Source organism: Talpa europaea (genome assembly GCF_964194135.1).
Source record: "Talpa europaea genome assembly, chromosome: 5".
In the NCBI taxonomy this organism is placed as follows: domain Eukaryota; kingdom Metazoa; phylum Chordata; class Mammalia; order Eulipotyphla; family Talpidae; genus Talpa; species Talpa europaea.
Window position 1 is genome coordinate 83119098 of NC_140071.1, and position 288358 is coordinate 83407455.

A 288358-nucleotide genomic window follows, 5' to 3' on the forward strand; every position below is an offset into this window, starting at 1 on the left:
TGGGTGGAAGTAAGTCTCCTCTCCTCTCATTGGCTTGTGATTGGCATTTACTCCTCAGATAAACCCAAGGGGCTGTGACATACAAGCCATAGAAGACTCTAGACACTCCAGAGAGAAGCAAGCACAAGTAAGTAACACGACTCAGCTCTACAAAGATAAGAAACAAGATAGTCTTACTCTTGACTTTAGAGTTTTATTTTTACTGCTGTCTCATCTGGTGTGACTAATGATTGTCTTGTAATGTATTTCATCTATTTCACTCATTCTAATCTTATTTTTATTTGTCCAACCTTTTCTCTATATTAGTGACCATATGGAAATCAAATGTTAATTTCTCAGAGAAATAGAGGTATGGAAGATTTTTAAGACATCTCAAAAGATGTCCTCAGGCGCATTTTAAAGTAGAAAATACAGTCAATACCAGAGGGAAAATTTTGTTCTCCTCAGGGTTTGTCACATCTTCCAGCAATTTTCCAAGTGATGTTTACAATATGTGAAGTAGCATTTTATTTTATAGTTCTCCACTTTTTTTTAAGTTCAGGGATTTTAGTTGTAATATTTTTTCAGCACTTAAAAGTGATTTTGTTGAAACATCTCCATATTTTGTCAAGAACTGCATCTATCATAATTTAGTTTGAAAGATAGTTTAAAGGATTTACGCCAGGCTAGTCATTTGAACTTAAGCCCCCAAAGCATATTAAATTATTCTTCCTGTGTTAGCTTAATGTGAGGCAGCCATTTAAAATTGCATTTAGTTGGGCTTTGATAGAAAAATAGAGATTCCAACTTGTTAATTCAAAATTAAATATCCAGTGTTGATCAAAATCAATAACTTATCCAGTCAGCAAAGGTTTTTATATTTCTCCTACAGTTTTACTTCAGTCTGGAAACTTTTCCAGGACTAATGTGGAATTGCCAGGGACACTGTGAATGAAGGAAATCAGCATTTTTTGTCTCCAAGTGTTACAGAATAATAAAGTGTTGCTATTTAATGTCAACAAATGCAAGAAGTTCCTATGTAAACAATGTTCCAAGTGATTGCTGTCTGAATCCAATTTATGCATTTTTAAATACTAGTCTATATATAGTGGGTGGACAAGCATTAAGCTCTATGGCACCATATTTTGTGAGGCTTAGTATTGGTCAGTGTTAGAACTGTTGGTGATTCACAAGTAGGCTTTGCATTTATACTTTAAACTTAAATGTTATTTTACCAATACCAGGTATTTATAAAACTGTATCTGAAATTCCCAAGTATGTTTGAAGTTCCTTGTAGTTAAGAGTAAGAACTCATGTATACCAAAATTTCATTAGTAAACTAAATATATGTATATATATATATATATTTGAGATTTATTTATTTATTTATACACGAACCAGGGTACAGGCCAGATGCGCGGGAGGGTGAGAGGATTCACTAGAGACAGAGCGAGGAACAGAACAGACAGACTAACGAAACTCACTGCTGAGGGGAGCAACGGGCGAGACAGGAGAGGTCTGCCATGCCATGTGGGACCCTTCCCGGCCGGCGGGGATCGAACCAGTGCTGCAGAGGCTGCAGACAGCTTCACGGCACTGCGCTCAACTGCCTGCGCCACCAGGGAAGGCCCAGTAAACTAAATATAAATAGCATTTAGGTTTTGGATTGAATTGTGAAATGGCTGATAATTTCTTATTTATCAGTCTTCCACCTATCAAAATTACTCCAAAAATCCTATCCCTGTTTTCCAGTATCTACTGAAATCTTAAAGATGCGTAACTTAGTAAATGAACATTAATCTTCTCTGCGAGGATGCTGAGTTTGGATTGTTTTCAACTTTCGGCACAAACACTAGAAATTTTTTAGATTGTTTTACTGAGCTCTCCTGACAATATACAGAATACAATATCTGCTTAGAGTTAAATGGTTTGATTATAATAATTTGCATTTTATCAATTATTGAATTAAAATTGCTTCTGGGATTTCCTCCATTTTGTTGTTGTTAATCAGCTGAGGGCCTTCCCTGGTGGCGCAGTAGTTGAGTGCTGGGCTGTGAAGCTGCCTGCAGCCTCTGCTGCACCGGTTCGATCCCCGGCCCCCGGGCAAGAGTCCCACATGGCACGCAGACCTCTCCTGCTGCTCCCACTGCTCCCCTCAGCGGTGTATTTCAGTCAGTCTGTGTGTTCTGTTCCCTGCACTGGCTCTGGCAGATTCTCTTACCCTCCTATGCTTCTGACTGTACCCAGTGCTTGTATTAAAAAAAAAAAAAAAAAACAGCTGAAATGTATTAGTGTTACAGAAAGTAGAAAGAGATATAAACCTAGGAGAAAGAAGAAAAGCATGCAACTTAGAACTTGAAAAAAAAGTTATTTTTCATGTAAAATATTTAATTTCTAAATAAGTTTAGTGTATATTAAAAGCTAAAATAGAATTTTACCTTAAATAGCTACACTTATATTAAGTTCATATTTGGGAGTTTCTAATCAAGTTATATATTAGTCATTCATTCATCTGTTCTTTCAGAATCTATATAGCTTATTATTCAAACAGAATTCTAAATGATCTTTGTATTTATCTGCTGAATCAGGAACTTTCTTAGGAATGGAAGGAAGCCAATGGTTAGTTTAGTAAAAGATGTCTTAAAACATGATGAACCTTTTTGCTTCAGTCTCTGCTTCATTTCAGGAAATATATTCATCTTTAATTACATTGGATTCTTAACACAGAAGGACAATAGAAGGATTCAGAAAGAAGTTAACAGGAAATAGAATGTTGCAATTTGCCTAAGCTTGTCAAATCATATTTAGGACTCAAATTCACCTGGTTGTTATTTGCAATTTACCTAGCCTAGTTGAATTTTATGTCTGTAATGCACCTGGATGTTATTTCTATGTATTATGTGAAATTGGAGAACTATTTTATATATATATATATATTTTTATTTCTCAGAGCCATTTTAGTCTAATATCTTTATGTCTCCACTGTATTGGCGTATCTTTTGTACATCTGAGATTCTGTTTGAGACTCCATGCGCCTTCATGGGTCTAGTCCTGAACAATTATCGCATTACCTTAATTACAAGCTTTTTAGGTAAGTCTTGCAATCTAGTGTGTAATGACTTTCTGTTCTCTGAATTTGTCTTGGGCATTTTGGTCCTTAGCATTTCCGTTGTCATTTAGGATCAGGTTTGTCTGGATTTTGAATATAGACAATCATTTTGACTGCAAATATGGAGAATTTTGTCTTTTCCTCTCCAGTCTTTATGTATATGTGATTTGTGGTTGTCATACGTTGACTTAGGCCACTGGGATGATGTTGAATAGTGATGTTCTTGTAATTCCTAACAAGGAAAGTGTTTTTATCCATTTTCCATTTTGTATGAAATCTAAATTTTTTGAGACTTATCAAGATAAAGAAGTTTTCTGGTATTCCCGATTTGCTGAAAAAATGTTTTAAAGAGTGATCTATGGGAAAGATCTATTGATAAGATAGTAATGATCATGTTTTTTCTCTCTTAAATATTTTATTTTAATATATTATATAGCTGGCTGTTTTGAGATTGAAACATCTTGCATTTCTGGGACAAAACCTATCTTGTCCTTACATTTTATTCTTTCTACATATTATTAAATTTGAATAACTAATAAGTTATTTAGGATATTTGTGTCTATGGTTGTAAGTGATATTAGCCTCTTAACTTCATCTTTTAACCTCTTTGATCTTTTTCCATTTTTCTGTTGTCAAGCTACTTACAAAAGATAAAGATTGCCTTTTCTTTGAAGATTAAATGAAATTAGCCTGTACTATCATCTGGGCCTTTCATGGGCATATCTAATTACCAATTCAGTTTCTTTAATGGTCATTGTTAAATGTCAGCTCTCAGTTTCTTTTAGAATTGATTGTGCTAGTTTATATATATATATATATATATATATATATATGTCTAATTTTTTTCCATTTAAGTGTTAAGATTTAGTCAAGTTATTCATAGTTAGCTTATGATTTTTTACATCTATTTTAACTGCTATGAGTTCTTTTTATTTTTAATATTATTTGTGACATATTTTTTCCTCTGTAATTTTTTTTTTAAGATTTATTTACTTATGCATACAAGAGCTGGGATGTAGGCCAGAGATGCGGAGACAGGGGGAGGTGAGAGGATTCACCAGAGACAAGAGCGAGGAACAGTACAGGCAGACGGACTGAAATACACTGCTGAGGGGAGCAGCGGGCGAAACAGGAGAGGTCCGCTGCGCCATGTGGGCAGCTCCCTGGCTGGCCTGGGATTGAACTCGTGCTGCAGAGGCTGCGGACTGCCTCATAGTGCGTGCTCAACCCCTTGCACCACCAGGGAGGCCCACCTCTTTGTAATTTTTTCTAGAAGCTTGCAATTTGACCTTTTAAAAACAAGCCTCCCAGGCCCTACATTCAAGTATATCCCTCCAGCCCCCAATCATGTGCAGAGAATTTATTTTCTGTTATTCTAAAAAAGCTACAATCCTGACTGACCGATGTCTCTCAGAATTCAGGGTTCAGGGTCCTGCTTACTGCATTTTGTTTGTTCATTTTGGTTCAGGTAAGGTTTATCTTACTTTTAATGCTAACTAACCAAATTAACTGTCTCTCTCTCTCTCTCTCTCTCTCCCCCACACACACACACACACACAATATCTTATTTTTATGTGCTTGAAGAAGAACATGCACCGAAGAACATGCACTTGAGGAACTGAATCTTATCAAATCACACAAAGCTGCGCTCTAACCTCTGCTATGATGGTAACCAACCTTCCTTCCCTCTCTTCCCTTTTCTTTCCCTATTTATTTTCTTTCTTTACACATTGTAAAACTTTACAATGTTTTAATTACTATTTTACAGGTGAAGAAACCAAAGCTCTGTAATGAACTAGTGACCTTCCCAGGATAGTTAAGTGGTGCAGGCAACTCCACAGCCATTCTATTCCTTCTGCCACCCACCTGCTCTACCATTGAACTTGTTGTTCCCTGAATCTCATGGTGAGGGGTGGGGATATATTTTTTCCTCATCTTTTTAGTCCATAATATTACCTAAATAAAGCTTTAACAAAATGAGATTATTATAACAGAGGTATCTGTTAAAGGCAACAAGTAGAAAAAATATATTCTTCTAGACAGAATCCTCTATAATTGCCACATTCATTGTAAATTTCCTTATCTGCTTCCTTTAGCCAAAGAAACATTTACTTGGAATTGCTTCTGTTAACTTTTATGCAACAGGATTCTGCATAAAATATAGAACAGATTTTTAGAATCAACGTATATTTCCAATTATACTTACCTTTAATTATTTTTATTATGAAAATATGCATATATATCCTAAAAAGCAAGCCTTTAAATTTGGAATTTTGTAGCTGTATAAATTAAGAAAATAGACTTTTTCTCAACAGAAAATATAACTATGCATGTAACAAGAGGAATTTGATAATACAAGTACAGCTTCATTAATGAGTTATGGCTGTTGAAAGGGTGTTCTAGAAGGAAAGATAAACATTTCTCAGATGTTCATGAACCTGAACCAATCTTAGATGTAAATATATGAATGCAGAGACATGCAGATAGTTAGCAACTCATGCTAAGAATTTTTTAATCAATATTTTATATGCTTTCTTGAAAGTTGACAAGTTTAACAGTTAAATATAGTGACACCTCACAACTGTGTAGAGAACATGCGCAGAAACATATACATATAACTAGTATACAGGTAATACGTAGAAGCCCCTACTGGGAATCCATTTCATTAGCTAGCACTGCTCATTCTTCAAAGTATTCAACCAGCTCAATCAAAAGGCTTCATTGAGCAAGGATTTACTTCAAGATACTCAGCGGCTAGATTTCAGGTTACACAGAGAGACTTAACTGTGCCAAATTCATAAATTTCTTTCAGTGTGGTTTTCTTCATGTAATATTTTAATGTAAGTCTCTATGTAAGAGACACTTCACACCTCTTCAGACAGCCAATGAAACATCAAAATTTCAATCTGTACAACCTAAATAGTAGTTACAGTCCTCTGTTGCACAAAAGTTACACTACATACACAAATATACAATTAGCAAAACAACCTTTATGGTAGTAAGATACCCTGGGTCCCAGCTACCTGTCACCATTTAGTCACTCAAATAGTTTTGTGTCATCCACTGTTTCAGAAAGAGGCACAGTACTGTGTTTTATGGATGTTGGTGACAGTCGTCAATCTGTACCATAAATAGTTTCCTTCCCCTTCTGTAGGTGAGACTATGCATCAGTCATTACACATTGCCTTCCCTGCAAGTTTCCCATGGGGGAGAAGAGAGGAGAGTCCAGTGGGCATTACTGCTTCGTGACCCCATGTCGTACAATACGTGCAAGCAGGAAGGAAAGGCATGCAGCTCCTCAGCATCAATTAGACCATTTCTCACATATCTGCCAAGCTGAGTCATGAGGTCCCAGTATATCCATGCTAATTCTCTGATAAACCTTTAATTCACCCAACTAAGAAATTTCTTCAAGCCAAAAGCATGAGTTTTTTAATACTGGAAAAAAAGAGATAATGGCATATGTCAGTCTCAAGTCTCTTTCGCAGGGAGCAATGAAATGGGTGACTGTGGAGGTGGATTCCCCCTAGTACATCACCCATCTGTTCAGTTCAGACAGCAACAGCCGGTCCTGAGGAGGCATAGGAGGCTCTGCGGTTGGTCCTGAGCCCTGGGACGCTGGCTGGGCTGGGGGCTGCCTGGTCCCCTGAGGCTGTGTGGTGGCAGGAGGGGAGCCGGTCTGCAGCTGGGCCTGAAAATGGGCAAGCTGCTCTGGACTGGCCAGTGTCTTCAGCAGGTTGTTTTCCTGCTCCAGCTGGGGATTTTTCACTGTAAGTTCTTTGATTTGCTCTTTGAGGACCTCCACTTCCTCTCTAACCGCATACATCTAATGGCTTTTCACCATTATCCATAAGCTTGCTCGATTTTGTTGTCAATAGCTACCACACTTGCACCAGAGGAGCTATTGTCAAGTCACATAGCGGCGTTTTCAGTCCCCAGCAAAGATAACAAGAAAGAAATGGAAAAATGTCTCAGTTGGTAAACTCCTAGATCCATCGCCTCTGGTCTATACCATTGGGATTTCATGCAAGTGCCGCCAAAATCACCCTTGTGGGGCGAAAAAAAAAAAGAGGGAATACCAATAGCCTGGTTTGAGCTAGATAAAAATCTTCTAGCTTTCGGCAGCCGGGGGAGAAATAGAAATCGGCAGCCCTAATTTGAAAAAGACCCGGGCTACCAGGCTTGGTGAGCCCTGGAAGATGCAGATCCCACTGCTGGGTGCAAAGAAACCTCTCAGATCAGCCGCTGGGCTCCAGTATTATCTGGCTCATGCTAGAATTTTTAATGTCCTTTTTACTCCAGTGAATTGCAATATAAAATAGCTTGAATTTTAAATTAACTACAATCCTTTTACCTTCATTTAGCACTCAGGTGTATATTGTTGGTTATGTGGTGTTTGACCAAGTAAGACCACATGTTAAAACCAACATTAGGGCCTCCCCGGTGGCGTTATCAGTTGAGCGCTGGGTTGCGAAGCTGCCCACAGCCTCTGCAGCTCTAGTTCGATCCCCGGCCCCCAGGCAAGGGTCCCACATGGCACGCAGACCTCTCCTGCCGCCCGCTGCTCCCCTCAACAGTGTATTTCTTCGTTCTGCCTGTTCTGCTCTCCGCTCTGGCTCTGGTGAATTCTCTCACTCTCCCGCGCTTCTGACTGTACCCCAGCGCTTGTATAATTAAATAAATCTTTAAAAAAAAATTAAATGTTTTAAATTGTTCGTAATAGATAGATATTAATCTATAGACACATAATGCTTATGAGGAAAAACGTTGTAATTTTTGTTGCTGTAGAACATTGAGATTACAGCAAAAATCAATTTTAAAAATAGTACAAAATATTTTTCAAATAAAAACTGCATAAGAATACTTTTTCTATTTGGAAGACATTTATTGTTCTTTTACGGTATAAAACAAAGATGATTATGATTATGGAAAATGTTTTCTTTGTTCAGAGCGAGAGAGAAATGTATTACTTTTGATTTTTCATTTGTGACTGTTGTGCCCTCATATCTTTGCTATTACCTATTTCTAAGATTAATATTTCTAAGAAAAAGGAGAAACAGCCTTACTGTACTGATATGAACTTGACTTTGTTCCCAAATTTGAACTTTCTATATGCACATTTTACCCTCAAAGTTATCTGAAGCTGCGTATCTTGGAAATTTCATTAGTTATTCTAGTGAATTCTTCTCTTTAGAGAGAACATTTACTCACATATGGAGACGTGTGAGTTAGCCACATTTTACTTGGTTGAGTACAGGATTGACTAATGGAAGTGGGGCTGGACGTGCAGTGATTAGAGTGACTCTGTTTTGCCTCCTCTACTCCATGACATCTGGACATGGAAAACCAGGGCCCATCGAAATTGATTCAATAGAAATTGCTATCGCCATCATTCCCTGGGTCCTGAGGGAGTCTAAAAGAGCAACCAGACAATTATTTTCAGGGTGTCTCTTCCACAGCCAGAATGCAAGAACTGAAGGCATGCATTCAGCAATCCAGATTTTTATGATTTGTGTTTGACCTTTCATATGATGTGTGTTTAGATGGAATGTAGCTTTGAAGAATAAAGCCAGGAAAGAAATTATCCTCTGCCTCTCTGGGTTCTTCTTGGCTTGATTCAGCCATCAAATTAAGTCCAAAGAGATTAGTAGGAAAACTGAGTTACCTATGTATGGACAATCTACAGGAATGAAGACTCTAAAACCAATAGTGCTAATTGAGGGTATGTATTCTGAGCTATGAAATGGGATAGGGGCTTTCACTTCAGGAAAAGGGAGGGGGCTTTTATGATTATGACCAGATGCTTTGTTACTAGATGTTTGCCATATAGATGAGTTTCCATTATTTAAAAAAGTCGTTTCTGGGGATAACCCTAAATCTGAGTCAAACTGCAAAATTTCATACTTCCAGATAAGTAAGGAAGTGGCAAAAACTTCTCTTGAACCTGTAGGGCCTGGATTGAACTTGCTCAAAATAATGCACTTGGCAAAGTGACATGTCATTGAAAAAACCTGTTGTGGACATTTTAGGGAGGCCTCACCTTCAGAGGCTTGAAAGCAAATTCTCTTTTTATATAATATTCTATTAATAATCTTGAAAAACTTCAGTTAGAGAATAAACTATTAAAATTGCCATTTTAAAAGGCCACTGAGTCCTCCGACCCTTTCATTGCCACTTTCACCTTCCTCCTCAGGTAGCCTCAATTCTATAGTCTTGTAGCATTTGTTTTGGTTTAGTTTTGTTTGTTCTTTATTCTGTGTCTCTATTTTCCACTTATTTTCTCTATTTTTCCATCTAGGAATGAAATCCAATATTTCTCTTTCTCAGTTCAGCATTATCTTCAATAGTTCTACAGTTGTAAATGGCAAGACCTCATCTTTTGTGATAGATGAGTTGTATTTCCTGTGCACATGTAGCACATTCTGCTAATCTACTCATCTGTCATTTGGCAGTTGGGTTGCTTCAATTAATTGGCAATTTTAATTGGCAATGCAATAAATATAGGATTGCATATACCCATTCAAATTAGTGCTTTTTAATTTTTCTGGAAGATACCTAGAAGTGAATTTGCCAAATCATAGTACATCTGGTTTTAATATTTGGAGAATTCTGTATTCTTTTTTATAGGGACTAAACCAGCCTGCATTCCCACAAACAGCGCCTGTGAGTTCTGTTTGTTTACATCCTCACCAGCTCTTGTTGTTTCTGGTCTTTTTGATATGTGCCATTCTCAGAGGGATGAGGTTGTATCTCATTGTTGTTTTTGATATGCATTTTCCTGATGATAAATAATGATGACAATTTATTCATGTGTCTGTTGGTCATCTCTATGTCTATCCTAGAGAAGTCTCTATTTAGCTATTTTGTCTACCTTTTGATTGGGTTATTTATTGCTTGGTGAGTTGTGGGAGTTATTTATAGATCTTGGATATTAGCCGCTTTTCAGATGTATGAGGTACACGCATTTTCTTCCATTTGGTAAAGTGTCTTTTAGTTTAAATGGTATTTTCTTTAGGTATTCACAAGCTTTTCAGTTTTATGTAGTCACATACTTAAAATTTTTACTTTTGTTTCCCTTGCTACTGGAGTTGAGTCCCCAAAGACATCACTAAAACCAAAGTCATAGAGTGTTTTGACTATGTTTTCTTCTCTGCATTTTATTTTCAGGTCTTACATCCAAATCTTTAGTAACTTTTTTGATAATTTTTTTTAAATTTTATTTTTATATTCTTTTTTGCTAATTTTTTGTGTATGGTATATGAGATAGTGATCTGTTTCCATTATTTTTGCATGTGGCTGTCCAGTTTTCCCAGCACCATCTGTTGAAGAGATTTTCCCTTTTCCAATATATACATTTGGCTCCTTTGTCATAATTAACTGTCAATATAAGTTTGGAGTTATTTCAGGTTTCTCAATTCTAATCAATTAGTCCGGGCTTCTATTTTCATTTCATTCCTAAAACCATAAAATAAATAACATAGAAGAAAATATAGAAAAACACTCTAGCTGGGGACTCAATTCCAATGACATAGGAAACAAAAGCAAAGGTAAACAATTGGGACTACATCAAACTAAAAAGATTTTACATCGTAAAAGTAACTATGATTAAAACTAAAAAGCATTCTACCAAATGCGATAAAATATTTGTTCTTCATATATCTGACAAGGTTAAAGTTCAAGGTCCATAGAGAACTTATATAAATTAACAAAAAGAACACAATAACCAATCAAAAAAATGGACAGAAGAGCTAAATCAACACTTTCCTGAAGAGCATATACAGGTGGTACATGGGATACACAGGCACATGAATAAATATTCATCTTTTATCAACAGAGAAATGCAAGTCAAACGATAATGAGATGCCACCTAACACCTGTGAGAATGGTCCATATCAAAAAGACCAGAAGCAATAAGGTGAGGATATGAGGAAAAAGGAATTCACATACAATATTAATAGGAATGGAGACTAGTCTAGCCCCTATGGAAAGCAATATGGGAATATTAAAAATATATCTTCCTTATGATCCACAATTCCTCTACTAGTCTTAAAGCTGATGAATGCAAAACACTAATTCAAAGGGATATATGTGTTACTGTATTTATTGCAGCACCATTTACAAATTGTATAAACAACTGAGTGTCCAATGACAGATGAGTAGATTAAGAAGATATGGTACATATATATACTCACTACTCACTATCGAAAAAGATACTACTCACTATACTACTCACTATCGAAAAAGATGAAATCTTCTCATTTGACATCATGGATAGAACTGGAAATTATGCTGACTGAAATAAATTAGAAAGAGAAAGAGAAATACCAGATAATTTAATTCATAGGTGGAATATGGAGAAACACAGCAAAGGGACAGACAAAAATAAACCAATACAAAATCTTAGAAAACTGACTGTAAAAGTGTGTGAAAATGGGGAACAAAAGAAATTGGGGTTCAATGACCTACGGTGGTGGACTATGGGTTCTTGGATGGTGGGTGTGTTGTGGTACATTAATTTAAGGAGGTATTAATGTTATCTCAATAAAAAATAATACATTTAAAAAAAACATATTTTGAGCTATGCTGTAATACCTAAGAAGAAGGTGTAAGCCTTCAAAAACCTTCATAGAAAAAAATTGTAAACATTTCTACAGGACTTTTAAAATACTCCTTCCATTTTTCTCTTTCCAGAATCACATCATGCCATACTTCAAACTCACTTATTTTAACATGAGAGGGAGAGGAGAGATTATTCGTTACATTTTTGCATATTTGGACATAAAGTATGATGACCACAGAATAGAACAAGCTGATTGGCCTGAAATTAAATCAGGTAAGGCACACAAATAAGAGATCTTGAAAATGTGGGGAAAATATATTTCCACACCCTTTTGTCTTTCCTCCAGAACATGAAAAATAAAGGTTTTTAAATCTCTTGTAGTTTTGCATTGAGAATTTTGTAGCTTTGCATTAAGTAAATGTTATGTGACTCATAAATTTTCTGGTAGAGGTGGAAACACAATCTCACAGAAAAAGAGTATAAAGATAAACCAGAAGAGCTGAAATGAGTGAACACTGATGTCAATATATTTGACAATTGGAATTGCACATGCTACTATACATATTTATCACATTTTTACAGTGGATTAGTTATGCTGCTTGAAAACCAAACACAAAATGGTTTAAATAATAAGGCACTGAATTGTGTTGCATAACTCACAATCCAGAAAGACTAGTTTCAAAGGATGGCTTTGTTCATGTTTCCTCTTCGGTCTGTTGGCTGTGTCCAAAGGCTGGTTGCAAGATGTTTGCTGTAGTTAAAACCTCAGAGGCTTGAACAGCAACACTGAATGGATATGTGAAAAGAAAAAAAGAACACTTCTTCATTAGGTGTTCCCAGAAGCACAAAGAAGACTTCAGCAAACATCTCATGTCTCATGGACTCAAATTGGGTTGTGTGTCCATGTTTGAATCAGTAAAGAGCAAAGCAGGTAGGAAAAAACTTAGAAGTATGTACTCCACTTCTCATTTTGGACATGGAATCAATTTTCATGAGGTGTTGGACTATATGAGGGGGTGGATACATGAGTGAAACTGGGTCTGTTTGATCAGAGGAAAGAGCAAATTTACAAATGGGACTGGTAATTGAATGAAGGTATGCTACAATGGGAAGAATTAGAAATATCATTATATTAAACAAACCGTATGTATGTGGTTCTCAGTAAGTTGGAAGTCATTCTTAGATGTTTGCCATAATATTTGAAAACATAATTAAAAATTAACTATGTGAAATGTCTAAAATTCACATTTTATTTTTGGATTATTGTTAATCATGAACACAAAACTGAAGAAAACCGCTACTGAGTACTTGAACACTAGCTGGTACCTGTTTGATACTCTCCAACATGCCTATTGCTATTTTATAGCATGGGTAACCAAAGCACACAGAGTTTAGATGATTTTCCCCAGTTCACAGGTAGAGGTGAGGTAGAAGTGAGTTTCAAATACAATTTAATGCTGTAGCCAAGTAGATAATTTGCACTAGATAATGGGAACAACAAGAACACTATGCTAATTGATATGTTAAAAATAAATATTGCCACATGTCATTTAAAAGCATGAAGTACCATAATTGTAAAGGGATCCCCATGGCACCCATAAGCTATAGGCAAAGCAACCTTATGGGACTGAAGCATGACAGCCTCAGCCCACTTTTGTGGGAGCCCTCTATCCCACCAACGAGTCCACCTCTGGCCATGGCTCCCTGAAGCCAACAGCCTGCCCTGACCTGAGTGGAGGCTGGACTGGATTCCCCCCCTTTGTATCTGGCTCTAGGATTCTAAATGGACCAATCAGGTGCAAGCTAAATGAACCAATCAAATTCAAGCTTAATTCATTAGTTAATCATTTACTTATTTATTTTTGATGTGTTTTATATTATTTTATTTTTTTTACTTTGAATTTAAATTTTATTTTTATATTCCCCAAACAATTACAACCCCCTTATTTTTACCCCAATTCCTCCTTTCCTCCCCCCATAGAGTGTCTCTTGTTCATAGTTGTTTGTTGATTTTGATTTTCACTTTCTTATAGTTATTCTTTTTCCTGGTCCCTTATTTAAGTTTTCTAGAGTCCTGCTATGAGTGAGACCATCCAGTATTTTCCTTTTTCTTTCTGGTTTATTTCACTGAGCATGATCCCTTCCAGTGCCATCCATGTTGCTGCAAATTGCGTGTGTTTATCTTTTTTGAATGCTGAGTAATATTCCATGGTGTATATGTACCACATCTTCTTGATCCAGTCATCTATTTTTAGGCATTTGGGTTGTTTCCAAAGCTTAGCTATTGTAAATAGTGCTGCTATAAACATAGGGGTGCAGGTGCTCTTTGGAATTGATGTTTCTGTGTCCTTTGGGTAAAAAACTGAGAGTGGAATTGCTGAATCATATGGAAGCTCTATGTTTAGTAGGTCCAGAAATCTCCACACAGCTCTCCACAGCAGCTGGACCAGTTTGCACTCCCACCAACAGTGCAGGAGAGTTCCTTTTTCTCCACAACCTCACCAACAATTGTTGTTGCTAGTTTTTTTAATATGTGCCATTCTCACTGGTGTAAGATGGTATCTCATTGTAGTTTTGATTTGCATTTCCCTGATGACAAGTGATGTTGAACATTTTTTTATATGCCTATTGGCCATTTGTATTTCCTCTTCAGAGAAATTTCTTTTTAGCTCTTCTGCCCATTTTTTGACTGGATTATTTTCTTTGTTTTTGTTGAGTCTCATCAGCTCTTTGCAGATTTTTGTGATCAGTCCTTTATCATTAGTGTTGTGTGCAGAAATGTTTTCCCAGTAGGTGGGATTTCTCTCTGCTTTGGTTATTGTCTCTTTTGCTGTGCAGAAGCTCTTTAATTTGATGTAGTCCCAGCTGTTGATCTTTGCCTTCACTATCACTGCGTTGGGTGATGTGTCTGTAAAGATGTCTTTGATGTGCAAATCACGTAGTGTTTAGCCTATATTTCCTTCTATGTATTTTATGGTTTCAGGTCTTATGTCTAGTTCTTTAATCCATTTTGAGTTGATTTTTGTGTATAGTGTGAGGTAGTAGTCAAGCTTCATTCTTTTGCATGGAGCAACCCAGTATTCCCAGCACCATTTATTGAACAAACTTTCTTTGCTCCAATGCATATTCTTTCCTCCTTTGTCAAAGATTAGTTGACCATAAATCTGTGGGTTTATTTCAGGATTTTCTATTCAATTCCATTAGTCTGTGTGTCTGTTCTTGTTCTAATACCATGCAGTTTTGATGATTATGGCTTTGTAGTAAAGTTTGAAGTCTGGGAGTGTGATGCCTCCATTCCCTTCTTTTTTTTTCAGGAGAGCTTTGGCTATTTGGGGTTTTTTGTGGTTCCATATGAATTTCATCAATAATTGTTCTATTTCTTTGAAGAATGACATTGAAATTTTGATTGGAATAGCATCGAATCTGTATATTGCTTTTGGTAGGATGGCCATTTTAATAATGTTTATTCTTCCAATCCATGAGCAGGGGATGTCTTTCCATTTCCTTGTGTCTTCTTCTATTTCTTTTAACAGTGTTTTATAGTTTTCTTTGTATAGGTCCTTTACCTCTTTTGTTAGATTTATTCCCAAGTATTTGATTTTTTTTGTTTCAATCATAAAAGGGATGCTTTTTTTTATTTCTTCTTCAGATTTATTGTTGGTGTATGGGAAGGCTACAGATTTTTGCCTGTTGATTTTGTATCCTGCCACTTAACTGAACTGATTGATGAGTTGAATTAGTTTTTCTGTGGAGTTTTTGGGGTTCTCTGTGTATATTATCATATCTGTATATTATCATATCTGTATGTATTATCATATCTGTATGTATGTATGTATCTGTGTGTATTATCATATCTGTATGTATTATCATATCTGTATGTATTATCATATCTGTATGTATATTACATATCTGTAATGTATATTACATATCTGTATGTATATTACATATCTGTATGTATTATCATATCTGTATGTATATTATCATATTATCTGCAAATAGTGATAGTTTGACTTCTTCTTTTCCTATTTGGATTCCTTGTATGTCTTTCTCTTGTCTTATTGCTCTATCTAGGACTTCCAGTATTATATTGAAAAGCAGTGGTGAGAGTGGACATCCTTGTCTTGTCCCAGATCTTAATGGGAATGCTTTCAGCTTTTCGCCATTGAGAATGATGCTGGCTGTTGGCTTGTCATATATGGCCTTTATGATGTTGAAGTACGTTCCTTGTATCCCAAGAATTTCAAGGGCTTTTATCATAAATGGGTGTTGCACTTTGTCGAAAGCTTAGTTAATCATTTAGATTGAAAATAGAAAAGATGCTGATTGGTGCTAAACAGTCCAATCAGATGTCTAGGATTGAAAATGGTCAAATCAGGTTTATAAAATGGGGAATGTATAAGGGAATATAAGGCAAAGCAAGAGCCAGATTGATTCATTCTGTTTCTGGCCTTTGAAGAGGTAGCATTCATCAGACCGCCTTCAGAGAAGAAGCATTCTGCTCCCAGGCCCCCCCAGCCTCTTAAGAAAGAAAAAGGATTCCTGATATGGCCTCTGGAGAAAAAGCAGCATCCAGCAGATGACATCCTTGGGACTTTGTAGACTCCAGACTTCCATAGACTTTTGCTAAGACTCAGCCACTAAACCTACTTCCAGCCCTGGTTCTGACATCACCTGCAAGGTGCACCATTTGGCTCGGCCCAGGGTTTCCAAGAGCATACCTTACCCTCTGGTTCTCTGGTACCACCTTCTGGTGCTGTAGAATCCATCACTGTCTGATATAGTATCTGGCCAACTTTCAGACTGCTGCTGTGAGCTATTGTGGTTTCACCTCGTGTTCCAGAAGTGGCCTTTATTTGGAACTTCTGGACATTGTGAACACTATTTGGGGTGAGATAGCCAGCCACTAGAGGCCTTGCAAACAAACGGATCCCTGGGCCTCCTTGGTGGTGCAAGGAGTTAAGCATAGCACTGTGAAACTATCCACAGCCTCTGCAGCATGAGTTTGAGTCTCGGCTGACCCGGGAGCTACCCACATGGCACAGCAGACCTCCTCTGACTTGCCCGCTGCTCCCCTTAGCAGTGTATTTCAGTCAATCTGCCTGTTCTTTCCCCATTCCGTCTCTGGTGAATCCTCTCACCCCCCACACCTCTGGCCTGTACCCCAGTCCATGTATGCATAAATAAATAAATCTTAAAAACAAACAAATGGATCCCAAAGAATAGTATGGATGGTCACACTATATAACATAAAGTAGACTCACTGCTAAAAAAGATAATAAGAGACAGATATGGACACTATGAGCTAGAAGAGAAAAAATATCCCACTTACAAATGCATCATAAAGAATTCAATATCTACTAGTAAACTTAAGAAAAGATGTGAATGTAGGGGATAGGAGGAGGTAAAGAAATAATATGAAGGACATATCAATGAAAACTATAAGACACTGTTAAAATTAAAAAAATGCAAAAAAAATGAAAAGATAGTGTCTTTGCATGAATTGGAAAAATCAATATTGTCAAAATGGCCATATTACCCAAAGCATTATACATGTTCAGTGCAATCCCTATCAAAGTTTCAATGGCATTCTTCAAAGATATACAACAAATATTACTATAATTTACATGGAAACACAAAATCCCTAAAGAGTCAAGGCAATCCTGACTCCCAAAATAAATAAATAATTAAAAAGAGGAAGAATAGTGGTATCACACTGCCAGTCTTCAAACTATCCTACAAATCAAAAGAGAATGTTACTGGTACAAAAACAAACACACAGACCATTGGAAAAGAGTTCAGAACTCAGAAATAAATCAATACTTTTATGGACAGTTAGTCTATGACATAGGAGCCAAGAGTATAAAATGGAGAAAGGGAAGTCTCTTCAACAAATGGTGTTGGGAAAACTGGACAACACATGCAGAAAAATGAAACTAGATCACCATCTCACACCATACACAATATTTTACTAAAAATTGGTGAAAGACTTGAATGTAAGGTCTAAACCCATAAAATACATAAAAGAAAATAGGCAAAACAGTGCAGATCTCCAACAACAAGGAAAACCATAGAGAATATATACATTTTGGCCTATATCAAACTAAAAAGCTTCTGCACAGTGAAAAAGAAACTATCACTAAATCAAAAAGAAATACTACTGAATGGAAGGAAATATTTGCACACTAAGTATCTGACAAGAAAATGATTTGTCGGGTCTGCAAAAAACTCATAAAACTCTTCACCTAATTTGCTAATTTTTAAAATGAGACCCTATTTAATGGCTGTTTCATAGGGTTGTTTTAAATACTAGATGACCTAATCAACATGTCAAATATTAGCACAATGCTTAGCACAAAGAAAACCACACCCAAAATTGTGATTTTCTTCTTGATCATTTATTTTGTTTCAGACAAATTATCAAAATTAGTGTTAGCTTTATTTGGGATTTTGTTTTGCTCAATGAAATAGCTCAGGCATTTTATAGCTCTAAGACATTTTTATTCTTGATATGAACTATATTCACCTGTACTTATGCAGTATGCATATGAAAGACACTTGAAAGTAATTTACAATGTTGGTTCTAGTGTATCAGGACCTTCAATAATTTTTCTTTCAACATCATTTCTTAACATAGCTGATATTAACCAAAGCAATGTTATTCAAAGAACTGCTTTTATTATACTCATTTTCACTTTAAGTCAAATTTTCCAAGAACCTATGGAAGACAGTAAATGAAGACTTACTGTAGTTGTGTTAGGGTCATGGGACTATAAGTGGCACTTTATTCTTATCCCTCTTTCCAAAATAATTATAAATCCAAAATTAAGGCACTTGTTGGGAAAACAGTGACCAATTAGTGCATTGAAATATTAAGCAACTATTAAAAAGATGGTGTTTCAGGGCCTCCCCTGGTGGTGCAGGCAGTTGAGTGCCATGCTGTGAAGCTGTCTGCAGCCTCTGCAATGCTGGTTTGGCCGCCAGCAAGAGTCCCACATGGCGAGGCAGACCTCTCCTGTCTCGCCCGCTGCTCCCCTCCACAGTGCATTTCATCAGGCTGCCTGTTCTGTTCCCTGCTCTGTCTCTGTTGAATCTTCTCACCCTCCCGTGCATCTGGCCTGTACCTCGGTTCTTGTATAAAATAAATAAATCTTAAAAAAAAAGATGGTGTTTCATTGAATTTTAAAAGCCAATTAAAAAAAAAGGTAGTTTACCAAGCATTAAATATGTTATGATTTTGTTGTTTTAATATATGGGAAAGCTATTAAAATTTTTATAACTATGTGTTAGTTATTTTTATCATCAATTTAAATTTTTTCTATACTAAATATTTGTTAGTTTCTGATCAAAATGTGATATGTTCAAATAAGGAAAAGAGTAGGATTTACAGATAAATTATTAATATAATATTTATGAGTCTGTCTTAAATTTGTGAAAATATGCTGCTCTCTTACCATATACTTCAAATAGTCCCTCATCAAATATGAATTTGGCTAGATATCTTATTGTAACTCCATGGTAAGTTTCCATACTTCTCAGAGTATGACTTCACAAAATGACTAATGTGATATCTGGTTGAGGTCACAAAACTTAATGAAACCCTTTAAAAATGATGTTTTTATAAAAGCTAAGTAGTAAATATATGTAAATATATGAGATAATATATGCTTCGGTATACAGTATCACTGTAAACCTGAGCTATAGCCCTATTCTGTCATTAATACTATAGTAGGTCTTCTAACATTTCTTTTTTTATTTTTAAAAGAAACATAAAATATAAAGATTCCACTAGAGAATGCCTAATGTACCTTTTAGAGTAACTGTTCAAGAATTTCATGCCTTTAAAAATCATGATCTACTGGATTGAGAAGAGATGTGGTATATATACACAATGGAATACTATTCAGCAATCAAAAAAGATAAACTAATGCCATTCACAGCAACATGGATGGAGCTAGAAAGGATTATGCTGAGTGAAATAAATCAGAAGGAAAAAGAAAAATATTGGATGGTTTCACTTATAGGAGGAACATAGGGGACCAAATAAAGGATTGGGTGAAAAAATAATTAAAAAATTAGCAGGCTACTATAAATCAGATATTCTGTATGGGAGGGGGAGGGAGAAGGATCAAAACAAGGGAGGGAAGAGCACAGGGGACTATGGCAATAGTGCACAGGTGAATTGGTGGTGGGAATTCTATGGGGACTATACCGGAGAGGAGAAAGTAAACATTGTACAAAAATGAACAATGATGTAAAATATATCTAAATAAATTATATTTAAAAAGAAAAAAATAATAAAGTCATGATCTATTTCAACAATTGTGACTAAAAAGGGAAATATTATAACCCTTGATTTTGTAATAGGAGTTGAATTCTTTGTTTTATTTTAAGCAATTCCATTTGGCAAAATCCCCATTTTGGAAGTTGATGGGCTTATCCTTCATCAGAGCCTAGCAATAGCAAGATACTTGGCCAGAAAAACAGGTAAATGTTTATTGTTTAAGATTTTGATAACTAAAAAAAGTATGATATATATTTATTATTCATTAATTATTGAACACTATTGTGCAAAGGAGAATGGAATTAAATGTTAGTAAACATTCATCAGTATGCAATTACAAATTTATTTCTTTTGATATGAACTTTAACAATTTGTATAATATTCAACTATACAACACAGTATTATTAACTATTGTCACCCCACCACATGTTACATCCCCACACTTATCTCTAGAAGGTTGTATCTTTTGATTACCTTCAGCTTTATCAACCACAAACCCGTTTTCTGTATCTATACATTCATTTTATAAGAAAATATCTTATACTATTTACCTTTTTCTGTTTGACTTCAATTGTAGGACATTTTATAGAAAAGTAACAACTATTGCTATTAGTTTGAGAGTATTACCCAGGCCAAACTCTGTATTTGATTAGCATGACTTAGCAGGGATGCACATTTGGATGTCATTGAAACAGTTCAGAAATTAATGAACAAGATGGAATGTGGGAGAAATGGGAATGTTTGGAGGGCAGTGTATCTGAGTTGAAGAATAAGGACTAGGTAAACAACAGTTGGATATAGATGTTGTTCTCATACCTTGTTTCCTCTTCCTGTCTTTAAAAAACAAAACAAACTAACTAAAAATCCCCACTCTTTACACTCCTTTCCAATGTCTATCTGTCTTCTCCAATCGGCCATAAGTGCCATACAGACAGGGATTTTATTTTTTGTTCACTGCAAAGTCACAGTGGGGGCCAAATCACAGTTGGAGCCCAGTAACTAATTATTGAATGAAAGAATAATGAAGAGCTTGTTTGAAGTATAATGTGATGACTGCATTTTAGGATCTATTGAAGGAAGTTTCAGGGTCAAAATAATAAACAGAAACATATCCAAAAGGAGGCTGAAAATATAAGCCTGGAATTTAGGACTAAAAGTGTTGAATAAGGAGGCATCTGCATAATATTGATAGCTGAAGCTTTGAGTATGGAAATCAGTGAAGAGAATATGTGATACAATTCAATGGGACATTTCAAGGTCAGAAGTAAGAATCAACATTTGACTGTTAAAAAGAATGAACATAGGTTACATAAGAATCTAAACATTAAAGCATTTTCTTTCAGCTTTATTGAAGTTTAATTCAAGTAGAATTCACCCATTGTCAGTATATAGCGTCTAGATTTTTAGTAAAATATATAGTTGTACAATAGCAATATATTTTAGAATTCTTCCACACTGAAGTATTTTAAATTTGTATCAATGAGAAATTATTTAGAAAGTTCAATGATTTCTTAGCAAAATGATAATAAATAAATAGCAGGGGAAAAAAAGGACTTTATTATTTTAAATTATAGTTTCTAGGAAGAAAACAAAAGTTCCTGACAAAAATTGTCAGTTAAAAGAAAAACAATTCTGGTGGTGAACACAACGTAAATACAGATGCTGACATAATAATGTAAATGTGAAGGCTACATAATGTTATAAACCAATGCTATTTCAATAAAAGTTTTACAAAAGGTTATATGATAATGTATGTAAAATTATTTATTGTAGTGTTTTTGTATTAGCAAATGTTTGGAAACACACATAATTAGTTGGGGTTAGTTAATAAACTGTAGCACTTCTACTTAAAAATCCCTTATAGCTGAAAGAGGACAGAGAATGACCTAAAGGTACATGTAAAGAAAGAGCTTTAGAATTTATGAGGGAGAATCATTTTTTTAAAAAATTTTTTTAAAGATTTATTTATTTTATTCAAGACCCGGGGTACAGGCCAGATGTGCAGGAGGGTGAGAGGATTCACCAGAGACACAGCAGGGAACAGAACAGGCAGACTGACTGAAATACACTGCAGAGGGGAGCAGCAGGCGAGACAGGAGAGGTCTGCTGAGCCATGTGTGTTGCTCCCTGGCCGGCCGGGATCTAACCAGCGCTGCAGAGGCTGCAGACATCTTCACAGTGCTGCGCTCAACCACCTGCGCCACCAGGGAGGCCTGGGAGGTGCATTTTGAGTGGGAAATACATTCTCACATGCTTCTATTTTTATTTTTTTTAATTTTTATAAAGAAAGAACGGAAGAAGACAAAAGAAACTAATAAAAGTGGTTATCAATAAGGGGAACAAGATAAAGTGGATAGGCAGGAGTGGAAGTTAGTCCTCACTGGGTACTATTTAATATTATTTTGAATTGTATGAATGCTGCCTATTAAAAATAAACTATGCAGATTAAATTGAACATTTTCTTTTTTTTAAGATTTATTTATTTATGCATGCAAGAGCTGGGGTACAGGGCAGACATGCGGGGGGTGAGAGGATTCACCACAGACAGAGTGGGGAACAGGCAGACTGAGTGAAATACACTGCTGAGGGGAGCAGCAGGCGAGTCAGGAGAGGTCTGCTGCGCCATGCGGGTTACTCCCTGGCCAGCCGGGGATTGAACTCATGCTGCAGAGGCTTTGGATTGCTTAATAGTGTGGTGCTTAATCCCTTGCGCCACTAGGAAGGGCCCCTAAATTGAACATATTCTTGAGCATAAAATGACTTCTCTCTATTCCATAGATTTGGCTGGAAAAACAGAATTGGAACAATGTCAAGTTGATGCAATTGTAGACACTTTGGATGATTTCATGTCACGCTTTCCTTGGGCGGAGAAAAAACAACAGATAAAAGTAATGTGCTCAGTTTAATATAAATCATATAATACCTGTTTATAAAATACTTATACAAGTCTATTATATGTTATAAAAATTTCCTTTTTATCAAAGTAATATAAATTTATTGCTTTAAAATATCAAATTATACTTAAAAGCTAAAATGAAGTACAGGCATTCTCTACCCTACCTCTTCACATTACCCCTCCTTGGGTGCTACCCTGTTTTTAACACTTTTAGTTTTTTAGGGTTTACACATCTTCACATTTCTATAAGATATGTAAATATGACATTCCTTGAGTCACTAATTTTAGTTTCTATTGAATTATGTAAGAAATTACCTCTTACATAATTGAATACTTTGCTTCCCATTCCTAATATATAGTGACATAATAATATATATACGTATATAATGATATTAAAGTTTTTGGTTAAATAAATATTCCTGCTTACATTAGTATGCCTGTGTGAATATTATGCAAGACAATGCATTGCAGTATATTGTGCTGAGATTATATTTCCTTTTTCATTTATCTTGCTCAAAGTCAGTTACAGCTTTTTCTCATTTGCTCAATTCTTATTTTTACTGCTGAACCTGCCACACTATACAATAGCCTGACAATATGAATTTCCAATGTTGGTGATCAGGTAATTATTATTTCCAATATTTCCTTGGAGATATCTGGCCCAGAGATTCTATTTCCCAAATTTGCGGCACCATCTGGGTTTTCTGCACATCAGTTATCATCAACTTCCTATCACTACCCCTCAGAAGTATCTTTCTCTTGAGTTGGAATCCTGTTTCTTGGATGACAACCTCTGTCTTCATTTACTCCCTCGCTTATCTGGGACACATCCTCCACTATTCTAAAATTATGATGAATTCCTGATGACGGGTAGGATGGCGAAGATATGGGTATGTCTATCTGTGGGGCCCATTGCTTCCATCTGGTTTGCTTATGCAACTGCCTGAGCACACACCTGTCATCCTGTAATGTTTATTACACCTTAGGTGTTTCTTTTGATCCTCTACTGGGCTCATTTTTGTAGCACTCCTCCAATAACTCAGCATAGGAAAATATTTGGGGCTTTCTTTGTTAGAAAATCATGTAATTTGATCTTATTTAATCATCATACTTATTTCATAATTTGGGTTAGATTACTATATTGAAAGTAATTTTTCTTCAGTATCTACTAATCTCTGGTCTTCTAGCTGTTGAGAAGTCAGACTGCAACATAATTACTGACCTTTGCTTGTGACCTTTTTTTTTCTCCTAAGAACATTTGGCCCTAGAGTTGTAAAATTTTAAAATTAGCACTGGTATGATCTTTTTATTTATGTAAGGATCTTTCACCTGGTAGATGTGTTTTTTTTTAAATAAAGATTTATTTATTTATGCATACAAGAGCTAGGGTACAGGCCAGAGGTGTGGGGGATGATAGGATTCTCCAGAGACAGAGTGGGGAACAGAACAGGCAGACTGACTGAAATATACTGCTGGGGGAACAGTGGGAGAGACAGGAGAGGTCTGCTGTACCATGTGGGTTGTTCCCTGGCTGCCTGAGTATCGAACTCGTGCTGCAGAGTCTACGGATAGCTTCATAGCGCGGTGCTTAACCCCTTGCGCCACCAAAGAAGCCCCTAGGTGTGTCTTTTAATTCTAGAAAAATTTCTTCTATTATTTCTCTAATGATGTTCTCCCTACTTCTTTTCTATGTTTCATGCTACTATAGTTGTAATTATTTTTGCTTAGATATTGGGTCTTTTCTCTATTTCCCATCTCTGGTTCTTTGTGTTACTTTCCTGAAGAATTCCTCAAATTTCTTTATCAATCTTTGTCTTAAGTTCTAAATGCCTGATACTGTGTTTTTAAATTGACAAGGACTCTTTCTATGTTTTATTTGCTTTACAAATATTTTTTTTTCCCTTTCTGTGCATGATCTTTTTTTTTTTTTATAAATTTATTGTTATATTCCCCATACAATTGCAGCCCCCCCATTCTGACCCCAATCCCTCCCCTCCCGCCCCCCTAAAAGTGTCTCTGGTTCATAGTTTTTTGTTGATTTTGATTTTCACTTTCTTATAGTTATTCATTTTCCTGGTCCCTTATTTAAGTTTTCTAGATTCCTGCTATGAGTGAGACCATCCGGTATTTTTCTTTTTCTTTTTGGCTTATTTCGCTGAGCATGATCCCTTCCAGCGCCATCCATGTTGCTGCAAATTGCATGTGTTTATCTTTTTTGAATGCTGAGTAATATTCCATGGTATATATGTACCACATCTTCTTGATCCAGTCATCTATTTTTGGGCATTTGGGTTGTTTCCAAAGCTTAGCTATTGTAAACAGTGCTTCTATAAACATAGGGGTGCAGGTGTTCTTTGGAATTGATGTTTCTGTGTCCTTTGGGTAAATACCTAGGAGTGGAATTGCTGGATCATATGGAAGCTCTATGTTTAGTAGGTCCAGAAATCTCCACACAGCTCTCCACAGTGGTTGGACCAGTTTGCACTCCCACCAACAGTGCAGAAGAGTTCCTTTGTCTCCACACCCTCGCCAGCATTTGTTGTTGCTAGTTTTTTTAATATGTGCCATTCTCACTGGTGTAAGATGGTATCTCATGGTAGTTTTGATTTGCATTTCCCTGATGGCAAGTGATGTTGAACATTTTTTCATATGCCTGTTGGCCATTTGCATTTCCTCTTCAGAGAAGTTTCTTTTTAGCTCTTCTGCCCATTTTTGGACTGGATTATTTTCTTTGTTGTTGTTGAGTCTCATCAGCTCTTTGCAGATTTTTGTGATCAGTCCTTTATCATTAGTGTTGGGTGCAAAAATGTTCTCCCAGTTGGTGGGGTTTCTCTTTGTTTTTGTTATTGTCTCTTTTGCTGTGCAGAAGCTCTTTAATTTGATGTAGTCCCAGCTGTTTATCTTTGCCTTCACTATCACTGCTTTGGGTGATGTGTCTATAAAGATGTCTTTGATGTGCAGATCACGTAGTGTTTCGCCTATATTTCCTTCTATATATTTTATGGTTTCAGGTCTTATGTCTAGTTCTTTAATCCATTTTGAGTTGATTTTTGTGTATGGTGTGAGGTAGTGGTCAAGCTTCATTCTTTTGCATGTAGCGACCCAGTTTTCCCAGCACCATTTATTGAACAAACTTTCTTTGCTCCAATGCATAGTCTTTGCTCCTTTGTCAAAGATTAGTTGACCATAAATCTGTGGGTTTATTTCTGGATTTTCTATTCGATTCCATTGGTCTGTAGGTCTGTTCTTGTTCCAATACCATGCAGTTTTGATGATTATGGCTTTGTAGTATAGTTTCAAGTCTGGGAGTGTAATGCCTCCATTCTGTTCTTTTTTTTTCAGGAGAGCTTTGGCTATTCGGGGTTTTTTGTGATTCCATATGAATTTCATCAATAATTGTTCTATTTCTTTGAAGAATGACATTGAAATTTTGATTGGAATAGCATTGAATCTGTATATTGCTTTTGGAAGGATGGCCATTTTAATAATGTTTATTCTTCCAATCCACGAGCAGGGGATGTCTCTCCATTTCTTTGTGTCTTCTTCTATTTCTTTTAACAGTGTTTTATAGTTTTCTTTGTATAGGTCCTTTACCTCTTTTGTTAGATTTATTCCCAAATATTTGATTTTTTTTGTTTCAATAAAAAAAGGGATGGTTTTTTTGATTTCTTCTTCTTCAGATTTATTGTTTGTGTATAGGAAGGCTACTGACTTTTGCGTGTTGATTTTGTATCCTGCCACTTTACTGAACTGATTGATGAGTTGAATTAGCTTTTCTGTGGAATTTTTGGGGTTCTCTATGTATAATATCATATCGTCTGCAAATAGTGATAGTTTGACTTCTTCTTTTCCTATTTGGATTCCTTGGATGTCTTTCTCTTGTCTTATTGCCCTGGCTAGGACTTCCAGTATTATATTGAAAAGCAGTGGTGAGAGTGGACATCCTTGTCTTGTTCCAGATCTTAATGGAATTGCTTTCAGCTTTTCACCATTGAGAATGATACTGGCTGTTGGCTTGTCATAGATGGCCTTTATGATGTTGAGGTATGTTCCTTGTATCCCAAGAATTTCAAGGGCTTTTATCATGAATGGGTGTTGCACTTTGTCGAAAGCTTTCTCAGCATCTATTGATATTATCATATGGTTTTTATATTTCTTTTTGTTGATGTGTTGGATAACGTTGATTGATTTTCGGATGTTAAACCATCCTTGTGTCCCTGGAATGAATCCTACTTGGTCGTGGTGAATTATCTTATGGATACATTGTTGGATTCTGATGGCTAAAATTTTATTGAGGATTTTTGCATCAGTGTTCATTAGGGAGATTGGCCTGTAGTTTTCCTTTTTTGTGTTGTCCTTGTTCGGTTTTGGTATTAGTGTAATGTTGGCTTCATAGAACGTGTTTGGTATTGTCCCTTCCTTCTCAATTTTGGAAGAGTTTGTGAAGGATAGGCACTAATTCGTCTCTGAATGTTTGGTAGAATTCATTTGTAAATCCATCAGGTCCTGGGCTTTTGTTTTTGGGGAGGTTTTTGATTACCATTTCAATTTCGCTAATTGTAATTGGTCTGTTTAGGTGTTCTATTTCTTCTTTATCTAGCTTTGGGTGATTGTAGAGTTGTAGGAATTTGTCCATCTCGTCTCGATTATTAAACTTGTTTCCATATAACTGTTCATAGTAGTTACTGATTATTCTTTTGATTTCTGCTGTGTCCATTGTGATTTCTCCTCTTTCATTGATGATCCTGTTTATTTGTGCTTTCTCCCTTTTTTCCTTTGTGAGCCTGGCTAGGGGTTTGTCTATTTTATTGATTTTTTCAAAGAACCAGCTCTTGGTTTCATTGATCTTTTGGATTGTTTTTTTAGTTTCAATTTCATTTATTTCTGCTTTGGTTTTTATTATTTCTTTTCTTCTACTGGTTTTGGGGTTTTTTTGTTGTTCTTTTTCTAGATCTTTGAGCTTCGAGATTAGGTTGTTTCTTTGAGTTCTTTCTTGTTTCTTGATGTGAGCTTCTATTGCTATATATTTTCCTCTTATTACTGCTTTTGCTGCATCCCATACATTTAGGATATTGGTGTCCTCCTTGTCGTTCAGTTCAAAAAATTTTTTAATTTCTTCTTTGATCTCCTCATTAGTCCAGTGGTGTTCCAGTAGTGTGGTTTTTAATCTCCATGAGGTAGGAAAGTTCCTTGCCTTCTTTTTATGGTTTATTTCTAGTTTGATGCCTTCATGGTCAGAAAAGATGGTTGATATGATTTCAATCTTGGTGTATCTGTTGATGTTTGTCTTGTGCCCCAGTATGTGATCGATCCTGGAGAATGACCCGTGTGCGCTTGAGAAAAATGTGTACTCCGTTTTTTTGGGGTTTAGTGTTCTATAGATGTCTGTTAAGCCCAATTGCTCTAGGTCCTTATTTAGAGCTTTGGTTTCTTTACTTATTTTTTGTCTTGTTGATCTATCCATTGTTGATAGTGGTGTGTTGAAGTCTCCCACTACGTATGTGTTTTCTCTGATGTCTGTTTTCAGAGAGGACAACAGTTGTCTGATATATTTTGGTGCTCCTTCGTTTGGTGAGTATATGTTAATGAGTGTTATTTCTTCTTGAAGTATTGTCCCCTTGATCATAATGTAGTGACCATTGGGGTCTCTTTTTATCTTTTTGAGTTTGAAGTCTGTTTTATCTGATATAAGTATAGCTGTTCCTGCTTTCTTTTTTGGTCCATTTGCTTGTAGGATTGTTTTCCATCCTTTAACTTTGAGCCTATTTTTTCTTTTGTAGCTAAATGTGTTTCCTGGAGACAGCAAAAGGTTGGGTTTTGTTTCTTAATCCAGGCTGCAACTCTGTGTCTTTTTATTGAAGAGTTTAGTCCATTTACATTTAGAGTTAATATTGATATGTTAACATCTGTATTTGCCATTGTGTTTGTCTTTCCTTTGATTTTATTTATTTATTCTTTTAATAACTTTTTTTTTTTGGCCTTCTTTCATTGTTATTCGTCCCTCTGAGGTTCTGGCTTTAGGACTCCTTGTAGTAATTTTTGGAGTGGGGGTTTAGTTGCAATGAAATTCCGGAGTTTCTGTTTGTCTGGGAAGGTCCATATTCTTTCTTCAAAGAGGAAGGAGAGCTTTGCGGGATAGAGTATTCTTGGTTGGCATCTGTTTTCTTGGAGTCTGTTGACTATGTCCCTCCACTCTCTCCTTGCCCGTAGTGTTTCTTCGGAGAAGTCTGATGTCAGCCTGATTGGTTTTCCTTTGAATGTTATCTGTTTCTTCCCTCTTGCCAGCTTCATTATTTTTTCCTTGTCCTGGATTCTTGGGAGCTTTACTATTATGTGTCTTGCTGTATTTTTTCTTTCGTCGTGGAAGTTTGGTGTTCTTCTTGCTTCTTGTATATCAATTTTCAGCTCCTTCTTCACATTTGGGAAGTTCTCTTCAATTATCTCTTTGAATATTTTCTCTGTTCCTACTTCTCTCTCCTCTCCTTCTGGTATTCCTATAACTCTTATATTTCCTTTCCTCATGGAGTCAGATAGTTCCCGAAGTCTTTCTTCATTCTTTTTCCTTCGTACTTCTCTTTCCTTTTCTGTTTTGGTTCTTTTTATTTCTGTGTCTTCAAGAGCACTTATTCGTTCTTCCATTTCATCAATTCTGCTTTCATTGCTTTTCCCAGAATTCTTTAGTTCTTCCACTAATTCTTTGATCTCCTGCATTTCTTTTACTTCCCTCTTTAGGGACTCAATTTCATTCTTCTGATCGTTGATTATTTTTCCCTTATCATTGTTTTCCTTTATGACTGCTGTCAGTTTTTTAATCACGACAATTTTAAATTCTCTTTCTGGAAGGCTCAGAAGTTCTTCCAAGTTACTGTCGTTGCAATCTGGGGGCTGGTTTTCTTTTTGTGGTGTGCTTTTTCTCTGGAGAGTTGCTAGGTTGCGTGTGGTTCTTCTCCTCCCTACTGTCTGTTTTCTAATTTGCCGTATGCGTTGGGACACTGTGTTGTTGGGACTGGCCGGCATCTTGGGTGGGCTTCTCTTCTCCCCTCTGGTTCCTCCAGGAGTCATCTGTCAGTTTCAAGCAGTCTTTATTGGAGAAAGGTCCCTGTCCTAAAATGTCGATGTGGGGACACACTCCCCTGTGCGCCTGGTCTGCCCCAGCGGTGGGTTCCTGCTCCCCCTCTGGGCTTGGACTGCAGGCCAGAGGGGGTCTGGCATGGGCGAACTTCCCCCGCTCACCTCTGGCTCCTGAGGAAGCCTTCTGCAGGTAGTCTTTACTGAAGAAATGTCCCTGTTCTAAAATGGTGATGTGGGACACACTCCCTGCGCGTCCAGTGTCAGGCACACTCTTCTGCGTGCCTGGTCTGCCCTGGCTGTGGGTGCTCGCTCTCCCTGTGGGCTCAGACTACTTGTTCGGAAGGGGCCGGGTGTGGGCTAACTCCCCAGCTGGCCACTAGCTCCTTCAGGAGCCTGTGCTGTCTACAAGTCGCTAGGTGGCGCCAAAGATCTCTCCTAGAGCCCTTGGGGAGCTGATTTTCCACCCCGTGGGACAGGGAGCAAAGCGGGGATGGTAGGGTACACCTCAACGGCTTTGGGGTGCTGTGTCTGCCTTGTGCCCCACCGTCGTGGGGAACCCACGCCCCTAATTTCGTGCCCCGGGTCTCAGTTCCAAAGCCCTCAGTTCCAGGACGCGGGCTGTAGCCCAGTTCAGTGGCACGGGTATGGCGTCTTTTGCACCGCTCCCGTGCCTGGGCGCCTGGTTCCTGCTTACTCAGGGAGGGACCTTCACCTCAGTGAGGATCTCCGTGCGTCTCCCCGCAAGCCTAGGTCGTCTTCCAAGCCTAGGTCGCAGGCGCGGGGACCTGGGCAGCCGCGATCCTGGTCTGCACTTGCTTTTCAAGTGCGCCGAGCGCGCCGCTATCCGCGCAAGCTTACCGGCAGCCCGGGCTGTGTGCGCGTCTCCCAGGGTCTTTGTTCTTCTCTAATGGCGCCCGGAGCAGTTCGCTCACCGCAGCGGTGAATCCTGCAGGGTTCGCCTCAGCTCCCGTTCAAGGGGTGTGGTGGCTGCAATAGTTCCTTTCCACTCACAGTCCCCCTTGCTGCGTCGTTTGTTCTTGGTGGCCGTTTTGGTTTGTTGTTTTCCTCCTCTCTGCCGGTCGAGAGTGCCGCCTCTGTGGGCGGGGGAGGGGAGCAGGGTTCTGAGCTTCCCTCCCTTCTGGTCCTCTTTTATGGCAACTTTCTTCTTTGGGCAGTTTGCTGGAGTCGTCCGTTTATCTTCCGTGTCCCAGTTCTCACTGGGACCTGCCGCTTTTCCTCCCTATTAACTTTTTTTAATGGGAGATCTTACTCGCAGCGTCTCCTCGCCGCCATGTTGCTCCGCCGCATCTGCTTTACAAATATTATTTTAGCTTTTTTCACATCCATTAGGAACCTCCCAGCATTTAGAATTTTCTTTCCTTTTTGATGAAATATTAGTTGAAAGGAGTTTAGCTGAAATTATAACCAAAGGAAGTATTATGCTTTCAGAAAAATCTCAAGGAAAGTATGACAAGCAACAGTACTAGCTGTTGAATCAGACTCTAAAGAGTCTGGAGAGATTCAACCAATTAGTGTGAAAGCTGGAGATAAAATTATTCTTCTAGCATATGAAAGCACTAGAGTAGTTTCTGACACCAAGGATCACTCCTGATTTAGAAATGGTAACATTCTTGGAAAATACGTAGACTGAAGTCATGATTAAAATGGCATTTTTTTTAAAGATTATTTATTTATTTATTTATTTATTTATTTATACAAGCACTGGGTACAGTTAGAAGCGCGGGAGGGTGAGAGAATTCACCAGAGCCAGAGCGGGAAGCAGAGCAGGCAGAAGGACCGAAGTACACTGCTGAGGGGAGCAGCGGGCCGCAGGAGAGGTCTGCATGCCATGTGGGACCCTTCTCCGGTGGCGGGGGAGCAGCCGGGGATCGAATCGGCACCGCAGAGGCTGCGGGCAGCTTTGCAACCCAGCGCTCAACCACTGCGCCACCGGGGAGGCCCCTAAAATGGCATCTTGCGAAGCTTCCCCTTTCCCTGAAGTTCTGAAGTCTTTAATCAAGCACATAATTTCCATGTCCTTGTATTATAAACCTGTGCTATCCAAACTAAAAAAACATTTTGTATAATAGATAAAATCTCCCTGCTGGAATTGTATGGTTACTTAAAGTTGCTTCTTTTCCTCTTTGTTTTGGTCTATATTTTTCTCAGGGGTCAGAACACCTTTTATAGTCTATGATAAGGTGTAGGGAAATTAAAAAGTTCACTGAGAACTCTCAGCATGAAGATAGGGTTTGCTGACTTCCAGCATTACATCACTAAATCATTTGGGGCTTTGTCCCAATATTACTATTCTAGGTATTTCCTCTTGTAATGAAGAATCCCTGGAGAAGACTTCCAATATCCTGCATGAGATAAACTCCTAAGTTCTGGAACAAGAAGGAGAAAAAAGGCTAGAATTTAGATTTCAGTATGAATATATTCATTTAACACCTCCCTACTCAATACATTCTATATGATAATTTCCAACCCAGAGTAATAAAAGACAACAATAACAAAACAAACAAGCTCAGAAATGGGAAATAGAGAAAAGATCCAATATCTGAATAATAGGAAATATATAGTAATCTGCTTTAAATTCTCTAACTTTGTGTTGAGGATGGGGAAGAGGCAGTTATCTAGCAGGGTGAGATGAAGGTGTTAACGCTCATGCCAAAACTACTTTCAGTGTCCCTCTGTTCCAGATAAACCAACATTTCCTGAACCATTGAAAGTTTTATGGGGTAGGTAGTGCTAGTTTTTAGCTCTTTGCAGGCAATATCCATCTATCTGTTTTATAGGTGCAAATTCCGTTTGCTTTTGTCTCCTCTGTTATTTTCTACCACTTTGTGCCTTCTATCTTTTCAATAGTAAGCATTTAATGTGGTTTAGGGATGAAAACAATTATATGTCTATGTCAAACCCATAAATTTTATCCAGAATTGTAAATATAACTTTTGGCTATTCTAATGGGTGGTTTTCTTAGAGCATTTGTCACAATCTATATTTTAAACTATATTTACTTGCTGTTTGTCTCAAGCAGAATGTATCTTTATTATTCATGGTATACCCCACAATTATCGGGGTCTTTTGCAAAGTAGGCATTAAATACTTGTCAAATGAGTGATAGAGCTAAGTTCATCAAATACCATGGGTAAATGTTTCTCTGGTCTCTTTGTTTTTTTTTTTTTTTTTAGAGGCATGTTTTATTTATTTATTTGTTTGTTTGTTTCATTTATACATGCACTGAGTACAGTCAGAAGCGTGGGAGGGTGAGAGAATTCACCAGAGCCAGAGCAGGGAGCAGAGCAGGCAGAAGGACCGAAGCACACTGCTGAGGGGAGCAGCGGGCGGCAGGAGAGGTCTGCGCGCCATGTGGGACCCTCCTCTGGTGGCCGGGGAGCAACCGGGGATCGAACCGGCGCTGCAGAGGCCGCGGGCAGCTTCGCAACCCAGCGCTCAACCGCTGCGCCACCGGGGAGGCCCTCTCTGGTCTCTTTGCCTGCATTTTCTCAGCTAGTTCTCTATCTCCTTCCATGAGATAAGAGATTCTTATTGTCATGCTCACTTCTCAGATGAAGAACTGAGAAACAGTGTAAGTTATGGAGTTGCACAGCAAGATTGCTAGCCTGCAGAACTGATAATGATAGCCTTGTCACCTGTTTGTGCTATCTCTTAAGTTAGTGATGCCTTACCAAAGCATCCTTTACAGATGAACTATTGTTATCCTCATTTTGTTAATGAAGAAACTGAATGTACTGTAACTTGTCTATGGCTATTTAGTGTTGTTTAGTCTAAGGTTATTTACTTATACATATGGAATTCAAACCCAGGCTCCATGCTCTTTTTTTATTTTAAGATTTTATTTGTTTGTTTGTTTATTTGTAGAACTGTGTGTAGGCCAGAAGTGTGGGGGGTGGGGGAAGGAAGGAGAGGTGAGAGGATTCACCAGAGACAGAGTGGGCAGCACAGCAGGCAGACTGAAAAACACTGCTGAGGGGAGAAGAAGGGGCGAGACAGGAGAGGTCTGCTGCGCCATGTGGGTCACCTTCCTGACCTGGGATTGAACTCAGGGTGCCATGTGGGCGATTGTGGTGATAGTGCTGAGACTTAACTCCTAGGCCCACAGGGAGGCCCAGTTCCATGTTCTTAAGTACAGGGTATTATGTCACAGTGCCGGCAGCTGCTCGAAACAGACATATATGAATACTTAAATACATGGCACAGTTTATGGATGATGTTCAAAAGCCATAGCACAGAACAAATGGTATGCTCACCAATTTATTTGAGCATTTTTTATTCTAAGTACCATTTATTGAATTAGAACCATCTGATTTGAGTAGTGATATTGGGGACATAAAAGTACTCATGTTTGATTCTTTGATGCCAGGGTCAGGAAGGTGAGGATACACACACACACACACACACACATACTTTTTTTTCTCACTAGGCAACACCTTACATGAAAGCTCAGCTTTGATGATAGAAATACAAGAAATTCTTTTTGGAATCTTAGGCTATTTACACCAATTACCATTTACACCAATTTGGAATCTTAGGCCACTGAGATTAAATTTGGATTCCCTTCTCACTAGTTGTTGCTCACTTCCCTATTGAAAGCCCAAATTCTTTGTCTGTAAATTAGATATACAACAAAACTACTATAAAGTAGTTGGGGGGATTTAATTGTAGCATAAGTACCTATGACTGTGTAGTAAATGTTTAATAAACATTAGCTTTTACAATTAATGCTGGGTCATATAATTTAGTGTTCATTGTTTTTTTTTCCTTTTGTTTGTCAGAGGTGGCATCTGCATTTTACATATCCTTATAAATTCAGGGAAAGTTAATACATAATCCCCAATTAAAAAAAAAGTATCTAAAACTTTGTCATGCCAAAGACCTTACTAATTGGCAGTCTGTCAGTTTATCAGCTCTCCCTATCTGTTTCTCTGTTCTAAGCTTTTCTGTGGGCTCCATAACAGAGGCCACTTCTCAGAGGAAAATATGCTTTGAATGTTTATCGTGAAGATAACATTCTACATTTTTATTAGAATAACAATGCTCTTACATATCATTACCTCAAAAAATTTTTTCAGAGTACATGACAATCCAAATCCATGAATTAATCATGTGAAGGGAGAACATGTTGTGGATATATTGCAGATAGCTCTAGACTATCTAATTAATAAGCAGGGTCTGGCTAGTATACAATAAAAAATACATTTTTATAGCTCACTGCCTAGTCACTCTGTGGAGGGTTGCATTACTGCCACCTGGTGGCAGATAAAATTTAAAGATAGCAAAAAAATCTAGCTATCAATATTACATGTATTTTAAAAATCTACCAAATACACATAATTATGTTTCCCTATTGGTTTATAAAATTCCACTTCAAATTTTTTAAAAAGTTAAATTAAATTTAACTGTTAAGGTAAAATATATCTTTGGCCATTGATCACCTTGACAAACCCGGGACTTAACATTTTGTCTTTTTGTCTCTTTGGTGGCATGTTGTTTACTCAAGGTATCTCTTACCATTTCCTCTTCTGAGAACAATATGGGGATGGAGGATGAATAGGATTGAGAGGGTGTTATTGGCTCAGTTCTGGTATTAAATACTTTTGGGAGTTAGACTTAAAAATAATGCTTTGTAGAAATCTGGAAAAAAGAATGCATAATTAGAATTAATCTTCATTATGCTATTTTGGCGAGTAGTTCTTAAAATGACTTAAATAATAATGATTATACTGTTTATTAATTTACATTTCATCATTACCTGAGATGACTCCCTAAACTTGTAAAGAGAACTTGGGCTAAAATAGAAGTCAAGAGAACAGATATTTGGGGGATACTTCATATACATAGGCATCTTTATAATTTAAGTTGTGGGAATGAACATTAGAAAAAGTAACAAAGGTATAAAGGTAAGTACCTGGGTTTTAGGGAAGCTGCAGTGGCTACTTTCTATCCCATTCAACACCCTCCCTTTCTGGATGTTGTTAGACAGCCAAATTGGTCATTAACTTTCCAATTACTGCTAAGCTAAGCTGAGTGAGTTGTGAGAAATGCCTTAAGGCTCTGAGCCCTTGCTTCTCAGCTCAAAAAAATTCTGTGTAAAGAGCAGGACTTATGCTATTTTATTTAAAAATATGACAATATTAACAATAAAAAGTCTTATGTACGAAGGTGGTGTAGACGAGTGACAAGAATATAATGTCAAAATAATAAACATTCCAAACTTTAGTTGGTGGATGTTTTGTTGCTAGGTGTGATGCAGAAACAAACATCTGAAGAGGTGTGAATCCTCACCTCTGAATCATATATAGTGTTGTGAACCAATGCTACCTCAATAAAAAAAATTCAATAAAAAATAGAATCACAAGAGAGAGAAGATCGCCATGGTGGTGGGGAAACGCTGGGAGTAAGTCCTCCCATAAAAAGTTACTAGGGAGGAAAAGCAGCAAGTCCCTGTGACAACCAGGACATGGAAGACAAACGCGGGACTGGCAAACTGCCCAAAGAGGAAAGTTGCCATAAAAGAGGACAAAAAGAGAGGAAAGCTCAGAATGCTGCTACCCTCCCCTACCCACAAAGCCAGCACACTCCAAAAGAAACAACAACAACAACAATGAGAAAAAACTACACATCAAGCGGGACAGCGAGTGGAAAGGAACTATTGCAGGCACTGCACCTTGTGAACGGGAACTGTGGAGAACCACACAGGAATCACCACGGAGGTGAGTGGCAGGCTCCGGGCACCATTAGAGGAAGATAAGGACTCCACAGAGACCTACAAATAGCCCAAGGCCAGTGGGTAAGCTTGTGCAGAAAATCATATGCATTTCATGACTGCCCAGATCCCCGTGCCTGCGACCTAGGTTTGTGGGGAGACATGTGGGAACTGTCACTGAGGTAAATGACTCTCACTTAGTAATCAAAAACCAGGCACCCGGGCACAGGAGCATGGTGCAAAAGGCGCCATTTCTGTGAACACTGAACTGGGCTACCGCCCACATCCCAGATCTGAGGGCTTCGGAACTGAGACCTGGGGCACGGAATTTGGGGTGTGGGATCCCCACGATGCATGGCACACGACAGACACAACACCCCACACCATTGAGCCATTCCACGACACCCCCACTCAGTTCCCTAGAGTCCCATGGGGAGAAAGCACAGCTCTGGAAGGATACTAGGAAAGATCTCTGGTGCCACCTAGTGATCAGAACAAAATCACCAACTTCCTAATAGTTGGAAGCCAGGGTTTCCAAAACCACCCTCAGGCAGAGGGGGTGGGCCACACAGACAGGGGCAAGAAGGGAAACAAGGTGTGGAGCAAGACCCCATTCTGGAACTGAGAGCTGGGCACAGGATTCGGGCCTGGGACACACCATAACAGTGGGTACTGCACAGGGTGACTGGCATTGTTTTGGATCTGAGACCCTGAGATTGAGAACTAGAGCACAGAATTCAGGGCATGGGATCCACACAGCCGTGGGCACAGCACCAGGTGAACATAGGGCAGACACAGCACCCAGCGTGAGCTACAGGCCCTGTTTTGAGGTGCTCCCCTCCCCCTCCATTTCCCAGAGAAGTACAGGGGAAAAGCGCATGTCAGCAAGTACAGGTCTCTCGCACCACCTAGTGACCAGAGCAAAATCACCAACTAACTTAATCCCTGCTGGAACTGAGTAAATAAGGAGGGAGGGAACCCTAAGAGACAGCGCCCAGCAACATAGCCACAGCATCAACACTCTGGTGGAGTTTTAGCCTACCAGTGCTGGTCTCAGTCTGGTAAACAGTTTTTGACATCCCTGAAGGAGCAATCCAATGAGATGCCTGCCAACACCAGTGGCACAACGACCCAACACAAAGAACAAATTAGAAAGCAAACAGCAGGGAGAAGGAAAAATACAAATAACCAAGCAAGCCCACAGGAGAAGTACATACCACAAAAAGAAAATCAGTCACTGAGCTCAACAATGACATAGAAGAAATTCTCTGCCTGTCAGATAAAGAATTAATAATCATCATTATGAAAAAGTATAATGAGATGAGACAAATAATCAATGAACTGAAGAACAAAAATGAGACCTTAAAAAAGGAAGTGAAAGAAAAGGAAGAGACTAAAAGATTACTGTAAGAGACAAAGAGCTCTTGAGAAAGCATTGAAAACAGAACTGAGGAAATGGAAGAATGGATAAGTACTCTTGAAGATACAGAAATAGAAAGAACCAAAAGAGAAAAAGAGAAGTGCAAAGGAAAAAGAATGAGAATACCCCTAGACAATTATCAGACTCCATGAAGAGAGGAAATATAAAAGTTAAAGGCATTCCAGAAGGTGAGGAGAGAGACAAAGGATCTGAGAAATTATTCAGAGATAATTGAAGAAAACGTCCCAAGTATGAGAAAGGAGATGAATATAGACATACAAGAAGCAAGAAGAACACCCAATTACCACAATGAAAAGAAAACTACAGCAAGACACATAATAGTAAAGCTTGCAAAACTCCAAGACAAAGAAAAAATAATGAAACTAGCAAGGGGGAAGAAACATATAACTTATAAGGGAAAATCAATGAGGTTAACCTCAGACTTCTCCGAAGAAATACAACGGGTAGAAGAGAATGGAGTAAAATATTCAAAAACTTCAAGACAGCAAATGCCATCCAAGAATACTTTACTCTGAAAAGCTCTCCTTCCTCTGCAAAGAAAAAATACAGACCTTCTCAGACAAACAGAAACTCCAGAAATTCATTACAACTCTAAAAACCCCTACTCCAAAAAATTCTACAAGGAGTCCTAAAGCCAAAACCAACAGAGGAATGATCAAGAAGAACAGAATAAAGTGAGGAATAAAATCACAAAAAAAGACAAACAAAATGGCAAATACAGATGCCAACATAGCAATATTAACTCTAAATGTAAATGGATTAATTTCATCAATAAAAGACACAGAGTAGCACACTGGATTAAAAAACAAAATCCATCCTTCTGCTGTCTCCAGGAAACACATTTAACCACAAAAGATAAACACACACTGAAAGTAAAAGGTTGGAAAACAATCCTACAAGCAAATGGAACAAAAAAAGAAAGCAGGAACAGCTATACTTATATCAGATGAAATAGACTTCAAATTTAAAAAAGTGAAAAGGGGGCCTCCCCTGGTGGCGCAGCGGTTGAGCGCTGGGCTGCGAGGCTACCCGAAGCCTCTGCAGCGCCGGTTCGTTCCCCAGCCAGCGTCGAGGGTCCCACAAAAAAAAAAAAAAAGTGAAAAGAGACATAGATGGACACTACGTTATGAACAAGGGGACAATACATCAGGAAGATATAACACTCATCAACATATATTCACCAAATGAAGGAGCACCAAAATATATTAGACAGTTATTATCAGCTCTGAAAACAGACATTAAAGAAAATACATATATTGTGGGAGACTTGAACACTCTACTCACCAAGAGACAGATCAACGAGACAAAAAATAAACAAAAACACTGAAGCCCTTAATAAAGACATAGAACTCATGGACTTACCGACATCTATAGGACACTGCACTCCAAAAATTCTGAGTACACATTTTTCTCAAGTGCCCATGGATCATTCTCTAGAATCAACCACATACTAGGCCACAAGACAAACATCAACAGATGCATGAAGATCAAAATCATTCCAACTATCTTCTCTGATCATAAAGGCATCAAACTAGAAATAAATCATGAAAAGAAAACAAGGAACCCTCCCACTTCATAGAGACTGAAATCCACACTACTGGAAGACCACTGGATTAATGAGGAGATCAAAGAAGAAATTAAGAAATACTTTGAGTTGAAAGACAAGGAAGACCGCACGTTGCAGAATGTATGGAATGCAAGAAAAGCAGTGATAAGAGGAAAATATATAGCAATACAGGCTCACATCAACAAACAAGAAAGAACTCAAAGAAACAACCTAATCTCACATCTCAAAGAGCTAGAAAAAGAACAACAAAAAAACCTAAAGCCAGTAGAAGAAAGGAAATAATAAAAATCAAAGCAGAAATAAATGAAACAGAAATTAAAAAAACAATCCAAAAGATCAATGAAATCAAAAGTTGGTTCTTTGAAAAAATAAACAAAATAGACAAACCTCTAGCCAGGCTTACAAAGAAAAAATGGGAGAAAACACATATAAACAGGAATATAAATGAAAGAGGAGAGATCACAACAGACTCAGTAGAGATCAAAAGAATAATCAGAGATTACTATGAATACTTATATGCAAACAAATTGAACAACCTAGAAGAGATGGACAAATTCTTAGAATAACATAATCATCCAAAGCTGGACAAAGAAGAAATGGAACACCTAAACAGACCAATTACAAGCAGCAAAATTGAGGCAGTAATCAAAGCACTCCCCAAAAACAAAAGCCCTGGCCCAGACAGCTTCATAAATGAATTCTACCAAATGTTCAGCAGTGAATTAGTGCCTATCCTACACAAATCTTTCAAAAAATTGAAAAAGAAGGAATACTACCAAATATGTTTTACAAAGCCAACATTACTCTAATACCAAAACCAAACAAAGACAACACAAAAAAAGAAATTTACAGGCAATATCCCTAATGAACACTGATGCAAAAATCTTCAATAAAATCCTTGCCAACAGAATCCAACAATGCATCAAAAGGATAATACATCATAATCAAGTGGGATTCATCCCAGGGGCACAAGTATGGTTCAACATACGAATATCGATCAGTGTAATCCAACACATCAACAAAAAGAAAAATAAAAACCAATGGTCATATCAATAGATGCTGAGAAAGCATTCAACAAAGTCCAACATCCATTTATGATGAAGGCCCTTGAAATTCTCGGGATAGAAGGAACATAACATGATAAAAGCCATATACAACAAACCCATTGCCAATATTATTCTCAATGGTGAAAAGCCGAAGGCCTTTCCTTTAAGATCAGGAACAAGACAAGGATGTCCACTCTCACCACTGCTCTTCAATATAATACTGGAGGTCCTAGTCACAGCAACAAGACAAGAAAAAGACATACAATCAATCCAGATAGGGAAAAAAGAAGTAAAACTATCACTATTTTGCAGATGATATGATAATATATAGACAGAACAACAAAAACTCCACAGAAAAACTATTCAAAATAATCAACCAGTTCAGTAAAGTAGCAGGATACAAAATCCTATACACAATCAATCTGAAGAAGAAGAAATCAAGAAAATCATCCCTTTTATAATTGAAACAAACAAACAAAAAAACCCAAATACTTCGGAATAAACCTGACAAAAGAGGTAAAAGACCTATACAAAGAAAATTATAAAACACTGTTAAAAGAAATAGAAGAAGACACAAAGAAATGGAAAGACATCCCCTCTCATGGATTGGAAGAATTAACATTATTAAAATATCCAACCTACCAAAAGCAATACACAGATTCAACATTATTCCAATAAAAATCTCAATGACATTCTTCAAAGAAATAGAACAAATACTGATGAAATTCATATGGAACCACAAAAAACCACAAATAGCCAAAGCCCTATTGATGAAAACAAAGGAGAAAGGAGGTATCACACTTCCAAACTTCAAGCTATGCTACAAAGCCATAATAATTAAAACAGTTTGGTATTGGAACAAAAACAGACACACAGACCAATGGAACAGAATAGAGAGCCCAGAAATAAAACCACACTTATATGGACAACTGATCTTTGACAAAGGAGCAAAGAATATGCAATGGAACATGGACAGTTTGTTCAATAAATGGTGCTGGGAAAACTGGACCACCACATGCAAAAGAATAAAATTAGACCACTACCTTTCACTGTGCACAAAAATCAACTCAAAATGAATAACAGAACTGGACTTAAGACCTGAAACCATAAAATATATAGAAGAAAATATAGGTGTACAGGTGTTCTTTTGAATCAATGTTTTTGTGCAATAACATCTTTAAAGACTGGTCACCCAAAGCAAAGAAAGTCAAGGAAAAGATAAACACCTGGGATTACATCAAACTGAAAAGCTTCTGCACAGCAATAGAGACATTAACCACAACAGAGAGACACCCCACTGACTGGGAAAAAAACCTTTGCACTCCAGTCAACTGATAAGGGACTGAGCACAAAGATATACAGGGAACTCACATGACTCAATAAAAACAAAATAAACAATCCAGTCAAGAAATGGACAGAAGAACTTAAAAGACATTTCTCCAAAGAGGAAATTAAAATGGCCAACAGGTGTATGAAAAAATGTTCAACATCCCTGATCATCAGGGAAATGCAAATTAAAACCACGTTGAAATACCAACTTACCCCAGTCAGAATGGCACATATCAAAAAAACAAGCAACAAATGTTGGCAAGGATGTGGTGAAAAAGGAACTCTCCTACATTGCTGGTGGGAGTGCAATCTGGTCCAACCACTATGGAAAGCTGTCTGGAGGTTCCTCTGTCTTCTAAAAATGGAGCTACCATATGACCTGGCAATTCCACTACTAGGGATCTACCCAAAGGACACAGAAACAGTGATTCAAAAGAACACCTGTACACCTGTGTTTCCTGCAGCACTATTTACAATAGATAAATGACCAAATGACCAAAAATAGATGACTGGATCAAGAAGATGTGGGATATATACACGATGGAATATTATTCAGCAATCAAAAAAGATAAACTCATGCCATTCGCAGCAACATGGATGGAACTAGAAGGAATTATGCTCAGCAAAATAAGCCAGAAAGAAAAAGAAAAATATTGGATGGTTTCACTTATAGCAGGAATATAGGGAAAACAAAGAAAACATCAGTGTAAAAAAAATAACAGCACAAAACGCAACAAAGCAAAAACGGACAATTATAAATCAGAGACATCTTACAGGGGAGGAAGAGGAAAAGGGATCAGAGGGAGGGAGGTAAGGGCACAGGGGACTGAGGTGATGGCGCATGGGTGCATTGGTGAAGGAAATTCTATGGGGACTACACATAGGGGGTAGGTGGAAGCAAATATTGTTTAAAAATGAACAATGATGGCCTCTCCGGTGGTGCAGCTGTTGAGAGCTAGGTTGCGAAGTTGCCCACAGCCTCTGCAGCACCGGTTCGATCCCCGGCTGCTCCTTGGCCTCCACAGGAGGATCCCACATGGCGCGCAGACCTTTCCTGGCACCCTCTGCTCCCCTCAGCAATGTACTCCAGTCCTTCTGCCTGCTCTGCTCCCCGCTCTGACTCTGGTGAATTCTCTCACCCTCCCGCATTTCTGACTGTACCCAGTGCTTGTATAAATAAATAAAAATAAATCTTAAAAAAAAATGAACAATGATGTAAAAAAATTAATGAAAAAGGCAAAAAAATAAAATAAAACTTCTATTTTAAAGCATATATATATATGTATATGTATAAACCTACATGAAGCTTTTGTAAACTCCACTCCACAAATATAAGGCACTAATGTGTGCTAATCCAATTTACCTCGCTAAGGAAATACAATAACAGGTAGTAAAAATCAGCAAATTGGTGAGGTAGTTATTCACTGTCTCACTTACCTTAATAAAGGTTGCATTTTACTATAACTCATTTATTTTCTAAGTATTAATGTTATGAATTATGAATTATATGTATTTAATTTTTTAGTTTGGCTAACATTTCATATATAAGATACAAAGCAGACAATTTTTTCATATATAAACACAAAATTCTAACCAAGAAAGAGATCATGAACAACATATTTAGAAATTCCAGTAAAAACACAAAAACAATTTGAAAAATATATCTGTTAGTTTTTCTCAGGATATTATTTAGTTAGCAATATTACCTTACATGGTATTTCAAATGGGAGCACCTTGATGGTGGGTTTTATAAATGATAATCAAGGCAGTAAAATCTCTTGTCAATTAAGAGAAAACACAAGATGGCCCTAGCGCAGAATAACTCAACAGAATTATTTATGTTAAATGCAATTGATGAAGGTTAGGAATAGAAAATTTAGTATGAAGGTTTGCAAGACCAGACAATGAAGGTGGGGGTAGAAATGATTGACATAGTCATTAAACCAGCCATAGAAATGAAAAATCTTTAGGCACCAACTGCTTAGCAAGTATCAGACTACTATAGAAAATATCCAGAGGGGCAGACCAGAGGTGGAGAACTGGAGATTGAGGGTATTGTAGAGAATCACCAGTCCTTACAAATCAACCTGGTCACACCTTAGAAGTAATTAACAATAGATATCAATTCCATAAATGAATGAAGCCTTCCCCCAAAGAAGAATATTGCATTAGTTCCATTGCTGCACTAGCAAGATTCAGCTCTCCTGATCACCTGTGACTATGCAGGTGTTTCTAACCTCCCCCACCCCACTCTCCACCCCCACCATGCCCAAACTTTTTCCTTTGCAAAGCAGCAGCAATAACTTTCTTACCCACCTGTGACGATGCAGGTGTCTCTCTTTATCTTTCTCCTTTTCTTAATAAACTTGTCCTTTTAAAATGCAACTTTTGCCTGTGTCTGGGAAAATGTCTTTGTCTCCTGGGTAAACATGCTATGTGTCGCTGAAAGGGGAACTCTAGTTACCCAAAGACACTGTTAGGAGAATGGATGCTCATGGGTCAGGGGTGTGGAAGTCAGTTGAGGAATAACAATCGCCACAGCACATGTGAGGGCAAGCAAGTGTGGATTTATTAAAGCAAGGGGAAATGACTCCTGACAGTAGGAGGGGGTTCACGGGAGGATGCCCATTTTACCACCCCTGTCTATAACTCTATACTGTCTGACTTCCTGTTTCTCAATATGCCACACTATTGATTAGGCACTAGGGGGTCAGGAAGTTTTGGGTGCTTGTTTTTCTGTTCCTTATTTGTCCTGTAACTGGATCTTACTCTCAATGGTGGCTAGCTCAGCAAAATTTCAGCAAAGCACTTCTATTTTTCTGGGAGCTGTTTTGTTCCTTCTGTTCCTATATTGTTTAAAATCATTGTCTTATGTCTCAGCCTTTCCAGTTCCACCAGTCCTTTGTCTCAGTCCCTCTCGACCCCATTCTCTAAACCCAACACCTCTCTAAAATGACATCTCAATGGTGATATTAGCAGGCAGAATGAGGGGCACCTCAAGACCTCCAATCCTGCATACTCTAAATGCGCTCTGCCACATACCACATAGAAAAAACATACTCTTAGTGTATAAAACCTCAATAGAAAAGAACTTTAATAGAGTTAGTGTGCATAGAAAGTGAGAAGAGAGAAAGGAAATTAGTTTCCAATGAAGAACCCAAAGTCACCCATCCCCTTGTGGGAATGTAACTTGGCAATTGTAAACAGTGCTGAATGAACATAGGCATGAATGCATCATTGTAAATTAGTGACCAGAGTATTTATTTTTTAATCCATGAATAGTGAAGACTAAGTAAGACTCATAGAGTCAGACCTGAGTCACCAGAGTGTCATAAATTTGAAACGAATGAACAAACATGTAGAACCCTCTGTTTCTTTCTGAACTCATTTGGGAGAGCAAAGATGGAAAAATCTAATTCCTTTTCAAATCACATAATTTATTTTTCTTCCTTTTTCTTAAAGAGATCATTTTCTCCTTCTCCTAGGACAAGATATTTAATGAGCTTCTTACATCTGATGCACCTCATCTTCTGCAAGCTTTGGACACATATTTAGGGAAAAAAGAGTGGCTTGTCGGGAACTCTGTGAGTATGTTTTACATCTTGAGAAATACAAGCAAATAGACAAGATGGTGGATTAGAGAAGCTGGGCTCCACTTTTCCCTTAAAATTAACTATTTATGCAATAATATTAGCTCAAATAAAGACCTAGACGTTGCACTGACCGAGCCCCAGGACTTTCCCATGGAGAAATCAAAACTAAGGTTGGTGGATGCTGATGGGAAGGAGTGGGATGACGCAAAGTGGAGCATGACTGGGAGGGTAGATAACCTAGCCAGCAGAATGGGCTGGAGTTCAGCCATGTGAGTCATGTCAGGACAACCTGGGGCACTGTGAAATTCCCTGGAGGAATTTTGCTCATGTGTGGGCACAGGTCCAACCACAGGGCAGTGGGAACTCTGTGGGTGCAACCTGACCTGGGACATTGGAAATTCATCTTCTGGTGCAGAAATGGATACTCCACCCTATCTCCCAGCCAGAAGAGAGCAATGTGACACCAGGCTGGGCTTCATTGCAGAGAAAAGGACTTGTAAGATACCTCATGAATCCCTAGGAAAATGACAAATGGCACACAGATTTTGTAGCCCCACAGATACAGGATGGCAGTGGTGGGTACTGGCATTCAATTCATAACCAGACAAAGTGGCACACACCACACGTGGGTTCCAAGCTATGTGCCTTCCAAGCCCAACATGGTCTGGTGTAGTGAGCCTTGTAATCCAGAACTTGCTCCCACACTAACAAACTAAAGCTTTACAGACCACAGTAGAAAGGAGCAGCAGGTGTGGTAAAAAGTTAGAACAACTAAAAGGCTGAACACAGCTTCATGTGAGGAGAAAGGAGAGGAGGTAGAGGTCTTAATACTTAAGACTTAGTCTTAAGTATTAGATCTCTTCAAACTGAGATCTAATACTTAAGCCCCAGTTGCCCCTCCTGCCCCCACCTTACTAAGGTAAACAGATGAAAATAAACCTCTAAAACTAAACCAACCACATATACACACAGAAGCAAACAAGGAAATAATCATGCCTAAGAAACAAGGAACATCTGAACACAAGATGGAAAGGAAAAATGAGAAGAGCAGAAGTTTTGAGAAAAATATATAGAATATAAAAATGGAGTATCTACCAGACAAAGACTTCAAAACAGCAATATTGAAAATCCTAAATGATATATTGTAAGGTCAAAAGCTGATAGGCAGGTCCAAGATCTTAAAAAGGACCTCCAGGAACAAAGGTTTTTTTTTTTTTTACCAAAGACATAGAAAATGTTAAAAGATCACAAAAAATGACTCTGAATGATATGCAGAAGAATATAGAAAGTACTGTATATAGAATCAAACAGGCAGAAGAATTTCAGAAGTAGAAGACTCAAATGAATAAACCACCAAATTAGAGAGAAAAACAAGAAAATGGAAAAATGAGGGAATTGTACAAGAAATATCAGACTTACGTAGAAAACTTAGGAGTAGTTGGTATCCCCATAAGATGAAGACAGAAAGAATACCCTAATTTTTAAATAAAATAATTAAAATGTAAAAAGTCTAAATTATCAAAAATCAAAGATAAAGAAAAAATATTTTAATATACATATATATTTTTATATCATTGTTCATTTTTGTACAATGTTTGATTTCTCCTCTCAGGAGTTGTCCCTGTAGAATTCCCACCACCAAGTCACCTGTGAACCATCACCAGTCTCTTGTGCTCTTCCCTCTTCTGTTTTAATCCCTCTCTCTTCCACAACTGCTGAATGTCTCCAATTTATAGTTGCCTATTAGTTTTTTCTTTTTTCTCCCCCCCGCCCCAATCATTATTTGGGTCCTATATGTAAAACCATTGGTATTTTTCTTTTTCCTTCTGACCTTCTTCACTGAGAATAATCCCTTTCAGCTCCATCCATGTTGCTGCTAATGGCATGAGTTTATCTATTTTGATTGCTGAATAGTATTCCATTGTGTATATATACCACATCTACTTGATCTGGTCATCTACTTTTGGGTATTCAGATTGTTTCCATATCTTACCTACTGTAAATAGTGCTGCATTAAACATAGGAGGGCATGTTTCCTTTTGAGTTAATGTTTTTGAGTCCTTTGGGTAGATTCCTAGGAGTGGAATTGCTGGATCATTTGGTAGCTCCATTTTTAGTAATTTGAGAAACCCCACACAGCTTTCCATAGTGGTTGGACCAGTTTGCATTCCCACCAGCAGTGTAAGAGGGTTCCTTTTTCTCCACATCCACTCCAGCATTTGTTGTTGCCAGTTTTTTTTTTTTTTTTAATATGTGCCATTTTCACTGTTTTGAGGTGGTATCTCAATGTGGTTTTGATTTGCATTTTCCTGATTATAAGGGATGTTGCACATTTTTTCATATACCTGTTGACCATGTGCATTTCCTCAGATAAAGAAAGAAAAAATTTATAAGCAGCAAGGAAAAAACAGGTTACAGAGTCACCAGAAATTAGATTTTCCTCGACTTCTGTTGAAGGCAAGAAGAGATTGGAAGGAAATGTTCACAATCCAAAAGGATAAGGATAAGAATTGCCAGCCAAAAATATTCTATCCTACAAAACTATCATTCAGATATGAAGGTAAATTAAAAGGCTTCCCAGCACCTCCCTGGTGGTGCAGGGGGTTAAGGAGCAACCTATGAGGCTGTCTGCAGCCACTGCAGCAGGAGTTTGATCCCCGGCCAGGGAGCTACCCACATGGCACAGTAGACGTTTCCTGTCTTGCCTGCTCCTCCCCTCAGCAGTGTATTTCAGTTTATCCACCTGTTCTGTCCCCCACTCTTTCTTTGGTGAATCTTCTCACTCCCCCACATCTCTGGCCTATACCCCAGTTCCTGTATGCATAAATAAATAAATCCTAAATAAAATAAGAAAAGAAACAAAAGCTAACAGAATTTATCATCACCAATCTTATCCTACAAGAAATGTTGAAGAGTTATTTTCTGAGAAAAAAATGAAACACAAAATTCTGAACAAAATGATAATAGGAGTAAAAAAACAGAAGCAATGGCCAGAATATTACAAGCCAACAACAAAAAAACTAAAAGGGAGGAAGAAATGGACATAACCTGAATAGTTTAATATCTGAGAGCTGACACCAGCTCATAAAGACATAAGACATAGCAATTTAAGCTATGGTAATCCCCATGGTAGCCACAGAACAGAGGCCCACAGATGAAGAAAGAAATCCAGAAAGAACAGAGAGAAACAAAAGAAAAAAGAAACAACAGATAAAGAAAACAATTGAATATTTTTAAAAAAGTATGATTGATAATACAATTTATATCAATAATTGCCCTAAATGTAAATAGTCTGAATTCACCAATTAAAGGACATAGACTATAGTGGATGAAAAAGTTCAGCTGTCTATACTTTGCGTGTGAGAGATCCATTTAAAACCAAAGGAAAATAAACTAAAAGGTTAGAGCAAGGTAATACATGCCAAAAATCCAGAAAGAAAAGCAGGAACTGCTATTCTAATGTAAGATAACCTAGACTATTAACTGAAAAAGGTAATCAGGACAATGATGGACAGTCTATAATGATCAAGGGAAAAAGATGATATAACTGTTATTCATATGTATGAAGCTAATGTAGTTGTGCCAGGTTATATGAAGATACTGATAACAGACCTAAATGTCATATCAACAAAAATACAATTATTGTTGGAGACCTCAACACATGACTATATGAAGGGATAATTCACCCAGACAGAAAATTAATAAAGCAGTAAAGGCCTTACAGGAAGTGTTGAATCACATGAATTTAATGGACACTTACAGAGGTTTCCATTCCAAAAGAGATGAATAAACTTTCTTTTTCAATACACAGGGAAAATTCTCAAGAATAGATCATATCTCAAGGATAGATACTGGGAAATAAAAGATGTCTCAGCAAATATATTAAAGTATTAATTATATCAAGAATCTTCACAGATCACATGCTATAAAGCTAGAAATTAACCACAGAAAGAATCCTGAAATAAACCAAAAGAATGTGCAGATGAAACAAAATGCTTCTGAAAAAACTCCTGGGTCAAATAAGAAATCAAAGAAGAATTCAAAAAAAAAAACTTGAGACTAATTAAAGTAGAGAGATAAGTTACCAGACTCTAAGGGCAGTTCATGTGGGAAAGTAAGCTACCTAGTTCTGCAGCTGACATTCAGAAAAAATGAAAAATTATAAAACAAGACAAAAAACTAAAGCATATAAAAATCAGTAGAAGGAAAGAAATAATAAAAAAAAATTGAGCAGACATAAATGAAACAGAAAAAAATAAGACAGTTCAAAGGATCAGAGAAACCAAGGATCAATTCTTTGAAATATAAAACAGAATTGAAAGGCCTCTAGCTAGGTTTGCAAAGAAAAGAAGAGAGAAAACCCAAATAAACAGAATCAGAAATAAGAGACAAAATTACAACAGATCATTTAAAAATACATAGGATCATAAGATCCTGTTATGAATGTCTCTATGCATACAAACTGGACAAGCAAGAAGAAATTGACAAATTTTTAAACTGATGAATTTCCCAAGACAAAATCAAAATGAAATAGATAGCTTAAACAGTCGAATCAAAAGTACAGAAATGGAAAGAGTAATAAAATTCTCCCTAAGAAAGCACAAATAAACAGTATCACAAATAAAAGAGGAGAAATCACAATGGACACAGCAGAAATCAAAAGAATAATCAGAAACTACTAGGAACAGTTATATGGAAACAAGTTCAACAATTGAGAGGAGATGGACAAATTCCTACAACTCTACAATCACCCAAAGCTAGATAAAGAAGAAGTAGAACACCGAAACAGACCAATTTCAAGCAGCAAAATTGAAATGGTAATCAAAAACCTCCCCAAAAACAAAAGCCCAGGACCTGATGGATTTACAAATGAATTCTACCAAATGTTCAGAGACGAATTAGTGCCTATCCTTCACAAACTCTTCCAAAAAATTGAGAAGGAAGGAATAATACCAAACACATTCTATGAAGCCAACATTACACTAATACCAAAACCGAACAAGGACAACACAAAAAAAGAAAACTACAGGCCAATCTCCCTAATGAACACTGATGCAAAAATCCTCAATAAAATTTTAGCTATCAGAATCCAACAATGTATCTATAAGATAATTCACCATGACCAAGTAGGATTCATTCCAGGGAGACAAGGATGGTTCAACATCCGAAAATCAATCAATGTTATCCAACACATCAACAAAAAAGAAATATAAAAACCATATGATGGTATCAGTAGATGCCAAGAAAGCTTTTGACAAAGTGCAACACCCATTCATGATAAAAGCACTTGAAATTCTTGGGATACAAAGAACATACCTCAACATTATAAAGGCCATCTATGACAAGCCAACAGCCAGTATCATTCTCAATGGTGAAAAGCTGGAAGCATTTCCATTAAGATCTGAAACACGACAAGGATGTCCACACTCACCACTGCTTTTCATTATAATACTGGAAGTCCTAGCCAGAGCAATTAGACAAGAGAAAGACATACAAGGAATCCAAATAGGAAAAGAAGAAGTCAAACTATCACTATTTGCAGATGATATGATAATATATATAGAGAACCCCAAAAACTCCACAGAAAAACTAATTCAACTCATCAATCAGTTCAGTAAAGTGGCAGGATACAAAATCAACACACAAAAATCAGTAGAATTCCTATACACAAACAATAAATCTGAAGAAGAAGAAATAAAAAATCCATCCCTTTTATTATCAAAACAAAAAAAATCAAATACTTGGGAATAAATCTAACAAAAGAGGTAAAGGACCTATACAAAGAAAACTATAAAACACTGTTAAAAGAAATAGAAAAAGAGACAAAGAAATGGAAAGACATCCCCTGCTCATGGATTGGAAGAATAAACATTATTAAAATGGCCATCCTACCAAAAGCAATATACAGATTCAGTGCTATTTCAATAAAAATTTCAATGTCATTCTTCAAAAAAATAGAACAATTATTGATGAAATTCATATGGAATCACCAAAAACCCCGAATAGCCAAAGCTCTTCTGAAAAAAATAGAAGGGAATGGAGGCATCACATGCCCAGACGTCAAACTATACTACAAAGCCATAATCATCAAAACTGCATGGTACTGGAACAAGAACAGACACACAGATCAATGGAATCCAATAGAAAATCCAGAAATAAACCTACAGATTTATGGTCAACTCATCTTTGACAAAGGAGCAATGACTATGCATTGGAGCAAAGAAAGTTTGTTCAATAAATGGTGCTGGGAAAACTGGGTCGCTACATGCAAAAGAATGAAGCTTGACTACTACCTCACACCATGCACAAAAATCAACTCAAAATGGATTAAAGAACTAGACATAAGACCTGAAACCATGAAATACATAGAAGGAAATATAGGCGAAACACTACATGATATGCACATCAAAGACATCTTTACAGACACATCACCCAAAGCAGTGACAATCGAGGCAAAGATCAACAACTGGGACTACATCCAATTAAAGAGCTTCTTCACAGCAAAAGAGACAATAACCAAAGCAGAGTGAAACCCCACCTACTGGGAGCACATTTTTGCACACCACACTAATGATAAAGGACTGATCACAAAAATCTACAAAGAGCTGAGGAGACTCAACAAAAACAAAGAGAATAATCCAGTCAAAAAAATGGGCAGAAGAGCTAAAAAGAAACTTCTCTGAATAGGAAATGCACATGGCCAACAGGCATATAAAACAATGTTCAACATCATTTGTAATCAGAGAAATGAAAATCAAAACTACAATGAGATACCATCTTACACCAGTGAGAATGGCACATATTAAAAAAACTAGCAACAACAAATGTTGGTGAGGTTGTGGAGAAAAAGGAACTCTCCTGCACTGTTGGTGGGAGCGCAAACTGGTCCAACCACTATGGAAAGCTGTGTGGAGATTTCTGGACCTACTAAACAGAGCTTCCATATGATCCAGCAATTCCACTCCTAGGTATTTACCCAAAGGACACAGAAACATCAATTCCAAAGAGCATCTGCACCCCTATTTTTATAGCAGCACTATTTACAATAGCTAAGCTTTGGAAACAACCCAAATGCCCCAAAATAGACTGGATCAAGAAGATGTGGTACACATACACCATGGAACATCAGCATTCAAAAAAGATAAACACATGCAATTTGCAACAACATGGATGGAGCTGGAAGGGATCATGCTCAGCGAAATAAGCCAGAAAGAAAAATAAAAATAACGGATGGTCTCACTCATAGCAGGAATCTAGAAAACTTAAATAAGGGACCAGGAAAAATAATAATTATAAGAAAGAAAGTATCAAAATCAACAAACAGCTATGAACCAGAGACACTGTATGGGGGTGGGGGGCGGGGAAAGGAGTTATTGGGGTAAAAATAAGGGGGTTGTAATTGTATGGGGAATATAAAAATAAAATTTAAATAAAATAAAATAATAATAATAAAATAAATATCTTGGTATAAAACTGAAAAAAAAAAGTCTCCCTAAAAACAAAAGCCCAGGACCGGATGATTTCTCCAGTCAATTCTACCAAACCTTTATGAAGAAGCCTATTTTACTCACATTCTTCTAAAAAATCAAAGAGGGAGGCAAACTCCCCAGCACATTCTAAGAAGCCAAGATTCCTGATACTACAACCAAAGACAATACAAAGAAAGAAAATATCTCCAGTGAATATACATGCAAAAATCCTCACCCAAATCTTAGCAAACTGAATACAGCATGATATGAAAGGAATCATCCACCATGACAAGCAGTTTTCATCCTAGGGTTGCAATGCTGGTTTTACATATACATTTCAAAAATGCCAGTCATCACTCAAAAAAAGGAAGATTAAAAACCATGTGATCATCTCAATAGATGGTGAAAAGCATTAAACAAGATTCAACATCCAATAAGTCAGCAAAATGGAAAAAATGAAACTTATTTAAATATCATAAAAGTCATAAATGACAAACTACAGCCAACATCATACTCAATGGTGAAAAACTGAAAATTCCACTAAGATCCAGACAAGATAGGATGTTCACGATCATCACTATTGTTCCACTGGAAGTTCTAGCTGAAGCATTAAGAAAAAAAAATCCCAATTGGAAAGTGGAAGTGAAATTGTCATTATTCAGTGATATTCTTAGAGAACCCAAAGACTCTACCCAAAAATTAATTAACTAATAAATAAATACAGTCAAATAGCAGGATACAAAATCGATCCACAAAAATCAGTTGCATTTCTATTTGCAAATAACATATTATGAGAAAGGGAAGTAAGGAATACTATTCCATTTATAGTCAGTCCAACAAGCATGAAATACCAAGGAGTAAACTTCACAAGATTAGGGATTTATATACTGAAAACTATATAACTCTGTCACAGGAAATAAAACACAAAGAAATGGAAAGATAGTCCCTGGAAATAATATCATTAAAATGGACATATAATCAAAAGCAATTTATAGATTCAATGCAATACTTATTAATACCAGTGCCTTTTTTGAAGGAAATGGGACAATTATAAAATTTATATGGAACCACAAAAAGCCCTGAAGAACTAAAACAATCTTGAGAAAAGAAGTAAAATAGAGGCATCACATTTTCTGATTTCAACATCAACAGTAATCAAAACAGTATGGTACTGGAACGAGAACAGAAACTCAGATCAATGGACTAGACTAGAAAGTCCAGAGATAAACCCACACAAATATGGACAGTTAATTTTTGACACAGGAGTTACAGCCATATAATGGAGAAAAGACAGTCTTTTTAAAAACGGTCATGAGAATCATTATAGACACTTAAAAAGAAATGAAATTAGATAAATACTTAACTCCGTACACAAAAATTAATTCAAAATGGATTAAAGAACCAAAACCATAAAGGACTTGAAAGAAACATAGAGAAAACACTCCAGGGCATCTAACACAAAGATATTTTTGGGATGAGAGCAGAAATAAACCAGTGGGACCACATTATACTAAAAACTTTTGTACCTCAAACGAAACCATCACACACCTAAAAGGGCAACCTGAAGAATGGGAAAGAATGTTTGCACAGCAAGCTCTGACAAGGGGTTAATCAGCAAAATTTACAATGTTTTTATACAATCCAACAACAAAAAACAATCCAATCAAAAAACTGACCAGTGTACTCTATAGAAACTTTTCTAAAGAAGACATTCAGGTGGCCTCCAGCTATGTGAAAAATTGTTCCATGTCACTTAATAGATGAGAAATGCAAATTAAAACAGATGAATGAATCTAAAAGATGTGGTATGTATACACAATGGAATACTACTTAGTGATTAAAAAAAACAGATAAACTGTCATTTGCAGCAGCATGGATGGAGCTTTTGCTATATGAAATAAGTCAGGAGGAAAAAGATAGATACAGCATGGTTTCTCTTGTATGTGGAAACCAAACAAAGCATTAGACAAAGACAAAGCTTAAAAACTGACCATAGTCTGAGGTACTCAGGAGGTGAGGAAGGAATAAAACCAACTGGGGGGAGAACATCATGGATTATGGGTGGGAGAACTACAGTGACCACACCTGAGAGGAGAAATCATATACTATCTAAAATAAATAATGATGAAAGGAAAAGTTACTTCATTTAAAAGAAAACTAATTTAAGTTTAAAAAAAATAAGATGCCATCTAACTACTGTGAGAATGGCCCATATGTAAAAGAATGGATTCAACAATTTAACAGTTGTTGAGTGAGTTTGTGGTGAAAAGGAAATTCTCATCCGCTGTTGATGCGAAAGCAAGTTGGAGCAATCTCTTTGGGAAAATATATGGAGATTTCTTAAGAAAATAAAAATGGAAATTCCATGTAATCAGGCAATACCTCTATTAGATATTTATCCTAAAAATATGAAACCTCTAATACAGAAAGATTTATGTATGTCTATGTACATAGCAACAGTGTCCAAACTGCCAAGTCATGAAATCAAACTAAGTGCCCTTCAACAGATGAATGGGGAAAGAAATTATGGAATACAATACTACACAAAATTGAAAATGATGAAATAGTTGCTTTTGGGGCAAAATGGATGGACCACGTGGTATTGTGTTAAGTGTAGTAAGTCAGAAAGTGAAGGGGTACCTTTCTTTGGTGGAGACTGCTTGAAGCTGGCAGAGGACTCCCAGAGGAGCCAGAGGTGAGCTGGGAAGTTTGCCCACCCCAGGCCCCTTCTGGCCTGCAGTCCGAGCCCAGAGGGGAGTGGCACCCACCACCAGGGCAGACCGGGCATTCAGGGGAGCGCATCCCCAGCATCGCCATTTTGGAGCAGGGTCCTTTCTTTGGTGGAGACAGTTTGAAACCAGCAGAAGGCTCCCAGAGGAGCTAGAGGTGAGCTGGGAGGCTCGCCCATGCCAGGCCCCTTCTGGCCTGCAGTCCGAGCCCAGAGGGGAGCGGCACCCACCACTGGGGCAGACCGGGCATGCAGGGGAGCGAGTTCCCGCATTGGAATTTGGAGCAGGGACCTTTCTTTGGTGGAGACTGTTTGAAACTGCAGAAGGCTCCCTGAGGAGCCAGAGGTGAGCTGGGAGGATAGCCCACGTCAGGCCCCTTCTGGCCTGCAGTCCGAGCCCAGAGGGGAGCAGCACCCACCACCGCCGGGGCAGACGTGGCATGCAGGGGAGCTCGTCCCCCACATCGGCATTTTAGAACAGGGACCTTTCCTCAGTAAAGACTGCTTGAAACTGGCAGAAGGCTCCCAGAGGAGCCAGAGGTGAGCTGGGAAGTTTGCCCAAGATGCTGGCCAATACCAGCAATACAGTGTAACAATGCATACAGAAAATTAGAAAACAGACAGTAGGGAGTAGAAAAACCACACACAACCCAGTAACTCCTCAGGAAAAAAGCACACAAAAAAAGAAAACCACCCCCCAAATTGTAATAACAGTTACTTGGAAGAACTTCTGAGCCTTCCAGAAAGAGAATTTAAAATTGCCATGATCAAAAAACTGACAGAAGTCATAAAGGAAAACAATGATAAGGGAAAAATAATCAATGATCAGAAGAATGAAATTGAGTCCCTAAAGAGGGAAGTAAAAGAAATGCAGGAGATCAAAGAATTAATGGAGGCGCTAAACTCTGGGAAAAGCAATGAAAGCAGAATAGATGAAATGGAAGAACGAATAAGTACTTTTGAAGACACAGAAATAAAAAGAACCAAAACAGAAAAGGAAAGAGAAGTACGAAGGAAAAAGAACGAAGAAAGACTTCGGGAACTATCCGACTCCATGGGAAAAGGAAATATAAGAGTTATAGGAATCCCAGAAGGATAGGAGAAAGATGTAGGAACAGAGAAAATATTCAAGGAAATAATTGAAGAGAACTTCCCAAACGTGAAAAAGGAGCTGAAAATTAATATACAAGAAGCAAGAAGAACACCAAACTTCCATGACAAAAGGGAAAATACAACAAGACACATAATAGTAAAGCTCCCAAGAATCCAAGACAAGGAAAAAATAATGAAGCTGACAAGAGGGAAGAAACAGATTACATTAAAGGAAAACCAATCAGGCTGACATCAGACTTCTCCGAAGAAACACTATGGGCAAGGAGAGAGTGGAGGGACATAGTCAACAGACTCCAAGAAAACAGATGCCAACCAAGAATACTCTATCCGGCAAACTTCTCCTTCCTCTATGAAGAAAGAAAAAGGACCTTCCCAAACAAACAGAAACTCTGGAATTTCATTACGACTAAACTCCAAAATACTACAAGGAGTCCTAAAGCCAGAACCTCAGAGGGATGAATAAAAACAAAAGAAGGCCAAAAAAAAAAGTTATTAAAAGAATAAATAAATAAAATCAAAGGAAAGACAAACACAATGGCAAATACAGATGCTAACATATCAATACTAACTCTAAATGTAAATGGACTAAACTCTTCAATAAAAAGACACAGAGTCGCAGGCTGGATTAAGAAACAAAACCCAACCTTTTGCTGTCTCCAGGAAACATATTTAGCTAAAAAAGATAAAACTTGACTCAAAGTTAAAGGATGGAAAACAATCCTACAAGCAAATGGAGCAAAAAAGAAAGCAGGAACAGCTATACCTATATCAGATAAAACAGATTTCAAACTCAAAAAGATAAAAAGATACCCCAACGATCACTACATTATGATCAAGGGGACAATACTTCAAGAAGAAATAACACTCATTAACATATAGTCACCAAATGAAGTAGCACCAAAATATATAAGACAGCTATTGTCATCTCTGAAAACAGGCATCAGAGAAAACACATACGTAGTGGGAAACATCAACATACCACTATCAACAATGAATACATCAACGAGACAAAAAATAAGTAAAGAAACTAAAGCTCTAAATACGGACCTACAGCGCTTGTCTTAACAGACATCTATAGAACACTAAACCCAAAAAAAATCTGAGTACACATTTTTCTCAAGCGCACACGGATCATTCTCCAGGATCGATCAAATACTGGGACACAAGACAAACAACAGATACCTGAAGATTGAAATCATACCAACCATCTTTCCTGACCATCAAGGCATCAAACTAGAAATAAACCATAAAAGGAAGGCAAGGTACTCTCCTACCTCAGGAGATTGAAACCCACACTACTGGAAGACCACTGGGCTAACGAGGAGATCAAAGAAGAAATTTAAAAATTCTTTGAATTGAATGACAAGGAGGACACCAATTTCCTAAATGTATGGGATGCAGCAAAAGCAGTAATAAGAGGAAAAGATATAGCAATAGAGGTTCACATCAAGAAACAAGAAAGAACTCAAAGAAAAAACCTAATCTAGAAGCTCAAAGATGTAGAAAAAAAAACAAAAAAACCCCAAAACCAGTAGAAGAAAAGAAATAATAAAAACCAAAGCAGAAATAAATGAAATTGAAACTAAAAAAGCAATCCAAAAGATCAATGAAACCAAGAGCTCCTTCTTTGAAAAAATCAATAAAATAGACAACCCCCTAGCCAGGCTCACAAAGGAAAAAAAGGGAGAAAGCACAAATAAACAGGATCATCAATGAAAGAGGAGAAATCACAACGGACACAGCAGAAATCAAAAGAATAATCAGTAACTACTATGAACAGTTATATGAAAACAAGTTCAACAATCTAGAGGAGATGGACAAATTCCTACAACTTTACAATCACCCAAAGCTAGATAAAGAAGAAATAGAACACCTAAACAGACCAATTACAATTAGCAAAATTGAAATGGTAATCAAAAACCTCCCCAAAAACAAAAGCCCAGGACCTGATGGATTTACAAATGAATTCTACCAAATGTTCAGAGACGAATTAGTGCCTATCCTTCACAAATTCTTCCCAAAAATTGAGAAGGAAGGGATAATACCAAACACAGTCTATGAAGCCAACATTACACTAATACCAAAACCGAACAAGGACAAAACAAAAAAAGAAAACTACAGGCCTATCTCGCTAATGAACACTGATGCAAAAATCCTCAATAAAATTTTAGCTATCAGAATCCAACAATGTATCTATAAGATAATTCACACGACCAAGTAGGATTCATTCCAGGGACACAAGGATGGTTCAACATGCAAAAATCAATCAACGTTATCCAACACATCAACAAAAAGAAATATAAAAACCATATGATAATATCAATAGATGCTGAGAAACCTTTTGACAAAGTGCAACACCCATTCATGATAAAAGCACTTGAAATTCTTGGGATACAAGGAACATACTTCAACATCATAAAGGCCATACATGACAAGCCAACAGCCAGTATCATTCTCAATGGGGAAAAGCTGGAAGCATTTCCATTAAGATCTGGAACAAGACAAGGATGTCCACACTCATCACTGCTTTTCAATATAATACTGGAAGTCCTAGCCAGAGCAATTAGACAAGAGAAAGACATCCAAGGAATCCAAATAGGAAAAGAAGAAGTCAAACTATCACTATTTGCAGATGATATGATAATATACATAGAGAACCCCAAAAACTCCACAGAAAAACTAATTCAACTCATCAATCAGTTCAGTAAAATGGCAGGATACAAAATCAACATGAAAAGTCAGTAGCCTTCCTATACACAAACAATAATTCTGAAGAAGAAATAAAAAAAAAATCCCTTTTATTATCAAAACAAAAAAAAAAAACAAATACTTGGGAATAAACCTAACAGAAGAGGTAAAGGACCTATACAAAGAAAACTATAAAACGCTGTTAAAAGAAATAGAAGAAGAGACAAAGAAATGGAAAGACATCCCCTGCTCATGGATTGGAAAAATAAACATCATTAAATGGCCATCCTACCAAAAGCAATATACAGATTCTATGGTATTCCAATAAAAATTTCAATGTCATTCTTCAAAGAAATTGAATAATTATTGATGAAATTCATATGGAATCACCAAAAACCCTGAATAGCCAAAGCTCTACTGAAAAAAAGTAGGGAATGGAGGCATCACACTCCCAGACTTCAAACTATACTACAAAGCTATAATCCTCAAAACTGCATGGTATTGGAACAAGAAAAGACATACAGACCAATGGAATCAAATAGAAAATCCAGAAATAAACCCACAGATTTATGGTCAACTCATCTTTGACAAAGGAGCAAAGACTATGCATTGGAACAAAGAATGTTTGTTCAATAAATGGTGCTGGGAAAACTGGGTTGCTACATGCAAAAGAATGAAGCTTGACTACTACCTCACACCATACACAAAAACCAACTCAAAATGGATTAAAGAACTAGACATAAGGCCTGAAACCATAAAATACACAGGAGGAAATATAGGCAAAACATTACGTGATATGCACATTAAAGACATCTTTACAGACACATCACCCAAAGCAGTGATAGTGAAGGCAAAGATCAACAGCTGGGACTATATCAAATTAAAGAGCTTCTGCACAGCAAAAGAGACAATAACCAAAGCAGAGAGAAACCCCGCCTACTGGGAGAACAATTCTGCACACCACACTAATGTTAAAGGACTGATCACAAAAATCTGCAAAGAGCTGATGAGACTCAATAACAACAAAGAAAATTATTCTGTCAAAAAATGGGCAGAAGAGCTAAAAAGAAATTTCTCTGAAGAGGAAATGCACATGGCCAACAGGCATATAAAAAAAAGTTCAACATCACTTGTAATCAGGGAAATGCAAATCAAAACTACCATGAGATACCATCTTACACCAGTGAGAATGGCACATATTAAAAAAACTAGCAACAACAATTGTTGGCGAGGTTGTGTAGAAAAAGGAACTCTCCTGCACTGTTGGTGGGAGTGCAAACTGGTCCAACCACTATGGAGAGCTGTGTGGAGATTTCTGGACCTACTAAACATAGAGCTTCCATATGATCCAGCAATTCCACTCCTAGGTATTTACCCAAAGGACACAGAAACATCAACTCCAAAGTGCACCTGCTCCCCTATGTTTATAGCAGCACTATTTACAATAGCTAAGCTTTGGAAACAGCCCAAATGCCCAAAAATAGATGACTGGATCAAGAAGATGTGGTACATATACACCATGGAATATTACTCAGCATTCAAAAAAGATAAATGCAATTTGCAGCAACATGGATGACGCTGGAAGGGATCATGCTCAGCAAAATAAGCCAGAAAGAAAAAGAAAAATATTGGATGGTCTCACTCATATCAGGAATCTAGAAAACTTAAATAAGGAGCCAGGAAAGTGAATAACTACTAGAAAGTGAAAATCAAATCAACAAAAACTATGAACCAGAGACACTCTATGAGGGTTGGGGTGTGGGGAGGGGAGGGATTGGGTCAAAATAAGAGGATTGCAATTGTATGGGGAATATAAAAATAAAATTAAAAAAGATTAAAAAAATAAATAAATAAAAAAGAAAGTGAAGGGGTGATATCAGATGGTCTCACTCATGTGTGGAATATAAATAACCAAAAACATACGCAGGTAAAATACAGTAGGAGTAAATCTTGAACTCGGTGAAAGAATTTAATGGTTACCAGAAGGAATAGGGGAGGGAAGGGGGTTGGGGAGGGAAGTAGAGGGGATATTGCCATGTTTGGTTTGGTAAAATGTGAGTGGAACATTTGCACATGTGAAAGGGTAAAAATGTAATCCCAAAATTAAAATTAAAAAAGGTAAATACAAGTAGATAGATATGTACCTTAATAAATATTCTACATTCATTATATATAGCAAATGTACATACACATTTATTACATACTACATATATTTTTAAATAAAAGGATATGCCAAAAATTTATTAAACTCTTTGAAAAAGATTTCACCATAGGGAGGAAATAAATAAGTAAGAACAGGAGTAAAAGCTAAACTTCTTTGAATAAACCTCTTGTTGTGGATTAGCTTTGGAACCATCAACTGCAATGTTTTATATAAATAAAAGGACATCAAAAATCATTTTAAAAAGCAATCACAATGAAACAAAAGCAAAGTGAAACGGATGAACCTGTGTCATATTGATGCAGAGTACATAGAAAAGTATCTGTGTCCTTTGTTAGTGAAGAACTATTTGAAAAACATTACCAATAAAAACAATAATTTGACTATACATCTTATTACAGATGTACACTCAGGATAAAAACTAAAAAATCATATACAGTTTTATGTAGTGGTGATAGTGTTGTGGTACCAACTGGGTATAGTTGTATTGTTTTTCTGATAGTAATATAACTATATTTTGGGGGAAAGCAATAAGAAATTACGTGGTTGTCATTAAGAACCAGGATCTTCAGCGTGGGAGAAAGAAGATGGAGCTGTAAAATCAGTGAGGTTCAATAAACAGCCCAATCCTGACTGTGACCTAGAGATAGTAACATAAACTCATAATGTATTTTATCTTAAGATTAAAAAAGAATCCTATCTTTTTATTTTCTTGAAACGATGGTAAATCCAGTTGTTCTGGCTACAATAAGGACTCAAATTATGGTCTCTAAACATTACAATGGATCAGGGATTCTTGGAGAAATGGCTCATTCTCAATGTGGGACAGGAAATGTAAAAGATGAACAAGGAGTACCTTGTTATACCAGAAGCAAATAAATTATCAAAGACAGTCAAAAGAACTCTGAAGTTAAGCATTCAAAAAAGATAAACACATGCAATTTGCTGCAACATGGATGGCGCTGGAAGGGATCATGCTCAGCGAAATAAGCCAAAAAGAAAAAGAAAAATACCGGATGGTCTCACTCATAGCAGGAATCTAGAAAACTTAAATAAGGGACCAGGAAAATGAATAACTATAAGAAAGTGAAAATCAAAATCAACAAAAAACTATGAACCAGAGACACTTTTAGGGGGGCGGGGGCGGGAGGGGAGGGATTGGGGTCAGAATGGGGGGCTGCAATTGTATGGGGAATATAACAATAAAATTTATAAAAAAAAAAAAAAGAACTTACTAGAAAAATGAAAGCTATAAAATGGAAATTTTAAAATAGAATATAAACTCTGAAAATATAAAAGGTATTAAATGGACTTAATAGCTGATTGGAGAGTACATGAAGGGATATATGAACTTGAAGATAAATCAGTGAAAAAAATCCAATCTGAATAATAGAAATCTAAAGATTGGGGAAAAACATATCCTCGAAGACCTGTGGACACATATTAAGCAATCTTACATATAATCAATTAAAGTCCAAAATGAAAAGAGATGAGGCAGGAGAAAATGTACTTAAACATCACCAAAAAAACATGGTGACCCCTGAAAAGAATAGAGACAAAACCACTAAAAACTAAGACCTGTAAAAGACTGTATATGGAAGTTTTAATTGCAATAGTCAAAAAATAAAAATAATTCATATGTCTGACAATCAAGAAGATATAGTGCATGCCTCCATTTATATGAAATCCAAAAGCAAGCAAAACTGATCCATAGTGGTCAGAGAATAGTTGTCTATGGAGGTGAAGACTGGCTACACGAAGGCTTCAGGGAACTTTAGGGATGATGGAATTGCTGAATATCTTGAAATGTAGCGTTTGTCACAACTCAGTGGATTATGCAATTATGATCTATGCAGTTCACAGGATAAAAATTTCATCTCAATTTCTAAAAGTACGCTGAGACTCCGCTGCATTTGTGCTGAGCAAGCAGTCGTTTTGCCCCGAGTATAATATTCAAGATAAAATGATAAGAGCCCCTAGGTCCAGCCAAACCAAGAACTGTTGCTGCCTCTGCACATGAACAATAAACTCCCTTATTGCTTTCCAAAAAAAAAAAAAAAAGAACTCTGAAGTTAACCTGAAGAGGCTTCCCCTGCTCAAAGATGGGACAATTTGAGCATCAGTAATATTAACTGCAATGGATTGAAACAAATCAAAATGAATGAATACATGAGTTTATGACAACTACCACCACCACAATATAAGGTGCTCTCTCACTCACACCCACGCACCCACACACACACCCCCCCCACACACACACACACCCCAACCAAAGCTTCATTGGGCACTTTCAGTAGATAGTATGGAGCCAAATTATTATTCCAGGAATGTAAAAACAAACACAAAAAAAGATGAAGGTTTGAATAAAGCAATTATCTGGCCTTTCCTATACTAATTATACCCTAGGATAACACAAATTAATGGACAGTTTGTCTTCTTAAAAATATTCCAGTTAATGAGTAATAAGAAAAGATTAAAAGAAACAATTGCCATTTCCTAACCCCAATCAGTGAATGGACATAGGTATTGACTATCACTAATCATTAATATCAGCTCCGATATTAATAATTATGAATTATTTATTAATATTAATTGATATTGATAATAATATTACTATTAGGGACTGATAGAGAAGCACACCACCACCAATGAAGTGGTCTTACCAAGAAAATAAAATTTATACCTGATTTAGGGTAGGTAAGGATCGCCACTCTTTGCAAGACAAATGACTTTTTTTTTAAACTATAACAAACTAATGATTTTGAAGATAGCATGAATTACAAGTAATGCCAACCCACATAATTCTCTCCAGGTCTGATGATATTACTCATTGCTATGTTGAAATAATCTTTTTTAAAAATTTTATTATTATTTTTTTATTTTTTACATCATTGTTCATATTTAAATAATATTTGCTTCCCCTCACCCCCTCACGTGTAGTCCCCATAGAGTTTCCTTCACCAATTCACCCATGCACCTTCACCTCAGTCCCCCTGTGCTCCTCCCTTGCTACATCTTTGTACTAAACTCGACACACCTCATTCATATCCAGTCAGGGGGTTGGGTCCCTAAAAGCCTTTACTAAAATGTTCCTGTGTTCTGTTGATTGAATCTAAGGACTGAAAAGTTTCTTGTTTTGTTTTCTATTAAAATTCCTTTGTAAACAATCTCCTAACCCCATCTGTTTGTGCCAAAAATGAACACATTGAGCGTTCACTCCTTGACAATATTCTGAACACACTGGTGTTTTGTTTGCTCCTCCCATACAGTCACTCACACCTGCTGTTTCCACCACTTGGAATGCTTAACCCCAAGATTGCTGCATGGTTGGATGCTTTGTATCATTTGAGCCTAGGGAATTACAAATAATAATAAGGAGAAACCACTGCATAGTTATTAAAGTGGCAAATCCAAAACACTGATAACAAATGTTAGGGAGAATGTGGCACAATGGGAACTTCTATTCATTATTGATGGAAATGGAAAATGGTATAGCACCTGAAATATCTCCTCTGAAAGATGTTCCCTCCCTGGCCACCTGAGAGTTACTCTCATCACTTCACATTTTCTTCATTATCCTTATCAATTTAGAAGATTATCTCCCTGCTTCTAGCACAAAAGTTGCATCACAGAAGGGACTCACTGCACATTTTGCTCCTTAGTCACAGCACCTAGTTCATAGTTCTGAGTGAGTGCTCCTTATGTGTTTGTTGACTGAACACTGAATCCTTTAACCAATATGGGATGACTGACAGATGTTTAGTAAGTTAATGAAATGGTAGCAATCAGCTTTTTCAAATTCTATGCAAAAATAAAACTAAGCATAATCCATATTTAAACTTCACTCTTGAATTGATACTAATAAAGAGCCAAACCAACGTCATCCACATTAGATTCTTGTCATGGAGGGTAAAAAACAAAACAAAACAAAAACAAGTGTATATGGTAGAATTAGGCTATCCTTAGCCTAATACTGTGGTCAATCTGACCAGCTACCTACTTATTGACATATGTGTTTTCTAATGAGATGCAATATAATGTGTCTTAGCCCAAAATATTAAACTTGAAACTGTAAACTCTCTAGAGAGATCTTGCACTCTATCCCTATACTCTGTTGTATAAAGGAACATAGTAAACAATATGAAATAATCACACATCCTGAAGATAAGGCATTCAGTAGGACTAGCATAGAGTCTTCAATAATTCAATGGCTTGAAAAAAATGTTGCTCTGAATTAAAAGAAAGGACACAACAGATGAAATTCATGGTCCTGGAATGAATTCTACTTTGTCTTATAAAGGAGATTTTTTTTGAAAAGTGTTCATTGACTACTAGATAAAAGGAAAATATTGTCCCAGAGAGGTAGAGCTTGAACCAATTTACAAAAAAAATACACACTGTAAGATTCCACTTTAGTAAAAACATGCCCACACACCTACATTCCCTGGTGCTATTAAATTGTAACTTTTCGTATTGTGCAAAAATAAAAAAATTTTAAAAATTAACATAAATAACTAAAAAGCTTCTGCATAAAAAATATTGTAACTTTTTGGTGTTTGGACTATGGGTTACCTGTAATTTTCTATTATGCACACATTTTGATATTGTAATAACAATCTCAATTTAAAATTATTGTTAGATTAAAATATAACACCTTTCATGTTCAAATGAAAAAAAAAATTTTTTTTTTGAACCAGGTAACTTGGGCAGATTTCTACTGGGAAATTTGTAGTACCACACTTTTGGTCTATAAACCTGACTTGTTGGACATCCATCCAAGGCTGGTGATGTTACAGAAGAATGTTCAAGCCATTCCGGCCATTGCTGACTGGATACAACGAAGGCCCCAAACCAAACTCTAAGTGATACCTGCTGCCTCCTAACTTTGTGATTCTTCAAGCCTCCTCCCATCAGAAAATACAGCTATCCCAACCTTCCACATAACTCACGCTTCCCTCCCTATTTGCATCAAGAGTTTCATCTTTGCCATATTCTGTTTAAAAAAATAAACAGAAAAACAGCATTTAGTTTCTAGTATCTTTTTTTTTTTCAGAATATTTTCACATCATCTACAAATAAGGAAAAACTGTTTACAATATATGCAGGTCTCACTTTGCACCTGTTCGAACATGTGTGAATTTCAAACACAATGGTATGCATAAGTAACAACATGTTTTCCCCACAAAGATATGGTTTCGACTTCAGTTGCCTTGCTATATTTCTGCAATTAATTGTATAAAATACAAATTTGCTGCTATGTATATAACAGATAAATATGTTATTCATGCAAAGACAGCAAAGTGAGTTGTTGGATTACATACTTGTTTCTCAGGGATAAACCCACTTGACATTTTATAAAAATGGATATTTGAAAAAAGGGAACTCACTAACAATGATGAAAGTGCATCTAGTGATAACACTAGAGTGAAATTCAAACTGAACACAAATGGAAGAACTAAGTATTCAAAAGGCTCCAGAGGGCAAGGATCATATTTTCTTATCATTCGCGACTGTGAATGATAATAGCTTATAAGTGAACATCATTGTAAAATACTCATATAATCAGGGCAGTCTAAAGACAAAATTTGGGGCTCGCTGGTGGTGCAAGGGGTTAAGCATCAGCACTATGAAGATATCTGCAGCCACTGCAGCATGAATTAGATGCCCAGCCAGGTTGGTGACCCACATGGTGCAGCAGACCTCTCCTGTCTCTCCTGCTGCTCCCCTCAGCAGTGTATTTCAGTCAATCTGTCTGTTATTCTCCCCACTCTGTCTCTGGTGAATCCTCTCATGCACCCCCTCCAGCATCTCTGGCCTGCACTCTAGCTCTTGTATGCATAAATACATAAATCTTGAAAAAAATAAAGACAAAATTTTGTGTCACAAAAGAAATTCAAATGCTCAGATACTAACTTTGAAGATGGCAAAAAAGAAAGTACCCTGTTTCTCTCCTGGGAGAATTATCTAAAGTAATCCAAAAAAAGCATTGGCCTCAGAGGATCCTATGACTTGGGGCAAAACAAGAATGCCTCCTAAAGAAAGGAGACTAATCCCGACAGCCATAGAAAAGAAGTTAAAGGAATTCAACTCTATACCTCTAGAGAGAGATGCCTGGAGACAGGTTCCTGCAAGGTATGAATAAACAATTCAAACTTACCCTCCAGTGCTAGTACAGGGGAGGGAGGTTGTTTAGTGTGGAAGTGAACTCCTAACTCTCAAGAGATATGTGTGAGAAGAGTTCCCAGAGAAGACGACAGTTTAGAATGTTGCTGGCCATTTCTTATCCCTATTTGAGCCCATCCTGTGAAGTGTTGCTGAATGCCTGGCTCTCAGACTATAAAGAGGTGGGTGTGGAAAAATGGAGGAAGGCTGCCAGTGATACCAGAGGCAAAAGCTGCCCCACATATCATTTTTACTAGTTACAGGCCTCTACCTAATCCCCAGACACAGCAGCTACTAATTTGTAGTTTAGTTCTCCCTAAAACACAAGGTCAACAATTGGAGTTGTGAAAGTTATAAAATGGGTAGATGGAAAAATATACTACACAGCACCCTTTGTCCTCAAGGGAGTATTTTACCAGAGAGAGAACAAATCTCCAGAAAAGGAAGAAAACTCAGGAAACCTGATTAAAGGCACACAAGAAAATTTATAAAAACAAAAGAATAAAAATATTCTTTCTAAATATTCTGAAAAATAAAATTAATGAGAAGATGGAAAATGAAGATTTAAATAAGGAAATAATGGAGATTCAGGATGTAAAAAGATAAACTGAGGACACAAATGTAGCAAGATCTACACTAAGACATATACTTATAAATCTTCCAAAAGTTGATGACATAGAAGGATTATTGAAGGTGGCTAAATGGAAGGGGCAGACAATCTACAAAGGTACCACTACATGGAAGGAGAGAATAGAAGGCATATTAAAAATACTTAAAGATAGAATCTACCACTCAAGAATGTTATATGCTACAAGCTATTCTCTCAGATATTAAAGAGAAATAAAAGCCTTAGACAAGCAGTAGCTGAAGAAGTTTGTCAACACTAGATCTCCTAAATAGATCTCCAAGTAGAAAAGAGGAACATTTTATATATATATATATATAAATGAATAAGGAAATGGATAGAACCAGAAAACTAAGAACAAAATTGCATTAGCAAATTCTCATATATCAATAATCTCCCGAAATGTAAATGAACTGAACTCATTAATCAAAATCACAAAGTAGTGAGGAAGACATAACATTCATTAATATATATTATTGAATGAAGGAGTATCAGAATACATAGGCAATTATTCTTCAGTCTGAAAACATACATTTATAGTAACACAACAATGGTTGGCTACTTCAACACCCGCATTAACCAATGGACAGATCAACAGAAAAATAAGCACTTAAAAAATAACCTTAAACAAAGATTTAGACCACTTCTGCTTAATAGGCAAATTTATAGAGCACTATAAGCCAAAAAAGTTGAATAAACATTCTTCTCATGGCATTCTCCACAATAGACAAGATATTCTATCACAAAAAATGTGTCATTCAAACCATGAAGATTGAAACCATAGCAAGTATCTTTTCTGATCACAATGTTAGCAAACTAGATCCAAAAAAAAAAAAAGCAAGCAGAAAAAAAACTCTATTATTTGGAAACTAAAGAACTCACTAGTGAAGTACAAATGTGTTAAAGAAGAAGTCAAAGAAAAAATTCAAAAGTTACAACAGCCATCTAAGGAACACAGAGGATATGAGAGAATCCCATGACTATTTGTATGCTAGTAAGTTGAATAATCAAGAAGAGATGGCAAATTTTTAGAAATATACAGTCATCAGGGGATTAATCAGGAAGAAATAGAAAACCCAAATAGACAACGATATATAAGGAAATTGAAACAGTAATCAAAAGTTTCACACACAAAAAATGTCCCCACCAGATGGTTTCACTAGTGAGTTTTACCAAACCTCAACGATGAAATAATACCTGTCCTTATCAAGTGCTTCTAAAAAACTGAGAAAGAATGAATACTTTCAAACCCATTTGCTGGAATCAGAATACCAAAACCAGACAAAGACAACACACAGAAAGTGAATGATAGACCAATTTCCCTGATAAACATAGATGCAAATATCCTTAACAAATTCTTAGCAAACCAAATATGACATTGCAATAAAAATATCATATTCCATAGTCAACTCAGATTTACTCCAGGAATACACATATGTTTCAAATCTGAGAATAAATCAATGTAATTCACCAAATCAACAAAAGGAAAGCTAAAACTCAAGAAATCATGTTAATAGATGCTGAGAAAGCATTTGATAAGATTCAAAATACCCTTATGACAAAACCCTCAAAAAACTTGGATGGATGGAACATTTCTCAACATAATAAAGACCCTATATGATAAACCAACAGCAAACATCATTCTCAATGCTAAAACACTGAAAGATTTTCCACAAAGATCAGGGAAAAGAATGTGCTCTTTAACACCAATATTCAACATAATATTAGAAGTCCCAGTTAAAGTAATTAAACAAGAGAAAGATATAAAAGGAATCCAAATTGGGAAAAAAGAAGTAAAACTATTGTTTTTTGCAAATCACATGATAGTATACATACAAAACTATAAAGACTCCACTACAAAAATTAATTGATACAGTAAGTCAGTTCAGCATAGGCAGGTTACTAAATCAATTCATTATGACCAGCTGTGATCCAACATATACATCATTAGCTAGAAGAAGTAATGAAAACAAAAATACCTAGACTTGTATCGAGCAAATAAGGTGAAAGACCTATACAGGAAAACATTAAGACGTTAAAAGAAAGAGAACATACAAAGAAATGTAAGGATATCCCCTGCCCGTGGATTGCAAGAATTAACATTGTTAAAAAAGCCATTTTACACAAAGTAATGTACAGATTTGATACAATCCTTATTGAAGTTTCAATGGCAATCTCCCAAGAAATATAACAAACATTACTGAATTTAATATGGAATCTCAAAAGAGCCTGAGTAGCCAAACCTATCCTGACAAAAATCTGCAAATAGCAGTATCACACTGCCAGAGTTCAAACTATACTACATAATTATAATGAGTAAAATGGTATTTTATAAGAACAAGAACAGAGACCAATGAAATAGAACTGTGAGCCCATAATTATATGACAGTTGATCTACAACAAAGGAGCCAAGAACACACACTGGAGAAAGATAAACATCTTAAATAACTGTTGGGAAAACTGGACAGCCACTTGCAATATAATGAAATTGGATCACTATTTCACATCATACACAAAATTAACTCAAAATGGATAAAAGATTCAGATGTAAGGCCTGAAACCATAAAAGACAAAGTAGAAAACACAGCAAAACACTGCACAATATAGGTTTCAGTGATGTCTTTGTGGATTTGTGTCCAAAAGCAAGAAAAACAAGCCAATGTACACATTGGGACTTTATTAAACTAAAAAGCTTCTGCAAAGAGAAAGAAACTGTCACTGAAACACAGACACCCTGTAAGTGGAAGGAAGTATTTGCACACAATACATATGACAAAAACCTGATAACCAAGATAACTCATGCAATTCAGCAAAAAAAAAACAAATAACCCAATCAAAAAATGGGCAGAAGAGACAAATAGGCACTTCTCTAAACAAGCCATATAACTGCCCAACACATTAACAAATACTCATCATCACTTATCATCAGGGAAATATAAATCAACAGGACAATATGACAGCACCTCACATATTAAGAACGACCGTATCAAAAGACCAGTAACAACAAGTGTTATTGAGGTTGTCAAGAAAAAGGAACATTCCTATACTACTAATGTAGACTGCTCCAGCCTTTATTGAAAAGAGTATGAAATTTGTCCGTATATTTAAAGTGAATCTAGTGTGTGATCAAGAAATTCCACTCCTAAGGCATGTATTCAAAGAATACAAAAGCACTAATTTGAAGTGATATAGGCACTCCTTAAGTTCACTGAATGACTATATATAATACAATTGTCAAGTTATGGAAACAATCTAGTGCCCCACATATACAGGTGGATTTGGAAGATGTGGTATATGTTAACAATGGAATACTATCCTGAGTAATAAAAAGTATAAAATCTGAGAAGGTAGGAATAGAGAAGTTGGGATCACCTTCTCCCACAAATATAATATTAAAAAAAATTCCTCATAATAAAATTCAGGGAGATGGGGCGAGAATTTAAGACAACACAGAATAGAGTTTGTTATGGAATGAAAGAAGAGGAGGTGTAGGCAACCAAATTCACTCAATCTGAGATCAAATATTAAAGCCACAGATTCCCTTACTGTCACCTCAATGACAGTAAGAGAAACAGACAAAACTAAATCTCCAGCATCTCCAATATACACACACAAAACCCACACACTCGAAAATGTAAATAAGGCAACACTCATGCCTAGGAAGCAAGGAACATCTGAAGATAAAATGGAAAAGCAAAATGACAAGGACAGAATATAGAAAAAGTGGACCTATAAGACAAAGACTTGAAAAAAATATTAAAAATGCTAAAGGAGAAACTACAAGGTCAGTCAAAGGCTAAAGGTGGAAGTTCTTAGAAAGGAGATCCAGGAATAGAGAGTTCTGAATATGTAAAAGACTGAATATATAAAAGATCATAAAACAAGGCTGAATAAAATGCAGACAAATTTAGAAAGCACTTTAGAGAAAATTATACTAGCAGAAGAATTTGAGAAGTAGAAACTCAAATGAACATAACACCCATTTATTTATTTATTTTTGAAGATTTATTTATTTATTTATTTATACAAGCACTGGGCACAGTCAGAAGCACAGGAAAGTGAGAGAGTTCACCAGAGCCAGAGTGGGGAACAGAACAGGCAGACCGACGAAATACACTGCTGAGAGGAGCAGCGGGCATGGCAGGAGAGGTCTGCATGCCATGTGGGACCCTCTCTGGTGGCTGGGGATTGAACCGGCACTGCAGAGGCTGTGGGCAGCTTTGCAGCCCAGCGCTCAACTGCTCTGCCACCAGGGGAGGCCCAACATAACACCTACTTAGAAAAGAGAAATAAGACAAAGGAAAAATGAGGAAAGTCTACAAGAAATATCAGTCTCAATTAGAAGAGGAAACATAAGAATAATTGAGATCCCAGGAGGAGAAGAAAGATATATGCAAGCAGAAACCCTATAAAAGAAATAACAACTGAGAAATTCCCAAACCTAAAGAATGAATTAAGTATGAATGTCCAGGAATCAGAGAGAACACCCAAATTTTAAATGCAAAAGACCTACATTGTCAAACTATCAAAAGTTAAGAAAAAAATTTGCAGGGGCCAAGGGAGAAAAAACCTACAAAGTTTCCAAATTAAGATTTCCTAAGACTTCAGTCCAGACACCCTCCAGGAAAGAAGAGAAAGAAAGGAAGTTTTTATAATTCTAAAAAACAAGAAATGCCAGCCAAGATCACTATACTACAAAATTATCATTCAGGTATGAAGGTGAAATTAAGGATTCCTAAGACAAAGAGACGTGAAATGTGTTCAGCACTGCCAAATCTGCCCTTCAAGAATTTGAAAGTTCTTCAACAAAAGAAAGAATGAAACACAATTGCCTGAGTAAAATGACAATAGCAATGTAAAACCAGAAGCATGAGCAAGAATAGTATGAGTCAACAACAGAAGAATAAGGAAGAAATGCACAGAAACACTATTGTTAAATGTTGCAGAGCATTCACCAGCTCAGAAAGGACTTAAGAGAGTAATTTAAGCAAAACACTCATAGTAAGCCCTAAACAAAAACCCAGAATTGAGACTCACAGAAGGAGAAACAAAGAAGTTGACAGAAATAATAAGGAAAATAATCCATAAAGAATAGAGAGAAACAAGTGAAAAAAGAAAACAGGAAAAAAAAAAAAACATCAAAAAAATACCCAACAAAATGGCTGATAATAAAGCGTTCACATCAATAATCATCTGAAACATGAATGGTCAAAATTCACCAATGAAGAGGCATAGACTAAAACTGTGGGTGAAAAGGTTTCAGCCACAGAGACTTTGTTTACAAGGGATTCATTTAAAACTGAAAGATTAAAACAAATAATAATGATTTGGAATAAGGTAAAACATGTTAATAAATCAAAGATAAAAGCAGGAATTTCTATTCTCATATCAGATAAACCAGATCTTCACCTGAAAATTTAATCAGGGACAAAAATGGACACAATATAATGATAAAGAGAACAATTCACAAATAAGATGTAACTGCTATTATTTATTCAGTTAATAGAGGAGCACCTAGTTACATAAAGAAACTAACTATATACAGACCTAAAACAACATATCAACAAAAACACAATCATTGCCTAAGACATCAACACACCACTAGTATGAAAATAGATTGATAATCTAGACAGAAAATTAACAGGGAAAGACTGTAAATAGTGTCAAAACAGATGGATATATTGGACAGTTATAGAGAGTTCTACCTCAAAAGAAATGAATACACTTTCTTCTCCAGTGCACATAGAACACTTTTTTAAAAATTTTTATACATTTTTACATAATTTTTCATTTTTTGTACAATGTATGCATTTTCATCTTGATTATAGTCCCTGTAAAATTCCTACCACCCTTGTTTTGATCCTACTCCCTTCTCCCACCATGTAGTGTGACTCTGGTTTATAGTTGCTTGTTGACTTTGATTTTTACTTTGTTATAATTAGTCTTTTTCCTGATCCCTTATTTAGGTTTTCGAAATTCCTGCTTTGAGTGAGACCATCTGGAATTTTTCTTTTTCTTTCTGGCTTATTTCACTGAGCATGATCCTTTCCAGCTCCATCCATGTTGCTGCAAATGGCATGAGTTTATCTTTTTTGATTGTTGAGTAATATTTCATTATGTATATGTACCACATCTTCTTGATCCAGTCATCTATTTTGGGGAATTTGTTTCCACAGCTTACCTAATGTAAATAGTGCTGCAATTAACATAGAGGTGCCAGGTGCCCTTTTGAATCAAAGTTTTTGTGCCCTTTGGGTAAATACCTGGGAGTGGAATTGCTGGATCATGTGGAAGCTCCATTTTTAGCAGATTAAGGAACCTCCACACAGCTCTCCATAGTGGTTAGACCAGTTTGCACTCCCACCAGCAGTGCAGGAGAGTTCCTTTTACTCCATATCCTCGCCAACATTTGTTGTTGCTAGTTTTTTAGAATATGTGCCATTCTCAGTGGTGTAAGATGGTATCTCATTGTAGTTTTGATTTGCATTTCCCTGATTACAAGTAATGTTGAATATTTTTTCATATGACTGTTGGTCATTTGCATATCCTCTTTGGGGAAGTTTCTTTTTAGCTCTTCTAACCATTTTTTGACAGTGTTATTTACTTGGTGTTTGTTGAGTCTCATCAGCTCTTTGTAGATTTTTATGATCAGTGCCTTATCATTAGTATTATGTGCAAAAATTTTCTCCCAATCAGTGGGGTGTCTCTGTTTTGGTTACTCTCCTGGAAAAAAAAAAAAGAGAAAGAAATGGAGGTATCACACGCCCAGACTTCAAACTATACTACAAAGTCATAATAATCAAAACTGCATGGCATTGGAACAAGAACAGATACACAGACCAATGGAACCAAATAGAAAATCCAGAAATAAACCCACAGATTTACAGTCAACTAATCTTTCACAAAGGAGCAAAGAATATGAAATGGAACAAAGAAGGTTTGTTTAATAAATGGTGCTGTGAAAACTCGGTCGCTACATGCAAAAGAATGAAGCTTGGCTACTACCTCACACCATGCACAAAAACCAACTCAAAATAGATTGAAGAACTAGACATAAGACCTGAAACCATAAAATATATAGGAGGAAATATAGGTAAAACACTGCATGACATACACCTCAGTAACATCTTTAAAGACACATCACCCAGAACAGTGATGGTGAAGGAAAAGATAAACAGCTGGGATTACATCAAATTAAAGAGTTTCTGTACAGCAAAAGAGAAACATAGAACATTCTTAAGGATAGTTCATAAGCTAGAAAATAAAACAGGCCTCAGAAAATATAGAAAATAGAAATTATATCCAGCATCTTTACAGATCACAGTGATATTAAGCTTGAAATTAACCACAAAAATATCTTAGAATAAACCAAAATATGTGGACACTAAACAAAATAGTCTAACAACTCCTGGGTTAATGAAGAAATCAAAGAAGAAATAAAAAAGAATCTAGAGACTAAAGAAATTGGAGACACAAGCTACCAGACCCCATGGGATGCTCTCAAAGCAATACTACCTGGGAATTTCTATCAGTAAAAGCCCACATTAAAAAAAAAAAGAAAAGAAAAAAATATTTCAAATAAACCAGTGAACACTGCAGATGAAGAAATTAGAGAAAGCACAAAAGCATCCAAAAACCAGTAGGAAGAAAGGAATCATAAAAATTAGAGCAGAAATAAATCATATACAAAACAAAAAGACAAAAAAAGTGAAACTAAAAGTTGATTCTAAGAATAAACAAAATTGACAGCCATAGCTAGGCTTACAAAGAGAGAAAACCCAAATCAATAGAATCAATAGAAATGAAAGAGGCAAATTACAACAGTTACTGAAGGATCATAGGATCATAAGAAACTATTACAAAATTTATGCAAACAAACTGGAGAACCTAGAAGAATTGGATGAATTTTTTGACTCAAATAACCTTCTAAAATTGAATCAGCATGAAACAGCTTAAATAGTCTAATCACAAGTGTTGAAATTGAAAGAATAAGTCTGTCTAAAACCAAAAGCCTAGACTTCTTCCAAAATTTCAAGAAGACCTAATACCTACCCTATTCACATTTTTAAAAGGATTTATTTATTTATTTATGTATATAAGAACTGGGGTACGGGCCAAAGGTGCAGGGGGTGAGCGGATTCACCAGAGACAGAGTGGGGAGCGGAACAGGCAGACTGACTGAAATACACAGTTGAGGGGAGCAGCAGGTGAGATAGGAGAGGACTGCTGTGCCATGTAGGTAGCTCCCTGGCGGGCTGTGGTGCTTAACACTTTGTGCCACCAGGAAGGCCCCCTATTCACATTCTTAAAAAAAAAAAAATCAAAGAGGGAGGCAAACTCCCCGGCACATTCCATTCTGTGTGCCAACATAATTCCCCTGGGCCCCAAAACAAAGACAAAAAAAAAAAATTATAAAGCAATATCTCTGATGAACATAGATATAAAAACCTGCAACCAAACCTTAGCAAGCTGAAAACAGCAACATACAACACAATCAAGTAGACTTCATCCCAGGGGTGCAAAACTGCTCAACATATGAAAATCAGTATCAGATCAACAAAAAGGAAGGTAAAAACACATGATCATCTCAATAGATGCTTAAAAAGCCTTATATAAGATTCAATATCCATTTATGATAAAAACACTCAATAAAATGGGAATAAATGGAACTTTTGTAAACATTATAAAAGCCATATATCACAAACACACAGCCAACAACATACTCAATGGTGATCACTAAGATCAAGAAAACACAAGCATGTTCACTATCACCACTACTATTTAACATAGTACCAGAAGTCCTGACCTAAGCAGTTAGTCAAGACAGAAAGGAATCCAAATTGGGAAAGTAGAAGTGAAACTGTCACTACTTAGAGAATACAAAAGACTGCTAAAAACTATTAGAAATAATAAAAAAATACAGTGAAGTGGCAGGACACATAATACACAAAGATCAATTACATTTCATATGCAACCAATGTATCATGAGAAATGGAAATAAGGATTACAGTTCCATTCACAATCATGCCAAAAGCCATGAAACTTCACAAAGGACATTAAGAACCTACATATTGAAAACTGTAAAATTCTGTTAAGAGGAAATAAGATACAAAGAAATGAAAAGATATCCTATGCTCATAGATTAGAATTAAATCATTAAAATGGCCATAGAACCAAAAGCTCCTGCAGATTCAATGAAATACATATCAATACCAGTGACTTTTTTGAATGAAATATGACAATTATAAAATTTATATGGAGCCACAAAAGGCCCTAAAGAACTAAAGCAATCTTGAGAGAAAAGAAGTAAAATGGAGGCATCACATTTCCTGATTTCAAACTTAATTATGCAGCTACCGTCATCAAAACAGTATGGTACTGGAACAAGAACAGAAGCAAGAACAGAACCTCAATGGACTAGAATAGAAAATCCAGAGATAATCCCACACAAATATGGATAGCTAATTTTTGAAAAAGGAGTTACAGCCATCTTTTTTTTTTAATAAAGATTTATTTATTCAGCATACAAGAACTGGGGTACAGGTCAGATTGTGCGGGAGGGTGAACGGATTCACCAGAGACAGAGGGGAATGAACAGGCAGACTGACTGAAATACAGTGCTGAGGGGAGTAGCGGGCCGAGACAGGAGGTCTGCCACACCATGTGGGTATCTCTCTGTCAGGCCAGGCTTGAACCCGCGCTGCAGAGGCTGCAGACAGCTTCACAGCACTGCGCTCAACTGCCTGCACCACCAGAGAAGGCCCGAAAAGATAGTCTCTTTAATAAATGTTTGTGAGAAATATGAATAGACACTTGCAAAAAAAAAAAATGGAATTAGATCTATACTTACTTCAATAACAAAAATTCATTCAAAATGGATTAACAATCCAGACATAAAAACCTAAAATATAAAGTACATAAAAGAAACATAGAAGATACACTCTAGGGGAAGTGACACAGATATATTTTGGGACTCAACCCCCAAAGCAAAAATAAACAAGTGGGATACATCAAACAAAAAGCATTTGTACTTTAAAAGAAACCATCACCAAATGCAAAAGGCAACCTACATAATGGGAAAACATATTTGCACACCTCTGATAAACAGCTAACCACAAAAATTTACAATATTCTTATACAATCTAACAACAAAAAACAGCCCAATCATAAAGACAAAGGACCTAAATAGACACTTTTCTAAAGATATTGAGATGACCTCAACAAATGAAAAATTGCTCTATATCACTTATTATAAATGCAAATCAAAACCCCATTGAGATACTACTTATAATCCCTGTGAGAATGGCCCATTTAAAAAAGAATGGAATCAAGCAATACTGATGAAATTGCAGTGAAAAAGGAACTCATTCACTTCTTTGGAAAATAGTATGGAGATTTCTTTAGAATTTGAAAATAGAAATTCTATATGATCCAGCAAGCTATTAGACATTTTTCCTAAAAATATGAAAACTCTAAGATGAAAAGATTTATGTACCTAGGGCCTCCCTGGTGGCGCAGGAGGTTGAGCACTTGCACTGTGAAGCTGTCCACAGCCTCTGCAGTGTGGGCTTGATCTCAGCTGGCCGGTGAGAATCCCACATGGCGAGGCAGACCTCTTTTGTCTCGCCTGCTGCTCCCCTCAGCAGTGTTTCGTCAGTCTGCCTGTTCTGTTCCCCACTCTGTCTCTGGTAAGTCCTCTCATCCTCCCGCGCATCTGGCCTGTACCCTGGTTCTTTATATGAATAAATAAATCTTAAAAGAAAAAAAGGCTGATTGAACACATGTACAGCAGGTCCTCAAAAAACATTAAAAAAAAAAATTTGTGTACCTAGTGGCATTGTCCACAACTACCAAATAATGGAACCTACTTAAGTGCTCTTAAACACATGAATGGATAAAGAAATTGTGATATAGTCAATGAAATATTACACTGCTGTGAAAAAAGATGAAGTAGTGGCATTTGGGACAAAATGGTGAATCTCCAGGTAATTTTAATTGGAACAATTCTAAAATTGAAAACAGATGTTTTACTCATGTGTGTAATGTAAATAACCAAAAATCAAACATAGACAAAATAGGAATACATTTTGAAGTTAGTGAAAGAATGTAAAGGCTACTAGAGGAGTGGAAATGGCAGATGGGGTACTGGCATGGGATATTGGCATGGTGGGTGAGTGGAACTGGTGCACATATGAAAGAAAAAAAAACCTTTAAAAAATTAAAGTGAAAAAAAGTATAAATTCTTGCTATTTGTAGCAATAGTGATGGAACTGAACTAGAGGGAATTATGGTAAGCAAAATTAGTAAAGAAAAAGGCAAATACCAAATGGCATTACTATGTGGAATATAGAATTTCAAACTATGACCAGATAGAGTTAAACCATTAACAAACCCTAGAAACGTGATACCACTAAACCGGGAGGTAATAATGGGGAGCAAGTTCAGGAGGAAGGATTAAGGTATCACTGGTGGGTGTGTTGTGATAGCAGCACCTGAAGTGGGAGACAGCCTAGTGGCGCAAGGGGTTAGAATGCAACCTTTGGGGTTGATTTCACTTTTTGAAAAATGTTTTACATTGTCAAATTATTGGCTATATGACTGTTCTTTAGTTTCACAAAATTCTCTCAAATTCCATTTTGTTGAAAATGGCTGCATTCCATCTTTTCTTACGGTAGTATGATCTTCTAAGGTATGTTATGGACTACATCTTCTTGATCCCACACTTAGAAATACAAGAGGCTTCCATGTCCTATTGCAAATAATGCTGTTAGGAATATTGTGGGACATACGGGGCTTTTGTTGGTGGGTTCATATTCCCATATAAGTTTTATAGAGCAGTTATTGCAATCCTAGCATCACTCTTTTAGGTCATCTTGCACTGAAGGATAATAAAATTCCATTGTTCCACTGTGTACCCAAATAAATGACTCCTTGCTGAGCAAGAGTGAATATGAATGAAATGAGAGCAAAAATAGTACATGTAGTCAGAAAGTCATAGTTTAGGAGGTAAAAATTAATTTTATGGCACATTTAAGTGTCTTAAGGTCACACAAAAACCACACTTCCTGATAGTCTTACCTCTCCACTATGTAACATCACCAACTATGAATATTAGTTAATATTACAATATACAGCCGGCCCTCAGTATCTGCAGGTTTCAACCAGCCAGCATTCACAGGCAACATGCAGTTAAATCTATGATGGCTGCATCTGCACTGAACATGTAGTTTTTGTTATTATTCCTTAAAATGATACAAGAACTATTTGCATTGTATTAGGTATTACAAGTAATATAGAGATGAAGTATGTGGGAGGATATGCATGCTATATGTGAACATGACCTTTTTATAAAAGGTACTGAATAGTTCATGGAATTCTGCATCTACAGGGTCCCGAAACCTATTTTCTTGCAGCTACCAAAGGGCACTGAATCTATCTACTATAAGAAGTTTACAAATCTGTGGGATCAGGGTTATCATCATGAAAACACAAATACGTCTTTCCATCCCTCTGAGTTGTATTCCTTGGTCAAGTTATTGCTCCAACAACTACAACTTCATTTACTCTCTTTATTGATAATAGATTCTGTAGTTTACTGACCAGTCCAATGAAGGGATTAATGAGAATACATCCTAAGTTATAAATTCCAGTTTATTGAGAAAGAGACATTATTAAGCACATTATTATGATCTCATTTGTGCTCAACGTAGTATTTTTTCAAAGGTAAGGGGGAGGGTTAGCAATTATTAAAAAGGGTGTGAAAATACAATTTATGATTACAAATAGTTTTATTAAGCCCAAGACATAATAGAGCATTACAAGAACCCAACTACATTTCACTAAAGATAGAAATATGTATTTAACAATAACAACAAAAAGCCTATTATTGAAGATACACTAATACAGAAAAATTAAGAGAAATTCATTATGAGATTTCAAAAGTTAATATTCCCAACAATTTGACTAAATGATTTGGGTACTGTGATGCAGGAGGAGGTAGAAATAAGATTTGCAGATTCCTTTTAGTTCCATTACACTAATATTGAATATGTTCAATATACCTTCAAGATTGGGTAAGGCTACAGAGTCATGAGTTTTCAGAGTCATTATAAGAGCTTCACCTTCTAAATCCAGAGTATTATTAGTACCTAACATCTCAGCAGTCAGGATGCCTTGAGAAAACCACAATCTCCAATAATTAACAAAACCATGATTTATAAATAAGTTTATTTATAATGATATTTACATAATAAAAACACAAAACTCACAAGTTATACAAAGAAACTGATGTGTAATAAAAAACAGCAATAGAGACTGACAGGCAAAATTTTAAAGAAAGATTTTAAAGAGTTTTATATCAAACAGACAACTTCTAAATTTCACTTTGTCACCCACAGTGAATTGGAATTGAACAATGGCTCTCTCTTTAGGAGGTCCTATACAGGAAATTCTGGAAACTGGTAAATTATGTTTTGGTTCTTAAAGTTTAAAGTTAATGACCTACTTCCATGCAGTAAGCTAATGCTGCCTTAATGAGTCACATTCCGTTTTCTTTGAAGTAAAACAGCCTGCTAATCTGTTCTGCCAGGCTGGAAAAATGTCACCGATATTTTGCCGAAGTGTGGAGATATGGCAGGAATAAGCTATTTAGAGAGTAAAGAGAACTGGAGCAGAAGTAACTGGGCAACATTTTCATGAGAAGCAAAAGGCAGTGGAGGGAAATTAATGAAAACATGCACAAGAATAGGTAGAATAATAAGCACAATTAGTGCAACTGGGAAATGAACAGAAGGAATTAATCCATGGAACAAGGGCTTCTTTAGTTACTATTCACTGGAAAACAACTTAGTGCTTAGCCAAACAAATTTTTCTTAACAGGAGCACTTGGGAGGACCTGGGGGTTAGCACACGGAACGCCACCTTTTCACTCAGGCTGAGTTCTCGTTGACAGTGGTGAGCATCTGCTTCAAATAGCAAAAACATGAAAGCTATATAATCTAGACAGCTGCGTTATTTAAGCATAAAAAAGAACTTCAAATGAGACAAGCAAAATCAAGACGTAAGCATTGTCAAATAAGGCACATGTAAAAATCTACACACATTATCCAGTGAAAGACAATATATATATATTTGGAGGTAGAAATAATTACAAAAATACTGACATTTCTAAAGCATTAGCATATTTGTTACAAACAATCACCAACTAATCCCCATTCAGAAAACTGTTTTGTAAAATGATTATTCAACATCTTCAGGACTACTTTTTTTTTTTTAATTTCACGTGTGAGCATCTGGAGAATTCAGTTAGTGGCAAAAAATTGTCCATACTATGAGAAATGTAATATGGAAATTATAAAAAGTTATAAATGTTCATAAACCCCATGGTCATCATAATGTAAATGTCCTTGAGTGCACCAAGTTGATGTTTCCTCATTAGGAATTCAGAATTCTTATTTCAGAGGCCCATTGACGTTTTTAGTAATGTGGCTATATCTGCTGGCATACTCCCTTCATCACCTGTGGGTCAGAAAGTGGTATTAAAAGTTTAATATTGTATTAAAGAAATAGATTTTTTTCTTCAAGTTTCTCTACTTTTGGTGAATTCATAATGCTTTCTCAAGGCCCAATTTGTTTCACAGTGTCATTCCTTCTTAAAAACGTTCCCTGATACCTACATCTAGGAGGGTTACTTTCTCATTGCATCTGCTCATATTGCCACTAAAGCTATCTATAGAATATGCTTTTGATTTGAAAGAAATATATATAGAATATATAAAGACACATAGATAGTATTTATGCCTCGGGTTTGCCAAATAAAAACATTTATATAACAAACTGAGTAAACAAAGACAAGAGAGTCCAAATCTCAACCAAAGAGAAATCATCATATCCTGATTTTTCTGAAAATGTAATGAGTTACTATATATACATTAAAAAAAAAAGAAACAAAAAAACCAAAAACCAAAAAAAAAAAACAAAAAAAACCTTAAGTACAGCATTACCAATTAGGTATTTAAGTATCCCACTGTAAATTTCCTTTCCACAATGTTTACCCAGTATTTCTTTTTTTTTTTATATTCCCCATACAATTGCAACCCCCTGATTTTGATCCCAATCCCTCCTTTCCCTGCCTCCTCCCCCAAAGTGTGTCTCTGGTTCATAGTTGTTTGTTGATTTTGATTTTTTTCTTTCTTATAGTTATTCTTTTTCCTGGTCCCTTATTTAGTTTTCTAGATTCCTGTTATGAGTGAGACCATCCGGTATTTTTCCTTTTCTTTCTGGCTTATTTCGCTGAGCATGATCCCTTCCAGCTCCATCCATGTTGCTGCAAATTGCATGTATTTATCTTTTTTGAATGCCAGTATTTCAATTAAATGGTACCCCAACCCACACACTTATCCAAGAAATAGTCAGCATTTTCTAAGAAAACATCTTGTGTCAGGAGAGAATCTAGCAATCCTTGATTTATAAAATTAATCACTCAGAATGTTTTTAAAATGAACTGATATATTAACTTACTGGTTACTGAGAATAGCATGGTTGGCAATTCATAAATATTTGTACATTCATAGCAATGAATATTTTTATAATTAGATGAGGCTTAAAATGCAGCAAGACTATTATTTTCTCTCCTTTAGATTAGCTATGATTTAAAATTATAAGAGTAATCTCTCTGCCCCAGCCCCAAAAAAGCAAAAAACACAAGCAGTAACACAAACTACTGCATAAACTCTCAGGGAATTCAATGACACTGGTGTCTCCAAGCTTATGTGTACACTTGAAAATAGTCCATAAAATCTAAATTGATACTCAACCAAAATTAACTGACACCACATTTAAGTAACTAGACAAATTCAGAATACAGTAAGACAACAAGAATACAAATCTACAAGACTCTCTAAAATTCAGTATTAGTAAAAGAAATGGAGGGAGAGATGGAAAGAAGGACAAGGAGACTCTTAAATACAAAGATACGAAAGATATAACAACATAAAATGTAATGAGTGATCTTTAATTGGATCCTAGCTTTTTAAAAATAAGCTATTAAGCCCCCTAGCCTTGGCAAGGAAGATGGCGGACAGAGGTTTCCTGCTTCTACTCCAAGACAATCTTCACAAGGGACACTATAACCAAGAGTCCTGCAGCTTGGAGTATAATGGAACACTTCTTGCGTAACAGTTTGAAAAACAGGAACTCCAGCAATAGGCCATGGAGAAGATTCATGATTCAGCAGAAATCACAAACAGGGGGACACAAATCAGCTATGAGTTTGTGGACAGCACAGTGGAAATGGTGTGGAGGGAGTGTATTCCTAGACTGAAGGGACTAAGGACAAAGGAGGTGGATGCTTCGCACAGGCCAGGCCACTCCCTGGTGAAAAGAAAAAAGCCAATGTGTTGCACTGCATTTTACTTCCCTTCCTACAACCCTCAGGACTGGTATTGACCTTGTGAAGTGAACTGACAGCACATAGACTACAGAGCCTTAGGTCTGGAACCTCAGAAAGGAGGGTGACGGCAATGCTACAAACATGAGCCAGTACTCATGTGCCCACAGCCTATTTGGACTAGTGGGCTACCCTCCCCCACCCAACCAACCTCCCCAACTCAGCAACTCCAAAGCAGTTTTCAGTAAAAACAGAAGCCAGCAAAGGTCAACAAACTAAAAAACAAACAAACAAAAAACCACAGTGCCACAGCTGAGAAAGTATCAATAAACGCATTAAGACTAAAATTCTAGGGGGGCGGAGCAACATGGCGGCGAGGAGACGCTGCGAGTAAAATCTCCCATTAAAAAAAGTTAATAGGGAGGGAAAGCGGCAGGTCCCAGTGAGAAGTGGGACACGGAAGATAAACGGGTGACGCCAGCAAACTGCCCGAAGAAGAAAGTTGCCATAAAAGTGGACTAGAAGGGAGGAAAGCGCAGAACCCTGCTCTCCTCCCCCGCCCACAAAGTCGGCACTCTCCAACCAGCAGAGAGGAGGAAAACAACAAACTAAAACGACCAACAAGAACAAACTACCCAGAAGCGGGACTGGGAGTGGAAAGGAACTATTGCAGACACCACACCCCGTGAACGGGAGCTGTGGAGAAACCTGCAGGATCCGCCGCGGCGGTGAGCGAACGGCTCCGGGCGCCATTAGAGAAGAACAAAGACCCCGGGAGACGCGCACACAGGCCGGGCTGCCGGTAAGCTTGCGCGGAAGAGCAGCGCGCTTGGCGCACTTGAAAAGCAAACGCGGACCGGGATCTTGGCTGCCCAGGTCCCCGCGCCTGCGACCTAGGATTGCGGGGAGACGTGCGGAGGCCCTCACGGGGGTGAAAGTCCCTCACTGAGTAAGCAGGAACCAGGCGCCCAGGCACGGGAGCGGGGTGCAAAAGGCGCCATTCCCACGCTACTGAACTGGGCTACAGCCCGTGTCCTGGACATGAGGGCTTTGAACTGAGACCCGGGGCACGAAATTCAGGGCGTGGGTTCTCCACGACGGTGGGGCACAAGGCAGACACAGCACCCCAAAGCCGTTGAGGTTTACCCTACCATTCTCGCTATCTGTAACCTGTCCCACTGGGGTAGGAGGGTTGAAAAACAGCCCCCCAAGGACAATAGGAGAGATCTCTGGCGCCACCTAGTGACCAGAAAAAAAGTCACTAACACTCCATAGAACAGGGAAATTTCTTAAGACTTCTTGAAAAGGGCAGAAGGCTTCTGGAGGACCCAGTGGCCAGCTGGGAAGTTAGCCCACGCCAGGCCCCTTCCAACCAGAAGTCTGAGCCCACAGAGGGAGCAGGCACCCACGTCCGGGGCAGACCGGGCACGCAGAAGAGTGTGCCTGAGACCGGATGCTGCGTCCCGCTTCGCCAGTTTAAAACAGGGACATTTCTTCAGTAAAGACTGCCTAAAACCAGCAGAAAGCCCCCCCAGAAGCCAGAGATGGTTCCTGGAGGAGCCAGAGGGGAGCGGAGAAGTTCACCCAAGATGCCGGCCAGTCCAAGCAACACAGTGTCCCAATGCATACGACAAATTAGAAAACAGACAGTAGGGAGTAGAAGAACCACACGCAACCTAACAACGCCTCAGGAAAGAAGCACACCACAAAAAGAAAAGCACCCTCCAGATTGCAACGACAGTAACTTGGAAGAACTTCTGAGCCTTCCAGAAAGAGAATTTAAAATTGCCCTGATTAAAAAAGTGGCAGAAGTCATAAAGGAAAACAATGATGAGAAGAAGGAAATTGAGTCCCTAAAGAGGGAAAACAATGGTCAGAAGAATGAAATTGAGTCCCTAAAGAGGGAAAACAATGGTCAGAAGAATGAAATTGAGTCCCTAAAGAGGGAAGTAAAAGAAATGCAGGAGATCAAAGAATTAATGGAGGAACTAAAGAACTCCGGGAAAAGCAAGGAAAGCAGAATAGATGAAATGGAAGAACGAATAAGTTCTCTTGAAGACACAGAAATAAAAAGAACCAAAACAGAAAAGGAAAGAGAAGTACGAAGGAAAAAGAATGAAGAAAGACTTCGGGAACTATCTGACTCTATGAGGAAAGGAAATATAAGAGTTATAGGAATTCCAGAAGGAGAGGAGAGAGATGTAGGAACAGAGAAAATATTCCAGGAGATAATTGAAGAGAACTTCCCAAATGTGAAGAAGGAGCTGAAAATTGATATACAAGAAGCAAGAAGAACACCAAACTTCCATGACAAAAGAAAAAATACAGCAAGACACATAATAGTAAAGCTCCCAAGAATCCAGGACAAGGAAAAAATAATGAAGCTGACAAGAGGGAAGAAACAGATAACATTCAAAGGAAAACCAATCAGGCTGACATCAGACTTCTCTGAAGAAACACTACGGGCAAGGAGAGAGTGGAGGGACATAGTCAACAGACTCTAAGAAAACATGCCAACCAAGAATACTGTATCCCGCAAAGCTCTCCTTCCTCTTTGAAGAAAGAATATGGACCTTCCCAGACAAAGAGAAACTCCGGAATTTCATTACGACTAAACCCCCACTCCAAAAAATACTACAAGGAATCCTAAAGCCAGAACCTCAGAGGGAAGAATAACAACGAAAGAAGACCAAAAAAAAAAAAAAAAAAAAAGTTATTAAAAGAATAAATAAATAAAATCAAAGGAAAGACAAACACAATGGCAAATACAGATGCTAACATATCAATATTAACTTTAAATGTAAATGGACTATACTCTTCAATAAAAAGACACAGAGTTGCAGTCTGGATTAAGAAACAAAACCCAACCTTTTGCTGTCTCCAGGAAACACATTTAGCTACAAAAGATAAAAATAGGCTTAAAGTTAAAGGATGGAAAACAATCCTACAAGCAAATGGACCAAAAAAGAAAGCAGGAACAGCTATACTTATATCAGATAAAACAGATTTCAAACTCAAAAAGATAAAAAGAGACCCCAATGGTCACTACATTATGATCAAGGGGACAATACTTCAAGAAGAAATAACACTCATAAACATATACTCACCAAACGAAGGAGCACCAAAATATATCAGACAACTGTTGTCCTCTCTGAAAACAGACATCAGAGAAAACACATACGTAGTGGGAGACTTCAACACACCACTATCAACAATGGATAGATCAACAAGACAAAAAATAAGTAAAGAAACTAAAGCTCTAAATAAGGACCTAGAGCATTTGGGCTTAACAGACATCTATAGAACACTAAACCCCAAAAAAACGGAGTACACATTTTTCTCAAGCACACATGGATCATTCTCCAGGATCGATCACATACTGGGGCACAAGACAAACATCAACAGATACACCAAGATTGAAATCATACCAACCATCTTTTCTGACCATGAAGGCATCAAACTAGAAATAAACCATAAAAAGAAGGCAAGGAACTATTCTACCTCATGGAGATTAAAAACCAAACTACGGGAAGACCACTGGACTAATGAGGAGATCAAAGAAGAAATTAAAAAATTCTTTGAATTGAATGACAAGGAGGACAATAATATCCTAAATGTATGGGATGCAGCAAAAGCAGTAATAAGAGGAAAAGATATAGCAATAGAAGCTCACATCAAAAAACAAGAAAGAACTCAAAGAAACAACCTAATCTCGAATCTCAGAGATCTAGAAAAAGAACAACAAAAAAAGCCCAAAACCAGTAGAAGAAAAGAAATAATAAAAACCAAAGCAGAAATAAATGAAATTGAAACTAAAAAAACAATCCAAAAAATCAATGAAACCAAGAGCTGGTTCTTTGAAAAAATCAATAAAATAGACAACCCCGTAGCCAGGCTCACAAAGGAAAAAAGGGAGAAAGCAAAAATAAACAGGATCATAAATGAAAGAGGAGAAATCACAACGGACACAGCAGAAATCAAAAGAATAATCAGTAACTACTATGAACAGTTATATGGAAACGAGTTCAACAATCTAGAGGAGATGGACATATTCCTACAACTCTACAATCACCCAAAGCTAGATAAAGAAGAAATAGAACACCTAAACAGACCAATAACAAGCAGCGAAATTGAAATGGTAATCAAAAACCTCCCCAAACACAAAAGCCCAGGGCCTGATGGATTTACAAATGAATTCTACCAAAGATTCAGAGACGAATTAGTGCCTATACTTCACAAACTCTTCCAAAAAATTGAGAAGGAAGGGACAATACCAAACACGTTCTATGAAGCCAACATTACACTAATACCAAAACCGAATAAGGACAACACAAAAAAGGAAAACTACAGGCCAATCTCCCTAATGAACACTGATGTAAAAATCCTCAATAAAATTTTAGCTATCAGAATGCAACAATGTATCCATAAGATAATTCACCACGACCAAGTAGGATTCATTCCAGGGACACAAGGATGGTTTAACATCAGAAAATCAATCAACGTTATCCAACACATCAACAAAAAGAAATATAAAAACCATATGATAATATCAATAGATGCTGAGAAAGCTTTCGACAAAGTGCAACACCCATTCATGATAAAAGCCCTTGAAATTCTTGGGATACAAGGAACATACCTCAATATCATAAAGGCCATCTATGACAAGCCAACAGCCAGTATCATCCTCAATGGTGAAAAGCTGAAAGCAATTCCATTAAGATCTGGAACAAGACAAGGATGTCCACTCTCACCACTGCTTTTCAATATAATGCTGGAAGTCCTAGCCAGAGCAATAAGACAAGAGAAAGACATCCAAGGAATCCAAATAGGAAAAGAAGAAGTCAAACTATCACTATTTGCAGATGATATGATAATCTACATAGAGAACCCCAAAAACTCCACAGAAAAACTAATTCAACTTATCAATCAATTCAGTAAAGTGGCAGGATACAAAATCAATACGCAAAAGTTAGTAGCCTTCGTATACACAAACAATAAATCTGAAGAAGAAGAAATAAAAAAAAAATCCCTTTTATTATCGAAACAAAAAAAATCAAATATTTGGGAATAAATCTAACAAAAGAGGTAAAGGACCTATACAAAAAAAACTATAAAACACTGTTAAAAGAAATAGAAGAAGACACAAAGAAATGGAAAGACATCCCCTGCTCATGGATTGGAAGAATAAACATTATTAAAATGGCCATCCTACCAAAAGCAATATACCGATTCAATGCTATTCCAATCAAAATTTCAATGTCATTCTTCAAAGAAATAGAACAATTATTGATGAAATTCATATGGAATCACCAAAAACCCTGAATAGCCAAAGCTCTCCTGAAAAAAAAAAAAGAAGGAAATGGAGGCATCACACTCCCAGACTTCAAACTATACTACAAAGCCATAATCATCAAAACTGCATGGTATTGGAACAAGAACAGACACACAGACCAATGGAATCGAATAGAAAATCCAGAAATAAACCCACATATTTATGGTCAACTAATCTTTGACAAAGGAGCAAAGACTATGCATTGGAGCAAAGAAAGTTTGTTCAATAAATGGTGCTGGGAAAACTGGGTTGCTACATGCAAAAGAATGAAACTTGACCACTACCTCACACCATACACAAAAATCAACTCAAAATGGATTAAAGAACTAGACATAAGACCTGAAACCATAAAATACATAGAAGGAAATACAGGTGAAACACTATGTGATTTGCATATCAAAGACATCTTTACAGACACATCACCCAAAGCAGTGATAGTGAAGGCAAAGATAAACAGCTGGGACTACATCAAATTAAAGAGCTTCTGCACAGCAAAAGAGACAATAACAAAAACAAAGAGAAACCCCACCAACTGGGAGAACATTTTTGCACCCAACACTAATGATAAAGGACTGATCACAAAAATCTGCAAAGAGCTGATGAGACTCAACAACAACAAAGAAAATAACCCAGTCAAAAAATGGGCAGAAGAGCTAAAAAGAAACTTCTCTGAAGAGGAAATGCAAATGGCCAACAGGCATATGAAAAAATGTTCAACATCCCTTGTAATCAGGGAAATGCAAATCAAAACTACCATGAGATACCATCTTACACCAGTGAGAATGGCACATATTAAAAAAACTAGCAACAACAAATGTTGGCGAGGTTGTGGAGAAAAAGGAACTCTCCTGCACTGTTGGTGGGAGTGCAAACTGGTCCAACCACTATGGAGAGCTGTGTGGAGATTTCTGGACCTACTAAACATAGAGCTTCCATATGATCCAGCAATTCCACTCCTAGGTATTTACCCAAAGGACACAGAAACATCAACTCCAAAGTGCACCTGCTCCCCTATGTTTATAGCAGCACTATTTACAATAGCTAAGCTTTGGAAACAGCCCAAATGCCCAAAAATAGATGACTGGATCAAGAAGATGTGGTACATATATACCATGGAATATTACTCAGCATTCAAGAAAGATAAACACATGTAAATTGCAGCAACATGGATGGCGCTGGAAGGGATCATGCTGAACGAAATAAGCCAAAAAGAAAAAGAAAAATACCGGATGGTCTCACTCATAGCAGGAATGTAGAAAACTTAAATAAGGGATCAGGAAAAAGAATAAGTATAAGAAAGTGAAAATCAAAATCAACAAAAAACTATGAACCAGAGACACTTTTTGGGGGGTGGGGGCCGGGAGGGGAGGGATTGGGGTCAGAATGGGGCATGTGCAGTTGTATGGGGGAATATAAAAATAAAATTTATTATTTAATAAAAAAAAAAGACTAAAATTCTATCAAGCATTTTCTTGTACCAAATGGCATCAAACTAGGTATGAACAACAAAAACAAGAAGGAAGTATATAACATATACCACATACAAGCATATAATACAAGTATATGCACTAACAAGAAAGAGATCAAATAAATAACCGTATCTCTCATCTCAAGAAGCGAGAAAAAAAGATGAACAAACAAAAAGCCAGAAGGAAATAATAAAAACTAAAGCAACATAATTCACTACATCAACAAAAAGAAAGATAAAAACCGTAAGATCATTATCAACAGATGCTAAGAAAGCATTTGTTAAGAGTCAATATCCATTTGTGATGAAAAGTCTTGAAGAACTGGGGATAAGGGTAAAGTTCCTCAACATGCAAAAGTCATATAGGTCAGGTACACAGCTAACATCATCCTCAATGCTGAGAAACTCAAAGATTTTCCACTAAGATCCGGTACATGACAAGGGTATCCACTCTCACCACAATTATTCAACATAGTATTAGAAGTCCTAGCTAGAGCAGGATATAAAAGAAATTCAAGTTGGAAAGAAGTAAAACTATTGCTATTTGCAGATGATATAACAATATACATAACCCCCCCCCCCCACAGACTCCACTGAAAAACTAATTGAGACAAATCAGTTTAGTATAGACAGGTTACTAAAACAACTTACAAAAATCAGCTGTGTCCTGATATGCAAACCATTAGCTAAAATAGTAAGAAATAAAGAAAATAATCCCATTTAAAATCATACCAAAATGTATTTAACATCTAGGAGTATACACAGAAGTGAAGGACTTGTACAATGAAATTTGTAAGACATTGTTAAAAGAAATAGAAGACATAAAGAGATGAAAAGATATTCCTTGTTCATGGATTGGAAAAATTAACATTGTTGAAAGAATAATCTTACCCAAAGTAATGTACAGATTCAAATACAATCCCTCTCAAAATTTCAATGGTATTTTCTAAGAAATAGAACAAATATTATATGGAACAAAAAAAGACCCCAGATAATTAAAATAATCTTTACAAAACAGAGGAAGAATGGTGGTATCACATTGCCAGGCTTCAACTATAGTACAATCTATGTTAGTCAAAACAACATGATATTGGAACAAAACCAGACACAGATCAATAATAGAACCTGGAAATAAACCCATACCTATACGAAGAGTTAAAATTTGACAAAGAAGCCAAGAATATACAATGGAAAAAAGGGCAGCTTCTTTAATAAATAGCGTTGGGAAAACTGGACAGACACATACAAAAGAATGAAGCTAAAGTACTATTTCATACCACAGGCAAAAATTAAAATGGATAGTATCAGAGGAACTGTGGGGAATTATACTGATCCAAATATGTCAGAAGAGGACAAATAATGGATTATTTCACGGATATGTGGAATGTAAGGGAAGATAAAGGAAAGAAACAGATAAAACTAAATTGATACAAATCCTGGAAACATGGCTGCAGAAATGAGGTTACAAAGGGAAGCGTGAGGGGGAGAGTACAGTGTGGAATGGACCCAATGAACACCAACTATGGGTTCCTTGGTGGTGAGTGTGGTGTGGTAAGAAACAGCTGAGGAGGTGTGACTCTTTACATCTGAATCAAACAGTATTTTACACCAATATTATCTCAATTAAAAAATATGTATCAAAAATCTTTAAAAAAAGCTATTAAGACATTAAAAATAAAGGAAGGGGCTTTTGGGGAAAAAAATCCAGATTTTGACAATAGATGATAAGATGTGTAAATTATTATTAATTTTTTGGGATGAAAAAATAATATGGCCACTTAGAATAATTTACATCTGATCATTTTGTTTATTGACTTTGAAAAGATTTATTAGGGGCAATAAGATAAATGAAGCAAACATGGCAAAATATTACAACCATTAAATAACTGTACTTTCATATTAAGTTTTCAATAATTTTGTGTGAAAATTCCACAATGAAACAATTTTAACTGTAAAAATTAGTATTACTTTACAGGGATTGGGGGGTGGGGGCTGGGGGGTGAGGAAGTGCCAAAACACATAATCCTTACTCTAAAGCAGTGGTCCTTTACTTTCGTATGTATCAGAATAACTTGGAAGGCTAGAATGAGTGTGACTAAAAGTTTTTGGTTCACTACTTATGGAGTAGGGCTTAGGAATTACACTGGCAATTTCTCAGGATATGTTGTTGCTGTTGGTCCTGAAACTGTACTGTGAGAACCACTAAGACAAGCTCTAAACACATATATGTCTGATAAGCCAAATCATGGTCTTTATCTAGACTTTCATAATTTCAAGGCAAAAGGAAAATAAAACATCTTAACATGAAATACATGCACACTCAACTAAAATATATCTTTTGCTTCTAGAGGAGAAGGGACCTACTGTGAAAGATGAAAACATAGGTAATATATAAAATTCTCATATCTGGTCAGTATTGAAATTATTAAAATGACACCAGATGCAAAGTTGATGATAAAAATCATTATAGTTCATGGATTAAATAGACATTACTATAATCTTAATTTAAAGTTAATACTAAACTTTAACTAAATTTATATACAAATAATTGACATGAATTATGATTGGAAATAACTGAATATATTCATCACTTCTACTCTCATTGAAATAGCATTAAGGTACCATGAGAAAATGGACTTTAAATCAAAAAGAATAAGAAAAAACAGTGGGGACAGTTGTCGACAAATTTGCAAAGACAGAAAATGAAAATGTAAACTGACTTTACCGGAACAGAAGGTAGGAAACACAAGGCAACTTCACTCACAATCTACCTTGCCCACACAACACCCATAAGCTCAGGAGATGGAGATAATGGTGCTTCTGAAAGGTAGGATATATATGACTGGGCTGAAAAGGTAGGATACAGAAGGCCTGCCCAACTGAGTCCATCATCTGCTTGAAGTGAACAAAAAGGTTCTTTGGAAAAGCATGGGGGTATAAAGGACAGTGTGAACTGTACCAGAACATTAAATATCTGAATATGACATCAACCCAGGCTGCTTCTGTCTCCTCACTCTGAGAATGTACTTTGCAGGTTTATTCTAGCTCTCCTACTAACCTTATTTCACAAGATCAGAGTATCTTATTTCACAAGATGGAGAGTCTCTTTCTGTGGAAATGAACTAGTCATGAGAAAATATCTACAGTTAAGAAGAGTCCGTTGGGAGTTCCCAATTAACTAACTTTAAGGGTTTTATTTAGAGACTTACTGTTAACATAAAATCTATATGCCTTGATGTTTGCTAGCACTGCTAATTAACCTAGTTATCTAATTACCTAGGTTTCCAGTTTAAAGAAGCTGCCCTACCAAAATAATCAGGAAACAGTGTTACCCAAGTATCTGGGTATCTGTCCTATGATTCCTTCTATTGCTTTTGCTGGATTATCTGAAACTGGCAAATAGCTACCTCTAAAAAAGTCTAGTAACTACTGTTAATCATTTAAGTTACCCTGATCATCCTATTCATCTTCACACTTACAGATCCAACTCAGTTGCTGCTGCTGCCTTTTTTTTTTTTAAAGATTTATTTATTTATTTATACAAGCAGGAGGGTGAGAGAATTCACCAGAGCCAGAGCGGGGTACAGAATAGGCGGACTGACAAAATATACTGCTGAGGGGAGCAGCAGGCGGCAGGAGAGGTCTCCGCGCCATGTGGAACCCTTGCTGGTGGCTGTGTATTGAACCTGCGCTGCAGAGGCTGCGGGCAGCTTTGCAGCCCAGTGCTCAACCGCTGCACCACTAGGGGAGGCCCTCAGTTGCTTCTTCCTCAGTTAAAATTTCTCTTAAGTCAGCTTCCTGAACCTGGCATAGCACCCTGAAATAAAAACTATATAGGAAACACATGAACTAATTGATCATACACCTCTGTGAATCTTTGAAGACAGATTAGTATGTATTGATCTCATAAGCACAGAATGCCTAACAAAATACTGGGATATATTCAAAGTAAATATTCAAAGGACATTTGCTGAAATTAATTATTAGGAATATCATATGCATTAGAATAGTGAAAAAATTACTTGTTTCCAATTAAAGTTAACATTAAATAAAAAAGTCAGGTGCAGAAGACTGCATGCAAACTTATTTAAAAAAATATGTATACCCTGTTTATTTCTCTGCATAAAATTATTTGGTTACACACTTAAAAAAATAGTGACATATTCAACTTTATGAGAAAGTGGGTGATGTTGTGGTAAGAAGGGCTATGTTTGTGCTTTTCTATCTTTTGAATTTAATTGTTATCCAAAACACAAATATAAAAAATAATTTTAAATTTATGAAATAAAAAAATTATTTTCAACCTGAAATCATTAATTTTTTTAAAAAATTGCATTTTATTGCACTCTATTATAATACATATTTGCTGGTAAAAGTGAAATTAATGTAAACATTAACATTCTTAGTAAGTTAATATCATGACATGTAGTTTAAACCTTTGAATTCATCAATATTACTTATGTAGTAAGTAAATCATAAATTGTGACTATAATGATAGATTCTTTATGATTCCAGGATGTTCTGCTGTCAGACATAAATTTTCAAGTATTAATATCAATTCTGGTAAAATGGTCCTTAGTATTATCGGTACTTTTTAAACTAGTATTCCAATTTTCTCTGAAGCCATCCCTAAACTGCATGTCACAGAAGGACTGAGGCCATCATTCTTATCCCCTTGACTTACTGTTAATTTGACCAATTTCCATATAAAAATATTGAAGATTTTGCTTACAAACAGCTTACCTTCATCTACTGTGGTCATATCTTGCTCTAGTTTCAATTTCTGTTGGTTAATTTTTAGCATGGATTCTTCAATCGTCCCTTGGCTTATTAATTTTATAACTAGCACTTCTCTAAAGAAAAATATAAGATATGTCCATTGATTACTTTTTATCATAAAAAATTATTTGGATACATATAAACTAAAGTTATCTTTAGAGTTTAATAAGAATAGTTTGAAATTGTATAATATAACCATTAAAGTTTTTCCTTAATTCAAGTTAGTTGAGAATTGCATTTTTTGAATGTCACTCTTTAACTTTCCTATTGGTCAATGAGAATAAAGACAGCTGTTTTTCAAAAACCACTGGTAACATTACAGTACAACAGTTCTGGGTTCAGATATATATGCCATTTCTAAAAAGAACATGCTTGCTCATTAGCTCCAAGGAAATTCAGTTCAAAAATTAGTGTAGTAAAGTACACAAGTTACATGGGAAATTCCATTCTCACAATAGATACCGATAAAGATTTAGTCCATAAATATCAGTCTTTTGTAAATACAATGAAATATTCTACCAAGAAAACATTGTATGCTGTTTATTTGTCAAAATAGAGTTGAATTGCAGGTATTTTCATCTCCTTATACCTCATGTCCAATTTCAAAATGAACTTCCATCTAAAATATCTACGATTCAAATAACGTTATTTCCCAAAGGGTAACAGAATAGCAAGAGCATGGTTATTAACAAATCTATCTGGTTCTGAAATCTTTTCAATTGCTATAGAACTGTTTGGGATGGGGATAGGAGGTTTATTTTTATCAATTACTAGAAAATGATTAAATTACAAAGTAGTGCTCATATCTGATAACGCTGATACAAAATATATCAGAAATCATGCATGCTTTGCAGAAAATATGAAAACCTTGTAAGGCAGGACACATTGACAGTCTATATTTTAATATTCTCTACAAATTAAACTAACATTTGATTAAAAATAAATTTCAACTGAAAACACTTACTTCGTCTGGCCTACTCTGTGGCATCTATCCTCTGCTTGTTTGTCATTGTAAGGATTACAGTCAATATCATGAAGTATAACAACATTGGCTGATGTCAGGTTTATTCCTAAGCCACCGGCTTTTGTTGACAGCAGAAATACAAAGATATCCATATCTGTATTAAACTCATCAATTAGATGAATTCTATAAGATAAACATATTAGGTGAAATCTTACTAAATGGTTTATAATTAAAACGTTTGAAAACAATCATATCACATGTAAAATAAGCCTAAAGATGTAAAGATATACACTTGGCATTGTAGTTACTTTTTTCTGCAGCTTTATTTATTGAAAGACTTTCTCAATTCACCAACTTCTTTTCCTTGCCACTTATCTCCCTACTGATTCATGCCCTATTTCAACTGTTTAGATGTGATGAATTCCTAAAGGACTATTTTGCCCTTTGCTTAATGACTACTGGCTTCTGGCGTTTCAATCTTTAATCTTCTCAGAAGTCTATCAGTCATAGACAATATCCTAATGGAAGTACGATCTCAATATCAAACTTTATCAGTATTACCTTCTTTTAACATGACTTTCACCCTTATACCAAAGGGAGAAAAAATTCATCTCGTCTAATAAAAAATATGAACGATACAATGCAGTATAAACACAGTAGAAAAAAGCATTCCTTGTTTAAGACTGTTTTTAACTTCTGGGCAATTAAAAATTAAACTTTCTCTATTTCCCTTAAAATATCAAAAGTTCAAGATTAAAACAATCTTGGTTTAAAGATTAGGAACTTTACACTTTATTTTTATTTTTTTTTTAAAGATTTATTTATTTATGCATACATGAACCAGGATACAGGCCAGATGTGTGGGAGGGTGAGAGGATTCACCAGAGACAGAGTGGGGAACAGAACAGGCAAACTGACTGAAGTACACTGCTGAGGGGAGCAGCAGGAGAGACAGGAGAGGTCTGCCGCACCATGTGGCTATCTCCCTGGCTGGCGGGGATCGAACCCACACTGCAGAGCTGCAGATAGCTTCACAGCACTGCACTCAATCGCCTGCACCACCAGGGAGGCCCAGGAGCTTTAGACTTTAAACAATTTTTAAAGGGAAAGACCCTGAGAAGTATACAATTCTAACAGCTCTTTTAAAATATATTTGTGGGGACTCCCTGGTGGCACAGGCGGTTGAGCGCAGCACTGTGAAGTTGTCCGCACCCTCTGTAGTACCAGTTCGATCCCGCTGGCCTCGGAGCAACCCACATGGTGAGCAGACCTCTCCTGTCTTGCCCGCTGCTCCCCTCAGCAGTGTGTTTCAGTCAGTCTGCCTGTTCTGTGCCCCACTCTGTCTCTGGTGAATCCTCTCACGCTCCTGTGCATCTGGCCTGTACCCTGGCTCTTATATAAACAAAATAAATCTTTAAAAAAAAAAATATATATATATATGTATTTGTATGCAACTCAGACAGAATAAAAGAAAATTTTCCTCATATCTAAGGCAGTAATTTAAAGTAACCAAATGTAAGCAATAAAATTCTATCAAATGCTCTAGACATTTAAAATTTAAACATTTACTCTTATTTAAGGAGAAAGTGGAAAGAGATTTTCTGCAACTAAAGAGAAGTATACCAACCTTTCGGATATCTGAGTCTTTCCATCTAATCTGAGGTACCTGTGCTGATGATGTTTTAAAAGAACTTCTAATATATCCAGCATCATGGTAAACTGACTAAATAATACAACTCTATCACCCTGTGAAAATAAACACACAGATTAAATACACTGACAAATAAATTATAAGTATCTAATGATCACCTGCTTCAATAAAAATCAAGTAATGACATCTAAATTTTTTGTTTTAGATTACCTTAACATTTAAACTTCATCAGCAAATAGGAATAGCTACATAATTTCGATTATGATCTTGCAAATTCAAGTTATTTCAATATAAAATGCAGTATATAAAAATGCTTAAATAATTATTGTAACATAGTAGTTTAAAATACTAATATTAAAACAATCATACAGATTGTCACCTAAGAAATGAGAATTACCACTACTTAAAAATATGTGTGTGTATGTTAGTGTATGTATATTGAATTCTATTGTCCTTTCAGAGATTCAATGGGGAAAAAGTAATCAGGAAAATGTATGTCCAAATATATCCCCAAATGCTCAAGACACTAGTTCTCGAAAATTTAAAATAGATATAAGCTAAAGCTTTAAGAAAGTCAGATCATGCCAGAAATGTTGTAAAGAAGTTTAACTGAGAAATACAAGATGAGTACAATTCTTTTTTAATACCTTCTGTTTCAACTCCGACAAGATGCATCCTAAAACTCGGAATTTTCCAGAATCTAAAATCAAATCCATGTCTAACTGAAAATTATTAATGTGTCGGTACTGTTTACAAAGTACATTTAATTCAAAGTCTGTCATAACTTCCATATCTTCAAAAATCAGGTCAGGGTTAGCCTCACAATGTGTAGGTTCCTCAAAACAAAACAAAACAATTTATACTTCAGAATGAAGATTGTTTATAAAATGATCACAATACTCTTAATAAAACTGCTCATATCTGATAAAATATCTAAATCATTGAAGATTTTAATGCAACAGATTTAGGAAATCTTCACTTCTTAGGTACAATAAAGAATAAAATTCTTATTATTTTAGAAATAATATATTAAAATATTTTAAAATAAAATAATTTCTAGGATTTGGTTCACAATAATGTTAGTGAGGGTTCTAGCTAAATTAAGAGTGGTGTTACTCCAACTGATAACTAGAGGAATGAAGGTTATATATGGGCAAAGGATTTCATTATACAATTGTCTTTACTTTCTACATGTTTCAAATTTTCTGCTTAAGGATAAAGCATTTTTTTAAAAAAGAGAGGATAGGTGCAGGGGAATTGAGGCAAAAATAAAAATGGGTAAAATACACAAAAATACAATGAAGAAATGAGTGAAGAGAGTAAATGGAGAAAAACGACCCATACTTAGATGGGTTCTTTCTGGTAAAACAATAAAGGAGTACATAATGTTAAGTCTAGATCAGGAATTGATAAACTTTTCCTTGCAAATATTTTAAGTTTTGTAGGCAAAATTTATGTGCTGAAACTTATCAACTCTGCCTGTGTGTTAAGAAAAGCAGTCACATAACATGATGGATCTGGAGGGGATACTGCTAAGCAAAGTAAGTCAGAAGACAGCAAGACAAAATACCAGATAATTTCACTATATATGGAATATAAAGGAACAAAATAAAGAGTCTGACAACACCAAACCAATAACAAGCCCCAGAAATCTTGACTGTGGAACTGTGCTACAAGATGGGGATAAGGAGGGGGAAAAATAAGTGGGGTAGATACACAATGAACTATGATGGAGGACTATGAGTATGCTGGGGGCAGGTGTGGTGATATACATTTATCTGCGTAGGTGGGTCCTATACCTCTGAATCACATACAATGTGTTGTACAGTAATGTTACCTCAATAAAAATATATCTGGAAAAAAAAAAAGGAAGGGCAAGGGTAAGGAAAGAAAGAAGGGGGGCCTACCTGGTGGTGCAAGGGGTTAAGTCTCAGCACTATGAAGCTATCAGCAGTCACTGCAGCATGAGTTTGATCCCCTGCCAGGGAGTAACTCACATGGCACAGCAGACCTCTCCTGTCTCACCTACTGCTCCCCTCAGCAGTGTATTTCATCAGTCTGCCTGTTCTGCTCCCCACTCTATCTCTGCTGAATACTCTCACCCCCCTGCACCTCTAGCCTACACCCCAGCTCTTGTATGCATACTATATTTGAAAAAAAAATTTATTTGTGAAAACAGAAATTGCTATATTTGGCTCTAAATTCCATTTACTGACTCCTGATATAGTCACTCTTTGATTATCATATACTCCAAATTATATAAAAGGAAAAAAGGAAAAGTGGTTAAAAGGAAAACATACTCATTAGGTTTGATTTTTAGCTTAACAATTAAACTTAGTGCTTAATAATGTTAATAATGTTAATAAAGCTCAGTTAGCTTACTATAAAATACTTACCTTTAGCATAAGCTGAGACATTTCCTTGAGTTTTTCAGGTGTGTAATATTGGCGATGTAATAAAGGATGATTAGCCATTTTTCTCAATTGCATCATGACATTGCACATTTCTGTGTTTTTTTCTGTGATCCAAAGAGTACACATTAAAAACAGTATCCAACTGATAGGTGTTTGTTGAAATATAGATCAACTTAAAAATCTAAAAATTTTATCTTCAAATTCTAACTAATTTTTAAAATATGAAAATCCCACTACCATATGACTAAATAAAATGCAGGCCCAGTAAAGGACTATTTTTCACATAAAATTGTGAATATCAGATTATACCCATGTTATTGATAGATTTTTTCAATCTGTTGAAAAGACCCAAATAGAGTTGTTCCTGCTTCTCTGACATTGCACAGAGCTCAATTCGATCTTTCTTGGGGGGCAGTTGCTTGAGAACCTGAGGAAAGAAAACAGTTTTATATAATTCAAATAAAAAGGAAATCAATTTTTAATAAACAATCATAATCAAAGATATGCAGATACGAATTACCTCCTCTTTTACTCTTCTGAGAATAAACGGCTTTATAATTTGTTTTGCGTGTGCTATTCTCTCCTTTTCATATATACTTTGCTCATCAGCTGATTTCTAAGTAAAATAAAAAAAGTATTTTAGAAATTATTCATTGAAATAATCACAAAACAATATTGCACAACCCAAAAATCTCCCTCACCATAATGAAAGTTGTGTTTCACAGAAACTCAATTCATTATACATGGAACGTCATGTCTGAATTTGGGATTACTTCTTAAATCTCCTATGTAATTTGAGATTTCATAACAAGTAATTATGTATTCTGTTGAGGTAATGCACTTGAGTACACTATATTGGCATTCAAAAGTCAGTAACTAATAAGTTATTAACTACCTAGAAAACTGACATGAAATAAAAATATGGGGGATGAGGCAAAAGGAGGAAAGGTAGAAAAGTTGGATTTATTTGTAGAAAATGGCCCCCCAAAGAAAGCTAGTATAGATGATGCAAAAGGGAGGGATAGTTCAAAAGGGGGGATAGTTCCTAGTCAAAACTTGGTCATTTTGACAAATTAGAGGAGTGGAATTGTATTCTACGATGTAAACAAGTCCTTCATATCCCATGATGTGCTAGGTCATTTCAAGAATTGTAAATCACTAACATATTAGTGACATTTAAAAAGGCAGTTAATCTGCAGTGGAAAAATACCAGAAAACTCTTAGAAAACACTTGTGATTTAGGAAAGAGTAAACAATCTATATAAACATTGCTATACTAGAAAATTTGGGAGCTACTCAAGACTATATTGTATTTATTTAAGCAACAAGAGAAAACTGAACTTTTCTTCTAAACTGAGTCAATACTGGAACATTTAGAAAATGTGATTTTTGCATTCATGTACTTTTATTTCAAAATGTAGTTTTCAGTTTAAAAATTTTCTGGATATTCTAGTTTTGCCCAGTTCTACAGTTTGACTATAGAAATGGCTGCTAATTTACCTGACCAATTTTATTTTATTTTTTAAAGATTTATTTTATTTATACAAGAACTGGGGTAAAGGCCAGATGCACAGGAGGGTGAGAGGATCCACCAGAAACAGAGCAGGGAACAGAACAGGCAGACGACAGAAATACACTGCTGAGGGGAGCAGTGGCGAGACAGGAGTGGTCTGCTGCGCCATATGGGATTCTCCCCAGCCAGCCGGGATCAAACTCGCGCTGCAGAGGCTGTGGACAGCTTCACAGCACTGTGCTCAACCGCCTGTGCCACCAGGGAGGCCCTATTTTATTTTTTTTTAATAAAGATTTATTTTTAGGGTACAAGCCAGAGGTGTGTGGGGGGGGGTGGTGAGAGGATTCACCAGAGACAGAGTGGGGAACAGAACAGGGGGACTGACTGAAGTACACTGCTGAAGGGAGCAGCAGGCAAGTCAGGAGAGGTCTCTTGCACCATATGGGTAGCTCTCTGGCCAGAGATAGAATTCGTGCTGCAGTGGCTGAGGATAGCTTCGTAAGTTGCTTCTTAACCCCTTGCACCACCAGGGAGGCCCTACCTGACCAATTTTAATAAGATGCAATGGACAACATCACATGTTACCACTCCATTAATTTAAAATTGTCATTCCTCTTAAAATTGAGGTTTTAAAAAACAAAACTTGCGGACAATTATAGAAATCACCAATTTATTTCCCATTGTATTCTGCCTACAGCTCACCTCATATAAGTATAGGGATAGCAACTAACACTGTGAAAAAAAAGAAAATAAGAGCATGATACAAATAAAACACAAAGTAACATAAATTTGGGAGAAAATGTAAATTTATACTTACCGTCTTAGAAGAAAACATTCTTCGTATTTCACTGGTGCTACTACTAAACATGTGTGGCATAACAAAATTCAACAGTGACATGAGTTCTAACAGATTATTCTGTACTGGAGTGCCTGTGAGTAGCAAGCGGTTATTTGCCTGTGAATGAGGGTAAAATTTTATTAGTTTACTTCTGATTTCATAAGTAGGCAACCTGTGTCTGTATCCTCATTTACTTTTATGAGTTAATAAAAGAAAATTATTTTAAATTTATAACATTATATATAACGGGTTGGTGAACTATGGCTCATGAGAAAGACATATTCAAAGAAAAGGAAAGAACAAGTGTCAGAGGCTAAATGGCTTACAAAGCATGAGATATTTACTCTCTGGACCCTTAGAGGTAAATTTTGTTGATATCTGATATAAAATACTACATACATTAAAAGACTCAATGTAAAAATTCATGGAAAACTCTTACATTGATTGTCATAAGATGCTGGTAGCGGATGGAACCCATGTTTTTCAACATATGGCCCTCATCAAAAATGGCATAATTAAGTTTCAGTCTTCGAAATAGACTACGATCATCAGAACTGCTGATTGCACAATTATACCTACAAAAAAGGAAAAATAAACTTCTAAGGTTACACATCTTTAAAAGCCTAGAGTCTAAGAAGATTTAATGTTTTGTAAGATTTTCTTTACACATTTCTAATAGTCTGTCTTAAAAAATACCACTATATACAGCTGATGTTAAAAATACCAATGTAGTTGTATCTAATAATTGTTGACATACATAGAATCAAATTATGAAAGCTGCAATATGTAGTTAAAAGAAAATTTAATAGGCATTTTCTACATACTTAGGAAGAGGCCAATTTCAGTATGATACGAAATCTGCAACTATTACTATTTGTTTCACGAACTGTTCTATTTTAAGAAGCAACAGAAAGAGGAAGCTAAGACTTTTTGTTTAGAACACAAATTATGTTATTAAACTAGCTTAATAATTTACTATTGTATTAAACTAGTAGATTCAAGATGTATCAATTAATAGCTAGCAGTTCAAGATTACATATGAAAATGGATTCTATTAACATAAATTTTGGATGAATTCTTTTAATCTTGGCCTGTTACAGAAGTTAATACAGAGGAATAATATTTTTTTTTAATAGAGGCATGTTTTATTTATTTGTTTGTTTGTTTTGTTTATACATGCACTGGGTACAGTCAGAAGCGCAGGAAGGTGAGAGAATTCACCAGAGCCAGAGCGGGGAGCAGAGCAGGCAGAAGGACCGAAGTACACTGCTGAGGAGAGCAGCGGGCAGCAGGAGAGGTCTGCGCGCCATGTGGGATCCTCTTCCGGTGGCCTGGGAGCAGCTGGGGATTGAACCGGCACCGCGGAGGCCGCGGGCAGCTTTGCAACCCAGCGCTCAACCGCTGTGCCACCGGGGAGGCCCATAACTAAGTATTGACAGCTTATGTGAAGCTTGAAATAATTTATACAATAAATGTAGCATGAGAACATTCTGTTAAATATTTATGCCAAAGAGTTACTACCATGTAATGATTATTTACATAACTTCCATGCTTATTTCTACTCTAACTCCAATTTTTCACTGAGAATAAGATTTCACTATATTAATACTTACTCATGAGTAAGAAATATAAATCATTTTGGTGGGCTATCTTCAATTTTACTTTAAATGCTGATTCTTTTTTTTTTTTTTTTTTTGTATAGAGGCATGCTTTATTTATTTGTTTGCTGGTCTGTTTGTTTGTTTTGTCTATACATGCACTGGGTACAGTCAGAAGCGCGGGAGGGTGAGAGAATTCACCAGAGCCAGAGCGGGGAGCAGAGCAGGCAGAAGGACCGAAGTACACTGCTGAGGGGAGCAGCGGGCGGCAGGAGAGGTCTGCGCGCCATGTGGGACCCTCCTCCGGTGGCCGGGGAGCAGCCGGGGATCGAACCGGCGCCGCAGAGGCCGCGGGCAGCTTCGCAACCCAGCGCTCAACCGCTGCGCCACCGGGGAGGCCCTAAATGCTGATTCTTAATGTTACGACCCTGTTTCCAATTAAGTAGACAAAACCTTTTTATAACTGCTGTCAGTCAGCTGATAAATTAGCAAAAAATATTCTTTTATTGGTCTTATATACCAAACTATAAAATGTCTGAATCTATAACATAAGTTATTCCATTATTCCTGCTGCAGGTCACAGCATAAACTTCTTTCACATTACTGCTACTATTAAAAACTTTTTTGTTTTTAAATTTAGAGATTGTACACATTCTTTTTCAAAAAAAAATTGTTCTTAATACTTACGTGGTCACAATTACATTGTATTCTTCATATTTACTATGAATGTTATATCTAATCTGTTTACGTTCTTCCTGAGAACCTAAAATTTTAAAAAATACACACATGTTGGTATTACTCTATTTTGTTAGGATTTCAAAGAAATTTCTAACAATTAGAGCAAAAGGATATGCTCTTACCATAGTAACAGAGCACCTTCAAAGTGGGGCACCATAAATTAACTTCCCTTAACCAGTTATCTGTGAAACCAAAGAGAGATTATTACTTGAATCTGCTATAAAGAGATACATGTGTACAGTGAAATGAAAACTATAGTTTAACAAGTACTATAAGGAAATTATTCAAAGAAGCTGATTTTAAAAATTATAGACTCTTTGCAATTTTATATCTGATGATAAAAATGATCCTGACGTCTTGAGGTGGCAGAGGACTAAAACCATTATATTTAAAGGTGGCTATTAACTTCCAATTTATTAAAATATTTTATTAAATACATATAAACATACTCTTACTCTATTCTACCTCCAACTGAAATAATGGAACAGTAATTCGAGGGGGATTAATTGCTTACTGGATAACCAAATAAAATTTTAATTATATATTTGAAAGCACTTAGTTTTTCTTAAATTAGTCATTCATTAAGTAATTCAAAAGTACTATGAAAATAAAGCAAATGATCTTTTATCAAATGGTCCTAGATCTATAATAACTTAAAAGGCAAATAATTAAATTTGTATTTAAATTATCTTCTTTTAAAAGATTGCCAATACAATTGACAAAATCACATACACAAAGGGAGAAAAAAGTATAGAGACCACAGATATTAATATTTCACCTCCACAAGCCAAGAAATACCACACACACAACACACAGTTTTTCTTCCTATATATAACATTATGGTTGGTTATCCAAAGATTTACTGGTTATCCACAGATTTACTAACCTATAGTTGAGGCTGGAACAACGATCAAATGAGGACCTTTATTATTCTCTTGATAGAGGTATGCCAAGAATGCAATGGCTTGAATAGTTTTTCCTAGGCCCTAAAATTAAAAGTTTAAAAGACAACATATGAAACTTAAAAGTAAATTCAGAAATTTGGAAAACAGAAAAAGAAGTAATTCTGGGTTATTTTTGATTCCCCATAAAGCAACTCTTTGAGAATTCTACTATGTTCTTAGATCTCAAAGACAGAAAGAATTGATCATAATCCCCAAAGATATTATAACCAACTTTAAAATGAGCAGGATGGATCTTAATTGTTAGTTAATATTTGATACACATTATATATTATATATAGAAAGAATATAATTTTGGCAGTTGTTTACATTAAGGAAATATTTACTATATATTAGATGGACAGAGAACTATGTTCCAATGACTAATTAGAGCTTGTTCTATAACCCAGCAATTCGACTCCTCAGAACATATTCAAGCGATCTGAGTGCCTACATCCAATAAAAAGATGGCTAGTAATGTTCACAGTAGGTTATAACTGCTAAACACTATAAATAACCTAACATGAGAATGGATAAACAAGTTGTAGTCCATTTATATATTGGACTACTAGCAAACCAATAAAAAGAAGCAAGCTACTTGAGAGTGAGCATGGCAGGGAAGGAATATTGGGATCAAATTCTCCCATAAAAATAATCTGATAGGGAGAAATAATATCCTGGCGGGACCTGGATGCTCTGGACAGCTTTCACCTATGATTCACTCAGACTGCTGAGGGAATTTGGAAAGACGGGGGAAAGGAAGAGAGAAAATCATGGGAACGCTTCTCCCCTCCCCTCCCCTCCCCACAAAGCTGGACCACTACATCTAGAAGGAAGGAAAAGCTTGAAGACAAGAAGCCAAGAGACTCCTGAGACATCTGAAGGATCTAAACAATGAAAAGTGGGCAAGTGGGGCCCTCCCCACAGACATGCAGTGCTGTGAGGCGGTCACTCTACTGTGGTGCCTCCTTCTCCCCCACCTGAAGACTGGTGGGACCATTTAACCCGCTGGTCTGGTCACACTTAAGCTGGAAGGACACCAGGGGAAGCCTCATAGGGCTGATTCCTACACTGGGGGCCTCTTGGTGTCCCAAGCCCTAAGGTGAGAAAGGCTACAAGAGACTCATCACTCACCCAACTACCTCATGGGCCCAGAAGGTGTGCCGATCCTCCCACACCCACAGCTGCAGTTCATTCCAAGCCCTTTTGTGTGTTATTTTTTCCCTCTTTTTCTACCCTCCCTGGGAAGACTATCCTACTCAGTTCTTAGAGGTGGCCCCCAGCAGACCAGACTGAAACAGCAAACACTAGCTCGCTGGAAACTATAAGAGTCCTGAGACGCAATTCTCTCCCCATCTGTTTGGTGTTTGTTTATTGATCAGTTGGTTGTCTATTATTCATTTCCCTCCCTATTATTTCTGTTTTCTGATTCTTCTTTCTTCTTTCTCCCCTTTTCAACGCTACCATCACTAGTTTCTCTTCTCCTTCTGCTATATTCCCTCCTCCTCCTCTTTCCTCTTCCCCGTATCTGGTCCCTTCCTTCTTCTCTTACCTTTGTTCCTTCTACATTTCTGTATTATCCTCCTCTCTCCTCTCATCCCTTCTTTCTCCCCTTATTCTTTTGATCCCGGTATTCTTCTGAGACACACCTACAGGGACCTAGCAGTTCAACAGAGAAATACATCCCATCCACACTGCAGGCACCTCCCAGTGGACTTGGCTTCAGCGTGTGTCTGGAGGTGCAATACTTCACACAAGACTCTTGACTACCACAGGTTGAGATGTCAGATACCATCCTACACTGGGGGCCAGAAAGGCATAGCTCAGAACAACACCTACCATAACAGAAGTGCGCCCAGATGTGTGTCCAGCCATAGCAGCTCAGACACTAGGCAGACATATCTATGCCTGAGCAAGACCAACGGTACAGGGGCACTATGAATAGAACAAAGCCAAAGGCTAACTATGGGAAGAAGGAAATTTCAAATGCTCAAGCAGGCCTTTCTGGGAACAATAGATCACAGAAAGTCAACCTCCAGAACCTGAAAACATGGACACGGAAGAATATCTCCACCTAACAAAGAATTCATAAAGGCCATAATAAAAACTATTAAAATTAAGAGAAAATGCAGAAAAAGATAAGAATACAATCAATGAACAGAGGAAGACAGTGAAGGAACTGGAGGAAATCCAGAGAATAGCAGAGGAGCTCAAAAATTCAGGGGAAAGCCATGAAAATAGAATGGAAGAAATGGAAGAAGGAATCAGTACTCTCAAAGATAGAAACATAAAAATAACCAAAAAAAAAAAAAAAAAAGAAAAGAAAAGGAAAGAGAAGTACAAATAAAAAGAATGAAGAAACACTTTGAGAGTATCTGACACCATGAGGCAAGGAATTATAAGAGCCATAGGAATCCCAGAAAGTGAGGACAGAGACAAAGGAACCAAAAAACTATTGGAGATAATTAAAGAGAATTTCCCAAGCATGAAGAAGGACATGAAAATATATGCAGAAAGCTAGAAGAACAACAAATTACCACAATGAAAGAAAAACTACAGAAAGACACATAACAGTAAAATTTCTAAAAGTCCAAGACAAGGAAAAAATAATGAAACTGATGAGGGCAAAGAAACAGATAATCTATAAAGGAAAACCAATTAGGTTGACATCAGACTTCTCCAAAGATACACTACAGGCAAGAAGAGAATGGAGTGACATTTGACAAACTCCAAGTCAACAAATTCAAACCAAGAATAATACTCTACCCCACAAAGCTCTCCTTCCTCTGTGAAGGAAAAATAAAAACCTTCTTAGATAATCAAAATCTCCAGAAATTCATTACTATGAAACCCCTACTCCAAAAAACATGACAAGAAACCCAAAAGCCAAAACCAACAAAGAAATGAATAGGAAGAACAGAATAAGGTAAGGAATAGAACCACAAAAGGACAAACAAAATGGCCAATGTATCAAAATTAACTCTAAAAGTAAATGGACTAAACTCATCAATAAAAAGACAGCATAGCAGGATGGATTGAAAAACAGAACTGCTTTTTAACAGCAAAACAGACAGTTTTGCTGTCTACAGGAAACACGTTTAACTACAAAAGATAAACATAGATTGACAGTAAAAGATTGGTAAACAAGCAGATAGACCAAAAAGAAGGCAGGAACAGCTATCAGATAAAACAGAGTTCAAACTAAAAAAAACTAAAAAGAGACAATAGATGGTTACTACATTATGATAAAGGGGACAATACATCAAGAAGATATAACATTCATCAACATATACTCACCAAATGAAGGAGCACTAAAATATATCAGACAATTACTATCATCTCTAAAAAACAGACATTTGAGAAAATACATATGTAGTAGGAGACTTCAACACACCACTCTTGCCAATGGTCAGATCAACGAGACAAAAAATAAGCAAGGATATTAGAGCTCTAAATAAGGACCGAGACCTCATGGGCTTAACACACACCTATGGGACACTGCACTCAAAACAATCTGTGTACACATTTTTCTCAAGTACACATGGTTCATTCTCCAGGATCAATCACATACTGGGACACAAGATCAACATCAACAGATACACTAAGATCAAAATCAGTACAACTATCTTTTCTCACGATAAAACCATCAAACCTAGAAATAAATCATGACAAGAAAGCAAGGAACGTTCCTATCTCATGGAGATTGAAACCCACACTACTGGAAGACCACTGGATCAAAGAGGAGATCAAAGAAGAAACTAAAAAATACCTTCAGATGAATGACAATGAAGGCACAACTCTCCAGAATGTATGGGACACAGCAAAAGCAGTAATAAGAGGAAAATATATAGTAATGCAGGCTCACATCAAGAAACAAGAAAAAATTCAAAGAAACAACATAATCTCCTACGTTAAAGAACAAAAAAAACCAAAAGCCAACAGAAGAAAGGAAATAATAAAAATCAAAGCAGAAATAAATGAAAGAAGTTAAAAATACAAACCAAAAGATCAATAAAACCAAAAGTTGGTTCTATAAAAAAATAAACAAAATAGACAAACCTCTAGCCAGGCCCACAAAGAAAAAACAAACAAACAAACAAAAACAAAAACAGAAGCAAGCACAAATAAATAGGATCATAAATGGTAGAGGAGCAACTACAACAGACAGCAGAAATCAAAAGAATAATCAGAGATTACTATGAGCAGTTGTATGCAAAAAGTATAACAATCTAAAAGAGATCGACAAATTCCAAGAACGATATAATCATCCAAAGCTAGATAAAGAGAAAATGGTATACCTAAATAGACCAATTACAAGCAGTGAAATTGAAACAGTAATCAAAATACTCTCCCAAAATAAAAGCCCAGGACCAGAAGACTTCATAAATGAATTCTACCAAATGTTCAGAAACAAACTAGTGCCTCTCCTACACAAACTCTTCCAAAAAATTGAGAAGGAAGAAATACTACCAGATATGTTTTATAAAGCCAACATTACACTAATATCAAAACTGAACAAGCACAACTACAAGTCAATTTCTCTACTGGACACTGATGCAAAAATCCTATCCAACAGAATCCAACAATGCATCAAAAAAGATAATTCACTATAACCAAGTTGGATTTATTCCAGGGGCACAAGGACGGTTCAACATCCAAAGATCAAATAATGTAATCCAACACATCAACAAAGATAAAAATAAAAATATATGATCATATCAATAAATGCTAAAAAAGCATTCAACGAAGTTCAACATCCATTTATTATGAAGGCCTGCGAAATTCTTGTGATAGAAGGAACATACCTTAACATAATAATGGCCATATACAACGAACCCATAATTCTCAATGGTGAAAAGCTGAAAGCCTTTTCCTTAAGATCTGGAACAAGACAAGGATATCCACTCTCACCATTGCTTTTCAATATAATACTTGAAGTCCTAGCCACAGCAGTAAGACAAGAGAAAGAAATACAAGGAATCCAAATAGGGAAAGAAGAAGTAAAACTATCACTATTTGCAGATTACATAATATACATAGAGAACCCCAAAAACTCCACAGAAAAACTAATCAAAATATCAACCAGTTTAGTAAAGCAGCAGGATACAAAATCAACACACAAAAATAAGCCTTCCTATGTGCAAACAATCACTATGAAGAAGAAATCAAGAAAATCATCCCTTTTATAATTGAAACAAAAAAAAATATCAAATACCTGGATATAAACCTAACAAAAGAGGTGAAGAACCAATACAAAGAAAATTATAAAAGTTGGTTAAAATACATAGAAGAAGACCAAAGAAATGGAAAGACATCCCCTGCTCATGGCCTGGAAAAATTAACATTAAAACGGCCATCCTACTGAAAGCAATTTACAGATTCAATGCTGTACCAATAAAAATTTTAATGACATTCTTCAAAGAGATAGAACAAATATTGATGAAATTCATATGGAAACACAAAAAACCTTGAATAGCAAAAGCAATCCTGACCAAAAAGGAGAATGGAGGTATCATACTCCCAGACTTCAAACTATACTACAAAGCCATAATAATTAAAACTCTATGGTACTGGAACAAAAACAGACAACACAGACCAATGGAATTGAACAGAAAATCCAGAAATAAACCCACATATTTATTGAAAACTAATCTTTGACAAAGGAACAAAGAATATGCAATGGAACAAGGACAGTTTGTTCAATAAATGGTGAGGGAAAAACTGGACTGCTACATGTGAAAAATGAAGCTAGACTACAACCTCACACCATGCACAAAAACCAACTAAAAATGAATTGAATACTTGGATATAAGGCACACTGTTAAAACTGTTAAAAGATATAGAACAAAATACAGGCAAAACACTACATGACATACATCTCAGTAATACCTGTAAATAAACATGCCCCAAAGCAAAGAAAGTAAAGGAAAAGATGAACAGCTGGGACTACATCAAAGTAAAAAGCTTCTGTACGGCAAAAAAGACATTAATCAAAACAAAGAGACATCCTACTGATTGGGAAAATATTTTTACAAACAATGCTACTGATAAGGGACTGCTCACAAAGATCTAAAAAGAGCTCACACAGCTCAACTAAAACAAAGTAAACAATCCAGTCAATAAATGGGCAGAAGAGCTAAAAAAAAACACTCCTCTAAAGAGGAAATGCAAATGGCCAACAGGTATATGAAAAAATGTTCAACATCCCTTATAATCAGGAAAATGCAAATAAAAACCACAATGAGATACCACCTTACACCATCCAGAAAGGCACATATTAAAAAACAGGAATCAATAGATGTTGGTGAGGATGTGGAGAAAAAAAGGAACTCTCCTACACTGTTGGTAGGAATGCAAACTGGTCCAACCACTATAGAAAGCTGTGTGGAGGTTCCTCAAACTATTACAAATGCAGCTACCATATGACTCAGCAATTCCACTCCTAGGAATCTACCCAAAGAACACAAAAACATTAATTCAAAAGGATACCTGTATTCCTATGTTTATTGCCGCACTATTTATTATAGGTGAGATATGGAAACTATGCAAATGCCCAAAAATAGATAATTGGATCAAGAAGTAGTAGTATATATACCAATGGGATACTATTCAGCAATCAAAAATGATAAACTCATGCCATTTACAGCAATATGGATGGAGCTGAAAGGGATTATGCTCAGTGAAATAAGCCAGAAAGAAATAAGCCAGAAAGTGGTTTCACTTATAGAAGTAATGAATGTAGGGGAACCAGATAAGGGACCAAGAAAAAAAATAATAAATTACAAAACAAACTTAACAGGCAACTATTAATCAGACACTCTGCAGGGGAGGGGGAGGATAAGGGATCAAAACAGTGGAGGGAATGTATTCTTACACTAGGGACTTTGGTTATGGTGCACAGGTGAATTGGTGGTGGGAATTTTGTGGGGACTACAGCTGAGAAGAGAAAGCATACATTGTACAAAAATGGAAGAATGATATAAACTATATATAAAATATAATTACATTTAAAAAAGGAACAAAGTACTGATACATGTAAGAGCACTGATGAATCTCCGTAATTTTATATCGCATCCAACAAACATGGAAAAAAATTTATGCTCCATTTTTCCACTTATAGTAAGGGCTGAAATTAGAAAAAAATTATGATGACAGGCATAAGAAGAGTGATGACTGAAAAGGACTAATAGGAAACTTTCCTGGGTGATGGAATTGTTGATCTGAATAGTCACATGGGTGTCTGATTATATAAATAGTCATTAAACTGACTGTTAATGTGTTTCACTGTAAGTATATTATAAATGAATTATAAGTAAATAAATTACAAGTCATAAAGAGACATTTATAAATTATAAATAAAAATGGCACTGTTTTTTATTAACTGACCAGTCGTCCTCCCTCACCCCAAAATTCATCTGCTGACACCGTAAACATCACTGACTATATTTGTAGATAGGGTCTTAAAGGAGGTAATTAAGGTTAAATGTGGTTACAAGGGGGTATGTACCCAAAGAAATACCAGGGATGTGTCTGCACTGAAAAAAAGCCAAGGGAGGACACAGCAAAAAGACAGTCATTTGCAAATCAAGGATAAAGGCCTCACGCAAAACCAAATTTGCAATATGGTGATCTTATGCTTTCAGTCTCCAGAACTGTGACAAAATTATTTTTTGTTTAAGTCACTGAGTTTTTATTATTTTGTTATGGTAGCCCTAGTAGATAAGATACTAACCTATCATAAATACTGTACTTTACAAGTAATAAAAAGTTTTACATAATGTATCTGATTTGATACCAGATATAATATTCTTTTAAATTTTATTTTATATTTTTTTACAATATTTTAAAATTTTTACACAATGTATGCATTTTCATCTTGGTTATATTCCCCATACAATTCCCACCCCCCTTATTTTGATCCTAATCCCTCCTCCCTCCCACCCTCACCATAGTGTATCTCTGGTTTATAGCTGCTTGTTGATTTTGATTTTTACTTTATTATAATTAGTCTTTTTCCTGGTCCCTTATTTAGGTTTTCTAAATTCCTGCTATGAGTGAGACCATCTAGTATTTTTCTTTTTCTTTCTGGCTTATTTTGCTGAGCATGATCCCTTCTAGCTCCATCCATGTTGCTGCAAATTGCATGGGTTTATCTTTTTTGATTGCTGAGTAATATTCCATTGTGTACATGTACCACATCTTCTTGATCCAGTCATCTATGTTGGGGCATTTGGGTTGTTTCCATAGCTTAGCTATTGTAAATAGTGCTGCTATAAACATAGGGGTGCTGGTGCCCTTTGGAATTAATGATTCTGTGTCCTTTGGGTAAATACCTGGGAGTGGAATTGCTGGATCATATGGAAGCTCCATCTTTAGCAGGTTCAGGAATCTCCACACAGCTTTCCATAGTGGTTGGGCCAGTTTGCACTCCCACCAGCAGTGCAGGAGAGTTCCTTTTTCTCCACATCCTCGCCAACATTTGTTGTAGCTAGTTTTTTTTTTTTAATATGTGCCATTCTCACTGGTGTAAGATGGTATCTCATAGTAGTTTTGATTTGCATTTTCCTGATTGCAAATGACATTGAACATTTTTTCATATGCCTATTGGCCATTTGCATTTCCTCTTTGGAGAAGGTCCATTTTAGCTCTTCTGCCCATTTTTTGCACTGGATTATTTTGTTTTTGTTGAGTCTCTTCAGCTCTTCATATATTTTTGAAATCAGTCATTCATCATTAGTGTTGTGTGTGAAAATTTTCTCCCAGTGGGTGGGGCGTCTCTTTGTTTTGGTTACTGTCTCTTTTGCTGTACAGAAGCTCTTTAATTTGATGTAATCCCAGCTGTTTATCTTTGCCTTCACTATCACTGCTTTGGGTGATGTGTCTTTAAAGATGTTGTGGAGGTGTATGTCACGTAGTGTTTCACCTATATTTTCTCCTATATATTTTGTGGTTTCAGGTCTTATGTCTAGTTCTTTAATCCATTTTGAGTTGGTTTTTGTGTATGATGTGAGATAGTAGTCAAGCTTCATTCTTTTGCATGTAGCAACCCGGTTTTCCCAGCACCATTTATTGAACAAACTTTCTTTGCTCCATTGCATATTCTTTGCTCCTTTGTCAAAGATTAGTTGACCGTAAATCTGTGGGTTTATTTCTGGATTTTTCTATTCGGTTCCATTGGTCCGTGTGTCTCTTCTTGTTCCAATACCATGCAGTTTTGATTATTATGGCTTTGTAGTATAGTTTGAAATCTGGGCGTGTGATACCTCTGTTCCCTTCTTTTTTTTTCAGGAGAGCTTTGACTCTTTGGGGTTTTTGGTGGCTCCATATGAATTTCATCAATATTTGTTCTATTTCTTTGAAGAATGTCATTGAAATTTTTATTGGAATAGCATTGAATCTGTAAATTGCTTTAGGTAGGATGGCCATTTTGATAATGTTAATTCTTCCAATCCATGAGCAGGGAATATATTTCCATTTCTTGTGTCTTCTTCTATTTCTTTCAACAGTGTTCCTTTACCTCTTTGGTTAGGTTTATTCCCAAGAGATATAATTTTATGATACAGAAGACTGGCTATGAGAGAGTAAGTCTCTTGGGAACGATCAGAGAACACATGACAGGCAGTTAGTACCCAAAACCTAGAACTGATACCCAAATTCAGTGTTCCACAACTGAAACTACTGTATATGCCACACCTTATTTCTATTAATCTTTTCAAATCTTATTTTATTCACTTTCCTATCAGATTAAAGCAGGATCTGTATTTTAATGTATTTATGTTTATATAGGGAAAGTCTTCAGGTTACTAAGGATTACTGGAAGCTAACTACAGAACAAGTTATCTTTGTTCATTTTTATTTTGGAAATCTAATACACAGTGAAACACATATGCATTCAATAAATATTTCTCAGTTAAATATGACTCATTTTTAATAAACACTTTTAAAAAGTATAACTAGGCAAAGGAAGGTAAGGTTAAAAGTCAAGTTCCTTTGGTGCTCGCTTTACATGTATGTATATATACAAAAGACCTGCACAAAAAAATTAATCTAGAAAGATATGTATCAAAAACACTTCTTGTTGGGCCTTCCCTGGTGGCGCAGCAGTTGAGCACTGGGCTGCAAGGCTGCCCGCAGCCTCTGTGGCGCCGGTTTGTTCCCTGGCCACTGGCGAGGGTCCCACCAAAAAAACTCCAAAAAACAAAAAAACAAAAAAACTTCTTGTTTTAGGATGGTGGAATTATGGGTGATTCTGTTTTTTTTTTTCTATTTTTATAAAATGTCTAATTTTTACTTTTTCTTTTTTTAGCTTTGTATTTACAAGTTTTAATTTAAAAAATTCCATTTAAGGAATAATTATTTTGAATGTGGATACAGCACTTGAGGGAATGTATAACTTCTTGATTTTTATTCTTCAATTATTTTTGTATAAATAATCTACTACATTGAATTTGCACAAAAAGTGAAATAATAGATTCTTTGAATGTATCTTCCTGTAACACTATAGTACTAGGCACATAATATAAATGGCATTAAGTGTTTGTTAAAATTGCAAATGCATTCTTACGACTCATAGGTAAGCACATTATAAAATCTAGTTGCTCCATGGGGGTAGTGCCTGCAAGAGGAGAAGGATGATTCTGCAACATGCCAATCGAGAAGAAAACAATTTCCAGGGGGAAAAAAAAAAGATTGCTGGTCAGGATTTTATTAATATCTACATAGTGATTAATGTTTTCCAGGAATTTCAGGAACATTATTTACTTGAGCTTTGGTTAAATTTATTTAGGTGAAAATCTCTCTATATATATATTTTGTGAGTATTTTTATTTTATTTTATATATTTTTTACAACTTCTTTGCACAATGTATGCATAAAACGTCTAATTTTTAAACTCATATATTTACTACTTTGATAGAAAGACAATAAGCCAATTTTTATTGGGGTGGGGGGAGTGAGGATGCTAGAGCTAAGATAGCAATGAAAAACAGAGGAATGACAGGGGCTAAAAAACACAACTAAGAACAGTAAATGACAGGATTAAAGGAAACTTTCATTTCTTTATGATAGTAAAGATACCTTTTTATGACAAAGTCTAGTAATACAATACTAGTACTTACCATTTCATCTGCCAAAATGCCATTAAGTCCATGTTTGTGTACCAAGGCCAACCAATTCAAACCAACCTTCTGATAGGGTTTGAGTGACAAACTGGTAAAGAGAGAGTTAACAAGAATCACAGATTATAATTTTCTGACAAGGTTGAGATTTATAATGTGAACAAAATCTAAAATACCTAGGTTTAGTACTACCTTTTAACTTACTGACAAGCTATTTATACTTACTTAAGAGAATACGCCCAAAACATAATACATTTTTAAAATCTTGTCTTCTCAAAAGTTATTCTATGTCTCATTTCATCTGACAGTAAGAATTACAAAAATATCTCCATATTCAGTGATAATGTAACAAATGCCACCAAATTAACTAATATATTGAAGTATCAGAATATTAACATTTTACTAAGCTAATATTTGTACTAGAAATTATTGTACTGATTTGAATTTTAGCACATTAGAACAAAAACGTAAGCACAACTTGCTACTCTGCTAAAGGCTGATTAAGCACTTTCTAAATGAATGTATGTATACATATGAGTGTATTTGAAAATTGTATGAAGGTAAATTTGCTAGACATCAAGTACATCAATGAATAGAAAGTAGCAGGCAAGTGTCAAAAATCTTATTTAATTTGGAAACAAATACACCAATTGCTGGGAATTATTAATTTGCAAGGTAATACAGGGAAATTTAAATGGATGAAAATAGTTTTTTCTTAAAGTTCAAGTGTTTAAGACTCACAACAGTTATCATTTATTGAAAATTTAATATATATAGATACACAATGATATTTTCAAGCATCACACCCCATTTAACCATTTAAAGTCCTATAAAGGTAAGCTATTATCAAAATTTTAACAAATGAAAAAAACCTGAGGCTTAATAATTTTGAGTTGACACAGCTAAAAGTGATAAGGCCAAGATTTTTAACTCAGGAAGTCTGTATTTGTTGGAAGTTTAGTCTCATATTCACCAGGAAAACATATACCCCAAAGTAACATGAAAGCCTAGGACAAAGTCATGCCTGCCTTTTCCAGCTTTTATCTTGTTGCCTCAATTTCCTGTTACTCACATCCTATCTGCACATCGTAAAGGACATAAACCATGGTATAATAAATGGTTAACAGGTAAACTTCGGAAACCAAAATATATTAATTAGGAAACAGGCAAAGGTGGTGGGGAAGAAAGATCCATCTTAACCACCTTAAATCAGAATCTATGTTTCATCTTCAGGATATACAATCTATGAAATATTTCTCATCTGAAAAAATTAAATATAGGTAGGAAAAAGTCAGCAGTATTGCCAAAGTGTTCATAGTTCATTTTTTAAAAATGTATTTGCCTTCTTGGCCAATATACTTTTGATACTACTATGAAAGTAATAATAAAAAGAACATTACACATATATGTACTTTCAGATCAAAGTGAATACCAATACTGAAATGTTTACTATATTCCAGACACTACATGATGAGCTTTACAAGCATTACTGCTTCATTTAATCCACATGATAAAGTAGACACTACTACTATTCCCATTTTATATGTGAGAAGTTCTCTGGGACTCTGAGAAGTTAAGAAACTTTTCCAGAGCCTTTCCCACACATGTAAATGATGAAAATGATGAAACTTGATAAGGTAGGCATATTTTATCATTTATAAATGAACCCATGGGCCAATATGCTATTCTAATGAAATTTATCATAGTCAAGGAATATTCTTAACACAAAAAAATTACTAAATCTCTTCATCGCTAACACATAGTGAGAAATGAGCATACTTATTAAAATATTCTTCACTGTACACAAAACTTAAAAATGAGGAAAAAATTTTGAAAAGTATCTACTACAGAATTTTTCACTGAAATAAAATTGTTTGACCCACATTCATAAAACAGCTCTGGCATCTACTTTGAACAGGATGTTTAATAGCTTTGTTATTTTAAAATATTTAATGATATATAATCAAATCTCCTACATATTTTGACATTTATAGTTCTCTTAAGAATTTTCATGACTTCATATCAACATTAATCATCATTTTATTGATTAAAATGTAAAATGTAATGATTTGCTCAGCGTTAACCAAATTGTAAAAACTACATCCTGAACCTTCTGAATTAGTTCAGTGCTGTCTTCACACCAGGGTACTACAAACACTTTTAAACTGAAAGCTTTCTTATTTCTCACGAAGACAAAATAAGAACTTTATGATTTTACGACCAGGAAAGAAAATGAGGACCATGTTATTTTGAAATCAACTATTTTGTTAGATGTGAAAAAAATTCTTCCAGGCAGTTTATAATGGTTTATTTTCAGAATGAAAATTCACTAGGTTTAAATCTGTCAGAAAAACTACTTTAGGATGGTCTCAGTCATAGCAGGAATTTAGAAAACCTAAATAAAGGACCAGGAAAAGATTAATTATAATAAGGTAAAAATCAAAATCAACAAGCAACTATAAACCAGAGACACACTGGGGGGGGGGGTAGAAGGGGGTGAAGGGAGTAGGATCAAAACAAGGGAGGTGGGGACCTCCCCTGTGGCGCAGCAGTTGAGCGTTGGGCTGTGAAGAAGCTGCCTGCAGCCTCTGCAGCGCTGGTTAGATCCCTGGCCTAAGGCTAGGGTCCCACATGACAAGACAGACCTCTCCTGTGGCACCTGCTTGCTCCCCTCATCAGTGTATTTCGTCAGTCTGACTATTCTATTGCCCGCTCTGGCTCTGGTGAATTCTCTCACCCTTCTGTGCTTCTGACTGTACCCAGTACTTGTATATATAAATAAATCAATCTTTAAAAAAAAAAACAACACAAAAAAAAAACAAGGAGGGTGGGAATTATATGGGGACTGTAACCAAGGTGAAAATGCATATTGAGCAAAAGTGAAAAATGATATAAAAATATATAAAATAAAAAAACTAGTTTTAAATAATTTCAAAAGGTGAGAAAGATCTGAAATAGAAACAACAGAGTAAGTATAATGTACTAAATCTGAGTTTCAAATGCACAAATACAGATGTAGAGAGACTTGTTTGTAACAGTTCAAATAAAAAAGATTGGACCAAAGGTTTATGACCCTTATGGGTGACAAGGCTAAATGAAATACTACCATAACATTTCTAAGTACTAACGGTAGTAAGCACTACAAAAATATTCACATCATGGTATTTTGAGCTGGTCAAACCACATCTGCAATACTGACTTGCACTCACATCATCATCATCATTATCATCAAATAATTCCAAAGCAACTGTTTAGGAAGAGGATAGGGCTAGATTCCATCAAGGATCTCATGAACAAGATCAGAACCTTGGTGAATTTTGCCCAAAAAAACACATAAGGTTAAGTATATTTTACACTGAATATGTGAGAAAACTTTAGAATATTTTTTAGCTGATAAATTTTAGACAAATTGCTAAAACTTGAGAGATGGCTACCTCTATAGTAGAAATAAAATAGAAATACTGAGGGTTTTCCCTAAACTGTACTACATTTTCAATTTCAGTTTTGACATTTTAAAATGATGTTTAAGAGACATGAGAAATTTTATTCTTCCCTGCAAAGAGTTTATTTTTAATAAGGAATTATGGTATGTCTTATTTCTTTTATGCCTATGCCTAAAAGGCAATTTTTCTTCTTTTCTAACTCATATACATTTGTTATAGATATGAATATATACATATATATTGTTAACATAATTTTGTTTCAAAGTAAACTTTGCTACTAAGAATTTATTCTCTTAAGAGGAAGTTGCAAACATGAAAGCTTCTTCATCAGGACAATCTAACATTTTCTTCTGTGTTAATAAATCCTTTCTCAAGGCAAGGAAACAAAATGCTCTCTACACTAAGCAGGCTGAGCAGCCAAAAAGCCTGGCCAAGGAAACTGTTTGTATAATTATTAACTTTAGCAAAAAACCAAAAACCAAGACAACAAATTTCACCCCCTAAAAGTGCATTTAAATTAATAAATCACCATATTAAAATATAAAAAGGCTATGCATACTGGTTTTTGGAAGTTTGTACTTTAGAGCCAATAAGTACTGTTTTAAAATATTTTTTTCTTCATCTATTAAATATTTCATTTAATAAGTCCTCAGTCTAATGGAAGAATGGTCTATAACCTGGTTAAGCTATTTACAAGTGATAGGACTTTGTGGGTGAGAGTTTAAGAAAGAAATGTTTTAAGTAATGCAATAAAGCACTTGGTTTTTTTAAAACCCAAATTATGATAAAATAAACTCAACTGGGTAAGTCTTGTAGAGTGAAGAACTCCCCATATCCAATGCTGTAGAACAAGAAGGAGCAGCTCCAACTACACTTTTAGGAGATCAATTTGCTGACATGGCCATAATTCTTTCTATGCAACAGAGAAAAGAGCTTCTTTGTGGAAACTGCATCACGTTTCCCTACATCATCCCAAAGCACCCTAGAAGGGCACAGAAAAGATTGGAGCTTACTAAAGGTCAGTAATCATACCTTGATTGTTTTTAACTCTTTTAATTAACCTGTGATCAGTAAATATGCTTTGAGCATTAACTTAGAAAAATACCAGAAGTAAATAAAATCATCAAATAAAGTCACTAAATTTAAAGGAGACCCTACGTTCTAATCTTATTAAATGCTTATAAGAGATACTGTGAAGAGATATAAATCATTTCTAAAGCTGGATAACACTACATACTATCATAATTCATTCAAACTATTCTGATTTTAAGAACTTGAATTGCTGGTATATTTTTGCCACTATACATATTATCACAGCAAACATTTTTTTTTAAAGAAAATATCCTGAACAGTTCTGAATCTCCAAACTATTTAAAAATAAACATATACAGGGAGTTCAAAGCAATTTTCCCCATTGCAATATCCAAAAACCATGCAAAATGGGGCTTTCACAGTTACAAAATGCCATTTTATTATGTATTAACTGTGTATAAAAATTTTTAATAACAATTAGTTTATTTTTTACAAGAATTCTGATATGGTATTTCACTGAAAATAGTTCTAGACCATATAATGTTTCTTTATATAATCTATTTAATTAAAGTGACCTTTTCATTTTTGATGTGCTTCTATTTCCAAACAAATTGAAAGCACTTAAAACATTTAATGATAGATAGCTTATTTTGTTCTATATATGACTAAAAAGAAAATGGGCTAAGACAGAAATTTTTATACTGATGCAATTGAGCAGCTGCCATTTTTGAAATACCAAATTATGTATAGTGGTATCTAAGACTACCTTTTCAGTTTCCGTGATTATAAATGAAGTTGTTTCCAAGCAAGGAAAAGCACAGGTTATAAAGAACCTTAATAAATATCACCCTCTTCTAATTTATAATGCTAAAATAGAGTAGAATAAACTGGGGAGAAGGAATCAATAAAAAATAATTCATGAAACAATGTGTCATTAGAAGAAAACCCTGTGTTTCTCTTTTAGCATTAGTGTTCCTATCATTGCACAATTTAAGTTCCTAAGGTACAAAACAGAAATAGGTTCGGAATTTTCATACAACTGAGATAAAATAAATATTACCTTTGATTTAGAATGGAGGGTTGTTCTATATTCCATCCACCTCCATTTCCAGTGAGCATGGTAACTTGTTTTGTCAATTTATTTGAAATGTCTTCACATTTGTTCATAAGTCTTATAACTACATCCCTTTCTTGGATCAGTGTTTTACAGTGCCATATCAAATCTTCCGACAAGCCATTTGTTTTGGACATCTTTGTGAACTATGATATGAAAAGAAAAATAATTTAACAGGTCAATCTCATTAACAAAAAGCCAATCTCGGGCCTCCCCTGGTGGCGCAGGCGGTTGAGCGCAGCACCGTGAAGCTGTCCACAGCCTCTGCAGCGTCAGTTCGATCCTGGCTGGTGAGGGTCCCACATGGTGTGGCAGACCTCTCCTGTTTCTCCCGCTGCTCACCTCAGCAGTGTATTTCGTCAGTCTGCCTGTTCTGTTCCCCGCTCCGTCTCTGGTGAATCCTCTCACCCTCCCACGAGTCTGGCCTGTACCCCAGTTCTTGTATAAATAAATAAGTAAATCTTTAAAAAAAAAAGCCAATCTCAATTTCTTTCTTTACAAGGGAAGTAAGTTTGTTAAATTTTTACTAGCAAGCGTAATCAAAGGCTAAAAGAACCAGATTCTTCATGTCCACATTCTGAATTCCTATGTTTCACTTTTATATTCTACTAGTAGGTTACCTCGAAGCTAATCATGTTGAAATAAAATATATCTTTCTCCTTGAAATACACAATCCCACACTTATTATTTTGACCATGGAAGCTGTTACCTTACAGCAGAAAACTCTGGAGTAGTTGCTAATGTTTCCTTGTTATTTCTTGTCTTAAAATCTCAGATTTGCCTTTATTACCAAAAGCAAGAGTACTAAATGAGATAACTGTATAGTGGATCTCCATTTTTGTCATTTCCTATGACTACCACATATTACTACTATGTTTAATAATAATTTTCTACATTTAATATCAAAGTACAACTAATCAAGCATTCAAAACTCCAATTATTATTTGTTGTTTCATATTTTACTCCTAAACTAAGGCTATCATTTGGAAAGATAATGCATGGATCAAATGTTAACAACAGCCAATTCAGTAATTTGACAAAACTTTCTTAAAAAATCATTTTCCAGACAATACATTTAAGTGGTTTTGTATGAAAATTCAAGGAATTTCTTTCAAATAGCATTTGTTTTTATTTTCTGTATCAATAACTAAAAAAAATAACATGACAAAAATATTTTTAGTGAAAAGCATTAGAAAGCCCACTGTAGTTTCTTTAAAGCTAACAACCTTGGGAAAAAGAAAAATGCCATAATTCAGAAGTAAATAAAGGAAACTAAAGCAAAACCATCTGTTGGAATAAAACCGCACATGATTTTGATTCATGCCATTTTAGCATATTCTTTCAAGTTACAACAGGAATCACATAAACAACTCTAAATAATGCTGTGGCTCACACTATTTCTATATTCACAGACAAACCTAACAGAAACTCAACACTTACTGGAAAAACTAAAATAATCTTATAAAAAATGCAGTTCATAATAATATACATTTTTCATATCTAGCCTGTGATAAGTTAGTAAGAAATACAATTTCCGATCTATTTAAAATTTATGTTACTAATACACTGCAGAATTGAAAACAAAACAAAACTTAACAAAACAGTACTGTGAAGTATGAAGTTATTTGCAAACTATATTTTCAGAATGACAACTTTCAAAAATCACAATGTTTTCATTCTGTGCTTTCCAGAGAAAAGATTTACACACAAACAGCAGGGCAGATAAAGAATTAGTGTTTTGAAGATCTGAATGTTTATCAGAACCTTTAATTAAAATATATACAAAATATTTTATTTTTTATATACCAAATCTGGTATTTTTATACACCAAAAAAGTGTGTGTTGTCTGGGAAGAACCAACAAAAATAAGAAGAAATAAAGGACGGACATATATTGTGAGCTGCGTATGTCCTAGAAATTACTAGATAGCTTTTATTCACTAACTCATTAAATCCTCACAACTGTAAGATCAGTCCAACAATTCCAGTAAGTAAACTGAGGTTCTATTTTAAGGTCACAAATTTAGATCTATCTAGAAGTTATCTACTATATACTAATGCTAAATCTAAGAAAACAGATTTTTTGGGAAAAAGTTTCATTGAGTGAATTTGTTAGGACTAGGTTGAATTATTAGTAATAGTAAACCCAAAACACCAGGGATTTAAATAAAAGTTCACTTCTACCGCATGTAAATGAAGATTAAAGGAAGCAGTTCAGATCTGGTATGATGGTTTACAAAATCAAGGATTCTTCTACTTTACTGTTACAATATCCTCAAAATATAGTTCCCACTATCACACTATCATCTCAACCAACAAGGGGAAGGCCTCCAAGCACACTTTCCAAAAGGCCTAATATAAGTCTGATTACAGTCCACTGGATAGAACTTTGTCAAGATACCACAAAGAAGCCTGAAAATTGTAGTCTTTATGTATTGTGGGTACTGTGACCAGCCATCAATCTGTATGAAAAGTCCAGTAAAGGGGGGTAGGGGGGAGAACTGGGGAGATTGGAGAGGGGTTAAAAATGATAAGATTTTAAAGAACTGATATTCGGGAAAACAGACAATAACAGACATGGTTTCTCTCTTTCTCTCTATTGCTCTCTCTCGCACACACACACACACACACACACACACACCCCCTACTTCCAATGCAAGAATATTGTAACTATCTGTAGCTAACATTTTCTAAGGGTCAGGCAATTGAATGAGTCTCTGTTTAATACTTAGCTTTTCCCATAGGTTGGTAACACAATTACACCTCACTTACAAATGAAGAAAGAGTGAAATTGCTTCATGTCACATAAATTGCTAGAAAATATCAGAACTGAGATTTAAAAACCAGGTCAAATAGCTCCACTATATTATGCACCCACTTCCTTGTATGCACTTATTAAAACCAAGGGAATAAATAAACACATGTATGGAATTCAGAAACAAGATATTCAACACAAAAGAAACTGCCACATCCCTCAGAATGTCAGGGAAGGAGATGTCAAGGCTACCAATGTCAGCTGGCCTATAACAGAACCAGGCCAACCCAAAGCAGGTCAAAAAGACTTCAGAAGAACTTCCACAAGAAGAGGAACTGACAGACTACCTGAAATGTCTAAAAGCTGAGGGGAAATTTTAGAAAACTGGAGAAAAGTAGCATTGACATACAAAAATTAAGCAAAGAAAACCCAACACACTCTACAACTAGAGAAAACAAGATTCTGAACAAGGAATAAAGTGATCATACACTATACTACACGGCTCAGTCATGAGAAGTATTTACATAGTGTTAATAATGTGAATACTAAAATAAATCTACAGAATTACCATTCTATTACTCAATACGGGTACGATCTTGCAATAGGAAATGGGAATGTGAAGTAAGATAGTGAGAAAATATCTAACCTAAATTACATAGTCATGTATCACTTAATGTTTTGGTCAATAGGGCACATATGCTAATAGCGGTCTTGATAGTTATACCATCTAATTTTAGTATTTACACGTCATGATATCAATTATACTTTATGCACAAAATTACCTAATGACAGAATCACCTAAGGAAGCTATTCTCAGAAGTTAGGCAATGTTACTGCAAAGTCAATAATGTTATGTCAATAGATAAGGCCCGCACCTGTAGACAGTCTTATGCTTATATTACCTAGAGATATGGAAGTGATAAGAACCAGACAAAAGAAGTGAAAGCAGTCAAAAGTATTGTGGGAAATAGGCTGGAAAGGGATAGGTATGGATTTGGGGGAAGAATGAGCCTGTAGATTACTTAATACATGCAAACATATTTTTAAGATCCCAATATTTAATTGTACAATATTATTTGTTAGGTTTGTGGTGTGAACAGAGAAGTTGGCAGTTAAGAAAAGGTGTAAGGACAGTTCACATGTTATTATTTTATAAAGACATGCAGTTAACAATCCTGTAAACTGGGCCTCTTGGTGGCACATGGGTTAAAGTCTCAGGGATATCAAGCTATCACCAGCCACTGCGGCATGAGTTCAATTCCCGGCCAGGGAGCTACCCACATGGTGCAGCAGTCCTTTCCTGTCTCACCCACTGCTCCCCTCAGCAGTTTACTGCAGTGGATCTGCCTGTTCTGCTCCCCACTCTGTCTTTGGTACAATCCTGTAAGTTATTCAGATTTACCAAACAAGGATTTAAGAAACAGAAAATATTTTGTATATGCAGGATCCATTAGTAAATCTCAAGGTACTGATGAGCATGGGTGCATAAATAATCAATGTTCAATAAAGTGTTAAGTGGTAGATATGTTTGGTAGAAATTTGGCTACATTTTCTTCTTTGTTCTCGTATGAACTACATCAATTTTAGACAAATCATTTTTCAAAAAACATGTACAGCTATTTTTTCAAGGAAGATAGAAAGAAAAAGGAAAATAAAAAGTTGCTATTTGCTGGATAATTACAAAAAAAACCCCAAGAACATCAATATGGTCCTGATTACCACTTCTTTGATTAAAAATTCAAGTTTTCACACTAAGAACTTTTTTCTTTTAAATAGTCAAATGAAGTACCCCTTGCCACCGTGTGTTGCTCTTAGTGTAAATATTATTTCTTGCCACAGTGTGTCGCTCTTACAGTGTAAATATTACTTTTTAATTTCTGTAGAATTAAAAAAAGATTTAATTCCAGCTAACAAGTAATATTGTTGGAGCACGAAGTTCTAATCCTATCCCACTACTATAAATACCTAGCAGCAGCCTACAAAGTGCTCAGAATGCATATATTAAGGAATGAATACCTATAAAATTAAAGTGTGAATATAACAATCTTATATATAAATCTGTATTTGGAAATTAGGGTATCAGAAAGAAGTAATGGGCAATCCATTCCTTTAAAGTGATTAATTTAAGAGATGTTTGACAATAACCAGTGGGGAAACAATTCAAAAAAGAAAATAACGTGATAAGTTATTACTAAATTGGGTAGTATAATGATGAGCATGCAGTATGTCACTATGTACTAAACCTGTGTTGCCTGATTAACAATAAAGGAAAACTACACCTACGCTGATTTAAATGTTAAGAAAGTAGCTGAATATATGGAAAGTTTTTAGGGTGATATATTCATGAATAATCTAGTCAAGAATCTTACACTGGTCAGAAAACATTACTATTCTTATTAAAGTTTGCACCCTACTTTGCACAAATCTAGACAAAAATTCAGGTAAGTAACTGATGAATTGAGGTAATCAAATTTGTAAAATTGGGCTATAAAAATTCCAATTTTCCCATATAACAGTATGTTTTTAAACTAATGACATTTTTGACTTGCTATGGGTCGAAAGTCTTCATAACTTAATAATGTAGTTATTAGGATGAGTGCTCTACTGGTATTAAGCAAAAAAAAAAAATTGAGTAAAACAAAAATATTGTGAAGAAAACTTGAGAAACTATATTTTGATTCAAAGAAAAAATTACAATGAGCAGAAAGCTGCAAACATAAACACATTCTTTATAATATACTTCTATATATTTCTCATGTAAAAATAGGTGATTATAATAACTCAGAGCATTTTACTTTTTAAAAAAGTATAGTAAGTCTCTGACAATAAAGTTGCAATACAGAAGACTATATATATAATCTCTGGATTTAAAATGATTGTGATTAAATCAGTCTAAGTACTAAGTAACTAAGTATATTGTTATATATTTACATTTAATATATGACACTGATGTAAAATTATATGTATAATATCTAGGACAAAAACCAAAGATGTGTAAGTTTTCAAACTTTTAAAAGACACTATACTAACATAATGCTCACATTAAAATTACTTTTATAATAAAACAATACTATTAATTACATTTAACCTACTAATGTTATAGACACTTCAGTTTTAACAAAAATCATAATTAAAATGTGTGTACTTCATTTTTTTGGCTCAGTATGCCATTATAAATTATTAATTTTAAAGTTCTGCTGAATTCTCCAATCCTTAAGATTAAATAAGCTTCAACAATAATTTTAAGAGTTTACCAGACATCTGCATGCTGTTCTTAATACATAACTCCTTGTAATTTTCATTAAACTATGCGTGACAATTAAAAGTGCAAGTATTCTATAGGAATTTTCTAAAAAAAGTCGCAATAAAAATAAAAAGAGTAAATTATATAGCTTTTCACTAAAATGCACATAATACGGACTTTCCTTTGGTGCTTTAAAGGTATAATACTGTTCTATTCAAACCTCCAAACAACTGAAATAAGAAGATTTAAAGTTCTAAGCAAATTAAAAGCTAAAGCTTATATGCTGCTATTTTTGACTTCATTTCCCAAAACTCATCATTTACCTACTTTATCAGGACAGCAAGTCCTATATTTACTGAACTCAAGCAGCAAATTTATTTTTTAATTGTTTCCCCAAATAGTCATCATTTTCATGAATGGTCAGCAAAATACATAATCTCTTTGTGTTCAACTTTCACAAAGGGGGAAATATGCTATAGGAGGTTTAAGGAGGTAATGTACACTACAAATTCCTGTTAAGACTAATTTAAACTATGCCAATTAATTAGTAGGGGAAATATACTTTCTACATGTTAAGTTACTGAATATTTTAAAAAGCATCTGGCACATATAACTCTGGTATGATTTACTTTTACTCTAAGATATTTGGGCAAGTAGTTACAGTGCCTAAACACTGGTGCAGATAATTGCATTCCTTGTTAAATAAATTAGAATCCCAACAAGCCTGAGCAACCCAACTCTGCAATAACATAGGAGACCATTAAAGATTAAAAGAAAGAAGAAAAGGAAGAAAAGAAAAGCAAGAAAGCCCTTCAGCAAATACTTTAAGGAATAAATCACTCAGACAAAGCTGAACAAGTTTTGAAAGAGCCTGCTTTGACAGATGTTCTCTAGAAAAGTAAAGGCTTTAGGCAAAACAAATGGCTTTATTTTTTTAGCTATGAAATACTAGTAATGGTTCCATATTTCTCAAATATTTTAATTTTTAAAAAATGTTTTACAACCATTATTCAGGGATCCTTCCAGACACTTATTAAGGAAACTTACGCTCATATAAATTGTCACAAGTATAAAACTAATCACAGAAGCAACTTTGCTCCCCCAAGTTAGGGAACAATACTTCCTAAAAATTTATAAAGCAATCAAGAGTCATTTCATCTTCGAAAGCTGTAAAAAATCATCCATTCTGCTTTTATAGCAGGGCCTATACACAATTCATGCTATAAAACCCCACATTCTCACAAAAGTCAAAACACAATTTTAAAGGGTTCTTTTCTTATATTCCTCTCTGTATGAATAAGATTTGCTGACCATTGACATTTACAAAACTCAAAATACAGGTTATCTTGGATAAAACTTTTGGAAATTAAATTCCAGAAAATGATCATGCAAAGTGTACTTACCAGTGCTTATGCCTTCCCTTCACCTAAAGCTTGAATTCTAGCTTCCACACACTTTTCTATCTTTCCAATTCAAAACGCTGCAGCCTGCTACACTCCATAAAATGGCCACATTGTTTAACCAAGAAAAACATGTTAGAGATTGAGCTGTCACTTTTAGAAGAAAAAGAAAATAAACAATTGCTTCTTTTGTAGTGAAGCATAAAACACTTAGGCTGGCATTTTCAATCATGGAGCTTCCCTGGACGTTGCTATTGCTCTTTAAGTAGTTGTAGTAAAATTTCTGCCACATTCTTGCTTTCTGCATGGTGTCTCAGCAGTAACAGATCAGAACAGGCTAGCAAACGACTCCTTCCTAAATGTAAGCTCTAATTTCTTCTTCTGCAGTTAAATGAACCAAGTTTCTATGCAAAAGAATGAGTGACAGTATGCCCAGCCAATCAGCTTGGGTTTTTTCAGAAAAATCACCCCTTAATTCATTCAAAATTAGGTCATATGACACTATTTGAAATACTATTGGCTTACAATGAAAGTAATGCTTGACTCTACACAGGATAAGGCCACCCATCTATGCTTCCCTAGGCTGAAGACACCTTGCCTATAAACGGAACTGTGAATTACATACACACATACACAAACAGGAAAAAAAAGAATGTAGCCTTACCAGAGCTTCCCAACTATTAAAGGGCCGGAGTTCTGTTATCTTCTGAGCCTTTTTCTGAGAACACTGAGGAATCAAAGTAAGTTCACCAATTGAAGCATCTTGAAGAAAGTGAAGAATTTTACCTTTATAGCCATCCTCCATCACTTCTTCACCACTACTATAGTCCTCATCTAGTGAACTACCGACATCAGAACCTGAATCATATTCAGAATCTTCAATAACTCTCTTAGGATTAAATACATTTTTTTTACGCTTCTTGTTAAAACCATTTTGTGGTTTCATAGAACATTTCTGTTTCAGTTTTGTTTTAGCTGCATTTTTAGGATAATTTTGACTTCTTGAAGAAACTTCTTTTCCATTTGGAAATTCACTTTGTGAGGCATATTGCATATCTGTGTACAAAGAAAGACAAAAATAACTAAATTAGAAAGAGATAAATACAAATCTATAATCATCAAGTAAGAAAAATAATTAAACAGGTATATTTTCCCTTTGAATAGAATAATTGTAATTTATTGTTAAATCTTGATACTTTTTAAAGAAAAATACTGAAGTATTCCTTGAAGTTATGAGTTGAAACAGTTTAAAACACAGGTTGATTTTGAGGAGTTAAATATCAATATCCATTTTCAAACAAGTGTCCTGAGAATATAAATGGCAGTTGCATAACCACAAGATGTCTGATGCCACTTAGCAGGCACATCCAACATGGATATATAGCACAAAAAATATTCATGCTTAATTAAAATCATCTACATTATAATTTTCTATCACCATCTCACTCTTATTCTGAGTTTATCATTATATAAATATACTATTGAAAAGCACTACTACATTATCACTGATGACTATCATATTTTGTAGATTTCTAAGATGACTGTGATTGAAAGTAAAGCTGTTTGATGTATCATTAAGAAATGTGTACCAATTATTCTATGAAACTTAATTTAGAATGTTTGTTTTGCAAACTCAAAGGCCTTTCATCACACAGACAATATACATTTATTCTTGTGCATGTGCAAAAATAGAAAATGAGTAAGGTATTTCTCAAATCCTTTACATTCGTAATCTACGTCTTCTGAATCATTTCAGTCAGAACTGGTGACACCATTGGCTTTCTTTTTTCACAGTATCACTCTCTATGTCATTAAGAACACTGATAGGACAGAATTAAATTATTTCATTATAAAAGCAAAACAAAACAAACCCCTAAGGTCAATGTGTTGAACTTTTGCAATTATAAAGATCTAGTCTACCTGATTTTTCCTTATGGATATTATTGAACATGTGTTATAGTAAACTCATCCCCACTGCTTCTTTCCTATCATTTGGCTCCTAAAGTTGAGAGTGTTCCACTATTGGCTGAGGGACTTTCTTTCATTCCAGTAATACCTATCTTATAAGTTTCTGATATTGCTGCTTTTGATATTCACGCAGGTGATACTAATATCTATGTCGGTGATTATAAGACACCATTAATTATAAGAACCATCATGAGAACTGTTAAAATTTAAAATCACAGTGGTTTAAAAGCAGCCTTAACTATGAATAGACTTGACCAATAAAAAAGATAATTATTATTTAATTTTACATTGCCATAAAGAACAGGATAAAACATTTGGGAACCAGCAATTTTTACAAATATTATTTCCAATATGTTTTGCCATTTCATTGATTGTTGCTAAAAAGTTTATTATTTCCTTCTATACTAAAATAAAGAGTACAACGAGAAGCAAGCATTTTCTATAATGACATACAACAGATAATTACCTTGGTCTTCTGCAAACACTTTCAATGATTCTAAAGCTTCTGTGTACATCCATTCATGCTCCTTGAGTACTTCCCTTAGTTCCTAGAAATAAGTCATTGATCTTTTTGTTAAAAATCTATATTTAGGGACTTATAGAAAACTTTCATGTTCTCTGCAAAATAATCACCTAACAAATCACTAGAATTTATCTTTGATTATTTTACAATTGTTTTAATGCTGCTTTACAAATGCTTTCTGTGTATTGTAGTTTCCCTTATCCACAGGGGGGAATGCTGCCCAACACCTGCAGAGGATGCCTGAAGTGGTGGATAGTATGGAACCTTATATAAGTATGATTTTTATTAAACAAACCTATAATAAAATTTAATTTAAAATTAGGCACAGGGGCCTCCCTGGTGGCGCAGGGGTTAAACACAGCACTATCAAGCTACCACCAGCCACTGTAGCACAAGTTCGATCCCTGGCCGATGAGGGAGCAACCCACATGGAACAGCAGACCTCTCCTGACTTACCCGCTGCTCCCTTCGGCAGTGTATTTCAGTACATCTGCCTATTTTGTTCCCCAGTCTCTCTGGTAAATCCTCTCACCCCCTGCACCTCTGGCTTATACCCCAGTTCTTGTATGCATAAATAAATAAAACTTAAAAAAAAATAAAATAAGGCACAATTAGAACAATTATAATTACAGCAGAAAAGTTGCATGAATGTGGTCTCTATCTAATTACATGTAATATTTTTGGACTGTGATCGAGCAATGGTAATTGAAAGTGCAGATAAGGGAGGACTACTACTTAATTTCACTCTGCGAATATACTGTTCTTCAAAAGGAATGAAGTTTGACTTGTTTTACATTTCTACCCTCCTTAGGAGGTGCTTTAAACATTAGAGGGTCAAATATTGTTTATTCAATCTAAACGAAACATTAATATGCGGCTATGCTTTTATAAAATATCAATTTCAAAACTAATTTAGTTTCAATATATGTAAAGAACCAGTATAGCAACCAGATTTTGTATTAAGCTCAATGAAATTAAGCCGATTTACCATCTGTGCATATGCTAGAATAATGCAATGCAAATATATTCCAAGTGTTAAATAAGTAATGTGCTTATATGTATGTATGTATGAATGAATGAATGAATGAATAAATGTGTGATTAAATCAAAGCCCTTTTAGAACTGGCATGTTTGGCGTGGATATTTACGGACTCAAAGTATTCCTACACTCTGGCAAGTAGAAATCATTTTTGGAATATTATACACTGAAATGTAATATGAGATTTTAAATTTCTTATGAGAAATTTAAAGGATGAGAATATGAAAAAAGCTAAAGTAGCTGAGTTGCAGGTATAGATGGCTCTCTAGATTTGCATTTCATAAATGAGTTCACTATTGTTTTTACAGTTATAACTGTCATGATGAGGCTATAATGATACCGTAGTGAGGAAACAAGGTAAATAAGTTACATAAAGCATTAACAAGTAGTACAAAAGCTATACTATACATTTACAAAGGCTGTACATTTTATACTATATATACTATATATACAAAAGCTATATATACTATATATACAAAAGCTATATATACAAAAGCTATACATTTTATACTATATGTATTGATAAAGGAGAATATTTAATTGGAAAAGTGCAAAATTCACCCTAAGCTTTTACATGGCTGACCTCAAATACTCTTTTGTAATGTAATTAATATGCAAGGATTAAATATCTATACTTGAATACTCACCTGCTTATCAAAATTAGGAAATTCCTTTTGCAATTTCAGTACAATACTTTCCTGCTTTTCCCAATTACTGCTAGATTCTGCAGACTCATTTGATTCCTCTCCCTAAAAAGAAGGGGTTAAAAAACATTGATTTAAGAGACCTTCAACAATAGCTGACAGGCAATCGCACTTGTATTGTCACTTGATTTGAAAGTAATCAGGTTCAATCACAACAATCCAAAACTGTTTGTGATAATATGTATCTGTAAAGACAAAAAACACTTTTGGCTTAATATCAGTGAAAGACCCAGCATATCTGATAACTCACACTTTATTCAGTGTTCAAAAAGAGATTAATATGCTATTATAAAAAAACTAAAATGTTCCTCAAATTTAAACTGTGTTATCTCAATAAAAAGATACAAAAATATTAATGGCAAAATAAAACTCAAATATCTCATCTATGCTTATAGTTTCATATTTCCCTGCAAATAACTGAGAGGAAAAAAGTTACTTTTAATCAGCCCTAACACACAGAAAGGCTTAAATATTAACCACTCAGGCACAACACAAATAACACAATGATAAAAAAAAAAATTATGTAACTAAGTTACTATATAAATGAAACATTAATGAGAACTGTGACTACTCATTTACACATACACTCTTTCGCTGTCACTTAACTTCATCTGCAGAAACGGGTTAGAATTCTGCATTTAAGAAGAAAAGATTTCCCTGGTATCATGCATAAGAAAAAAGCATATATTATTATCAACCAGAAAGCTTTATCTACTGTGTTTAGTAATGTAACATATATTAAACAAACAAGATAGAGAAAAATATATTCTTATAGTTTGCATATAAGAATATGGAATATTCTTACAATTGTTTATCCCTTACTATTAAGGGAAAAACTGTTACTATTCTTACTATTGTTTCCCTTACTATCCAGCAACTGAATGTTGTATTTTCCTTTTACTACCTAATAAAGAAGTAACTAAATTGTGAGTGATATCTTTCTTGTGTAAAGGAATAAGATGAAGTTACACAAAGCTAAGATAAATGAAATATACGGGAGTTTAGAATAAGAAGATGAAAATTACATGTTTTGTAGTATGTGACCTATTTGGGCTGGAACAGAAAACATGAATTGACTACAAAGCAGAAAATTTAAACCAGAGCAAATATTACTAAGGTGCCAAAGTGAAGTCAATCTTTACTGAGAAAGCAACAGAGATTTTGAGTAGTGAAATAATAAAACACTAAATATTTGGAGAAATTATTTCAGAGCTCTAGGAAGTTTCTTTTGCCATCCTTAAATTACAGCTGAGGACACTGAAACCTTAAGAAAAAGTCTTTTAAAGTTTACAGATGGATAATAATCTGCTGAAGAGGGAACAGAAAATTAGGTGTCTAAATAGAGAACAGTATTTTTCCACTATATAAGTGTTCCCTAAACTTTACTCTTTCACACAGCACATTGCCTGCTTGAAAAAAAAGTCAAGTATCTATTAAAGGATGAATGGATAAACAAATTGTAATATATACATAAACAAAATACTATTTTACCTTAAAAAAAGAATGAAGTATTAATATGTGCTACAACGTAGATAACCTGAAAACTGTTATGCTAAATGAAAGAAGCTAGACAAAAAAGGCCACTTATTGTATTATTCCATTTATATGAAATATCCAGAACAGGTAAATCCAGAGACAGAAAGCAGATGGGGCTTAGCAGTGTGGGGTGGGGGGGGGGTGGTGTGGTAAGGACGAGAAAAATTGCTTTAAAGGTGTAGTATGCTATTAAGTAAGGGGTGACAAACATGTTTTGGAATTAAGTAGGAGTGGTACTTGTAAAATATTGTGAATGTACTAAATGCCACTGAATTACTCATTCTAAAGTATCTAATTTTATGTCATAAATTTCCCCTTAATAAAAAACAAGTTAAAATACTATAATAAATATGGCACGTTAAATATAAACTGAAGTTTGCTTGAGGATATGACACTGGAAAGGCTGAAGTCTATTATTATGAAGTGGTAGGAGGAGGGTCATCTGAAAATAAGCAGCTATTGTAATACCAGTTATGGAAGGGCACTGTTCCTTGTGTATCTGTTGTACTGACGGAAAGTAATTAAAAAATTACTTAATTAAGTAAATTACTTACTTATTTGAAAAATAAAGAAATTTTGGTTGCTTCGGCTCACCTCCTCCATTCATATTAAAGCTGCCTGTATGGTTCCAAATTCATCTAGATGGCATGCAAGACTCCCCACTACATTAAGCACTAAAGCAGTTATCTTCAACTCAATACAACTGTTCTGAGTAACACAAAGAACTTGATGACATGATGTGTTAGTTGGTCATAGCACAACCTTTAGTTTTTCTTCATCATCATCATCCACAACCTATCATCAACTTTAGCATCCAAATAGCCATCAGCCAACTGCTCCAAGTCTTCTGTGGTTTGATCATCAGAGTGGTACACTAGAAGCTCTCTGACATTTTTATTTTCTACCTCCTCAATTCCAACCTGTTTTTCTAAATCAACACAACTTGTCTGAATTTTAAAAACTTCTCTGAAGGATCAAATCCTTCAAAATCACAAATCAAGTTAAGGAGAATTTTCCATGACACATAATACAAACATGCTTTTGTTCTGTTTCTTCATCCTTCTACAATGGTAGCAACAGTTATTTTAATGTGAAATCTCTTTCAAAATTCTATAACTATGTATCTGCATCCTTACCTTCAGTAACAGCAAGTAACATTTGAAATAATAATAAGCTATAAATAATAATAAGCTATAAATGCTGTTATCACACTTTTATAAAGAGGTTGTATCAGTGAGGTGGCAAAAACAAGAAATAAAGAAGTTGGATTGAGTTCAGGTTTTGTATAGGAATAGTACTGAAGCATTAAAAGAATTTTAAAGGCTATGTTTTTTGTGGTTTTGATTCTGCAATCTCCTACAATAAGGAAGAATTATGTAAAAATATTAATATAGATTCGGGGAGTTCACCCATTTCTGTTGAATGCTAAGGTAACTGCAGTGAATGCAAAGGTTGGCTTTAACAATTTCTTTTAAAGTCTCTGTTCTCTAAGTGATAGACTACTATTGGCTCCAACTCTCTATGCCGCAATGGTGCCAAACATCAGAATAATATTACCTTTGAAAGTCTTAAGTCCTAGAGTGTATTTTCTCTATCTTACATTTGTATCCTTTAAGGCATGCATTCATTAGCAAATACCTGTTTCCATCAAAATCAAGGATTTAATACAAAATTTGGCCACCTTCAGTTTCATTTCTGTATCACTGTTAGAAAACTCTTTTGCACCTTTGCCATCTGCACTCATGCTTTTGTGCAACAGCTGATGGCTTAGGGATTTGTTGCACTATTTGAAAGAGCAAAAGCAACTATTACTGGAACCAAGAGGAGCTACTTCTGCAGGACCCACTGATTTCGTTTAAGGTCTTTGTTTATAAAGACCCATGTGTTTTTTTACTCTTTGGTCTTTAATCCAAATGCCTGACAATCTTTCCTGTTCTATTCCTTTACACCTATTCTTACTGATGTTACAGCGCTTGAAGATGGTCCAAATCATGCCTTTATTTTTGTGGCATTTTCTCTGGTGGTCTGCAAAGTGAACTGCTTTATGCCTACTGCTCAGGATGTACTGATATTACCTGTTCTCATTATCTTTCCATTTGTTTCCAGCTTCTCCTCAGTATACTTTCCCTTTTAGGTTCACTGCTTGGTATTTTTAAGCCCGAATACTTAAGATATGAGTGGGATATTAACTAAGTGTTTTTTCAAATAGATAATGTCACTAATATAAAATGAAAGCAAAATACAGCCTTGGTGGATAACAAACATGCTGAAATGAGGCAATCAGTGAAATCTGGAGTGTGTGCTTTTTATGTAAGTCTCCTGGTTCAAGTCAGTGCAGTTTTTCATGCTCACCTATTACTTCTCATGAACAAAACTACATATAAACATATTCTGTGCTAAAATAGCTATTTTGATACTGCAGTTTAAACTTACATGATCCAGTCTTTTCTTTTTAATAGCTTGATCATCATTAAATTCTTCTTCTTCATATGGCTCTGAAGAAGAAGATAATTTCCTTTTCCTGGGTCCACCGCCTTCTAAACCAAAGAAGGAAGAACACTCAAAGTTTGCAAAGATGTTTAGGAATCACTAACGCAAAACAAAGGCAAAAATTTTATTATAATTCATTCTTGTAGACCTCTTGACATCAGACCCAGTACTATTTTTTTCCTACATAAAATGTCAACTCAAGTGAAGGAAAAGTGAACAGAGCCTTTTAGTCTTTCAAAAGTAGAAACCACTGTAATTATGCATGTAAAATACCACATTATTTAATGCTATAAGCATCTATCTCTAAATTGACAAGTAATTAAGAGCAATACAGGATGAATGGGTTCTCCCCAATGACTGAGTATTCAGCATAAAGGGATTAAGTTCCCACTAGTGTAGTTTATCTAAAGGTCAAGGGACACCAACAATTGTCTACAATGTACTAAGATTTGCAGAGGGCTCTTCTAAGCTGTTGTTTCGTTAACTTCACACAACAAACCTGCGAAGTATAGTAACTTCATTTTACAAATGAGGAAGAGCTAAGCTTAAGTAATTAAAATGCCCTCAACCTAAAAACCAGAGTAGAACACTAACAGGAATTTGCATACTGACAATGACTGAAAGAAAAACCAACTTAACATGATCTTGAGAAATTATGTTACATAATTACACTTTCATTTACTTTTTAAATACTTTCACTTCCAGAAAACATATTTTCAGGCATAATGCTGTGCTAATAAGAAAACGTCTACTAAAACTTAGAAAAGTTTAAAGTTTCAATATTAATTATATTAGTACCTTAACCATATGTACTTACAGAAATACAATATTTAAAATAAATAAAAACAAGATAGATAGCCGTTTGGTTTTGAGTCTGAAAATCCCTAAACAAAGTAATTGGATACTGCTAACACTTTATAGCAATTAAGTACGTTTGCATAAACATTTAACTTTTTTCTCCATATTTATTTCATAAAGTAAATGTACATCTTGCATGTCAACTAATTTCAGCACCCACTTTGAAAGGGCCAAAATATAACCACCATCCCCATCTATATATTTGTCAGGGTTAAGTGAACACTGTTAGTAATATTCTAAGGCTGAAATAGCTTTGAGTTAAATGATTTATGCCAACTAACCCAGATATGTTTAATTCTTTTCTTGAAAGAACAAGAGCTGTGTTCTGTCAAGAAAGTATTCTTTCACCTTAAATATCTGCCTACATATTGTTTTGGGGTTAACATTATGGCATAAAATCATCATATAAATATAAAAAGTTTAGAAAATGCAAAACTAAAATTTTATTACAAAAGGTTATATGAGAGCACAATGATTACATCTAAATAAATCTTTTATGGTTACTAATAAAAATTTTTACATATACTAAAGAAAACAAGTTAATGTTTTATACTGTAGCAATGCCATATTGTTTTGTTATAGGACAGGGAGAGGGGAAGACCAAACCCCGCAAACCTGCCTATCCTAAATGGGTTCTGCCATCCGCCGCATCAACACAAAACATATGAGACTTTAATGGGAAGGAACTTTAATAAAACTAGGAAACAATACAGGTAAGGCAAAGAGTCTAGTTTCTAAATGAAGCACCCAAAGTTACCCGTCCCCTCGTGGGTAAAAGTCCATCCATATGGGAATGGCCCAGAGCAAGGCCCCAAAGCCTGCCACAAGTCTAAAGCATCTTCCAGTGGGGACCCACAGAAAAAGGCCAGAAACAACCAGACAAGCCCGGAAGGAAAAGAGCAAAATCAACATCAAGATAAAAGCTGCCATTGTCACCTCCCCATGGGTCTCACCCACATCTGTGTCACCCAGTCCACGACCAAAAGACAAGCGCAGTTTCTTCACATGTCTCTAGGCTCCACTCCAGGTCTCCTGGCTCCATCCTACTTCCTTCTTCCTCAGTCTCCTCTGCTGCTTCACTTCTTCCTGCTCAGCTCCACCCTCCCTTGGGTGGGGCAGGGAACCTCCCCCTTTCCTGGGGACCACCCTGTTACAGTTTCATAAATTCTCATCTTTTCTTTTTAGGAACACATCATCGATTTCAGGAAAAATCTGTAAGTTAGAGATTACCTTGTATGACAAAACAAGTTTTCATCTAAAAATAAAACTTGAAACTTCATAAAGAAAAAATGAACAAAGAACATAAACAGGACGTTCAGGGAAAAAAAGAATTAAAAGATGCTCAACCTTATTATTAAAGACAAAGTGACAATAAAATACTGCTTTTATTCTAAGATTAAAAAGTATAATAAATGGAAGTCTAAGAAGAGCATAGGCAAATTGGTGCTTCTAAAAATTATGTACTGTTACAGACTTTCTGGAAGGCAATCTGAATAATAATTCTCAGAATTTTAGATATGTTTATCACCTAGACTAAAAATAACTTTTCCAGGAATTTATTCTGTAGAATTGATGGAAAATGTCTGCGTAGGCCTACATAAAAACTGCACCAAAATATTTAAAGGGATATTATATCAGAGAAATTAGGATACCCACAGAAATGCCTCTATCACAAAGACTAGATGATTAAAAATAAAATAACATGGAAAGATTTCTCTAACAAACAAAATGTTGCCCAAAAATAATAGTATCACAGTTACATAAAAATGTTTTGCCTATTCTTATACATAGGGAGAGACAGAAATGGAAAAATAGGTAGTCTATTCATTACATTAGCAAATTCGTATTTTTATCTTTTAAAGTAGGGTAAAAGATTTGGATTTGTCTGTCTCTAAAACAGTATTCAGGGTCTCCCTGGTAGTGCAGGGGTTAAAGTGTCAGCCCTGTCAAGCTATTGCAAGCCACTGCAGCATGAGTTCGATCCCAGCCAGGGAGCTAACCCACATGGCACAGCAGACCTCTCCTGTCTAGTCCGCTGCTCCCCTCAGCAGTGCATTTCAGTAGATCCTCCTGTTCTGCTCTCCACTCTGTCTCTGGTGAATTCTCTTACCCCCTGCACCTCTGGCTTACACTCCAGTTCTTGTATGAATAAATACAAAACATTTTAAAAAAAAGTATTCACTTTCAGAAAATAATATATAAAAGTTATTCTTCTTCAATATGCAAGATGATATTGTCAACAGGAGACTAATTTGAGGTAAAACATAAGTTTGGTATCATGGTTTGTGAAATTGTTCAAGATCTCTTACATGTATTTACAAAGACCTTTTTTTGAAAAGTGTCCTAATATGTATTTTGTACTTATAGTATATTGAAGGTTATGTCATTTTGGCAGAGTAAATACCCATAAAGTATACTGTACTAAATGAAGGTGACTGATAATGCATATTCCATTCCAAGAGGTAGAACTGTAACAGGGTGGTCCCAGGAAAGGGGGAGGTTCCAGGTTCCCTGCCTCACCCAAGGGAGGGTGGAGCTGAGCAGGGAGAGAAGTTGCAGAGGAGACTGAGGAAGGAAGGAAGCAGGATGGAGAGCAGGAGACCTGGATGGGGCACAGGGAGCAGAGAGACATGTGAAGAAACTGCACTTGCCTTTTGGTCATGGACTGGTTGATACAGAGGTGGGTGAAAGACCTGTGGGGAGGTGACAATGGCAGCTTTTAATCTTGATTTTGATTTTGCTCTTTTCCCACCAGACTTACCTGGTTGCTTCTGATCCTTTTCTGTGGGTCCCCACTGGAAGATGCTTATGACTTGTTGCAGGCTTTAGGGCCTTGCTCTGGGCGGGTAACTTTGGGTGCTTGAATTAGAAACTATATTCTTTGTCTTTTCTGTATTGTTCACTAATTGTGTTAAAGTTCCTTCCCACTAAAGTCGCATTTGTTTCGTGTTTATGCGGCGGATGGCAGAACCTATTTAGAGCATGCAGGTTTGTGGGATCTGGGGTGTTCCTCTCCCTGCCCTATAACAGATTGAAAGTTTATTTAAAATACAAGAAAACCCTTGTATCTTCTTTCCTTGTAATATGCCACTTGACAACATTTGAAAAAGAGAGAGATTATGAAAGTTTAGTTTAGGAATTAAAAAAAAAAAACTCAGCTGATTTTACATTTAATCAAGATTATAAAACATATGAGTGCAAAGATTTTGTTCATTTTGTTTTCTTAAGTATATCCTCTGTGCCCAAAATAGCATCTGGAGTCTGTAGTAGGTACACAATAAATATCAATAAACTAATGAGTAAGCTGAATGATATAAATTTCTGCAGAGAAAATATATTAGTTTACTATGGAATAAAGTCAGTCTACAAATTTCTCAATAAAAATTACAGAATCTTGGTATTAGACAATAATTTGTAAATTTTCCCAAACCATTTGGAACTCAACAAATGTTAGTTGACCCTAGTACATTTTAGGAACTTACATAAGTAAGTGGTGGGCATATGGAAATGAGGAAGACACAACTTCTATATGATGTTCTATGATCAGATATCCCTTAAGAACAAATAACTGGATACTGGAAAAAAGATGCTGTCAGAGGAGGTTCCTTGATTCACACCTAGAAGAATAGTCTGAAAGTTAACTAGAGGTGCTGCACCCAGAGGGTTCAGTGAAATTGGGGCAAAACTGAAGATCCTAACAAACACTAAGGATCAACAGACCTCACCAGATGAGAGAAGTTCATGCGTCAATGAACAAAAGTGACTGGAGAGAAATACTTGGAAGCTGTGCTCTGGGACAAGGAGGATCCCACACAAATTGCAATGCTCTCTGCAGGTCTGTGGATGGGTGAAGTGAATGTTGTAAAGGACAGTGCACTAGACTTAAAACCTCTGTCCATCAACCCTCAGAAACGGTACTGACCTTGTGAAGTAGACGGCAAGTGCTGAGTGCACAGACTCAGTGCACTGAGCCCTAGATAGAATGGATAAGGCAGTGCCACCAATGTGAAACAGTACCTTTCTCTGCCAAAACATTCCTACCAATGACAACACATTCAGGGGCTTCACCCACCGCATTACTTAGCAGTTGCAAAATCAGGTCTAAAAAACCTACAGAAACTGAGAAAGGCCAAAAAGAAAACTAAACACAGACATAAACACACATATAACCTACAGTGCCAGGCAGAAGTAAAGCAAATCTCTAAATGACTGCTACAAAGACTTAAAAAAAACCAAAAAAAACAAAAAAACAAAAACCAGTAAATTTACAGCAGCAAAATGGAGAGACAGAAAAATATAGCATATGGCATACTGAAACCCCAAGGGGATACACTGTAACAAGGAGGGAAAAAACTCATCAGATCCTAACCACAAAGGCATGATTTTTACCTTCCAATCAGACACACAGATCAAAATTGTCATCATAAAAAAAATCAAAGCAATGGAGAAAACACAAAAAATAAATTCAGTATGACACAACAGAACTCAGAAAGCTAGTCAAAGAGAAACAACAAAATTCAGAAAAGGAAATGAATGACAGGAGAAATGTAATTGACAAACAGATAGTGGAAATTAAAACTTTAAGAAAATAACAGGAGTTAAAGGGTCTAAAATGATCAAAAGATGAGGTGCAAAAAATTCTAGATGAGGGATTATTGGTGGAAGAGGGGAGTCAGAAAGTTCCCTGCTTCTCTGTCAGAAGAATAAAGTAGTATACTCCAGGTAGGCACTGGACTTGGAGGATCCTATGCATTGGGGCAAAAGTGGAGCACCTTCTGAACATCAGAGACCCATGCTGACAGAACTCAAAAAAGAGATGAGGAAGATATTAAATTATGGACAACAAGAAGGGCATATGGAGGGGCATAAGCTGGGCTTGCAACCACAGTTTGCAGGTTCCCAGGGAGGGCAGAACTACTTGCTGTGGATTTACGGTGGAGATGTGGGAAGATAAGCATCAGAGTACTGGGGCGAGGTAGGTGGACAGGGCCGCTAGCGAAGAAGACAATGTTTGGAAAAGCACAAGTTTCCCCACCTACTTGCCCCAGGATAATGCATAGGGATTAAGTAGGCACCATGAGACAGAGCTAAAAATACTATGAAGTCGTGTGGAAAACCCAATCCACAGACTGCAGAAACACAAGTCTGAAATCCAGAGAGGGAGGCTATTTCTGCAGTACCACAAGCATGAACTGCATCCATGCACATAATGTTCACCAAAGTGGGACCACCCCAAAACCCTCCCTCCACTTCTAAAAGAGGAATTTACAGATTAGTTCTTCCTTAGATACAGCACCATATACTAGAAAAATGGAAATTCCATATCCTTAATTCTTAGAGGAGCAAATGGGGAGACAGAAAATTTCAACAAATGGCAACTTGAACCCTCAAGGAAATGTTACATGACAGAACAAATTTCTGGAGGCTAACCACAAAGACATGGTATATCATGCATTCCTATCAGAGACAGAGTACAAAACTGACATGATAAAAGAAATGTTTAAAAAATGGAAAAAAACCCAAAGATGATCATCAATGATACATTAAAAAATTCAGAAAAACAAATGCATGTCCTAAGAAACAAAATAAATGAAGGCGGAAAGTGAAACTTTAAGAAAATACTGACCTTTCTCAAAAAGGATATGCAAATGGCCAACAGGCATATGAAAAAATGTTCAACATCCCTTATAATCAGCGAAATGCAAATCAAAACCACAATGAGATACCACCTTACACCAGTAAGAAGGCACATATCAAATAAAGTAGCAACAACAAATGTTGGCGAGGATGTGGTGAAAAAGGAACTCTTCTACATTGCTAGTGGGAGTGCAAACTGGTCCAACCACTATGGAAAGCTGCTTGGAGGTTCCTCAGTCTACTAAAAATGGAGCTACCATATGATCCAGCATATCCACTCCTAGGGATTTACCCAAAGGACACAAAAACACTAATCCAAAAGAACACCTGTACCCCTATGTTTACTGCAGTACTATTTACAATAGGCAAAACCTGGAACAACCCAAATGCCAAAAAATAGATAACTGGATCAGGAAGATGTGGCATAGATACATAATGGAATATTATTCAGCAATCAAAAAAAGATAAATTCATACCATTCACAGCAATGTGGATGGAGCTAGAAGGAATTATGCTCAGTGAAATAAGCCAGAAGGAAAAAGAAAAATATTGGATGGTTTCACTTATTACAGGAATATAAGGGAGACAAATAAGACATTAGTGTAGAAAAATAATAATAGTACAAAACACAACAAAGCAAAAACAGACAATTACAAATCAGAGACATACTGCAGGGGAGGAGGAACGAGAGGGATCACAGGGAGGAGGGAGGAGCACAGGGGATTGAGGTGATAGTGCATGGGCACACTGGTGAAGGAAATTCTATGAGGACTACACCTGAGAGGGTGGGGGGATACAAATATTATTTAAAAATGAATAATGATGGGGCCTCCTTGGTGGCGCAGCGGTTCAGTGCTGGGTTGTGAAGCTGCCCACAGCCTCTGCAGTGCCGGTTCAATCCCCTGCCACTGGGCGAGGGTCCCACATGGCGCGCAGACCTCTCCTGCCACGACCGCTGCTCCCCTCAGCAGTGTACTTCGGTCCTTCTGCCTGTTCTGCTCCCCGCTCTGACTCTGGTGAATTCTCTCATCCTCCCACGCTTCTGACTGTACCCAGTGCTTGTATAAATAAATAAAAATCTTAAAAAAACACAAAAAACAAAACTGTCTTAAAAAAATGACTAATGATGTAAAAAATAAAAAGAAAAAAAGAATAGAAGAGACAAAAAAAAAGAGGAGAAATCCTTGGAGATAGAATAGACTAAATGAAAGATTGAATCAGTGACTATAAAGATTATATAATGCACAAAAAATACAGATGTAAGAAGAAAGAGCAACACACAGTGGGGAAAAGTGAAGGAACACTTAAGAATTATCCAATTCTACAAGAAAAGGCAATGTAAGACTAACAGATATCCCAGAAAAAGAGAGAAGGGAATAACTTATTCAAAGAAATAACAGGGGGACACCTCCCAAACCTGGAGAAGGAACAAAACATACCAGTTTAAACAACACCTGCTTACCTAAATGTATTAAAATTTCAAAGAGTTCAAGACAAAGAAAAAATATTTAAGATTGCTAGGGGGAAGAACCATATAACCTATAAGGAATTCTTCTCAGGCTTATATCTAACTTCTCAAAATAAACACTATGGAATAGAGGAGAACAGATACACATGATTAAAACTGTTAAAAACTGCCAGCCTAGAATACTCTACTCTACAAGCCTTTCCATCAGATATTAGGGAGAAATAAAGGCCTTCTTAGGTAAACACAAGTTGAAGGAATTTGCAAACAGTGGACACATTCACCCCAACCTCAAATAACTGTGGAAAGGAACTCCTGTATCTAAATTAAAGAAAAGAACATCAACAAAAACTGAATGGGGAAATAAACAGAAACAGAAAACTAAGGACAGAATGGCAGTAGCAGATTTTTATATGACAACAGTCATACTAAATGTAAATGGACTGAACTCACCAATTAAAAGGCACAGACTGGATGGTTGGATCAGAAAACAGAATCCAACTTTCTTGTTGCCTCCAGGAAATGCACCTGAGCTTCAAAGATAAACAAAGGCTCAGAGTAAAGGGTTGGAAAACAATCCTACAAGCAAATGGGACACGTGGCCATATTTGTACCAGATCAAATAGACTTCCCATTGAAAAAAGGTAAGAAGACAAAAAGACAGACATGAAATAATGACCACAGAAACAATACATCCAGGAAGACATGACACTCATCAATATATACTCACCAAACGAAGGAGCATCAAAATATATAAGGCAATTACTATTAAATCTGAAAACAGACATTGGAGGAAAGACATTAGTTGCTGGGGATTTCAACACCCACTTTCACAGATAGATGATGACTGAAAAGGAACAAGGAAAAAAATAGCCTTAAAGAACTAGAACAGGAGCTTAATCGACATTTACTGGGCACTGCAAACTAAAAATGTTGAATACATTGTTTTCTCAAGTACACAGATAACATTCTCCAGCACTGAACACATGTGCAGGCACAAAACAAGTATCAATCAGTTCATGAAGACTGAAATCATATCAAACATCTAATCTGACAATAATGGTATCAAACTAGAAATTAACCACAAAAAGAAAGCAGGAAATACCTCAAACATGTGGAGACTAAATAACACACTACTTATTCACTATTTGGTAAATACAAAAGTCAAAGGAGAAAAGGAAAACATCTTCAGACACATGATAATGAGGACACAAAGTTTCAGAACTTAGGGGATAAGCAAAAGCAGTACTAAGAAGGAAGTATATAGCAGTACAGGCCAACATAAAGAGATAAGAAAAATGTCAAATAATCTAAACTTATACCTTAAGGAACTAGGAAAAGATGAGCAAACAAACCCAAAGCCAATAGAGGGAGGAAATAAAAGTTAGAGCAGAGATAAATGAAACAGAAATCAAAGATAGCCTGAAAGATTAATGAAATCAAAAGCTAATTCTCTAACTAGTTAAAATATTCAAACTGCTACCTTGGCTCACAAAGAAAAAAGGGAGAAAACTCAAATCAATGAAATCAGAAACAAAAGAGGGAATTTTGCAACAGACATTTCTGAAATTCAAAGAATCCAAAGAGATTACTATTTTCCTGCTTTCTCTCTGTGGTTGATTTCTGGCTTGATACCATTCTGACTAGAGAAGATAATTGATATGATACAATGCTCATGAATTTGCTGTCACTTCTTTTGTGACCCAGCATACAATCACTTGCAGAGAAGTTCTGTGAAACTGAGAAGAATGTACACTAAGCTTTGAAGGTGCAGTGCCTTATAATGTCTTAAGACAACGTGGTCTAATTCTTCATTGAAGGCTACTGTTTTCTGTCTGATTGATCTGGCCATTAATATAAATGGGGTATTGAAGTGCCCTACCACTAATATGTTAGTGCCAGTGTCTGTTTTCAGATTTGTTAATAGTTACTATATATATTTTCATGTTACTTAATTTGGTGTAAATGCATTTTAGAGTGCTAAGACTTCCCAAGGATCCTTTAATCATTATATGATGTCCATCTCTGTGTCGTTACTCTTTTTTTGCTGGAATTCTACTTTATTTAAGTTTGGCTGACCCTACCTTCCTTTGAGTCCCATTTTCTTGTAGGATGGTTTTCAAACACTTTACTTTTAGCCTATGTTTATCTTTGGAGCTCAAATGGATCTCCTAAAAACAGCAAGAAAATTGGGTTTTATTTTTCGATTTGATCATCCTCTGATTGGTGACTGAAGTCCATTTGGTGATGGTGAGTTTAGTCCATGTACATTTACAATGATTATTGATATAGGAAAACTTACTACTGCCATTATTGCTTTCATTTTCTTGTTCTATTAATTCCTTTACTTAATTTTTGTGGATTTTTTTTTCCCCTTTGATTTAGACAGGAGAACTCCTTTCAACATTTCTTGTAGAGGGGAGACTCATGTTGGCAAAATCCTTCAGCTTATGTGTATCTGGGAATGCCTTTATTTCTCCCTCATATATCAAGAGTCTTGGCTGGCAGTTTTCCTCTTTCAGTATTTTGAATGTAGTTTCATTCTCTGCTTGCTTGTTGGGTTTCTTCTGAGAAGTCTGATGTAAGACAGGAGCTTCAGTGCTTATATTTTTTTACCCTTTAAGCACCTATAATATTCTGTTTTTGTCTTGAACTCTTGACACTTTCAAAACCATGTATTTTGGTACAGATCTCATTACTTTAGATAACAAGGTGACATTTAGCTTTATTCATCTGTATAATTCCTTCCCCTCATTTGGAAACATTTCCTCTATGACTATCTTGGAAAAGATCTCTTCCCTACTGGGATAAACAACTTGCTTTTAGTATTAGCTCTAAAAATATTTCTTCATGTTCAGAGTTATTAAGTTAGTTTCTTAAGATGGTGATCAGAAAATAAGGTGACTAGGATGTACCTTTGTCCCCTCTTGGACTTGACTGATTCCATAAACAGCCCTATATTTTTCCTATATCCATCCCTTTTGGTAGAAGACTCTATACATTTGTTCTAGGTATGGCCAAGTTGCTTTTGCCAAAAGGACTGTAACAAGTGATACAAGCAGAGGTTTGAAAGGGCATTTACACATTACTTTCTTTCTCAAACCAAGTCAGAGCCATATGAACATGCCCAGGGTAGCCCATTGCAGAGATGTGAGAGGCTTGGGGAGAAGGGCCAAGTTGTTCCAGCCATGGCCATGTTAGTGCAGCCAGCCTCCATCTGACTGTGGGCACATGAGCCCAGCCAACATCAGCTGAGTCTGACCAAGATCAGCAGACTCTCCTAGAGGATGCATAGACACACGGGAGTAATAAATGGTTCTCATTTTAAAACAGTAGTGAGCACATTTTTTTCTGTAAAGGGCCAAGCAGTAAATATTTTAAGTTTTGTGGGCCATGTGTGTCTGTTACCATTCAACTCTGCCATTACAGTGCAAAAGCAGTCACAGAGAACACACAGTGGTTGGGTGCAGCTGTGTTCTAATAAAACTTATTTAAAAAATGAAAGGAAATAAATTGGTGTATGGGTCACGGTTTGCTGATCTTTGTTTAAAGCCATTATATTTGGGGATGGCTTATATGTAGCAATAACTAAAAGACTCACTACCATCTCAAAGTACTAGAGTTCTAGCTTATACATGCAGAAAGAGTAATAAGGAACCAAGCCTCAAGATTTGGGTGAAGAATGTTATCCAAAGGGTCTATAAAAATTTAAATTATTCTATGGAATTATCATTATTATCACCTTTGTTATGAAACTCAGTTGGTTCATAATGAGCCCCAAAATAGCACACTTCACATGAGAATGTATTGGCACAACTGCACAGGACAGTGTACTCAAATGCAGGGAAAACATTAAAACTACTTATTTTTACTTTAGTAAAAATCAAAATCAACAAGCAACTATAAACCAGGACACACTACAGATGTGGGGAGGAGGGAGTAGGATCAAAATAAGGGGTGTGGGAATTGTATGGGGACTATAACCAAGAAGAAAATGCATACATTGTGCAAAAATGAAAAATAATGTAAAAAATATATATACGTATATACACACACACACACACACACACACACACATGCGCGCGCAGCTTAGGACCAAAAAACCCCTAAAACTAATTATTTTTATTATCAACATCTAAAATAAAAAGAAATAAAATATTTCTTTATGGCTTTTTCTTATTTCCCTTCATCATTCTAACTGGTTCCTTTTAGCATTATTTTCTTCAATGTCGCTGTTGATCCTCCATTTGTTCTATTCTGTTTCCAAAGCTTGCCAGAATTTTTTACAATAATTTTACTGTCGTAACACTGATTTGCAATTTTGACTGTATATTTTAGAGGTATAGGATCTTCCCCTTTAGGTAATCACCACACCTACCAACAAATCACCTACAGTATTTCAGCATAGTCCACTACTATATTCTTGCCTTTCCCCCTTCCTTCTCTCCACCTCTGGTAGCCTCAATTTTACAGATTTCTAGGATTTGTAATGAATTGTTTTTAAATGATCTTGTTTTGTTTCATTATATTGTACCTATAACTAAGACCATGCAGTATCTCTCCTTCGCATAGCATAATTCACTCCACTTCAATCCATGCTGCTGTATATGGAAAAAGTTTATCTTTTTAATAGCAGAGTAGTATTCCATTGTGTACATATACCACATCTTCCTAATTCACTCACTGATTTTTCATCACTTTGGTTATTTCTGTAACTTGATTGTGGTGATCAGTGCTGTAATGAACAAAGGACTCCTTATTTCCCTTCAAATTAAGTCTTTTTGTATTTTTCAGTTAGATACTTTGGAAAGGAACTGCTGGATCATGTGACAGACCCATTTTTAAGATTTTTTTTTAAGATTTTTTTTTTTTTTATTTATACAATAGCTGGGGTATAGGCCAGAGGCGTGGGAGGGTGAGAGGATTCACCACAGACAGAGTGGGGAGCAGAACAGGCAGACAGACTGAAAGCACTGCTGAGGGGAGCAGCAGGCAAGACAGGAGAGGTCTGCTGCGCCATGTGGAAATCTCCCTGGCCGGCCGGGAATCGAACCCGCACTGCGGAGGCTGTGAACAGCTTCACAGCACTGAGCTCAACCCGCAGCGCCACAGGAAGGCCCCCATTTTTAATATTTGTGACGAACCTGGATACTGCTTTCCATAGGTGCTGCAACAGTCTACATTCCTATAAACAGAGAAAAAAAGTTCCTTTTTCTCCACATTTTCACCAACACTTGATTGGTCCTTTTGATATGCGTCATTCTCATAGGTGGTTTTGATCTGCAATGACCTGGTATGTGATGATTAGCATACAGGCATGTTGATATTGGCCATATGTATGTTTTCTTTGGACAAGAGATATTTAGCTCTTCTGCATATTTTTTGATTGGGCTGTTTTGTTTTAATTGAGTTATGAGTTCTCTGTAGATCTTAGCTGTCAGTCCCTTTTAGGATGTATGGTGTGCAAATAGTTTCTCACACTCAAAAGGGTGTCTCTTCATTTTGGATTCTGTCTCTTTCACTATACAAAACTTTTTAGTTTGAGGTAGTCCCAACTGTTTATATTGTTTAATTTTCCTTGCCATTGGAGATGAATCCATAGAGACATCTCTGAAGCATATGTTACGGAGTCTTTTCTATGTATTTTATGGCTTTAGGTCTTAAATCCAAGTCTTATCTACTTTCATTTAATTTTTATGGACTGTGTGAAATAGTGACCTGTTTTCATTTTTTCTGCATGCGTCTTTCCAATTTTTCAACACCATTTACTGAAGAGGCTTTCCTTTCCCCAATATATATTCTTGGAAGTTTTGTCTAACATGAACTGTTCATATAGCTGTGTTTTCTGGCTCTTAATAATGGCAGGTATGTCTGTCTTTGCTCCATTACCATACTGTTTTGCCTATAGGTTTGGAGCATAATTTGAAGATGGAAGTGTGATATGATACTGCCATTTTCCTCTTTATTGTCAAGATGATTGACAATTAAGGGTCTTTTGTAGTTGTATGTGAATTTCTTTAATATTTATTCTATTTCTTGGAAGAATATCATTGAAATTTTAATAGGGATTGCACTGAACTTATACACTGTTTTGAGTAAGATGGTCATTTCAGAATGTTAATTCTTTCAATCTATAAGCAGGTAATATCTTTCCATTTCTTTATGTGTTCTGCTTCTTTTAACAACATTTTCACTGTAAGGTCCTTTTCACCTCTATTGTTAAATACACACCTAGGTGTTCATTTCTTTTTGGTGAGATTATAAATAGGATTTTTCCCTTAATTTCTTATGGTTTTAGCTCATGCTTTCTCTAAAGAACACAGCTGATTTCTATATACTGATAAAGTAACCTGCTCCTTTGCTGAATGGTTTTTTGGTTCTAGTCATTTTTAGCAGGATATTTAGGATTTTCTAAGTATACTTTTATGTGACCTGCAAAAAGTTCTTTCCAAATAATGGATTCCTCTTGTATTCTTCTCTAGCTTAAATGCTCTAGAGAGTACTTCCAATACCATGTTGAAGAGTAGCAGTGAAAGAGAACAGCCTTGCTTTGTTTTAGATCTTAGTGGATAAGCTTTTGGTTTTTTACCACTGAAAATGATAAACTGTGGGTTTATCATGTATGATATTTATTATGCTGAGGCATGCTCCATGCCTTTTGTGAGGGTTTTTTAATCATAAATTGATAGTTTTATCTTATGAAATGCTTTCTCAGCATCTACTGATAATGGTCATAAGTATTTTATGACCCTTTTACTGAACAGGTGAACTATATTGATTGAATTTTGGAATTTGAACCACCCTTGTGTCTCTCAATCCAATTTGGTTATGAAGTATGATTCTTTTAATGCGTTGTTGAATTCCACTTGCTAAGATTTTGTTGAGGATATTTTCATCTCTTTTTATTAGCAAATAAAAAATCTGAAAAACCAATTACAACCAAGGAAACTGAAACCCTAAATAAAAATCTCCCACAAAAATAAAAGCCCAGGCCTGCCTAGAGGGTTTCTTCCTCTACCAAACCTTCAAACTATAACCTATCTTTCTCAAACTCTTGTATAAAATTAAGGAAAAGGATATGCTTCCAAACATATATTATGAGGCCAACATTATTCTGTCATTATGTGTAATGACATTATGTGTCATTACTCTGACACAAAAGCAGAAAAGGATCTCACACACACAAAATTAGACCAATGTACCTGATGAACATAGAAGCAAACATTCTCAACAAAATCTTAGAAACAAAAATAAACAATGCATGAAAAATATCATATACTATGACCAAGTGGAATTTATTCCATGGACATAAAGATGATTGAATATTTGAAAATCAATCTATTTAATTCATTACATCAACAAGATAAAATTCATATGATCATAAATAGATGTAGAGAAAACATTTGATAGTATTCAACATCCACTTATAAAAATTAAAAAAATGGTGATAGAAGAAACATACTTTAACATGATAAAAGTCTATATATGTCAAACCCACAGCTAACATATTAAGCAATTGTGGAATACTGAAAGTATTCCCTCTAAGTTCAGGTTTAAGACAAAGTCCACTTTTACTACAATTTATTCAACATAATATTATAAGTCCTAGCTAGAGCAACCAAGCCAAAAAAGGCTATTAAGAGGAATCAAATTGGGAAAGAAGTAAAACTATCACTATTTACAGGTGACATGATAATATATACAAAAAATGCAAGGACGCCACTAAAAAACTACTAGAAACATATCAGTACAACAGACTGCAGGTTAAATACCAATCTAAAAAAAATCAGCTGCATTTTTATATGCAACCAAATAACTCTAAAAACAAAGAAATCAAGAAAACAACTGTTCTAACCATAACATCAAAAATTATATTAAAATCATAATAGTAAATTTAACAAAGCAGGTGAAGGGCCTATTCAATGAAATCTTTAAGACACTGTTAAATGTAGGTGATTTAAAGAAATAAAATGATATAAAGAAATTGAAAGATCATCCCTGCTCATGGATTGGAAGCATTAACATTGTTAAAATGGCCATCTTACCCAAAACAATATACATGTCCAATGTAATTCCCTATCAAAGTTTTAATGGCATTCTTCCAAGACAAAGAACCAACATTACTGGAATTCATATGTAACGACAAAAGACCCAGAATAGAAAAAACATGCCTGACACCCTCCCAGCTCCTCTGGCAAAAAAAACAGAAAAATAGGAGGTGGCATCATATTCCCAGACTTCAAGCCACACTACAAAATTGTAGTAATCAAAGTAGTATGATATTGGGATAAAACAAACACCCAAAGCAATGGAATAGAGAGAAGAGAAAAAATCTCCCACACATATATGGACAGTTATTCTACAACAAATGAGCCAACAATATACTTTGGAGAAAGGAAAGTCTCTTCAACAAATGGCACTGGGAAAACTAGACAATCACATGCAAAAATATGTATCTCGTATCATATCTCATATCAAAGACTTGTATGCAACAAAAAACCACAATATACATAGAAGAAAAATAGGTGAAACACTCCATGACACTGGTTTCAGGAAAGTCTTTGACTCATGACTCCAACAACAAGGGAACTAAAAAAAAAAAACAATAAACAACTTGTAGTATATCAAACTGAATAGCTTCTGCACAGTGTAAGAAATTATCGTTAAAATCAAAAGGCACATTACTGAATGGGAGAAAATATCTGCACATCAAAATCCGACAAGGGGCTAATATCTAAGATCTACAAATAACTCATATAAGTCAACAAGAAAACAAAAATTCAAATATAAACAAATTGGGTAGAAGAGAAAAATAGAAACTTCTCCAAATAAGACATACACAGATGACCTAACAGGCATATGAAATTACGCTCACCATCATTTATCATCAGGGAAATGCAAATCAAAACCACAATGAGATACCACCTAACATCTGTGAGAATGGGCCATATCAAGACCAGAAAGAACAAGTGTAATAGAGGATGTGGAGAAAAATGAAGCCTTTTACACTGTTGGGAGGAATGTAAATTGGTCCAGCTCCTTTGGAAAACAGTATGGAGTTTTCTCCAAATATTAAAAAGATTTACTATATGATCTCTCATTCCTTGGCATCTACTTGAAGAATCTAAAACACCATATCAAAGGGTGTTTGCATTCATTTGTTTACTGAAGCAGTATTTACAACAGCCATGTTATGGAAGTAAACTATATGCCCAAAGACAGATAGGTGGATTAAGAACTATCAGAAGCATACACAGACAATGGACTATTAAAAAAAATTAATTCTTGCATTTACAATATGGACACTAAGTCAAATAAATCAGCAGGAGAAAGACAAATATTGGATGATTTTACCCAGATCTGGACTATAATGAAACAAGAACAAAATAACAGAAAAAAGTTAACCAAAACCAATCCTAAATATATGAAAGCAGAGTTGAAGTTATAGCAGTAGAGGGTAATAAGTGGGGAGCAAAAGGGCCAGGGGACCTAATGGTCTCTGAGGATAAAATAAGGATATAATTGCAGAGAGGTATGGGTCTGTGGGAACACAATACACTATTGTGTTGGTGTATATAATTTAAAGTTGAATATAATTTAAAGTTTCAAAAAAAATTTAAAAAGCTAAGAAAACAAACCAGTTTGGTTAATGGACACCTATTCACACAGTGTTGATGAAATTATAAAATGGCACATTTAAAAAGTAACACAGAAATGCTAAATTTTAAAATGTACATACCCTTTGACTTAGCATAGTAATTCGAAATTTAGCCTACATAAATAACAAAGATTTACTTATAAGACTTTTCACTGTAGTACTACAAAATGAAATAATGGAAAAATAAATGTTAATATAAGTTAGTAACTAATCCTTTGAGTATTCACAGATTATGGAGTAATTTTTCTAAAAATTAGTTAAAAATGATAGTAATGATGACCTACCTATAATAAATCATCAATTTTTTTAAATGCAAACCAATACTATTATTTCATATCATAAAGTAATGTTTGAGTATACTGCCTGGTATGTACAAGCATGGGAAAAGATGAGAATGACACAAAGCAAATTTAATAGTAGTTAATGAAATGTCAGTTTCCTTTCAGTCCTTTAAATACTTTTTTGTTAATGTGATTACAGGTTTACTTATTTGGCATGTACAAGCCAGAAAAAAAAAAATGTAAGCCGCATTTACTAAAACAAAAACAAAGGGGCCTCCCCGGTGGCGCAGAGGTTGAGCGCTGGGTTGCGAAGCTGCCCACAGCCTCTGCAGTGCCGGTTCGATCCCCGGCTGCTCCCCGGCCACCGGAGGAGGGTCCCACATGGTGCGCAGACCTCTCCTGCCGCCCGCTGCTCCCCTCAGCAGTGTACTTCGGTCCTTCTGCCTGCTCTGCTTCCCGCTCTGGCTCTGGTGAATTCTCTCACCCTCCCTCGATTCTGACTGTACCCAGTGCATGTATAAACAAAAAAACAAACAAACAAATAAAATAAATTAAAAAAAAAAATGCCTCTAAAAAAAAAAAAAAAAGCTTAAAAAAAAAAACAAAGAAGGAGGTACTTGGTATACAGCACACTATTTCAATAGCATTTATTTTTGTATTCAAGTCTGGAATATGGTGTAAATAAAAGAAGCTATTAGCAGGTAGGATATTTTTCAAAAAAGTATACTCCTACTGACTCAAATTTGCTTACCTATAACTAAAACTACAGTAAAAACAGAAAGGACACTTAAAAAGTATGAAAATATACCTTCTAAGACTTCACTGTTAGATATTTGATCTGTGAAAAACAAGCAAAATTATCAATGAAAACTTGCCCCCCCTTTTTTGGGAGGGACAGGGTGGAGCGGGATAGAAATCAACTTGGCAAATTTGGTTCCCATGTAGCTATAAGCCCTCAGAGTAAATCACTTAACCTTCTTAAGCTTCAATCTCCTCCTCTAGAAAAAAATGGTTACCTCATAAAGTTCCTGTAAGAATGTACGAAAATGCTGGTAAATTATAGAGCATATTTACAATGAGAAGATATTTGTATTATATAGCTAATAAATCAACACAGCTTGAAACAAAATCAGGCATACCTGCATCACCGAACATCAGCAAGGCAGCAGCAATCGCTCCATCCATAGTACTTGTTGAGTCAATCAACTAACAATAAGAAAAAGACAATTTTAAAAGTAACACTTTAAGAATTATTTTAAAAAATTAACAAAATATTTAAGAATACATTAAATATTCAATATATACTATTACTAGTAACAAGCTTTATTAAATAGGTTTCTGAAAACCTGACTTATCTATAAAGTTCAAAGTTACCTAAGCATTATCTTATACCGCAATTCTGTAGTCCTTTTTAAAAATCTAATAATAAGAGGAGTAGTATCAAGGACTCTTGATTCTTACTGTATTTCTGAACTGCTTAAATTTGTTCCAGAACACCTATATATAAGAAACTTACATAATTAAGTTTCAATGTACCATTTTTATACTGTCCTGTAACATTTGGGTTTCAGATTCCCATATTTAGAATGAGTTACTTGTTCTAAAAAGACCTTTATTTTATAAGCTATTCCATTAAATAGTTTTCAAATCAGGATGCTTTCTTTTAAACTAGGTGTCTGATTCTCGGACACTCGGATATCCTGTAAGTTCCTTTCCATTTTCAAAACCCCCAAAGCAAATTCTTAGTAAGTTCAGGACTAAGTTTATGTTTTAAAACTTTGTGAATTTTTATATGGGTCTAAAAGGCTTTGTATTTTATAAACAACACTTTTAAATCTCTTGAAGTGATGAGGATCACTTGCAATACAGATTATTTCAAGAGAGCTCTGCTTAAAGTGAGTGGTATGCTAAAATTACCAGTATTTCAAGATTCTAATTAATGTAACAGAAATACAAATTATGTGTATCAGTCCTATTTTTTCACTATAATCATAAAATTAGAGGAAACTATTTCTAAAATGTGTCTACATGATAAAAATTTTCTTTTACATGAAAACCTGGCAATCAATTGCCCCCCCCTGGTGGTGCAGGGGTTAAAGTCTCAGCATCATCAAGCTATCGCCTGAGGGCATGAGTTTGATTTCCCCAGCCAGGGAGCTAATTCACAGGGCACAACAGACCTCTCCTGTCTAGTCCACTGCTCCCCTCAGCAGTGTATTTTAGTCAGTCTGCCTGTTCTGCTCTCCACTCTGTCTCTGGTGAATCCCCTCACACCCTCCACCTCTAGTCTAGACCCCAGTTTTTGTTTGTATAAATAAATAAATAAAATAAATCTTTAAAAACAAACAAAAAACCTGGCAATCAAGCTGAAATATTTTTAAAGTGAAGTTTATTCCTTTTGGTTGAATTTTTATATCCTATCATGATTATTCTATTGGAAACTTTCCAACACTAGTAAGTGGCCCCTGTAGTTGTGAGTAGATACATTTTCCTTCTTCCACTAAGGCAATAAAATCACATCTGGAGATAAATAACCCTGTTAGGGGAAAATGCAGTCCCAAAACACTAAAGTCTAGTTTAGCTAATAATAAAAAGGTATCAAAAGGACCTGGGGAAAAAAAAAGATGAAAGTTAAAAATAACGAATAGGAACAATTTAATCTACACTGAAGAGTTCAAACTAGCTGGTCCAGAAGCATCCTGAATTCAGACATGCTTTGTTTGGCCTAAATATTAGTTTTGTTTTTGTCTTTCATAGTTAGACACCATAAAAAGAAATGAAGCACTTAACACAACATGGTGAACCTCCCCCATCTAGTGCTAGGTTAATATAGTATTATGATCCCTTTTATATGAAATATCCAGAACAAGCAAATCCATAAAGACAGAGATCAGTGGATGCATAGGGCTAAGGGAGAGAAATGAGGAGTGATTGTTATTTTGTTTTGGATTTTTTAATTTTTTATTTTTTTTAAGATTTATGTATTTATTTATACCAGCACTGGGTACAGTCAGAAGTTCGGGAGGGTGAGAGAACTCACCAGAGTCCGAGCAGGGACCAGAACAGGCACACTGACAAAATACATTGCTGAGGGGAGCAGCGGGAGGGCGGCAGGCAGGAGAGGTCTGTCGTGCCATGTGGGACCCTCGCTGGTGGCCGGGGATGGAACTGGTGCAGCAGAGGCTGTGGGCAGCTTTGCAGCCCAGCGCTCAATTGCTGCGCCACCAGGGGAAGCCCTAAGGAGTGATTGTTAATGGGTATAAGATTTATATTTGAATAATTAAGATATTCAAAAATTATGGTATTAATTGTACAACTCTGTAAATATACCAAAATCCACAAAATTATACACTTTAAATATGTGATTCTTTATGGCATAAAAATGATAGCATTTACTAATACTATTAAATTGATGATCAACATTAAATACTTAGATTTTTTGTTTTATTTGAAAAATCTTATAAAAATGGGTTAACTGATAACATATGAGCATATCCTGTTGGACTAAGGAGTAACTACACCCTTTAAAAAAACGCTAATACTAAATGGCATGCCTGTGCCCCTTACTTTCAGTTACCTGCCATCATACAGATATGGTATCTTCTAGCCTTAGATTAGGGGAGAATTGTGATGGAAATGGTGGTGATATATACAAAGGTGAAAAAACCATGTACTTGCAATTAAATGATTCTCCTAAGATCATTTAACTAATAAGAAGCAGAGCTAGGGATAAACTACTAATCTTCAGAGAATTATTCTCAACCTAATGCTAAATTGAATTTTTATTCTTATATCAAGAGATAACTACTACAGGGCCTTCCTCATGGCCTAGGTGTTAAACTCAGCACTACCACCACTACTGGCCTGAGTTTGATCTTTGGTTAGGGAGCTAACCCTCATAGGATGCAGCAGACCTCTCCTGTTTCACCCGCCTCTCCCCTTAGCAGTGTATTTCAGTAAATACACCTGTCTGCTCCCCACTCTGTCTCTGTGGATCCTCTCACCCCCCGCACATCTGGCCTACACCCCAGTTCTTCTATACAAAAAAAATATAAAATAAAATAAAAAAGTAGAGATACCTACTACAGCCCAACTACAGTCACTTATATCCATAGTTCCATAACTATTTCTCAGTAAGGGTGCTATTAAAAGGAAAACTTTTTTTAGTAGAAATCTTATGCTATGCAGCACTGTCCTCAATTTGTAGGGGGTTTAGCATCTTTGGTGCCACAGCAATAAAGTTCAATAGGAGCCCCTTGTTATTTTTTTTTTTAAAGATTTATTTATTTATACAAGAACCGGGGTATAGGCCACATGTGCGGGAGAGTGAGAGGATTCACCAGAGACAGAGTGGGGAACAGAACAGGCAGATTGACGAAATACATTGCTGAGGGGAGCAGCGGGCGAGCCAGGAGAGGTCTGCTGTGCCATGTGGGTTTCTCCCAGGCCGGCAGGGATCGAACCCGTGCTGCAGAGGCTGAGGACAGCTTCACAGTGCGGCGCTCAACCGCCTGTGCCACCAGGAAAGCCCAGGAGCCCCTTGTTATTATGAAAAATATAAGCCTCCTAATATTTCCAAGACTAAGCGGAAGATGGAGGAAGAAGTTGCTCATTTAGAACCATGTTCAAGCACAAAAAAATCACAAACTATATGAGCTACTGAGGGAAATAGTGTTATTCCCTGTATTATTACAAGAAAGCTATTAATTATCTTCAAACATATTTTGAAAAACTTATTATCCACTAAATATAGCACTGGATACAGAACAGATTTTAATCATCATTACAGTTACAATAGCCAATTACTATAAAAGGGTATAACCTTAAGTAAATCACTGTCACTTCTTTGTGGAAAAAGTTCTTTCAAGGTCTGAAGTTTAGCATCTTTAAGGTCTTCCAATTCTGAAAGGTCTTCCAATTCTGAAATATCATTATTTCTACCTGCCATGGCAGGAAGGCCTTGGGACTCTTCATCTTCAGATGGTTCAGAACTAAAAATATTGTTAAAGGAATAAAAACAGTATTTTAATTGTTTTGCTAATATTATAATCAGTATTGCTGTACGTGTGTATATGCAATCCAACACATCTACTGTTCTGTTCAATAGTAAAATGTAATCTATACCTGTCAGAGATGAATACAACTTTTCCTTTCAGTATGGTTGTGTATGTAAATTTAAATTCCCATAGCAGAATACTCTGAAAGATTCTCAAATTACCTGTGCTGGGATGGAAAAGAAAACCAAAATTCATGGCTTTTAAGATATATGCACATTTACTGCAGCTCATCATCTCTTTCTTACTCTTTTATCACCTATACTCTGCATATAGATGAGCACTGTCATGTTGCTCCTGAAAAATTACAAACAATATGCTAATACAAAGATAAGAGAAATTTCATGACCTTCCAGGGTGACCAGAACCTAAGTGTTAAAACTGGAATGGTCCTATTCAATATCAGAATTTGCCAGGAATAAAACATGTCTTAAGCAGACAGGGAACATTTATTCCATATGAAACTTTGTTCGACAACAATTAAGTCTCATTCCATTTCTGTTTATATATTTATCCATATAAAAAGATATTTGGGACCAAATTTTACTCATCTGTCTCCCAAACAAAAAAAAAAATTATTTTGAAATTTTGTCTGTTTACCATGGTAGACATTCTGGAGATCAGAATGTAGAAATATAAGAAATAGTTGTAAGTCATAAAGAAAAAGAAAGCAAGGTTCGAATACAGTTAATTATATCCCTAGTGTAAAGTGGCTTTGCTGTGGACAGCACTCTAAGATACATATGTATTATCTGTATTTTGGTAACTTCTCTGTATCTATTCACGCTAATTCAGTTGTACTTGTTATGACACTGGACGTGTATATGTATATCAATACCCTGAACACAATTAAAGACAGATTCCCAAATTGCAGAAGCATGTATTTTATCAGACTTCTAGGTTCACTTCTTGAACCTCGCTCTGTGAAACTGCTCTAAGAAACAAGGTAAAATATATCTCTTCTTTTGTCTCCATACCTGTCCTTCAATATTTGAAGGTGACCACGTGTTTCTTTTTCCATTACAATCAGACCTCTCCTTCCTGATGTACTCAACTCTTAATTCTCACTGTCTCACTGAGTTCACCTATCTACCTGATTTTGCCTCTTAATTCATGGAGAATGAAAACATTGAGGCTACAATCCTTTACAATTCCTGCCTTGGATAACCCCTTCCAAAGTTTCTTACATAATAGAAGCCATTCATTGGGAAAAACGCATGTACCTCTTGATGTAGTAAGTATCCTTGCTGGTCACAAATCTAATCATGCCTTGGAGTTTATGTTCAGTTTACAGGAAATAAAAGTGGTAATAAAAGAAATGATACCAGCATAAAGGAAAAATAGAAAAATCTATTTTTGTCTGAGGAAAGACTTGGCCCCTTAGTAAGAAAATCCTCAAGAGGAGAGGAGGGAAGTGGACTGTTTAACACCCAGAGAGTTAAGAATACTAACATCTGAATTCCTTGTTTAGATCCTACTTTCAAAAACCAGCTATAAAGTCTGAATATAAATGGGGAATTAGGTAACAATTACAGAACTATTCATTGATAACAGTATTATTTTGGGGGGGGGAGGAAGGAGAATGTATAAATAAGCAGTAAGGGGGGAAAAGATGGAATGTCTGTAACTTACTTTAAAATCTTCAGTTAATAACAATAACAGAACAAACAAAAAATCTAAACCACTTCTAAATTAGACTGGTCTAAGCCTCCATCATTTCTTACATGGGTTATTGCATTAATATTATCCAAATTTCCACTACTACTTCACTACATCCTCAAAGACCCTTTAAACATGTAAATCAAATTACTGCTCTGTTTAGTATACTCCATTGCCTTCCTATCTCATTCAGAATAAAAGCCAAATAGCTTATGGACTTGATTAAGCACTCTTCTACTCCATTCTTAAACTTATGACCTCAAATCTTTCACTCTGTTATCATTTGCTTCCCACTTTCTTCAAAAACACTAGGCATAACATCACTTCAGGATCAATGTCTAAAAACTCTTTCAACATCCTTATCGTTCACTTTCTTACTTCCTCCAGATCATTTCTCAAGTATCATCATCTTAATGAAACCTTTTCCAGCTCTGCTCTTTAGAAATCATAACCCTACCCCAAAACTCTGTATATCCCCTCCTATAATATTTAACATACTGAGTATTTTGCTTATTGTCTTTCTACCTGTAGAATATAAGCTCCATCCTAGTTCACAGAATGTGCCTAAGAAATATGCTTCAACAATTTGACTCCTGGAGCCAAGAACAAATCATTAAGAGTTACAGATTATAAAAGGAGTTAAAATAATCTCCCTATATATGGAGGCCCCCCCCCCAAAAAAAAGTAATGCTCTCACCAAACCTTTCTATTGAAAATCACTGTTACCAGATACACACAAATAGTGCCTTTAAATATCTCTAAGTCAGGGAAAAACGACCAGGATTTAGTCATTAAAAAGAAAAGGAAAAAAAAAAGGGAAAGTCACCTTTTTAAAGTAAAATATTCTAAAAAAAATCTGTTACACATATGAATATAATGAATCTATTAGGTAACTTACACTATAATCACTGTGTCTTTGTTGAAATTTTTCTCTTGAACTGTACTGGAGCAATTTGGGGAGACAATATCTTCACTATCAGATGACAAATCAATATACTGTATTCCTCTTTGATTCTTGAAATAGGATATGCTTGTTTTTCTTTCATTTTCTGGAACTTCTGGAACACTAGAATCTTCTGCAAAGGGAAAATGATTCTGAGTGACTTGAAAATAAAATTGGTTTTTGATAATTACAATCATGTGCTAAAATTTTTAACCAGTGTTTCCATTCTAAAGCTAGTATTTCCAACCACTTTAATAAAATAATATTAAATTACCTTCTTTCTATTTCACAAGATGCTTACTAAAACAATCCTACTGGAAACTGCAACAGAGTCTTTCCCTATACTTTTATTTCCTAGAAGTACCCAGTTTTTTTTTTTTTTAAAGATTTATTTATTTATTTATACAAGCACTGGGTAAAGTCAGGAACACGGGAGGGTGAGAGAATTCACCAGAGCCAGAGCGGGGAGCAGAACAAGCAGAAGGACCAAAGTACACTGCTGATGGGAGCAGCGGGCGGCAGGAGAGGTCTGCGCAACATGCAGGACCCTCCTCCAGTGGCTGGGGAGCAGCCGGGGATCGAACCGGAGCTGCAGAGGCTGCGGGCAGCTCTGCAACCCAGCGCTCAACCGCTGCGCCACCAGGGAGTCCCAGTACCCAGTTCTTATCTAAAAAAAGAACATGGGAACTAGAACCCAAAAGACTTGAATTTCAATCTGGTCTCTTAAGCAAAGTTACTTATCTCAATGTCCTTACTTGTAAAGTAGAATGCTAATAATCACAGGGCTAATACGCATATAAAAATCAGATGATGGGGCCTCCCTGGTGGCGCAGTGGTTGAGCACTGGGTTGTGAAGCTGCCTGCAGCCTCTGCTGCACCGATTCGATCCCCGGCCACTGGGCAAGGGTCCCACATGGCACGCAGACCTCTCCTGCTGCCCGCTGCTCCCTGCTGCTCCCCTCAGTAGTGTATTTCATCAGTCTGCCTGTTCTGTTCCCCGCTCTGTCTCTGGTGAATCCTCTCACTCTCCTGTGAATCTAGCCTGTACCCTTGTTCTTGTATAAATAAATAAATCTTTAAAAAAAAAATAATTTAGTTACATAACTGGCATATAATCAATACTCAATAAGCATTAGCTCTTACATAAATGCTAGTGTTATGGGCTAATTATGTATCCTCCAAAATCTGTATGATGAATTAAGTTCCAACCTCTAGTACCTCAGAATGGAACATACTTGGAGATAGGACCTTCAAAAGGTAATTAAGTTGAAATGAAGCAATTAAGGGTAGTGCCTTAATCTATTATGATTGATGTCTTTTAAGTGACACCAAGGATATGTGTGTGTGGAAAGGTTACATTAAGGACATAGCAAGGAGATCTGTAAGTCAAGGAGAAAAGCCTCAAAAACAGTCAAAACTGTCAATGCCTTGGTCTCCGAGATCTAGCCTCTAAAACTGTGAGAAAATATTCAGTCCATCTAGTATGTGGTACTTTGCTATAGTGGTCCTTGCAAACTAATGAAGTTAAGAGCATTTGTCTGTCCAAAAGAGGTGAATAAATTATTCCACCAAGGTCTCTTCCTTCCAAAGGCTGAGTTTCAAAATTATTCTCCCCTTTACCAGTAAAACCACCATTCTCCCATATATGCATACACACATACATATTTTTTTTTCAAGGAAGACTTAATTCAAATTAAAGTAAAAGTGTTCAGTACCTTAATTCAGTGACTACATTTCAAGTAGCAATTACCAGATGAATTTTTACTTCAAAGATATTTAAAAAACAAGTTACTATTAACTACTTCCAAGGTCACTAACATGTCCTCAAGTGAAACACAAACTCAATCCTTATAATAATCCCAAGAGCATAAATTTTATAACCATTTTATTTATTTAGAGAAAGAAACATGTCCAAAGTCAAATAGGAGAAAGTAGCGGATCTGAAATCCAAGTTCAAAAGTCTAAATCTTCATACTTTAAAACTCTTAGCCTTCCCCATTAACTGTCAAAAACAATTACAACCATTATTATTAGACTTGTGAACATCGCCAAGGCCTACATAATTACCATTCTCCTGGAGGGTACTAAAACAAAGACATTTCTTTACTTCCTACAATGAAGTCTTAGTGACACTGTAAGGATGCCTCATTTGGTAACTGGAGATATATTCTGAAAAGTGTATTGCTAGTCAACTTTTCCTCTATGTGTACATATAGTACAAAGAGTGTACTTACACAAATGCAGGTGATGTGCCCTACCACATACCTAGCATATACTTCTGTAAAAATAAGTATAAAGATACTATGGACTCTGCTTTTACGAAGTGTTGATATATCAAAAATCATACCTAAAACTAAGAATTTAGATCTTTACTGTATTAAAGACTTGACAGAAAGCTAATGCATTATCAGTTGAACAGCTTAATAACATAGGAACACCTCAACAAAATATAGTGGATTTGGTTCCAGACCATTACAACAGAGCAAGTCACATCAATTTTTTTGGTTTCCCAAAAAGTACAGTGTAAACATATTACACTGCAGCCTATTAAGAACATTACTTAAAAAAAAAAAAAAAAAAAAAAGGTAGTGAAAGGGAGATTGCTATAGCCTCCATTGTTTGGGATTTAAGGGTGACATAAGGCCATGGCTGTGGTGGGCATTTTGGTTTCAGAGGTCTAGGAGGAGGATCCAGGCCCTTTGTGCCCCATATCCTACTTGATTTCTGTATGTGTGAAATGGCCTTCCCCTGATGGGTCAAGCCAGTGCCTAATCAAAGTTCCTTCAGTAAGGCCTTACTGAAGAAGAATCAGACCTTGCTTCTAATTCTACTGAGTAGGCTTTTACCCTTCCTCTGGTGACAAAAATAAAAATTATTGATAATTTGTACTTTCATGGACATTTGAAGTGCAAACCCAAAAAGCTCAATAGGTGGGCTCTTATGAAAAGGAAATGATAACTAGAAAATACAATGTGGCTGACAGTGGTATTCCTGAAGATTCTGAAAATTGTAGCTGCCCTGGGGAACAAAGTCATGGAAATCCTAAGAGCACAGAATCCTTCTGAAGTTCTGACCATGCTGACCAACGAAACTGGCTTTTAGACTAGCTATTCTGATACTACAGTGAAGATTCTCATTACAGCAGTGCCACCCAATCTTAGAAAACTAAACTCAGACCTTCTTTAGGATACTAAGGTGTTGCAGAGTACCTTAGCAGTCATCCAGCATGTCTGCTGGTTTGAGGAAAATGCTTCTCAGTCCACAGTTAAAATTCTTACCAGACTGCTGAAGGACCTGAGAATTTGTTTTCCTGGCTTTGAGCCTCTCACACCCTGGATCCTTACTAGGTCACTATGTTGTGATGAATAATCCCACCAGAGCTTTTGCTCCTAAAATATGGCATACAGGCATCGTTCGCAGGATTGCTTCTACCAGGGTCAATGACCATCACTGACCCCTGTGAAAGTGGCAACTGCAGAATATACAGAATTATCACACTGGAATAATAGGATATGGTCTGCTACACCACTCAGACTGATGTGAATCCTCTCCTATATTGGCTTTAGGATGATCCTTGGCCAGGAGGGTAATGCCAGATATCTTGCTTCTGAAATAGTGGGATGGGATGATAGTGACACCTTCAGAAAAGGCTTAAGAGAAGTTGCAAGAGAAGAAGGAAAGTCAGTAAGAGGCGGAGAATACAGAAGAATCAAGTCAAGGAGAGGCAGGGAAAGCATGGGATGACCTCTTCACGCTCTTTCTTAATCAAGGGGAAGACTAAAACCTAAGGTAAGTGCTACCAGTTTTATGTGATGGCACTCCTCAAGGACAAGAAGACAGGAAGGAAAGCCAACTTTAGAAGAAAGTGTCATTCCAGAGGGTTCTGATATAAGCATAATTGCCAGAAGTTTCCCATTAATGATATATGCCATCAATCTGTGCCAAAGCAAGATACCAATTTCTCACAATACCCTAAAATTCCCAGTTTTTGGAAATCTCTCTCAAACATTAGTTTGTTGTTAAAATGTTATGCATTGTTAGTGTCTGGGCACTCTTCTTCTAAGAAAAATTATGCAAGTACGTCATAGTAGGGCAAAATAGTAATAATAAACATATACATACCTTAATTAAATGTGACACAGACACAAAGTGAACATATGCTTTTGAGAAAATGGCGCTAATACACTTGCTGATGCAGTGTTTGCCACAAACCTTAAATTTTTAAAAACAAAAAAACTGACACTATCCACAAAGAACAATGAAACAAGGCCCAACAAAAGGAAGTGTATCTATAGCGTCCACTTTTATTTTGAAAGAGGTATAATAAAATGTTTTGATTTGTCTGTTTTTTGTTATTTTTTTTTTAAAGTTCAATAAGATATGGAAACAACCCAAATGCCCAAAAATAGATGACTGGATCAAGAAGATGTGGTATATATATACAATGGAATATTACTCAGCAATCAAAAAAGATAAACACATGCAGTTTGCAGCCAACATGGATGGAGCTAGAAGGGATCATGCTCAGCGAAATAAGTCAGAAAGAAAAAGAAAAACACCGGATGGTCTCATTCATAGCAGGAATTTAGAAAACCTAAATAAGAGACCAGGAAAAAGACCAATCAATGCAAAGTAATAATCAAAATCAACAAGCAACTATAAACCAGAGACACACTGGGGTGGGGGTATTAAGGAGGGGCAGGAAGAACTAGAGTCAAAATAAGGGGGGTGGGTGCAACTGTATGGGGTATATAACCAAAATGAAAATGCATACATTGTACAAAGATGAAAAATGATGTAAGAATTATATAAAATAAAATATTAAAAAAAAATATTCAAAATGAAGAAAAGTCATTTCAAAGCGTCTATTAAATACCTACTACTTGGAGGTATAAAAGTCTATTAGTATTAGTGTTACAGGGTAGCCCCGATATAAAACGGGTTGCCTGGCTGTGGGTCCTCACCCGCGCAATTAAAAGGGACTTATTAATACTCCACTGCATACACACACAAAAGGTTAATAAAAGGTTTATTTACAATGGAAGGGGAAATGAGGAAATGTACAACTCAGGGAAAAAACAGGAAAATAAAATCTTAACTGCGTCCTACCCGATCCGCCAACCTCGAAACCCAATGGCACTCTGCGAACTGGCGGAGAGCCTAAAAGGGTCCCCCCCCAAGGCCCACGTGTCTGGTTTTATACCAAACCTGGCTGCTTAACTCCACCCTCAGGTTCCAGCAACCTTCCTTTTGATGGTGATGGTATTTGTCTTTCCCAATGTCCTGATGGCTTTGGTCTGGAGTGGGGGGTGGAGTCCACAAAGCCTGTATGGAATTAGCTCAGGACAGCCTTTCCCACTAACATTAGAACTATAGATTCATGAACTTGGTCATATACTCACCCTTTCTCCTATTTACTCATTTACTTATTATAATTTACCCCATTTACTTATTATGATATAAAATATACAGTGAGCAGACATAACAAACTTAAAATCAACATTTAATAAGCTTAGGTATCTAAGCAGAAAGCTATAAAAACAGAACAGACCAAATGGAGGATGGAATTATCAGTGACATCGAATAAAGTTATGCGCAATATATCTACATGGACTTGAAAGAGAAATATCAAGGGAAAAAAATATGAAGCTATACCTCAAGACCTATCTGAATCCATAAGGAAAGACAACATAAAAATAATGGGTATCACAGAAAAGAAAGAGTGAAGGGAATGGATTGTTAATTCAAAGACTCAGTAGTACAGGAAAACTTCCCAAACCTGGGGAAGAAAATAATACAAGTCTGTGAAGTGAAGATAATACTTGTTTCTAAATGTAAAGAAACCTACACCAAGATGCATAGTAATGAAACAACCAAGTGTTCATGAAGGAAAGAAAGAATACCGAAGGTGACTAGAGAGAAGTAGGAGGTAACCTAAAAAAAGGAATTAAAAACACAAGTAGGGCCTCCCCGATGGCACAGTGGTTGAGCGCTGGGTTGTGAAGCCGCCCGCGGCCTCTGCGGCGCAGGTTCAATCCCCGGCTGCTCCCCGGCCACCAGAGGAGGGTCCCACATGGCGCACAGACCTCTCCTGCCACCCACTGCTCCCCACAGCAGTGTACTTCAGTCCTTCTGCCTGCTCTGCTCCCCTCTCTGACTCTGGTGAATTCTCTCACCCTCCCGCGCTTCTGACTGTACCCAGTGCATGTATAAACAAAACAAACAAACAAACAAATAAATAAAAACATGCCTCTTTAAAAAAATAAAATAAAATAAAAATAAAAACACAAGTAAACAATTGTGATTATCTTAAGCTAAAAATCTTTTAAACATGAAAGAAAATATGATATTAAAAAAAAAAACCTATTGAATGGGGGAAATATTCACACAATACATAACTGATAATGGGTAAATAATATACATTAAAAACACACAATTCAAAAATTAAAAAAAAAAATTAACAGATGTGTGGCAGATAGAAAAACAACATTCACCAGGAGTACCAGAAAGCTAAAAGACATGCTCATCACTGCTTCCAATAAGAGATGCAATTTAAACCCACAATACATACCACTTCACACCCACTAAAGTGGCCACACATATTAAGATACTCCAACTACAAGTGTTAAAGAGGATATAGGAAAAGAGAATCCTGTCAACACTGCTGTTGGGAATGTAAACTAGCACAAAATTATCGGAGGAAATCTGGTTTTATCTTTTTTTTTTTAAAAAAGATTTATTTTTATTTATTTATACAAGCACTGGGTACAGTCAGAAGCATGGGAGGGTAAGAGAAGTCACCAGAGCCAGAGTGGGGAGCAGAGCAGGCAGAAGGACCAAAGTACACTGCTGAGGGGAGCAGTGGGCGGCAGGAGAGGTCTGCACGCCATTTGGGACCCTCCTCTGGTGGCCAGGGAGCAGCCGGGGATCGAACTGGCACTGCAGAGGCTGCAGGCAGCTTTGCAACCCAGCGCTCAACTGCGGCGCCACCGGGGAGGCCCTGGTTTTATCTTAAAAAACTGTAGTGGAAAAAACATATTATTCAGTTATCTCACTACTGGGTGTCTACCCAAAAAACATAAAACACCAACACAAAAAACTTATGTTCTAAAATGTTCATAGCAACATTATTTACAATAGCTAGGACATGAAAGCAGCCCAAGTGTCTATCAAAAGATGACTGGATTAAGATGATGAGCATATCCACACTGTGGCATACTACTCAGTAATAAGAAAGGATGAAACACCCCCATTTTCTGTAAAATGGAGTAAGTTTGAGAGATTTATGTGTCCTAAAGAACGACAACAGTAAATACTGTATATATCCCAGGGAGATAATAAAACAAAATACTTACAAAAACTACTGGATATCAACAAACACTTAGAGTCTAGATGAAGAAAGGGATGAATGGAAAAGGACAGCAGGATAAAAAGGATGGGAGTGGGGATAATTTTAAAATAATAAGAAATAAGAGCACAAATAAACAATCTAACCTTAAACCTTAAGGAAATAGAAGGACAAACCAAACCAGTAGAAGAAAGGAAACAAAAATCAGAGCAGAAATAAATGAAATAAAAATTTTAAAAAGAAAAATCCAAGGGTCAATGAAAACAAAAAAAAATGGTTCTTTGGAAAAATGAACAGTTTAGACCAACTGCTTGCTAGGCTAATCAAGAAAAAAGGGGAGAAACATGAAAAATAAAGAGGCTTTATGACATCTCAGAAATACCATAAATTAAGAGACCAACAATGAACATCTTTATGCCCATAAACCTAAAAGAAATGGACAAATTCTTAGAAGCATACAAACTTCTTTGACTAAATCAGGAAGAAATGGGACATCTAAATAGACCAATTACAAAGAAGTAAATTGAAACAACTATCAAAAGTACTCTAAGAGGGCCTCCCTGGTGGCGCAAGGGGTTAAGACGCAGCTGATGAAGCTATCTACAGCCACTGCAGCAAGAGTTCGATCCCCGGCAAGGGAGCAACCCACATGGCACAGCAGACCTCTCCTGTCTTGCCTGCTGCTCCCCTTAGCAGTGTATTTCGGTCAGTCTGCCTGTTCTGTTCCCCATTGTCTCTGGTGAATCCTTTCACCCCTCACACCTCTGGCCTTTACCCCAGGTCTGGTGTGCATAAATAAATAAATCTTTAAAAAAAAAAAAAAAAGTACTCCAAGAAATGAAAACCCAGGACCTGAGGGTTTAAAGAAGAACCGGCTCCTATTCTTAAACTGTAGCAAGAAAACAAGGAAGAGGAAATGCTTCCAATCACATTTTATGATCCAAATTCTTAACACCAAAAGCAGACAAGGACATCACAAAAAACCTAAAATCAGTATCCTTGATGAACATAGACGCGAAAATCCCCAATAACATTTTAACAAACCAAATTCAACAAACCATTAAAAGGATCATACATTATGTGTAGTGGGATTTATTCCAGGGATGTAAGGAAAGTTCAACATTTGCAAATGAGTGAAAGTCACTCACCACAAAGACACAAACGATATGTAATAGATACAGAGAAAGTATTTGACAAGATTCAACATCCATATTTAATAACAACTCCAAAGCTGCAAATAGAAGCTAACATTATATTCACTGGTGGAAAACTTAAAACTTTTCCTCGAAGATCAGTTACAAGACAAGAACGTCCACTTTTATCACTACTATTCACTAGTGTTGTATGTGTTAGCTAGAACAGTTAGGTGAGAGAGATATAAAAGGAATCTAAATTGGGGAAGAAAATTAAACTTTATGGTAAACTATCATGATAAAGATTCCACCAAAAAAAAAAAAAAACCCTTATCAGGCTACAAAATGAGAAACACACATACACACACACCCCTGTGTTCCTATTTGCAAACAAAGAACTATGTGGGAAAGAAAAAAATTTCGTCTACAATCCCATCTTAAATGACAACTTAAACTTACATAGGGGATACACAGAAAAAGTCTCTACTCATGAGTGGCAGAAGTGATATTGTTAAAGTGGTCATTTTAACCAAAGCAATAACCAGATTTGATGCAACTGCCATCAAAGTTTCAAGAATATTCTCCCAAGAAATACAGCAGTACTGAAAGTCATATGCAGTCACAAAGCACCCCAGTCAAAGCATTCCTGACAATAGTACAGATGCATCACACTTTGACATTTCAAACTATTAAAAAAATCTATTCTGATTAAAACAGTAGGGTATTGGAATAAAAACAGACTCACAGACCAATAGAAAAGAACTGGGTTGAAAAACACACTTAGTTGACTGTTATCTTTGACAAAGGAACCAAGAGTATACAACGGAGAAGGAAAAGTCTCTTCAACAAATGGTGGTGGGAAAATTGGATAACCATAATTTTCCACAATGAAACTAGACTACTATCTCATACTATTAACAAAAATTAACTAAAAATATATTAAAAACTTGGATTTAAGACCTGAAACCATAAAATACACAGAAACTATAGGCAAAACACTCCATGACATTGGCTTAAGTGATGCCTTTGATGCTCTGCTTCCAATGGCAAGAAAAAACAAAGCAAAAATAAATATGAGTACACCAAACTAAAAAGGTTCTGCATGGCATAAAACTATCATTAAAATGAAAAGATACCCTGCTAAATGGGGGAAAACAGTTGCACATCAAAATCTGACAAGAGGCTAATATCCAAGATCTACAAAGAACTCATACAACTGTAACAAAAAGAAAACAAAAAACACAATCAAAAAATGGGTAGAAGAGCTAGACAGTTATCCAAAGAAGACACACAGATAGCAACCAGGCACATGAAAAAAAGTTAAACATCACTTATCATTAGGGATATGCAATCAAAAGCCCAATGAGATACCACCTCACACTTGAGAGAACGATCTATATCAAAAAAATGGAAACAGCCATGTGTTGACGAAGATGTGTAGAAAAAGGAAGCCACATAAAATGTTAATGGGAATGAAGGCAAGTCGAGCCCCTCTGTAAAATAATATGGAGGTTTCTAAAAATATAAAAATAGACATATCTTATGATCCAAGAATTCCTTCCACAGAATGCAAAAACACTAATTCAAAGGGATATACATGCCTATGTTCCTTGCAGCACTCTTTACAATTGCCAAATTATGGAAACAACATAAGTGCCCAACAGTAGTTAAGTGGATAAAAATGTGGTCCATATATACAATGGAATACTATTCAACTATAAGAAGTGCTGAACTCTTCCACTGGTGACAACACAGTGGAACTGGACTAGATTATGCTAAGTGAAATAAGTCAAAAGTAGAAAGACAAATACTGGAAAATTTCACTCAAATGGAGTATAAAAAGCAAAGCTAAGGAACAAACAAAACAAAACAAAACCAATCCGATCGCAGAATTTCTGCTACCAGAATGTGAGAGCAGCAGGGTAGAAGCAAAGGAGGCAGAGTACTCAATTGATTATGGATTACTGTAGGTGCCTTGGTGGTGGGCATGATGTGATAACATAACTTTGTGGAAAAGTCACTGTGTATGCCAGACAACATATATACGTTCTTATAAACCTCAATGTTACCTCAATAAACAATTTCACAAGAAAAAAAAACAATGTACTCATTTATCTTGAACCTTTATGAGTATTTACCTCATACATTATTTTGTAACATTGTTTGCATTAATCATTTGGAAAATATTAGCTTACTCATTGGTTAATGTAAACTAACACATATGCTCCAATTGTTGACACATTTAATGACATTAAACTAAAAAATTATATTCAACATTATCAATGTTTTCTAGATAACAGAAATTGTCAAACTCACCACAGTGGACAGTTTTTGTTTTTTTTTTTAATTTATTTTTTTTTAATAGAGGCATGTTTTATTTATTTATTTGTTTGTTTGTTTGTTTTTTTGTTTATACATGCACTGGGTAGAGTCAGAAGCGGGGGAGGGTGAGAGAATTCACCAGAGCCAGAGCGGGGAACAGAACAGGCAGAAGGACCGAAGTACACCGCTGAGGGGAGCAGCGGGCGGCAGGAGAGGTCTGCGCGCCATGTGGGACCCTCCTCTGGTGGCTGGGGAGCAGCCGGGGATGGAACCAGCGCTGCAGAGGCTGCTGGCAGCTTCGCAACCCAGCGCTCAACCGCTGCGCCACCAGGGAGGCCCTGGACAGTAGTTTTTTAAAATTCAAACTTCCTTTTGAAAATGGGAATCTCATTACTGGCAATAAATATTGCCAGTTTATTTTCACTGATATCATTTTTTGGGCGGGTGGGGGGTGGGGAGAAAGCCTGCTAAATACTGTAGTCCATATTTTAGCATACCTTTTTTTAAAAATATTTATTCATTTCTACAAGAACCAGGGTACAGGCCATATATGCGGGAGGATGAGAATTTTCACCAGGACAGAGCGGGGAACAGAACAGGCAGGACTGAAGTACACTGCTGAGGGAAGCAGCGGGCGAGACAGGAAAGGTCTGCCATGCCATGTGGACTCTCGCCAGCCGGCCGGGATCGAACCCACATTACAGAGGCTGTGGACAGCTTCACAGAATGGCGCTCAACCGCCGGTGCCACCAGGGAGGCCCTTACCATACTTTTAATTTTCTTTTTTTTTTTTTTTAAAGATTTATTTATGTATACAAGAACTGGGGTACAGGCCAGACATGTGGGGGGTGAGAGAATTCACCAGAAATAGAATGGGGAACAGAATAGGCAGCAGCAGGAGAGTCAGGAAGGTCTGCTGCACTATGTGGGTAGCTCCCTGGCCAGATATCAAACTTGTTATGCAGTGGCTGCGGATAGCTTCATAGGTTGTGTCTTAACCCCGTGCACCACCAGGGAGGCCCAGCATACTTTAATTTTCAAGTAAAAATAGTGTTCTGGGGGCCTCCCTGGTGGCACAAGGGGTTAAGCATAGCACTATGAATCTATCCACAGCCTCTGCAGCACAAGTTCAATACCCAGCTGGCCAGGAAGCTACCCACACGGTGCAGCAGACCTCCCCTGTCTTGCCCGCTGCTCCCCTCAGCAGTGTATTTCAGTCAGTCTGCCTGTTCTGTTCCCCACTCTGTCTCTGGTGAATCACCCCCACACCTCTGGCCTGTACCCCAGTTCTTGCACGAATAAAAAAATCTTTTAAAAAAATAGTGTTCTGGAAAAATGTGATAAGTTGAGCTCACAAGTCAAACCAACTAATCAAATACTTCTCTGTACCACTGTACCAAGGTATATGCAGCAAAAATTCTTATTTTATTTCACAATATATTAATGAGGCACCTACTGATAAGTTGAAGCCAATAAATGTCATCTTTGAGACTTTTTTTTTGCCTTGCTTCAGTGTACCAGTAACTCCAAAGGGAAGTCTTACTCTCGTGAACCAATTTTTGTGACTGTTGCCCAAGGGATATATCTAGATGGCCTAGCTCTCAGGTCCAATGGAACTTACACTTGTGGTTCCACAGGATTGTATATATTTGCATACTTTATAAACTGCTTCATTGAGAGTGTGGCTTCCAAACAGCCTTAATCTTAGTGCTGACTGAGAGATAGTATCTTTTGGGTCATTTGCCAAGACTACTCACCATCAATAACCAGTAGCCACTAAAAAGAAAACAGACTGCTTGGACAATCAGAAAAGTTTTAGAGAAAACCAAGTACTAAGGGAGGGTTGAATGATATGGTTAATATTCCACATAAGTCTACTCCTCCAAGAATCGGAAAAAAACGGCTATTTTATCTAATAAATATGAACAATAAAAAGAAGAGGAAAATGAAGAAACACAAAAGTGATCCAAATGAATGATCGAGATTTGTAATACAACTAACAAGCGTTCAAACTAATGGTCTTAGCATTCACATTACAGGATTCTCAAGATATAAAAGGAGAGAACAGGGGAAGAAATAATGGTGAAAAACTTCCCAACCGGGCTAAGAAAACATACATCCAGATGTAAGAGGCCCAGAAAGTTTCAAGTAAGAGGAACCCAAAGAAAATCACACAAAGACCATATAAATAAAAGGTCAACAGTAAAAGAAAAAGAACTTCAAAAGTAACAGGAAAAAGACCAAATTAATACATATGAAGAAACTCCCATAACTACAACCAGCAAATTTTTCAGCAGAAACTTTGTAGGCTAGAAAGGAATAGCACAATACATTCAAAGTGCCAAAAAAAGGAAAAAAAAAGGTACAGCCAAGTATACCCAGCAAAGTTTGCAATCAGAATTGAAGAGAAAGAATTTTCCAGACAAAAGCTGAAGTTCGCCACTATTAAACTGACCTTAAAGAAATGCTAAAAGGATTTCAATAAGCAGGAAAGGGCACTAACTAGTACCAGGAAAATATGTATGTATAAACCTCACATAAAAATATAGCCATGTGTCCCTTAGATGATTCAAAGACTATGTAAGATGTTGATCTCAGTAGGATATACCATATAGTCTAGGTGTGCAGTAGGCTCTGCTATGTTAAGCTTGTGTAACCACATCTAAGTTTGGGTAATAGCACTCGATATTTATGGAAGGATGAAATTGCCTAGCAACACATCTCTCAGAAGGTATCACTTAAGCATCTCATGACTGTATCATAAAATTTAGATTAGTCTAATGTTGTGAGATGGTTACATTTACCACTTAGGATAGTGTAAAGGTTAAAAGACAAAATTACTAAAAATAACTATAGCTACAATAACTAATTAAGGAATACACAAAATAAAAAGATGGAAAATGTGACATCGAAACATGAGGGGAAGAATAAAAATATAAGTTTAAAATGCATGTAATTTTGGGCCTCCCCTGGTGGCGCAGCAGTTGAGTGCTGGGCTGCGAAGCTGCCCGCAGCCTCTGCAGTGCCGGTTAGATCCCCAGCTGACAGCGAGGGTCCCACATGGCGCACAGACCTCTCCTGCCGCGCCCTCTGCTCCCCTCAGCAATGTGTTTCGTCAGTCTGCCTGTTCTGTTCCCCGTCTGGCTCTGGTGAATTCTCTCATCCTCCCGCACTTCTGACTGTGCCCAGTGCTTATATAAATAAATAAATAAATCTTTTTAAAAAATAAAATGCATGTAATTTTAAATTGTTAACAAATCAAAATATTCTAATTATAAATACAAGTTGTTATAAGGAAAGTTTCATGGTAACCAGAAAGCAAAGAACTACTAATAAACAAAACATAGAGAGAATGGAATTAAAGCATCTAAACACTAACACCACCAAAGAAAGCACCTAATCAAAACGGAAGAGCAAAAGAGCGGAACAGCAAAACTATTAACAAAAAATTAATATAATCAGTAAGTACATACCTATTAATACTTACTTTCAACATAAATGTACTAAATTCTCCAATCAAAAAGACACAGTGAATGAATGGACAGGAAGACAAGACTCGTGTACCTACAAGATACTTCAGATATTAAGGGTACACAAATTAAAAGTGAAGGAATGTAAAAAGATGTTTCATGCAAATGTAAACCAAAAGAAAGCAGGAATAGCTCTACTTATATAGATGCAATAAGATTATTATGAGACTAATAATAGGCAAAGAAGGGCATTACATAATAATAAAGATTTTACCCCAACCAAAAAATGTAGTATTTGTAAATATTTATGCCCCCAATATGGAGCATCTAAATAACAAAGCAAATGTCAACAAAACCAAAGGGATAAATAGACAGCAATACAGTAATAATAGGAAGCTTTAGAGCCCCCTCTTTTATTTATTTATTTATTTTTAAAGATTTATTTGTTTATACAAGAACCAGGGTACAGGCCAGATGCGCAAGAGGGTGAGAGGATTCGCCAGGGTACAGGCCAGATGCGCAAGAGGGTGAGAGGATTCGCCAGAGTCAGCGCGGGGAACAGAACAGGCAGACTGATGAAATAAATAGACTGCTGAGGGGAGCAGTGGGTGCAACAGGAGAGGTCTGCTGCGCCATATGGGACCCTCGCCGGCCAGCCGGGATCAAATTGGCACTGCAGAGGCTGCGTGCAGCTTCACAGTGCGGCGCTCAACCGCCAGCGCCACCAGGGGAGCCCCCCCCCCCTTTACTAACAGATTTTCCAGACAGAAAATCAGAAGGATACAACTGGCCATAAGTGACATGTTAGATCAGGTGAACTTAACAGTATCCAGAACATTCCATCCATAAGCAACAGACTATAAATATTCTTCTCAAATGCACATGGAACATTTTCCAAGTATAACATGCTACAAGTCTTAATAAACTTAACTGAAATTGTATCAAGCATCTTGCAAAACTCTCCAAAACAAAGTACTCAAAATCAAAAATGATAAGAAGTTACATTGCTATTACAGAAACACAAAGGATCATGAGACTATAATTATATGTCAACAAATGGACAACTTAGAAAAAGAATTTATAAATTTTACCAAGACTAAACCATCACAAAACAGTTCATCTATACAATCACTAGATGAAAGTTCTAAAAAAATAGGACAAGAGAGCCTCCCTGGTGGCGCGGCGGGTTGAGTGCAGCACTGTGAAGCTGTCTGCAGCCTCTGCAGCATGGGTTTGATTCCTGGCAGGCCAGTGAGACATCCACATGATGTGGCAGACCTCTCCTGTCTCACCCGCTGCTCCCCTCAGCAGTACTTTCGGTCCATCTGCCTGTTCTGATCCCCACTCTGTCTCTGGTAAATCCTCTCACTCTCGCCCTTCCATACCTCTGGCCTGTACACCAGCTCTAGTATAAATAAAAAAAATCTTAAAAAAAAAAAAAAGGACAAGAATAGGCTGAATATAAGATTGAAGTGTAGTGTTTAACAAATATTACTCATGATGAAACAAGAAACATTTCAGATGAAGGCTAAAGGGGTAAAAATAAATTTAAAAATGTAAAGGAAAGGTCTTATAATATTGGACAAGAGAACAGTATTAAACTTGAGATGCCTCTCTTTTTGTTTTTAAAATTTCTATTTTATTTAGTTCAAATGTACATTATTTCTTCCATTCATATTAGATGGGAAGAAAACAATTTTATGCAATAGCAAACAGTATGTTCATTGAAAAATATGGGACTTTACAATTATGATTAGTATACCTTTTAATTAGTATACCATTATAATGTTGTATGTTTCAAGTAGGTGTAATAACAATTTACATCTACAATACACATATAACTGATATAACTCAACGCATACTTATAATGAATGCATAAACACTGCACTAAGGGACTCCTGGTGGTGTCAGGGTTTAAGTTTCAGCACTATGAAGCTATCAGCAAGTATTGCAGCATGCCAAGGAGGTGACCCACATGGCGCAGCAGACCTCTCCTTTCTCACCCACTGCTCCCCTCAGCAGTGTATTTCAGTAGATCCGCCTGTTCTGCTTCCCACTTTGTCTCTGGTGAATCCTCTCACCACCAACCCCCCCGCAGCTCTGGCCTGCACCCAGCTCTTATATGCATAAATAAATCAATCTTAAAAAAAAAAAAAAAAAAAAAAGCACTGCAGTAAAGCAAAAAGTCAATAGGAGCAAAAAGTATTTTCTCTTCTCTAAGCTCTTACTAAAGAGAGCACCAAAAAAAAATTAAGATACTGAACACTATTTTTCAAACATGTTTTACTGGGATCCACCTATTTTAGATTATCCTAAACACAGATTTAAATATATATATATAGGTGAAATAAAAGTTTTCAAACAAAAGTTTTAGAATCTTTACTATGATATGCTTTAATAATGTTTCATTTATTCAACTCCATCAAGTTACACATAATTAGTCAGGACCCAAGAAGCTGACTTTATCACATAATGTTTGTAAATACACTATTTGAAATAAATGATACAAATAATAAAACTTGTCTATTGTTTGCCATATAATTAAATCCTAACTTCAGATTATTTCTTCTTTACAAGTACTCTTAGAACTTTTATTAAATTCATCAAAGAGGAAATACTACAGATCACATTCTCTGGATACAAAACAGTGAATTTAGAAGTAAACATTAATGAAAACAAGAAACCAAAGTTTCAGCACTTGGAAGTTTAAAAAAGAAAAACCACAAATACCAACACTTTTTTAAAATTTCAAGTTAAAGAGGAAGAAAATCAAGAAAATATCAAAATCTATATCGTGTAAATATAAATCTATAAAAATTAAAATCATGGGCCTCCCCGGTGGCACAGCGTTTTGAGCGCTGGGTTGCGAAGCTGCCCGCGGCCTCTGCGGCGCCAGTTCGATCCCCGGCTGCTCCCCGGCCACCAGAGGAGGGTCCCACATGGCGTGCAGACCTCTCCTGCCGCCCGCTGCTCCCCTCAGCAGTGTACTTCGGACTTCTGCCTGCTCTGCTCCCTGCTCTGGCTCTGGTTAATTCTCTCACCCTCCCGCGCTTCTGACTGTACCCAGTGCATGTATAAACAAACAAGCAAACAAACAAACAAACAAATAAATAAATAAAACATGCCTCTATTAAAAAAAATAAATTAAAAAAAATAAAAATTAAAATCATGTTAAACTAATGCAAAATTAGAGAAAATATTAGTAGAGCATAAGATTTAAAAATACATTAAACTAAAATCACTAAACCATAATGATGACTTTTTAAATGTAAGAGAAAGGATTTGTAAGTAAATGGTTCTGGGGCAAGTAACTTATAAATGACAAATAAGCAAAGGAGAAAATTTATCAATCTTTCCCTTACGCTTTATGACAAAATTAATTTCAGATGAAATTTAACATTAAGTGAAACATATCACCTTCTAAAGCAATGCTACTTTAATAAAAAAAACTTGTTAGAAAAAAATTTAAGGTTTAAAAAAACAAAAAACAAACTCATATGCATTACTTTAGCTATCAGTAACAAAACAGAAAAGTGTTGGCAAAGATATAGTGAAAATGTATTACTTGTGGGAATGTAAAATGGTACAGCTTGCTATAAAAAAAAAAAAAGATAGTTTCTCGTAAGATCTAGTAACTATTTCTAAGAGTGTGTGTGTGTATGTCTGTGTGTGTGTATATATGCACACATATATACACATATATACACATATACCCACATACATACATATATCCAAAAGATTTTATTCTATTTTTTTTAAAGATTTATTTATTCATCCATACAAGAACTGGGATACAGGCCAGATGTGCGGGAGAGTGAGAGGATCCACCCGAGACAGAGCGGGGAACAGAACAGGCAGACTGACTGAAATACACTGCTGAGAGGCACAGAGGGCAAGACAGGAGAGGTCTGCTGCACCATGTGGGTATCTCCCTGGCCAGCCTAGATTGAACCCACGCTGCAGAGGTGTGGACAGCTTCACAGTGCTGCACTCAACCACCTGCACCACCAGGGAGGCCCTATTCAAAAGATTTTAAAGCAAGGTCTCAAGGAGATATTTATACACTCATCTTCAAAGCAGGATTATTTATAATAGTCAAAGGACACCCAAGTGTCCATCCATGGGTTGAATGGATAAGCAAAATGAGTACATATCAGCCTCAAAAAGGAAATTTTGGTACATGGTACAACATGGATAAAACTTTTGCATAAAACATTATGCAAAGCATAAGTGAGTCACAAAAACACAAATCCTACGTTATTACTCCACTGCAATGACATAGCTAGAGTAGCCAAATTCAGAGACAGAATATACAAGGTGGTTGCCAGAGTATGAGGGTAGGAAAGAATTGTTTATTGGTATAGAGTTTCAGTTTTGCAAGAATTCTGAAGAATTCAAGAAGAATCCTGAAGATTGGCTGCTTAAGTTATCCTTGACCTGTACCCTTAAAAATAGTTAAGAGGTAAATTTTGTTATATATATATTTAGCTACAATCAAAATAAATGCAAATGTAGTAGAAGAAAATGTAGATGAATGTATCTATAAAGTGAGAGCAGGGAATGCAAGCCTGTCTGATCAGGATCTAAAATCCAGAAACAGTAAAGAAAAAGATGAACAAATAGACCATAAAAATGTAAATTTCTCTATGGCAAACAATAAGGAATTCCAAGAATAAAACCAGAAAAACACATACACAAGGACACAGAAAAAAATCCACATAGCTAACATACTTATGAAAACATACTTCTAAGCTTAAAAATAAAGAATAAAAAATACAGCAACAATTGTCCATTAGCTTGTTAAAAATTAAAAAGGTCTGTGATATTTTGATCTAGTATTAAAAAGCAGATATATGAAAGTCACGCTGTGTTTTGTAAAAAGTCGTGAGATTTCTGTGTGAGGTAGTTTCACAATTATCAGAATATTATTTATATTCCCTCTACCCTGAAAATCCATTTCTAGAACTTTTCCCATATTGTACACATTCAAAAACAAGTCTGTAAAAAGCTGGTAACACAGTATTCTTTTTTTTTTTTTTTAAAGATTTATTTATTTATTTGTTTGTTTATTTATATAAGCACTGGGTACAGTCAGAAGTGTGGGAGGGTGAGAGGATTCACTAGAGCCAGAGCGGGGAACAGAACAGACAGAGAGACGAAATACACTGCTGAAGGGAGCAGCGGGTGGCAGGAGAGGTCTGCTGCACCATGTGGGACCCTCGCGAGCGGCCGGGTATCGAACCAGCGCTGCAGTGGCTGCGGGCAGCTTCACAGCCCAGCACTCAACTGCTGAGCCACCAGGGGAGGCCCTAACACAGTATTCTTACATTAGGAAAAAATAAGACTGTAGTCATTTAAAAAACTGTAGTATAATATACACTCATCTTGTCAGTAGGGGATAGTTCCAAATCCGAGCATGGAGAGAACCCGATATAACTGATCCTTGATAAATCATCCAGGGAGGATTGGTTTCAGGACCCCCAAGGATGACAAAATCCAGGACATCTCAAAAGTCCCTTTATAGTCAGTCCTGCACATCCATTTGTTTTGTCCTCATCCGTGGATTCAGCCAACCAGCACTATATGAATGCAATGAATCCATGAATGCTGGATGATGGATATGGAAAGCCAACTGTATTTATTGGAAAAAATGCCCATAACAAGTAGATCTCCAGCAATTCAAACCCATGTTGATCAAGAGTGAACTGTATATACTAATATATGCAAACTTAAAATGCCCAGCTATTATCTCATTCTATCTCTTTGATACCTCTCTTTAGCTACCCCTCTTTTTATCCTTTCCTTAAACATCATAGTTTAATTTATAAACTAAGCATTACTATGAAATTATCAATAACTCATAATAAAACAGTAACATGAGTTATAGAAATGCCTCAAAGTACCTTACTGTACATAAGTATTTCAGACCACAAAAAATCACAGAAAGTGAAACCATGTATAAGGGGTGACTGCTGTGTTTTATACAGTCTGACACAGAAAGCATTAAAACTATTTTTTAATAAAAATTTGTAATATAATACTATTTTAGCTTAAAAGTCAAAATAAAAGGCAGAAAAGATTACAGAACATTCTTCAGAATGTTTAATACAGAACACTTAATGATAGAATGTATCATTAAACTTTTCATATATTTGATTTTGAAAAAATAAGAAAATAAAAAGGTAAAGAAGGAAAACAGATAAAACATTTACATTTAAAATATATTTAAGATTTTTACATATATTGTATTTCTATTACAATCAGCACTAAAAAGTACTGCTTTTCAACTAACACTAGCAGACAGTAAGAACCAGAATGACTATCCGAAAGTACAGTAATGATTCACTTTGTCCACATACACCTAAAAAGGGCTGAGTATTATAAGTTAAAGAATCATGAAGGTGAAATGATAATTTAGCTTCATCCTCTCCACTAGCTTCTTCCCTTTGACCAAAAAATATGCTAAATTTTTAACAATCTGAAATATCTTTTCTTGACACTGCTTCCTGTATGTATATGTTTGAAGCTATGCTTCTCACTTTAGTTTCTTGAAAGAGTTGACCTTATCTTCTTACCTTTCTACTGAAACTGCTTGATCAGTCCTCATTCAACTTGACTTCTCTAAGTGTCTGATACTGTTCAATAAATACCAAACTGGAAACTCTCTTCTTCTGTCATTTTTTTTAGGGCACTATTATTTTCTGTAACTTTTCTAATCATCCTTTGTATTTTTCAATGGTGTCCCTTCCTTTGTCCATCATTAAATAACTGTTTTTTACCATTTACCTTGCTTAGGGCATCTTTTACTATCACGAGTACTCTGACCATGTTGAGTTTAACCCTCTATTAGACACTGCTACAGGAATGAGATGTAAATCAAACTGCATATTTTAGAATCTTCTTCTTAAGCCTACTTCTTTATTCATTTAATAGTACCAATCACTCAGCTTTGAAGTACCTTTAAATCTTCCACTTTTAACTGATCACGAAATACCATCAACTATGTCTTCTAAAATATACCAAAATTGCCACCTGTCAACCCTACTATAATTTCCCAACAGTTTGCCTTCAATTAATACAAGTTTCACTATTGTCTTCCAATACTGAAATGCTCTATGTTGAGTAGCAAATAATGTTGGATTCTCCTTATTCTCACAACCCAACAATTTACATTTCTATCTTTTCAGTTCCATCTTTCCTCACCTCCTCTTCATAGGTAACCATGCCCTCCCCATAAACCTACCACACTCTTCAAGGCAACATTTATTTTTATCCTTCATTCACCAAATGAGCAATGATTCATTGTTTAGGGTCCACTCAAAATCAACTCTCTGTGACTTTTCCTGACACTCCCCAGAAAGAATGGGTAATTGAATGATTTGTGAATTAGATTATAATCTCATACTGCTTAATATCTTCCCCTATTTATAAATTATATTGTATCATTTTTAACTTCCTATTTTTATATATCCTTTCTTCCTGGTATTCACTGGGGCTCACGCCTTGCTCGTATTTGTATGCATTATGTACACAACACAAGAGACTCCTTTTTCACTTATCTGCCATCGTTATATTCCCTCAAAACTTGTTCTAAAAATGAAGCCCACTCCAAAAAGTAAAAAAAAAAATAAAGAGAACTAATGTATACGTAATATCCATTGATAATCCTGGGCACTGTGACAGTAAAATAATCTGGAGGTGGGTGGGTGGTATCCATATACTGTGTATGCCCTCACATTCAAAAGCTAAATTAAGAGGGCCTTCTGTATAACGCCCTTGAAATACTCAGGATAGAAGGAACATAACTTAACATGATAAAAGCCATATATAACAAACCCACTGCCAACATTATTCTCAATGGCGAAAAGCCAAAGGCCATTCCTTTAAAATCAGGAATAAGACAAGGATGTCCTCTCTCACCACTGCCCTTCAATATAATATGGGAGGTCCTAGCCAGGGCAATAAGACAAGAGAAAGACATACAAGGAATCCAAATAGGGAAAGAAGAAGTAAAACTATCACTATTTGCAGAAGATATAATATACATAGAGAACCCTAAAAACTCCACAGAAAAACTACTCAAAATAATCAACCAGTTCAGTAGCAGGATACAAAATCAACACAAAAAATCAGTAGCCTTCCTATACACAATCAATCTGAAGAAGAAGAAATCAAAAAAGCCATCCCTTTTGTAATTGAAACAAAAGAATCAATACTGGGAAATAAACCTAACAAAAGAGGTAAAAGACCTATACAAAGAAAATCATAAAACACTGTTAAAAGAAATTGAAGAAGACACAAAGAAATGAAAAGACATCCCCTGCTCATGGATCAGAAGAATTAACATTATTAAAATGTCCATCCTACCAAAAGCATTATACAGATTCAATGCTATTCCAATAAAAACTTAATGACATTCTTCAAAGAAATAGAACAAATACTGATGAAATTCATATGGAACCACAAAAAAACACAAATAGCCAAAGTCCTACTGATGAAAACAAAGGAGAAAAAAGGTATCACACTTCCAAACTTCAAGCTATACTACAAAGCCATAATAATTAAAACAGTTTGGTATTGGAACAAAAACAGACACACAGACCAATGGACCCAAATACAGAGCCCAGGAATAAAACCACATGTATATGGACAACTAATCTTTGACAAACGAGCAAAGAATATGTAATGGAACATGGACAGTTTGTTCAATAAATAGTGCTGGAAAAACTGAACCACCACATGCAAAAAAAGGAAACTAAACCACTACCTCTCACTGTGCACAAAAATCAACTAAAAATGGATAAAAAAACTGGACATAAGATCTGAAACCATAAAATATAGAGAAGAAAATATAGGTAAAACACTACAAGACATACATCGCAATAACATCTTTAAAGACTCATCACCCAAAGCAAAGAAAGTCAAGGAAAAGATAAACACCTGGGATTACATCAAACTGAAAAACTTCTGCACAGCAAAAGAGACATTAACCAAAACAGAGAGACACCCCACTGATTGGGAAAAAAAATCTTTGCACTCCAGTCAGGGACTGATCACAAAGATATAGAAAGAACTCACATGATTCAACAAAAACAAAATAAACAATCCAGTCAAGAAATGGGCAGAAGAACTTAAAAGACATTTCTTCAAAGAGGAAATGAAAATGGCCAACAGGGATATGAAAAAATGTTCAACATCCCTTATAATCAGGGAAATGCAAATTAAAACCACACTGAGATACCACATTACACTAGTAAGAATGGCACATTTCAAAAAAACAAGCAACAACAAATGTTGGCGAGGATGTGGTGAAAAAAGGAACTCTCCTGCATTGCTGGTGGGAGTACAGACTGGTCCAACCACGATGGAAAGCTGTCTGGAGGTTCCTCAGTCTACTAAAAATGGAGCTACCATATGACCCGGCAATTCCACTCCTAGGGATCTACCCGAAGAACACAGAAACACTGATTCAAAAGAACACCTGTACCCCTATGTTTACTGCAGCACTATTTACAATAGGTACAACTGGAAACAACCCAAATGCCCAAAAATAGATGACTGGTGTGGCATAGATACACAATGGAATATTATTCAGCAATCAAAAAAGATAAACTCATGCCATTCGCAGCAATGTGGATACTACTAGAAGGAATTCTGCTCAATGAAATAAACCAGAAGGAAAAAGAAAAATATCGGATGGTTTCACTTATAGCAGAAATATAGGGGAACCAAATAAGACATCAATGCAAAAAAATAATAACAGTACAAAACACAATAAAGCAGAAACAGACAATTATAAATCAGAGACACACTGCAGGGGAGGAGGAGGGAGAGGGATCAGAGGAAGGGAGGGAGAAGCACAGGGGACTGAGGTGATGGTGCACGGGTGCATTGGTGAAGGAAACTCTATGGGGACTACACCTGAGGGGGTGGGGGAAACAAATATTGTTTAAAAATGAACAATGATGTAAAAAATAAAAAAAAATAATTAAAAAAAAAAGAGAGCCTTCTGTATAAAAAGTAGTTTCATCAAGTATACATGGCTTAAAAATACCTGATGGCTACGGGACTGTTCAAAGATCACACAGTAGGCAGAATATATAAAAAAAAATATGTACACAGTACTAATAGCATCCACTTATATCCATTAAAAACATCCAATACCCCTTCCTTCAATATATATTTACTGAGGGCATACCCCATACTGTACTAGTCTAAGAAACATGGATTAAGAGGTAAATAAGACAGACAAGGTCTCCGTTCCTGGGGATTTTATATTCTGATATAGGCAGCATAAATTATATAATCTAATGTTAGGCAGTAATTAACAAAATATAGAAAAAGATAGTATAGTAAAGCTACACTACATAGGAAAAAGCAGTACAGCAATGGTTGGGGGGGAGTGTTACTTCAGAGAAAGTGATCAACAGAAGACCTTCTAAAAATAGTAATGTTTGACAAAACCCTAATGAAATAGGGCAGAATTATATGAAAATATCAGCAGAGTCCTGGAGGCAGAAGGAAGATTAATTGGGAAAGATGAAAAAAGATGGGAGTGTGCTTGGCATGTTCACATATGGTTGTGGCACAGTAAGGAGAGAGAGGTAGGATATTAAGTCTTATCACACACTAGGCAAAAAAACAACAAAAATAGCTGAAAAAGATTATACAATCAACTAAAAAACAATTCCACCCTATAAGGTGACTAGACACCTACACTCTATGGTAAATAAAACAAATTATCCCACAATGGCAGATTCAGGAGTAACCTTATGATGTAAAGGTACTATGGTCCCCAGTCATAGCCTACTGATGATTCCCGAATCTCCATCCATATCCAGTCCTATTCTTAAATTCAACTTCAATATCCTGTCTTTTCCAGAGGTTGAAGGCCTGAGACTCAAGTTAGCACCTATCTCTCCTATGTTCACCTGAGGGCTTCTGTCTTTGATTGCTATTTAAGTTTTTATTGACTGATTTTTAAAAGTTTATTGATTTATGCGTACAAGACTGGGGTATAGGCCAGAGGTACGGGGGATTGGGGAGGTGAGAGGATTCACCAGAGACAGAGTGGGGAACAGAACAGGCGGACTGACTGAAATACACTGCTGAGGGGAGCAGCAGGCGAGACAGGAGAGGTCTGCTGCGCCATGTGGGTAGCTCCCTGGCCAGGGATCGAACTCGTGCTGCAGTGGCTGCAGATAGCTTCACAGGTCGCATCTAAACCCCTTGTGCGACCAGGGAGGCCCACTATTTAAGTTTTTAAAGGCATGATTACAAAGGTATTTCATACCTATTCTGAATTATAGAACTACCTTTTTAAAAATTTCCTAAACTTTCTAAAATTCATTACACAGATCTAGTTGTAAAACCTTGCCCTTTCCTACTTTAAAGTCTCTCACATCCCTTTCTTCTCCATTACTTCTGCCATCAAGTATGGAGTGCAAGAAGTTCATAAACAATTTCTCTTCCTTCAACCAACGTATAGTATTCATGACTGCAAGGCTAACTTTTTCAAAGTACAACTTCTTCCATCATTTTACCCTTCTATTTGAAAAGTCTTTAGTGGATCGTAGTACTTATAATTTAAAACCTATATTTAGTTTAGTTTTCAAGAGCCCCCAAAATCCACATTATCATTTACAATTTTTTCTTAGAACAAAGGTCTCTATTTCCAGTAAGATGAATTCTCACCATTCCAAGAACAAACTAGATTTTCATAATTTTCAGTGTCAACAAGACTGACCATGTGATACTCCTATAGGTAATAGTTTCAAAAAGGATTTATAATGAAAATGTCCCAATAAAGAATAAATAAGTCTCCTCATAAAGAAGAAACAGTAAAACAGAAACACTAGATTAGAAAAAATTTTAAAAATCATTAGCATTATTGATAAGAAACTAAAACATTTCATTAATCCCCATTTACAATTTAGAGATAAAAACTTGTGGATAGACCTCAAATTTTAAATGACTTGTCCAATGTCCCATTAAACCAAAATGAAGAAACAGAAGTCAAATCCCATTTACCCCCTCATCTTGCCTGCCTTCTCTGACTACGTAAGGAAAAGATTACTATATTTATTCTTAAAATATTAAAGTATTTGGATATTTAGACATTAGCTATGGCATATTATGTAAATAAAATAATCTGTTCGAGGAATGAACACAGGGATGTCATTCCTGTGCTTAAAATTTTTTCAGTGGTTCCCTAGAGAATTTAGACAAATTCAAAATTCTTTAGACAAACAGCCTTTCAAAATTTGACTCACAATTACCATTTAATCCAAACTACCAAATCATTCTACCATGTTTCAATAACACCAAATACTCAGCCATCACAGTTAGTTAAGGAAAAGTAGCAAAAATAGGAATACCAAGAATGAAGACATATGTATTACCAATTTCATGAGGGCCAAACTAACACTTGTTTGTGAAATACTGAGTTTTACATTTCCTTAAAAAAGGTTATTACTAAACATTAAAATTCCTAACTTCCTTTTCACCTTTCACAAGAAATTGTATAATGGAAGTGATTAAAGGTTTATGCTAAGGAACTAGATTGCTTGGATTTAAGTTCTGGTTTCACCAACCTCCTAACATTATTAACCTACTGGGTCACATTTCTACAAAACTGGATGATATCTGGTAGGACTGCTGTGCAAATTAAATGAGAGAACATGAAGCACTCAGAATTATGCCTAAAACACAGAAAATATTCTAATTGCTAACTGCTGGAAGAACAAATATTAAGGCAAATTATTCTGGCTTCTTTGTGACAATCTGCTGATTAGGTTAAAAATGGTTCATTCACCATAAAGAATACCAGTTAAAGTCTGGCTCATAGTAGGTGGTCAATGTTCTGGAGGATTACTAGAATGAATGTAAACTTCTAACTAAATAACTGTCGCAGTCTATCAGAGCACTGAATCACCTTCCTCTTCCAGTAACAACCATACTGACCTAAGGATGACCTACATTCAGACTTGTTTCCATCATTGGGCCGTACTCCAAAAAACACATATATAAAAGTGAAACTATGGATGGCTAGTCAGTCAGCTAAAGTTACAAGGTGCCTATGGCAGACCTAAAGCTGTGTATAAAAGGGCACTGGAGGGCAATGCATCAGTACATGAGACATCAAAAATAAAAATTAAGACTCTCCTGCTTTTTGCCTTTTCAAGATATCTCCTGATGATGCTACATCGATTTGTAACATTGTAACTCACCTGTTTTTTCAGTTATATCAGAATCAGGGGTGCCTGCCCTGCTAACTTCACCTTCAGCATTCTCCTCTTCAGCACTAAGGGAAATTGGTGAAGAAGGACCAGGCTGGGAGGGAAGAGGGGTTGCTTCAGGTGCTTCCTCAATCTTATTCCTTTTCTCAAAGCGAAAACGGTCCAAGTTGAAAAGATTCATATTGGTAGAAACCACCACCCAGTGGGATTGGGGCCTTTAAATGAACTATCTAAGGGGAGAAAATAAAAAGAAAAAAAGAGGCCATAAAAACAATGTAAAATACAAAGCAATAGCAGCCTGTTCCAATTCAATTAAAAGCCGCAAGCATGCCAGTGGTTCAGGGTTACTATTACGGCTGCGCCTCATTTTTAGGCCACAAGGAGCATAAGGTGGACAGGGGTATCTTCTAAAAAATTTCCATTGCTCTTTTTACACCTCCCCCCTCCCCACACACACCCCTCTCCTTCCTCGAACCACAAAGCTGACCCTCGTGCAACCTCCTCTTACCCCAGCACGCGCAGACACGTTCCCCAAACTAACCCCCCTGCGGGCCGCGCGCCCGCCCACAATGAGAGGTTCCCTGCACTATGGTGCGCCGGGCCCCGAGAAAGGACGTGCCAGGGCCCGCGCCTCGACAATGCAGGGACACAAAGAGGCCAAAGAAGGGGAGCGGCAAGAGGCCGTGCTGGCGGGCACCCGCCCGGAAGTTGACGCGGCGCGATCTCAGCTGAAAGGAAGCTGATAGGATCAAGAAAACACAGAGAAGGCACAGAGGTGGGGAGTGTGCGGCGCCATCTCGTTTAATGCTCAGTCGCTCCTTTTCTTTCTTTCTTTCCTTCTTTCCTCAGTACTTACGGTTTTGGAGCCACGCTGCGATGTAACAAAGATTGTAAAGAAAAGGATAATTCCTGGCGTGGGGCGACGGTAGCCGTGTCGGGACCATCCAAATCAGCACGGAAAAACCTAGCGAGCGCGTAATGATGACGCAACACGCCGCTTAAGCCCTTTTTTCTTCCTCAGCTACGCGCAAGCGGAAAAAGCCTCGGAGCGCGCGGTTGTCATGGTAACTTGTGCCCGCCCCTTGCCTAGGAAGCGCGCTTGTGGCCTGTGGCTCCAGGTTAGCTGTTAAATAGGGCAATGATAAATAGCACAATGACAACAAATAGCATCCTGGAGTATTTGCTCTCTTGTAACCTGTAGTATTTGTATTGCATATAGATAGTATAACCATATTGTGCTAAATGTTTTGCTTGTATGGTTTTCAACCCTTGTGAGATGCCTATTTTTACAAAACAAACTGAAGCCTGCAGATGTTAAGTGATTAATTAATAGGGAGAAAAATCCAGGTATGTTGAGCTTCAAATCACATGAACTGCCTCACTCTGTCGACTGGATTGTTCTGAGTGGAATATGACAACTCGGCTGGACAATTGTGAAGGAACTTAAGAATATTTACTCTCTTTGTTTTAACAATACACTTTAGGCAATTTTCTGAGTTGTAATTTGATTCTCTCGTTGGTGTTTCCCTTCAAGAGGAATTATTACCTATGATTTTGTTAAAATACATTGGCCATAAACTCTTGGCATTGTCTTATAAATCAGTATTTTGAATTTTATAATTATAACATGAACAGTTATATGACATGATAAAAGGTATATTAACTTAGAGATAGTAAATTATTTTGGTAATGAAGAGCATTTGCTTTATATTCAAACAGCTCTAACTCTGAACATGAATTCATCTAGAAAATGAGTTTCACTAAGCTTTAGTGAATCGGACCCTAAGGGTCTCTCAGTTGTCTCAATGAGGAAAATATTCAACTTGGAGACCAGAATTAGGCAAGAAAGCAAGAGATTTTTGTCAGATGAGGACAGGAAAACTCTAAGCAGATGCGGGCACCTGCGTTTGCCGCTGAGGGGGCCAAGAAGTAGGGATTTATGTGGGTATAGGGCCAAGAAGTAGGGATTTATGTGGGTATAGTGGGCAAGGAGTTAGGACTTGGATGTTGAGTGTCTCCTGTGTCTCTTTTTGATTAGTTGAAGCCCATGGGGACTTCCGGGTTATTTGGTCTGTTTTCTGGGAATGAGCTTTTTGGTCTGTTGCTTTTGCATTGTGCTGGTTTTCTGAACACTCAGTTTTCTCACTGAGTTGGGGTACCCTGACCCTACCTGACTGCCTGGACCCAGCCTAACTTCCTCATTCATTAGGTTTTTTTCACCTGTTTAATTTGATTGATCATTGTTCACCTTTTAGGGCAGTTTTCTGCAATAGTCCTAACCTTTCATATTTGTTCAGTTAGGACAAGAGTGAAAATGGACTTAAACGTACCATATGGCTAAATATTTAAAAATTGTAAATATAGTTTACACAATGTAAAAATATGTTCTATGCTGTTTTGAAAATGACCTGCAAAGTCAGGTTCAATTTAAGATTCCTGTGTATCAGACAGGTTGTGAGTGACTTGAAAATTGTTTTGCCCATGTGTACTATCTTCCGTTTTCACCTCCTACCATTTAGTTTGATACCATTAAAGGCCTACACTCATGATATGGACACTGCTGAAATGTCTTACTCTCACCCCACCTAGAGTTGCCATATATATTTTTTTTTTTAAAGGTGCTCAGGGGGCCTCCCCTGGTGGCGCAGTGGTTGAGCGCTGGGTTGCAAAGCTGCCTGCAGCCTCTGCAGCACAGGTTCGATCCCCGGCCACGGGGGAGGTTCCCACATGGCACGCAGACCTCTCCTGCTGCCCGCTGCTCCCCTCAGCGGTGTAGTTCGTCAGTCTGCCTGTTTTGTTTCCCGCTCTGGCTCTGGTGAATTCTCTCACCCTCCCACGCTGCTGACTGTACCCAGTGCTTGTATTAATAAATAAATAAATCTTTAAAAAAAAAAAAAGTACTCAGGGCCTCTCTGGTGGCCTAGGGGTTAAGTCTCAGCGCTATCACTACTATGGCCTGAGTTCGATCCCTGGCCAGGGAACTAACCCACATATGGCACAACAGATCTCTCCTGTCTCTCCCGCTGCTCCCCTCAGCAATGTATTTCACTAAATCTGCCTGTTCTGCTTCTCACTCTGCTGAGTCCTCTCACTTCCCCCTCACCTCTGACCTATACCCAGTTCTTCTATACAAAAGTTAAAAAAAAAAAAAGATGCTCAGTTAAATTTGAATTTTAGATAAATTAAATACTTTTTTATTGTAAGTATGTCCAATTTCAGTATTTGGAACTTATTTATAATAAGAAGTCATCTGTCTGAAATTAAATATTAAAAGGTGCTCTGTATTTATTTAACAAACTTACCCACACCTTACTGCTTGTTCACCTCTTATATTTAGGACCGTTTGTCAAAATTTTGGGTTGAAGTGTATAAATACTGAAAGCACTCTTGGTCCTCAGTAGGACCAAGAAAAAGTACCTGAGAAATAGTCTTCATTGGCCTACTTGGAGCTGGGATCAGAGAATTTCAGGGGCCAGATACTCAAAAGTATTGTGTGAAAGGCTCGAAGTGAACATGTCTTCTTGGCCTCATGGACAGAAACTTATTCTTTGAGGTTGGGAGTAGCTGGAAAAGAGCCATATTGGGCCTTCTAAATAATTAGGTTTAATACAGAGACCATGCTTGCCCATTTTAAAGATGGAGAGAGGGAAGTTCTGCAGCATTCATTGACCTGGGAAAATTGAAATAAGCCATTATTAGGATTTTGCTTGATGGTAAAACAAAAGGTTAAAGGAGTATATAATAAAGTGCCACAGATTGCCCTAATAAAGTTCCGCAGGTTGGATTTCTTACACAGCAGAAAATTATTTTCTCTCACCTCTGAAGGCCAGAAGTTGAATATCAAAGTGTTGTAGGGTTGCTTTTTTTCTAGGGATCTTAAAGGAAGACTCTGTTCCAAGTGTCTCTCCATGGTTTATACATGGCTGTCTTCTTCCTGTGTATTCCCACAGTCCTTCTGTACTTGTCTATGCCCAAATTTCCTCTTCTTAGAAGGACATCAGTCATATTTGATTTGTTTGATTAGCCTACCCTAATAACCACATTTAACTTAATTTTCTCTCTATATAATTTACCTCAATTATCTCTCTAAAGACTCCATGTCCAAGTATAGTCACATTCTGAGTTACTGGGGATTTCAACAAATGAATTCAGTCCATAACAGGGATCAAGAAAGTGGAAAGATTATGTGGACCCTGAAATCTCAAATATTAGCAGGAGTTGGTCTAACAACCTGTCCTCTGATTTTTCATCCTTCCAACCCTTTGGTCTTCTGCTTGTTTCACTCTCTTCTTTCCCAGAATGAGCTAATTATGATGATGACTAAATATATTTGTCAAATTTTATTCAACTATTAACTCTAGAAGGGTTAATCTTATGGTTTATAAATTATAACTCAACAAATACAATGTTTCTAAAGTGATTATAAACATATGGAAAACAGTTAAAAACCACTTCACCCCCAAATGCAGATGATAAAGACAAGGACATGAAATCAATGAGGTTTAAAGAAATAATATAAGATTCAGAGAACAGAGAAGCAACTTTGATTAAATAAGATAAAGAAAAGAATACACATACAAAGTGAACAGAATTATGAAAAATATAATAGAAAATGGTCATGGTTCTAATTAGTCACCATAAAACAACTCAACCAAATTTAAGGCAGAACTAATTAAAAGAAAATATGCACTAACAATATCTTGGGAAAAAGTTTTTAGTTCCTTGATAATATATCACCTTTAAAATGCTCCTGAAGAAATAAATCCAACTTCAAGGCTAAATAAAAAATGAGATTTTAAAGAACAGAGAATTCATGATATAAAAGTATTTTGTTAAAAATGGTTAGTACTTATTGTTATGGTATATTAGTCTCCTATTATTGTGTAACAAACAACCACAAAATTTTAGTTGCATAAAACAATAATAATTTTTTAAAATATTTATTTATTTATACAAGAACTGGGGTACAGGCCAGACGCGTGGGAGGGTGAGAGGATTCACCAGAGACAGAGTGGGGAACAGAACAGGCAGACAGACTGAAAGCACTGCTGAGGGGAGCAGCGGGCGAGGCAGGAGAGATCTGCTGCACCATGTGGGATTCTTGCCCGCCAGCCTGGATCAAACCTGCACTGCAGAGGCTGCGGACAGCTTCACAGTGCGGCGCTCAACCGCCTGCGCCACCAGGGAGGCCCAAAACAATTTTGATTGACTACTGTGACCCAACTTCAGGCTGCAATGCATTTTTGCACATAGTACATGCTCAATAAATATTTACTGAGTGTATGAAAGATAGTAGTAACTACTTGAAATGCCCAGGCATGCATATATATATATAAACAAATAAATTTTTAAATAAGCTGGGTATCCTCAAAATGAAACATGCCATGGGAAAACAACATAAACCAGAGTTTAAAATTCAGGAAAGTAGTGACATAATTCTAGAAATTTAGAGAAATCTAGAAAAATTATTAAAATAGATGTAACATACAGAAAGTAAGATAATGCCTTAAGAGGAATAAAACATAAAAGTTGAAAGAAAAGTAAAAATAAAAAAATAGAAATGTAAGGTAGATTTCAAAAGTAAATAATAAACATAGAGACTAAGAAAAGAAGACCCAACATTATTATTTTAGATGTCACTGAAGAAGGAATCCCAAAGGATTCCCAAAGGATACAGGAAGTACCTGAAAACTGTAATTCAAAACATTTTCCTAAAAATAATGATTTCAACCTAAATATTGAAAGAACACATCATTTACTTGAGAATATTAATCCAAATGTCCAACACCATGACATATTCTAATAGAAGTTAGACTTTAAAGAAAAAGTTTTGAATTCCTTCAACATTTAGATAAAAGCAATCTATAATGGAAAGAAATTGGATTATCTTCACAGTTTTCAATTGCAAGTATATTTATACTAAAAGAAAATAGAAATTTTGTATTTAGGATTCTCAAGGAAATAGAATGTGATCCAGGATATTATTTTGTGCAAAAGTGTGTTTCAAATGTAAAGGCACAGAAAAACTATTGACATCATGTAAGAACTCTGTGGATATTGTTCTCATGAGCATTCCAGAGGAATCTATTAGAGAATGACCTTCCTTTTTTGTTGTTGTTGTTGTTATTGTCTTTTCTTTTAGACAGAATGAACTTCCTTAAACCAAAACATCTGTAGAGGCAATATATAAGATACTGAGAATTAGCTGTATAGCTACTGTATAGCAAAGGCAATATGAGGCTTAAAAGAAAAAAAGTGTAGTATACAATGGCTGTATTATCTATCAATGCACACTTCTTAAAATGGGGAGAGAATGGTAGGTACATATGTAATTTTTTTTTAATTTTTCAGTAATTGTATTGGAGTAAGTATATTAGGATTGTTCTACTGTGTATATTGTTGGATAAATAAAATGAATTTTTTTATTTCCTGTTTCTCAAGTAGAAGAAAGGAAATGTAGATGTAGTAGAGAGAGGTTAGAACAAAAATCCTGAAGTGTAGCATGGTCTTTTATTTGAATTGGAAATGTCCATATAAACTTATGAGGTTTGATACATACACATTATGTACATGCAAATATAACTTGCATGTGTATTACCTTTTCCACTGAAAAGGCCTAAGAATTGAGTACCTCAATACCCATTCCTACTCCTGAGATTGAAATGTCATTTACCACTAAAGGAAACCAGGACTTGTTGGGGGAAAGGACAGATTCCATCTGGGATAGGAAATGTACAGAATGAACCTGGAATGACTTCCTATAATGAAAAGCAAGGAAGTTATCAAAGACCTGTAACATTATGTCAAAAACATCTGGGAATCAACTGGTAGAGGCTCAGACTGATCAAAGATGAAATAATTTTTGCTTCAATAAGATTAAAAATTTCAGTGATATGAAAGCCATCGAATATGTTTAATCCCATGAGTTATTAATGATATTTTCCTTCTAAACTGCTTTCTTTGAAGAATGAAGTTAAGACAATTCATTATCATGAAAACTGACAAATGAAAGAGAAGAATCGAGATTTTATCCTGTCTTTATGAAGGGTGTTACTTGGTAATAAAATGATAGTTGAGAAAAAGTATTTCTTTATGAAAGTATACCAACTGGTAAATGAGAAAAAAATGATAACATTTTAATCATTCAGCAAGCCTGGGCCATATTTCTGACCTGCAAAATCATGATATATAGTAAAATGACTTGTTCAAAAAACATCAACTTTTGAGGGTAGTTTGTTTGCAGTAGTGGGTAAGTGGAATATTTTTCTACATTTTTGTCTCGAGTGCACTGATTATTCCAGTTAAGATTACAATGTTTTTTATTTTTTCATCTTAAAATGCCCAGACTCAAAAACTACCTGAAATCTTAGTCTCATTTCCTATTCAGCTCATTTGGAGTAGCTGAGTCCCCAAATCAGTATTTAATAAACTTCATTCATGTGCCCTCATACTCTGTCTCTGCCTTCTTTGCCGGAAGAATCATTTCCCACAATAGTATCTCATTCTTCTTTCCTGATAGTGTTAACAAGATTAAAAGTTCCTTTTCTTTAGAAGTACTGAATCACAAAGCATTAATTTTAATTTATCTTAAGGTGTTTAAGTTGATTCAACATGGTAGTTAAGAATAAAGTTCTTAGAATATAGACCATAAAATAAAATTTTGTCAGTAGAACTATCCAATTATGACTATGATTTCAGAAATAAATTATTGTTTCAAAGACCCCTATGGGGATAGTTTTCACCTTTTAAATTAAGAAATATTAATATAGGGCTGCTATTGTTGTTTCATGTGTCAACATGACTGGGATAAGGGATGCACAGATAAGTGGTAAAACATAATTTCTTGTGTGTAGGCATTTCTGTAAGAGATTAGCATTTACATTGGTAGACTGAGTAAAGAACCTTGTCCTCACCAATGTAGGTGGTTTTTTTTAAAAGATTTATTTATTCATTGCATGGAAGAACTGGGGTATAGGCCAGAGTTGTGTGGGGGCAGCGAGAGGATTCACCAGAGACAAGAGTGGGGAGCAAAACAGGCGGATTTACTGAAATGCACTGCTAAGGTAAGCTGCAGGTGAGACAGGAGAGGTCTGCTGCACCATGTGGGTAGCTCCCTGGCAGGAGATCCAACTCAGGCCATAGAGGTGATAGTGCTGAGATTTAACTGGTAGGCCAGCAGGGAGGCGCCTGTGGGTTATTATTAGCCAGTTCACTGGACAGAAGAGAAAGGTGGAAAGAAGGGTAATTTACTATTTCTATTTGAGCTGGAATAGTCATCTCCTGCCTCCAACATTGGGTCCTCAGGCTTTTGACTGAGGTCTGGGACTGAAATTAATTAAACCACAAGATTTCCTGGACCTCCAACTTTCAAAGGCACTTCTCAGTCTCCATAATAGTATGAACCAATCCCTCAAAATAAATCTCTTTGTGTGAATGTATGTGTATCAATTTGGTGGTTTTTCCAGAGAAACCTTACTAATACAGCTGCCAAAAACCTGTTAATTACATGTTAGTTTTTAAATGTACTCCGTGGAAATGTTTAGAATCCTCAAATTTCCTCAATAAATAGGATGAAAGATTTTGTCAGAATTTTATTTTTATTTATTTTTGCTTTACATTTACCAAGATACAACCATGAAGCAATTTAGGAAAGGAGATATCCTTCCAAGTCTGAATTGAACTGAACAAGAAACTAAGAAAAATAATGAACAGCAACAGAGATTACAAGTGGAATTTGCAAACCTGGATCTCTCCTTAACTTGATATCTTAGAAATGTAAACCACACCTGGTTGGTAATGGAAACTTGTGTAAACTAATCTTATCTTCTACACCCACTAAAAGTGGAAAAGACAAGATACAAAATCATAAAACTAAATAGATCTTTCTTCCTTGGCAACAAGAGACTAAACAAAATAATACCGGTTTGTAAGTAAACACTAAATTTCCCACAGTAATCCTCTTAATTTGATGAATTTGAGGGAATGGTCATGAAACTCTTTTGATAATCTGAGTTTAAAAATTATGCAGAGGCCTCCCTGATGGCGCAAGGGGTAAATCACAGCACTGTGAAGCTATTTGCAGCCTCTGCAGCATGAGTTCAACCCCTAGCCGGCCAGGGAGGAACCCACATGGTGCAACAGACTTCTCCTGGCTTGCCCTATGCTCCCCTCAGTAGTGTACTTCAGTCATTCTGCCTGTTCTGTTCCCCACTCGGTCTCTGGTGAATCCTCTCACCCCCCACACCTCTGGTCTGTTCCCCAGCTTTTGTATAAATAAATCTTTTAAAAAATGTTTAAAAGAAAGATGAAAAACTGATACATTCAATTAAAAAAAAAAAGTCCATAGTTTCCCGATGTGAGAGAGAGGGTTATTTATTTTAGCTCTTTCTTATTTCTCTATGTGGGCCTATATTGCTATATATATATATATATATTTCCTTCTTAGTACTGCTTTTGCCACATCCCATAAGCTCTGGAAGGTTGTGTCATCATTTTTCTTGATATATATATATATGTATATATTTCAATATGTGTATTGATTTCCTCATTAACCCAGTAGCCTGTCAGTAGTGTGTTGGTCAGTCTCCACATTAAAGGATTTCTCTGCTTTCTTTTCATAGCTGATTTCTAGTTTTATACCTTTATGATCAGAAAAGATGCTAGTTGTGATCTCAATCTTCATGAATTTGTTATCTGTGTTTTGAACTAGTATGTGATATATCCTGAAGATGTCCCATGTGCACGTGAGAAAAATGTGTATTCTCTTTTGGGGGTGTGCAGTGCCCTGTAAATATCTATTAGGCCTTTATACATTCTAATTCTTTAAGGGTTTTGTGTCCCTGTTTATTTTCTGTCTCATTGATCTGTTCACTGGTGATAGTGGGGTGTTAAAGTCAGCTGCCACATATGTGTTTTTAACACTTTCAGAGTTGATAGCAGTTGCCCTAATGTATTTTGGTGCTCTTTCATTTGGTGAGTATATTTTGATGAGTGTTATGACTTCCTGATGAACTGTTCCCTTAATCATTACATAGTGATCCTCTCTAGCTCTTGTTACCTTTTTGAACTGGAAATTGATTTTTTATCTGATATAAATATGACTGTTTCTGTTTTCCTTTGGGTCCCATTTGTTTGTAGGATTGTTTCCCAGCCCCTTACTTCAAGCCTATGTTTATCTTTAGAGCATAAATGTGTCTCCTGGAGACAGCAGAAGATTGGATTCTGTTTTATTATCCAACCAGATACTGTATGTCTCTTTATTGGTGAGTCTGATCAGGCTTCCTTTATAGATTATCTGTTTCTTTCTCCAATCCTGCTTCAATATTTTTTCCTTCTCTTGAACTCTTGGAATTTTCATTATTATGCTGGAATTTTTGTTACTGTATACCTTAGTGTAGGCCTCATATTGTTTATGTAACCCTGGTGTTCTTTTAGCTTCCTATATTTGTATATTTATATTCTTCGCCAAGTTTAGGAAGTTTTGTTTCATTATTTATTTAAATAAATTCTGTTTTTCTCTCTCACTTCCCTTTTGGGAACACCTGTTCTTATATTGCCTTTCCTCAGAGTCAGATAATTCTAGAATTGTTTCTTCTTTTTTGTATTTTTGCTTCATTTCTTTCTTCTTTTGCTTGGATTCTTTTTTTTACTTTGTCTTCAAGATCACTGATTTGCTCTTCCATTTGTTTTATTTTACATCCATAGCTTTCTCTGAATTTTTCCTCCTCTATTAATTTGTTTATATCTTATAACTCCATTGCTTTCCTATTTAAAACATCAATTTCATATTTCTGTTCATTGCTTTTATTTCTAAGGACATTCATTTGTTTTTCTGAGTTTTCTTCCATTTATTTGAATTTCTTTATTATGGCAGTCTTGAACTCTGTAGCTGATAGTAAAAACTTATCTTCCATATATTTGTAGTTGGATCCTGCCAAATTGTTCTCTCTGTGGTGTATTAGTCCCCATTATATGCTTTGGGACCATATGCTATAGGAAGGGCTTCTTCTGGGTGTGCCTCCCCCCCCACAGTGGTGTATGTACTTGCTGGGTGAGCTGTGTGGCTGGTGGAACCTCATGTGATGTTGCAGGTCTTTGGTGACTCTCAATCCTCTTCTGGAGGTGGTCTGGGCTCTTACCAGGTGGGCTGAGTGGCTGGCAGGCTATATTTTTTTTAGAGAGGGTTTCATCTAACTCAGAATTTGCCTTCCATTATGCAAACTATCTGAAAAGTCACTTTTTTTTTTTAAGCTTTATTTATTTATTTATACAAGCATTGGGTATAGTCAGAATCACGGGAGGGTGAGAGGATTCACCAGAGCCAGAGCGGGGAGCAGAACAGGCAGACCAATGAAATATACTGCTGAGGGGAGCAGCGGGTGGCAGGAGAGGTCTGTGCGCCATGTGGGACCCTCGCTGGCAGCCGGGGATCGAAAAGGCACTGCAAAGGCTGCGGGCAGCTTTGCAACCCAATGCTCAACCACTGTGCCACTGAGGAGGCCCTGAAAAGTCACTTTTAATTACAATTGTTCTTGTGAATTCTGTAATTAAACCATAAATTGTAATGTACAAAGATTTTTTACATAGTCTGTAAGTTTCATTTGTTCATTTAAGTTATCATTATTGTGTGCATAATCTGTGCTAAGGTTTTTAAGAGGTGATGGGAAATATAAAGAGGAGTAAGACTGGTGCGATTCCTTTCCCCAGTTGCTTTAACTTATCAGTGAGTAAACTAACCCTAAGTTATAAATAGTACAATGTAGGCTATGATAGTGAAAGTACAGATTCTTACAGAGTCTCTTATAAGTTTGGTGGAGAAATCCAGTGAGATAGTGACAACTGAGTCCTGAAGGATGAGTAAACCATTAAAGGAGGAAAAATGGTAACTAAGAGAAGATTCCGTTAGGAATTTGTACTTAATCCTCAGGACAGAGGAGAGGATAAAGGTTTTTAAGCAGTTACGGTTAAGAAAGAGGACTCTGATGTCGTAGAAACACTGAATTAGAATGTGTCAAGACTGAAGTCCTGTATTTACAGAAGAATGACAGCTAGTATACCTATAGGAATGATGGAATGGAAAAACCACTCTTATTAAATCATTAAAATGGTAATTTAGGTAAGAGTCATTAATGAGTGCTGGAAAAATGAATAGATATAAGAATGATGAGGAATAAGATAGTCACAGGATCTTCAAATTTTCATTCCACTTGTGCTTTACTAATTACAATGGAAAATGTCTCTCTTTACAATGAAAATATCTGATGAATTTGACATTATGTGTCTCTTGAGGAAATGCAATAAGAAATTGTTGTCTATCTACCCAAAATTCATATGTTGAACTTCTAATCTCTACTATCTCAGAATGTGACAATTTGGAGATAGGGCCTTTAAACTGGTAATCAAGATAAAGTTAGTTCATCTAGATGGACCCTAATCGAATAGATGAATGTCCTTATGAAAAGTAAAAATTAGCTCACAGACTCACTCAGAGGAAAAACCATGTGAAAACAAAAAAAGAAAGAGGCTATCAGCACAAATAAAACTTGATGACAGATTTATCTTGAACATTTAACCTCCATAATTGTGAAAAAATAAATTTTTGTTTAAATGACCCAGTTTGTGGTATTGTTATTTTATTATGTCAGTCCTGAAACACTAACATAGAACTATAAAAGTGTGTAAATATCCATGCCAAGAATGTTTGAAATAATCTAGTTAGTTCTCTACCTTACTGGGAATCTACAGGGCATACAGGATATATAGGAAACAATCAGAATGTGGGACATTCTGTGACAACTGATATGGATTTATCGTAAAAATCAAAGTTGTAAAATAAAAACAAAAACAAAAAAATGTGGGGGGGTATTCTAAATAAAGAGAGTTTAAAGAAAACTAATAACCGTATGCAATAAGTAAACGTTGATGGATACTCATAAGAGAAGGAAAATTGCTTTCATAATATAAAAGACATTTTGGGTATAGTTGAAATTTAAATATGAACTATACATTAGATGAACTATACATGACAGAATTATTGCTAATTTTCTCACGCGTAATGTGTTTATGTAGAAGAATATCCATATGGGATTATTCATGCTGAAAAAATTTGGGGTAAAGATGTCTGCAAGCTACTTTCAAAGTTTAGGAAGAATAATTTATGGATGTATGAAAAGAAGGATATAAAGCAAAATGTTAATTGGTAATGTAGGTGTGAGAGAGGTAGGAGATAACTGGATTATTTTTATACTTTTTAAGGAAGACTTTAGGAGTGGGGGGGAAAGTCACATACTAACTTTGTGGATATTGAGAAATGCTACAATAATGAGATAGTAAAACTGAGTTGGGTTGAATGGATAGGTCCATAAAAGAAGACTGGGTAAGACTTTCTGGCTGGAAGAAATATCTGCATGCTGGTACTAATTTATGAATATTTTGGTGTCTTCTGAAGAGGGAATGAAGATGAAAATTATCTTTTCAAAGTGTGTGTAGATTCATATAGATAGATATGAATATAGATAAAAAGGGTAACGATTCCTGTCTTCATTTGTACCTCAACTTTAGACTTCTGGGACTGATTTTCCTGCATGCCTCAGCTAATGAAATAGTTTTTCATTAATACTTGTTCAGTGGCTGTTTTGTCATATGCCTCTGCAGTTTAAATTTGATTTTTAATTACATAGTGAGATGTTTCAGCTTCAGTCCTCATGTTGCCAATCATCTTGTGCTCTAGTGATTGAGGAATAATCACCAACACACTGGACTGAAGGTTAGCAAGCTCAGATTTATTGCAAGAAAGGCTCCTGACAGCAGGAGGGGATCCAAGGGAGGAGCCCATTGCTAGGGTGTTGATTTCCTTTTTATAGGTGCTTCTGGGGAATCTCTACTGCTCTCAAAAGCTCCTACGGGCTTTTTTCTACTTTGGGATACTTTTCCACTGTCCTGCTTTGCCTCATTGCCCTCTTTTGTCACCCAGAGGTGTGAAATGAGCACAAGCGCTGTTCTTTCCCCACACCTTTCTTGAGGCTGCCAGCTCATGCCTGCCAGCTCTGTGACTGTCAGCCTTTGCCCAGGAACCCCCTACCCCCTTCAGTCAATGAACCAGTAAGAAGATTAATTGAAATTGAAGCATCAACAAATAGATAAGAAGACAGCTTTCGCATTGGAAATCATTTCTTGGTTCTACAGACTTCATACCTAAAGGTCATCTTTATGTACCACAAGTAGTCTTGGTATCAAGTCTTTCTTTCCCCTACTTACTTCTTGTTCAGTTAGGAATGCCTTTGCTGCAAGAAACAGAAAATGTAACAGTGACTTAAACATTAAGGCCATTTAATATTTTCTTTGTAAAAAGTTTACTGTGTTTTTGGTCACAGAATTAGTAAAAATATCATGAATGACCCAGACTTTCTTAACTTTCTTTCCGATATCCTTAGCATTCCATCCACACATTATGTGATTATTTGCCAGAGGGCTGCTCAATATCAACCATCACATTCATATTCAAGGTAAAAAGAGTGAAGGGGTAATGCACTTATCCACTTATAAAACCACTCTAAAGATTACCTCTGTCAGTTCATTAAATAGACCTGGACTATAGTTTACTCATTGTCGAAAGCACATTACTAGCTTTAAAGTCAAGAATTCTAGATGCCCTCTGTGTCTGAAATATCTCTTCTGCTCCCATCTCTTCACTTCAAAATCTGTAGACTCTTCACATTATTCTCCTCATTTGGAGAATGGCCAGACATCTCTTTCAACTTCTCCTCCTTCTTAAACTTCCATAGCCTCTTAACTGGTCTGCCAGTTTCAAATCCATTTTCAAAAAGTGTCATCGACTTTATATACTTGTGTGCCTTCCCATTGCCCTAGGCTTTGGTATAAACTACTTAATTTCTACATGTTCTGGGCCTTGACCTTTGGATTCCTCTTTAGCCGTGGCCCTCAGGCTCCCACTCCAGTCATACATAACTTTCACTTTCTCCCATGTACTGTTCTCTCCCTTCTTTCCTAGCCCTTACAAAAACTGTTCTCTTGCCTTGATAAACATTTCCTTGCATTCTGATGCCTCAACCCACTCCATTTAGCTGGCTGTATTTCATGTCCTTTCTCAACCATTTTCTGTGTTATTAGAGCATACAATATTTCTCTATCAACTGTCCTTATCACCTGTTATAGACTCTAAGCCGTGTGACACAGCCAACTGAAATACACTTTGAAATAGATGCTCTATATTTTAGGCAACAAAGGAATGAATAATTTGAGCTGAGACTGAAACTCACTGAATTTAGTTGGATTGATGAGAATTTGGAAAAATATAAAGGCCTTTTAACAATTTGGTACATAAATACCTTTAATATTTAAGGTTGAGCCTTGGAATTACATTGGTGGGGGAACAGAATCAAAATGTTATAGGTTAAATGTGAGATTTTAGAGAAATCTTGGTTAATATGTGCCAACAGCATAATCCCCAATCTATTTTTCCTATATTCAGCCTACATAAATTAAACTATTTACGTACACTTATTCATTTCATGAAGAATTTAAAAAGTGAGAGAAAAATATCATTATTCAAACTGATTTGTCATTACAGGTCTGAACTGCCAGGGGCATCAGGCCACCCAGAATCCATATGAGTCACAAACCAAACCAGTCTTAGTGTACCTGAATTTCAGTTCCTAATCATAACATGGCAGCATTTTAAAATAAAAGAACTTACTCTGCAAGAGACATTTCATTTCACATTTTTTTTTTGTTTAACTAGGAAAGAGAATAAGAATAAAAATGTATTGAAATAATAAAACAGTTGACAATGAATATGTATTCATAGTCTAAATGAACTCTATGGAAATAAAGCATTTTATAATCAATTTAAAGACATTTTTCCTCAAAAATGTTTTATTCCCTAAGAAGCAATTGGGACTACAGATGAAATCTTTTGTCATTCAAGATGAGGTCCACAAATATTGATCAACTGGACTGAGTGTCTCAAATGGGTAAAAGGCAATCTATATTATATATTAGCTCAAGCTACATGAAAGTAGATAAACCTCTTAACCTAGCACTAGACTAATGAATATATAAATTATGTGGCATATTAGAAAGTGATCATTGCTTTTGGATAGTAAAGGGTAAAACCAGACTGAAAAGATCAGAAGTAGAGATGGGTGTTTTGGGTGGTGCATATGCTTAACATATATGAGAATTCATCAAAAACATTTACCATCATTATTACTTTTGTCTTTATGTGTACATTGAAACATCAGGTTGAATTATTACTAGTGCTTGAAAACAAGTTGTGTTCCAAATTGGGATTTTGGGGCTAATGAATTCTATTGCAAACTTCTGAAATTAATTCTGAGTTTAGTAGTATTTTTACACTACTATTTGTTGCTTAAATATTTTTCATTTTAAGAATATAGAAAAAAAGATATAAAGGAAACAATCTCATTTACTACTGCACCAAAAAGAATTAAATACCTATGGATAATACCTAAGAAGTAAACTTTAAAAAGTTGGTGAAAATTTGACAATGAAAACTTTAAGACATTAGTAAAAGGAATAGAAGACAAAAATAAGTGGAAAGATATTTCCTGCTCATGGATAGAAACAATTAACATTTTTTAAATGGCCATCTCATTGGAAGCAATATGCAGATTAAGTGCACAATTTGTATCAATTCTTCAAAGCCATTCTTCCAAAAAAGAGAAAAAACATTACTGAAATTTATATGGAACTACAGAAGACCTAGAATAGCCAAACAATCTGACAAAAATGAGGAACAGTGGAGATATTACACCCTTAGACTTGAAACTATATTGCAAAGATATACAAATCAAAACAGCATTGGGGGCCTCCCCGGTGGTGCAGTGGTTGAGTGCTGGGTTGCGAAGCTACCTGCGGCCTCTGCGGCGCCGGTTCTATCCCCGGCTGCTCCCCGGCCACCAGAGGAGGGTCCCACATGGCGCGCAGACCTCTCCTGCCGCCCGCTGCTCCCCTCAGCAGTGTACTTCAATCCTTCTGCCTGCTCTGCTCCCTGCTCTGGCTCTGGTGAATTCTCTCACCCTCCCACGCTTCTGACTGTACCCAGTGCATGTATAAACCAAACAAACAAACAAATAATAAATAAATAAATAAGACATGCCTCTAGAAAATTAAAAAAAAAAAAAAACAGCATTGGATAGGAATAAAAATAGACACTCAGATCCCAATGGAATGAAATCAAGAGCCCAGAATAAACCGACAATAATATGGACAGTTTTATTCATGACAAAAGAGCCAAGACTATACATTGGACAAAATCTCTTCAACAAATGGTGTTGGGAAAACTAGACAATCATATGCAAAAGAATGAAACTAGGCTACCATGTCTTACCTTACACAAAATTAACTCAAAATGTATTAAAGGCTTGGATGTAAGACCTGAAACCATAAAATACATAGAAGAAAACAAAGGTAAAACATTCCACAATTCATTGACTTCATGAATGTCTTTGTAAATTTTATTCTAACAACAACCAAAACAAAATCAAACAAAGCCAAAAATAAACAAATTATCAATACATCTCATCAAAAATTTTCTGCATAGCAAAATAAACTATCATTAAAATGAAAAGACAACCTACTGAGTGGGAGGAAATATTTGTACATCATATATCTGACAAAGAGCTAATATCCAAGAGCTACTAAAATTCACATACCACATCTTCTTGATATACTCATTTGTTCTGAGGCATTTAAGTTTCCATATTTTGGCTATTGTTAATAATGCTGCCATAAACATAAGAGTTCTGGTTTCCTTTTGAATTTGTGTTTTGGTGTTCTTTGGATAGGTACCTAAGAGTGGAATTGCTGGGTCATATGGTAGATCTATTTTTAGTCATTTAAGGAATCTCCACACTTCTTTCCATAAGGATTGGATGAGCTGCATTTCCACCAACACTGTAAGACAGTTCCTTTTTTTCCACAACCTCACCAGCATTTGTTGTTTCTGTTTGTTGGGTTTTATTTTGTTTTTTTTTTTTTGAGGATTTTTTTTTTTTTAAAGATGTATTTATTTTTTTATACAAGCACTGGGTGCAGTAGAAGCACGGGAAAGTGAGAGAATTCACCAGAGCCAGAGCGGGGAGCAGAGCAGGCAGACTAATGAAATACACTGCTGAGGGGAGCAGCGGACAGCAGGAGAGGTCTGCGCGCCATATGGGACCCTCGTCCTGCGGCAGGGATCAAACTGGCGCTGCAGAGGCTGCGGGCAGCTTTGCAGCCCAGTGCTCAACCCCTGCGCCACCGGGGAGGCCCTCTTGTGTTTTGTTTTGGTTTTTATTTTTTCATATGGGGCATTTGCACAGGTGTAAGGTATTATCTCATTGTGGTTTTGATTTGCATTTTCCCTGATGATGAACATTTTTTAATGTCTGTTGGCCATCTGCATGTCTTCTTTGGAGAAGTGCCTCTTTAGCTTTCCTGCCCATTTTTTGGATTGGGTTGTTTGCTTCATTTTTGTTGATTTGTATAAGCATTCTATAGATCTTTGATATCAATCCCTTATTAGATATGTGATGTGCAAGTAGTTTCTCCCATTCAGCATGGTGTCTCCTTGTTTTAATCACTGTCTCTTTTGCTATACAGAGCTTTTTAGTTTTATATATTCCTGTTTGTTTCTTTTCTCCCTTGTTTTCCTTGCTGCTGGAGATGAGTTTACAAAGATATTTCTGAAGTCTATGTTATGGAATGCTTTGCCTATATTTTCTTCTGTAAATTTTATGGTTTCAGGTCTTATATCCAAGTCTTCTATCTGCTTTGAGTTGATTTTTATGTGTGGTGTGAGATAAGTCTAGTTTTATTGTTCTGCATGCAGCAGGCCAATTTCCACAGCATCATTTATTGAAGAGGCTTCCTTGTTCCAATGTATATACTTTGCTCCTTTGTCATACATTAGCTGTCCATAAATGTGTGGTTTTATTCTGCATTCTCAATTCTATTTCATTAATCAGTGTGTTTTTTTGTTCCATTACCATGCTGTTTTATTTATTATGGCTTTGTATTATAGATTGAAGTCCAGAAGTGTGATACTTCCATTTCCCTCATCTTTAGTAAGGAGTTTTAGCTATTTGGGGTTTTTTTTGTGTGTGTGCATGTGGTTCCATAAGAATGCTAATAATCTTTGTCTTATCTCTTTGAAGAATGCCATTGGGATTTTTACTGTGATTGCATTCAGTCTTTAAACTGCATTAGGTTGAGTGGCCATTTCAACAATGTTGATTCTTCCTATCCATGAGCAGGCAATAACTTTCCATTTCTTTGAGTTGTCTTCTATTTATTTTAGCAATGTTTAGGTCCTTCATCACCTTTGCTAGCTTATTCCCAGGTATTTAATTTTTTTTTTTTTTTGGTGAGGTTGTAAATGGGATGGGTTTCTTTATTACTTCTTCTAGTTCATTATTTATACATAGGAAGGCAACTTATTTTTGTGCATTGATTTTATAAAAAGATTTATTTATTTATGCATACAAGAGCTGGGGTACAGGCCAGAGATGTGGGGGGTGAGAAGACTCACCAGAGACAGAGTGGGGAACAGAACAGGCAGACTGACTGAAACACACTGCTGAGGGGAGCAGCGGGAGAAACAGGAGAGGTCTGCTGTGCCATGTGGGTTTCTCCCTGGCTGACTGGGATCAAACTCATGCTGCAGAGGCTGCGGATTGCTTCATAGTGTTGGTGCTTAGGTGCTTAACCCCTTGCACCACCAGGGAGGCCCTGTGCACTGATTTTGTATCATGCCACTTTGCCAAACTAGTTTATTGTTTCAATAAATTTTTCTGGGGAGTCTTGGAGGTTTCTGCATATATTCTCCTATATCTACAATAATGAGAGTTTTATAATTCTTTCCAATTTGGATTCATTTCATTGCTTTCTCTTGCCTAATTGCTCTAGCTAGACTTCTAATATGTGTTGAATGATAGTGGTGTTAGTGGACATCCTTGTTGTATTCCAGATCATAGTAGAAAGGCTTTCAGTTTTTCACCTTTGAGAATGATACTAGATGTGGTTTGTCATATATGGCTCTAATTATGTAAGGGTACATTCCATTTATCCCCAGATTTTCAAGGGTTTTCATCACAAATGGATGCTGAATCTTATCAAATGCCTTCTCAGCATCTGTAGTTATGTATGATCATGTTTTCTTGTTCAGACTTTCTCTTTCTTCCTTTCAGTCTTGGATGATTGCGTAATTCTAAGTATCTGTTCATTTCATCTAGGTTTTTGAATTTGTTTGCATTTCAAATGTTCTTGGTAATCTCTTATTATACTATGAATTTCTGTGGTGTGTATTGTAACTTTTGTTTTTTTCATTTTCAGTACTATTTATCTGAGTCTTCTTTTTTATTAGTGAGTCTAGCTAAAGGTTTTTCTTTTTTTATTGCTTCGAAGAAGTTTTTGGTTTAATTGGTCTTTTGGACTTTGTTTTTGCTTTCTATTTCATTTATTTCTGTTCTAATGTTAATTATTTCTTTTTCTGGCTTTTGGGTATGTTTGCCTTCTTTGTCTAGTTCTTTGAGATGAGAGACAAGTTTGTTTATTTAGGCTTCTTCTTGTTTCTTGATATGGGCATGCATAATTATATACTCCCCTCTAGAATACTTTTTGCTGTATCCCCAATCATTTTTAAAGTTTGTGTCCTAACTGCCATTTGTCTCAAGGTGTTTTTGATTTCTTTTTTGATATCCCCATTAACATAGTGGTCCCTCAGTAGTGTATTGTTTATTGTCCATGTATTAAAATATTTCCTTGGGGCTTCCCTGGTGGTGCAGCGGTTGAGCGCTGGGCTGCGAAGCTGCCCACAGCCTCTGCAGCGCCGGTTAAATTCCCGGCCACTGGCAAGGGTCCCACATGGCACGCAGACCTCTCCTGCGGCTCCCGCTGCTCCCCTCAGCAGTGTATTTTGTCACTCTGCCTGTTCTGTTCCCCGCTCTGGCTCTGGTAGATTCTCTCACCTTCCCGCTCTTCTGACTGTACCCAGTGTTTGTATAAATAAATAAATAAATCTTTAAAAAAATTAAAATATTTCCTTGTTTCTTTTTGTAGTTTATTTGTAATTCGTTACCTTTATGGTCAGAGAAGATACTTGGTATGATTTCTATCTTCATGAATTTGTTGATGTTTGTCTTTTGACCCAGTATGTGTTCAATCCTGGAGAAGGACCCATTTGCACTTGAGAAAAATATGTATTCAGGGCCTCCCTGGTGACTCAGCGGTTGAGTGCTGGGCTGCGAAGCTGCCCACAGCCTCTGCAGCGCAGGTTCGATCCACAATTGCCAGAGAGGGTCCCACATGGCATGCAGACCTCTCCTGCCACTCCTGCTGCTCCCCTCAGCAATGTACCTTGTTGGTCTGCCCGTCCTGCTCCCCGCTCTGGCTCTGGTGAATTCTCTCACCCTCCCATGCTTCTGATTCTACCCAGTGCTTGTATAAATAAATAAATAAATCTTAAAAAAAGAAAAAGAAAAATATGTATTCAGCTTTTTGGGGGGTGTCATGCCCTGTAAATGTCTATTTGACTCATGTGGTCTGGTTCTTTGTTTAGGGCTACTATGTCTTTATTTTCTGTCTCATTGATCTGTCTGCCGCGGACCAGCACAGCAGTGAACGATGAGGCCGTCTCAGGGTTGAGAGACTGTGCAGGGTGGTCAGGGATTAGGCTGAAGAAATGACAAACAGACACACTTCGATTGAGTGTAAATCTGAGTGTGATTTTATTTAAGTTAGTTGCCAGTATATATATATGTTTCCAAAAGCACAGAACAGTGAATGGATTTAGCTTATCACTGAGTGATTTACCTCAGTCCTAAGTAGATAGACCATTAGTTTTGTTTTTAAACTATATGATCGCATTTTTTGTTTTACTAACTACTTTTTTCACCTAAACTATATTTTAATTATTACGGAGTTTAGTAACGTTTCATTTGAGTCAGCCTTGTGTTAAGGATTTCATATGATTTTTTAATTAACAACAAATGACCTTTATAGAAGAAAGAAGGAAGTTTAGAAAGACAATAAAGGGATAAAGTTTGTAATTCTAGAAAGACGAGATAAGGTTTTTTAGCTCCTGGTGGTCGTAATCCTTTGATAAGCTTCTGTCTTATCTATGTCTTCAGGGAACTTGTGCTGTACTTCCCCTGCTTCAGGGAGTTTTGCTGTTCTCCCCCTGCATGCTGGTTCCTTGCCCAGCCGGACCTAGGGACCTTGGCGAGAGCCATTAGCCCTAAAGGTCACTGCAGGGGGAGGTGCAGCATCTGTCCATGGGTGAAAGTAGAATATTGAAATCTCCAACTACCTATGAATTTTCTTCAACATCTGTTTGCAGATTTTATAGTAGTTTTCTGATATAGTGATATTCCTTTGTTTAGTGAGTATATATTGCCAATGGTTCCTGATTTAGAACAAGGTCCTACGAGTCCCAAACTGGGGCATGCATCCACTTTCTAGATACTGATGGCTGAGATCTGAGTTGGATGCATTTCCCAAAGTGAAGCTGTGGGCACACAGTGAAAGGCTAGGCACTACACAGCTGGGACCAGGCCATGAATCTGCATTTGAAGTACTGGTGGCTGTGCCTAGAGTCAAGATTGCTTGCAGAGAGGCTTCTGGAGATCCTGATGTAGAGGAAGGCCTCCTCAGGTATCATCATGAAGAAAAAGTGGTAAGGTGCATTAATAGTGAATATGGCTTTTTCAACGTTCTGGCCGGGCAGGATGGCTCCGGCAAAGAAGGGTGGCGAGAAGAAGGACAGTTCTGCCATCAACGAGGTAGTTACCAGAGAATACACAATCAACATTCACAAGTTCATCCATGGAATTGGCTTCAAGAAGCTTGCCCCTAGAGTACTCAAAGAGATCCGGAAATTTGCAATGCAGGAAATGGGCACTCCAGATGTACGCATCGACACCAGGCTCAACAAAGCTGTCCAGGCCAAGGGAATAAAGAATGTCCCCTATCGTATCCATGTACCGTTGTCCAGGAAACATACTGAGGATGAACATTCGCCAGACAAGCTGTATACATTGGTTACCTATGTGCCCATCACAACTTTCAAAAATCTACAGATTGTCAATGTGGATGAAAACTAATCACTGATTAGCAAATAAAGTTACAGGGCCTCACTGGTGGCACAGAGGGTTGAGCACGATACTCCTCAAAGCTGTGTATTTCTGCCTGTTCTATTTCCCACTCTGTCTCTGGTAAATCCTCTTGTCCCATACGCCTCTGGCCTATACCCCAATTATATAAAGAATTTATTCATGCAAAGTGAAAAAAAAATAGTGAATATGGTAGACTTGTATGTCAACAACAAAGTGGGGAACAACAATATATATTTGTTTTTGCTTTTATGTACATTAAACAATTTTCCCAATTTACTTCAATATTACTAGCTTCTAGGAAGGACAACGAATTGGACAGAACAAGTTTTTTTTAATGTGTACTGTTTTATATGGGCTCAACACTGAAATATGTGCATGTATTATCTTTTAAGAACTAGCTAACATTTAAAAATCTGATATCTATTGCTGGTAGACATGAAAGGATGTGTGTATTTTCATGTTGTTGATAAATGTAAATTATATAGTTTAATTTTTTGTAATGCAGTAAAGCAATATCAATTAACGTCAGTTTAAAATAAAATTATGTATGTATTCCAACTCAGTAGCTACACAACTAGTGATCTGTATTATAGAAATAAAAATACCAATAAATAAGAATATAGTAAAAGATTGTTGCAGCATTGATAATAAGATGACTGCTTATATGCAAGGACTACAAAATGTAGGAAAGTGTGTCTAGAAGCCTGTTTTGTAAAACCATGCCATTCCCACTCATAAATATATGTATATTAATATATATGTGCCTGTTTATATATTTTTGTAAATGATGGCATAAGCAAAGAGAGGAGAGAAGCTTCGACTAGTTGCTAGAGTTGGAGTATAAAAAAACCACACTACCTGACTTCAAATGTATGTCCTGCAGTTATCACCAATGTGACTTTGGACAAGTTACTTTATCTTCAGTGCCTCAGTTTCTTCATTTATTTTATGTGGACATTTCCTGCCATGTGACGTTGTTAGAAAACCTAAATAAGGGACCAGGAAAAAGAATAACTATAATAAAGAAAAAAATCAAAATCAACAAGCAACTATAAACCAGAGACACACTACGGGGGTGGGGGGGCTTGGGAGAGGAGGGATTGGGGTCAAAATAAGGAGGGTGCAATTGTATAGGGAATATAACTAAGATAAACATGCATACGTTGTGCAAAAATGAAAAATGATGTAAGAAATATATTAAAAAATTAATATGAAGAATGTACTCTCAACATCTCCTCATACATGGTACAAGGTAAATGTGTAAACTGTTAGCTTTGGAATTATCTAAATAATGTTTTTTGGAATATAAGGAGGTGTAGTGAGGGAAATGTAAAGTGATATTTAATGGGTACTGAGTTTTTTTTTTAAGAATAAAATACTCTAAAATTAGACTACTGTTAGTTGTGTTGCTGCATGGGGGTCTCCTACATGATGTCTCAGAAGCATATAACCATACCATCAGCTTTTGAAAATGGAAGTAATTTATTTTAAGGTCACTGGCGAGGAGACTGAAGAAAGCCTCTCAAATCTGTTTCCCTAAGTATAAGGCTTTGGAAAATATTTAAGGGATTGGGTAACAAGAAAAGTATTAAAAAATGCAAGATGGTAGGGTATAATTAGTGCTTTCTGCTAAATCATGTTGCAATTCAAACTTAGTTACAGAACTACAACGAAACTGAGTACCCTTGGCCTCTGAAATGTTGTCTGTTTACCATGAGCTGGGCATCTTTGTTGCTTGCTGTAGTAATTATTTTTCTGGCAGTGAGAGGTCACCTCAAGAGCAGTACATGCTCTTTTGGGCCTGCACTCTGAAACACAACCGGTTTGTCAGCTCTTAAACATTTAGGGCAATATCTAAAGAGAATTAAATGGTCAACTATACCTAGGACCCCAGGAAACACTTGCCAGAAAAGAGAAAGCCCAGGGTGAAGCAAGAAATGTCCAGAGAGGAGAAAGGCAGCTCCTCACCCTAACCTATAGGCAGACCAACATAGCTGGAAGAAAGCAAAAAGCACCCAGAACGGGGGGAATTCTTTGAAATTGGCAGATTTCTGGATGATAAGGCAATTTTCCTAAACAGGATATGTAATACCTTAAAAAAATGCCCAAATATTCTCCTCTTTTCATGGGAAAGGCAGAGCTGGTTGACACCATGGCAACTCATGCTAAATGTTCTCCACTGCCCCAACCTGCACTGGGGCTAATAAAGCTACACCCTGTGAGCACAAAAGAGGGGTGGGGGGCGTGACTAAGAAACTGCTGCCTGGAATTATAAACAAATACCCAGAGTGCCCATGCAGTGCATGCCAGGTAGAGATGGAGTGAACAGCTCCTGCGTACCATTTAAGAATGGAGGCCTCATCTCCTCTCACAGTTGTTCTTAACCAAGACTCTGCCCACCCACACTTTTTCCTGGGTATAACTTCATTCTATCTCTAAATAATTTTTGTTTTTCTTTCTGCTATCAGCAGACCTCTCCTACCTCTCCTGCTGCTTCTCAATAAATCCACCTTTTCTCTTCTCTGTGCTATCTCTGGTGAATTCTCTCACCCCCATGCCTCTGGCCTATACCCCAGTTCTTCTCCACAACATTTGGTAGCTCATATAGGGGTAGAATACAGGGAATAGGGCACAGGAACCTCTTATTCCTTCTCTCTTTAAAAAAAATGACAACAAAATCTGATAGTCATTAACAGTTTAATAATGTGTAATGAAATAGTTCAGAGCCTGTGTCTTCCATTAACATATTGATCACATGTGAGAAAATGATAAAGTGGTTACTTTATTGATTTAGGAAGATTATTTAAGAAATATTATTGTTATCAGAGTTTGGGTCTGTCTTTTTGCTGCACAAGAGACAAGAAAAACTTGAGAGACAAGAAAAGTTTGTAAATGCAAATTAGGTTTAATCCGGAGCAGACAAATCTCAGGGCATGGTGAACTATTATCTCAAAGGCAATCTTCCCTGAATTGGGGAGAAGCAGGACTTATGTGAGGGAGTACTAAGTAAGGGAGAGGATTCAGGGTCTGCTCAGCAGGATTTCAAAAAACAGTCAGGGTTGGGGTCCAGAACCTGCTTTCATGCCCTTTTTACTTCTAAGTTTAGTCTTGACCAGATGTGTTATGGTGCTGGTGGTATGATTTTTACTATGATAATGAGGTTTTGGCTTAAATCTTGTCTTACTCCTACATCCATCCGGGTTCAGTTTGCTTTGTGTGGTTTTCTGGTTTTGTCTGCAAAAGATAAATAGGAGCAGTGCAAGGATGAACAGGGCAAAGGTAGGGAATGTATATTTCCCAGGTTAGTGATAATTTCCCTCTGTCTATATCCTGTTCCTCATTCTTAGCAAAAATGAGAGAAGACCCATCTCTGGACTATTTCCTGCTGAATGGGGCAGAGATTTGGGGACCCTGGGAGGAGCAGTCTTTCCCTAGCTAAATTGAGATATGACTGGTTGTCACAGAGTTGTGACCTCAATTGTTTATACTGTTGGGTTACAATTATTTTGATGTTTTGATGTCTTCAGCCTTTTGGTGACAAAGGGAACTAAATAATTCAGGAGACAAGGGGGAAAAATCAAAGAAGTAAGCATAATATAACGTGACCACGAGACTAAGGAAGGGTCTTCTCCATCTAAATCAATTTAAAAAGTCTTTTTTTATAAGAACAAGGCCAAGATTCAGTTTTTTTCAAGGTGTTCCACCTGTAAGTAATCCCTCTTTCTCTGTGCTTTTTGTTTTGAGTTGGCCTCAGAGCTCAGTTCAAGGTTATTGCTGTTACTGCATCTATAAAGACAAGTCTCGGAGAAAAAGTTAGTATTCAGAAGAAAAAAAAAATAAAAGGTCAGAAATAACACCATCAATCTTCCAAGGTAAATTTTCCATAGTTCAAAATGGCTTAGGAATCCACTGCAAAAGAGGAGAAATGGCTGGAAAGAACTAGAGAGTTTTTGAAATGTTTAATAAAGCCATTTAAAGGAATTTGGATCCTCTAAGGGCAATGAAAGTCTTTGAAGAGTTTTAAGCTTTAAATCAACAAGGTAAGACCTGTATTTTAGGAAGATTAAGTAGTATTGTTTAAGGTACTTCTCAGGCAACCTCCAAAATTCTTATAATCTTGATTTCTATGGGCTTCAGCAATTATTTCTAAATATTTGATTTTTTTCCACTTAAAATATAGTGGGAGTAACTAATCTCATATGTTCTTAAGCAGTAAATTTACTTGGCTAGGCCTCATGGGTAGGATCTGCTAGTGTACTGGGTCAAGGACAGTGATAGCAACAATATTTAAAACTCTCACTTTGTTAAATTTCCCTCTTGGAAAAGATAATAATGAATTTGTACCATAGAATACTGTGCAACCATTAAAAATAATGATTACTGAAATAGAAAAGATTTCAGGAGTAATTCCTTTTTTTAATTTATTTTTTTATTAATAATTTTTAAAATTTTTTACATCACTGTTCATTTTTAAACAAAATTTGTTTCCCCTCACCCCCTCATGTGTAGTCCCCATAGAATTTCCTTCCCCAATGCACCCGTGCACCATCACCTCAGTCCCCTGTGCTCCTCCCTCCCTCCCTGTGATCCCTCTACCTTCTCCTCCCCTGCAGTATGTGTCTGATTTGTAATTGTCTTTTTTTGCTTTGTTGTGTTTTGTACTGTTATTATTTTTCTACACTGATATCTTATTTGGTTTCCCTATATTCCTGCTATAAGTGAAACTGTGTGATATTTTTCTTTTTCCTTCTGGCTTATTTCACTGAGCATAATTCCTTCTAGCTCCATCCACGTTGCTGCGGATGACATGAGTTTGTCTTTTTCGATTGCTGAATGATAGTCCATTGTGTATCTATGCCACATCTTCTTGAACCAGTCATCTGTTTTTGGGCATTTGGGTTGTTTTCAGGTTTTGCCTATGGTAAATAGTGCTGCAATAAAGAAATGAAAAATGCAGGAGTCACCATAATCCCATTTTTGTAAAACAAAGACATTCTACCATATATGCATAAATTAGCATATTATCTACTTGTTTATAAATGTTTGACTATGATGACATCAGTACTTGTCACCAGATCTGAGCCGAGTAATCCACAACCACTCATTGAGTTTACATTCCCTTCCATTTTATTCACATATAAGAACCAAACACACACACACACAAAACACTCCAACCAAATCTCACTAGAAATCTCAGATTAATCCTCATTTTATTTTCATTAAATTTATTTATTTTCTTACATCACTGTTAATTTTTGGATAGTATTTGATTTCTCCCCTTAGGTGTACTTCCCACAGTTATCCCCAACTGAGGCACCTGTGATTCATCGCCACAGTCCACATGCTCTTTCCTCTAGTCCTGATTTTTTTTTTAAGATTTATTTTTATTTATACAAGAGCCGGGATATAGGCCAGATACGCGGGAGGGTCAGCGGATTCACCAGAGACAGTGGGAAACAGAATAGTCAGATCTACTGAAATACACTGCTGAGGGGAGCAGCGGATGAGACAGGAAAGGTCTGCTCTCCATGTGGTTGCTGCGAGGCCAGGCGGGGATCAAACCGGCACTGCAGAGGCTGTGAACAGCTTCAAAGCTCTGCACTCAACTGCCTGGGCCACCAGGGAGGCCCCTAGTCCTGATTTTTTAGTGAATGTCAATATATGTTTAGAGTCCGCCCAAATCAAATTAGCAAATGACCTTATTGCTTTTCTAACCTATCACTTTCTTTACAAATTCATTCATCTAATTACCAAAAGAGGTGGATCTAAAGTATTTCCAGTTTGCCTATACATTCCAGATTTTTACTTTTGTGGCACATTCCTTTCCTATTACAATAGTGATATAAAATATGATATTTATTAATACTTTTAATGTAGAAAAATTACTTTTTTCTTCATATTCTTATGCTCTATCGACTGAGCTAGCTGGGCGGTGCCTTCTTCATATTCTTATAAATCATATTTACTAGAGAAAGTAGCAACTATTTTTAATGTATATATACATATATACAATTGCAATTTTACAGAAATGCACTAATTGAATAATAAACTCACTGGAGTTTTCCTAAATACTGATTTTTTTGTTTTTGCTGTCCTTCCCACATCCCTCCCTCACTGCTGCAGCAACAATCAATGTTATAAAATAATAATTCCAAAGCTAAAACTCCAGAGGAGTTTAATCTACTTTGTTTCTCTATTGATTTGCCTAATCTGGACATTTCATATAAATTGAATTATACAATATGTTCCTTATTATGTCTGGCTTCTTTTACTTGCAAACTTTTTAATTTAATTTTATTCGTGCTATAGGATGTTTCAGCACTTGTTTGTTTTTTAAATGCCAAATAACATTCTGTTGCTTGGTTATACCATGCTTTATTTATTCATTCATAGCTTTAGAATGAATAAACTTTAGAAGTGTATTTTAGTAAATTAGCCTAATCCTTACTATAAAAGAGTTGACTGTGGACTAGACCCATTTGCAATATAAAATTAAAATAAATCAATTAATTATAAAATGCCCTTTGGCCTGAGTTGTTTTGTTTTGTTTTTGTTTTTTAAGATTAGGAGCATCTTTTTCTTTTTCTTTTTCCTTTTTTTTTTTTTTTAAGATTTATTTATTTATATAAGTACTGGGGTACAAGCCAGAAGCGTGGGAGGGTGAGAGAGGATTCACCAGAGACAGAGCAGGGAGCAGAACAGGCAGACAGACTGAAAACATTGCTGAAGCGAAACAGGAGAGGTCTGCCACTCCATGTGGGTATCTCCCCTGCTGGCCAGGAATTGAACCCGCACTGCAGAGGCTGTGGACAGCTTCACAGCACTGTGCTCAACCTGCTGTGCCACCAGGGAGGCCCTGTTCTGAGCTGGTTTTAAAAAGTTTGTATAATAAAAATTTCTAGGAAGAAAATTATCTGTACGAGACCTGGAATTGTATGGTTTCTGAAATATGTCCTTAATCTCACAGGACTAATGTGCTAGGATTAAATGATTTAATACAATGAGATGTTTGTAATGACTTAGGTTCAGATTAGGTGCTTTAGTGTCCCTATTCTTCCAGCTATTTAAGAATGTCCCACTACACCTACTACTATTAATGGTATAAATCCTGCACTCCCTTTATTCATCCTTAGTTTTATATTCCTTTAGTCCATTCCAGATCTCATTTATTTCTACATTTCTAACAGTGTGATATCCATAGATATCCAGGTTCCAGGTTCCCTGCCCCACCCAAGGAAGGGTGGAGCTGAGCATCAAGAAAAAGGCTGAGACAAAGCACTTGACCAAAAAAAAAAAAAAAAAAAAAAAAAGACGAGGGCGGATGAGGGAAGAAAGAGAAGGAGCAAAGAGACAGGAAGACTTGGAGAAAGAACCTGGAACAGAAAGATATATGAAGAAGACCCACTTGCTTCTTGGCCTTGAACTTGTACCAGAGATTTAGTAAACGTGGAAGGATACACTTAAAACAGACGTGGGTGACTTGGCCTAAGTGAGGAGACTGACAATGGCTGCCTTTATCTTGATTTTGCTCCTTTCCTTCCAGCCTTGCCTGGCCCATTCTGCCCCTTTCTTATGGGGCTCATCTGCTAACCCAAGATCAAGCAGTAAAAGAATTAATTACATAGGACTGAATGAACTTATGGGAGATTATTATGGCTGTTTGTTTCAAATATTATTGATGTTAAAATTATTTTTCAACAGGGCCTCCCCGGTGGCGCAGCTGTTGAGCGCTGGGTTGCGAAGCTGCCCGCAGCCTCTGCGGCGCTGGTTCGATCCCCGGCTGCTCCCCGGCCACCAGAGGAGGGTCCCACATGGCGCGCAGACCTCTCCTGCCGCCCACTGCTCCCCTCAGCAGTGTACTTCGGTCCTTCTGCCTGCTCTGCTCCCCGCTCTGGCTCTGGTGAATTCTCTCACCCTCCCGCGCTTCTGACTGTACCCAGTGCATGTATAAACAAAAAAAAAAACAAAACAAAATAAATAAAACATGCCTCTATTTAAAAAAAAAAAATTATTTTTCAACATATAAGGGATTACTTTCTCTTTTTTTTGGTCTTTTTAAATATTTATTTATTTATGCATACAAGAGCCGGGGTACAGGCCAGAGATACAGGGGGGCGAGAGGATTCACCAGAGACAGAGTAGGGAACAGAACAGGCAGACTGACTGAAATACACTGCTGAGGGGAGCAGTGGACTAGACAAGAGAGGTCTGCTGCGCCATGTGGGTTGCTCCCTGGCTGGCCAGGGATCGAACTCGTGCTACAGAGGCTGCGAATTGCCTCATAGTGCGGTGCTTAACCCCTTGCACCACCAGGGAAGCCTTACTTTCTCTTTTCTCCTGAGTGATCTATAGATCTCAACAATTTAGTAGACTCTTCTTTTAAAAATAGAAATAGGGTCTCCCTGGTGACCCTATTAAAACACAACACTATGAAGCTATTCGCAGCTACTGTAGCACGAGTTCAATTCTCAGCCAGAGAGCTACCCACATGGCGCAGCAGGCCTCTCCTAACTCTTTTGCTGCTCCTCTCAGCAGTAAATTTCAGTCAATCCACCTGTTCTGTTTCCCACTCTGTCTATGGTGTACCCTCTCACCCCCTGCACCTCTGGCTTGTACCCCAGTTCTTGTATGCATAAATAAATAAATCTTTAAAAAATTAAAATAAAATGAAAATAGAAATAAAACATTCATAAATAATTTTTATCCCTGTCTGGTTCCCAAAATTTGGAAACTATTTTTCATTAGAAAGTAGAAGTAAAGCCATCATTTTTTTATAGAGGACATGATTATGTAGATAGAAAAGCCTAAAGACTACACTAAAAAAACTAATTGAAATAATAAATCAGTACAGTAAAGTGGCAAGTTACAACAAAAATTTACAAAAATCAGTTGCGTTTTTACGTGCAAACAAGGTAGAAGACAAAGACATTTAAAAAACAATTTCAAGAGCCTCCCCTGGTGGCTCAGCGGTGGAGCGCTGGGCTGCGAAGCTGCCCGCAACCTCTGCAGCGCCGGTTCGATCCCCGGCATAAATAAATAAATCTTTAAAAAAAAAAATTTCAAAATAAATTCCTAAGAGTAAACTTAACAAAGGATGTGGGGGACCTATACAAATATGACACTGTTAAAAAAATAGAAAATGATGACAGAAAGTAATAGAAAGGTATTGCCTGCTCATGGACTGGGAGGATTAACGTTTTTAAAATGGTCATCTTGATTTTCACTTTCTTATAGTTATTCATTTTCCTGGTCCATTATTTAAGTTTTCTAGATTCCTGCTATGAGTGAGACCATCCGGTATTTTTCTTTTTCTTTTTGGCTTATTTCGCTGAGCATGATCCCTTCCAGCGCCATCCATGTTGCAGCAAATTGCATGTGTTTATCTTTTTTGAATGCTGAGTAATATTCCATGGTATATATGTACCACATCTTCTTGATCCAGTCATCTATTTTTGGGCATTTGGGTTGTTTCCAAAGCTTAGCTATTGTAAACAGTGCTGCTATAAACATAGGGGTGCAGGTGTTCTTTGGAATTGGTGTTTCTGTGTCCTTTGGGTACATACCTAGGAGTGGAATTGCTGGGTCATATGGAAGCTCTATGTTTAGTAGGTCCAGAAATCTCCACACAGCTTTCCACAGTGGTTGGACCAGTTTGCACTCCCACCAACAGTGCAGAAGAGTTCCTTTTTCTCCACACCCTCGCCAACATTTGTTGTTGCTAGTTTTTTTAATATGTGCCATTCTCACTGGTGTAAGATGGTATCTCATCAACAAAAAACTATGAACCAGAGACACTTTTAGGGGGGCGGGGGCGGGAGGGGAGGGATTGGGGTCAGAATGGGGGGCTGCAATTGTATGGGGAATATAACAATAAAATTTATATAAAAAAAAAAAAAAAAAAAAAAAAAAAAAAAAATAAAATGGTCATCTTACCCAAAGCAAAATACAGAGTCAATCCAATCCTTACTAAGTCACCAATGACATTCTTCAAAGAAATAGAAAAAAAAAATTACTGAAATTTATATGGCGCCACAAAAAAACCCAGAATAGCCAAAGCAGTTCTGATAAAAAGGAGGAAGAACATGGTATCACACTCTTAGACTTCAAATTATACAACAAAGCTGTAGTAATCAAATCAGTATGTTACACATTTATGGATAACTAACTACTCTGTAATATAGGAGCCAATAGTATACATTGAAAAAAGGAAAATCTCTCCAACAGTGCCGTTGGGAAAACTGTATAGCCACATGCAAAAGAATGAAATTAGATTACCATCTCACACCTTACCAAAAAAATGAACTCTAAATGGATTAAAGACATGGAGATAACACATAAAACCAGAAAATAATGAAAGAAAACATAGGCAAAACACTCTGCAGCACTGGCTTCAGTGATGCTTTTGGATCTTTGAATCCAAAGGCATGGGAAACAAAATCAAGAATAAACAAATGACATTACATGAAACAAGATTTTCTGCACAGCTGAAGAAATTATCATTCAAAAGATAAGACAAATGGAGAAAATATTCACACACTGTATATCTCACATGTTTCTAATACCCAAGATGTACAAAAAATTAATATAAATCAATAAAGAGAAAATGAATGATCCAATCAGAAAATGGGCAGAATAGCTAAATAGGCAAGTCTCCAAATAAGACTACTGATGGCCAACAGGAACAAGAAAAGATGCACATCATCGCTTGCTTCTCAGAGAGATGCAAATCAAATATCATCCCACACTTGTGAGAATGACCCATATCAAAAAGTCCAGAAATCATGACTGTTGATGAAGACCTTGAGAAAAAGGAACCCTCTTGCCGGAGTCCAACTCCGACCGGAGCTTGTTCCCCCAAGGACGAAATGGCGTTGGCGAATTGGAGGGATGAGGGGTGGGGGGAGATGAGGTAGATGAGGTAGTGAGGAGAAAATGACACTTGATCAGGATGCAGACATCTCCCACTGAGGGTCTCAGTGGGTCTTTATTTGTACATCAGAAATTGTTATTTGATCATTATATCATGCAATCATGTGATTTTACTTTTACATTGTTTTAGAAATTATTAATGATCATTAACAGTGCACAGTCCTTTTTTAATTTTCCCAGTCCATGATTAATTTGGTTTCTTGGTTACATTAACTTGGTTACCTTATTTCCCTAGATGATATATGTTATTCAGAAAATAGAAACGGGTGCTACACACAACGTGATTTATGCAGTCAAGCTAGGTAACTAAAACAAGGCTAAGCAAGCATTTGAAGATCGAGGGCATCTTCCTATTTTCTATATAGAACCAAAGGGTCCCGGTGCCATGGGAACAGTATGTGGTGTGTATCTCTGGGACCATTTCGCCTCCCAGGGCGCCTCAGGGCCTTCTCTAGTGGGAAATTTTACCGGGCTCAGTTCCATCAGTTCTATCAAGCCTGGTTTGTTAGAGAACTCAGTGTTACTCATGGTAACTGAATTACAAATTGGAGGACGTGGAGAATTATTGGGAATTGTTTCATTATCAATCATGTTGGAAGGTATATTTCTCAAACTAGTGAAGTGGGCATTACTGGCACTAATGCCAACACTCATTGTGTTATTCTAAAGCTTATAAAAAATTCCCATGGTTTTAATAACTGCCACAAACAAATGAAAGGAAGTAGCAGGAGCCAGCTATGGAGTTTTCTGACTTTTCAGAAATTTCCCCCATGCCCGGACCTTGTCAGACAGCATGAGTAGCATGGCCCGCGCCACTCTCTTACACTGTTGGAGTGAATGAAGACTGGTCCATACTCCAACATAATGGAGGTATTACTGGGCAGAATGAGGGGCACCCTGGGACCCCCAAACCTGTCTGCTGTAAATAGGTTCTACCACCTGCTGCATCAACACCAAATATACTTTAGCAGGTAATACCTTCAATGGAAAGGAACTTTACTATAATCAGTATGCAATAAAGTGAAGATAAGGGAAAGAATATATAAAATAGTTTCCACATGAAACACCCAGTCACCCATCCCTTGGTGGATAAATGCACAGCCGAACAGGGTTGGCCCAAAACAGGACTGCTGAGGCTCAAAATCTTGCTTACAAAGATAAAGTACTTTGGTAGGGACCCATAAGTATGGGGCAGAATGGGCCTGGCAATTCTGGAAGGAAAGGAACAAAATCAAAACACAAGTCAAGATAAAGATTGCCATTGTCAGAGGGATTGGGGTCAAAATAAGGGGGTCGCAATTGTATGGGGAATATAAAAATAAAATTTATAATAAAAAAATTAAAAAAAAAAAAGATTGCCATTGTCAGCCTCCGCATGGTCTCTTACCATATCTTTGTGTCTTTCAAGTGTCTCGTTCCATTTCTCCCAAGTCCCAGATACAAGCCCAACGCGAAAAGTAAGAGAGACTTCTTCACATATTTCTCTGCAACATGTGCCTCCTCCAAGTCTTCTTGATCTCCTTCCTTTCTTCTCTCAGTCTCTGTAGCTTCTCCTCCCTTCTCAGCTCTTACCTCCCTTGGGTGGGGCAGGAAACCTGGAATGCCCCCTTTCACAGGGATTACCCTATACAGAGGTGTCTGAAAATATTAAAAATAGATCTAGTCAAATTATCGAAGTCAAATTATTGAAACAACCTAAGTGTCTGCAGACAGAGGATTACTATTCAGTTATGAAGAAAATATAAACTCTTGGCATTTGTGATAACATGGATGGAAATGGAGGGGATAATGCTAAACCAAACAAATCAGAAGGAAAAAGACAAATATCAGATGGTTTTACTTATATGTGCGATGCAGGGAAAGAGAATGGGTAAGGCAAAACCAAACCAAAACAAACCCTAGAAATCTGACTGTAGAATTGAGGCTACCAGAGCGGGAAGAAAAGTGGAACGGGGGATGCAATGAACTATGATAGAAGATTGTTGGTGCCTCTGTGGTGAGTGTGGTGTGTTGACATGCATCTGAGGAGGTATGAGCTTGCGCTTCTGAATCACATACAGAATTGTTAACCAATGAAAGCTCGATGAAAGAGAATCATTATGTGACTAGAGGGAAATTTTGTTTTTCAGTGAAAAACTGCATCATTTATAACACACCTTCCCTCTTATCAGATTCTATAGCAGTACACAGCTATTGAGATCTTTTGCATTTGTAATTTACAGGTAACTGATAGATATGCAAATGCTATCTTGTCTGGCAAAGATATGAATGGCTTCAACCTCCATCCTGGGGAGAATCCTGTTTTAGTTCCTGCAAATAAATTGAATACAGTTATGTTAGTCAAATTGTAAATCCTTACCAAATGTTAAATTCTTTATTTGCCTTCAATATATATCCATAGGTCCTCTCTGGTGACCTAGGGGTTAAAGCACTATCACCACTACAGCCAGGGAGCTAATCCACACATGGTGCAGCAGACCTCTCCTGTCTCTCCCATTGCTCCCCTTAGCAGTGTATTTCAGTAAATGTGGCTGTTCTGCTCCTCACTCTGTCTCTGGTGAATCTCCCTTATACCTCTGACCAACACCCCAATTCTTCTACACAAAAAATAAAATAAGGGCCTCTCCAGTGGCGCAGCGGTTGAGCGCTGGGTTGCGAAGCTGCCGGCAGCCTCTGCTGCACTGGTTCGATCCCCGGCTGCTCCCCGGCCACAGGAGGAGGGTCCCACATGGCGCGCAGACCTCTCCTGCCGGCTGCTGCACCTCTCAGCAGTGTACTTCGGTCCTTCTGCCTGCTCTGCTCCCCGCCCTGGCTCTGGTAAATTCTCTCACCCTTCCGCGCTTCTGACCGTACCCAGTGCTTGTATAAATAAACAAAATAAATAAATAAACCTTTAAAAAAATAAAAAATAAAACAATATATATCTATAAACCATTTCCATTTTTCTCCACTCTGCCTGATTGTGCACCACTGAGAACTAAAGCCTGGCTGCTCAAATTTCTAGGACACTAAGCTGCCATACAGTAGACCCTTTCCAGAGTATTATGACAAGCACTTAAAGCTGAAGCCCTATGACCTCAAAGCCTTATGAAACCTTGAAGAATATACCAGTGCAACAACCCAAACAAAGGCCAGATTTTGCTAACAAAAGTCATTGTCTACAGCGCTGGGCAGTCCTGAAAGATGCATGGGGCAAGCATGACCTTGTACAAGATGTAATCGGGACTGTGAACAACATTACCAAGATCACTGAAATCCTAACTTTTGAGAGCATAGAACTCAAAAGCAGTGCTGCATTGTAACCAAAAGATTCTCATCAACAACCTTATAATGCAACTAGTTCCTTATTTTAATGCAAAGTTTTACACTATTTTATTTTCCTTTTAGGCAACTCTCTTTTAAAATTCTACGTTTTTAGGGTCTCTAAGACCCTAAAACAACTGACATTTACCACTACTTAACAGATGATTTAATTGATTTTACAGAACAATGCCAACAAGAATTTTTGAGAAACTCTATCTTAAACCTTGCTTCATTCCACTCAAAATATTTATGATCAGCTCTGCATTATTCAGGATGAATGATATTTCTTTAATTTGAATAACTGTAATAGTCTTGAAAATGTTGATCTGCCTCTGAGCCCTGTGTTCCTGGGAAGAAATGACAGCCAGGACATTTTCTTGCCTCCCTATTCTTTTGTGTTCCATGAAATGGCTAACCATAAACAACAAACCTGCTGTCACAAACTCCTGGGTAAGACAAATCACCATTCTTCTGTTACTGGAAAGGGTCTGGGTGCTGCAGCCTGTCACTACCAAAAAGCCAATAGACAGAAATAAGAACTGAGTCTACAGGCACTTTTATTTTTCAGTTTGTTAGCCATCAGTCTGAGAGAATGATGTGTATAATACCCTGAAGAAACTATTCTGACATCTCATCTCAAACTTGCCTTTTTCTATAGTCATAAGCAAACAGTACATGAAAACATCTTGTCACGGTTAATATTTCTGGTATTTGTCTTGTTCAGTTTTTGGAACTTCTTATGTGCCTTCCAGTTGTTTTGACCCTGGCCTGCTAATTCTGATTAATATCTGATGGCATCAACATCTGGCATACTTTTAGACAGTATCAGGGCAGGAATCTCAGTTTGAAGCGAGAGTTTTAGTTTAAGGAATAGAGATCAATAGTCATATAACATGTACATGCAGCCTATGCTGTGCATGTATGTGCAGATTCTTATACAACTGGTGCTCTTCCCTTCCTCCCTAGCCCCTATCAGTCTCACTATTATAATAATCTGAAAAGAAATCTAATTGTTAGGTATATTTGTCTTTCACACTGTGGCTGATGGTATGTGTTTGAGATTGAAATTATGGTAGAGCCTAAGAAGGACAATTATAGTCTTCCTTTGTCAGAAAGGCAGTTCACTAGCTTAATTCTTTTTTATTATATTTGATACTGGGGAAAACCAAGAGGTGCCAATAAACCCCAAAAAGTTAAGTGGCAATCCCACGTTACCCATTCTAAGTGTTCACACACATACAAGCAAAATAATCAAACTTTAACAGGCCCCCCAATTTTTAATTGGTGATAAGTTCAAACAGAATAGAGAGAAGGAGAAGGGGAGTAGGGGGATAATGTCAGATACCAGATCAAAGTCCAAAATCACCCATCCCTTGTGGACCATTGTTCAACCAAATAGGCAGGACCCAAAGCAGAGTGGCCAAGGTCCAAGAGCAGAGCTGCTAGGAGAATGAATCCAGCAACTTCCCATTAGGAAACATAAGCAAGAGGTTGTGCAGGGTCCAAAGGATTCAGAGAGGAGTAGAGAACCAAAGTTCATAATGTACCATCCAAGCTGAATCCACCATGATGTCAAGGTGGTGGCCGTCATAGTCTCTCAAGAGAGAAGATATTGCTGCCTGACAAAGTGCTTAAGGCAGAAAAAGAACACAGAAACCAAACACAGGGACACACATGGGACCTGTGCAGAAACAGGACTCCTGCCCAACCCAGGGGCAGAGGAACAAAAGAGGTAGATTCACCCTGAATGTCTGCCAGCTCTGAGGGCCTTCCTAAGATGGCACAAGGGGTTAAGTTTCAACACTATGAAGCTATCAGCAGCCACTGCAGCATGAGTTCGATCCCCAGTCAGGGAGCTAATCTGCATGGTGCAGCAGACCTCTTCTGTCTCACCCACTGCTCCCCTTAGCAGTGTATTTCAGTAGATCTGCCTGTCTGCTTCCTGCTCTATCTCTGGTGAATCCTCCCCCCCCCCCCTACACCTGGCCTCCATCCCAGCTCTTGTATGCATAAATAAATAAATCTTTAAAAAATAATACAATCTACCCTGAACCTCCACTTAGGCCCTGGGTTCCAGTTGTCCTATTCAAGAATTTGTGGGTGTGGGAGCTGGGGAGGTGGGGGCTATAGGGGCTGAGAGGGTAGGGTGTGCTGATGTGGAGGTGTGGAGGGGTTGGGGGATTGGGGGTATATGGTTTGAGCTGCAAGATTAATGACTTTCCTCCAATTTTCCCAGCTGTTTTTGTTCAGGAAGTCACAGGGGTGCAGTGGTGAATATATAGTCACTATTATTAACACTTTTTGGATTATAGGATCTGTACCAAACAGGGAAGAGTAGAAGTTAAAACACAGTATTGTTGTCCCTAAAGTAAAGTAGACCCTAAGATTCCAAACGCTACAAATCTGCTCTTGGATTTTACTAAACGGAATCAAACACAAAAATTTATTAAATATCATATATAAACTGGGTGCCAGTATGTCCTAACCAATTCTGTACTCTTAAGTACTTACCTGCTATAACATGGTCTACTAGAAAGTGTCACTGAAGGTGCTTACCAGTTTGAATACATTAAAATTAAGTCCCACTAAAAATCCGTTTTGTATTGGAACATATGAAGAGCCATAAGCAGATGGAAAACAAGTATGACTAAAACCATTATAAGAATTTTATCACTCCCAAGAATTGTCACACAGACCCTCTTGCCTTGTCAATAAAATAATTCATGCTGGTTTGGTTTGGATTTCTTTTATGTGGCAGCAAACACAAAAACTTTATGCTTTAGATAGTAGCCAACAGATGTGACTGAGAGTCAGATGCAGGTGCTGGGTCTGAGGTTCTATAAACTGGCACTGCTTAGTTTCTGATTTCTGCAAGATAAATCTCCCTATCCAAACACTTTTAGACATTCTCCAAGGACAAGGTAAAAGAGCAATAATAGTTTAAGATGCAGTTGGAAATCAAGAAATAGCATGGGATTGGTGTTACTCAACTATGTGTTCCAGAGGTAAGATATGAAATACTGGAATGTCTCTCAAATCAAATGTTTGCCCTGAGTCACTATTGCCATTGTCTTCTCAAATGAGATTAAGGAGTGATTTGAAAGTGGGAGGCAGCCTGGAGATTACAGAACCAGTGAAGAGGCAGTAAGTAAGCATTTCAGTTACAAAGAAACTAAACTAGATCTTTGAATTTGAATGAGAGCAAGATAATTATTTCATTCTTTTAAAAGGTAAGCAAACAACTTTAATGTACCCATTAGTGGTGTCAAAGTTTATGGGAGAATAATTTCTATTGCTCCAACAGAGTAGAAGGAAATGTATAATAAAACATGAGAATAAACCAACTATGATGTCAAATGATGGAAATGAATCAGTACAATTTCGGTGTGCTAAACAGTGTTTAAAGAATAGGAAGTTGTGCAGTGCTGTTAAGGCAGTTGGGCAGAAGAAGGAAACAGAGAGTCATAAGAAAGAGGAGAGGATTCTTAATCTTAGAAAGTGCAACATTAGCCTAGTTTTTTCCCATATTTTATACATAAGATAGTAGAATTAGTCTTTAATGCTTCCCCTTTGAATTTTGTGTATTTGGAATAAATCTGACTAACTCTTGCAGGAAAGAGGTGATATAAGTTATACTTTTCACTATATTATACCTTTAGTTTTTGGAAATAGGTGAAACTCTTAGAAAAGAACAAATATAGTAAAGTGGTTTCTGAAATTGAAATATGTTCTTAAGAACCAGAAGAATTTACACTGACATGGTTATCTTATCTGTGCTTAATTATGTCCTTGAAAATCTTATGAAATGTAAGAATATTTTTTATTATGCAAAGGATTTTAAGCAACTTGAATTTCAAGTATTTTTGTCCAGATCTGTTATATGCGATAATATCTGCAGAAGGCATTTCAAAATTGTATTTACTAGGCTAAAAATAATTTCAGATTTAATTTTCATGGACCAGAAGTAAGAATTGTTGTCCTTTTGATTTGCTAAAACTTATAAAGTAATTCTTAAACTACAGTAATTGTGACCATTTTAAAAACTATTTTTCCAAAGAGCATAATTAGACTGTTTTATTTGTCTTCATGTTCAATAACAATAACTAGTCTGAACTAGTCTGTAAGACTGAGATATGGAAATGTTTATCTTAAATATTGAGCTATAAGGCATTTACTATAATAGCATATTACAATAATTATTTTCCCACATCTATCCTTTAGTTTCAATGTATTTATTAGGATATAGTTGTACGGTAAAGTGCATAATTGCAGTCCATTTTAGGGATATTTTAAATTAATTAGCAAAGTAACACCCACTGTTGTTTGTTCTTTTTAAAATCTGTTCTCCTGTAACTTAATTCTGTTTAAATTTGTCACAGCTATGGACCATGTATTGCTCAAGGTTATTTCTTTTTAGCATCTAATAAGATTGGCACTTGGCAGCAGAAAAATATTTGGTGAGTAAATAATTTCCTGAAGAGGAAAAGATAAAAACCAAACATTTGAATGTCTTTGGAAAGCAAGAATCTTGCCTTTTTCTTTTTTTCCCCCCATTTCCCTTTCTTTCACATTTTAAAAAATGTATATGTATTAGGTGATGGAGAGTACAATTAAGTAATTCTGTGAGTAAAAGTCCTCTAACCTAAATATGCACTGTCAGTAAATTTGTGCATTATGTGGTAAAGATCAGAGAAATTTTGGCATTCTATTCAATGGTAGTATAATCAGAAGCTTTTAAGAATACTACTCATTCCTTTATTTCAATACTCAGAAAGTCATTGGATACATTTCCAAAGGCAATACTCAGTTATTTTCTCTGGTTTTTTTTTTTTTTTTTTTGTGTCTACCTCTGAAATATTCTTATCCTTTAACTGGAAGACAGTCAGTTGATATTTTTAAATGTCTAGGGGGAGAAAACACTTACTTATTTTAAAACAATTTAAGTTGTAAATTTCAAATATTATCAATAATTTAACATTTTTATTTTCTCAAATACTTCAAACAATCAAGGAAGACTTGCAAATGCAACAAATCCTTTTAAACATTTAAATGCTACTTACAAATCTGATAAGTTTTAACTTAGAGGTTTACTATTGGATTTCCTTTTAAAAATTTAAATGATATTTATAAACAATGTATTTTATAAATTTCAAAGTAAAATCATAAGTTTAACATCAGTTGAACTCACTTATATACTTCAACTTAAGTTCATAAGCTAGCAGCACTTGTTTAATTTGTTAGGTGACCAGGCATGGGCACCGTTGCCCATGAGTGAGGCTACTGGTCAAGATTTGGGAACTTTATATACAGTTACAAATTATGAAGGGACATGGACACTACTTACAGAATGATTTCTCCCCAAGCTCCAGGTTAAAATTTATTTTTACTGTAATGTGATTTTCGTACCCATGCCGGGTTTTTTTTTTTTTTTTTTTTTTTTTGCCACTTGGTGCATTGCATTAGTAGTCTGTCCCACCACTTAATTGTCATATTTATATTTTTGAAATTCTACTTCTATCTGAATTATAGTGAATTTCTTTACTACATGACTTGACATAGGACTTATTATATGTTTAAAATCTCATTGACTATCATCATTTACTGATAAGGATCACTCTTTATTTCATATGTACATATGTTAGGGGGAAAAGGATGTCCCAAAGCAAATTCCATATAGGCTTTGTGGACTCCACCCCTACCCCAGGTCAAAGCCAAAGACACTGGGAACTCCAAATCCCATCACCACCAAAGGGAAGGTGGCTGGGACCTGAGGGTGGGCTTAAGCAGCCAGGTGGATACAAAAGGCAGACACGTGGGCTTTGGGGGCTCTCTCTCCATTTTTGGGCTCTCGGCCAGCTTGCAGCGTCCGGCCAGCTCTGAGGTGAGGACCCACAGCCAGGAATCCGTTTAATATCGGGGTTGCCCTATAACAGCTTGGCGTCCAACGTGATATGCAAGTTTCACCCGTGGTTGACCAGCCCAAGGTAATTTTTCTTGCGTTGGTCACCATAAAAGCGCATTAGGTCTGCAGGACTCGCAGTGAAACTCTTTGTTTCACGTCTTGAAAAGTTTTTTTTTTTTCTTTTCCCCCGCACATATGGCCGTTGTGGGTGTGGTTTTGACCCAAACGTGGCCTCAACCATGAACTTCAGCAGTTTAATCCCTAACTTGGGTTCTTTCAGTTTTTTTCCGGCCTTGAATTTAAGTAGCCTTTTTCCATTAAATATTACCACCAGTTTGATAAGTGTAAATAATTGGATTAGACCTAGCTTATGGCACATGATTTTAATTCTGTATACATATGTGAATGGTTTACAAGCCATCCCTTTGCAGTCTGTGCTTCTAGGTGTTTTTTTGGTAATGTGCATAGGTGCCATGTGCTACATTTTTGTTTCTATGAGAAGTAGTGGTTATCCTTCACATATTGAGAATGTGCTGCAACAAATTCAAGCTCTTAACTTAGCTATGAAACAACAAAATCAGGCTTTTGAGTCAGCTTTTCAAAGAATGCAGCATCAAGTGCAACGACAAAATCAGACTTTTGAGTCAGCTTTTCAAAGCATGCAGGATCAAGTGCAACGACAAAATCAGTTTTTTGATTCAGCTATTGGCAGTGTGAGGGACGAAAATCGTAACGTTTTTGAGTCCGCCTTTAAAAGTGTGCAGGACCAGATACAGGCCGCCCTCCATGAATGGGATATGACGCAGAAAAAGGCTAGAATAATGGTGCAGAGAAGAGATAAATGTTCTCCTTCCCATGAGGACTGCAGAAAGGCATACTTAGAAGAAGAGGAAGAGATTCATATGCTAAATACCTTAAACTCGTGGGGACAAAGGCCTTCTCCAGTGAAGTGGCCCCTCCCGCACAGACTCCTGAGGCTTCAGGACAAAGGCCTTACCAGGTCCCTCCTGATGCCCCTCCCGCACAGATTCCTGAGGCTTCACAGCCTCCATTGCCCTCCAGGGAGGTAGTTATCATGGCGTCTCCTCCCCACACTAGGAGCGGCACCCATTTTGGCAGTAACGACCGCTCTGTGGCAGGACAGTTTCCTCTTCGCCAGCTGGCGATAGGTGGCATGAATGAAGAGGGGAAACCTGCTGGGTACTTTTGGTCGCACCATCCTTTTAGCACCGGGGACCTCCTAACTTGGAGGAACTCTGTTCCCTCGTACCGGCAGGCTCCTAACAGGATGGTGAACTTGTTTGCCTCCGTTTTTCTCTCCCACCACCCTAACTGGGCAGATATACAGATGATGTTACAAGTTTTACTAGGTCTAGATGAGCGGAGGCTAGTAGTGAGGAAAGCCAGGGAGGAGGCTGCATGTCTCCACCAACAGGATAGCCAAAACCCAGAGCCAGAGATTGCTGTCCCAGAGGTAGATCCTGAATGGGACCCCAACAATGGAGGACTGGCGAAGTTGAATCACTATAAAAAATGTTTTTTGGTAGGACTGGAGCAGGGAATCCCCAAACAAAAAAATTTTAACAAAATATTGGAACTTACACAAGGGGCTAATGAGGATCCATCAGAGTTCCTTGAGAGGATTATTCAGACGTATACAGACCACACGGATATAAATCCAGATGCCCCAGAAAATGCTCGTGTGTTCACTATGGTGTTCATCACAAATAGTGCTCCAGACATAAGGAGAAAGTTAGCAAAGGTAGACGGCGTCACAGAGATGAGTCCGTCCCAGGTAGTGGACTTAGCATTTAAGGTTTATAATAATAGAGAGAACAGGAGAGAGGACAGGAGACCGAAACCTGCGACTGTTTTTGTACAAAGAGAGCACAGGCCAGGGTTTCGGGAAAACAGTAATGGACAGAGACGTGAACCCCTAGGAAGAGATCAGTGTGCTTTCTGTAGGGAAGAGGGACATTGGAAGTACAGTTGTCCCAAGTTACAGGGAAGAGGCAGACGCAGTAATTACAGAAGGCAGGATAGAGGACTGAGGACACCACGACAGGATGATTCACGTAGGGGTTACAGGAGGGAATATAGGAGGAGCACACAGAACCAGGAACCAAGGAGAGAGGAAAGGAGACAAATGTTAGCACAGAGTAGAGGCTCAGATGATGATAGGGAATACGGACGGAGAAGGAATCGAGAGCCCAGTACAGAGGACAGGAGACCAGTGATAGCACAGAGTAGGGTCTCAGGTGAAGATAGGAGGGAATATAGACAGAGTAGAAGGAATCGGGAGCCAAGTGTGGAGGAAAGGAGACAAATGATAGTTCATGGAGAAGGTTCAGATGAAGAATAGGGGTGCCCAGAGGTTCCACTAGATCTTAAACCCATCAAAATAACCCCCTCGGAGCCCCGGGTAACCCTCGCTGTGGGGGATCGTCTGATTGATTTCTTGGTGGACACTGGAGCAACATACTCAGTTGTGATGTCCAGGATCAACTGCTTTTTGCCTTTGAGTGGCAGGACCCTAAGTCCAAGAGAACTCTCCAGTATTGCTGGACTGTGCTTCCACAGGGATTTAATAACTCCCCAACTATTTTTGGGGAAATACTGGCCAGGGATCTCAGGAAGGTTCAACTAAACCAGAGTGTCTTATTGCAATATGTAGATGATTTATTGATTGCAAGTCCAGACTACGAATCTTGTCTGGAAAATACCATAGTGGTACTGATTTGCCAGGTGGTTACCTGGCAAAATGTGGCTACAAGGTGTCACCTAACAAGGCACAGATATGCAAACAAACTGTGATGTATTTGGGGTTTGAAATCAAGAAAGGCAGACGGAGCCTGATGACGGAAAGAAAACAGGTAATTTCAGCCCTTAGAATCCCCAGTAACCGGCAACAGTTGCGCGGATTTTTGGGTATGGCTGGGTTTTGTAGGATTTGGATTCCTAATTTTGGACTAATAGCAAAACCTTTATATGATGCTTTCAAAGGCCTGGACTCTGAACCTTTGTCTTGGACTCCGGAATGTCAAAAGGCTTTTGATGAAATAAAAGTAAAGTTGATTTCAGCACCAGCATTAGGACTTCCGGATCTTAGGAAGCCATTCAGACTTTATGTACATGAGAGACAGGGGATTGCCCTAGGAGTGCTGATCCAATTGTTGGGACCAGAAATGCAGCCCGTTGCATATCTGTCCAAACAGTTGGACCACACCACTAAGGGATGGCCTTCATGCTTGCGTGCTGTGGCTGCCACTTGTGACCTCCTACACGAGGCAGAGAAGTTTACATTGGGTCAGCTCATCACTGTGTGTGTGCCACATCAGGTTTTGACATTGCTGGAGCAGAAGGGTGGACTTTGGTTAACTGCTGGGCGAATGGGAAAATATCAAGCAGCTCTGTTGGACAATCCTAATGTGAAACTGCAGGTTTCTAATTCCCTGAATCCTGCCACACTGCTTCTAAGCAATGCAGACAGACTTGAGGATGACACTTTAATCCATAACTGTTTAGAAACCATAGACACAGTGTATGCCAGCCGACCAGATCTAACGGACCAGCCTCTGCCGGATCCAGAGTGGGAGCTATTTACAGATGGCAGCAGCTTTATGGATCAAGGCCGTCGATGTGCTGGATATGCAGTGGTGACGCTCCAGAACACCGTGGAAGCCAAGGCCCTTCCGGCAGGTACATCAGCACAGAAAGCCGAATTAATAGCCCTGACCCGTGCCTTGGAACTCTCAAAAGGTAAAAGAGTCAATATATTTACCGACTCAAAATACTCTTTTATGATTCTCCACATGCATGGGGCCATTTGGAAGGAGTGGGGACTTCTTACGGCTAGCAACAAGGATGTCAAACACCCATTAGAAATCCTAGCCTTGTTAAAGGCAGTAGCTTTACCATCAGCTGTCACTGTGATGCACTGTCCTGGCCACCAAAAGGGTGGGTCTGACTTGGCAAAGGGCAACAGGGCAGCTGATTGGGCAGCTAAGGTCGCTGCCCGTTCTGCCCTCCAGGGTGCACTCATCCCTCTTGTGGACCTGACTCAGTATGCTCCTGAATACACCGAGCAGGATGAGGAGAGAGCTCGTGCATGGGGATTTACTGAGTTTGACCCCAGCTCTACTTGGAGAGTAAACTCCCATAGGATGATACTCCTCCCGGAGGCCCTGGTATATCCGGTGCTAAAACATCTTCACGAAGGATCCCACTATGGGAGAGATGCCTTATTAGAAACTGTGCGCCCATATTTGAAGGGACCATATTTGCATAGAATAGCACAACGGATTACCCGAGGTTGTCAACTATGTGCCAGGAATAACCCCAAGACTGACTCCCACCCCAAAGCCGTTGGGGTTCAATATCGAGGCAAGTGCCCTTTTGAGGACTGGCAGGTGGACTTTACACAAATGCCTAGAACAACGGGCAACTTCAAATACCTATTGGTTTTTGTGGATACGTTCTCGGGATGGGTGGAAGCATTTCCCACAAAGACGGAAAAAGCTTCCGAGGTTGCAAAACAGCTGCTAAAGGAGATAATTCCTCGCTTTGGGTTGCCGGATTCTATCCAGAGTGATAATGGGCCAGCATTTGTCTCTGATGTTACTCATGCAGTAAGCAGTGCGTTACAGATCAACTGGAAATTGCATGCTGCGTGGAGACCGCAGTCTTCTGGACAAACGGAGAAAATGAATCATACCTTAAAGAAAACCTTGGCGAAACTGTGCCAAGAAACACAGCTTCGTTGGGACCAGGTACTATCCCTTGCCCTCCTCCGCATAAGAGTGGCACCTAGAAGTGGGCTACAATTAAGCCCCTTTGAAATTGTGTTTGGAAGACCCTTCCAGGCCTCAGTTCTGAAAGCCAGTCCGGAAATAGCTCAAGATTGCCGGATCACACAATATGTGAAACACATCCAGGAGGTTCTGACAGTAATTCATAACTTTGCAACCTCGAGAATCTCTATGCCTCCTGATCAACCATTGCATCCCTTCAAACCTGGAGATCAGGTCTTACTGAAGACCTGGCAGAGTGGGGATGCCCAAAACCAGTTGTCAGAAAAATGGACTGGTCCATATGACGTTTTGCTAAGCACACATACTTCTCTGAAACTTGCAGGTATAAAACCCTGGGTACATCATTCCAGAGTTAAGAAAGCGCCAGAAGGAACTGACCCAGAGACGAAGTCCCATTGGTCTTGTGAACCCATTGAAGACTTGAGATATTTATTTAAGAAACAGAAAGAAACTTGAATGTTACTGACTTCTTTTCCAGTTATTGTTGCAGGATACCCAAGAACTCGTTTTTTTTCTGAAGAAACCCTGAGAAGAAAAAAACTAACATGCTCTAACCAATCTCTTCCTTTCAAAGTTTAGGAGATGTGAAATAACATCTAGGATCATGCATATGCTGACAGTATTTTTTTACATAGAAAGGTTTTTAATTTTGATTTTGTTATTTCCTATCAACTTTTGTTTTTTTTTACTTTGAAGTTTTTTTTTGCTTGTTTTTTTTATTGTTACTTTGGCCTATCAGACAAACTGCAGTTGTATGGGATATCCCACGCGTGATGAATGGTAACTAAAGAGCTCTTTGTGTCTATATGTTGTCTGTCAGTATGTCCTTGTGTCTAACCGTCTTGACCTCCAGTGATTGACAAATTGGTATACATGGTGCCCATAGATGTTGGGGATAGAAAGAAAAAAAAAAAAAGTTATGGTTTGATTGTCAACATTGTGCTACTGAACTAAGCCGGTGCCTTCACAGAGATTGAATATTGTTGTTTCTGTTAATTTTCTGATATTTATGGCAAAGCTTCCCAGAAATCTACATTCAAGTACAAATTTGGTAGCCTGTCATTTGACTGATGCAAGGAAATTTTGTGGAACCTCAGTAGAGCTCCTGAGATACTCCACGAAGTTTCTCCTTTCCTCCTGGGAAGGCATTACATGAATTTGTTTTATTTGGCTTTCACCTAATGAAGTAAAACTGGAAGGGAAGCATTGTCACTCGGAAAAATGGTAAAACTTTGGTATGTACAAAATGTTAACAGTAGTATCTGGTATGTATGTAAATTGTCAATGGTGATTGTCACCTTGTAATGTTGTATAATTCAATTGTTTCACACCTACAGAAATTGTTTCCGGAAATATAGGGAGAAAAGGTCTCAACAGATTCCTATTGATGGAACTGTTGAGAGTAAAATAACTTCCCTACAAAGGACTGAATAGACCTGGAAATACACTTGACATTTACTAAGGTTTCTTTGACATAATACTGGAAATTTTTTTATGCATTCTGTCCTGGTCCACGAAGTTTTTTGTTTTGTTTTGTTTTGTTTTGTTTTGAGTAACCAGGATCTGCTGAAAGGTTGTAATTTTTTTTCCAGCAAAACTAACTTGTCACATTTTCTCTCCCCTTGATACCAACACAGCATACAAATAGTGGTAGTAATTTTTGCTACTTATTTCAGAGTCTGTTTTTGCATAACTTCCATAGGGATTTTGTCTGTTTTAACAAAAAAATTGGACGTGAGTTTGATTGTGTGGCTTTGTGTGGAGTTCTTCCAGAAAGTTGAAACAGAGCTGAACCAAGAAGAGGAGAACCTGTTTGCCTTGTTTGTAGGGTTCCAGAGACCTCCAAAGAAGGTGAGGAAGCTTGCCTCCATTGGCAGGACTGGACAACCCGGTCAACGAAAATGCCCTGGTACTCTCGAGAAGAGGAAAGCCCAGGTGGAGTCTGATGAGACCAACTTTATACCTGAAGCATACATCGACTGGATGCCACCGGTTCGCTCTGATCCTGTGTGGAATAGTTCAACAAAGCCAGCTAAAAATTGCTGTTAGTTATTTCTATCCTGTGATTTTATGCAAAAATAGGAAAAAATGGTTTAAAAGTAGATATAGTTTGCAAACTTTTGCTTTGCTGTTAAAAGTTTGGGATCAAGGTTGAGAAAATTTGTGTTTTTACATCAGTTGAACCATTTTAAGATTTTTTTTTTTTCCTGTAATTTTTACATATCTGCTGTCTTGTTTTGGCTAACGCCTCCAGATTTTTTTTTGGCTTAAACTGATGAACTATTTTTCCTGGAGTGGAGGACTTTTGCTTTCCACAATGGACAAATACCTGGAGAGACTGGTTTTCTTTCACACTGGAACCTGATAAAATGTTCATCTGAGACTGCATCCCAACCTCCATATATTTGATCTTCATCACCATGGAAATGGTGGCAACAAGTGAAAGGGGGAATTGTTAGGGGGAAAAGGATGTCCCAAAGCAAATTCCATATAGGCTTTGTGGACTCCACCCCCACCCCAGGTCAAAGCCAAAGACACTGGGAACTCCAAATCCCATCACCACCAAAGGGAAGGTGGCTGGGACCTGAGGATGGGGTTAAGCAGCCAGGTGGATACAAAAGGCAGACACGTGGGCTTTGGGGGCTCTCTCTCCATTTTTGGGCTCTCAGCCAGCTCGCAGCGTCCGGCCAGCTCTGAGAGTGACTTTGGGTTTCCAGGTCGTCGGATCGGGTAGGACGCATTAAAGACTTTATTTCCCTATTTTCTCCCTGAGTTGTACATTTTCCTTATTTCTTTTTCTCTTGTAAATAAACCTTCTATTAACCCTTTTGCGTGTCTGTAGTAGAGTATTCATAAGTCCCTTTAAAGCGCGCGGGTGAGGACCCACAGCCAGGAACCCGTTTAATATCGGGGTTGCCCTATAACACATATTTTTAATTCCTTATTACTTTTGCTGGAAATACTGGCTTCTTTTCTTCCTGCCACAATTGTTGAAATCAAATGACAAGGAGAGGGACTAAATCTTTAATATCTTTGTTAGATCAGCAAGTCAATTTGAAAATAGTGAGCATCATGCTCCAAAGAAAACCGTTCCAACACCTCATCTCTAACTGGGTATTTTATAGTGAGTTAAACAGAGACAGTCAATTATCAGTGAATGGCCGTCACTCAGTTGGTTAAAAACTTCTGGGAATTTCATGGTGCCCATATCCCTGGTGGCTCCTCCTCTGCTGCCATCTAGATTGAGAGCACTTCACTCCTGGGATGGCTCAGAACAGGCAGACTGACTGAAATACACTGCTGAGGGCAGCAGCAGGGGAGACAGGAGAGGTCTGCTGCTCCATGTGGGTCTCTCCACGGGCTGGCAAGGTCGAACCTGCGATGCAGAGGCTGTGGACAGCTTCACAGCGCTGCACTCAACTGCCACCAGGGAGGCCCCCCTGTGCTCTTTTGACTGGGATTATTGAAGATCACATTGGGAGGGGTTGAAGCTTAGATAGTCAACCTTGATTTGGTCACTTGGGCATGGCACAAATGACTTCATTTTGGGTCAGTTGTCGTTTTATTTTTACTATATACCAATGAGGTAACATTGGTTTACAACATTTTATTTGATTTAGAGGGCATGGGGTCATCATCTGCAGGTGTTGTTACCATACCACATCCACCACCAAGAAACACATAATCCTCCACCTTAGTTCTTTGTGTCCCCTCCCCACTTTTCTCTTCCCCACTCCCCCTCTGCTAGTCTCAGTTCCACAGTCAGATTTATTTCTAGGGTGAGTTATTGGTTTGGCTTTATCTGACCCTTTATTTCATTTCTCTATATTTCACATATAAATGACACCATCAGATACCTGCATTTCTCATGATTTATTTTGCTTTGCATAATCCCCTCTAGTTCCAGTCATGCTGTTCAAATGGCAATGCTTGCCTCTTTTTTTAACAGCTTAGTAATAACAGGTTAATTCTCCAAATCACAAGTAAATCAGTGTTGATCTTAAATAATCCATCATAACTGTTGAGTTTTACATAGTGTTCCAGGAGTGAAAATACTTTCAGGTTTGTGCTAAGCATGCATTGTACACAAGGGTGTTTCTGGACTAATATACTGTAAAAAGGAATGAAATAGATCAGGCTACTACAAAACTAGGCTTTGAAAAAAAAATCAGAACCTCCTTCTTATATGTGCTTCAAATTGCTTTCATGTATTCTGTCTTGGTAAGGTAAATTTTTCCATAAAAGAAATCTTGGCCACAAAATACACCGGTAAGTCACAGTCTTCAAAAAGGCAGTGGAGATAAGGGAAAAAATTAGTAATGTTAACTGCTCATCTAATTAATTCTGGGCACTATTAACAATTTTTTGCTTTTCTTGGCAGAGGGCTTTCTCTTTTTCACTAATCCTATCTCAAGTCATTTCAAGAAAATTCCTTTAGCTGGATAGGTAAGAAAATGTTCTTTGACTCTTTTATGTAACTCAGTGTCTCTACTTAAATAAAATGCCTTAAGGGAGAAAAAAATTGCAGAGGAGGCAGGAAGAGAAAGGCAAGAAACAGGCTAAAAGGACTTGGTTTTAACAGGCACATACTTGAGAACCTTTACAATTTAAGATCTTCTGTGGGGGTGGGTGGGGTCCTCCTAGGATTAATGATGAAGGGATTCTGTCACCTTTGAGCAAGAACATTTTTAAACCTATGGCTCTTCAACAAAGAGGGTATTGTGCTTCAAAACAAGCTCCAAACAATGGTAGGGAAACTAGGCAAAGGGGCCAGAGGGGTAGTAGCTCACCGAAAATTTCAGCTTTTTCAAGATAATTGGCTTAATTACCCCATTCAAGCTATTGAGGCAATTTTAATGGCACCACAATTAGCAATGATTTATTTTAAAGCTCTGTAAGTAGTTCTTCGTCTTTCTTTCCAGTAAATAAATCTCTAAAGGAATAACCTGGAACTGAAATGTAATGGGTCAAAACTTTTTGAAACTAAAGGTCCTCTTGACTATAGAATGTTAAGCTATTAGGAATCAAGACTGTGTGTATAATACATAAGGATGAATAAAAATAAATTCTGAGATTTTTTTTTTGTTTTTTTAAAAATATTTTATTTTATATAATTCTTACATCATTTTTCGTCTTTGCACAATGTATGCATTTTCATTATGGTTATATTCCCCATACAATTGCACCCCCCCCTTATTTTGACTCTAGTCCTTCCTTTTCCTGCCCCTCCCTCCCCCCTCCTCCAGTGTGTCTCTGGTTTATAGTTGCTTGTTGATTTTGATTTTTACTTTGTATTGATTAGTCTTTTTCCTTGTCCCTTATTTAGGTTTTCTAAATTCCTGCTATGAGTGAGACCACCTGGTATTTTTCTTTTTCTTTCTGACTTATTTCGCTGAGCATGATCCCTTCTAGCTCCATCCATGTTGCTGCAAACTGCATGTGTTTATCTTTTTTGATTGCAGACTAATATTCCATTGTGTATATGTACCACATCTTCTTGATCCAGTCATCTATTTTCGGGCATTTGGGTTGTTTCCATAGCTTAGCTATTGTAAACAGTGCTGCTATAAACATAAGCGTGCAGGTGCCCTTTGGAATTGATGTTTCTGTGTCCTAAATATCTAGGAGTGGAATTGCTGGATCATATGGAAGCTCTATGTTTAGTAGGTCAAGAAATCTCCACACAGCTCTCCATAGTTTGTATTTTATATACTGCTCCAGATGAAGACAGTTCAATGAGTAGTTAAAGCAGAGCTTCTGCAGCCAGACTTCTGGTATTCCTGAGCTTTACCATTCATTGTGTGATCTGTAAACAAAACCCTACCATCCCTCTACTTAAGAAAACACAAAGTAGGGCCTCCTGGTGGCACAAGGGTTAGAGACAGCGCTATCAAGCTATCTGCAGCCACTACAGCAAGAGTTCAATCCCCAGCTGGCCATGGAGCAACCCACATGGCACAGCACATCTCTCATGTTTTGCCCGCTGCTCCTCTCATCAGAGTATTTCAGTAGATCCACCTGTTCTGTTCCCCACTCTGACTCTGGTGAATCCTCTCACCTCCCACACCTAGGGCTTATACCCCAGTTCTTGCATGTATAAATAAAGAAATCTTTTAAAAAAAGAAAGCACAAAATATTTATAGCACAGGTGGAAACAAACTTGTACTCTATTAACCACTCCATGTTTGAGTTGTATCTTTTTCAGCTTTTCCCTCAAACTGATATACTTCAGTGTACTGTAGATAGACACATAATGTCCATAATATTGGTTTGTAATTAAAAAAAAAATGATCTAACATAGACCATTTTCTATGTTAGTCCATATACATTCATTTCATGAAAAAGATAATTATAGTATATCCACATTTTATTAATAGTTGGTTTACTTAGTTGAAGCAAAAATATATTATTGAGAAAATGAATATAATAAAGATTCCAGCAGAAATTCCAGCCCAGGTGCAATGAACACTCCATTGCAGGCATAATTATCAAGCTTGCTTACTTACAGCTCCTTCCCTTTCAAGATTCATGGCCAGGGCCTCAGCACTCTTATCTACAAGGTCGGGCAGCCAACCAGCTGGTCTGTTTCTCCAAGGCCATCCCCGAATGCCTACATCTTTCCCCTTTTGGCTTCCCCCCTTGTCAGGGGACTTTGCCGCAAATGGTTGTGTCTGCTGAAAAATGATGCTTTTAATGTAACAGATATGGACACAGTTGTGTATAAAAGGAACTCTTGGACTTTAAACCAGTGCTCAGACTTTATGGGGCTACCCAGGTCTGGAACCTCATGCATGAGTAATAAAGCTTCTCCTGACCTCACCATTCCTGAAGTACCGCTTGTTCTTCCTCTGCCTGGGTAAAGGGCTAGAATTTATTTCTACAACAAATGAACATTTAGATTCCCATCATTTTGTTGTTATGGTGGTAGAATCAACATCCTTGTACATAAATATTACTGTTATCATATTTGTAGGTTAGATTTCATAGGATGAGGAATCAAAAGGTAAACATTTTTAATTTTAGTAGGTAATTCCATTCATTTTTAGAATGGAATTTATGTTTTCATTAGTAGCAATCCAGATGAGTTCTTTTTGGCTTTTTATCATGAAAACTTGTATAAGAAATATGAAAAAATCTAATGAGTGCCCATGGACACACATCCAGTTTCAGCAATTATCAAGTCCATTTTTGTCCTTATTTTTGAATATTTTGAAGTGGTTCCAAGCATGACATTTCCCCATTTAAAATCTTCAATTCTAATTCTGCTTCAATAGCCATACTGATAGCTAAGAGTAGAAAAATTTAGCATGGGAGTTCTCACAAGGGCAAACAGCAGAGGTGTGGATAGGGATGATTAATGAATGTTTAAAATAATCTGGCTATAGAAGTTTCCAGGAATCTATGGTGGGGTCAGAAAAGATCATCAGACAGAGGTGGGGGCAGAGAGGATTATCAATCGTAGAAGAACAACCCAACTAGACCACAAGGTGATAATTTTCACAATAATTCCATCCAAGAACGCTATGAAAGAATGCCCCTTGCTCTGGCAAAATGAAGTTCTTGTCTTTCAAGACTATCTATATCTATTCAGACATCTTCTTTTTAAGTTCTTTCAAAACTGCAGCTCTCCTGCCCACCTGTGTCTATACAGGTATTTCTTTTTCCTTCATAAACTTGCTGTGTGCTGATGAATGGCAATGTTTGCTGAATTCTTTCTCAGAGGGAAACCCACACACTGAAACTCATTATCTTAACCACCAACAATACAACCCAGGGGTACCCGGTGACTCCCACACAGTTAAGGGGTACATGTTCTAAAAGGGTTTGGCCATCTATGTACACAAAGGCAAAAAGCATACTCTGAGTGTGCATAGAAAGAGAGAAGAGAGAGGGGGGCGGAGCAACATGGCGGGAGGAGACGCTGCGAGTAAGATCTCCCATTAAAAAAAGTTAATAGGGAGGAAAAGCGGCAGGTCCCAGTGAGAACTGGGACACGGAAGATAAACGGACGACTCCAGCAAACTGCCCGAAGAAGAAAGTTGCCATAAAAGAGGACGAGAAGGGAGGGAAGCGCAGAACCCTGCTCCCCTCCCCCGCCCACAGAGGCGGCACTCTCCCACCGGCAGAGACGAGGGAAACAACAAACCAAAACGCCCAACAAGAAAAACGGATGCAGCAAGCGGGACTGTGAGTGGAAAGGAACTATTTCAGCCACCACACCCCGTGAACGGGAGCTGAGGCGAACCCTGCAGGATCCGCCGCGGAGGTGAGTTCCACGCGCCATTAAAGAGAGCCCCGCCCACCAGGAGGAGACCAGCACCAGCACACAGCCCCGGCCGCCCGGTAAGCTTGCGCGAAAGCGGCGCTCGGATTGCAGCTGCCCAGGGCCCTGCGCCTGCGACCTAGGCTTGCGGGGAGACAGCGGAGGCCCTCCCTGAGTGAGCAGGAACCAGGCGCCCAGGCAGGGGAGCGGGATTCAAAAGGCGCCATTCCCGCGCCACTGATCTGGGCTACAGCCCGCGTCCTGGAACTGAGGGCTTTGGAACTGAGACCCGGGCGGAGGCCCTCCCTGAGTGAGCAGGAACAAGGCGCCCAGGCAGGGGAGCGGGATTCAAAAGGCGCCATTCCCGCGCCACTGATCTGGGCTACAGCCCGCGTCCTGGAACTGAGGGCTTTGGAACTGAGACCCGGGGCACGAAATTAGGGGCGTGGGTTCCCCACGACGGTGGGGCACAAGGCAGACACAGCACCCCAAAGCCGTTGAGGTGTACCCTACCATCCCCGCTCTGCTCCCTGTCCCACGGGGTGGAAAATCAGCTCCCCAAGGGCTCTAGGAGAGATCTCTGGTGCCACCTAGCGACTTGACCCCAGCACAGGCTACTGAAGGAGCTAGTGGCCAGCTGGGGAGTTAGCCCACACCGGGCCCCTTCCGAACAAGTAGTCTGAGCCCACAGGGAGAGCGAGCACCCACAGCCGGGGCAGACCAGGCGCGCAGAAGAGTGTGCCTGAGACCAGAAGCGCAGGGAGTGTGTCCCACATCACCATTTTAGAACAGGGACATTTCTTCAGTAAAGACTACCTGCAGAAGGCTTCCTCAGGAGCCAGAGGTGAGCGGGGGAAGTTCGCCCACGCCAGACCCCCTCTGGCCTGCAGTCCAAGCCCAGAGGGGAGCAGGAACCCACCGCCGGGGCAGACCAGGCGCACAGGGGAGTGTGTCCCCACATCGGCATTTTAGAACAGGGACCTTTCTCCAGTAAAGACTGCTTGAAACTGACAGATGACTCCTGGAAGAACCAGAGGGGAACAGAGAAGCCCACCCAAGATGCCGGCAAGTCCCAACAACACAGTGTCCCAACGCATACGGCAAATTAGAAAACAGACAGTAGGGAGGAGAAGAACCACACGCAACCTAGCAACTCTCCAGAGAAAAAGCACACCACAAAAAGAAAGCCAGCCCCCAGATTGCAACGACAATAACTTGGAAGAATTTCTGAGCCTTCCAGAAAGAGAATTTAAAATTGCCGTGATTAAAAAACTGACAGAAGTCATAAAGGAAAACAATGATAAGGGAAAAATAATCAACGATCAGAAGAATGCAATTGAGTCCCTAGAGAGGGAAAACAATGGTCAGAAGAAAGAAATTGAGTCCCTAAAGAGGGAAGTAAAAGAAATGCAGGAGATCAAAGAATTAATGGAAGAACTAAAGAATTCTGGGAAAAGCAATGAAAGCAGAATAGATGAAATGGAAGAACGAATAAGTAATCTTGAAGACACAGAAATAAAAAGAACCAAAACAGAAAAGGAAAGAGAAGTACGAAGGAAAAAGAACGAAGAAAGACTTCGGGAACTATCTGACTCCATGAGGAAAGGAAATATAAGAGTTATAGGAATACCAGAAGGAGAGGAGAGAGATGTAGGAACAGAGAAAATATTCAAAGAGATAATTGAAGAGAACTTCCCAAATGTGAAGAAGGAACTGAAAATTGATATACAAGAAGCAAGAAGAACACCAAACTTCCACGACGAAAGGAAAAATACAGCAAGACACATAATAGTAAAGCTCCCAAGAATCCAGGACAAGGAAAAAATAATGAAGCTGGCAAGAGGGAAGAAACAGATAACATTCAAAGGAAAACCAATCAGGCTGACATCAGACTTCTCCGAAGAAACACTACGGGCAAGGAGAGAGTGGAGGGACATAGTCAACAGACTCCAAGAAAACAGATGCCAACCAAGAATACTCTATCCCGCAAAGCTCTCCTTCCTCTTTGAAGAAAGAATATGGACCTTCCCAGACAAACAGAAACTCCGGAATTTCATTGCAACTAAACCCCCACTCCAAAAAATACTACAAGGAGTCCTAAAGCCAGAACCTCAGAGCGACGAATAACAATGAAAGAAGGCCAAAAAAAAAAAAAGTTATTAAAAGAATAAATAAATAAAATCAAAGGAAAGACAAACACAATGGCAAATACAGATCTTAACATATCAATATTAACTCTAAATGTAAATGGACTAAACTCTTCAATAAAAAGACACAGAGTTGCAGCCTGGATTAAGAAACAAAACCCAACCTTTTGCTGTCTCCAGGAAACACATTTAGCTACAAAAGATAAAAATAGGCTCAAAGTTAAAGGATGGAAAACAATCCTACAAGCAAATGGACCAAAAAAGAAAGCAGGAACAGCTATACTTATATCAGATAAAACAGATTTCAAACTCAAAAAGATAAAAAGAGACCCCAATGGTCACTACATTATGATCAAGGGGACAATACTTCAAGAAGAAATAACACTCATTAACATATACTCACCAAACGAAGGAGCACCAAAATATATCAGACAACTGTTGTCCTCTCTGAAAACAGACATCAGAGAAAACACATACGTAGTGGGAGACTTCAACACACCACTATCAACAATGGATAGATCAACAAGACAAAAAATAAGTAAAGAAACCAAAGCTCTAAATAAAGACCTAGAGCAATTGGGTTTAACAGACATCTATAGAACACTAAACCCCAAAAAAACGGAGTACACATTTTTCTCAAGCGCACACGGATCATTCTCCAGGATCGATCACATACTGGGGCACAAGACAAACATCAACAGATACACCAAGATTGAAATCATATCAACCATCTTTTCTGACCATGAAGGCATCAAACTAGAAATAAACCATAAAAAGAAGGCAAGGAACTTTCCTACCTCATGGAGATTAAAAACCACACTACTGGAAGACCATTGGACTAATGAGGAGATCAAAGAAGAAATTAAAAAATTTTTTGAATTGAACGACAAGGAGGACACCAATATCCTAAATGTATGGGATGCAGCAAAAGCAGTAATAAGAGGAAAATATATAGCAATAGAAGCTCACATCAAGAAACAAGAAAGAACGCAAAGAAACAACCTAATCTCGAAGCTCAAAGATCTAGAAAAAGAACAACAAAAAAACCCCAAAACCAGTAGAAGAAAAGAAATAATAAAAACCAAAGCAGAAATAAATGAAATTGAAACTAAAAAAACAATCCAAAAGATCAATGAAACCAAGAGCTGGTTCTTTGAAAAAATCAATAAAATAGACAAACCCCTAGCCAGGCTCACAAAGGAAAAAAGGGAGAAAGCACAAATAAACAGGATCATCAATGAAAGAGGAGAAATCACAACGGACACAGCAGAAATCAAAAGAATAATCAGTAACTACTATGAACAGTTATATGGAAACAAGTTTAACAATCTAGAGGAGATGGACAAATTCCTACAACTCTACAATCACCCAAAGCTAGATAAAGAAGAAATAGAACACCTAAACAGACCAATTACAATTAGCGAAATTGAAATGGTAATCAAAAACCTCCCCAAAAACAAAAGCCCAGGACCTGATGGATTTACAAATGAATTCTACCAAACATTCAGAGACGAATTAGTGCCTATCCTTCACAAACTCTTCCAAAAAATTGAGAAGGAAGGGACAATACCAAACACGTTCTATGAAGCCAACATTACACTAATACCAAAACCGAACAAGGACAACACAAAAAAGGAAAACTACAGGCCAATCTCCCTAATGACCACTGATGCAAAAATCCTCAATAAAATTTTAGCTATCAGAATCCAACAATGTATCCATAAGATAATTCACCACGACCAAGTTGGATTCATTCCAGGGGCACAAGGATGGTTTAACATCCGAAAATCAATCAACGTTATCCAACACATCAACAAAAAGAAATATAAAAACCATATGATAATATCAATAGATGCTGAGAAAGCTTTCGACAAAGTGCAACACCCATTCATGATAAAAGCCCTTGAAGTTCTTGGGATACAAGGAACATACCTCAACATCATAAAGGCCATCTATGACAAGCCAACAGCCAGTATCATTCTCAATGGTGAAAAGCTGAAAGCAATTCCATTAAGATCTGGAACAAGACAAGGATGTCCACTCTCACCATTGCTTTTCAATATAATACTGGAAGTCCTAGCCAGGGCAATAAGACAAGAGAAAGACATCCAAGGAATCCAAATAGGAAAAGAAGAAGTCAAACTATCACTATTTGCAGACGATATGATATTATACATAGAGAACCCCAAAAACTTCACAGAAAAGCTAATTCAACTCATCAATCAGTTCAGTAAAGTGGCAGGATACAAAATCAACACGCAAAAGTCAGTAGCCTTCCTATACACAAACAATAAATCTGAAGAAGAAGAAATCAAAAAGACCATCCCTTTTGTTATTGAAACAAAAAAAATCAAATATTTGGGAATAAATCTAACAAAAGAGGTAAAGGACCTATACAAAGAAAACTATAAAACACTGTTAAAAGAAATAGAAGAAGATACAAAGAAATGGAGAGACATCCCCTGCTCATGGATTGGAAGAATAAACATTATTAAAATGGCCATCCTTCCAAAAGCAATATACTGATTCAATGCTATTCCAATCAAAATTTCAATGTCATTCTTCAAAGAAATAGAACAATTATTGATGAAATTCATATGGAATCACAAAAAACCCCGAATAGCCAAAGCTCTCCTGAAAAAAAAAGAAGGGAATGGAGGCATCAGACTCCCAGACTTCAAACTATACTACAAAGCCATAATCATCAAAACTGCATGGTATTGGAACAAGAACAGACATACAGACCAATGGAATCGAATAGAAAATCCAGAAATAAACCCACAGATTTATGGTCAACTAATCTTTGACAAAGGAGCAAAGAATATGCATTGGAGCAAAGAAAGTTTGTTCAATAAATGGTGCTGGGAAAACTGGGTCGCTACATGCAAAAGAATGAAGCTTGACCACCACCTCACACCATACACAAAAATCAACTCAAAATGGATTAAAGAACTAGACATAAGACCTGAAACCATAAAATATATAGAAGGAAATATAGGCGAAACACTACGTGATTTGCACATCAAAGACATCTTTACAGACACATCACCCAAAGCAGTGATAGTGAAGGCAAAGATAAACAGCTGGGACTATATCAAATTAAAGAGCTTTTGCACAGCAAAAGAGACAATAACAAAAACAAAGAGAAACCCCACCAACTGGGAGAACATTTTTGCACCCAACACTAATGATAAAGGACTGATCACAAAAATCTGCAAAGAGCTGATGAGACTCAACAACAACAAAGAAAATAATCCAGTCAAAAAATGGGCAGAAGAGCTTAAAAGAAACTTCTCTGAAGAGGAAATGCAAATGGCCAACAGGCATATGAAAAAATGTTCAACATCACTTGTCATCAGGGAAATGCAAATCAAAACTACCATGAGATACCATCTTACACCAGTGAGAATGGCACATATTAAAAAAACTAGCAACAACAAATGTTGGCGAGGGTGTGGAGAAAAAGGAACTCTTCTGCACTGTTGGTGGGAGTGCAAACTGGTCCAACCACTGTGGAAAGCTGTGTGGAGATTTCTGGACCTACTAAACATAGAGCTTCCATATGACTCAGCAATTCCACTCCTAGGTATGTACCCAAAGGACACAGAAACATCAACTCCAAAGAACACCTGCACCCCTATGTTTATAGCAGCACTGTTTACAATAGCTAAGCTTTGGAAACAACCCAAATGCCCAAAAATAGATGACTGGATCAAGAAGATGTGGTACATATATACCATGGAATATTACTCAGCATTCAAAAAAGATAAACACATGCAATTTGCTGCAACATGGATGGCGCTGGAAGGGATCATGCTCAGCGAAATAAGCCAAAAAGAAAAAGAAAAATACCGGATGGTCTCACTCATAGCAGGAATCTAGAAAACTTAAATAAGGGACCAGGAAAATGAATAACTATAAGAAAGTGAAAATCAAAATCAACAAAAAACTATGAACCAGAGACACTTTTAGGGGGGCGGGGGCGGGAGGGGAGGGATTGGGGTCAGAATGGGGGGCTGCAATTGTATGGGGAATATAACAATAAAATTTATTAAAAAAAAAAAAAAAAGAAAGAAAGAGAGAAGAAAGGTTATCAAATAACAGACTCTGAAAATTACCCATCCCGTTATGGGCAAGTGTTCAACCAAGTGCTTGATCCAAAGTAGAGAGGCAGAGGCCCAAAAGCCAGCTACACATGTAAGACAACTTCTTATGGAGAACCATACGAAATGGGTTAGGCCGGTTCTGAGGGCTGGGATAGGAGAGACCAAAAAACCAAATGTACCCAAGGCAAAAGAATTCACCAGAGACAGAGTGGAGAACAGAACAGACAGATTTATTGAAAGACACTCCATAAGAGACACAGCAGGCAAGACCAAGGGGTCTGCTGCCCACAATGAGGGTCTGGAGGCACTATGTATACTCCAGACATCATTGATTTAATAGGGTGACTAGTCTCATTGTGTCCTGACTGATGATCTGAAAGAGCACAGAGGATCATCAGTTTAATGTCTAGGTTCCCAGGCAATCCCATCTACTCCCTTTATCCAGTCAAGTCTCCCAAACTTGCCTGCTGGGCAAAAAATGGGGAATTTGTCTTTAAATTTTAGTAATGATATCACAACAAATAGTACATCAGAAAGTCAAGAAAACAGCTGTGTAAGGGGCTGGAAGGGGCACAGGGCAGGTTTTCTATGATCCCAGCAGACAGGGTAAGGAAGGAGTTAGAGTCCTGGAACCCTTGGTGGCTTTTGCAGGTTTTTTATTTAGATTTACTAGGCACTTGGCAGGCAGGGGTGCTGGGGGGCCAGGAGGCTGACAGTCCTCCCAGCAATTCTTCACTCTATCTGGGCTCCCAGGTGTTCTCTGGTGGTGTAGGGTCAGGAAGGACCGGGCACAGTGCAGGTTTTCTGATATCCAGCAGACCGGGTAAAGGAGGAGTCAGGGTCCTCAATGGTTTTTGCAGGTCTTTTATTGGGGTTCACCAGGCATATGGCAGGCAGGGGTGCTAGAGGGCCAGGAGGCTGGCAGGCCTCCCAGCCGGTCTTCATTCTGGGCTCTCCGGCCTTCTCTCAGCTTCTGCTTCTCTTGCTTCTCTCTTGGCTTCTCTGCTTCTTGGTTTCTGCTGGCATCCCCGTGATGCCGCCCCTAAAAACCCAGTCTCAGCCCAGGTGAATCTCATCTACCTATGCCCACACCCTATTCCAGGTGCCCGCCATCAGGCATGCATTCAGGACCACAAGGATCCATCATCTATCCTGATGGTGGGAGGGCAGAAAAGCCTGACATTTTTCCTTACCCTACAGGTGGTCTCTGCTCTTCCATTCATTCTGCTTCTGCTTCTCTGCTTCTTCTGCTTCTGCTGGCGTCCCCGTGACCTATTGGTGCCTGCCATCAAGCATGCGTTCAGGGCCCCAGGTTCTGTCATCTATCCTAATGGCGGGAGGGCAGAAAAGCCTGATATTTTACTTACGAGCTGCCTTTGTCTCTGACAAAACAGTAAAGCTACCAGGAACAGCTTCTCCTTGTGTCTCACCAACAAGTCTCCCTTCTACATGCCTCTCCTTTCTTCCACCTACTATTTATACAGCCCCCTCTTCAACACAGCAACTGGGAATTGTAACTCAAGGTATCTGTGTTGGAGAAGCACCAGTGTAGGTCAGAAACAAGGATGAGAGAATTTATCACAGAATCGAGAACAAAAAGGAGAACTATCTAGAGAAGCGAGTAAAACAGGAAATCTACTTTTCTGAGAGGGTCCTGAGGCTTTATTTATACTCCAGGCATCATTGATCGGTTAGGGTGTGTCCTGACTGATGATCTGGATCATCAGCATAATGATCCAGTTCCCATGGCAGTCCCATCCACTCTCTTTATCCATCCAAGCCTCCTCAACTTTCTTGTTGGGCAAGGAGTCAAGGGACTTAGTTTTTGAATTTAGTAATAATACAAAAATTTGCATACATGTGGGGGCAGGGTAAATATTGCCCTTTCACTGTACTGTGATGCTCCTCCCCCTTTCATGGAAATGCATCTATAACACTTTCTTATATCAGTATGTGAAAGGCTCGGCGCGGTAAAGAAAAGGAGAGCCAGGCTAAATTTCTCAAAGGAAGGTGTAGGGTAGGTAAAAGGTATCAGGCTTTCCTGCCCTCCCGCCATTAGGATAGATGATGGATCCCTGCGGTCCTGAGTGCATGCTTGATGGCGGGCACCTGGAGTAGGGGGTGGGCATGCGTAAGTGGGTACACCTGAATGAAGAGACTGGTTTATAAGGGTGGTGCAGCAGAGTGGGGGTTGGTGGTGGTGGTGTGGTGTCGAGGGTGGAGGAGTGCAGTGGAGCATACGGAGGAGTACGGCGACTACAAACAACGGCGAAGAGCATGTGGCTGCTAGAATCATTCTTAAACCTACCCGGAATGGGTTGGGTGCGTTACAACTGGTGTAGACGGCAGGACAGTTCAAAGCAGGACGGCTCTATGCAGATGAAACCCTTTGGAACCTGGGGAGGAATTACCGGGTGGCCGGCCACGAGCAGATGGTACTCGGTGGCCAACCTCCTTGCCCAGTAGGCACGTCCCCAGGAATGGCCAGAGATAGATGGATCCCCGGGGCAGTTGGAACAGGCCCTGTATGAAATAGAAGAAACCCTGAATGGATGTAGTGCCTGTGAGGCGGCAGGAGCCGTGGGATGGGTGTTTCTCACAGCTCTGCAAGAGTCCAGGCAGAAAGAGCAATCTAGAATCCAGCAAGTACGTGGTGAGATGCGAAAAGAGATGTGAGAAGAGATGTGGATACTGCAACAACATTTGAGGATTCTGGAGGAAGAAGTTCGGAGAAACCAACCCACCATTCCGGAGATTCCAGACTCCGTCTCAGGAAGGAAGAAGAGGGAGGCTGGCCTTTTGCCTAAATCGCAGCCGGTGGTGGCAAACCAACCTGAGACTCCAGAGATGCCAGACCCCTCTTCAGGAGAGGAGGAGAGGGAGGCTGGCCCTTTGCCTGAGCCTCAACCGGCGATGGCAAACCAACCTGCGGCCCCGGAGATGCCAGACTCCTCTGGAGAGGAAGAGGAGGCTGGTCCCATGCTCTGGGCCCTCCCGGTGGTGACTCAGAAAATGAAGTGGCAGCGACCCATGGCCCCAGGGGATCAGGCTGCTGGACCACCACAAATGACGGAATTTACTACCTATGGACCATACATATGGACTGGTGGACTTGGGCAAACAGTTCCTCCAGAAACCAGGGGAACCCTTGGCAGCCTGGCTGCCACGTTTGTGGGACCTGGGGTGGATGGGATTATTTGCATGGCACAAGAGATGGAGAGACTGGCCTCTGTGACTTCACACCCATCCTTGCGACAGAGGCTACAGAATAGCCGGCGGTATGGCCAGGGCGACCACACCCTCCTGGAGTGGATAATGGCTGCCATACAGACAGTATGGGCTGATGCAGGAGACCTGCCGGAGACAGTGAGCGGATGGCAGACATACGCCGAGCTGGTACAGGTACTTCGGGAATTGGGGATGTGGCAGGCCATGTTTAATGTGAATATGCGTGGTCCTGACGACAAGCGTTTCACAGCAGGGATGAGAGACTTGGTATTAAAAAATGCCCCCTCATCCTCATTTGGATCCCTCATGGCAGTTCTAGCACCCTATGTGGGACGTCAGATACATGATGTCACAACAATGATAGCCAGCTTGGGAGAAGTTGAGAGCTGGCACTCTCAAACTCAGAAAGGAATACGGGTAGTTTCTGAAAGGTCAAAAGGAATGCCAAGGAGGGCAAGGAAGCCTCTTGGCATCACAGAACCTATTAAAGTCACCCGTAACCAAATGTGGATGGATTTAGTGAGAGCAGGTGTAGATAGCACTAAAATACACACGCAGTCCAGTGCATATTTGTCGGAATTATGGCAGCAGCTGCGAGAAGACCAGAGGTTCACACCCATGAGAAGGACTGCTGCTCAGGGGGAGCCTGGAAGCTCCAGGCCTCAGGCGTGTGCCCTGTGCCTGGAAGACCACTTGCTGCCAACCCCGTCCTTGGGTGATGGACTGATCGCTTTCGAATAGGGTGAGGGCCAAGGAACCCATCCACAGGAGACGGGCGGGGACCGGAGGCCACATGTGGAGCTTGGCATCCACTGGTCCCCGACTAACGTGCAAAGGATTTTAGCTCTGGTAGATACAGGAGCAGAATGTACTCTGCTCTGTGGAAATCCAGAAAGATTTCATGGGTCTACTTGTTATATTGATGGCTATGGAGGCCAGAGTGTCAAGGTGACAGCAGTGAGACTATCTGGGGATTGGACGATTACCCCTGAAAGAGTATAAAGTTTATATATCGCCCATCCCGGAGTACATCCTGGGGGTGGATGTACTACGTGGCTTATGGCTAGAAACCACAGTCAGAGAGTTTCGCCTTAGAGTGCTTGTGGTAAAGGCAGTGGTGAGAGGACATGGTAAGCATCCACCCCTACAACTGCCAGTCCCTAGGCGAGTGACTAATACCAAGCAATATCGGTTGCCCGGAGGCTGCAAGGAAATTACAGGCACAATATCAGAACTGGAGAAAGTGGGCATTGTGCATACTGCCCACAGCCCCTACAATTTGCCGGTGTGGCCAGTGAAGAAGCCCGATGGCTCTTGGTGCATGACAGTAGATTATCATGAGTTGAATAAAGTAGTTCCCCCCTTGCATGCTGCAGTGCCTTCAGTGGCAGATTTGATGGATCGTCTGAGCCACGAGCTGGGAATGTATCATTTTGTAGCCGATCTGGCAAATGCCTTTTTTTTTTTTTTTTTAATAGATATAGCCCCAGAAAGTCAAGACCAGTTCACCTTCATCTGGGAAGGCCGGCAGTGGACATTCACTGTGATGCCACAGGGATACCTGCACATCCCTACTCTGTGTCATGGGCTGGTGGCAGCAGATTTAGCCTGGTGGAAAAGGCCATCTTCAGTGCATTTATACCATTATATTGATATTTTATTGACAAGTGACTCCCTTACAGATCTGGAAAAGGCAGTACCTCTCTTATTAACACTCCTGAAAACATGTGGCTGGGCAGTCAATGAAAGCAAACTGCAGGGGCCTGGACTGTCAGTTAAGTTCTTGGGAGCTGTTTGGTCAGGTAAGACAAAGGTTATCTCTGAAGCTGTAATAGATAAAGTGCAAGCTTACCCCACTCCAACCACAGTGAAGCAGCTGCAAGCCTTTCTGGGTCTGCTGGGCTACTGGAGGGCATTTATACCTCACATGGCCCAGCTCCTACGACCCTTGTATGTGTTAATACGTAAGGGAGCCAGGTGGGATTGGTCAGCTGAGGCAGGCACAGCATTTGCCACGGCCAAACGAACTATAAAGACTGCTCAGGCCTTGCAGGTTTTTGACCCAGAGTTGGATGTGCATGTTACTCAGGAAGGGTTCGGGTGGGGACTCTGGCAGAAATCAGAGTGGCTACGACAGCTATTATGTTCTGGTCCCAACTCTGGAAAGAGGCTTAGGTTAGGTATTCCTTAATTGAGAAACAGTTAGCTGTGGTATATGCAGCCTTACTAGCCACAGAAAGTATAAATGCCACAGCCCCTGTCTCAGTGAGAACCACTTACCCAATAGCTGGATGGGTACGGGACTGGACAACAAAGTCCCATAGTGGTACTGCTCAAACACCCACTTTGGTGAAGTGGGTGGCATACTTACAACAGCCTGCACCCTGTCAACTAGCCCCTTACGGGCAGAATTGCAGGAGGTTCTTGGTCCTGTGACATATGTTAATATGGAACCAACTTCAGAAGCCTGTGTGGAAGCTGAACCTGAAGTTAGTCCCTACAAGGAGGGATGAGCACCGATTGCAGCAGAGGCCTGGTATACAGATGGCTCCAGCTGGGGCCAGCCAGCCTCTTGGACAGATGTGGCTATACACCCAGAAACAGACAGTCAATGGGCTGCACTGTGAGCAGTATGGATGGTGGTGGCCCATGAGCCTTCCCCTCTAGTAATCTGTACTGACAGTTGGGCTGTGTACAGGGACCTGACACTGTGGATTTCCACATGGAATCTAAATGACTGGACAGTCATGCATCGGCTATTGTGGGGCCAGGCCCTGTGGAAAGATCTATGGGATCTGGGGCATCAGAAGCAGGTGACTGTTTATCATGTCACAGGACATGTCCCATTAGCCTCACCAGGCAATGATGAGGCAGATACCCTAGCCTGAGTTCGATGGCTTGAAATTGCTCCAGGGCGGGATGTTGCGCAGTGGCTACACAGACGCTTGCTCCACGCAGGGCAAAAGACAACGTGGGCCACTGTGAGTTCCTGGGGTCTACCTGTCACTTTAGAAGAAAATGTGTAGTGTGTTCCAGGACTTAGCCCCGGAGACCTTTTGCATCTACAGGCCAGGTGTTGTGGGGGCAGGTACCCCTGACACGTTGGCAGATTGACATCATTGGACCACTACCTCACCCCGATGGACAACAATATGTGGTCACCTGTGTGGACACTGCTACCGGGTTATTGGCAGCTTACCCTGCTCCACATGCGGACCAAAAGGCAGTTTTGGCAGCACTGGCACGCCTATGTGCTGCATATGGACGTCCGCTGGTAGTGGAGAGCGACCAAGGGCCTCATTTTACAGGAGCCTGGGTGCAGCAGTGTCCCAAGAACATGGGTGTTGAGTGGAAGTTTCACACTCCCTATAATCCCAGAACTGCAGGGATTATAGAGCAGTATAATGGCCTGCTGAAGCAAGGACAAAGAGCCACTGCCCCCACTCAGATGCTGGCCGGGTGGAGCCAACGTCTATGGGAGGTGTTGCAGACATTAAATGAGAGGAGCAGGAAAGGTGGCCTGGCTCCAGTGGAGGCATTGCTACATTGTGCTGCTGCTCCCATCCAATTACAAATAAAGACTTCAGACATTTTGTTAAAACCTGGACTTGGACAGCAGGGCAACATCCTATTGCCAGCCCCAACTGGAGTGGACCCAGGGCAGACTGTGGACTGGGAATGGCCCTGGACTGTGAAGGCTCCCCACATGCACTGGGTGGCTCTGATAGCCCTTTGGGGTCATGGCCTGACGGCTGATTTACAGATAACACCATGGGTGACTGTGCAGTGACCGCCATGGGTGCGAGTTACCCACCCTGGGGTGGCAGATCAGTGGGCAATCCTCAAGGGGACATTTGTAATAACTGTGTGGCCCATTATGAGCTCTCCACTCCTGCTGCATGTAGAACCCACTGATGCCTCTTCACTGGCAAAACAAGCGTGGTACTCACGACCTGGAAGGCCACTGATGCCAGCGACAATATTGTCCTCAGATGCCAAATTAGCATGTATATTGCCAGATGGGAGGGATCTCCCATTGCTGGTACCGGTAACTTCTCTGTCTTTCTGCCCCTAGGAAAATAGTCATTTTGTTATGTATTTCATTTGCTTTTGTGGGCCATGGCTGCAGTGTTCTTTAAGACTAAGAGAAACATATGGACTGTATGGCAGGAAATCCTGAGGGGGTGGACTGTAGGGTAGGTAAATTTAAAAAAGGGGTGCGCAGATAGTGAGATAGAGATATGGAGAGATTAATTGATCTCTCCCGCCATCAGGATAGATGATGGAACCCTGTGGTCCTGAGTGCATGCCTGATGGCGGGCACCTGGAGTAGGGGGTGGGCATGCGTAGGTGGGTACACCTGAGCGAAGAGACTGGTTTATAAGGGTGGTGCAGCAGAGTGCGGGGTGGTGGTGGTGCGGTGTCGAGGGTGGAGGAGTGCAGTGGAGTGTACGGAGGAGTACGGCGACTACAAACAACGGCGAAGAGCATGTGGCTGCTAGAATCATTCATAAACCTACCCGGAATGGGTTGGGTGTGTTACAGAAGGGAAAATTTATTGTGCCCCAGGCAGACCTCACAGACCCAAGGTGGGGGTCAGTGAAGCCGCGCACGTTGTCGGGGGAGGCAGGCTTTTATAGGGTGAGGAGAGGTCAGGTGGGAAACTGGGTTCATATGGCAGGAAAAAGTTTGTAAGGCGCAAAAAGATTTGTAGGGCAGGGGGAGTTTCTTTGTCTGAGAAAAGGTTTGTAGGGTTGGGGAAGGTTCATTGTCTGAATTCTCTAGGCAGACTTCGGCATTCCTGTTCCCAGATGGGCTGCCTGGTGGGTTTTTTGCATTCAGGCCTGTGCATGGACCTTTCAATATGTAAACACGATGTTGTTTGATTTCCCTCTTATTCTCATCTCTGGAAGTGGTACTGGTGGGGAAGCAGTATGTCCTGAATGAACTTCACCTACTAATGTATTATGAACTCCTCCCCCACTTCCATGCCAAAGAAATCCCAGGCAGCTAGGATTATAACTCACTTCATGCCATGGATCCACCATGACCCTTCACTTCTTGAAAGGGAGAGTTCTGGGAACTAAGGGTGGAATTAAGCAGCCATGCTTGATAGAAGATAAGGGACATGAGGCTGGAGGAAATTTGGTTTTGCTTGCATTCAACTTGCACCCGGGCCCCAACTCAGGCAGTGTTATTGGTAAGACTTATTGATCAATTAATCTCTCCATATCTCTATCTCACTATCTGCGCACCCCTTTTTTAAATTTGCCTTGTAAATAAACATTAACCTTTCTATGTACGCTGGCCCTTGGGTCTTGTTCTGAGTTTTTTTTTTTTTTTTTTTTTTCAAGCATCTGGTGAGAACTCACACCCAGGCCATCCCTTTCCCATTTGGGGTTGCCCTGAAACAATACCATAAAAAAATAGCACGTTGAGGAAGTTCCTTGTATTAGGATACAAAATAAATCATTCTGTACCCCTCTGGATTTTTCTTGGGCTAGATGAGTAATTATGACAGCATCAGAAAGGTTGGCAAAGGAAAAACAATGGATTCAAAAACAAATATATGGAGAATTCACATTGTTGTAAATTCTAACCATAATGAAGCCAACCAGGAATATTTATCCTGCATTTTAGGAGTGAGTAAGAGAATTCACATGACAGAAATAAGGTAGTGACCTCATCCTTAATCTGAGTTTAAACCTAGAACTGGTGAGACCTCCAAATTATATTCTTCTAGGTTATAATAAAAGGGAGAATAGTAATTGTTTCTTCAATTAAGACATAGCAGAAGTTTAGGATAGGTTGATCTTTTCTTTTAGGGAGAGGAGAAGGAATTGGATAAGAACAGAAGCTTCCCTAACCCCAGAGTCCCCCGCTAATCTCAAACCAAAAATATCTGCATTTTTTAAGCAATGGTTATGAACCCCTAAAGTTATGAACCCCCTGAGGCTCACAGTGTCTGGATTGACCTCCAGTTCTCATTATTAAGATGACTGAAGGTCTACTCTGGTCCCACTGAGAAAAGTTTGATCCTTTTGATGGGACTGATCCCACACCTATAAGACTTCAAGGCAGAAATAGAAGATTTAACAGTACTTTTGTATACCCATAATTATTTTTGCACTGAATTACATTGTTTAACAGTCACTGTTACTCACAACATGCTAGTTTCTCATGTGGCTCTATGATGTCACTGTTCTTGGAAACATAGAAACACTGAAATGAACGAGAAACTTCCATTCCAGGATGAGATACATTGAGAAACTAACCCTAGTTTTGATGACAGAAGTTAGAAGAACCCTTATTGGAAGATAGTGCCTGGTGGTGCTGCAGTGTGTATCTTGCTTGCTTACTGATACTCTTCATTTCTCACAAACAAACTAAAGTTGGAGCCCAGTAGCAGGCAACCCTGATCTGTGCTAAAGAAAAAAAAAATAAACACAACATTTTTAGTATCAAAATTATCAAAAGTCATATCTTTCCTGAGGATGTGGTCTAGTCATCATTATTTTTTCCTGAAAGATTGATTTATTCCTCCATCAGCCCCCATTTACCAAGACAAACTTTAAAGATAGAGAAAAATACAGGATAAAGGATCTTTACTTTGGGTTCTGACATGAAAGATAGAAACCCAGGCACTCGTCCAAAACAATCTTTCTATACCTTTAGCAGCTCTACCAGGGAGCACAACAGTGAAGTGGGTGCCTTCTCAGAATCCAAAATGAAGGGATTGATGAAGCTGCTCCATCTTAAGGCAATTCACTTCTGCTTTTATCTCCTTCAAATGAGTGCAATTTGTTAAAAAAAAACTGGCCCTTCCATGTAGGGTAAGATACTGAAGCAAAAAGCAGGTCACTCCAAATTGTAAGTTGTGATTTTAAAAGGTGAGGGAACTTACTTGGAAGCTTACCTTAGGTAACCTTAAGACAATTAGATCTCTGTATCCTTCCTGCAGAATCTTAAAAGATCATATAGAAGAGCCTCCCTTGTGGCGCAGGTGGTTGAAGGCAGCACTGTGAAGCTGTCCGCAGCCTCTGCGGTGCCGGTTCCATCCCCTCCGGCCTCGGAGCAACCCACATGGTGCAGCAGACCTCTCCTGTCTCGCCTGCTGCTCCCCTCAGCAGTGTATTTCATCAGTCTGCCTGTTCTGTTCCCCACTCTGTTTCTGGTGAATCCTCTCACCCTCCTGCGCATCTGGCCTGTACCCCGGTTCTTGTATAAATAAAATATTAAAAAAATCATATAGAAGCCATAATAACAGGTTCAGTAATTATGACCCGAGAAGGTCTCAACAACACATTGCCCTCTAAGGCTGTCCTTGAAATGGCTCTGTCTCTGAGAATTGTGCAGTAAGCCATCCTAAGAGCCGGTGAGGAGGTTAGTGCAGTAATGTTCTCTCTGTGACCTCCTCCAACACTCACTCCTGTGACTGGCTTTTACAATTGTACACTTCTCCAGGTTCTGCAGTGTGCCTTGAGTGGTCAGTGAGGGGTGGCTTATGTGTTGGCTGCACTTCCATTACACTGATGCATGGATCTCCTTGGTGTCACTCCTATTGCAATTTGTGTTTGTCTCTGAGGGACAGGAGATGCTTACCCCATGCTTTGGGATTCATTCAATGGAGTCCTGTTTCTGGAAAAAAATTGTAAGTTGTTCCTCTTATGAGTAAAGTAAGAAATGTCCTCTGTTGTTCTCTTGATGGTGCTTCCCATGAGATTACCTCTTTCAACTAAGGGGAGAGAGTAAAGAGAATCAGAATTTGGAACCACTAATTTCTACTTCACCTATTTCAATCCTTACCAAAATGGTTGTTTCATAATATAGGGCTACATATTCCTAATTAGACTAATCCAATCTCTACATCAAAAGAAGATTTTTTAAAATATTGTTTTCTTACATTGTTAATTTTTGGACAGTATTTGATTTCTCTCCTCAGATGTAGTCCCTGTAGTTCTCCCACCACCATAGCACCCGTGATCCATCACCATAATTTCCTGTGCTCTTCCCTCCCCTGTATGTCTGTGATCTATGGTCAGCTTGCAATTTTTCTGTTTTTCCTGACCTTTTGTTCAGTTTCTTTATATTCCACATATAAGTGAAACCATCTGTTTGTTTTTTAGTGGTGTCTTTGGTTTTGGTTTCAGAGTGATGCTGGCTTCATAAAATGTTCTTGGGAGTATCCCTCTTTTCTCAATTTCTTGAAAGAGTCTGAGAAGAATGGGTTTTAGTTCCTTGAAAAGTTTGACAGAACTCCCTGGTAAAACCCACTGGTGTAGGACTTTTTTTTTGGAGATTTCAATTACTGTTTCAATTTCCTTGCTTGTAAGTGTGACTGTTCAGGTTTTCTGTTTCTTCCTGATTCAGTCTTCAGTGCTTTTATTTCCTAACAACTTGTCCATCAATTTTAGGTTATTCAACTTACTTGTATACAAATATTCGTAGTAATCTAATATGAGCCTCTCAGTCTCTACAATGACAATTAAAATTTTCGTTTCTATTTTTTTGAGCACTCGCATTTTTTTTTGTGTGTGTAAACCTAGCTGGAAGTTTGTATATATTTTTAATGTTTTTTTCAGAGAAACATTTGTTTTCTTTAATGTTTTGGGTTGTCTTTTTGTTTTCTATTTAATTTATTACTGCTCTACTTTTTTATTATTTCCTCTCTTTTACTTTCTTTTGATTACTTTTGTCTGTCTTTTTCTATTTAGTTCTTTAGGGTGAGAAGATAACTTATTTGAACTCTTCATTCTTGATGTGTCCTGTACTGCTATATACTTCCCTCTTAATGCTGCTTTTGCTACATCTCACAGGTTCTGGTAGGATGTCTCATTTTCATTTATCTTCAAGGTATTAAAAATAACTTTTTTTAGTGAAGTACCATTTTACATCCTTGTTAATTTTTTGACAGCATGGGGTTTCCCCCATCAGGTGTGGGCATTATAGCTCCCCCAACACCAAAAGACTCATAGTCCTCAACCATCATCCATTCTGCTCTTGACCCCCCCAAATTCACCCTATTCCCGTTCCCTCTCCACCCCCCCTTTCATTGATACCTCAAATCTGTGGTCAATTTTCAAGGGTTTGTTTTAAAGTTTGGCTTTGCTTAATCCTTTGTTTTCTCAATATTCTACATGTAAGTGAAATGATCTGGTATTTATTCTTTCTCATTGTGGCTTACTTTGCTTAGAATAAACCCTTCCAACTCCATCCATGTTGCCATAAATAGCATGAGTTTATCTGCTTTGATTGCTGAGTAGTATTCCATTGTGAATATATACCACATCTTGATCCACTCATCTGTTTGGAGGAATTTTGCTTTATTTTTCCATATTTTGGCTATTGTAAATAGTGCTGCAATAAACATAGGAGTGCAGGTTTCCTTTTGAATTAGTGTTTATATGTTCTTTGGGTAGATACCTAGGAATGGAATTGCTATCTTGTATGATAGATCCATTTTTAATCTTTTGAGGAAACTCCATACTCCTTTCCATAGGGACTGGAGCAGTCTACATTCTCAGTAATAGCGTAGTAGAGTTATTTTTTTTCTCTGTACCCTCATCAGCACTTGTGCCTGGTTTTATTGATAAGGGCCATTCTCACAGGTGTGAGGTGGTTATCTCATTGTGGTTTTGATATTCACAGTGTTTGCCTATATTTTCTTGTATGTATTTTACAGCTTCAGGCCTAACCTCCATGTCTTATACATTTTGAGTTGATATTATGTATAGTGATATCTGCAACTTACTTTTTCAATCTTTTGCATGTGGCAGTCCTGTTTTCCCAACACCATTTATTGAAGAGGCTTTCCTTGTTCCAGTGTATAGTCTTCTTTATCCTGATTTTACTTGTGCATAAATGTGTTGTTTTATTTCTGGATTTTCTTTTTCATTGGTCTGTGTCTGTTTTTGTTCCAGCACCATGTTGTTTTAATTATTATGACTTTATAGTGTAGTTTGAAGTCTAGACGTGTGATACCTTAATTTTCCTTCTTTTAGTCAGGAGAACTTTGGCTATTTGTGGGGTCCATGTTTCCATAATTGTTTCAGTAACATTTTTGTCATTTCTTTGAAGAATCTCATTGGGATTGGGATTGCATTGAATCTGTGTATTGCTTTGGTTAATATGGCTATTTTGACAAATAGGTTGATTTTTCCTATCTGTAAGCAGGGAATATTTTTCCATTTCTTTGTGTCTTCTATTTCTTTTAATAATGTTTATTAGTATATCTTGTATATGTCCTTCACCTCCTTTGTTAGGTTTATTCCCAGGTATTTAATTTTATTTTTGTGAGATTGCAAATGGGATGGCTTTCTTAATTTCCTCTTCTTCTATCTCATTGTTTGCATATGAGAAGGCAACTGATTTTTGTGTGATAATTTTGTCCCCTGCCACCTTTGCTGAACTGGTTTATTGTTTTAGGTTTTGGCGCCAACTGGTCCAGTGTCCAGTGCTGCCTGGTGGCCTTCAGATTGCTATTGCTGACTGCTGTGGTGCTACCTCTAGAGCAGCCTTTGCAGAGAACTTTGAGACCTTTGAAACATTCATGTCTGATCTCTTCTTCAAACTGCTGCTTGACCATTGCTACTGTCTCTGGCCTTGCCACTAACTCTTTTCCTCACTTCCAACTCCTCTGTTTCTCTCTCCCCTTTGTAAATAAATGCTGTTGTTGTTGAGCCCTGAGCCTGGATCATGTCCTGAAATTCAAGTTGTAAGTGACACATCAACTGTGATAATTTTGCCTACTTATATTTGCATGGTTTCAGTTTGACTGCCCCTGCCTTTGGGTGCCATTTCCTTGTAAAATTGTTTTCCATTCTTTTTCTTTCAATCTATAGTTATCTTTGGAATGCAGGTGCATTTCCTAGAGGCACTGGAATGTTTTGTTTCCTAATCCAACTAGATACTCTTTATTGGTGAGTTCAGTCCATTGACTTTGAGTGTGATTGTCTATATGTGAAAGTCTGCTATTGCCATTTTGTCCATCGTTTTGTGGTTCTACTTAATTTCTTGTTTGATTCTTTTTGTTCATTTCTCTCTTTGGTTTCAATAAAGCTCCTTTTAATATTTCTTGGAGGGGAGAATCCGGTGGTTGTAAACTCCTTAATATTCTGTTTGAGAAAGCTCTTATTTCTCCCTCATTGCTGAAAGAGAATTCTGAAAGAGAGAATATTTTGTACTGGTAATTTTTATCCTGGAGTATTTTGAATATGTCACTCCATTCTCTTCTTGTCCATAGAGTTTCTTAAGAGAAGGGTCATGTTAGCCTAACTGGGACTCATTTATAGGTTATCTGTTTTTTCCTCCTCATCAGCTTAATTATTTTTCCTTTGTCTTGGACTTTTATAAATTTTATGACTACATGATTTTCTGTAGATGCCCTTTTATTTAGTTAGCTTTGTGTTCTTTTAGCTTCCTGTATTTGTATGTCCAGTTCCTTCTTCAAGTTTGGAAAGTTTACTCCAATTTTTCTTTAAATAATTTTTCAGTTTTCTTCTCTCTCTTCTCCTTCTGGTATATCTATGATTATTATAATTCCTTTCCTCAATGTGTCAGATAATTCTTGAAATGTTTCTTCATTTTTGTTTTCTTTAATTTTCTGTTGTGATTCTTTCCCCATTTGTGTCTTTGAACTCATTGATTTGATTTTCCATTTGGCCTATTTTACTTCCTTGTTTTCTACAGAATTTATTATGATCCCTATTGATCTTTCTACATCTTGCAATTCCAATATTTTTTTATTTGAAGTTTCAATTTCCATCTTCTCTTCATTGATTATGTTTCTCATAGCATTCAATTGCTTTTCTGAGGTTTTCTTGCATGTCGCTCCACTTAAAAAAAATTATTTGTGTTGTTGCAATTCTTTGATTTTCTTAACTAAGGCAATTTTGAATTCTGTATCTGATAGCAAAATATGGACTTTCATGTCTTCGTCGGGTGCTGGAGATTTGTTTCTTTGTGGTGTATTTTTCCCCTAAGGACTTCCTTGGCTATTTGTATTTTCTATCTCCCCATTTCTTGGCTGGGAATATATTTTACTGATATAAATATAGTTGTCCCAGCTTTCCTTGTCATTCATTTGTAGGGTTGTTTCCCAATGCTTTTCTCTGGAGAGAGCAGGAATTTGGTTTCTGTTTTCTGATCTAGTCTGTGTCTTTCAATTGGCAAGTTCATTCTTGTTTATATTTAGAGTGGTTACTGATATATGAAAGTCTACTACTCCTTTTTGTCCTTAGTTTTCTGGTTCTATCTATATCCTTGTCCAGTTTTTTGGGGGGATGATATTTTCTTCAATTTAGAAATGAGAGTGCCTTTCAACATTTCCTGTTGAGGAGGTCTAGTGTTTACAAATTCATTCAGCTTCTATTTGTCTCAGAAGTTCTCTTTTTTCTTCCTCATATCTGAAGGTGAGTCATGTAGAATAAAATATTCTTTTTTTTTTTTATTTTTTTTATAGAGACATGCTTTATTTATTTGTTTGCTGGTTTGTTTGTTTTGTTTATACATGCACTGGGTACAGTCAGAAGCGCGGGAGGGTGAGAGAATTCACCAGAGCCAGAGCGGGGAGCAGAGCAGGCAGAAGGACCGAAGTACACTGCTGAGGGGAGCAGCGGGCGGCAGGAGAGGTCTGCGCGCCATGTGGGACCCTCCTCCTGTGGCCGGGGAGCAGCTGGGGATCGAACCGGCGCCGCAGAGGCCGCGGGCAGCTTCGCAACCCAGCGCTCAACCGCTGCGCCACCGGGGAGGCCCTAGAATAAAATATTCTTGACTGGGAGTTTTTTTTTTTAAATCAAGGTAACATTTTTTATGTTTTGGAAGTACAGGGTTCCTCACCTCCTTTCCATTGCTGCTACCACAGTGCTCCCACCACCAAAGCGCCACTCTTCACTATGATTTCTATTGTGCTCCCTCCAACTTTGTGCTCAAACCCCCACCTGCCCCTCTGAATGTCTCAGTTCTATAATCTGCTTTTAAGGGTTAATTTTTGAGTTTGGCTTTATCTGACTCTTTATTTGGTTTCTCTGTATTCCACATATAAGTGAAACCATGAGATATTTATCTTTCTCCTTCCAACACATTTTCCATAACATAATCCCATCCAGTTCCATCCATGTTGTTATAAATAGCATGAATTTATCTTTTCTGAATGCTGAGTAGTATTCTATTGTTTATATATACCGCATTTTTTTTGATCCACTCAACTCTTCTGGGGCACTTAGATTGTTTCCATATTGTGGCTATTGTAAATAAGAGCTTCAATAAACATAGGAGAGCAAGTTTCCTCTCAAATTAGTGTTACTCTAATTTTTTTTTTTTTTTTGGTAGATACCTAGGAGTGGAATTGCTTGGTAATGTGGAAGTTCCATTTTTAATCCTTGAGAAAACTCCATACTGCTTTCCATAAAAACTAGATGAGTCTACATTACACCAACAACGTAAGAAGGTTATTTTTTCTCTACACCTTCACCAGCACTTGTTTCTGGTCTTTTTGATATGGGCCCTTCTCACTGGTGGGAGGTGGCATTTCACTGTAGTCTTGATTTGTATTTCCCTAAGCATAATGAGCAGTTTTTCATGTTTCTGTATGTCTTCTTTGAAAAATTCTTATTGAGTTCTTCTACCTATTTTTTGATTGTGTTGTTTTTTTTTTCATTGTTGAGTTATTTGAGCTCTTTGTAGATCTTTGATGTAATCCCCTTGTCTCATGTATAGTGTGCAAATATTTTCTCCTATTCAGTAGGGTGTTTTTTCTTTGAATTATGGTTTCTTTCACTGTGAGGAAGCTTTTTAGTTTGATGTAGTTCCAATTGTTTGTATTCTCTTTTGCTTTCCTTGGTGGTAGAGATGAATTCACAAAAATATCACTGAAGCTTATGTCATCAAGTGTTTTCCTATATTTTCGTGTATGTATTTTATTGTTTCAGGTCTTACATCCAAGTCATATCCATTTTGTGTTGACTTTCATACTTTATGTGAGATAATAGTTTAGTTTCGTTCTTTTGCATGTGTCATTCTTTTGCATGTGTCCAATTTTCCCAGTACTATTTACAAAAATGGTAAAAAAGGTACAAAGAAAAACCTGTTTCTTGTTCCAGTGTTCAGTCTTGGCTTCTTTATAGAGATTAACTGTCCAAATAAGTTTGGATTTATTTCCAGGCCCTCAATTCTATTCAATGCCATTACTGCTTCTGTTCCAATACCATGCTGTTTTATTTATCATGGATTTATGGTATAGTCAGAAGTCTGAAAGTGTGATACTGCCATCCTCTTTGTTGTCAGGATTGCTTTGGTTATTTGGGGCTTTTTGTGGTTCAATACAATTTTAGTTATTTTTGTCCCATTTCTTTGAAGAATACCAAAGAAATTTTTATTGGGATTACATTGAATCAATGTATCGCTTTGTGTAGCATCACCATTTTGACAATGTTGATTGTCAATGTTGATTCTTCCAATTCATGAGTAGAGAATATCTTTCCATTCTTTATGTATTCTATTTCTTTTAACAATGTGTTTTAGTTTTCTTTGCATAGGTCTTTCACTGCTTTTCTTAAGGTTACTCCTAGGTATTTATTTATTCTTTTTTAGTGTGATGGTAAGTGGGATCATTTTCTTAATTTCTTTCACTTCTAGCTCATTATTTGCATCTAAGTATGCAACTAATTTTTGTGTGTTGATTTTGTATCCTGCTACTGAAAGTTTTTTTCTTTTGTCATTTGTCTTAGGTATTTTTTCATTTGATTTCCTCATTAACCCAATAATCTATTAATAGTGTTTTGTTAAGTGGTCATCTATTAGTTTATATCCTTCCTTTCTTTTGTATTTTTTTCTAGCTTGATACCTTGACTTTAATAGAAAGTTCGTGGCATGATTTCAATCATTGTGAATTTTTTGATACTTCACTCTTATGACTGAATTGGTTGTCAATCCTGATGAATGTCCTAAATGCCCTTGAGAAAATAAAAAAATAAGTGTATACTTATTTTTTGGGATACACTTCCCTATAGATATCTGTCCATGCAGTCTAATTCTTTTTGTTTTTTAAAGGCTATTGTGTCTCTATTCATTTTCTGTCTTGTTGATCTGTCCATTATTGAGAGTGGGATGTTAAAGTCTCCTATTACATATATATGTATATATAGATATATTACAATATTTACCTTCATATTTTATAGTAGCTTCCTAATATATTTTGGTGCTCCATCATATGGTGAGTATACACTGATGAATGTTATGTCTTCCTGTGTATTGTTCCTTTAATCATCATTTAGTGTCCATCCTTGTCTCTCACTAACCTTTTAACTGAAATCAATTTTGACTGATATGGCTATCTGTTATGGCTATCTCTTCCTTTCTTTAGCTTCCATTCACTTATGGAATTGTTTTCCAACCCTTTATATGGGATTATATTTATTTTCTGAGCTAAGGTGTGTCTCTTGAAGACAACAGAAGGTTGGATTCTGTTTCCAAATCCAACCAGATATTGTTTTTACTTTAACTTGTGAGTTTAGTCCATTTAAATTTTGTGGCATTATTGATAAATTAAAATCTGTTGGGCCTCCCCTGGTGGTGCAGGCGGTTGAGCGCCATGCTGTGAAGCTTTCCACAGCCTCTGCAGCGCAGGTTCAATCCCGGCCAGCCGGGGAGGGTCCCATATGGCTCGGCAGACCTCGCCTGTCCTGCCCACTGCTCCCTTCAGCAGTGTATTTCATCAATCTGCCTGTTCTGTTCCCTGCTCTGTCTCTGGTGAATCCTCTCACCCTCCCGTGCATCTGTCCTGTACCCCAGTTCTTGTATAAACAAATAAATGAATCTTTTTTTTTTTTAAAAAAGCTTTCAACTTAAAAAAAAAATCTGTTGCTGCCTTTTTTGTCCTTAGTTTTGTGGCTTTATTTATTTCTTTTTTCTATTCTTTGTGCATGTTCATGTCTCTTCCTTACATACCAGAGCTCCTTTTAGTATTTTTGGAGGTTTGGGGCCTCCCTGGTGGCGCAAGGGGTTAAGCCCTGCACTACGAAGCACTCTGCAGCCTCTGCAGCACAAGTTCAATCTCCTGCCCACCAACGAGAAACCCACATGGCAGAGCAGACCTCTCCTGTCTCGCCCACTGCTCCCCTTGGCAGTGTATTTCAGTCGGTCTGCCTGATATGTACTCCACTCTGTCTCTGGTGAATCCTCTCACCCCCGCATCTCTGGCCTGTACCCCAATTCTTGTATGCATAAATAAATAAATCTTTAAAAAAATAATTTGGAGGTTTGGTGTGGTTTTTCAAAGTCCTGCAGTTTCTGTTTGTCTGAGAGTCTTTATTTCTCCCTCATATCTGAAGGAGGGCCTTGCAGGATAGAATATTCTTGGCTGTAGATCTTATATTTAATTTTTTCATTACATCGTTTCATTCATTCTTGCCTACAGTCTGTTCAGGGAAGTCTGATGTTAGCATGTTGTGGGTTTCTTTATAGGTTATTTGCATTCCCCCATACCAACCTAATATTCTTTCTTTTTTGAACAGTTAGGAGTTTCACCACTGTATATTTTTGTGTAGGTGTCACTTTTTTTTTTTTTTTAAGGTAACATGGTGTTCTTTTCACTCATGGATTTGTGTATTAAGTTCCTTTTCCAGGTCAGGATGTTTTCTTATGTTATTTCTTTAAATAATTTCTCTGTTCCTTTCTCTTTCTCCTCCCCTTGTGGGGTACCTATTATTCCTATATTAGTTTTCCTCATGGAGTGGGATAGGTTGTGAAGTGTTTCTTCATTTTCTTGGCTTTGATTCCCCCTTTCTCCTTTTACCTTGCTTATATGTGTATTCACATTTTTAAGTTCAATGATTTACTCTCATATTTGGTTTATTTTACTTCCCTAGCTTTCTAAAGTATTTTCAACTCCTCTTTGATCCTTTTATATCCTACAATTCCATTATTTTCTTATTTAGAGTATCACTTTTTATCTTTTATTTGCGGATTTTGTTTCTCAGGACATATATCTGTTTTTCTGAATTTTCTTTTACATATATTTGATCCTTTTTCTGTGTTTTTTCTGTGTTCATTAAATTTCCTTATTATGGCAAGTTTGAAATCTGTATCTAGTAGGAAGAACATATCTTTTATGTATTCACAATTGGGTTGTAGAAATATTTTCTCTATCAATGGTGTAGCATTCTCCTGAGGACTTATATGGCCCTTATTATATTTTTCCATGTCTCCATTCTTTGCTTTTAAGAACATGCTGTTGTGGGAAAAAATTCTGCTGGATATTGGTTCTACTGCCTCATTCAGTCAAGTTCCTAACAGTGGGTCTGGGAATCCTTTATGTGTAGTGTGGCTTGAGGTCTTAGCTTGGAAATTGTGCCACATCTTCAGCAGTTTGTTGGGGTCTGGTGTCCTTATTGCCAGGGGTGGTATTTACTGGTGTCTGATGGGTCTTTAGGGCCTTGACTGGGATGTTGATCTGCTTCTTGTATATTGGGCCAGATATTATGTGGTCTTTAGTGGTGAGATGAGGATTTGTTGGTGTTGGCAGGGCCTTGAGTTCTTTGCTTGGGTTTTGAAACCTCCCATGTGTTGGGCACAGAGTCCAGGTTCCTTGCTGGTGGAACTGGGGCCAGAAGGACTTAGGGCTGTGGGGCTTTGGCAGGAATCTTCCAGTATGCATGAGGCCAAGGGTCTGTGGTCCTTACCTGCATGACTGGTCATCACTGATGCCAGTAAAGATCATATTTTAAAAGTCCTGTGGTCTGTGGGTGATCCAGGTCATGGTTTATGTCTGTTGACCTGAGCACAGCAGCTCAGCTGAAAATAGTTTCCAATTTCCTTTGTGGTATCTTCTTTGACTCATAGGTTCAGCATTTTCTCCCATTTTGATATCTACAGTCACAGAACCTTTTGTATGATGTAAATTCTTTTAAGTTTTTTTGAGACTTGCTTTATGATCTAACATAAAGCTTTATGGTGTAACATTCTCTGTCCTGGAGAAGGTTCCATATGCATTTGAATGTGCTGAAGATATCACTTTAGTCAAGGGGGCCAATAGTATTATCAGGATTTCTATATCCATTTTGATTTTCTGTCTCATTGTTCTGCACATTATTGAAAGTAAGGTACTGAAGCTTCTCCTGTTGTCTATTTCTCCCTTCAATTCTAGTATTTTTTGCTTATTGTATTTTGGGATTTAGTTAGATGGGATTATATTTATAATTGGTCTCTTTTCCTGACTTATCGACCCTTTTAACTGAAAATGTTACTCTTTTCTCTAGCATTATTTTTGGTCTTAAAATTTGTTCTGTCTGATATTACTATAAATGCTTTAACTCTCTTATGGTTATTAATTGTACAATATATATTTTTCTATATTTTTACTTTAAACTTATTTGTATCTTTGAATCTAAGGAACATCCTTGGGATCTTTAGCTCTCTCTCTTTTGGGACTATTAAGACAATGTTTAACTTCTATTTGTAAAGTATAGATATTATTAATTTCTATAATTATTAATTTATATAATTCTAAATGTAATTGTAGAATTACAGAAATTATTGGATCATTGTGAGAAGTAATAGGAATATTTGGAAAGTTTATTAAAACACTGTTGTGCCTCACCTTCAATGTTTCAGACAGAGTAGTGTTGATATGGGCCTAAGAATTTACATTTCTCTGAAATGTTCTAGTGATTATTATCTGGGCTGCTAACCAAATGTTGAGAATCAATGAAATTAGATGGTAGGCAAATTTTATTGTTCATTATTGTTGTATTCATTCACTTTTTTTATTAGCCAAAGGTTGTTTATTTTTTAAATGTCATAGTTTTGGGAATGCTTTGATGTTGGCTCTAATTAATCAGTTTATATTTTTGATGTTATTAAACATTTTAAAAATTCCACTACTAAAGCGATCAGGGATGTTTCAATTGCACAAGAAAAATGAAAAAATCTACTTTTATCTTTTCTTGTATAAGAAATTCATTTAATTTAAATTTTTTAATTACTCATGTTAGACTATTACTAAAGTTAAATTATTGCAGAAGATAAAACTAAACCAATTAATTACAAATTAGGAAGACACTAATTTCAATGTGAGACAATAATGGTGACTACTACAAAGATTAGTGTTAATATATATAATGGTGTTATTATGGCATATTTGATATTTTAAACTTTTAAAACTTTAAGAAATATCTAGAAATTTGTATTTATTTATCATTTAATATCACTAATTCATTTCCAAATATCCTAAGAATAATACATTTGTCTAAACCTGCAACTTTTATTACCCAGAACTGGGGAACTTCCAAACCTTTACATACAAGTCGTTTTTAAAGAAAAAGGTAAATCTCCCTTTAATCCAGTGCTTTTGAAAGGCTATAAGTGATTCGTTACTTCAAAAAAATTAAAAAAAAACAAAACAAGTGGATATCTTAGATTAAATACATTATTTTCTTTTTACAAGTTGGTACAGATTGTTGTCACTTTTATGTTTTCATTCTAAATATTAATCTGTAGCAAGAAGCTGATTCTCCAAGAGGATATCTTTGGCAACTTTTTTCCTGAAATGTAAACATAAATCTGCAGGACACTATTAACATCAATAAAAGTATGATAGTAATTCTGGAATTTTTAAGTATAATTTCCCCACATTGGGGTCATAAGAATTCCATTCTAATGTATGTAGTTAATATATTTGCTTCCCAGGTTTTTATTGCCATTACTATTATTAGCATGTTAATATTATTGTAAAGAGGTTTATTAGTTAAAGCACACAGAGGTAGGAGTTTGGATTACTGGTTAAAACCTTACTCTACCATTTCTTGATTGTGCGACTTTGGGCAATTAACTTCTGTGTTTCTCATTTTTGCCATCTATAAAATAAAGGATAATATGGAATCCACCTTGTAGGGTTGTTGTGAGGTTCAAATAAGGTAATGTATATAAATAACTTAAAACTGTAAAGCCCGTGTTTACTATGATGTAAGACTGTTGGTCTTGTTATTATTGCTGCTAAAAACAGCAATACCATTAGTATTATCTTTTTGTATAGTGCTTTAGACATGGAAAACGTTCACATTTAATTTTGGTGTGAGCCCTATTGTAATTAATACTGAAGCCATTTGTAACTAAATGTGGAATGCACTTGCATTAGTTGCATTTTTTTTTTTTTTTTTGCCATAGCTATTTGTATAGCACAGTGCAGACATGCCTATACCAGTGAAATCTTCCCTTTCTCTGGGGTTGCAGAACAACTCCATACACATTTTTCCTGCTATTTCCTCCTTTTCTCTTTCCTCCCCTTTCCTCTCTTCAAAGTTTTATAGAGCTTTTTATTGAGAAGTGTTATTAAACACAAATATTATTTTAAAATTAACGGATTCATTCCATTTTATTTATTCACTCATTCATTTATTTCAGAAAGGTATGGAAGGAATATTATATTATCATATGTGAAAGAAAAGTTTTCCTTTTAAGAAATCCTGGACACATAAGAGTAAGGTATCTTTTTAAGAAGTGGAAGAAGGTGTATTCCCAAACTTACAAAAGTCTAACAAAAGCAGAGTATGAATGTTTAATTATCTACCTGGTAAATAAACAAAATAGTTTCCAAATAAATAAAGGTCTCATTTCAGTATTAAAAAAAAAATCATCAAGATATTAATTTGGGAAATATACAATTTTCTTCTTGAAGCTATCAATCTTTTAAAAGTCTTTCATCCATATTTTGAACAATGGATGTTTAGATATCAAGTTGAGTATGAACATATCACAGTGATCTGATCACTGAGTTCTCTCTATTGAACCTGCCACTAGTCACTATTACTCTGACTGGCCTTTGGATTTTTATGTAAGAATTTTAATTTACAGTGTTACTTCATGTCCACTAGGGGGGACCAAATCATGAACAAAAGTATATATTTCTATTCTCATAAATGCCAGGCATTTCATACTGCTACCTAAAAGTTACAAGTTATTCTTCCATATTTTCTTTTGCTAAAAGGCCAACTCAATAAGCAAACAAACAAATTTATCAAAACATGGATAATCAATATTAGAAAAACAATATTTTAGAGGGAGCAAAAGATTGCCTAGAGTCCTTTGGTAACTTGGAAATTTGTGAACTCATGGAAAATGGCCAAACTATTTTGAAGTTGCTAAATTTTAATAAATAGCAATTTGGAAACTTGAAAGTTTTTTTAAGTTTGTGATTTGAGTGGAAGACAAAGGTGATTTTGAAATATGACTCCATAATGTAGAAAGTTAATGTACTATGTGTCATGAATAATCAGAAGTAAATTATTATCAGAACTTGATATTGCTACTTGTTATTCAATTGAATTATCAGTAAATAACTAAAGTCAACAAAGCATGAAATGTTTTTGTAATTTGTATTTTAATATTCCTTATTTTGAAAATAGTGTTATTTGGAAAAAGTCAGCATGTACCTTAGAATCCTACAAATTCAAGTTCAATATTATTAGCACGATTTCTGATTTGTGAAAGACATTCATGATGTACAGGAAGTTACACACTAATTTTTTGTAATGCTTAAAGCATTTCGCATTTTGTGAAACTTAATACTTCAGGAAAAATGAAAATAATTTAATTTCATGTACTTATAATTTGTACTATAAAATGTACTATAATCTCATATAGTATTTTTCAAAATATTGGTAGGCATACTTAGATAAATATCACTGTGAAAGTATAGATTCTAAAGGTTTTTTTTCATATAAGCAACTAGAATTTTATTGCCAGGTTAGCATAAAAAATCTCACTTTATGTTGAAGAGGAAAACATGGCTTATTTAAAACTATAAGAAGAACAACAGCAGCAACAAAACAGTTAAAGCACATAAGTCTATCCTACAGGACATCTATTTCTCTGCAAATTACGGCAGGTATTGCAGAAGCAAAATGTCCACTAGATGCCACACTTCCTTTGCGGAGTGAAGCAGTGCTTTAACTTCTGGCAAATTTTATGCAGATGTTATTGTATCTGGTATAATACCCCAACTCTATTGTCTTTTCTTTACATTCTCTCTGATCCCTCTCCCCTACAAATATGCCTATCCATCCAAAATTTGTATAGTGGTGATATTTGTAAAGTTTTATGGTATCTTTTTGCAGGGGAAGAGGAAATATATTTATTGACTTCAAGGATCAAATCATTTTGGAGGTTGTGTTTTTTGTCTATGGCAACTAGCAATTATTTCCGTCGGCTTTTCCACCATTTAATTTCTAAATTACATGTAATTTTTACATTATGTTTATTCTGTTTCTATTTATTTATATGTTTTTCCTTTGATTTCTCTATCAGGAAAAAGGAGAAAAACTGATTTTTTCTAAAAATATAAGGAGATATTATTTAACTTTTTAAAAGAACTATATTAAATGAAACTTAGTTATCTTTAAGGCCACCAATGTTTTGTTTTCAGAGATCATTAAAGACTGAAAAAAATAAAGATCTTTAATTTTTTTCTCATTTTTGGTAGATTGAATTCAATAAATAAATTAGAATTCATCAGTAAACAGCAGAGCTATTATCATATATCCTCCCACCTTATGCTACCAGACAAAACTAAGAGTGCTACTGAGTATTCAGAAAAAATTATTCTCTGCTTTAGTGAAAAAGTTTGAAGTAACTGTTGTCCATTATATTAACTTTGTTTTTTTTAAAGATTTATTTATTTATTTATTTGTTTGTTTGTTTGTTTATTTATTTATTTATACAAGAACTGGGGTACAGGCCAGAAGCACGAGAGGGTGAGAGAATTCACTAGAGACAGAACAGGCAGACAGACCAAAAACAATGCTGAGGGGAGCAGCAGGCAAGACAGGAGAGGTCTGCCATGCCATGTGGGTCTCTCACTGGCCAGTGGGGAATTGAACCAGTGCTGCAGAGGCTGAGGACAGCTTCGCAGCGCAGCACTCAACCCGCTGCGCCACCGGGGAGCCCTATATCAACTTTAAAGGATGAATTTGTAATTAGTATTTGATGATATAAAAGAAATAATATACCTTATTCATGTGATAAGTTTGAGGATAGCTCTATACAAGTCACCTGAGCAATGGTTCCCGAGGAAAATTATCACTTTATAGCTCTGTGTTTTCTATTTTCAAAATCTTTTGAGGATCTGATCACTAAGGAATTTGCACCAAAGTTTTAAAATTACACTTAAATTGGGCCTCCCCGGTGGCGCAACGGTTCAGCGCTGGGTTGCGAAGCTGCCCGTAGCCTCTGCCGCGCAGGTTCGATGCCCAGTTGCTCCCCGGCCACAGGAGGAGGGTCCCGTGCGCAGACCTCTCCTGCCGCCCGCCGCCCCCCTCAGCAGTGTACTTTGGTCCTTCTGCCTGCTCTGCTCCCCGCTCTGGCTCTGGTGAATTCTCTCACCCTCCCGCGCTTCTGACTGTACCCAGTGCTTGTATAAAAAAAAATAAAGATAAATAAATCTTTAAAAAGTCTTGTACCTATCATATAAATAATTTGCATGAAAGTATTCTTCTGAATTATCTAAAGATAATTTTAAAATGTCAGCTCTTTTAAATAGGTAAAAAGGGCTTCCCCGGTGGCACAGCGGTTGAACGCTGGCCTGCGAAGCTGCCCGCAGCCTCTGCAGTGCTGGTTCAATACCCGGTCGCCAGCGAGGGTCCCACATGGTGCCAAGACCTCTGCTGTCGTGCCCGCTGCTCCCCTCAGCAGTGTACTTTGGTCCTTCTGCCTGCTCTGCTCTCTGCTCTGGCTCTGGTGAATTCTCTCACCATCCCATGCTTCTGACTGTACCCAGTGCTTGTATAAATAAATAAATAAATGAATAAATAAATATTTTTTTTAAAAAAGCACATTAAACCTTTAAAAAAAAAAATTACACTTAAGTTGACTTCAGTTGCTGGAATAACTAGTAGATTTTACCGGTTGGGCTGCAATACTTTTTTCTAAATATGTTTTGAAGATTAATTTTCAGATATATGACATTCAATGTAAACTTATGAAAATCTTTCTCTTTCTCTCTGTCTCTTTTTTTTTTTTTTTTTTTTTTTTTTTATAGAGGCATGCTTTATTTATTTGTTTGCTGGTTTGTTTGTTTGTTTTGTTTATACATGCACTGGGTACAGTCAGAAGCACGGGAGGGTGAGAGAAATCACCAGAGCCAGAGCGGGGAGCAGAGCAGGCAGAAGGACCGAAGTACACTGCTGAGGGGAGCAGCGGGCGGCAGGAGAGGTCTGCACGCCATGTGGGACCCTCCTCTGGTGGCCGGGGAGCAGCCGGGGATCGAACCGGCGCCACAGAGGCCGCGCGCAGTTTCGCAACCCAGCGCTCAACCGCTGCGCCACCGGGGAGGCCCCTCTCTGTCTCTTGATAACTGACTTCAGATTGACAAAATTTACTGACTAGATGGTTGAAGAAGAAAATAATAGATTCTATGGGGTGGGGGCAGACATTAACCAAATACATCTGCAAGCTAAACAACAAAAACAAGCAAGCCAAACAATGAAACTGCTTTGAACTGTCATTTAGAAATTACTATGAAACAGGAGATTATCAAAATTAATTCCTGTTTCACATTTTTTCCTATTAACATAGCACTTATTGCTGAAGAGCCCATCCATTGGGAAGTATAAACAACTTGTAATGTATTTCCAATTGAAACTAGAAAATAGATTGAATGAAGCGTGACTTTGTCAAAGGGGTTCAAGTAAACAAAGCAAAAGTTCACCACCTCCTAAAAGCAGCTCTGGGAACAAATTACTGTTAATTTTAGTTGCTTTGTCTTTAATTGTCTTTGAAAGCATACACTGAAAATCCAAAAAGCTATTTCTTGGTGAAGGGAGCCCAGGGATTAAATCCTCAAAAAAAAGTTATTCCCTCTGAACTGAATCACATTATTATGGTTAAGATACTTTAATTTATTTATATTGAATTCTAAAGGTAAACAGAATCTGCCTTAATGACAAAATATGCCTTTAACCCTCCCATTTTCAAGAAAAGGTACCTGCATTAAAAATCAAGTAGAAAAAATTGCCAGACAATGAACATAACTGAACAGCTAGAATATGATTTGTGTCAGTCTAGGTCATGTGGAAAGAAATAAATGAAATTCTTTTCCAAGTTAGAGCTAGGATAGACTAATGCATGTCAATGAATTTTGGAATGTGTTGAGCCCTGGATCCTGCTGAAAGTTAGATGAATATACACACACACACACATATGTATAAGAATACATAGAGTTATAGCTTGGTGTGTGCCTTGGGATTGAGTAGTGTCCTTAAGCAATCAATAAGATCTTAAAAATATTTTAACTCTAATAGTAGCATGTATTCATTGTTCAACTCCTCCAACAATATTAGCCTATCTATATAAAAGGATTCAGTTGGTATATAGTAAGTTAGTGTTAACATTTAGTCTATAGATTTAAGTGTATATTGTTGAAGGAATTTCTTAGTAATGATTAGAATAATTATAATTGTTAGAAGAATAACATTAACTTTCCAGTGTGTATGTCCCATTTCAGAGCTTCATGTACAAAAGGAAAACTTAGAAACCAAAAAAGTCTTTATATCTTTCATGGAGGTAAGAAAGGCTGGAATCTTGGGTACTGTGATACCTTGATGGTTTTTCTGCATTAGGGCTTAACTTTCTCTACCTTCTCTCTACCTTGTGCCTAACATCCCTGATCCTGATTTTCTCCCAGAACAGGAAAATGGCTAACACAACCAATACAGTCCTTCGTTGTCAGGTGACATTTTCGCCAAGTTTGCCAAGAAAGTTCTATGTGTTGGCATAGAGGAAAACCTAATAACTGGAAAATGCTCATTTTTCTTATGGGATCAACATGAATGCTGTCAATTCTTTTCCCTCCCCTTTCTAGGTCTAACACTCAAGTTCTCCTGATTGCTTGCCCAACTTCAGGTCCACTCTTGAGGTATTAGCACTGAGTACTTTCATTTATTAGAAAGCTTGTCAGTCCCTGTCATAACAACAAAAGTCACTGTATACAAGTGGAGGAGGTCCTGGTAAGCGAATACTTGAAGCACTTTTATGTTCAGATTCACATAAGCTTTTTTGTTGACTTATTCCTTATATTTTGTTCTTTACTTTTTCTCAGTAAAGAAAATTAACTGGATTTTTTTCATATAAAAGTAATAACTGCATATTATAGATACCAGGTATGAATATATTTTAGCAGTTACAGGGCTTCAATCTTGAAAGTAAATTTTATTTTAAAACTTTATTACATTCATGAAAAATAATATACAAATGCAAACAATTTACACAAAGGAGTTGTATGTTACACAATCATTGAAAATATTTTTCTTCACTATGACCCCTGTTCAAACAACAAATATTAAGAGTTTTATGTTTTGGGGACCTCCTGATGGTCAAGGAGTTAAGCACAGCACTGTGAAACTATCCACAGCCCACTGTAGCACCAGTTCGATCCCCAGCCAGGGAGGTGACCCACATGGCACAACAGACCTCTCCTATCTCGCCCGCCACTCCCCTCAGCAGTGTATTTCAGTTAGTCTGCCTGTTCTTTTCAACTCCGTCTCTGGTTAATTCTCTCCTCTCACACCTCTGGCCTGTACCCTAGTTCTTGTATGCATGAATAAATAAATCTTAAAAAAAATTACATGAATACATTTATAAAACATGAAACTTTAAAAAAAAAGATTTATTTATTTATGCATGCGAGAACTGGTGTACAGGCCAGAGGTGCGGGGGTTGAGAGGATTCACTAGAGACAGAGTGGGGAACAGAACAGGTGGATTGACTTAAATACACTGCTGAGGGGAGCAGCTGGTGAGACAGGAGAGGTTTGCTGTGCCATGTGGGGATTGAACCTTGCTGAAGTGGCTGTGGATAGCTTCATAGTGCTGTGTCTTAATCCATTGTGCCAACAGGGAGGCCCCTATTCATGTAAATTTTGTTAGTTTATTTCATTACAATATTGTAATACTATGATTTAATGGCACACAATTCACCATTCTAGCCATTTTTAAGTATTTCTGCTTTGGGAGACATTAAGAACATTTGCACCATTGTGCAACCATTATCACCACTATCCATGTCCAGATCTTTTTTTTTTTTCTTCTTTCCAGCCCCTGTTGACTACTATTTTACTATCTCTATAAATTGGACTAATCTAGCTATCTCATATAAGAGAAATCATGCAATATTGGTCCCTTTGTGTATGGTTTATTTAGCATAATCTTTTTTCCATATTGTTTTATGCATTCAAGTTTCATTCATATAGTAAGTATCAGATGAAAATATATTTTAAATAAACATAAAAGGGAATATTTGATTGGATTTGAGGTGAAAATTTGCCTGAAAAGTAACCATTTAATGATATGACCTCTTCTGTTCCCTTCCAGACCTGTGACTCCATTATTATTATCTTTCACATTGTAAAATACATTTCATACATTGAAATATAATTTAAATGTAAGTGGTATGTAAACTTCTTAATAAACATTATCTTTGTAAAGCATAACTTTAAAAGAAGAAATGCTACATTATCAATACAAAACTAGCTCTAGATTTGTCAATGATTAGTTGACATTTTGATCAGTGTTAGAAATGTATATATTTGAGTATGTAGGTGTGTGTAATTGCATATATACACACACATATGTAATAATATGTTAATTATGAGTACATTAGTTACTCTTGCTATATTCTCTCATCATTTGCGAAATTGTAATTATGTAGTAATTTGCGTGATTTTTTTCTTTCTTCTGGAAGACCAGGCGCTTCCAAAGGAGAATGCTCTCTTTCTGTTTTCTTAACTGCTGAGACCCTGGATCCAGGTCAGAGCTTGTCACAAAGAATGATGCTTGTCACCGGGTGCTTTACATATTCACCTCATTTAGTGTTCAAAGTGAACATAATATTATTATGTTCTTTTTTGTTTAAGGATTAAGAAGCTAAGGATCCAGTAAGGTGTCTAATTTGTGTGAGATTGTTCAGATAACAAGTAGCAGAACCTGATTCAAACCAAGGCTTGGCTGACTCAGAAGTTCATACTCCTTTCCTTTACTCTGCTGACTTTGAATTAAGCACCATATTGTATATCTTAACCAACATTGTCAGTAGTGCAAGTGAAACACTTTTACTAGGCTTTGGAATATTTTTGAATAATTTTTGACTACAAGTACATATGTTCCTATAATTCTGAAATTTTCAACAAATTAATAAAGTGACAATTTAATATCAAATTAATATCAATTATTTTCTAAAACAAAATATGATGCTGGCCCCTACATATACATTTGTTGTTGTGTTGTTAATTAATTTAAAAAAAAGATTTTATTTATGCATACAAGAACTGGGGTATAGGACAGAGGTATGGGAGGTGAGATGATTCACCAGAGACAGAGTGGGGAGCAGAACAGGAGGATCTACTGAAATACACTGCTGAAGGGAGCAGTGGGAAAAAATAGAAGAGGTCTGCTGCTCCATGTGGGTCAGCTCCCTGGCTGGGATCTAACTAGGGCTGCAATGGCTGGTGAAATTTAATAGTGCCGAGTTTAATAGCGCTGAGACTTTAACCCCTGCACCACTAGGAAGGTCCTAATTTATTTTTTTAAAGATTATTTATATATACAAAAACTGGGGTACAGGCCAGAGGTGTGGGGGGTGAGAGGATTCATCAGAGACAGAATAGGGAAAAGATAGGCAGATTAAATGAAATACACTGCTGAGGGGAGCAGTAGGTGAGTCAGGAGAGGTCTGCTGTGCCATGTGGGTAGCTCCCTGGCCAGCTGGGGATTGAATTTGTGCTGCGGTGGCTGTGGATACCTTCATAGGTTAAGTCTTAACTCCTTGCGCCACCAGGGAGGCCCCCTAATTTATTTTTTAATGTTGAAAATTTCTACCCAGACAAAAGCTAGGAGTGTTCCCCTTTCTGAGTTTCATCACTTCATGATTTTTCAATCATTCCTCTGGATTTATCTGTTATTCCCCTATAAAGAAGTGTGTTCCGGGCCTCCCCGGTGGCGCAGCAGTTGAGCCCTGGGCTGCGAAGCTGCCCGTAGCCTCTGCAGCTCCGGTTCGATCCCTGGCTGCTCCCCGGCCACCAGAGGAGGGTCCCACATGGCGCGCAGACCTCTCCTGCTGCCCGCTGCTCCCCTCAGCAGTGTACTTAGGTCCTTCTGCCTGCTCTGCTCCCCGCTCTGGCTCTGGTGAATTCTCTCACCCTCCCGCGCTTCTGACTGTACCCAGTGCTTGTATAAATAAACAAATAAATCTTAAAAAAAAAAGAAGTGTGTTCCTTCTCCATTGCAATCTCTGTCTCCATTTTGTCTCATTCCTCCCCGCCACCCTTCCTCATGTGTTATATGTTTTTTTCTGATGTTGATAGTATGTCAGGTTTGGACAATGGGAGCAGCTTCACGCTGGCACTTTTGTTCCTTTGACATCACTTCAGTATTCTTTGAGCAGTTCCTTGCTTTCTAGCACAAGATGTCCCACGTTTACCCTTTACACTTCCCTGCCACAAACTGAGATAAGCTATTTCTATCAGGGAAGAGTAAATATTTGAATTCAATAGGAATGCTCAGAAACTCAGAATTATAATGACTATGAGATTCTTCTAAAATCATTCTTAGAATTATGGAATAATATGAATATAGAATTAGCGAACACCAAATGCTCATTTTAATATTGAAATAAATATTGTTGATTTTATCATTGTTTTCTTTTTTGATGAACCACACCAAGGACAAAAAACAAGACTTTTCCAGACCATAGAGTAGACTGAAATACCATTAAAATGGTGAGATAATGGTATAGGCAATCTATAAAATGGGACTAATAAATGATTTTTATTTTGTTTTTTCTTCTCATCACTATTCTGTGTATCTTTTCTATTCCTCTATCTCCCTATGATTTATCTAGTGCATGTATTTGTCATGTTTATTCTCTACAATTTGAGATTACCACAACAAAAT

General features: G+C 37.2%; 3 protein-coding genes and 2 pseudogenes across 8 annotated transcripts; 3 read left to right on the forward strand and 2 right to left on the reverse strand.

Moving 5' to 3' along the window:
- Positions 1 to 6614: 6614 nt before the first annotated feature.
- LOC311170554 (TSC22 domain family protein 1-like) lies at positions 6615 to 7114 on the reverse strand (annotated as a pseudogene). Its single transcript has one exon. The product of its transcript is annotated as a TSC22 domain family protein 1-like (transcript).
- Positions 7115 to 11788: 4674 nt separating this feature from the next.
- Positions 11789 to 66623, forward strand: HPGDS (hematopoietic prostaglandin D synthase; the record flags this gene model as incomplete). The annotated part of the gene is made up of 5 exons (XM_084234067.1): positions 11789 to 11921; positions 20040 to 20132; positions 22708 to 22817; positions 45495 to 45593; positions 66459 to 66623. 5 exons carry the CDS (start codon positions 11789 to 11791, stop codon positions 66621 to 66623), a joined length of 600 nt encoding a protein of 199 aa, XP_084090193.1.
- Positions 66624 to 83003: 16380 nt separating this feature from the next.
- SMARCAD1 (SNF2 related chromatin remodeling ATPase with DExD box 1) lies at positions 83004 to 192782 on the reverse strand (the record flags this gene model as incomplete). Of its 4 annotated transcripts, none has more annotated exons than XM_084234231.1 (23): positions 83004 to 83065; positions 96479 to 96588; positions 97479 to 97661; positions 99106 to 99224; positions 99777 to 99965; positions 101526 to 101647; positions 101853 to 101970; positions 102064 to 102159; positions 103874 to 104011; positions 104334 to 104469; positions 106180 to 106255; positions 106353 to 106412; positions 107117 to 107216; positions 118289 to 118379; positions 123824 to 124023; positions 131940 to 132331; positions 133710 to 133791; positions 135453 to 135554; positions 139479 to 139579; positions 158574 to 158640; positions 162257 to 162425; positions 165046 to 165220; positions 192593 to 192782. In XM_084234231.1, 23 exons carry the CDS (start codon positions 192780 to 192782, stop codon positions 83004 to 83006), a joined length of 3078 nt encoding a protein of 1025 aa, XP_084090357.1. The 4 variants fall into 4 exon arrangements, with proteins under 4 accessions (XP_084090357.1, XP_084090358.1, XP_084090356.1 ...); XM_084234232.1 differs by having other exon boundaries at positions 104334 to 104448; positions 165046 to 165223; XM_084234230.1 differs by having other exon boundaries at positions 165046 to 165223.
- LOC311171204 (interleukin enhancer-binding factor 2-like) lies at positions 165237 to 168871 on the forward strand (annotated as a pseudogene). Its single transcript has 2 exons — positions 165237 to 165246; positions 167733 to 168871. The product of its transcript is annotated as an interleukin enhancer-binding factor 2-like (transcript).
- A 22564-nt stretch (positions 192783 to 215346) lies between the features above and the next one.
- LOC311170470 (large ribosomal subunit protein eL31-like) lies at positions 215347 to 215724 on the forward strand (the record flags this gene model as incomplete). Its single annotated transcript, XM_084232878.1, has 1 exon — positions 215347 to 215724. The coding sequence occupies exon 1, from the start codon at positions 215350 to 215352 to the stop codon at positions 215722 to 215724; it is 375 nt and encodes a 124-aa protein (XP_084089004.1). The 5' UTR covers positions 215347 to 215349.
- Between the last annotated feature and the right edge of the window lie 72634 nt (positions 215725 to 288358).